The sequence below is a fragment of the Patagioenas fasciata genome, chromosome 2 (assembly GCF_037038585.1).
Source record: "Patagioenas fasciata isolate bPatFas1 chromosome 2, bPatFas1.hap1, whole genome shotgun sequence".
Taxonomy (NCBI): domain Eukaryota; kingdom Metazoa; phylum Chordata; class Aves; order Columbiformes; family Columbidae; genus Patagioenas; species Patagioenas fasciata.
Window position 1 is genome coordinate 31,216,470 of NC_092521.1, and position 288,358 is coordinate 31,504,827.

Here is a 288,358-nt window from a genome sequence, read left to right on the forward strand (position 1 = left end):
CCTTGTGGCAGGGACCACGTCACTTATGTATCAGTGCGATGCCTCAGATAATGGAGCTCTAGCAGCTATGGGGGCCTTTGGGAGCGCCTGTCACAGAAATGACAGGAGGGAATAGTTTCACTCTCATGGAGTGCAGAATTAATCATGGCTAAGAGTGCTTGTTTTTTTGCTAGCTTTTGAAAGACTTCATCTTTGCCTCTTGCCTACCCAGTTCCTCTCCCTCCATCTCCACTGGCTGTCCATTGCCTTTCCATCCCCCACCTACCCCTCCGTTTTGACTCCATGTCTGATCTTTCCCTTTTGTCAAGAGATCGCAGGCTGCCTCCATTCCTTCATTCTCTACATCTCTCCTTTCCTTCCTGATCTTTGCCTGTGTGCTGAATAGGGCTGCAAGTAAAGGTTAGTTAATGAGCAAACCCCACTTGTCTAGATTTAAAAAAGAAACATATAATAATTGTTTTCTTCCTAAATACAGGGGATAAAGGAAGACACAGGAAGATAAATTAAACTAAATGGTATTTGGAGCTGGAGGGCAAAGGAGAGAGAGGAGGTGGGGAGAGAAGAAAGAAAGGAGAGCCCTCCCTCTCTTTTGGAGCTGTCTTTGGCTTTGTTTACATTTGAACAGACAGGAGTATAGGTTAAGATGAGAATGTAAATTGTTATGGTAATACCCTTTTTACACTACTACATGTAGTGGCTCTTGTTCAAAAGCAAGTATATGGGTTTGATTTAGCTTATTTAGATTTTTCAACTAATTAAATCCAAATAAACTAAGTATCTGGAGGACTAGGAAGGTCTACTGTAGGTTTAAAGAGATGGAAAGTTCCTAAGGGTTTCAGTGCACTGGCATGCTGTGTGCATCCCTTGTGAAGACTAAAGGAAAACTGCATGTTGCTGATGACATCAAACTGTGCCAAAAGATATAGCTGAAGGGGGGTAGCTGTTAGAAAATTGGTTCCCAGTCTTTTTGGACCTACACACTATCGTTACTCTCCAAAATTTCCTACTAATCAAAATATGATTTCTTACTGCAAACATTACAGACAGACAAAATGGCTGTGATACCTTACTAGGACTTTATAGGACATCCGTGATCCTTGAGCAGAGCTGGAGAACCACTGGTCTAGAATGAGGGAGGACAGAGGTAGAACAGAAGTACTCCATGTGTGTAAATCTTTGTTGACTACAATGACAAGAAACCAACACAATTGGAGGGGAAACAGTTAAAGTCATTCAGAGAGTTGGGTTCATTGCAGAGTCACCATGAGGGATGTGGATGCAGATGTGAGGGGTTTCACAAAGCCTGGTTGTTACTGATGGGGGGATTTGATGGGAACTCTCTGCAAGGACAGGCAAAGGAAACCAGAGAGTGAAGTCTGAGAAAAACATCATTAGGTCCGCTACAATGTGCCAATACAGCGGCACGTTTGCAACAAAGAAAAGCAGCACCAGATCGGCAAACCAGCAATCATCAGCTGGATATTACAAGAGCTGGCAGGCTACATCCTAGAATAATATCCATTTTGTTGCAGGGGCCATGTGCACAAACTGAGATGGGCCGGACTCTGCTAGACATGGACAATGCTGCCCAGCAAGGACCGAAGTTGTTGGACAAAGAGCTTAAAGAAGGATCAGAAGAAAAACAAAGCAAATACATCAACAGAGGAACCCAACAGCTGGCAATATTGAAAGACAATGTAAAGAAAGGATCAGCTCTGAGGATTCATTGGATGGATGTGCCTGGAGATAATAAACTGAGCTGTAATCTTGCCAAAGGTTAGGTGATGATGAAATGCTGTATTTGCATTATTTAAAAGCAAGCAAACAAACAAAACTCCAACATTTTTTTCCTGCATAGTCTAATTATTATTTGGTAAGCATCTAATGCAGTTTCTGGCTCAAACCTTGAGCCAGCCACGTCTGCAACATCTGTGGTGCTGCAGAATGGAACATGGGGTTTGAACTTGTTCTCGGGAAGAAACTCACTGAGTGTTAGGTCAGTCCTTACATCTGGGTGGAAACTTATAGCAATTATGCAATTTCCCTAAAAAATACCCAGAGATCCAAGTTAGGTATTTTGCCTTTGCAGCCTTTCCTGCCTTTGCTCTTACAGTGCTTTTCTCTCAAAGTCCTTGCACTTCCCTACATGATGTAAAACATGGTTATTTCTTTCACTTAAAAGACCTCCACCCCTTTTGTCACAATACCTGTCTTCATTAGTCATGTTCACTTAACAGAGGGAAAAAAATAATAGGACTCCGGGATTCATCCTTTTTCCCTCATTTTCCAGACTGGTCACCGGAGCACCCTCCAGCCGAGCAGCCTGGAGATCCATGGGCAGCAACCAGCGGTGGCGCCTCCACCACTGGCAGCCCTGGCCGCCGACCCCAGCCCTCCGCCCGCTGCCGGAGGGCCGCCTGCGTGCCCCGCTGCTCGGGGGCGGCCGAGCTCTCCGCGCCGGGGCCGCCGGCAGCGCCGCAAGGTGGGCAGCCCCGCTGCGGCTGCCATGTCTGTGCCCTCCCCGTCCGCTCCGCCTCCGCGGAGTAAGGTGATGCGGCGGCAGCCGTACCCCGCGCAGCCTCCGCAAAGGCGCGCTGCGGTGCGCGGGGGGGGCGGTGGGGTCGCACTGCCGCGCCGCTCGCCCGCGGCGCCGCCGCCGCAGCAGTCGCCTCCCGGCGGCGGGAGCGGGGACATGCGCACTGCTGCGCGCCCGCTCCGCGGCCGCGCTCCGACCCTCCCCGCCTCCTCCCCTCGGCCCTCCTGCCGAGCGGAGGAGGAGGAGGGAGAAAGGGAGGAGGAAGAGAAGGAGGAGGGGAAAGAGAGAGAGACGCGCCGCAACTTGCTGCCTCTCTTCCCTCCCCTCGCCGCACTGCTGCCCGGCCCCTGCGGGCAGCGCTCCGCGGGAGGCGGCATCCTCGGGCGCGTCTCTCCGCGGAACCGGCGCCTTTCGGTGAGTTGGGGGCGGTGCGCGAAGTTGCTGTGTCTGTGGGTTGCAGGGGGCTTACTGTCGCTGAGGGCGCGGGGTGCTGCGCGGCTGCGGAAGGCTGGTGGCGGGGCCGCCGCAGGGCTGGGGGGCGCGGCGGGCACCGTAGGGCTGTCCCTGTCCGGCCACGGTCCGTGCTGCGGGCGCGGCGGCCATTGGATTATTTGGCAGGGTAATTTGGGCAGGAGCCGTCACAGGTGCAGGGCACGGCCCGAGCGGGCAGGATCTGGCCCCGCCGGGGTTATTGTGCCGCTCCTCGGGCGCAGAGCGCCGGCATCCCACGGCGGCGGGGTCCTCTGCGTCTCCGGCTGCTGCCCCTTAACTCTGTTTTCATTGGAATCCCATTACGTGGTGACAGACTCCAGTTTGTTTCACTGTGGTATCTGCTCTTGGTCTTGGAAACTCTTTTAAGAGGGAGCACCCGGGGAGGGTAGGGGCTGCTTTTCAAAGCGTTGCGAAGAGAGCTGCAAGCACAAGTTAGTCCTAGCGCATCGTTTGCCGTGTGTGCTGCTTGGAGCGTTTATTTCCCTTAGTGCTTCTGAGAGGGAGAAGGAAAAAAAACTGGCAAACGGTCATACCAGAAAGTTGTGCAGCTTGAATGTTGCACACGCTAATGGACCCAATTATCTAAATAAACAAACATAGTGATTTATAGGTGTCTGAACTGTAATGCTTCGGATGATAGAGCTCTTTAACCTTTCTTTCTAATCTGTCCCTCAGAGATTTGGTTTTAAGGAGAGTAATATATCATCTGTGGTGCTGAATACTTGAGTTGATTACATTTTTAAAAGGAATGGCCTTTGAAGTAATACTGAGCCATTAAGCAACAAATGCAGAAAAAGAGAGACAGAGAAAGAGCAAAGGTAAAATTTTGGCAGAAAATATTTTCCCCTTCCTATGAGCTGATTAACTTTTTATCCTGAGTTCTAATTTTATTAAATTAAGCTTTAAAAAAATAAGTGCACTGTGTGAAACCAGAAGCAAATCCTCTGTAGTCCAGTTGAAGTCTGTCTGTGTTGCAGTTAAATGATGATCAGAGCAGTGTCTGTTAAAGAGAATTTGCAGAAGCAAACACTACTAAAGATAACCAGCAGGTAAATGGAAGTACCCTGTTACGGTATTTGTTTCTCTTAGAGAACATCGAAGCAGAAATTTCAAATTCCAGTGTTTCTTATTTTACATCTTTAAAAATTTTGCCTTGGTAAATCTACATATATGTGAGGTGTGCAGATTCGTTATAGCAAAAGTGCTGTCCTGTACTGGAAAAGTTAGTAATTCAGGTGTTAGCTTGTTTAACTGTGGCCAAATTCTGCAGCCTTTGGAGCATCTCCTGTAAGGGGTGAGTGTCTTTTGCTCTCGTTGAAAGAAACTGTGAGTACAGTATGCACAACATCTCGCAGACCTGAAGTGCAAGAGCATTTTTATCCTTAACCAGTATTTCAACACAGGCTTTCATTAACATAAAATCAATATTCAGGTCAGCAATGAGGATCTGCAACTTTCAACTGAGAAGCTGATCTGAAGGCAACACATGGCTTCTACGAGTAAAGGTTGTGGGATATGACAGCAAGCTCACCTATCTTTTGTTCAGTTTCTTTTATGAAATGTCATTTAATGAGGAAAAGAAACAGGTAATCCATTGCATTTTAGGGCACCACGTGTGTAATAAGCCTCACCGCCAGGCACTTGAACATGAATATGGCTTTTGATCATGTATTGTATACAGATGACTGCTACTAGATAACTTGAGCTCTAAATTTATTGTACTGTTGAAGTTATATTGATCAGAAAGTGGCAGCTGGATTTCAAGTTCTAAATAAGAAATGCTCAGTAATCTAGAGCTAATTTATACTGTAATAAGCACTGTTCTGAGGAATTCACAAGAAATGCAATTGAGTTTTCTTTAGTGGCTATGCAGTGGCATTTAGTTAAGGAACACTCTTTCCTGGGGCAGTGCAGACTTCATTGACACACAAAGGGGTTAAATCTGTTCATCAGCTCATTGGTGCTGATGGTAAAGTACTGTAGAGTTCAATGGCTGGAACAGGACAGTCTTTTTCCTTCCAGTAAGGATGGGGATGGAGAATGGAGGGGCTTTTTCAAAGTACTTCCAACACCATATAATTTGTAACTGCAAAATATAATGAAAGAGTAAGATTAATAGACCAAGAAGTCTTGAAAACATTGTTTAACACTTAATTGAAACAATAAATCATTCAAATAACATTGCCCAGGCTCTTATAGTGATGCCTCTGCTTCCAGGTGTTGAGAACATGGCAAATTTTGGGTGGGGGGTGTGAGGGTAGCTTGGCCCCAGAGCAACGGTGGGAGGGCAGGCGTGTTGCAACCTGCTGGGGTGAGGGGACACCACATGCTGATACTTGCCCCCACCTGTGGTTTGTCAAGCTGAGGCCAAGAGAGCCCCTCACAAGTTTGAGTGTCTGCTGAAGGAGTGGCAAGTGCTGGCCCAGGCCCTGCATGGAGCCAGCAGGGAAGATGCGCTGGGTGAGGTCCCTGGTTGTACAGTTTGCAGGAAGGCTGCCCTGGCTGCTCGCTGCCCATCCCTGCATCCCAAGGATGCTATCAGTTGCAGGGCTCATGCTGTGTATAATGATGCCAAAACACTTGTTCTGGTAGGGGAAAAAGTTCACGATGGCTTCTTCCTTGGGAATACAGTGTGTTTCTAAACATCTGTGTCATCAAATACTGCTTATGTCGATTAAAACATGGAAAGGGCAAGCAGTGCACACTCATTTGTGTAACAGTGCCGGTAATAAACTGTAGACTTTGAAATCACTGCGTTCATGTGGGCTCTTGGAGTCCCTGTAAGATGTTGCTGTGCAGATGGGGACGCCGAAGTCTGAGGACTCATCTGCAAATATGCTGAAGGGAGTTGACATGTCTTTGGTTTCTGCTCCCCCATCTCCATCCTGGTATTCCTCATGCTCTGAATTGCCGTGCCATGGCTTCTCCGTAGGTCACTCATGGGCGCATGTGCTGTGTCCAGCTCACCTTCCCTCCTGGCCCCTCACCTCCTGAAAACTGCATGTGCCAGGCAGGGCAGGCAGTGCTGGCGGGTGGAGATGATGAGCGATAGGAGGTGATCCTTCAATTCATGGATGTGATATAGCGAAGTTTTAATTAGAGCAGTGGTGGTAGATGATTAGGGCAGATAAATACTGCCTTGTTAGAGCTCTCTTGGGTCATATGGAAGCAGTATTCATTTTAGAAAGGATGAATGAATAGTCAGTGTGAAGGATAAAGATCAGCATTGTTAATCACTCTGGAAGTCTTCCGTGGGAAAGTGTAAACTCATGAGGAAAGATACTGTCCATAAATGTCATTTAAATATTTACATGACTTGGGGATAAAATTTTGATATTGAAGGCATGTGAGTACCAAGTCATGTTGGGATTCCCGTCAGAGATAACTAGGACTTGTACTGCTAGAGTTGGTGGGTGATGGGCTGTATTTCTACGTAATGCTTTGCTAGCAGTAGTGAAGTGCTCTTCAACACCACCTGTGAAAGAAATGCAGTTGTTCTTGTTGAAGTGTGGATAAGAAAAAATCAAAAACTTGTGAAACTATGTTTGCTTAAACTGTCGTGTTTCAGGTGAGGTTAACTCTTCACTTCTGGTGTCTCTGGGTAAGCAATATGCCAGCCACCAGTATCTAGACCAGGGACAGGGTGGTTGATCATCTACTTACTATTTGTGGCTGTGATAAATCTACAGGTTAAGAAAGAATGACTCTAGGTGGGAAGGGCTGGGTTTTTTTCCCCCCTCATAAATAACTGGAAATTGTAGGAAGTTTTCCTGTGCTGCTCCTTGATTTTGTAATTCTCACAAAAGTTTATTTTGTCCTTTTCCAGCTCTCAGAATTTGATTCAGCCCTTGGAAAAAAAATCTGCATGCTTTCATGTAAATGCAATGAGGATGAGCCTTTGAAAACATATCTTAGCTGATGTTGATGAATAAACAAACTTGGCCAGAGCAAATCTTTTCATCTAACTTCAAGAGCCACACTGTAATGAAGTAAATATAGATGTACTTAATGGGCTCCTTTCATCCAAATACATAACAAACTCTCTAAAGTAGTGCAAACAAATCTAAAATGGATTTCTAAGTGGCTCTTTTTCTTTGGTCCAGGAGCAGTTTAGTCTAGCCAAGCGAGGGTAGGAGCAGAGCTGGCTCCCAGAGTTGTGGAGGTGCTGGGAGAGTGCTGATCTAAACAGCTCTTCTCCTGTGGTTTTTCTGGAGAAAAAAATAAAGACAGAAAGTGTTTATTCCACGTGTGGTTTAAAAGACTTTATTTTATGAACTTCACTCTGAACTCATTCCTTTGGAAGGCAGCCTGCAGATGAGGCTTTGAGAGGCAGGGGGAACCTACATTGGCTACTGTCTGCTCACTCTTGGCCACAGCCCGGCCCGATGCCCGTGTCTGAGCCCAGGCTGCACGGAGAGCTCCTCCACACGTGGGAGGGCTGGCCACCCACCATGGGGAAGTGTGTGTGGCCTGCCACTGCACTGCCAGGCGCTGGCCTGCCTTGGGGGCTTGCTCTGCAGGACGTGGGTCTCGGCTGGGCTCCTGGGTTCACAGGGTGCTTGAGTTTGGTGCTAAAGGTTGCCTCAGAGCCACCGTGACAGCTGCTGTGGACACAGTCATCGAAGTCTGACTGTAGAGGTGGCATTGACTTTGGCAACATCTTGTTGGTTGGAAGAGCTCAAAGAAGAGTTCCGCAGATCTGGATGTTCACTGTGTGGCAGTGGATTTGGTTTCATTTTCAGACTTGCAGGATGGCTGTTTTCAATGACAGCATTTGTAAATAGATTAACGACTTGGGGAAAGCATGCCTAACAAATAGAACTACTTGGTTTCACTGTCCTTGCTTTGTGGGGAAAACCAATGTGTAATATTTGTATATCACAGACGGTATCGCAGAGTCTTTGGATCTTCTTTTTAAAAAGCACAGTTATAAACCAGTTTTACTTTGAAGTCAAATGCTTTGTTTTGAAAAAATATAAACCCTGTTGTGGAGATAAAGATCATAACTTGGTCTTTTCTTAATGGAAAAAGTTCAGGTCCATTTCATTCCATTGTGGAATAAAATTCCATTCAAAGCTGGGTGATACGCTTCTAAGAGTTTGAATATTAGACTATTTAGACAACTATGTCAGCATAATTACAGAAATTCTTCAGTATGAGCTTTTTCTTTGCTGGGATCTTGATGAGCAGGAGATACTATAGAGAATGCTTTCTCTGAGTATTGGAGGACTTCTGTGGAAGAGCTTTAAATCTAGCAGACTGCTGTACTTAAAAAACAAACAGTGATTTACTGAAGTCCAGTTTCAACTCAGTATTTGACACCTCAGATAGTCAGACATCCAATTTAGCTAGTGTCTGGTTGTGTTGTGCCATGGGTACAGAAGTGAAACGTGTTAAAAACTGTTCAGCTTTGGATGTGTTCATCTGGGGATTTACTCATAAATAATTGATAACCCTCTGAAACAAAATCTCTTCATTACTCCGTGGATTGCTCACCTCTTCCCTCCCACGCTCATTGTTCTCGCGGGGGGAAGGAGGAGATGCTGCTTTAATGAAGGTGTGTGTCAGCCTCCACTGGACCTTTTAAAAAGGTCACCCAACTAAACAGCACAATGAAATGCATGACAAAAGATAAACATTTTATTGTCCTATGGAGATATGTGGCATTCCAGTCTTTCAAAGGAACCACTTAGCTGCTGTATTTAAGGCTTCTTTTCATCCTAGCACAGGAGCAGTGCTTATGATGAATTACTAAATCAATGACAATAATTTGCATCTAGTGCACTGCAGGATAGGACATAAAATTAAGGGCTGTTTGATGTGCAATACCAATTAAAACTGTGATATTTGGGCTTGATCTTTCAAGATTTTACTGTGGTTAACTATCCTTGCTCAGACTGTTGACTTCAATGGGCCAAGTCTTTGTGAGCAGGGATTTCTCATTTGAGCAAGGGTTTGTGTGATTGAGCTCCTGTTTACTAGACATTGAAGCATAGCGATGAATTTCCTTTCCTGCAAAAAAGAGAAGCTGTTTTACCACCCACTGACTTAGTAAAGTGTATTTGAGTTGATCTAACAAAATCTAATTTTAATGGAAAGTGTCTTGATATAAGATCAGTTCATCTTTCTGATGACTTGATTGCCTTAGAGTTATTAGCCAAGTTCTGTCACAGTCTTTAAAGGCGCTAATACTTGCTTGCAGTTTAATAGCCCTAACTATTGCTAATGTAGAGGAAATGTTCAAATCACATCATTGAGAGAGAACCCTAACAAATCTTATAGCTATTTTAATGTGAGGTTTCAGATGTTACTCTTTTTTAATTGAAAGGTGAATGCTGTAAAGGCTTTGTCAGTCTGCTGTTTCCAGACGACAGCACTTGCTATGCAGTAACTGTAAGTCCCAGAGCACTGTTCCCAGCTTTCAGCTTCAGGGTTCATAGCTTAAACTCTTCCTTCTTTACCTGGCAGAAGCGTGCATCTGTGTGTTTTTTGAATTTGTAAATTAAAAAAAAAAAGAAGACGGTTTTGATCAAATAAAATGAGGAAAAGATTCTGAAATAATGGTCACTTTCTGCCTGATATTCAAGAAAAGGAGGCCTTCTCTCCTCCTTCTATAAACCAAAAGATTAAGCTTGCTTATAAAGGATTAACAGAGCTCTCTTCTGTTAATTCGTAGTGCTGTAGTCGAAGTGCCTGTTTCTACATCGGTGGAAAATCCATTATCAGTCAATGGGAATTTTGCAGCTGAAGCCAAAGGGATTAGAGACTCGTCGTTTGGAAGTGACTGAAGGAGAGAAAGACCTGGATATGCTTGTTGCCACATGGCTCTGAGCTACCACCAAGGTGTGGCACAGAAATGACAAAGGAATATGTTCAGTTGCCTTAGGCAATCTATTTTCAGAGATGTGTGAAAGGGCTATTGTCACTGTATGGGGCTGCAGGGACACCTTACCTGGGGTGCTCCTGATAGCCCTTGCTACTCATGTCCAAGCGAGATGATTTCAAAGAGGAAGAGGTACATGGAGACAGGTGACCTGAAGTTCTCTTCTAGGGATTCTGCCATGGTGGGGGAGGGTTAGTGAGGAGGTCAGATGTGCAACGGGTGGAGGAGTTAGGAAAAGCAGCGGAGGATGGGTGTGGGTTTGGGAGTGAGGGGCGCAGAGAAGCACTGGTGCCAACACCATGCTCTCCTACTAGCTGTCAATCAGGGACATTGGTTTAAGAGACTTGAGTGTAAGGGAGATGCAGGAAGAAATTGCTGAAGACATTGCTAAAGAATTTGCTACTGACAATGTTGAGGGTGATATCCTAACAAATTCCATTGCTTGCAGAAGTTTCTTCTTTTAATAAGTAATAGCTACTTGTCCTTCTAGTAGAGCATATAGACCAACACTGAGACTTTTAAAGCCTGCAAACGGTAAGACAACTTGCTGTTCCAGACTTACTTTAGTGAGGAATATTCACCAAGCACATTCTAAAATATAATTTCATTTTCTTTTGAAATGCTGTCATAGAGCTTAGCTTAAAAGTAGCTCTGATCCAGAGCCTTGTCATGGAGAAAAGCAAGATCTTCAAGACCTCTGCTGCAATATTTGGTAGATACTTTCCAGGGGTGGAAGCTAATACATCACAAAAGGCTATTCAGAGTAAAAAATACACCTTTTACAATGATTTGGTGAATATAAATGTTTTGATCTTTTATAATAGACAAGATTGTGTCATTTAGTTTGGCAATTACAGAGATCAAATTAATTTCATTTTCCTTTACTCTTGTTAAATGCAAAATAATTGAGCACACATTATGGAAGGTTGGGGCGCTCTTGTTTGTAGCTTCATCATTTATTAATCTAACACACTAGATGAGAGGCTTTATAGATTTGCTTGCCTAAGGAAAAAGAAGAAGAAAATATAGAAAGTCCAAATTAGATATGTGTATTCTGCCTTGCAGTTTGAGGTACTGTTAAATATTGTGTCATTTCTAGTATACTTTGTAAGAAAGGACGCTGATTTTTCCCGCAAAAGGGTAAACTGTGACCTAATGCTTAAATGGTCTGAATAAGCTCATATTTAGATAGGCAAAGTCTCTTGTGCAACTCCTCCCCCTCACACTCTTCATGTAGGCATATAACATTGTAATGGGGCATGCAGAATAAACTACAAATGAATGCGCCGTAAAAAGGTGTGTTTTGGCACTATCTTGGCCATCTTAATTGGCTGTCCTAGTTACAGGGGAAAGCCGTTTGTGACGTGTGCCTTCCTCTAATTTAGCCTTTTCAGAAAATGGTGTTGGCCTAATACAGACGGCGATGCAATAGCAGCTCAGTGAGGGCAGAAGTGCTCCTTTCTTACCTTTATGTAGCTGGAGGGGATTTGAAAATTGGATATTTCTCTCCATCGCTGCAACTGGAAGTAGACCTGATGCTGCCAGCCATGGATTAGTGAAATAAATCCCTCACATTCATAGTGAAGTGGAAAGTATAAAGAGCATTTTCTGCCTTTTTCCCCCCCCTTTTTAATGTGTCGTTTGCTAACTGGCACAGTGACCTCCATTTCGTGACTCTTGTGATGTGACTTTGTCACAGAGCTTTTCTGTGTGGATTAATTTATCACTCAAGGGAATAGTAGCATGTGACATAATACATGTGGACCTGAGGTAAACAGTTACATATAGACCAGCTATAATGAATCTGTGCTTCATATGTTATCTGTTAATGCAGTTTGATTTTTTTTTTCGTTATTTTTCTTTCCTTTTAGTTTTTTCTCTTTTCCCAGCAATGTCCTTGGTAGTCAAATGGAGTGCATGCATTTGGTCACCTAGTGTTGTCAGTGTAGCCGAATTTGGGAAAAAATATTCCTGGTGATTTAGCGCATGAAATTTGTTACTGCACTTGGAAATGTTTTTATGCTGATTATGTAGATGTATGGTACAACAGTTCAGTTTTCCAGGATATCTTGGTGGACAATCTGCCAAATCTTTTCAGTTGTTGTTCCAGTCAATTATATTTACTGAAGTGAAAGCAAGAATTAATCTTTTTTTCTTTTCCATTCTTAACACGAGTTTTGATTTCATACTCTTGATTTACATTTTAGTATGAATTGTGGTTTTTAGTTTGTGTGAGTGAGCTCTGAGCCCCTATGGCTTCATCTTTAATTTTGCCTAACAAGTCCATCTCATTTCTGGAAAGCACATATGCCAGGAGTTGATTAGTGTTAACAGTCAGGTAGATGATAGGGAAAGAAGTTATGTTTGGGTCTGGTGCATTACAATGTGGAGTCTGACCCGTTATGATGAATTGGTGAATGCTGGTGATTTTCCAGGTGACTTCTTTTATCATCCTCCTCATCAGGTTTGGTTAAAACAGCCCTAGAGAAGTATTGGAGAAAGCAAACTAGCCCAGAAGCAAGAGACTGATATCTCACCAAAATGGGAGGTCATTATTATGAGGAAAGTAGCTAAATTATTTACTTGCCAAAGCAGGCAGATAGCAAATAACTCAGGGTTTGTGTGTTTCCCATTTATTCAGCGCTCAGGCATGGTGTGCACAAACAGCATGGTGTGGTGGGTTCCCAACAGGCACATCCACACCTGTAGCTGGGTCGGGAAGAGAAGCCTGGTCTGTGAAACAAGTGATGGGGCTGCCAAATTCCCCTGGGGGTGGTCTTGAAGGACCTGCCTGGCCGTGTCCTGCTTTCCAGCACCTGCAGAGATATTGGCAAAATAGGGCAGGTACTAGATCATGGAGCAGCGGGGAGTCTTCTCTTGGGGGTTTTCTAGAGGCCCACAACCTGGAGGTTTGTCCACATCTGTGGACCATAGAGCCTGGAAGCACTGGAGCCATCCAGCACCATGGGACAGGGCTCAGTGCAGAAGCGAGGTGGCCTGAGGAGCTGGTTGTAGCTGCCCCAGGGCACCCAAGCCCTGGAGGTTTGGACCTGATGATCAGCAGTCTGGGAACCTGGAAACCCTTGCTTGATTTTTGTCACTGCTTTGCCTCTCCCAGCTGAGGGAGTTACTGAAATATTAATTCTTGGACAGTGATAAAATTAGCACCAGTTGTCAGTTTAATCAGCAATAACTAATATTTTGTTCAGGAAATGCAACAACCAAGCAAACTTACTTTCCCTGGGTTTTCTGAACTTCCCTTCCCTGGGAAGGAGAATTTCCAAGACTTCGCAGTTTCTGTGTTCTACCTGCCATGATGTGTGCCCTGCTCCACAGAGTGGTAGTACTTTATTAAGTATTAGCTTGTATAATTAGTTACACAGATGCTTAAAAAACAACTTTGAAGGGAAGAGGCTTCATTTCACTTGAGTCTAGCTGAAAAACCCTCAGGATTTTCTGTGCTTAAGCTATCTGTCGGTAGATAGCAATCGGTTTTCTGAGGTGTAACTCTGAAATGTTAGTGTTCATCATTTAATAAAAGTCATACTCCCTGCAGTTCATCAGCAGCTGGCACTTTAGAAAGATTGAATTAAAAAAAAAAAATAAGCTTAAAGATTGCTGTAGGTAAATGACCAGAGATGAGAGATTTATACTCTCTCAACAACGAGCTACTTGGTTTTATTAACACTCCAGTACCTGTGGTGTGTGTCTGTATCAGCCTGATTTTATGCAAGCTCTTGCAAAACAATTAGTGCTATTAAGCCAGGTGTATGCTGAAGAGCAAGGTTTTGGTGGCTGGGAGAAGTGCAGTGGTGCTTTCTCTTCCTGCAACCGGTGTTTCGGTTTCACAGTAGAGGAGTTTTCTGGCTGAAGGCACACACTGCAAACTTAAACTTGCCTTTTTCTCACTCTTGTGCATGGTCCTCTCCAGTGGATTCTAATCTCTCAGCCCTGGCAGTGATGGGTGTTTGAAGCCGGAAAGGGTTAACTTCCAAAAGCACAGTCTGGCAATTTGGTGCCTATGTAGGTTTAAATTAGGGGATGCTGATACAGGGCAGATTTGTAAAGTGGAGCTTGCGGGAGGATGTGGCCAGAGTAGGACTGAGGACCATAGGACATTTGCATGCTGACAGGAGCCTGGCTTCTGGTGGGGCAGCTGTGCCTGTGTCTGGCCCAGCTGATCAGCGCTGTGTCCAGGGGCTGTCACTGTTGGCTCTGATACGGAGGGTAGCTAGGAGTTATCCCTCATCCAGAATTTGAATTTGTGAGCAGCAGGTGCCAGGAGCAAGGAGAAATGCGGAGTCCTGCCCCTGGGGAGGAACAGCCCCAGGCACCACTGTGTGCTGGGGGCTGACTGGCTGGAAAACAGCTTGGCAGAAATGGACCTGGGAATCCTGTTGGACACCAAGATGAAGTTGAGCCAGCAATGTGCTGTCGAGGCAGAGGTGGTGAATGGTGTCCTGGGTTGGATTAGCATTGCTAGCAGGTGGAGGGCAGTGATCCTTTATTCAGTAGTGGTGAGGCCATACCTGGCATGCAGGGTCCAGTTCTGGCTTCCCCAGTACAGGAGAGACATGGGCATACTGGAGAGAGTCCCATAGAGGGCTATGAAGAGGATCAAGGGACTGGAGCATCTCTCATAAGAGGAGAGGCTGAGAAAGGTGGAACTGTTCAGCCTGGAGAAGCCTCAGGGGTGATCTCATAAAAAATATCTGAAGGGAAGGCACAAAGAAGACAGAGCCAAGCTCTTTCCAGTGGTGCCCAGTGATGGAACAAGAGGCAATGACTGAAAACTGAAACGTGAGAGGTTCTCTGTGAACATGGGGAAACACTTTTTCACTGTGAGGGTGACTGAGCACTGGCACAGGTTGCCCAGGGAGGTTGTGTCCTTGGACATACTCAAAAGCCATCCGGACATGGTCCTGGGTAGCCTGCTCTCGGTGTCCCTGCTTGAGCAGGGGCTGGACAAGTTGACCTCCAGAGGTCCCTTCCAACCTCAACCGTTCTGTGATTCTGTGTTAGCACCAACTATGCTGTTAAGCAGCTGTGCTGGATGGGTGGTAGAACCACCTCTGTGCAACCCTCTTTGCAGACAGTCTGTTTTTTTAGAGAGCTTGTTCTGAAAGAACAGTTCTCTAGCTTGTTCTTTAAAAATTTGAAAAAGATTCTCCATTCTCACTGAAGAAAAAAGGATAGCAATATATTCTTGGTACTTTATGTTTGCTTCTCAGTTCACTCCCACTTTTTGACCTTCAGTTTTTAGAACTGAAAATCTCTTATATTCTTCCTGGATTGTAAAGCAGGGATGCACTATCTGTCTTTGTCTCCTGTTCCTGCAGAATGTGTGCAAAAGAGGAGTTAGTTCATCTCTGTTCTGACCACAGATGTGAACTATAACGAACAGGCTCATTCTTTGCAGTGACTTGAACCTGCAAATGTTGGAAAAATAGTGCTTATTGTGCAAGCCTCTTGTCTTGCTATTTCTAAATATTTCCTTTCCTTTAAAGCCTGGTTCTTACTAGCTGTGTTTCTGAGCCATTTGTTGCTATCGTTGTGTCCCATGTGCCTCCATGGAATGGCAGACGAGGTGCTGAGCTTTGCTGGCGTACTAATAGGCCTTAAGCGGTATCATAGCCAAGACTCAAGGCAGGAAACTTCAATCAACATAAGCCTACAGAGAGGGCTTTTGTTGTAAACCACAGCAGCACGGTGTGCCACGGCGTTTTTCCTCCTCCTGGCGAGTTAACAGCTGCCTGGAAACAAACCCCACCAAACGTGCTGCATGTTGTGCCCACGGGAGCAGTGGAACTGTTATTGGTGACCTTAGCCTTCTCATTTTGGCTTGCAAGCTAATTTTGTATTAATTAAAGGTGTAGCTTTAATCTTTGTCAATGGGGAAGCAACAGTGGAGTTATCGTATGACTATTGATGTCCAATTTGTATTTATCCCCTGACTCTCTGTTTGCAAAATAAAGATGAAAGAGTGTTCATATAAATGTATTTTGTATTCAGGATTTTTGAAATTCACAAAGAGCCTGATCTTAGAAATACTGGTGCTGCCTTCTCAGTGTAAATACTATTGCTCTAGTGCAGTCCTTGGAGACCACAGGGGGCTTTCCATGTCAGGGATAAAGTTTTTTGAGGCGCAAGAAGAAAAGTCTTAATGTAAGTTGTTTGATTTTTCCCAAGAGAGAAGGAGCATTCCCGTTTTATGAGAAGGTGAAATCCAAGCATTTACACAGGTCTTCCCCAAATAAAGGCATACATGAGGGTTTAGGTACCATTTAATTTTGAATATGTTTGCAATACCAGAGCCTTCAAAAGGGAAACAGCTGCATGTGTGATACAGTGGCTAAGACCTCAGTGAGCTGTAAAATGGGTGAAAATTTCTTCCTCTAAAACCTGACCTGGGAAGCAGATGTAAAGCAAGGTAGGAAAAGGTTTAACCAAGAGAAATATTCCTTCCTATAGAAAAGAGATTTTGTTCTGTAGTTTTGGTACTTAAAGTGTGTGTTGGATGAAGAAAAATGCTTAGGAGAATATGAGTTCATACATCATTTTAATTAATTTTAAAATGTTTAGGAAGGTTCAGAAACAAACCTCTCTGGTAATAAAAAGGTAGCAAAAGTTGACAGGCAAAACTGTACATGAATGATAGCTATTGAGAAGATTTCCATGATAACTGAAAATGTAGGTTTCTTATCGCTTTGAAATAGGCATGTTCACACCCTGTTGTGGCTTCAGAGGAATTATACAGGCAAACTCCTACTGCAGAGAGGTGAATGCATGGATGAAGTGACACTTGGTGCTACATTTGCTCTTTATTATACAAGAAGTATGTTTTGGTTTAGTTTTGCTCATGTAAAAAATGTGACACTAAAACTGAGAAGAAATACTCTGGTATTTTTTTCCTGTTGCATATTTTATTTGCCTTATACTGTGCTTGTGGCATGAGCAGTGAACTCAAGAATTATACTTCTCTTGAGCTTAGGCAAATTTACCATTTGTAATACAAAGAAAGCACACACCAAGACTTCAAAGAATTTCAGAAAAGGTCTGAATTATGTGTGTACATATCTCATCTTTTAACTTTTAGGGCTTTTTAGTTACTGAAATACCTTTCCCACACTTGAATAACAGCAGACTAGCTGAAAACAGGAGAAAGTCAGGAGGGATAATAATATCCTCAGACTCTTCATGGGAGGCTGCTTAAACACATTGTAAAAGTCACATAAGGCATCTGCATCTGTATATGAGCAAGCAGAAACAGTGGTTGCTGAAAGCACAAATGTTAGTAGTTACTCAGGCTACAAAGATATCCTCAAGCATCTGCCTCTAATGACTCCAACAAAAAACAAACAAACAAACAACCAAAGACCCCAAAACAAATAAACAAAAACCCCAAAAAAACAAAGCCCAGCCACACTGTGTTGAATTGAATGCAAACTGAGCATGAAGGTCTGAAAAGGACTTTGAAGAGCAAAGAGTCTGTAACATAAGAGTAAATTATGAACTATGTCTATATCTATAAAAAGGTGGATACCTGTAAGAGCCCTGGTGGGAATGCAGGATCACCAGGCAGGACATCAGAAAAATGAGAAGCTAGTTGAACTGGTAGTTGCAGGGGAATTTGGGCAGGTTCTGCATATGGTAATGAAGATGAGAAGGTGTCAGACTGCCAACGTATCGCAACAGAAGTGCTGAAAGAAGTTGGAACTGAATACAGAGATGTCGCCATTTGTTGTACAGAGCACAGCCAGGACTCTGAAGAGGCAGCACCACTGATAGAAAACATGCCATATGCGTGGATGCCGCAGCTGTGATTTGTGAACCTGTGCACTGGATTTCACTTAAAAAAACCCGCAACAGTTTTGGCTGAAAGTGAGTGGTGATTTTGAACAGGCTGACGGGGACAGTCCTGGGAGGGTGTGAGCTCCCAGGGGGACATTTTCTCTCCTCAGCCCACTCCAGCTCCTTCTCTTTGACTTCTGCTGCTTTGCTCTCAGGTGATTGGGCACAGTGGTCTTCCTGCCTTTAGTTCCTGCTCTCCTGCCCACGCACTTGTAACTAACTCCACCATCTAAGCCCATCCTCGCCCAAAACTAGCTAATTCTCGATAAGATACGAATCTTCAGCTTCTCTCTGATTTGTGAAAGCAGAGAAAAATAATGGGAAAAATGGGTGCTTGGCCTTTTTGATATTTCATGAGAAGGCTGTATTATTTATAAATAATTTATGACTTCAAAGCTACAGACTTTCTCCCCAGGTTATATGTCTTGTATAACTGAACTGTATGATTTACTTTAAATTGCCCATCTGCCATGCATCGTGAATCTCCTTACAGCCCTGTTTCTCCTCTCCTGTATGGCCTTCACTCGTGGATAAGAGATTTGCATAAAATGATTTCTTCATGTAAATGCGATCAGGCTGTGGCTCCAGCATCTTGTTATAACACATGTACCAATCCCCTTGAATTGGGCTAGCGTCTACCTCGGTAATTGAATCTGTTTGTTGCTGTAGTTTCGGGAATTAGCGGGGAGCAGATGCATGTGCTGATGTGCTTTTGCTGCAGCCTTCGTAGCCTCACCTTATCCTTGGGGTTCTTTGAAAAAAAAACAACAACAGCGGGTGGGGGTCAGGATGGGGGTCAGCAGTGCTGCAGCTCAGGCAGGGGCTGAAGGGGCTCCCCAGGGACACCCCAGTTATCTTCACTGGCCCTGGGCTGGGCAGCCAGCCCCGTGGGGACAACCCACCCAGGGCCAGCACAACCAGTGTAATTAAAATGATGCATAAGCCAGAGAGATAAGGAGCTCTGCCATTTCAGTTGGTGTTGTTTGGGCCATGACATGGGGCCTGCCAGGGGTGTGTGAGGTGCCGGAGCGTGTGGAGCTCCTGCCTGAGAATGGAGCAATCAAAGCACCTCACAGACCGCTCCTGCACCCCTCTACTCCCAGTGGTCTCAGCCTTGCATTTGTATTTTTTCAGCCAAAAACACTGAGGGTAAAGAACTCATTCATTCATGATCTCTTCTCCCTGGCCTCACTTTCCTTGCTCTGCTTGATTTCTCTTTCCAGCTCCTTTTGTAGCCATCTTGTCCCAGCTTCTGCCATCTGCATGGCACCTCCTTGTCTCCCCTTTACCTGAAGCATGAATAAATGAGATAATGAGACACAGAGCAGTCATCTCAATTACTTTGTATATGTATGCATATGTATGCTCTAACCTACTCCCTTGTCTCTCATTTTTCTGTCCTTTCCTACAGCAGTCTCTGGAGGATGGGATTATCTTTTGGTGTGTATTTGGCACATTGATGCTGCTGCAGTATGAATGGCATTGACTAATATTATACATATTTTGAAAAACTAGAGCTGTATTATAGTGTTCATTTGGGCTGGTGATGCCCAACAAATTACTGCATAGCTTAGCTTGTAATCGCTGTCAATAAAATGTTTTCCTGCATTCAGATTGTCGTTGTATAGTTTTATATTTTTGAAGTTGGAAAGGCAAAGAAAATGTAGTCAGTACGGCCACTAATAATTATTTAATGTTTTTATACTAATGTTAGTGTGTTCTGAATAATGGTTTATGGGAAAGATGTTCTAATTCAGGTAATGGTGATAGTATTTTGATCAGGTGTGTAGTAAGTGCAGAAGTTGGAGGGTATTTTTTTTTTGAAGGCTTCTCCATCTTTCTGTAATTATCAGATAGATAATATGAACTTGCCAGATCCAACATGCTAATGATTGCCTTACAGCTTTTAGAGAGACAGAAATTATACACTAGCTGTGTCTGAACGAGATTCTGCTTTGGTAGTGTAATAAAACTTACAATACTGTGCTCTCTTGCCATTGCATAAACATCTATGAATTTGTCCCTGGCCTTTCAATACAGAAAATAAAGAAGATGAAGCTAAATTTACTTTAGGAATACTCAAACAGCTATTGATGGCTTGAGAATGCTGGGTTATCAATAGTAGATGAACTGCTTTGCTGTTGTCTGACACTTTGTAGAGGTGTCTCATGAATCATTTTCAGATAAAAGGTAAATGCTCTTACTGTCCAATTTTACTCCTTTTAAATTGTTACATTTTTCAGCTTTGTCTGCAGATTTCCTGAAGCAAGCTCTCTGTGGCTGAGATGCAAGGTGTTTTCTTAGCAAGATGCCTTTTTTTGAACTGGCTCTGAACTGTGCTGCCTGATTAAAGTCAAGTCTGCTAAGATTGTAGCGTGCAACGATCATCTGCTGTGCTCTGTGTTCTGCGGGCAAATTAGCGCTGGTCTGTGCTGGGCCGTTAGAAGGAAGGTAAAGAGAACTGTGTTTGCATAGTATTTTTAAATATGTCAGATACCCTTGGTGCCTTGCAGTTGGATCTAGACTAATGGGGAGACAGAGCATTTTGGCCGTTGGGCCAGTAGCAATTTTATTAGTTGTATCTTACTGTAATTCACTTGTAAAGGAATAATTTTCAGCCCACATATCCCTCTGTGACGAAGAGAGTTTTTTCCAGTATCAATTTTCTTCTAAAATGTGGTTGGTATGGGAGGTTTCGACAGAGGTACATGGAAACCTTCAGTCTTTCATACTTACTACCATCTTCTTGGGACTCTGTAGGCAAAGGACTAGTCTGAGGTACCATGTCAGCCTTTGGATGAAGAATAAAAAAAGCAAAAAGTGGTAGAAGCGGTAGCAACGATGTTCCTCAATCTGCAGGCTATCATCTAATCCCTAGTTAATATAAAACACTCCTAAAATTACCTAACCCTTTGAAATTGGTTTCTTTGCTTCAGAAATAAGTGATGTATCCCCAGGGCAAAGGGTGATGTGAATTTACTGGGATATTACTGCTGAAAGGTCCCTGGAGATACAAGACAGGAACCTCACTTCTTTGTTTGCCTCAAGAGCTTTGAACCAGATCACATGTTGTTGGTCTTCTCTGCAGGGCATGGGGAAGTTCTGGGAGAAAACATTTATAAACTTATTCTGTTTGGTTTATTCTGAAAATCCATAAATTAGGGACTGCTATTAATAGTGTATGTTTTATACTGATCGGTGTTAGGAGATGAGGCTCAGATTCCCCCGTGTTTCTTTCTAGCTGTATATAGTAAACTCTTGCTGGATACTTTTTTGTATTGTAAGTTTCTGTGATAGCTGAACTTTTCTAGCTAAGGTGAGGACTGAAATATATGTTGCCCGATGGTTTAAGGGTGGTTTGGGCTCAGAACCCCCAGTTCATGGGAATGTGTAATACCAGGAAATTGGCTTTTATGTTTTTGGGTGACAGTTGCATATTCTCTTGCCTTTCCTATCTCCTCTCCCCCACCTTGGATTTTCCCTTAAACTTGCTCTAACTGATTATGTGAAATTGAACTTCATTAGAATGACTGCATCAAGCAGCAATGAAGTGTCCTGTATGCACTTTTGTTCCAGTAGCTAAGAGGCTGCTGTTGACATCTAAGTGTATTGCTGAGTTGCTTTAAAAACTACTTCCGTACTGGGTCATGGGAAAGGTTTTCAGTGCAGTATTTTACCCTGATGCATCTATAACTCTAGGAGCAGCCATCAGCAGCACCACTTCTGCAGCTTTTTCAATAAAGACATAAATCTCACAGTCATTTTTTCCTGGGCTCTGCACTCCAGTTCCCTGAATTAAAATGCACAAAGAGAATGCAGCACGAAGGGAGGGTGGTTGTGTACCTACCAGTTACCATGGAAATAATTAAGAGCATACTTAAATTAGTGGACCCAGGAGCCCTCAGATCTGGGGATACTATAAGTGTGACCCATCAGGGTGAGCCTGGGGCAGGTGTCCCCCCTCTTCTTGTCTCTCTTCCTCCCTGCAGCGTGGTTTCTGCACCTGAGTATTTCTGGCAGGTTTTGAAACCTGTGTTTACTTCAGTGAGTGGTTTTTGTCCATCAGTCACAAGCACCAAAAAGATCTGGCTACCCGTCTTGCTCGCCTCTTGTGCAGTCTGCCAGCGTTGTCCCTGTCTTGTCCAGCACAAACTGAGGGTCATTTATTCCACCCTCATGGTTGTATGTGGGGAACAGTATCTGTGCGGGAGGCAGTGCAAGGATGGGGGATATCAATGCCCTGCAGAGCTGTAGCTGGCTCTTCACGGTGTCCAGCAGATGCTGGGTGGGAGAGACTACAGGTCTGGACTCCCTGTGGCAGACCCTTGAGCTGTTGGTATGTCTAAGACAGACAGTTTTAACAAAATCCATAGCTTGTGTAGATTGGTATTGCATCCTTAACACAGGCACAGAACATTATAGTTTCATATTTTGAACAAGCTATACTGTAATATCAGTCTATTTTATTACTGTTCTGTGCTATTGGTGCCAGCAGAGCTGAGAAATTAGGTGAAGCAAAAGGTACGTTCTAACCCACTTGTCCCCAGAGTGTATATTTTACTGTGGCTACATACCTGTGCTCCTTCATGGACTTGGCTCTGGTCTTTTCTGACTTTCTCCTTTTGACTAGACCTGTTTCTTTTTCTCATAGGTTGTTTGTCTTTTCCTAAGCCTTATTCTTTCTTCTTTGCCTCACTTTTACCACTCTCCTAGGTGTATTTCCCTCTGCAGCCACTCTTCCTATCTTAGCAATCTGTCCATTTTCTCTTTTTGCCCAAATGGACTTGCATTACTGTCCTGTCTTTCACTTAACTCCCCATTGTTGCCAGCCACCCAGGCAACTCTCAGATCTGTCTGGCTCCCCAACCAAATTTTTTTTGCCTATTCTGCCTATGCTTATCCATAATTTTCCCCACATATCTCTCAGTCCCAGTTTTCCCCTCTTTTCCTTCCTCTTCTCTTATTTCCTTACTCTTGTTCCTCTCTTCACAGGATTATGCCTTTGCCGTTTCAGAAGGCAGTAAAAAGCATCTCTGACATAAAGCTTTTTCCTAGGTCCTGTCAACTCCCTGCTTCAAAGAGTAGAGATACTTGAGCTTCTCAAAGAAAAAGGATGCCAAGACCTTCTAACTTGGGCAATGAAAAGTACTTTGGCTTTATTTTCAGATACATGTGCATCGTTTTAATGGAGATACCCAAAATCATATTTAGTGTGAGACTGCATTTTTTAACCATTGAAACTGGCTCTGAGCAAGGGGAATTGCCCAACAGCTGTGAGAAGCAACTCTGCTGCCAGCTTCATCTCTGATATTCATCATCAGGAAATGCCATTACAGTCTTCCAATTCCTTTTTCTCAACATGGTGACAAATATGTAGTCTTGGGAAGATTCAGTAACGATGCTGCAAATTTTACAAGGCTCCTGGTAGAGTCAGTTGTCCAAGGAGAACGAGATGCATGAGCAGTGAATTGCTGCCTGCGTTGCTGGCTTGTGAGAGTTAGTTGAGGAGTGAGAGCCCCACTTTGGAGCTGGACGTTGTTTGGGAGTCCCTTGATGGTAGGACTGTGTGTGTGTGTGCATATATATATAAAATATATATCTCCTAATCATCTGTGCTCCAAGGCTAGTTCTATATATGTAAATCAAAAAAACAGGCTCCTGCAATTGGTGAGGTGTCTTATATCACCATAGCCTTTATGTTTTATAGAAGGGTCAGACTGGGAAGCTGACACCCAGAAGACAGTTGGCGATACTGCAGAAAATGTACAACTGTAGAAATAGATTTTTGGATTTTAATGGGTAAACTCAGAGAGCAGTTCTGCCAGACTTCTATTGTACAAGATCTGTCTGTTGTGTTGTACTTTTCCCCAGATAGTAAAAGGAAGACATGATCCCCAGTGACTTAATAAGAATAATTCTTTCATGCTGGGGGAAAAAGTGAAAGGAAAAATGAGCTACATAAGATTTGTCTGTGACATTTAGAGACTAAATCTGAGTTTGTCTGAGTAATTTATCTTTGGATATTTGCAGGAGGGTGAGCAGGAGAATATGAATGAGTGTATCTCAGTTATGTCTGAGCTTCCTGATAGATGAAGAGAATTTTTTGGTGACTCCATCTGGCTGGAAGGTCTATCTGTGTGATCTCTTATCTGGCAGATGGTAGATAACGCTAGGAGGAGTCCTTTGATTATCAAAGCATGGGAATTACTTCAGTGCAGTATCACCCTGAGACACGATCTTCTTTCAGAGTGACAGGTGATGTTTCTAGGATGTTAGAGCTGATTTACCCCTGCTGCACTGAATGTGTGTACGCCAGATTTTCTTCAGTGATATTAAAGCTATCTACTTTCTGTACCTGTTGCTGGTGAGGAAAGAAATGAAAATATAGACTATCCATGTAGAGAACATAGCAAGTACAAAGGGACTGAAGGAAAAGGATGTGTTTATCAACGTTATTAATATTTGTTTTACAGTCTGCTTGGATTCTTGGAGTTTTTCTGAACTACTTTTTGAAACATGTAAAATATGATTAAGCTGACATTAGTTGAAGTCTTTTCTGAATGTAGAGGTTCTTTCTCAAAGGGTGTAGCGTTTTTTATTTCCCACTGCTGTTGGCTTTGTGCTTGCATGTGTTTGCAGTATCCCATTGAGCAACCTTACACTTCTGTCAAGACTTCTCTTTGCAAAACGCAATGCTGCAGGTGAACCTACCAGCACTCCTGCATGCAGATCTTCCTTTAATTTCTAAGAGTAAGATTCAGCTTGTTCTTACAAGTATGAGAAGTAATGGAGCCAACATCAGCCTTCTGTGAATTGCCTACCGCTTTGGCATGTGACTTGCACGTAATTGTCAGAAAGCAGCTACACGTGTCAGTCCGTGCTCAGAGGGAGAACAGGAAAGGACTGCAGCCGTGGGAGTCGTGGTTCAGCTGGATTTCCTCTGGGTCCTGGGGAAATGTGGACTGGGGAAGACAGTCTGTATCTTTTTCTGCACCGGAGTATGTTCTGGTCCATAGGAGGAGAGTCCACATGGCACTTTTGGGGCATGGCTGTGTTTCCAGCAAGCAAGGTTGGAGCACTGTTTATTTTTCAGCCTGTGCTTGTTTCTTATCTGGTTTTCCTCACAGTTGCACATCACATAGAAATAAGTTTGTTTTCATCAGCTGTTTGCTGGTGAAAGGGCTGGAAGGAATGTGCAATGAGGAGCAATGGAGGACTCTGGGTTAATCTAGTCTGGAAAAAAGGAGGCTGAGGGGTGACCTCATTGTTCTCTACAGTTTCCTGAGGAGGGGATGTGGGGAGAGAGGTGCTGGTCTCTGCTCCCTGGGGTCCAGTTCCAGGACATGTGGGAATGGTTAACAGCTGCAACTGTCAGGGAAGGTTCAGACTTGACATTAGCAGTGGCGTTTCTTTACTGAGAGGATGATCAAACACTGCAACAGGCTTCCTAGAGAGGTGATTGATGCCTCAAGCCTGTCAGTGTTGAAGAGGTGTTTGGACATTACCCTTAGTAATATACTTTAACTTTTGGGCAGCCCTGAAGTTGACAGGCAATTGGACTAGGTGATCATTGTAGTTTCCTTCCAACTGAAATAGTCTGTTCTATTCTAATGTTTTAGGTCTGGACACTGACTATGCAGTGGAAGTCACCCGTGATAATGGTACATAGCAGACTATGAGGTTAAAAGCCATGGCTGTGAGAGCATATGTGCCTCAGTCACCACTCCCCTGATGCTGGAGGAGAAAGTCTTGTGAGGGGACCTTTTCCTACATGCAGATGGTATTTCCTGACTTACCCATGCTAGTCATTGTAGATCAGGATAGAAAGTTAGTGGTCTGAGTCACACCTCCATCCAAAGTGATAAAGATGTGTAGAGGTCATCTTTGTTGGTAGGAAATACTCATGTAGGGTATCTCACTGTTTATCCATATCGGTCATATTATGTATGAACTTTGTCTCTTTTACCACATAGCTATTATAGCCTCATCCGTGACAATAACTTATGTTTGTACAAGCAGTCAGTTCTTTGTTCCTCAGAAACCCAAGGCAGATGAAGAACAGTCAGGTTTTGGGGGTGAGATGAAGAATTACCTTCTGTGGAGCTTCCTTGCATAATTCACAGATACATCTTGTTATCTGCCCGATCACTGCCTGTTTCATGTCACCTCTTGCTCAATTTTGGTTTTCAACATTAAATTCTTAGTCATAGCTCATATCATATCTTCAGGAAGTGCCATTATAGTAATCTTACTGTTGGTCTTTTGTTGTCTTTTGGTGCTTAATACAGAGAGGACACTGTAAACATTTGAGATTCCAAATATCAAACCTCAAGATCCTGTTAGGGCAGCAGCTGAGTTACTCTACAAGCTTTGATTAAAATGAATGTGTTTACTGCTTCTTAAATATTTTCTTTGTTTTACAGTAATATTTATAAAACTTTTCCTGCCTTAACTAACTTTTGTAAATCTACTTATCTGTTAATACCCTAGCATGGCTGTGTGTAATAGATATTTAATGGAGTTTTGATCTTCAATGTGATTGCTTTGGCACTCTTTCTGATTTTTTTTTTCTCTTTGCTATTCACATTGGCCACCTGAGACACTTTCTTTTTTCTTTTTTTTTTTTTTTGGCATAACATTAATTTTGATTTTGTAGTTGATAGTATTTATTATTTTATCAAATAACGTGATAAATTGTTACAGCAAAACTAATGCAGCAGCAGCCAAAGCACTGATGCTTTCTAATGGCACACTTTACCTCTGCTCTATTATCACTGCCCATTTCATTATTTGCAAGTTGATTACAGCTGTGTTTCTTAGGGGCTATGAAATATTCAACAGCAACGACCAGCCTGGGGAGAATTGCAGTTTTTGCAGCCAAACCAAAGGCAAAGACGAACCAAAAACTTCTCGTGTTTAAAACTGACGGGGAAATTTCTTCTGTGCTTCCCCACAGTGCTGACTTAGAGGTGCATGGTAATTAAAAAGTGACGCTTATGCTTTTCATTGGAGGGGGAGAAGAATAGGAGTAAATATACAACTGCTGCGTTTCTGCCATACTTGCCTGGCTACAGTGAAGAAGGAAAGAAATGTTGGTACAGTTGGCAGCCTCTGTGCCAGTGTGAGGCAGTTGGCGTTCTGGGTGGAGTTGGGAAAAAAGCTCTCCGTTAAGGGCAAAAATTAACGCTACCAGTTATGTTCTCACACTTTGTCTCTCTGGAGGACTAGCCAGCAATGATTGACTGAAATGTGCAATATTTTACCAAGTAGGAAACAGATAAGATTTTTATAAATAGGATACTTCATCATTAAAGTAAAGAAACAATTGCTTTGACCTTGACACTGAATAAGTAAGGCCAGCATTGTGATAATTGAGAATGTAACTAAGCAACAGTTCTCCGGGAGCTTGCACTGCTTTATTTTTAGTAGACTGCACCAGTAAGGGCAGCGGGGGGGACTGAACGAGCAAAGCAACTGGTTAATACTTACCAAAAAGAAATTATTTCTTTGTGCAAAAAGTTTGAATTGTAATATACCCTTATACCAACTTTAATTTGAGTTTATGTCAAAAGAAGGTAATTGAATCAGTATATCCTTCTGTGGTCTGACCAAGCAGAGAGTCTGACAGTATCTCTAACTTCTTAGAGAATTGAGGATCTTCTGAAAATTAATGATGTAGAAGAAATGGCATATTCCTTCAGAAATGTTCTGGTTTATATCTGTTTCTGCTTATTTCGGTGGTAATTAGGTTTTCTAATCTTGCTGGTTAGTACTGTACAACCTAATTTATTTGAAAAGTTGGACAGCAGTTTAAATTAATTTGGAAAGTCCTTTAAATAAGTTCTTGCAAACACTTGCTGTAGACATACTCTAACTTTTGTTTAAACTAGTCTTACAATACTATAGCAAGCCAGTTCACTACAAATGGTGTAAGACCTTTTCAATCTGAAATAAACATCCATTGAAAGGAAGGTGCTCTCTTCTAGCTAAATCAATTTACAAACCAAGTTAGTTTAATTTTTCACTTAGGCAATGGAAAGAAAATCAGTCTGAGATGTTCAACATTTTTATTACGTAGGCATTGAAGGATTGATTGCAACCATATGGCAACTCCGTTATCCCATAACTACAAGTATGTGTTGCAAGGCTGGTGCTAAGGGAAAATTGGCAACTTTTCTACCTCTCTCTGTTCCTAGTAAATTTCTCATCTCTGACTTGGGTGTTCTTTAGATGCCGAATCCATGCGATTTCTAAGAAACAATGAGTTTCTGCTTATAAAACGCAAGCAGTTGCAGAAATCTCTCTGAAGATACTGTGACTGCATCTGTATAAACCATCCTAACTTTAGATATAAGAGCCTTTAATTCTGATTTGGTCTATGAAATCCATATTATTGGCAACATTACATAGGTGAGAGCAAAAAAATGTCATAATTCTAAGCCTAACTTCTGACTTTCAAAAATCTGGTAAAGAAGATAGTAAACAGACAAAAATAATAAAAAGGAGTTTAAAAACTGTATTCTCTGGTATTTTAAATACACAAAGAAAACCTTTTTCTGAAGTACTTTTCTCTGGGTATGATTTTAAATTTGAAGAAACAAGAGATGATGTATATTGTCTGTCATATTCTGATAGTGTGGCATAACTGAATTCAGAATTGTGAAGTTGTTATTTTTCTTGCCTAGGAGAAAACGCTTGTCAATACTGTATATCACTTGAACATCAAGCTTTACAGAGGCTCCAAGGTAATTATTTATGCAACTGCTTTTTGTTTCCTGTGGTGGTTGGCTTGGCTTGAGCTCAGTTTTGTGAAGACCCTGTAATTTATGAAGATGCCAGCGCTAAGAAATTCAACTGGGTAGCAGCAATGTTACAAGAAGCTTTTTCAGAAGCTGTTGCTTACAGCTTCATGATCCATGAGGTGCCATGTGAGATCCCAGTGTGCGTGTATAAAATAAAGATGTGATACATTTTGAAAACAGAGCTGTTGTTTTCATGTCTTAAAAAGCAGCAGTATCAGTCCAGCTGAAAGGTAAAATCAATCAGCTGGGTATGGGTTTGTATATGGCCATTCAGAAAGCCTTTCCTTACCCCTTAACACCTCAGTGTTCTAGCTGGTTGTCTTCCTGGAGCTGTGCGGGAGGCACTGGGTGCTCTGCGGTGCTGGCACAGCCTTTCCTGCCCCAGGTTTTGGGCGGTGGATCTGCTTTGGTCAAGCAGAGCGATGACTGTCTCTTCAGAAATTACTATCTTTGATCACTCTGCCAAGTTCTTAAAAGCTGGTTCTGTTGTATTTGCTGTAGATGCCACAGATCTATACATTGCATTGGCTTGTTTCAAAGCCTGTTTTGAAAGCATAGCTAATAGCGTAGCATAGCTAGATAACAAAATAGACAACTGGGGGTTCATATTTCATGTTCTAATTACAAAGCTATCCCACCAAAGAGTGTACAGAACAGAATACTGTGGCTAGGAAGTTAGTCTGGGTGTGCAGCCTCGAAAACATACCTGGTGCCTTTGCATGGAGACCAGTGAGATCCAGTCTTCAATGTCCAGACTGGTGTTGCTTGCATTCGTTACTGGAGGTCTGATGAGATTTGAGCAACATCATATTTATATTGGGTTGCCACTTTAATAATTAACATCTCCCAACATCTGGCAGATGGTGAATTTTCAAAAAATGCAGTTATTTTGTATTCCACATATCCTGGCCCTTGCTGGGTAGCTGTTTCTCATAAATGATGATATGGTACCGGACTGGATTTGGTTGTATGTAACGCACACAATTTGTGGCTGAATTGACAAATACTGGGAAGATTTCAAGTTGTTTTCTTAGTGCAGTGATAGCCTTTAAACTCTCCAGGCTACCAGTGTTTGTTACTGCATACCAAGCATGTGGTCTCTGCTTAGGGCATATTGTTAAGACCACAAGCAGAAAACTTTCAAGGTAACCACATCGCGTTAACTGACCTGGTGCATGTTCCTGGCTTTTCCTGAAGCTGAGACAAGCTTACCGGTTTAACTTTGAAGAAGCGGAGTGCACACCTCTGGTAGCATACTTGGTTACCACAACTTGTCTGACCAGGTGCCTCCTGAACCACAGTGACTGGTTGTATGAGTTTGTGTGGATGTGCTCCGAGTCTCTCTCTGTCTCTTTTTGTTATCTGTACACAGTACAGAGATGCTTTGATCCCAAATCCAGAGCTCATGAGAAATGCATAAATATGTTTCTATTAATCATATGTCAGTCATTGCTTCTTGGTAGCATTTGGATTTAAAATGAACATACAAATCCATGAACTCACCCCATGGAGATGGTTTACCTTAGAGATAAAATGAATGTAAAATTAATTTAATACCACTCATGCTTCTGGAGTCTTACCTTGTAGAAGCCAGAGGATTGTGATAGTTGTCTTCAAATGTGTCAAAGATGATGCATTTTAGTTTTGAACTCTCATTCTCTGTAAAAGATACTCAGATCTAGAAATGAAACATCTCTGAAAGGTAAGGGTTTTTTCCTGTCTCTTTCCTGTTGAATAGCTTATCATTTTGGAAATTCTGTTTGCAATAAAAATGTGTTGATTATTCTAAAGGACCTGGATAACCTGAAATCTTGCACAGGAAATCAGAAATTGTGAACAGACTATCACACCGTGTAATTCTCTGTCAATGTTAGACAGTGGCACAGTACTATATGAGCACAGCTGTGGGTCCAATGAATTATCTTTCTAGTTCAAAAAAGCTGGCAGTCTCAGAGCTGAAAAAATAAGATTATTTTATTTGGGTTCTAGGGTCTTTTAAAAATCTGGATGCACTTCTCTGGTCCCCTTTATAGTACAGCCCAGAAACAGCTGTTTGGCCTTGAATGAGGCTGAAAGGTGAAGACAGGACCCTTTCAACCAGCTGTGTTGGTGGAGAAATAGTATTAAACTTTAGCCTGGCAGCATGGGGTTTTTGACTGTGTAAAAAAAACAAACAACTCCTCCATGGGTCACTTGGCAGGTATGGTTTAGAGAGTGACCAAAGGAAGAACCTTCAGATGGAGGTAGGGAAGGCAAGTGTGACCAGTGATAAAGGAGATGGGTGGACTGAGGACTTCTTTGAGCCAGTGAGGCTGCGAAGGGTCTCTCAGGACAGAACCACATCTCCAGGTGCTACATGCGCAGATGGATCTGGATATTTCACTGAGGGCTTCCTCCCCCAAGGTTGGTATGGCTCTGCCATGTTGAGCTTGAGAGGTTACAGCCAGTGTCAGCTTTGGGAAGCATAATTATTCATTTAAATAGCGTAAGAAGCATAAAAGAGTGCAAGCCAAGTGGTTGTTGGTCAAGTGGTCCTATCATCCGAGGGACTGGCAGAAATATATGTTTTGTGGTCATTTTGTTAGAAGTGGAGGAACAGTGGTTTCCTGTGAATAGGTATTGTGGGGTGGGGGATGTCTGAGAGGTGAAGAGCAGGGCAGGGCTCTTTTGAGTAGGTCTCTGTAGCTGGACAGCTGAGGTGTCTGCAGGCCACCCCTGCAAACCTACATCTTGCATAAGTTGCACAGGCCTGCTTTGATGTACATGATGGCCATTGCTGGGCTTTGCAGTGGTCTGCCATGTTCCTGTGTCTCTGCTTTGGGTTGTCTGGCCTGGCACTGTCATGGCAGAGGCACGAGGCATGGACTTGAAGGAAAGGGTGCGAGCTGGTGGTCAGGTGCTGGAAGGAGAGGGCTTACTGACATCTGAGCTCTGGTGCTGGAGGAGCACCATCAGGGGCCCAGCCATGCTGGGCCATGCCAGCTGCTGGAAAGGCAGTGAGAAGGGATGAAGATGTGCTTCTTCCAGAGTGGCTTCTATGCATGGGATGTGTGGTTTGGTGCTTGAAATTTATGGTTTGCCTGTGTTGAAAGTAATTCAGGAATAACTGCTTTTGCTTGTGGTTTCCATCCTGTTTCCCTAATAACATTCACATGCAAACAGTCCACTGCCGCGCCCAGGGGTTGGGGTTTGCATATATTCAGCATAAATAAAAAGCCGTACAAGCTTCAGCCTGAGCCTTTTCCTCTTTGCTTGTGTTGGGTTTATTTTTTTTTTTTGAGGGGAGTGATGTATTTGTTTGTGGGGGATTTTTTTGTTGGATGATTTGGGGTTTTTTTGTGTTTGGTTCGTTGATTTCCCTGTAAAACCTCCTCTCCTTGTCTTTAGCATTTTGCTTTCTTTGAGTTGGTAAAAGTGTTTTCTATCTGTGGTAATGGTGGCCATGTTGGCTAGGGTGGACCTCAAGATATCTCTTATCTCCACTGCCGTCAGTGGCAGCTTCTGCATGTCTGCAGGTTTCCTTCCCCAGGACGTCAGGTTTTCCCTCTGCTTTCTGTATACTGCCCTTCCAGATGGCCAGCTCTCCTGCAGGAGGAAGCACCCCCAGGCAAAGGCACTCATTGCAGCTCTTCACTCTGAAAGAGTCATAAATACATGAAGTTTGTGCTTTTCATTACAGTGGATGTAACAGGAGGAGTTGCCATGTCCACATGCTCCCAAGGGGAGGATCTGCACTAAAATGTCTGCATAACAGCACGGGGTAGAGGATGAAAAAACCCTTTTGAGAGTAATGTCCCTGGGCAGGGTGTAGGTGGCTTGGAGTCAGTGATCTCAGAGGTCATTCATGGGTCTGACTACAGCTTGCTGTCTACAGCTTGTCTTTACCTCTTTGTTTTCTTCCTTCTTTGGTGTTTGCGTGACCATACTGCTGAGCCTGGGTGCTTGCGGCTGTTGTGAAGGCTGCTGACCGTGACCACTGGCAGCTTGCTGCCATCCCAGAATAATCCATCCACCTCCTTATGGGTCTCCAGTGTCAGGTTGAGGAGCAAGGAACATGGTGGGAGGAGGTGAGGATCCGTGAGACTATGGCCTCACTGGCAGTGAGCTGGGAAGGGAGGCGAAGCACCATCGTCAGGGGCTGAGCGCTGACGCCTGGCACAGCCCCAGGTTTCCTGGTGCTGGAGGACACGTAGGTGGAAGGAAGGAGGTGCAGGAGTCAAACTTGTGCAGGTCCATCTTCGGTTAGATGTGGGAAAGCAAGTGAGCAGCGATTCCTACGATGCTGCTTGCTATATGGTGTGTTTAACATAACCCACAGAATGGTTGGGGTTGGAAGAGACCTTGAAAGATCATCTAGTCCAACCCACCTCCTAAAGCAGGTTCACCTAGAGCAGGTTGCACAGGAATGTGTCCAGGCGGGTTTTGAATGTCTCCAGAGAAGGAGACTCCACAACCTCTCTGGGCAACCTGTTTCAGTGCTCTGCCACCCCTAAAGTTTTTCCTCATATTCAGATGAAACCTCCTGTGCTTCGGTCTGTGCCTGTTGCCCCCCATCCTATTGTTGGGCACCACTGAGAAGAGCCTGGTCCCATCCTCTTGACACCCATCCTTGAGATATTTATAAACCATCCTTCTCGGACATAACGTAAAGGAATTAAAGAGCTGCCTTGCAACAGGAGTTGTTTTATTTAGACCTGTCCTATAGAAGTGGCGGGATTCAAATATTCCTGTGGTGGATTTGCATCTGTGGGGCTACAGTGGTGGGTCCACGAACTGCGCTGACTGCAAAAATAGGCTTAGATTGCAGGAACAACTAAGGTTGTTACTGAGATGCACGAATGATTAATTTATGCTGCTTTTGTTTCACTTTCAATTCCAGGCCCTCTGGGAAAAAGAAAAAAAATGGCAATTTTGGAAGAAGACATTTTTGAAATAAAAAATAAATCAGTTTTAGTAACAGCTTAACTACACAGTTATGCACCAAAACTACTGCAAGAGGAGCAGAGTAAAAAGTCGGTTGCTACTGTATCTCTATAACAAGAGTATTTGAAATTCGTAGATAAGTAATCACCAAATACTTTGCAATCAGAGTATCTATTCACATTTTAGGAGGATAATATTATTATTCTTCAAATAAGATACAGAGTGACATAGTGCTAGTGCTTTCTTAATAACCCTCCATTAAGCTCAATTTAGAAAGCATTTGTTTTGTTATTAAAATTACTCCACATATTTGAGACAGACTTCAGCTAACAACTGCCTAACACGTGCTAGACACATATTGATTTTTTTTGTCTTAGCCCAACGTTTCCCGTGGGCATCATATTATTTATTCATAAAGCAGAAATGATGTCTGACAGGCAGTTAGAGGGGTGTAGAGCTGTAGCCCTGAAACAATGTGAAAAGCTCTGCAAGGACCCCAAGAAATCAATGTGCTGATGCTAAAGAGCAGCCTTTTAATTCTGAGCACACATTCTTGCAATCATTCAGTGTGGAAAAGGGAATTTAAATAACAAATAGTTACTATTAAAACTGTAGGCCTAAATTTTCATTCATCTTTATTCCAATTATCCGAGCCAAGGTGGAAGGAGGAGCTGAAGGCAGCTGGCCAAGCCCAGGCACCTCTCTGCCTTAAAGCAGCCTTGCTGCTCTAGTCCTGATTTGCACATTTGTATGTAGATTTCTATTGGATATTTTTATCAATAAAGATTTGAAACTTGAACTTTGTTCAGAGAGCCAGATATTCCTAAAATGTGCATGATTCATAACCACTTACTCTAATTGAGTGTTAGACTGATGTCTATATAGCAGATTAAAATAATAAACAGCTGATATTTTTAGAATGTGAGTTGAAATATTTTGATAAGCTAGTCATTGTGATAGACTTGTTTGAAAAAAATAAGGCAAAAGGAGATTCGTTCTGGTTTTGTTCATTCAAAATTAGATCACAGCATACTATCAAGCAGTATTTGCTGGTTGCAGATATATTGTATTTCCAAAAATGTCTGTTGAAAAAAAAATCAAACTTGTGGGTAATCTTAGGAAAATTTTTATCTGAACTTACGTTTCTCTCAGCCAAATAAATAACTTGAGTTATTGAGTATTATATTTGAAATGAGATAGACATCTGAATATCTTGTCAAATCAGACCACTGTGGAATTAGTTTCTTGTTATTTAAAACACAAATAATGCAGTACAAAAAAAAAAAAAGTAATTAAATATTCCATCTTAATGTATAAACACAAGAGAGCTGAACTGAATTTGCTCTGGCATTTCTTGACTTTCTAGTACTTGACTTTGAACCTGAATGTTCTTTGATATATAGAGTTGGAAATTTAAAAATTTGCTTTGCATATTTTGAGAGGGGATGGGAAATATAGGAAAATAATTAATGTCTACTCTATAGACATGAAAGTTCCTGTCTTTCTCTTGGTTAATGAAAAGGTCATGTTATTTACAGTGAAACCAAGACACAAAGTAACCTCACGAAGCTACAAAGTTAATGCATATTCCTTAAATTGTTCTGCCGAACACCTTATAGCTGTTTTCCGCAGGGAAGGCTTTGACCTCTGCAGTCATTAGACATCACAATAAATGCAATTTTAAATCACTCAACTGGGACAGCATAATCTGCGTCCATCCAGAAAAAGGAAGAGTGCCTGAAGCATGCACACATTTATATTTTTTCCGCAGGAAGTGGTATGGTTTTAAAAATAAGGGAAAAATGTGATACCTTGTTGGTATCTTGTAGAAAATCAAATGTATGAACTTTCACATTTAGTGTGCTGACATATGAAGACGATGGCATTGGCAGAGCACTACAGTGTTTCCATCTGCCTTTCATGGATTTGAAAATCCAATTTCACTTGACTTGATCTGAAGAAAGGGTAGCAAAAATGACATTTTTGTGGGCTACTGTACATGTTGCAATGGGCACATTTTTTACAGTTGCTATCTGATAAGAATATGAAGTCAAGAAAATACTTCTTTTCTAAAAAATGGATGCATTTTGATTTGCTCTTGCCAATACTTTTGAATGCTGCTGTTAACTCTCAAGAGTTCCGATGTATTTACAAGTAGATTTTAAATAACAAATTTACTGCATAGAGTTAAGCATGTCTGAATGTTTAGTGGCTTTAAATGTCACTTTCCAAACGGTTAAACAACAACTGTAATAATAATTATTTTAATCTATTTAGGTAGCTGGTAGCCAGTCAGTTAATGGAGTTTGTTCATCCAAAGCTCAACTGCATCACTCTGCCTCTCTGAACTCTATTTTCTTAATTTAGTTCTGTCATTACTGTTGTCAGGAACATAACTCTCTTGCTTTTGACAGCAGAAGAATACCTACCCCTAGATAAAGCACTAAAACATGAATACAGGCATTTTCTCCTTCACCAACCTGGAGTGCTCTTCAGGACACTCAGACAGAGGATGTCACCCAAGGTCTCCCACTAGTTAGGGGAGAGAAGCAGCTACTTTTAGGACATGGTCCATTTAACATATTTTGGAGGCTTATTTTATTATATGGTAAGTTGCATCTTATAGGAGCCTTACAGGATGCTGTAGTCCGAAGGGATTGTAGGTACCCGGTTGTGGGGTGGAATTCAGCTTCAGGATGAGACAAGCATGTTGAGTTACTTTTGAGCATCTGGGTCCACGTGTGAGCACAGCATCTCCCTTCGTGTCAGTGGAGATGTCCTTTGGGTATCAATTCTTAATAGCTTTTAAAAGATGTAGTGAAGAGCACTAAGCAAAAAAATGAAAGGTAAGCATATTTTTAAAAGGCATTTCATTGTTAAGGTTTATCTCAAGACAGTACTGCAAAAAGAGTTTCCTTAATTTCATGATGTTGTGTTCCTAAAATTGCTTTCTTCTCATGCTTTGCTGGAGCTTTTGATGAGAAGTGGTTGATGTGGAAATCACCGTTAAAAAGGTAGTGTATGGGAAGAAAACATCTGCCTTTTTCTATTTGTACCTTTTTTCCCCCTAAACAATAGTTTACCTAAGGTCAACATGTCTTGGATGAACACCTTGCCCCATCAAACAAGCAGATATTTTCAGAGGCTTAGTAAGAGGTTGGCAGATGTTAGTCCATGTCATGGGTCAGTTGAATAAAAGGCAGCACTGCTGTCAAGACTGTCATCTACTGAAAGGCAAATGTGTTTTAAGACCAAGGTTCATTACTGAGCTCAAATGGAACCCAAATGCCTTTGCTCTCTTAACTTTGTAAAATGGCTGAGCAAAGGAGATGACAGAAAAAAACATTATCTGAAATATTTCTAACAAAATTAAACAGCAAGTACATATGTGAATCAATTTATAAAAGACCAAATTAGTCGTTGAACACAGGAGTTTCCAGCTGTTGTGTACAGCTATTTTAGGAGTCATTAGAAGATAATAATTCATGAAAACAACCAACTTAGCTAACAGTGTCCTGGGATAAAAAAAATCAACTGTGAAGGATATTGAATAAGACATTCTTCTTCCTCCAGAGATGTCTGTGGGCCAAGAGGTATTTAGGAGCCAGACCTAGGGATGCCTGTGATCATGAAGCAATGCCACCCCTCAGTGCTCTGTCAAGCACGGTCCACGTATAGCTTGTCTAGCTTTTACCTCGTTCAAACCTGCTGTAAAAAGAAACCTGTTTTCTTGTGAGCATTTCTATAATACTCATCTATCTCTCATAATAATGGTAGTGAGAAGCAGCCTGATTTCACATCCAAAGCCCTTCTGGCCCATCCGTTCACACATCCCTCCAGTTCGTCTGCGTATTTGCTTCATCACTGACCCGCCGTGTATCCAAACCAGCATCTGTGGGCTTTACTCGCTGCTACTGCCGAGGTTAAGGATAAGCTGTGGGCAGACATCAACATACTTAACCTCATTTTCTCCTTTTAAATCCCTTCTTAAAATCACCTCTGCCATAATCCCTGAAAAAAAAAAAAAAAAAAAGTAGGTTAGTGATGTGTTACAGCCACTGCCTCCTGTGTTGACTGACGCTGTTTCTTTGTTTCCTCCTCCTTCCTTGTCAACCATCCCTATCCGCTTACTGGCCTTTATTTTATGTTTAATTGTGACTCTCAGAGGCAAGACCCATCATTTTTGTTCTCTTTGAGCATAACCTCCAATGTGCCTGTATCCTGACCTGGGGCTCCTAGGTGCTACCGTGATGCAAGGAAGAGAAAATAGCTGTGATGGATCAGTGCTCCGCAACTTTCATAGGCTTCTTCACAGCACCATGTGAGGAAAATGAATGTTGTTATTATGGCAATGGTGAAAAATGAAGGCGTATGTCTTTAATAAGGAATGTTCTTAAAATATTACTATGAATTTTTAATAACTGAGCTGAAATACAGAGTGTCTTTTTTCTTAAGAGCCTGGGCAGGTGTGGGTGGCTTTGCACTCGGATCACAAAAGGTTCCTCCACACCTGCCACGCGTGTGGAGTATTTTTACACCAGTACTATTGGAATATAAGTATTATAATAAATATAAATATTAAAGATTTTTTGTTGTTGTTTGATTGCTGTTACTACTCAGTAGTTTTCTTACCATTTAAGTTAAACTTCAGTGTCTTTCATCATTTCAAAAAGAGTTATGCAAATTGGAGTAGGACATTTAGTGAACAAATATTTACTGAGGGACAGTAGTCTTCCTGTAGATTGCATATCTCATGAAAACATTCCAGTGTGCTGTTAAAAGCATTTGCTCCTTTTTATTGAAAAGTAGGACCTACACACAATATATGCCAGTATAAGGTGGGATAAAGTTTAGCTACCATTTGGGATAGGAATATTGTAACTGCCATGGAATCTATTTTTTTTATGTCTCTGTTAGCAAATCTCGATGCTGGACTCCTATTATACACATTTTGATGGTGTTCCCTTCCTGAAATCACGCTAAATCTCAATGTATGGCTTTTTTTAGTGTATAGGAACATTGTGATTTTAAATGTCACTGTCTGTGACACATTTGAGAACAAGTAGTATGTACCAAGGAGAAACTAAACTGCCTTTTCAGTGGTGTAAATCCTCTTTGTGTTATCTTTAGATGGGCTGTTGCTCTGTTTCAGTAAAGTAGGTTGAAGGTCCAGGTACCCTGTGTCTTTGGCGTGGAGAATGTCTCCATTTCACATGACAGACAAGAGGAATGTATCCATCACAAGTTGACTCAGTTGATGATGGTGAGTTGGGGTTGCTGACATATGCTGCGAGAAAAGTTAGTGAATAGGTGAAGTACATAAACATCATGTGCATGTCTTCTGTATTTGTGGGATGTTTGTCAGTATGTGCATGTGTAATGCATTTCTAATTGTTGCTTGAACAAACATAGTTGAGGCTACGCTACAACACTTTTTACTGGTGGGAAAGGCGTTAGAGTGACAAGTTAAAATACCCAAAGCTCAGTCTCTAAAAATATGTGATATAATACATTTCTTGCTTATTGAGGAAGTTATGCAATGGCTCTGAAAACAGAGATAAAACAAAACCACAGAATCAGAAGTATTTAGGTCAAACTTTTCCAAACTGAGGTAAAATGTATTTGAAAGGGAGATCTCTAAGCTGCAGCAAAGTTAGTTTCTTTTTGTTTCTCCAGAGAGTCTGACCTGGAAATCCATGGTCAGGGCAGAAGAGGAGTTCAGTACATGTGGGACTCCAGCTGCAGGGTTCTCCTCCCTGCAGACACTGTCAGCAAAGCTGCCCATGACAATGGCACTTGCTGTAGTGTGGGTGCTGAGCTTCTCCCAGCCATGCTCAGATCATCCGTTCAGGTCAAGCAACCATCACATCGTAGCAACTTGGCCCAATAGGGGCTTGACCAGCAATTATGTTCAGTACTGCGACTAAAACCTACGAAGTTCTCTTCCAAGTATTTTATACATGCCATAACTTAACAGCTACTTGGAAATTTAGATTGACTATTGTTAATTAGTGAAATATCCACATATTAATTCTCTAGCTTTTCTCAAGAAAGTATTTAGAACTCTGCCTTGACACCACCAGGAATGGATGTGGGCTTCAGCTTTCAGCCTTACCTCTGGATGTTCTTATGGTCGCATATTAAGAGACTATACCTTGTCTGAAGCTGGCAGGATGTTTTAATATATTTCGTGGCCATCCACTGAACAAAGAGAATTGCAAACTTCTCATTGTATATAAACTTTATTCAGAACCACCGATGGACTTCTTTTTTCAGAGCTAGTGAAGCTGTAGTCTGAAACTCACTTCGAGGTAACTGAAAAATAAAATGGGAAGAATCAGTCCTATCAATATATTATACGCTGTTTCTATTTAGAGGCCTTTTCAGCATGCCTTTGCAAATGATTGCTGTAAAGCTTTTAATGTTATTGCATTGGAAGTAGCTGAGCAATATTTTCAGTGCTTATTCATAGCATATACTCTTGGCATATATTCCTGCAGTCCACATCAGGCAGAAATCCCCCTTGAATTAAATGGGCTTTTTGCCTGACACAGTCTCTCATTCTAACTAAATTATCAGTAACAGATTTAGCTTTAAATAATTTTTTTGCTCTGGGCACATTCCCTCATAATTGCCCTCCACTAGTAAATATTTCACTGTATCAGTGAAATACAAGAGCTTTTAATTCTTTAAACTCAGCAACCATCTTTTATTTCAGGACTGGTTCTGTTGGAAGAGGAGAGTTTGTTTTGGTTTTCTGGTAATAGAGATCACTCTTAAAAACAAAACCTGAGTGTAGAAGTAGGAAATTGCCTTATGAAATTACTGCCTTATAATATGTGAAATACGAAGTTTTTCCTCACTGAACACCTCCCGCATTAGAGATTGGGCAGCCAGGTCTAGGAGGGTTGGTTCTTTTTTTAATGCTTTTGTTTTCCAGGTATGCATTAATATTGAGAAGAGGCTGATTCGTGCTAGACTACATTTTTGGTATGGATTTAATTCCACCAGGAATCAGGGGAGTGAAACGTGCTGCATGGCAGCTGGCACAACAGCATTTTTAATCAAATAATAGGTTCCATCTGGTGGGGAGTCAACTGAGTTCTAAAGCAAACGTGACTTAATGTAGGTCTTCCTTATTTCTTCAATAAAATGTGTTACCTTTGCATATTAAGCAAACGTAAATGGAGGAAGGGAAGTGAAGGAAACCAAATTCGTACATTTTCTAGAAATAAAACGAATCATAATAACCTCATAAGGTGAATTAAACAAGGGAGAATAGGGAGTTTTGTGTTCTGCATGATAAATTATCTTGAACTCTTTTCACATATCATGAAAGGATTTCTGTTTTGCAGGTGTGCTTGTGTTTACAAGATTTCATTTTCTATACTCTGTCCTTGAATATTGCATTGATTGCTCTTTAGCTACCTACTACTGTCACTGTCACCAGAAGTCACTGACACTTCTTTCAGGCAGTTGTTTTTCAGTTATGTCTTTTTCTCTGCTCTTGCTAGAAGTTTAAAGATTTTGATAGGATTCAGATAACGAGGATCCTATTGATATGTATAGCTGAAACGATTTGATTGTGCTGCAAAGCCAAATGTAAGGGTACTGGAAAGGTCAGTGCGTATTGAAAAATGTCAACAGGTGTTGCATTTTCAATTATTTTTCTTGTTAGTTTCTGTCCCATGATCTAAGCTCAGCATTTAGCCAGGACAAGCAACTCATTCATCACTTGATGCTTACTGAGGCTTAGTTCATGCTGTTGAAAGAAATGGTAAATGCTACAAAACAGAACATTGGCTAAGGCTTTTTCTTCTCCTAGCTTTCTTCCCCTCTGGAAGCTGGAAGTTGTACACTGGGTAGTTGCTTTTCTGTAATTTTGCTGTTGGATGTTCCTGACAGAACCAAGGTGAAGTCAGACATCCCCTACGAGAATCAGCAGGGTCTTGGTGGGAGTAGGTATCCTGCTGTCCTGTCTGCAGCCAAGAGGAATGAAGCTTTGAGGAGCTCATAACTCCCATTCCATTAGCTGGAGCCGCAGAGATTTGATATTTCATACAGTCCAGCCTGAAAATAAATGAAGTTGGAAAAAAGCATGTCTGATGTGAGGAGACCCTTTCTGAGCTGAGCGATCCCCATTCCCGCCCAGTCCCCCTGAGGTCACGTGTTTCAGTCAGGAATGGCTGCATGGTAGCAAGATCAAAGCCATTGGGAGCAGTCAGACCTCTTCATGACATCTGCTGAAAGTGTGCCCACAAGGTAAGTTTTCTCATAAAAAAATCATTTATTTTTACTTTATACGTGTGTTCAGAACTTCATCCTCAGTAAAAGTCCTATGGAAGAATACTATGGAGTATTTTTCTGTAGGTGGCTGCAATTAACATCAGTCTGTTAATCCAGACTAGCAAGAGAGTATTGATTGCAGTGATTTTGCACTACCTTCTGACAAGATGGAAAAGTGATGAGAGGAAAACAAAGCCAAATTGATCTCATAATTTCAGGAGCTGTCTTGAAAATAAAAATAAGTATTCACATAGCTTCAATTTATTGCCTGTATTATTTCCGTGATGTTTCTTTAGTTATTGTCCATTTCTGACAACATTACAGTATGTATTAGAGACCTTTTGTGTTAGATTTGGTTTTGCTATGTCAGTTGCCTTTTTCCTCATGTAACTTATTGATGCCATAAGTAAGTTTAGAATGGTTTTGAATGTGGAAAATGCACAGAAAAAGAAAAAGGTAATCTGAGATATGGAAAATACTAATAGGACTTTGAAAGAGATGCTTAGGTAAGCTTTTATATTGAATGTTATTAAGAGTTTATATTAAGCTTCTGTTATGCATTGGTAGTTCAGGATTGGCACTGGAAGCCTGATTGCTTGTGTCAAATTTATTTTGGTGCAAAATGCTAGATTTGAAACTTGCTCTTTTTTTTTTTTATTTTTAATACAGAAGCAAAACTGGGTCTTTTGGAAACATTAATCAAGCAATATGGAGAACAATTCATCCCAAAGCAACCAAGTGTATTTTGGCCAGGCACTTTGCTGTAGCACCAAGAACCCAGCCTCAGATCTCTCATGTGACACGTCCTGAACTAATGCTGCTGAATACAGTCAGCAGCTTTTGGACAGAGACACGTAGCTCCTGCTTTCTCCTGCTCCCTCTATTCATCTCGAAATTTTAACCCATGTCTGAGAAATATTTCAAACATCAGCTTTCTTAGGAAGTGACTTATTGCTGTGAAACATTTTAGTCACCTTCTAAACTTGATACATTTAGAGCCAGCTTTGGTAATTTAAACTAACCTGGGTGAACAGTGGATGTATTCTCATTTTCAGAAGGACCCTATCAGTTAACAGGCTTTATGTTCTCTAAGGTGTCTATGCTGATGCACATCAAAGAGTTGAGGTTGTGATACCCAAGTTAAAGATTTGGGTTTGTCTACAGCCTTATTGGCTGGAATAGCAGTACATTGGTTTTTATTTGGATGCATTGAGTTTCAGGTACCATCTATAGAGATTTGACCAAAAATCTGTTGGTTTTAATGAGGTTGTGTCAGATTTGCAGGATTCATTTCAATGAAAACTGATAAATGAAGGGTAACATATGATGTATTGGTCATTTAGTTTAAGAAAACAGCTATTTCAGAACTAATTAGTCTATTTATGAAATAATCTAGTAAATATTTAATGATTTGTTTGATTCTTATAAGCAAATACTTGTGCTTGTAGATGCTAATTACATGAACAGAGCCCTTCACTTTGCATGGGCAGAGTTATATTTGTGTTGAAGTGTTTGTTGTATTCGTGCCAAAAAACAACCAGAAAACCTCATTAAGATCTGATCCTTCAGATGTGCATGTGCTTAACTTGACTGCTCAAGTAATGTTGCTTTGGCAGTGCTGATTTCAATACTTTGATCATGAAATAACTCATGTAAGGCGGGGGAAGGATTAATACAGTAGTAGCGTTGATCTGTATAAACAGTCATTGATGAGTACATATTGCACCCTTCCCTGGAGACAGAAAACTATGTTTCTGCTGAGTTGATGAGTAAAATGAAGTAGCTCACCGAAGATACTTATAGCCTTGTGATCCATTTTGCTCCTGCTATCTTAGCACCAACTCAGATTTCAGAGTGATTGTTTCTGTATTTTCCTGCCCACAATCTCTCTGGGTGCTGCTCTCCAGTGTTCAGACTCTTTCTCCTGTTCCCCAAATGTTGTTATTAGCTGCAACATCTTCAGCACAGTTCCCTGAGCTAAGCTAGGGATAGCACAAAGACACTTATGAAGGTAAACAAGAATATTACTTGAGTGTCTCTACAAATAACAGAAGATAATTTGTTTGCCCCATGGAAGAGGATTGTTTACTATCTAGCAAGGAAGGAAAAGTATTTTTCCTCCAGGCTTTACTAACTAGAGAAAAATGACTGCATCCTAAAGCTGAGTGGAGCCCCTGAACCTCTCGTGTTAGGTAACAGCAAATCCTCAACTGAGGTTTTAGGAATAGAGAACAAGAGCCCTGGGATCTAGCAGGGGGTGGACTACGGCAAGATTAAGAGAGAAGTATAGGAATAAAAATGAAAAGCCATATAAAATTCATGAAGGGTAGGGAAAGGATATCACCAAAAAGATGACAAGGGTGGATTTCTGTGATTGTTGCTCCTGAAGGATGCCTGGCAAACACTCCCACCTGACAGCATCTCATTTGCATTTCTGCCAGTCCAAGATCTCATTCATAATTATAACAAGGCATTTGAATTTCTTCTGCGCTACTCCTGTGTGGAGTTCTTCCTGTGTTGGTGTGCATGTTTATTTTCTCAAAGGAGAAAAAAAATTGCAGACTGCCCAAATATTCTAAAAAGAAAAGCCAGACGTTTATTTAAGCTGGTTCTCAATATGCAGAAAGTTGCCTCCAAAAGAAAATGGTAATGTTTGGCTTTAGGCTTTCCTGGGAACACAAATAAACTGTTGTTTATCTTTTGTCTTTGAAGATTTTGTAGGTGTTTTTATTCCTTCCTTGTTCTTTTAAGCCTTTTTGTCCTACTTACCTAGCATCTCACATAACTTTGATATTTATCTTTGCAATAGGATAATTTACATGAAGATATGCAGGGTTTTGAGAATGTTTCTTTACCAGCAGACAGAATAGGAAGTTAAAAATCATCCGTTTTCTATTTGGTATCTGTTTTGCAGTGCACGTTGAAAGAGGCATATGCTGCCACGTGTGTGATGAGGCTAATTCCGTCTTTGCCTTAATAGAGTTCTTCACACTGAGCTTCCATTCTGATGAATTAAATGAGAAATTATGAATTTTGGTTCACAGTGGGCTCTTAGGAGATGGCTTTATTATAGGACTGACTTCTTGCTCAGAGCTCTGTTGAAACTCCCCTAGCCCCATGTACCCCCAAGCCTGCTGCTGCCACGGGGCTCTGTTTCTGGAGGGTCATCTGATGGAAGCTGCGGTTGATTGGAGGCTTCAGGAGACTCCAGCACTGCTTTGCCTACAGCCTTGCTGTGAAATTAAAATCGAGTCTTGGTAAAGCAACAAAAACTCATGCAGGTCAGACTCTACTAATCTACCCAAAGTTTTGGTTTCTGAGGCTCCTGGTGGTCCTCCCAGAACCTTCGTGCATCAGAGACTCATGGAAACAGAGTAGCTATAAAGGTGGATTTTTGAGTGGGTAAGTTCATCCTCGACTCCACAGCATTTACAAATTGCCTAAGTCAGGGATATTGCTGAGGGTGGGCTGTGGCCAGCCACATGGTCATTTTGGCTACCCGCATCTGTGCCTCGGTGAATAGCATTGAAGGATTTCTTTTTAATGGGCATGTTAAACATGGGACAAATTTAATTTTAGTATTGTCATTTAAAGTCATTTCTGATACAAATGATTTGCTGGCAAATGAGATGTTAGGTCTGCCATAATTTGGGGCTTATCCAAGTTTCTGTTCCTCTAAATGCACAGTGCTCTTCAGTATTTTAATGTAGACAGGTCATTCTGACCACGATGATGAGTGCGATAGCTAAACCCTTACACATTAATAACAAAATGTGTCTGCCATCACCTCCTTTAAAAACACTGAAACCCCAGTGTGGTTGGCTGTTACTTTCATCCACTGCAAGGAGAAACTGTTTTAAACAAACCCATATTGCAAAGTTCCCCATGGGCATTTTTAGTGCAGAATATAGTCTTACTATTGAATATCTGAAAATATCACCAAAAATTTATTTAAAGGAATAATGAAAAATTAATAAAAACTCTAACTTGGTATCATAGAATAGAAACTAAAACTTAGAATAAAACCCTTATAATGAGGCATATCATATTTTATACATCAATCACAGTGTAAAATATTCTGACAAAATTTCCCAATTCAGGTAGTTTGCTGTACGCTGGTAGGTTCACAAAGGTACTCATCCTAGCTTTACTAAAGTGAGGACAGTAAAATTCTTTTAGAACCTAAATGTGTTGTGCATGTGTAGTAGAAACATCTATCGTGAGATTACAGTGCATTTAGATTCATGATGACCTGTCTTTCTTTTTTCTTTGACTTGTAGTTATTGAAGTCCCCAAAGATAACACAGGCAGAATGCCTAGAAGTGCTCTTAAATGCTTGACAGCAAGGCTCTGACAGTGTTCTACACACATTTTAAGGATACTACCAATTGAAGGATAATGCTATATGCAGTGTATAGGGCTTACAGAAGTAGATTGGGATTTTGCAGCTTATGATAGATAGTCTTTGATATAACTGTTTCAAAAATCAGGTTAGAGTGTATATAATTTGAAACTAACTTTCAGTTGTGCTGTAAATTTTATGGCAAGGTTTTGTTGAAATGAGCTCTTGTGGTCTGCAAGGAAGAAAATCAGTCAGCATGCACCTTTTATCATTTTTCTGTATCCTTGGTGGGGATGCAATTAAATTCAGTCTAGAAAGGTCACAGTGTGGGGTATACATCAACCTCACACTAACCCGGTATATGATACTGCCACTGAGAATGAGTTAATAAAGATATCAGTTGGAGCCGTATGTTTGTTCTCTCTTTTCAAATGTATCTGCATACACACACACACTTCTAATTAACTGTTTGTGCATAATATCAGTAGTTATCTAGAATATTTGCAGTGCTGCTAATTAGGTTGCGGGCTAGTGTACAATGGAATATACAGCAGAGTTCCACAGTTGGTGGCCAAAACCACTTCAGCTCATTTGTTGAAGTTAATATTAATACAGGAATATGTCAATGAGACAAGGCTTTGTTTCATTTCTAAACTCTGCAGCTGCAAAAACTGGGTTTAATTCCAAAGTGCAGTAGAGTTTCTGATTTCCATTTGCATTATACACATTTGTTCCAGATGAGAGAAATTAAATTTCTTATTGAGAATTGGACAAGTACTTTGGTGATGAAGAGAATCTTGACCTCTTTAACCTTTTAAATTAAGTTATGGGGAGGTATTTGATTTTGAGTTTGATTCGGGAGGCCTCTTGAAAGAGGAACCACATGTTCCCTCTATTAGCTATTAAAAAAAACAACACACCACATGCAACACAATAACAGTACAGTGTGACATTAAGAACACCGATACAGTTTCAGGGACAAGTTAGAGAAACATAATATCCAGCACTTCTTTTCCAGAGACTAGCAGTGAGAGGGCATCAAATTTTACTTCTAAAACAATTTCTGCTGCTCTCTGGAAAGACATTTATTGTTATATGAGATTGCAGAGTTTCTAATGAATATATTGAACAATGGGGCATAAGAATGATAAATACAAAATTTATACTTCAAATTATGACATAGAGTCAGGGAAAGTAGATTTGGGCAAATAACAGCATGTTAGGCCAATCTCTAGAGTATGTAATATTTTAGAGCAAATTTTGAACAAGATAATGAAGTCAGGGAACCAAACTGAAAATGGGATAAAAATAAAAAAATATTAATAAATATTTGTGCCAAAGGTCACTCTTTCACCTTCTTAATTTCTGCTGCTGAAGAAAGGCAATAGATGTAAACTATCGCAATTTTGATAAAGAATTTGAATATGGTACCCACATGAAGACTTATCTGTATGGTAAGAAAAGAAGGAGATTTGTGGAAGAAATGTTAAATAGGTAGAGAATTGAATAAAGAGGAGGTTGCAACATTAGTCTTGAAAAAGGAGTGTTGAGCAAAAGGGAAGCTGTGAATTAAGGTCCTCAAAGGAGATGAAATGTTTAATATCTTCTTATCATTGTCACAAATAAGCAGTAGTACATATATGAATTTACAGATGACTCGAAGGTTAGAGTCACTGACATTTCAGGAGAGGATCATAACATCATACAAGAAGGATTAGGTTTTCTTCCAAGTTGGAGTAATAGATATGGCATGAAATGCAATTGTGCAAAGTGCAAGGTCATGTTTTAAGGGAATAATCATCTTAATTTAGTCTGTGAGCTGGCAACTCATCAGCTAAAAAACAGGAAAAAATACTTACAGCTGTGTTAGGTCATCTAGGACCAGGATCCTAGATCTATGGCCTGTTGTAAAGCAACAGGACTATCCAATCTAGCATTAAGCTACCAGTATGATGCTGCTGTAAATAAGAGAAATGCATGCCAAGAGGATAGTGGGTGAGGTATTTCTAACAGGGAAAATATTAACAACGTATTTTGAATTGTTGAAGAAGCACGGTGTGTACCATTCGCATTACACGAAGATGAGTTTAACCTGGAGCAGGCTGACAGAACAGTCGGGGGGATGATAAATTGTGTTGTACCAGAAGGCCCTGTAAAAACCTTGGCTTGGTCAGAGAATAAACCAGAGGCTGAGATACTCCTTTCTTCAGGAGGATAAATATACAGGAGGAGAGTAAACAGCAGGGAGTGAAAAGAGCTAAATTTTAGGTTAAATGACAGAGTGGGCCATTGGGAGAGTAAACAGGCTATGGGTGGAGTGAGGCCAGGCAATAGAAGACAGTCCCCAGTTATCTCAGTTACCTCTGATGTTCATGAACAGATTATTCCTGGTGCAGCAGAGGTAAAAATAAGAAGCAGATTTGGGATGGAGTTTCTTCAGTTGGTGGAAGGGACTCAGTGGTTTTCTTGCAGTCATGCGCTCATATATTTATTTAAGGTGTTTCTCTTGAGGAATGGGATGTGCACGTGCCTCGCTGTGTGATTGTTTTAATTAAATTGCTACCTGCTTCCGTGTGTTTGAAGCATTCCCTGGTGGTGTGTATATGTGTCTGTGTGCTGCAGGCAGCGTAACAGGAGGTGTGTTCTTGTGCACGCAGCTGCAACGCAGCAGAAAAAGGGAACACTTAAGAGACAGCAAAAACTGTGTCCTCAAGGGACAGTCATCAGCTGCATCCACTTATCCCAGGTCCTTCACTATTGTGGGAATGTGCTTAGTTTCAGCTCCTTTTTTAATAATCAGTGATCACTGCTCATGAGTACAACTGAAGTATTGACCTGCCTGCAGAGAAATAGAAAATCTCCCTTCCTACAGCACATAGGTTTCCCTACTTGTGCTGTGAAGGAAACTTGAGCTGTTTCTCAGAATCACAGGAGGGCTGAGGTGGGAAAGGATCTCTGAAGCTCATCTGGTCCGATCTGTTACTCAGGCAGAGCCACCTAGAGCTGGTTGCCCAGGACCATGTCCAGGCAACTTTAGAATATCTCCAAGGACAGAGACTACTACCTGTGGAAGTTTCTCTGTGGAGGTGGGTTGAAATCATGTAGACAGGCATTAGATGTGAAGATTCCAGGCAGTTACAGGAAGGTTTGGGCTTGCAGTGAGGTTTAGGTAGCCAAGACACAGGAGATGAGAGGGAGACAAGTCCTGAGTTGGTGCGGGAAATGCTACATCCTGTGTTTACCTGATTGCCTTCCCAAAGACAGGCTGGAGCTCTTAAACTGACTCTTTGGTCACGCTGACTTTCCATGCCAGGCACACTAGGAGTAAGTACCAGCTCTGCTGTGCTGCCTTCCAGCAGCAGGCAGGTAAGTGCCCTGAGATACTGTGTTTCTGTCATCCGTGCTCTGAGCAAAGCATGGCTTCTCTGCTGCGTAGCTACTGCCATTGGGAGAGGACCTTGGATGTGTGAAAGAGGCAGCTGAGGCATGAGAGGAGGGTGTAGTGGGTGGTTTGCTGGGCATTGGGGTCAGCCCCAACTGTACGGGCAGGTCTGCACCAGGACCAGGCTTTTGATGCTCATGTTGGAGCAGGTGCCACCTCTTCTCTCTGCTCCTGTTTCCTCGTTGCCTGCAGTCCCCCGAGGTTAATAGGGCTCTGCGGATTTTAGGAGAAAGTTTGTGTCACCGTTTCTGTTCTCTCTAGTCTTGAAAAAGCAGAATTGAAGATTTCACAGGAAAAACAGCCATTTGTTTCGTGGATTCATATGCTAATGCTCGTGTTTCCTTAACTGCCACAAAAGGAAGGAGCAGAGATGACAGTTTATTCGGCTTTGAGTGCACGAAGCTTGCTTTTTGCCTTAGTCATAACAATGGTTATTGGTAGTGAGGTTGTATCCTGAAGCATCTGCTTCATTTTTTTTCTTCAAATTATTCTCACCCAGTTTCCATGTTTACATTGTTTACCCTTAACATAAATGACTACTTCCTCCAAATATGTTAAACACATTAATCAAGTTTCCATGGCTGAAGTAGGTTTAATATGCATTTTTAGGAAAGTCTTGGACACATTTCACTGCTGTCATTCCAAGAATTTTACTTGCTGATTTATTCTGCTTTGAGAGTAAGATGATGTCTTTTGTGTCAGACGCGCAGCATGGCAAGCCAGCAGACGTGAGAATCAAGAGTGACTCGATGCTACAAGCAAGAATGTGCGATTTTCTTTCCTCCGTCTAGTTCTGTTTAATACCAAGAGAAGTGGCACATCTCCCACCTTCATATGAGTACAACTTCTGCATTTCTGCAGTGAATCCCGAAAAGTTTGATCAGGGCTTTCCCCAAGGGGACAGAGGAAGCTGTGGCACTGTCCACCAAACCCACTACTTCTCTGAGAGAAAGCTGCTTCACAGTTCAAATAAGCAAAACGGCATAATTTTATTTTTCATGGTTTAAGGACCTGTGAACATGCTTAGGAAATACACACTTCAGTGTACAATTTTCTGATTGATTATGCCTTAAAATTGTGAAGCAGTTGTATTAATTTTATACGGCAGTGTGGTGAGGATTCAAGAATACTACTTAAGCGATATTGATCTTCAACTTGAACACTGAGGTTCATGGGTTTATTCACTTAATATCTCTTGAATTTAGTACTGGTGATAATCACTGCTTATCATTGCTGCTTCTTGAGGAAGGCAGAAAGAAGTACAAACTAGCTTGTGCAAGCATGAGAGATGAAGTGATGATGGTCCTCATAAACTCATTACATAAAATGAAGAAAACTGGCAGAGAAGTTCACATCCTAATTGTTGCTGCAGTTATAATGCAGCGTGGGAACTATTCTGTTACAGGGAATAAGGGAATACTTGCTCTTTCAGTCAGAGGCCTTATTATCTTTCTTCTATTACTAGCAGCATCACGATTCTGCCAAAGGAAAATATGTGTCCAGACATTATGTGGTCTTGTGCTTTTCACAGTACGTTTTTTCTGTCTGTCAGTGAGTGCAAGTTCCTTCACCATGAAGCTTCCTAGTGGTGTCAACAAAGAAATGTCCATTCCCACACTGTTAAAATATAAATTTGTGGTTCTTCTTACCCTTGGGGTGGGAGAGGATCTAAAAAGATTATATTACAGAAGATTGATTTGTCCTCTTCATGTAAAATGGAAATCTGTTTCTAATGTGGTTGGAGATAAGAATTCATAGTGACCATCTGTGTGAAAATTTTATCCATAGTAATTTATTAAAAAAAAAAAAATCTGGCTCAAAATCTCAGCTACCTTTTTTGTTTTTGTTTTTTGTTGTTCTCCCTGAATAAAATTTCCTAGTCTGGCATCTCAGGGAAGAGCATCTGTTTGAAGTTTTTCCATCATGCTGCCTTGTACAGCCAGCAAGAGGTCTCCAGTTGTTGTGGGCAAGCTCTGTAGTATAGACATTGTGGAGTTTCATCTGTCTTCGTTAGAGATATAACCACACTTTATTCCGTAATATGAATGTCTTTGTTCATCTTCCCCCCCCTAATTAAAAAAAAAAATTGACATTGTTATTTTTCTTTCATTATTCACAATTTTGACAGAATTTTTCTACTAGAAATGATCATGGTTCATATTCCAGACTATTAAAAGGAAAATTACAGCGGAGTCAGACAGAGGGCTAATAATATTTAGAGTGTCCAGTCTGCAGTTAAATTTTTCATTATTTTTGACAACTTGTTTAGAAGTTCTGTATTTGTAAGTTCCAGCCTGGATTTCCAGAGGGTCTCACTGAATATCTTTATTAGGTTTGCCAAAGAATTTGTACGTAGGGTTAGCTGTTTTCCCACAGGAACTTTTTTTCCACTGGACGTTCAAATAATTATTCACATAAATGCTTACACAAATATTTAACATTCACATTACATTAAATAATGTACTTAATATAATATATTGACATTAATCTCAATAGAAATGTAAAATGTTAATTGCATGTTAGGATGCTACCGAGTATCAGAAGGGAGCAATGTTCCCAAAACTCTTTGACCTGGTTCCCTCCAAGAAACCAGTTAAAAGCCAAATAAGGAGACGAAATTATCTTTCACAGCTGTGACAGCACAACATATGTTACTACTTTGTGTGAAAATGAGCAGAGACAATTTAAACTCTGCATTCGGCCGATTAGTCTTATGGTGTCTTGTCTTTGACAATAAAGATGCCGTTGGCAAAACCTATCCAGAGAGGATGGAGTGGGTATTCCTGCAGAGACTGCCTAGTAGATTGGGATGCTTCTGGCATACAGATATTTGTAGCAGATGTTTCCAATTAACTGTAATAATGTTGAAAAATAAATGAACTTTCTTCAGGATCTCCTCTACGAATATTGATGTGGCAGTGGTCTGCTTCAGCCTGGAAGGGCTCACAGTATCGGTGCTCAGGGAGGAAAGGAGCAAAAATTGAAAAGCAATAATTTTGCTCAAAAGCTGAAGGTCGACATCCTTGTGCGGGGAGAGATGGAAGAGGGAACCGTTGTCTCATTTTCACTGTGTTTCCTGGCTGTTCTCCCCTGGCCAGCCCTCCCTTGTGGCCAGGCCCAGGCCTGGCTCCCGAAATGGTGCCTGGGCACTGGGTCAACACCACCACCTGCCCACTGTGCACTGCACTGGGTGTTGCATCCGAGAGAAACATTAAGTTCTGTGGATCAGTGTGAATGGTTGCATTAAGCTGTTTCATAAGCTTAGCGGCAAAATGAAGGGATGTTTTCCTTTGGGTGCTGGTGCTTCTGAGGAGCACTTCGTCCATTGGACTTGTGAGTTCCACTGGGGTCCAGCAGCTCTCCGTGCAGAGCTCCACAGTTGGAGACATTTGTGGTGATGTATGGAGAGCTGAAGTTTAGTGTGGTTGTGTTATGGGAGACTAGAGTGAGCATGGAGGTTTCATCTGCTGTCCACAAGCAGATGGGAAGCTGTCCTATTTATAAAAAAAAAAAAAACCAGTCAAAATGTCTTTTTCAACCTGTACACAATTTTATATGGCTTTATCTTATCATAATTACATTCCTTGTCAGGTACACGTTGCTTTATTATCTTCCTTAGAGGTATACTTATTTTCATACCTGTAGCCAAGTCTAAGTAGTTTTAATTTAAACGTGATGACTTAAATAATTTTTATTGTTTGTGTTTTTTTGAAGTGCACTGGTATTTTTGCTAGTTCTATTTACTGCTCTTCTCATAGGTCAGTTTTAAGACACATCTTTGTTCTGATTTCACCTTGTTCTTCCTACATTCTTAAACTCTTCTTTTATGTTTTAGATTTTTCAGCTCATATGGAAGAGTCCACTTTTTGGCAGTGATCGCAAGCATCACTAGTGTAATTTCTTTGCTTTTATTTTTACTCTTTTCAAAAGTTAAAGCCGTGAATGAGATTATTTGAACTAGGAATGTTCTAAGATTCTCAACACACATTCCACAAGAGAATGTGAAAGCTTTGACCTTGTGGAGCTCCTGAGTATTTACCAGACAGAACCGGGATTTCACTGGAGAAAGGGAACTCATGCAAGGTTACCTTGGGGTTTCTGAACTTTTATTTCAATGGAAAGATACTAAAGCTTGTTTCAGAGCATTTTTTCCAAAACTCTGTCTGAAAGAAAGCTCCAGCCTGGCGAATCTCAGGTGGCCATCCAGCCTAGCCATCAAGTGCCTTGATCTCACTGCTTGTTGTTTTAGCACAGATACCCATCTAACCTGCTTATCCTGAGGTGCTTCTATCTTTCCAGAGGCTTGGAAATCCATCTTTCTCCTTTCCATCTGCCAGACCCTCCTGCAGTGCTACGGGGAGTGTGAACCTGCAGGAAATGTTCCCACACTGACGATGGAGAAATGATGGGCTGGTCCAATGGCCAAAATTGAGTATCCTAAAGCAACAAGTGCTGCATCCTTGTGTATTTTCCACATTCAGCTCTCCAAAGCCTCCTCATCTATAGTGTTTGTGAGGTGTCCCACTTGTGATGCCGCAGAGTTGAGGTCCCAATTCAGAGCAGGGACCAACCTGGCCATGGGGAGCAAAGCGCCCTGGCTGGTGTTGCTGCCCTGATGGTATGGCTGCTAGCTCAAAAAGCCACCAGGAACTAATCTCATTCATTACCATTTATCGCTCCCGTGATGAGAGTATTAGTGTAGTTGCGATGCAGACCCATTGTGTGAAATCCTGTCTGCTGCTGTCCTTTGACCCAAGCCTTAAATTATTCTATGTTTCTTCTTTCAGCTTCTAGAAACTCAGCTCTGCAAGCTGTAAAGGATCCGTGTAATGTTTCTTTAGAGAAAGCTCAACTGACTGTGTATAATCTTAAGCTGCTTCATTTTCCGGTACTTCATGTTGTTCACTTTCAGTAGAGAATTGCATGTGTAAGAGACAAAAACTTTAACACTACCAAATAGTTCCTTGCAAGGCTTTTTTAAAAGGAATTGCTTGCAAAGCAAACTTCTTCACTATTTTTTGCCATTTGAGAGTGTCCAATTTACCACAGAGTCAGGAAAACAAAAGATAAGGTCTCTGCAGCAATAGCAATCCTTCACATTACACATGTGTGGCTCTGTTAGGTGCTCATGCATTCATCCACCCTTTGGACACTATTAGTAAGAACATAAAATTATTTGGAGGGGTAAGGCTTTTGCCTTTTTTACTTTAAGGCAGAATTGAGGATAGCAAGGTGATGCTCAGTCAAAACAACTGTATATGTAACTCTTGTAGGGCTAGCACCAAAATAAGAATGAGATGTCACAAAAGGTCTTGAGCGTGTGAATTGTGAAGGATAAATGGTTCCTATAACTCCATCTGTATTGAAAAAAAAATGTCAATAGCATGGTTTAATTTTTTTTTGGCTGCATGCTTGCATGTGACAGAATGTAGTTAAAACAATTCCTTCAAAAGCTTTGTCCTGAGCAGGTGGATGTCTGGAAAGAGTGTAGAAATAAATAAAGGACTGACATGGCACCGCAAGCCCGTGGCAGGTGAAGCAGTGGTGCTCCTGCCTGCTGGATCAGCTTCTGGGCTTGTCCACCTGTACGAAGCCAAAGCCTTTCTAAGGATTTCAACAGGATAGCATTGCACTAAGATTTATATAGGCAAAAATAGGATTTAAATTGGCAAATGTGATGGAAATACAATCTTTCAGATTGTTTGCTGTGGTTTTTGCCATCTGTTTTAACTGTGTCCTGGCCAGAGTGCAGTGAGAACAAAGCCATGATCATCTGAAATGATTTTCCAGTCATTTTGAGAGATGCTCTTGCAGCATAGCTGAAGCATTAATGTACTGATGCTTAGGCATGCCTGGGGGATTTATGTTGTGTCGATCCAGTGATGAATCAAGTAGCAACATCCCGTGCTGGGAGCTGTGCTGCTCGGGGCTGCTGCAGGATGGGAAGGACGGGGACGCATCTACAGCAAAGGGGTGGCTGGAGCAGAAACATGGAGCAGAAGTCAGAGGCGGTAGCTCACAGGTAACAGTGGACCTTAACCAGGTCTGATCTTTCTGTTAGCAGTGGTTTTGTCTGTGCAGTTGTATTGGGTGGAAAATACATACTTTGTCTAGAGGCATGACTTCAGCTGCTTATCTATTTATGTCCTCCCCCATGTTAAATATTGTTATTTAAAAAAAAAACAATAACGACAAAAAAAACCCACTGTGTTTTACATTTAAAAAAAGGCACTATTGGCAATTATTGTATCAGCAAGAAACAATATAAGCTTCTGACACCTCCTGTGCTTACCGACAACATGAAATTAAAGCAAAGAATGGCCTCCTATTTAAATAAGCAAACAACTAAATGGCTGCCTAAGGTATTCACGTTTTTTGCGTGGAGCTCTTGGTCATAAGCCCATGAAACACAAGCAAAATAAGTTTGAGGTATTTTTGTGGTTTGGGTTTTTAGTGTGGGGGTTGTTTTGTTTTGTTTTGTTTTAGATCAGGATTTTGAATTAATGGAAATTCTGAACTACGAACAAAACCAAACCAAACTCAACCCAGCAACCCAAAACAACACCCAGAAAACCAGTTTAATAAAGAGAGGCAAGGAGATTTCTAAGAGCATGTACAAGACCTGTAATGTTTTGAAGTATATCTACCAGCCTGGTCGTATGGATCTCTTGGAGAAGATCTGTGTATGACATATTCTTAATTTCTGCGATTTAGTTTTTGAGGAGGCTAACCATGTGAGATAGCCTGCCCTTATTTGAGTTTATTTTCTCTGTGCTCTGTAAAATCAGTTAAGTAAAAAAAACCAAGAGACCCACACTAGTTTTCTTGCCATTTGGGATTATTTGCTGTGATGCTTCCAGTGGCAGGGAACAGGAATTGTTTTCCAGGGGAATGCTTTTGAAGCTGTTGTTCCTTGGAGATTTGTCTGAGCAAAGGTTTAGGCTTTGACTCACTGTGATTTCTGGGGTGTAATACAGAGAGGTTGTGAACAGCCACCCTGAAAATCTGATTTTAAAAGTAATGGGAGAAGAGAGCTAATATTTTATCTTTCCCTTCATCAGACAGTAAAAGCAAAGGGAGGGTCCAATCACCATTATTCCTGGAACACTTCAGAGGAGTTGAGGCTTTCCTAAACATGTTGTGTGGTTATTTCCTCTGCCCCACTGGCTACGGCTGAAATGTTTCTCCTACTCACACTGTGTAAGGCACACTCATCTCCCTGGCTGCAAATTGAGCAGCACTTTACTGCCCGGGCTCCCACGGCAGCAGCAAGTGATCTCGTCTGAAGTTAGGATGCTGCATGTCATCACAGGACTGTCACTGATGTCTCAGGGGCAGCAGTGGGCAGGTTCACATCTGGCTGCAGCTGCCCTGGTGCTTTCCTCGCAGAGGCGCAAGTCTGCATTAAAAAGGAGAAGAACTGTAGTGAAATCCATAACAACTGTTAGGAAGGAAACGAGCTAGGGAAGATGAAGTTTAGTAGAAGGAAAACTATTTACACAAAGCCACCTTCAGTGTTGTGGTAACTGACAGCTTAGAAACAGGATGACCTCTCTTCCTGGGGCCATGCTGGATGGGGGCTTGCTCCCTACTCCAGCATGGCATGGGGTACCCCAGGGACACTTCCCGGCTGTGGCAGAGGTGCTCGCAGAAGCTCAGCCCCACTGGCTGCCCAGCCGCTGCTGTATCCGTGCTGAAGGGAAGGCAGTTCTGTGAAAGCCAGGCTCTGAATACAAGGGGTGTGATGTACGTGGAGGCTTCTTTACTTGTTCATCTCCTCTCAGGCTTAATGGAAAATGTTTTTCTCACATCCCTGTCTGCCCATCTGGCTGCTTTGGTGTGGGAGAAAACACATGCTGGAGCCCATACAATTCTCATGGATTTAATGCAAATATTGAACAAGAATTTCAGGGTTTGGTTAAGTGTGGGGCTTTTTCCTAAGGAAGCCTAATGGGATCCTCTGTGGCATGCAATTATTATACATCTTCTGGCAAAGCTTGCTCGTTTAAGCAAATCCCCCTTCTGATCTATGTTTTAGGGTTTTATGCTAGCATTCCTCCCAGTTCAATAAGTTGGTATAGGCAATACTATGTATTATCTTGTCCAGTGTATTTTGTCCAGCACAGAGTCTGGAGGTGGTGAACAGGGTTCTGCTAACCTGCTACATGTCTCAGCAGCTTATGTAAAATGACAGAAGTCACACTGAAAGATTTTTAAAAATCTTGTCATCCACAAGTTATTGCAGAATTCCTTAAGCATCGTGTTCAGTTCCAACTGGCAGAGTGACTTAAAAGGTTATTTCCCAAAGATAGAGACATACAAATGTTCTGGTGGTGATGCACTCTCCCCGAAGCACTCTCTGTCCGTCAGTCCACTCCATCTGCTACCTCCAGCACATCGGGAGAAAGACAGTGGGTGATGGCACACAGGCAGCTGGTACCTGCAAAACTCATCCACTGAAGGCATCATGGTAGACCGAGGCTTGTCAGTGCTGGTCTGTCTCCGCAGCTTCGATTTGGCATCACCCGCTTTATTGAGCCATGGTTCTACTGAGGCTTACTTAATAATTACAGGGTGAAGTCTCCATTGCAGATACTGGCTTTCTTATGTCAGGGGCTGATGGAGTGGAGGGATGCTGAAGTCTGAGCCTCCGCTTGCTGGCAGTGATTGATTCTTGATGCTCAAAATTGTTTTTATTATGTTGTTATTAAATATTGAAACAAAAACCAATACCAACCTACCTTTTGTCACAGCTATGCTATGTGATCAGGGCAAAACCTTTATGAACAGATACAAGAAGGGAGGAATTGGCAGTTCTGGTTTATGTTAATTTTTGCACTTCCCCATGAATTACTGCTGCTGGAAGCAAGTGGAAGAGGGGTTGAGTATTCTGCTTCAGTGGCTTTTTGCAGTGGGGATGAGCATTTCTGGACCGAAACTCATGTGAATAGTTCAAGTGTATATCTAGCTGCTCAAATTAACAAAAAAAGAAAACTTTCAGAGAGCACCTGTGGTGGTCAGGCACCTTTGGCTTACTGGGCCACTTCACCCTGAGAAGTGTTTGCTTCAGATGTGCCATGGAGTTGAAAGCATACTTGAAAATCAGGGCAGGAACCGCTTTCTCAGCACCCTTGCATAAGTCTGCCTTTATCAGACACTTGTGAGATTTGCTCTTTTAAGTTTCCTTCTTAATTACTCTCTAAATTCTTTCAGTCCAGACTCACGAACCAAGTTTGGGTGAGGCTTCCAGATATATGCCAGTCCATCCATGGTGAACACGTCCACGGGAGACCACTGTATTTAAGAATAATATATTAGATATAAACCCAAGTCTGATCTCTTATAGGTAGTGTGCAGTCCAGGCAAAAAGCATAAAATCCCAAGACAACAGTAGCAGAAAGAACCTGGAAACACCTTCTCTTACTGATCTGTTGTTCATCTGCTCCATGAGCTTTATGAATTTGAGGTGCTAGCGGCTTCTTTGGACTGTTTTGTTGGTGTTGTTTTGTTTTTTTGTTTTTTTGTTTTTCTTATACTTGCAACATAGGTCAAACTTTGGGCAATATTGCTAGATTTCAGACTAGTGTCACACGAAGCAGGTGCATGGGCACCCAGCACTCTGTTCTGCTGTGCTCTGTGGTTGCTTAGAACAGCACAAAACAGTCTTGGTGGCATTAAAAAATGTTTGACATTATTAATCAGTTTCATATGTTGAAGAAGATTAAGGTTGTTAATCTTGTTTTTCTTGCTGTTTAATCTAATTTTCATTATGAAGGTTATAGTGATGATAATCAAAGGGACCAAGAGCTGTTAGCTGACAGTTTGCATCCCATCCTGTTTTTCCTGAAATGAATCTTGCAGTGTTAAACACTATTTCAATTCACTGTGGTTAAAAAATAGGTTTCTAAGAGTGTGAGAGTGTGGGGTTTTTTTCTTTTTTTTTTTTTCTTTATCTCTTGTTTTCTGGATAGATAAATGCTACAGATACCTTTAGCACTGATTCAGTACTTAAGTGTGCTTCCAGCAGTTTCTACAGAGCAGTAGCTCTGATAAGAGGACTTGTATTAGTTTGTGAAAATACTTACTTGGACAGAGAAAATTACATCTTAATAATTACCTTTCATATAATGCTGAATACGAGCAGTTTTATCTCTTATGCTTTTGCTGAGTATGATGCCACCACTTCTGGCAGTAAAATTGAGATAGTTCGGACAGGTCTGACAGGATCAGGACTCGGAAGCACGAATCAGCCATAGGAGGCAGGAGGCAGAGCAGTTGTGGCTGGTGATGCTGTAGTGACAGGGGTCTCATTCTTCGCAGCTGCTCTATCGCAACTTGCCTGCCAATGACAGGAGGACGTCAATTCTTTGTCTTTTGCATTTATAACTTCAAGATGAAATCCTCAAATTGTGAATAGGTTTCTGTCTGCTGCTGGCTATTTTGCCAATTAACATGGTGTCACTTCCATATCCAGAACCTCTGCCCACTAGTATCCTACAGTCTGGTCAATGATTTTGAGCACAATTTAATCAGATTTGACATTAAAAAAAAAAAAAAATCCCTTGTGCATTTGCATTTAGAGTTTAGCAATTTATTTTAGGTAATCAGATCTTGTCCATATATCCAAATAATTGAGGAGAGTTTCTCTTGGTTATCTATGACAAGACAGGATAACAGATTTGCACTGTTTTTAAACCAAATCTGAAAACATTTGAATGCCGTGAGTCAGAAAGAGCTTTGACCTGAAATTTGATTAGGGATTGGAAAATGGGAAAAGTGGGAGGATGCACGAGAGGATTAAACAGAAAAGAAAGTCCCTGGTCTTTCAAGACTGCTCTTGTTAAATGATCTAAAAAGCTCTTGCCATAGAACAGTTGGGCCTTGTAAATGGGTTATATTTGAAGATTAGGATGAGTGGAAGATGAAAACTTAATAATGTGATTTCTTTGTTCATTTTTAATAAAAATGAGCAAGCTGCAGGGAAGAATAAGAGGCAAGCTGAAGTTGAAGGAAGTACATTTGTAGCCATTCATGTCCCAATGAGTAGCATTAGGAAATCATATGTAAGTATTTAGTCCTGACTGCAGCAGATTGAATACATTTGGTCTTGTCTGGACTAAGCAAGCCCAAATCTATCAAGCATTTGGGTGAAAAAAAAAGTTGGAAATTCTGGTTACTGCAAACAAAACCTGAAGAGCCTTGCTCACATGGTTGATAAATACTGGAAGCAGATGAGGTGGAAGTTTCAGTTCCATTATCAGTGCCAATCAGACATGTGGAAAGAGGAGAAACAAACTTGCAGACAACATCAGGTGGTCTTAATAAAATGCTTCCCTGAATGTATAATAATTAATTATTGCTGTAATGCTGCAAAACAACTTCCATTTAAAAAAAAAAAATTAAGAAAATTATTTGCATTCTTTAATCATAGAGTCATTTTGGTTGGAAGAGACCCTCAGGATCATCAAGTCCAAGCATAACCTAACTCTAGCACTTAACTGGGTCCCTAAGAACCTCATCTCTATGCCTTTTAAACACCTCCAGGGATGGTGACTCCACCACTTCCCTGGGCAGCCTGTTCCCATGCCTGACAACCCTTTCCATGAAGAATTTTTTCCTGATATCCAGTCTAAACCTCCCCTGGTGCAACTTGAGGCCATTTCACCATGTCCTTGTAATATAAAAACTTAGATTCTGTTGGTTACACTTTAAATCTTTGTAAGGCTTTGACTTGACTGCTCTTAAAATTCTCGCGGCGATAAGTCTTCTGTAACTTGTGTGGCTAATGTCTTCATCTAGTCATGACCCTTCAGTGGGGAACAGAGTGTAGACTCAAGTGGTCTATGTCCAAGTGAAATACTTCAGTAACATAGATAGCTCTGTAGGAAATACTTCAGCAGTGGAGATAGTCCAGCCTGTGCATGTCTTCAGCGTGCATAGGAGATATGCAGGTACTTCCCAGGACTGACAAGCTCCCAGACAGAGCAAAAGGTTAACTGTAATTGATGAAGTGTAATTATGTATTTAGACCCTGGATCTCCCATAAATGGAGAGAATCTGGTACAACCCAGCACTGGGCGCAGACAGGTTGGAAGCACCTGATGAGGTGTGTGTAGCAACGCCATGCTGTGCTACAAACAGAACTCTCACTGTAAGTAACTCTCTTAAAAGGTTAATGCAGGAGGGAAAGGAGTGACAAGTTTGACTGGAAAAACTATAATTAAGTCTAAAATAAACAGTATTATCAAATTAGTTTTCATCAACAGCTAATCCAAATTTAACTAAGATCTCTAGCATTAAGTCTTCATTATCACCTGATGCAGCCTGAACACGTCTTTGTCTTGTGGAAGATTTGATGTAACACCTATTTAGAGAAGTAATTTACAAGTGTAATTTTTATCTGTATGGACAGAGACATTCATAATTTGCTTAAAGATACTAGGTTATATTTGTAGAGATTGAATTTGATATCAGGGTATAAGAGCGGCAGTAAGTCTTGGCATTCTTCATTGGAGAAAGAAACTCTTGGTCTTGTGTTTTCTGAAAACTAAATGTTACATCCCTCTGTGTCTTGGTTGTAGATGTAAAGTAGGAATGCGAACGTGTGTGTGGTGTAACAGCCTGTGAGCAAAACAGATTTTTCAGAGTAGCAGCACACTAACAAATCTAATAATCCTTCTGCAACTCCAGAGACACGTGCTGCTCCTTACTATCCCTGTCAGAGCACGCACTGTGCTCCTTCCTCTTCCACTTTTTAAGGAAAAGATCTTCTCCAAAACTTTCATTCTGTGGTTCCATAATCCATCCCTCCATTTAATGAAAAACTCTTGTGTGACCTAAAGTTCCTTGAGCATTATCTTTGTGTTTTTATACTCTTTGAGAGCTAAAGATGTGTGAGATACGTGTGAGGGACATCTCGGATGGGTGGTATACATCCAAAGATACTGGAAGTTAATGGTATTATTGTGGGGTTACACCAATGAAAATGAAGTAATTTTATGTACTTTTAAAATAATGGTAAGAATTATCTGAAAGAATTCATTTTTTTTTTTCACGTGACACTAAAAAATAATGGCTGGATCTTTACATGCCATAGACATGGAAAAAATAAAAGACAATAAGGCCTTTAAAAAAACAAAATCAAGTACGATCACAAAGACAGAGAGAGAGAAGGATCTCTAAGGAAAAAATCAGTAAGCTATGCCCTGTAAACCACATGTATGTAAATGAGAAATCTTTACACATCTGGTGACCAATGCAAATACTATAAATTTTGATTGTCACATGTGAGTTTGTGTACACTAAGTACAGCATGAGCCCTCAAGTAAAATGTAGAGGTGCACATTGTTAGAGATGAAGTGAGATGGCACAGGCAGGGTGTAGCACTCTCCTCTGCTCCAGACCTAAGATTTGCAAGAGAATTAACCGTCATTAGTGTTCTCAACTACCTCCAAGCCAAAGCATGCCACATATTAGACATTTTGCATTAAGCAATCTATTTATGTGATGTTGTGGTTCCCAAATTTTGCACAGTAAAGGACAGAAATGGTAGGAGAAGAGTAGTGCCAAGGACCACTGGTTCGTGTGAACTAGGAACTTAGGAGAAGCAGAAACTGGAGGAGGAATAAAGCTGACCTGTAGGACATTGCTCTTGATTATACTTGACCTGTTTTAGTTGAAGTAAATCTTCTTGCCTCTAGCAACAAGCATTTCCTAATGTATTTTACCATTAGATGTTGCATCCTTTACGAGTTATTGAATGGTGCATGTCGGCAGATCTCTATGCAGTTCTCATTTAGGGCATCTTTTTGACTCTAAATAACTGCCTCAGCACTTTTTTTAAAGGATAGAAGTATATGTTTTTTTGAGATTACTTATGTAATTCTACAGGGCAAAAATAGATCATGTTTGAGATCCATTGGCTGTGATTCTGACCCTGGAAGCTACTTAAAAGATGTTTTAGATATTTATGATGCTATATCAAAGAACATTTGATTTTGTGTATTACCACGGAGTCATGGGGCTCTGCTGATATAAAGCAATACTGATCCTGCTTAAATCCATTTGGCAAGATGCTTAAGACAAATATCTTGATCTTATTAATGGATAAAAGGCAAAAGTTTCCTTAAGAACTATTATTAAAGAATAAAATTAGAAGATGTGGTTGCTCATTTACAGCTTTCCTTTTTCAGCTTAATTTTGAGTCTGACATGCAGAGTCTTACTGGGCAGTTAATATCCACTGACTTTGCTACTCAGTTCTCCTGAAAACAATGTTGGAGTTTGGCCTCAGTGAAATGCTTTCAAACAAGTTTTTTTCTGAAAATATGTATAAATTATCTTTAGAAATCTCCCTCTTAATTTGATTTCTCATGTTATAAGCTCATATGCTTTAATGTGGAAGTGGCGTAATTGTCTTTTACTCAAGGTAACCCTTGCCAGTTCCCCAAAGATTTAGCAGCAAAAACAAGCCCCAAGAGCTGGGGCACCAGCCATGACTGCCTGGCCTCGCTGATAATCCTCAAGCCTGACCTGGCAGGACCTGCTAAATGGGTGAGATAGGGCCCCTGGGGGATTGCCAACAAGTCACCAATTAATACTAATTGCACGGGAAATTATTGTAACGCTGCAATGGTTCATCAGGGACCTGGAATGAGTTCATGGCTGTGCTGCACCCTAGGGCTGCGTGTCCCTTGGTGCTTGCTTCTAGAAGAATACTTATTGTTGCCTGCTGCTCTGTTCGTTTTTGCAGTGTTTTGAGATCTCAATTATAATTAATGTGGAGGAATCTGAAACAACTGCCATCTATTGCAGAGTTGGCTTGGGAATGTTTGAGTTAAATTGTAAAATTCCAGTTGGTTTCAGCAGGAATCATCACCAACTTCTCTGGAGCTGGGCCAGATCACTCCTCGTTTTCTGATAGGAAAGAAAACAAACCTGAAGTTATGTGAAATGTTTGCAACATGCACACCATAGTCCTTTCAAAACAATAAAAATACAGGCATCTGATTTTAAAGGGCTTTCTGCTTTGCCTCTCTGATTTCCAAAGGGAACTTTGGAGAAAACTGAGATTTAAGATGTTGCCATCTTCCTCCCATCCTAGTGACAGCTGTAAACATCTGCTGAGGGTGTCATTCATTATCTTATCCTACAGTTGCTCGTTAAGATTGTGAAGCCCCGTGCCTGCTTGGAAATTAAACTGGTAATGCCATGGGGAGGGAGTGAACAGCCAGCATGCTCAGAGGTTCTCTGAGTGTGGTTTTGGAGCAGGGCAAGAGCAGCTGCCGCATTGGAACTGTGTGCCGGGGATAACGCTGTGGCAGGGAGGGGACTTTCCTGGCCCCTTTCAGAGGACAGGTGGCGGCAGGTGGGCTGTGTAGGGCATGCTGTTGTGTCATCACTGTGGTTTCACCTCTCCATCCTGCTCTCAAAGGCAGACAAGGCTTCAAGTCATAAATTGTATTTCATGTAACTCCTCCCCTGTTTCGGCTGCTTGCTCACGCAACCACCCACTGATCTGAAACAAAAATGTGCGAAGCGAAGCAAGGAGCAGTCTCACCAGTGCAGATCTCATCTCCTCTCTGGGTGCTGGGGTGCCCATCCTGTACTGACACCGTCATCTTCCCTAACATCCCAGAGCTTTGCCTAATCACAAATACATACGCATTTTTCTCCCAGCCATTCTCATCAGTCCGTACTCCAAGAAGAAGCAAAAAGAAAAGTCTGGGGCAGTACGTGAGCGTGCCTTTGTGCCAGCGCTGGCTCGGGCTAACAGAGGCGGCTTTGTTCCCCGGCTGTGGCCAGCTTGGCAGCCAGGGAAGGTGGGGGTCTGCACCGCGCATACGGAATGGGCCCGCGGCCGAGTACGGGGGTCCCGAAACTCCAAGAGCTGCCTGAATGACAGGAGGGAGTTTCACAGCACCCCGCTGGCAGCTTGTCCTGATGTCTTCTGCGCAATGCAAGTGGGGTTCGGGATGAGGAGTCCTTGTTAACTGAAGGTAATATTTTTATTTTTATAGTAGCATGGTAGCGATTGCTGCTATTCAGTTATTAATTAAAATGTGGGTGATAGTACTGGGAGATGAGGTTGTAAAGTCTGCCATACTCCTTAGGAGAATAAAGCTTCACGGTGGCATTGTGCTGGAGCTGAGGGTTATTGAAGTTTGTCTGTTCCCCTGTATGTGGGCTTCGTTCGTGTTACCCATAATCAGAAAATCTGTATCTGTTCCCATCAGAGGAAAAAAAGACCATTTAGTCTCTTCTCCAGCTTTCTTACTTTTTAAGCCAAAAGCTACTGTGTATATGCAATATTAAATGGATTTTGCTAATAGAAATACATTAGCATATAGCCATTAGGCACGGTAAATACTTCTTCCTATTACCAGAGACAGTTCCTTTCCCCTGCAGGTACTCCCTGGGGTAGAAAACATCCTGTACAGTGGTAAAAAAATTAACATTTGTTCCACACACCTCAGCAGAAAGAATAATCATTGTTGCTTTTTTTTTTTCAGCCACTTTGTAATAACTAAGATTATGCAGACTATGCTAAACAGAATTTATGTTTTTGTGCAGATATTTCTCCTGTATTCTTACTACTTCAATGATATTTTTGGTAGTTTTAAAATTACTGTTATTTTTCTAGTTTAAAGATATACTTTATCTGAGCACTTCTCCAGGTCTTTTGTTGTTTGTATTGCAGTCTGTCCCCTGTAATTGTTAACTATATTTTTGAGGGTGCATACTGCTATTTGAGGATGATAATGAACAGGATCTTGTAAGTGCATGCCTTGGAGCTGTGGTGATTGTTCATTTTGTGTGCCCATGTTGACGTGCTTTTGGGGTGAATGGACTCAGCTGTGCTGGGGACCCCCCAACACAACTCCAGATCTGGAGCTCTTAATGTCACAAGTGGCATTTGAAAGCTATGGGGTGGGGGGGCTGTTTTTTCTGAGAAGGGTAAAGAAGAGAACAGTGGAATTTGTGTGCTGAAGGACTTCATTCTGCCAGTGCAGCACAGTTCGTGGCGTGTAATTTGGGAGAACATAGCTTGTACCTCCCGTTCGCTCGATGGCACGTAGCAGCCCCGGAGGAGCACATGCTGCTTTTGTGCTCCTGTTCGGCTCTAATCTTTAGGGAGCAACTGTTTCAAAGCATAAACACATTGCCTTGTAGGAGAAGCTCTGGAAAACATCCTGCTAGTGACAGTGGCAGCCGCTGCCCGTCACACTGGGCGTCCCTCTGCCAAACCCGGCGGGGCTTTGCTCGCTGGCAGGGAGCTGCAGGCTGTGTGACCGCGAGGGGACTGGCACGGCGGGACAGCAGGCAAGGGTGGCCAGAGAAATAAGGCTTATCCATGGGAAACCACGAGACTGCCAACTGCTCACTCAAAACGCAGTGCCTGGGTTCATCCTGAACTGGGTTTTGCGGCATCTCCTTCCTGTGAGCCTCCCAGCCCCACTGATCCGTACACAACCCCCAGGCTGCTCAGTGATGGGGCCACATCAGCACCAGGCAGGCAGGTCAGGAGCCTGTTCGGTCCCTGCATGGTCCCTGTGCCCCTCCTCGCTGGGAGAGGGAGAGGGAGAGGGAGAGAGAGAGGGAGAGGGAGAGGGAGAGGGAGAGGGAGAGGGAGAGGGAGAGCTCCCTGGCTGGGCAGCAGGGCTGGAGGGAAGATGCTGGACCACAGGTCTGGCCATTTGGACATAAGCATCTTAACGATGCCTTTCTCATCAAGGAAACACATTGTAGACGTCACCTGCTACAGTAAAGAGGGACATTTTAGAGTAATAATAAGTATATTTAGACCTGTTCTTTTTTTTTTTTTTTAATTGAACAAATGAGAGATATTTACACTCATTACCTCCAGAAGAGAGAGAAGTGAGACCCTAGATTAGATTCTGTATGTCAGAGTGATTTTCTTGCACTTGTCAAGGACCAGCAAGTGTGGAAATCCCAAATCAGAGCTTGTCCACACAACCAAAAAAATGGAGCCAGAATACAGGGTGTTTCAAAAAGATAGACCCAGTTTGAAATCACTATATCTCTCCAACCATGAGCCACCCATGAATGAAACTCATACCAATTGAAAGAGCAGGGCAGAGTTTCAAATGATTACTTGATAACTCATTAAACCATTTGTAATTTTTTGTGTAATTGTACTGTTGCCATTGTGAAATATACTGCTTTGAAATTGGGTCCATCTTTTTGAAACACCCTGTAATTAAAGGGGTTGCAATTCACACCCATTTTTTCAGTGGATGCTTTACTATAGGCACTCTTATCAGGAAATAAAAATATATGTGGATAAATGTGGTTTTATGTTAAATCAAAATTGGACGTTTATCATTGTGAATACACGAACTTACACTGCTGTAGAGCCTGATACTTTATTTTACTGCTGTGTTTTAACTGACAAAGTTTCATTTGCTGTTAGTTTAAAAAAGTGGAGCAAATACATCTCCCACACATTAAATTATCTTGCTTAAAGTTTGTTTGCTAAATGCTGCATGCCTCATTTATACAGTGACTTTTATAACCTATTTCCTCCAGATTATATGACACTAAGCGGGCAGGGTCAATTTAAAATAGATTAGCTTTTGCTTACACAGTCAACTTTCATCTATTGTATATGTTTCTGTAAACAAAAAGATGCAGCAGAGTTTGTGATGGACGTAAGTACAGGCAGAGCCTTTTGCAGTAAATTCTTAACAAGCACTTCATCTTTTTTTTCAGCACAGAAGCTTTTACTTCCTCCCTGGACGAGGCTGTATGAAGACTCGCGTGGCCGGTGCTGTAAGGTAAGGAATACCCCCAATGAGAGCCAGGGTTTTAGGTTCTTCTTCCTAATTTTACGTTGCCACGGACTTCCCATGTGAGAAGTTGCTTCACTCTGCATCTGATTTCTTCTCAGAAGGACTTGCATATGTTCAGTAGTAACAAATAAGTGAGCAAAATGAACTGTTTACTGTGTAGATGATAATATGTCTTACATGATGTTGACTTTCCCTGTTTTGTGAGGTTTTACATGCTCTTTCTCTCCCATGAGCCTTTGGGGAAAGGATCATGCTATGTGTCTGGTGTACCTCTTGGTGCAGCAGGTCCCTGTGCAGCATCACTTGCAGTATTTTATTAATCTCTGAAGTGTTAAATTACAATAGCAGAGTCTGGTGTGTTTTCTGATTCCCAGAAACACCATCACTTCATGGCCTTCCCCTGCCAGCTTTAGTGTCACCTTTCCTTCTCAGCTTCACTTCTCTGTTCTCCTGGTGGGTTGCAGCCCCCGTTGTCTCTGCAGCCCTTCAAACATGCACCTCATGGCTCGAGGCTTTTACCCACAGGCAGACTGATCGTCGGCAAACAGCATCATTCTTACCTCTTCTCCCAGGAACTGTCTCTCTCGTGTTTAACTTTACCTGGTGCACCAAGTGAACAAACAAACAGTCAATAAATGAAGAATGTATTTGAAATATGACTGGAAATTGTGTAGCTCTTCTGATTTGGGGGCCTAAAAGACAGGCTTTCAAGCAGCATTAGGCAGATTACACAGCTCACATGGATGTTACAAAGTCCAGCAGTGTTATTATAGTATATCTGGGCTGCTCATTTCCTTAATCTACTTGTTTAGAGACACCAGGAATATTCATCTTAATCATCTGTTTCCGCTCTGTAGTAGGTACAGGAGGAAATACCACAGAGAGCCCTGTCACTGGGAAAACGCATCATTTGAATGTGCAATGTAAATATTTTAACTAACCAAACGTAAACACTGTTTTGCCTGTAGGATGGGAAAAGAATGTCACAGTCAAAAATGAGCTGACATAAGAGTGACCCTGGATAGATGAGACACAAAATTATGTTCACACATTTTGGTAATCAAAACAGAGCCCTTAATGAATTGCCTAGTGTGAAAGGAATCACAAACACAGATGTGCCTGACACAAGATGGTCAAAAGTTGCTGCTTTATTAATGTTAGCGGGAACGACTTCCAGGATTCATTGGAATCTGAGGTCCATGGGAAGGATGATGTGAGATGACAGATAAGATGATGTGAGATGTTAAGAACTAGAGGGAGGCTGGAGACCCTGGATGAGAACCTAAACTCTAAGTGTGCTCTGAATATCCATTCTCCTCCATGCCTCTGGCTATGACTTGTGGTCACCATGCCAGGACAGTTAATTCAGAAGTTTCCAAGGGTTAGAAGACGGTAGAAGCAACAAGACACTAGATAAAACAAAGAATCACTTTGTTTTGGGGGTGTCAAACTCACTTCCACCGGGGGCCACATCAGCCTCGCGGTTGCCTTCCAAGGGCCGCATTCGGCCCTTGGAAGGCAACCGCGAGGCTGATGTGGCCCCCGGTGGAAGTGAGTTTGACACTCCTGCTTTATTTCATTCACGGACATGCTGTGGGTTTTTCAGTTGGTGGATTCAAAGGAAAGCAGAGCTCCTGGAGAGCTCAGAGCAGCTGCTCATTAGTGCTGCCTACGATGGCTTCATAAGTGCTTGAAGACTTACGGTCAAGTGGTACTTGATGGAAACCAGACATGAGGTTTAACTTTTGGTGCTGAATATGGTCCCAAGAAACAGTGCTATAGCATAGGATATGGAGTCCTCCAGATACCACTTGACTTTATCGTGCAGTAGATGCTGAGAAGTAGAGACCCTAAACAGTCTTTGGGTATTCATCAGATTACTAAGCAGTAGAAACATATGGAGATTATTTCACTGGCTGTATGTTGCCTGTAGATTGTTAATATTAGAAGAGTTAAAAATGACACAGAGGATTTGTCTAAACTCCATGGACTGGGAGAAACTACTTAGATCTTATTTCTGTACATACAGGTTTATGTAAATGCCCAAGCAAGTAGGCTTTCATTAGTGGAATAGCTAAGACTTTTTAAAATTGATTTTTGCTTGTACTGCTAACAATGGGTAATATATTAACATCTGCCTCACATTTGCTATTTCTTTGTTCTTACAGCTGGAAATTTACATTAACACATAGGCTTTAGAGCTAAAAATGTCATTCCCAGGGTTAGAAACCCATACTGATTTTTGTCATTGTCCTTGTTAGGAAGGGAGAGCTGGAAACATGGGGGAAAGACAAATGGGAAGGGTATCCCCCAGATGACAAATGCTTTCAGTTGGAGAACAGATTAGTCAGCATAGAGTAGCCTAAGAGTGTCATCATCTGCCATTACTACAGCAATTTAGATGTAGCCAAATGAGCAAATCTATTAAGAGTAAAAATTATCCAAAGAAAACAGAAGAAACTAAATACCTAAGTTATCACTGAAAAGAAAACTACAATATCATTTTCTGTGTGGAGGAAATTAAGAGCCTTTTTCTTTGTATGAGTGAGAAGTGTTTTGCATAGATGAGAGTACCTTTGACATTATCCTTGAATAAAACTTCTGTTGCTAGAAAATCAGTCATTTTATGCAATAAATTCATGCAACTATTCTCACAAATACAGATAATCCACATCTTCTTTACCTCCCAGACAGATGTATCAATTTTCATGGAAAGCATGAATACATTGAAAAGTAAGAACTTCATTTTTTCTATTTAGGAGCAGGAAGCTTATATACTTTTGCTAAAATGTTGTATTGTGCTTGCTTTATTTATTTAAATAAATTTAAAAAAAAATCTAAAATGGCTTGGTTTAGCACCAGGAAAAAAGGTAGGAACAGATTACTTTGTAGTGCTGAATTCATAGCATCGTTTTTCTAAAAGAAAACAGCATTATTTGAAGAAGGGTTTTAGATGGCTGATGAGAAAGAGGGAATTTAAGAGGAGGGAAGAGAAGTGTCGTTGAAAAATGTTTGGAATGACTGTAAACCTCAGGGAGAAAGGGAATTAGATGAAAGAAACTGTGAGAGTAGGAATAATAATGTGAAGGGGAACAGGCTGTGCTGGTGAGATCTTTTGACCTAGGTTTTGAAAAGAATTCAGAATATGATCTGCAATCTCAGTTTTTGTTTGGGAGGGGGAATGGAGTGTTTCCATTTACGGTAAAGTGAAGTAATAATGTCATTGCCCTAGCTGTTAAAATATTTTAAAATCTACTTCAAACTGATTATTTATTGCAGTGTTAAAGTATGGACTGTTGTCAGAAGAAGGAGAAATTCGAATAGATCCTAAAAAGTGGAGTGAAAGCATAATTTGTGCTTCCTGAGAGGGGATGGGACCACTAGTCCAGTCCGGCTCATTCTCACTCAGTTTGCTAAGAGACTGTTTTTTAGGAAGCCACTTTGGACATAGCTGTAAGTGAATAAATCTCAAGGTTCAACTCTGCAAGGAGAACTTGGAAGTCTCTATCAAAGCCAGGGATAAATAGGATGCGTATCTTGAGTACAAAAATGCCTTGAGGGTGCCTTTGCAAAGCACATGAAGACCAGGGCATCCCAAGCATCTCTGGCATATATTTGAGAACTGTCTTGGGTGAGACAGTTTTTCTGTGGAAGGTGGATGGACTACATGGGACTCTCATGGCTATAGTTGCTTCAGAAGCCACTTTTTTGTCATGGTACAGAGTAATCTGTGGACTGTGCCTGTTTAGTCATTTCTGTGTAAGAGTGTCTTCAGATTCATATCCACATACCACCTTTTCCAGATGAACAGCAGTAACTCCCAGCATTAGGTAAATCTGTCTGCGAGGTGAATTTGTATTTGCGCTGTCGTAGTCTGTCAGTAGCCTCAGACAATCTGCTGTCATCAGGTTAAATTGGTTTCTTAGTTCTGCTCTTGTGGCCCAACCAATTCCATTTCAGTATATGTCAATTAAGGAGAGTATGCTGTAATAATATTTTATATTTGCACAGCACCTCTCATCCCAGAGTACCGTATAAATCATGTATATTCAACACCACTGACCTTTAGCAGTCCCTTGAGAGCGGGAGAGCAACCGGTTTACAAAAGCAATACAAACCATAGGAATTTTTTCTCTGTAATACTGGGAAGAACCCATTAACTACAGAATGAATTATATGTTCCCTAAGCTACAGCTTTAGTTTTTAAAAACCTTTATTGAAAATTTCCTCAAGATAAGGTGCACGAACCTACATTTTGTGTACACTATGAACAAAGAGCTAATCCATCTTTCCAAGATTGGACCATTGGAAACACTTCGTTATTGCCTCTAAATGAACATAAGAGTATCACTGCCTCTATACTTTGGCTGTCATTTTGTCTGTAAATTGTCACCTCTTCCTGCAGTATCTGCCTAAAATCATAGAGTCATCAAATAGTTTGGGTTGGAAGGGACCTTCAGAGCTCATCTAGTCCAACTCCCCTGCAGTGGGCAGGAACATCTTCAACTAGATCAGGTTGCTCAGAGCACCGTCCAGCCTGGCCTTGAATGTCTCCAGGGATGGGGCATCTACCACCTCTCTGGGCAACCTGGGCCAGTGTTTCACCACCCTCATTATAAAAATTTTCTTCCTCATGTCCAGCCTCAATCTCCCCTCTTTTAGTTAGAAGCTATTACCCCTTGTCCTGCTAAAAAGTCTGTCCCCATCTTTCTTAATGCCTTCTTTTAGGCACTGAAAGGCTACAATAAAGTCTCCCTGGAGCCTCCTTTTCTCCAGGTTGAACAACCCCAACTCTCTCAGCCTGTCCTCATAGCAGAGGTGTTCCAGCCCTCTGATCACCTCGGTGGCCCTCCTCTGGCCCCTCTCCAGCAGGTCCATGTCTTTCCTGTGCTGAGAACCCCAGAGCTGGATGCAGGGCTCTAGGTGGGGTCTCACCAGCACAGAGCAGAGGGGCAAAATCACCTCCCTCGATCTGCTGGCCACGCTGTTTTTGATGCAACCCAAAATACAATTTGCCTTCTGGGCTGCAAGCGCACGTTGCCGGCTCATGGCCAATCTCTCATCCACCCTGTAGTCTGCATTCCCCGCCTCAGCTGTTGAGGATCCTCCCATCTCTGTGTGAGAGATACAGCAAAACAAATACCTCAGAAAGCCCATTTAACTGCTTTTGAGGGATCCAAATGTAACTGATATTTTAAGGTATTTAGCTGAAGATATTCAGCATGGCTCTGCTGTGGGCCAGCACATGCAGAGGAGAGATGAGCAAGGCCAAAGGAACAAGGAGGGAGGATGATGGCGATGAATTAATCTTCCTGGCATTCAGTGCCCTATCCCCTAAACATTAAGAAGACAATCTGTAGCCTACTGAGATCAGTTAACGTCTGTCCCTGCAGCCCTGGAGCCACGAGGAATGGCAGTGGTCTGTGAGGGAGCTTGCCAGGCCCTCGGTCTGCCCGGGGCATCCTTCTTGTGATGTGCAGCAAATGGATTACACAGCCCCAGTTAATTGCAAATGCCATGGATGGTAACTCAGTTAACAGTAGATTAAAAGAATCTTTAGGTTTTCAGTGTATTGTTTTGCCATTTGTCTCTCTTTGTAGCTTGTCTGGGTTTAATGTAGTTTATTTCATTTAGGAGCCTTACTGAGACAAACCCCATTAAAGCAGGCATTATAGTCCGCGTTTAGATTAGCAGTCAAAGCCACTAGATAATGATGCTTAAAAAAAAAAATCTTGTATTTCTCTCATGGTCATTAGCACTGTGATCACCACCAACCTTCCTACAACAGTGTCTTTTTTTTTTTCTCTTTAAATCCCAGAGCCAATTGTGAATGCCTCTAATACAGTTCGTGACACTTGAACTGTAGCATTTATCTCAAAAATAGCAGTTCTTGCTCTTTGAGTGCTCATACTTGCAAGAAATGGAATTGCTGTGTGTAAGACTTGTGGTCAAAAACTCTCATTACTAGCTGATATTTTGCAAAGTTATTTTATTGGGGCAATTTTCTTTCACTTTATTTTGTAGGGAGGCTTTCTAGACATTCAGGTATGGACATGTTCTTATCAAACAACACCCTGGCCAGAGAAAGACATTTGCACCCCTCCTACCAAGATAGCAACCAGTATAGGACCATTTCAGTCCTAAACTGATGTGGGCAATTAGAATAATTTCCTCACATCACGTTTAAAACAGTGACATGTAATTCTAGGACAAAGCCTCTCAGCACCTTTTTCCAACACTCGTCTGCACTCAGAAAATGAGCAGCTGCTATTAGATGCTGATGTCTTTTGAGGGTGAATGGCCATTTTCGGACATGTTATTAACTCTGTGCAAATGGGTGCATTTTCCAACGTAGTGCACAGAGTTGACCTCACATGCTGTTCCCTTTACAGGTTGTAGTTTTGTTAACCAAGAAGAAAAACAAGAAAAATTATGAGCTTGATGTCTCAGACTTGATATCTTGAAGGATGGAGAATGTCCATCTGTAATTGCACACTCTGACTGTAGGGACCAGACTCTCACCTTAGAGGTGTGTGAAATTGGAGGACTCTAAGGGCAGAAGGCTAGCCAGGACAATTAACATTTCTGATAATGCAGCTGATTCATTATACCAGTACTGCTGTGTTTTACCTACTATAGATGGACACTTACGTGCCTGAAAAGAGGCACTCACCCTAGTCTTCATCCTTTATACGTACAGACCAAAGTTGCTCTGTGTGTTCACTAATTTGCCAGCCCCAGGTATGAAAGCCCAGCAGTCACCTGAGGCCCTTGGAGCTGCTCATCAAAGCCTCAGAACAGACCAAATGCATATTTTAATCAACGTATTTCTACATATAAAGTGACACTTTATTTTTTCTCTCTTCCTCCTGGAGAGGATGAAGATGTGTGCACAAAAAAAATGCGGCATATGGAGCCTTATCATAGACTTGCTTTGGCTTAAGACTCTTCTGTGTTACCACTGGCAGTGTGATCCCCCAGCCCCTGCTCCAGCATGTCGGGGACAAGTGGCCCGGAGTGCCAAATGTAGAAAATGTTACTATTTTTTGTTGGACTGTTTCTCCATTCTTTTCACCAATATAAACCCCCTGAATGCAGAGCCCTTTTTGTTCTTCTGTTGTATTGTAACCTGAGTCACCTAATCCTTGGGTTTGGGTGTTTCTTGCTGGATTTTGCTCACTAGAGCATCTAGTTCTGCTCTATTCCTACTATTTGTTTTGTCTAACCTTGCTCAGATTAGATAACTAATGCAGTGGTTAAAATACTGTCATGTTAATGTTCTATGCTTGTCTCAGAAGCAGTTGTACATGAACCAGGATGAAGAATGAGCTTCACAGTAGAATAACACTAAATTTAGTATTCAACCAGTCACCACACTGGCTTGATTTGGCCTGTTATTATTTTTACCTAGATAGTTGCGGCAGTTAAATTAAAAGCCATTTCCCAATTTCCAAACAACAGAAGTGAACCAGATGTCTGGAAGATATTATCTTAATAAAATCAATTTAAAAATATGTAAATCCTCACTTGTGAGTTCCTGATAAAGAGAGAATAAATTCCCGCAGTTCCTTATTTATTTAATTTGTATGCCATCATAACTGTGAATGAGGCTTTACAAAACCACGGGGACATAATCTTTGCCCTAAAGAGATTGTAGCTGAAATTAGACACAACATATAACCAATGGCTTCAATAGACAAAGCAGGATTACACCAAATAAAAATGATTCATGTTGTGTATATTGCATATGTTGTAAACTTGTGATAATACAGTTACTTAGCAAAGACCTGTTTGTTACCCTAAATGTGGTGATTAATAACAAAGCTCTGGAATAAAATCATCATTAGTCTTTGCTGGTTTAAACCAGAAAACTTGAGACACTAATGACTAATCATTGCTTTCCTAAGGGCAGTTTAATTGGAAAGCTGGATTTAATGTAGGCAATATTCAGTGTTGCATTTGACTTTCTAGATGCTGTGGCCTTCATTCTGTTTTTAGACCCTTCTTCTAAGCTAATGACATTAAATTTGCCTTCCGTGTTTTATTACATGATGAAGGTAGAGCCTCTTAGGGCCTCTATCAGGACTTCCATGGTTTCTTCACCCTTCATTGTGCTCTGTGCACAGCGGTTAATAAGATTTCTCTGAATTTTGAGTAAAGGAGTGTCTTACTCCATACATGTAGAGCTCTTTTTCTATTATTTAGTTAGAAGTACCTGTGTAATGTTTTGTTTCTGGGATTAAGCCACGATTGTGCAGTACATCCCTGTTTGAGTGTTCCTCAGCAGAAGAGGCTACCATCCTCATGTAAATACTGCATGTACTTGTATCAAATCCTCAGACTTTATTTTGACATTTGAATATCTAGACTTTTTGTTTAACAGGACTTTGAGTAACAAACTGACTTTTAGCCACTGTTTCCAGACCTCTGCTAGAACAGAGCTCATCTCATCTGTTCTCGGGAAGAGAGGAGCAGGTCACACAGCAGGGGTGGGAGCAGGGGCATGGGGCTGGACACCTCCCCACCTTCCCAGCCCCCTCGGTGGGCAAATCTTGGGGTTTTTCTCCCCAGCAATTTGCTCAGATACAAAAGGGGGTTAATGTACCTGCTCATCTACCCCACAGGATTCTGCTGTGACTAATTAGTCAATATTTGCACAGCTCTGTGAAAATGCTTTAGAAGTGCCAATTATGAATTATAATTATCTTGTGAAGATGATTGGGAGTCCACATTTGCATGTTGATTCAGGCCATAGGAGTAAGCCTTTCAAATAACGTCTCTTATTTAAATTCTTTACCTTTTCCTTATCTCTTGTTGTGTGGTTTGGTTTTTTGTTTTTTTTCGGGATGATGAGAAACATTAGTTTACCCTCAGGAAAGACCAGGTCTGACTGTTTTTAATAACGAGTTATGTACTCAGTCACAGTAGGTAATTCTACAAACCGAGCAGGACACACTCGGAGATCGATTCTGTCTGCTTGGCAGATGGTTTTACACAATCGGCATCAGGACAAGCCTGCTGAGACTTTAAAACAAATACGTCTAAGTAACATTGCCATAAGCCCATTAATACAGTGGCAATTCCTGTTTTAAACTCTGCAGAGCTCCTACTTTATTTATATCCCATCTATTTACTGAAGTATGATAGATTTACTCTGGGAAGAGGCTAAATCTCAGCAGGTTTACACTGAAGGCTGACAATTAAGTTTCAGCTTACTTTCACAAAATGGTAACTAATGCTTAGCACTAACTGCAGGACACTTAGCTATTTTTCATAGCGGCACACCAGTATTAAAGACAAAGTGAGAATAGCTTACAAAATAAGCCCATGATTTGACTTACAGTTTTTTATATTCCTGGAAACCTTCTCTTGCAGGAAGAATACTTTTGTATTTTTCTTAAAGTCTCTGCATTTTCTTGTAGCTTTATAAGTATTCCTAGTCTCTCTAACTGGATAATAAAAGGCTTTATTATTTATTCTACTTTTATGTAAAGAAGTTGGCAAATAGTTGCCTCTAATGCAGATTTAATATTTTAGTGTGTCGATTTGTATGTTAATGCATTAAAAAAAAAAGAAACCTAGAGCTGCATGTAATTCCACAGAGGGGACAACATTCTGCCTGCAGTTATTTTATGAGAACCATTGGAAACAGAATTGGGCCAAAAGTTTCCTGCATACCTGTCTTTTTGCAGTAACCTAAAATTTTAATGGGGAAAAATTAGAGGGAAATGAACACTTTGTTTAAAAATGTTCATGAAGGGAAATGTTAATTTCTTTTTTTCCCCTGATTATGGGTCTTTTGACAGTTGTTTGCTAATCTTCTACTTACATTTGCATTCTGTAGCTGCATAGGGATGTTTAATGCAACATTGATATGAACCCATGCATTGATGCTCCAGTTGAGGGGTCTTAAATATTCATATGATGGCCGGACTCATGTGGTTTTATTTGCGTCTTTTCTTCTCTACCCGGAGTCCTAAGCACCATCAGATAATTAAACATTATAGAGTCTGTGGTAGTGAATGTTTGAAAATCTGGATGTTTATTTTTTGTCCTGCCAGCTGGAAGAAGTGTGATACTCAGGCATTGTTCTGCTTGGAGAAAAGTGTTAGACTAAAGTGTTTCATCCCTGCATAAATCCTTATGTCTTTCTGAGAACGATTTAGTGGTAAGAGCATTCAGCCTTGTGTAGGAAATGATTGCAGATGGAAGGTGCTTGTATCTGTGTAAAAAGTAAGCATGAAATTACTGGTAAAAGATTCAAGTGCAAATGAAAACACCTAAATTTAGGCAAGTGCCTGCAAGGCTCCTTCAGGCCATGTTAGAGTCAGTGGCCACCTTCAGCTGCCCACCCAGAAGCAGCTGGTGCCATCTGAGATGCCTTGTGACATTATTCATAGTCTCTAATCTCTATTTAAGAAGCATCAGAGTTTTCTGTAGGTCCTGAGCCTTTTCTGCTAACCATATCCAGATGCAGGTTTCATCTGCCTAAAGAGAGGGTATTGAATACTGTTTTAAATGCCACAGTGTGTGCCCCTTGGCCTCCAACTGCCACTCCAGAAGGGCACAAATCTTCTACAGTTCCTGCATTAAGTTGTTCATCTCTATAGACATATTTGCATAGACATCCAGATAGCTTGGATGTCCTCAGCCAGCCCAGGCAGTCCTGGCTGCCTGTGTTTAGGCAACTAAATGGCATCCCCGTGGGCTGGTCAGCCGCATGCCTTGTGAGCCTTCACTGCTTGGTAACCCCTGGGAGCACTCAGACACATCATTCACACATAGCCACACATGCGCATCTCACGCATCTCATGATGGCTGGCTGACTTCCACCCATCACGTCACGCATGTGACGTTTCACTGAGCGCCTGCAGTGCCACCTAGGACTTCGTTGACAGAAAATTAGAAAACTACGGAAGGGCTGACAGGAAGAAAGGAGAGAAAGCTGTAGTTGCTGCCCATATTACTGCTCTGTTGTGCTCTGTAACCCAGCTGGTGAGACACACTGTGGATGTTATCCATGGTCTCCTGATCCTCCCGTCTCATCTACAGAGCCACAGAACAGCAATGTGGGCAATGAGGCCAGGTCAGAAATCTGCACTGAGGGAAATCAGTATCCCTGAGGCTTGACCACTGGGCAGCACCAGCACAGTGCAATAAACTGGGACTCCTGAAATGGGTCAAATGACTGTCTTTCTGAGACACCAGTAGGTGCTCCATGGTAACTGGCTTTTTTTTTTCTCCATCCATTTTGGTTCATCTTTGAATTTTCCATTATCATTTTGCCTTTCCCTTGCCTTTACCTGTGTTTGCCAGCAGGGCTGTCTTTGCCTATTAGCAGTTGTGTACCAGCTGCTGTGCTTTTTCTTTTTTTGGCAGTTTCCATGCTTGCTTTTTTGCCCCAAGCCTTTTTGGTGCATGTCAGCATTTTATCTGCATGCACTAGGGAATGATAGAAGCCATGATCTATTTGGGTCAGTGCATGCCTGTGTATAATCATTCCAAAATGAGGGATTTTCTAAGAATAAATTTTCCCTTACCAATCTGAGTTCTTGTTCTTGCCCACATAATATCTGTTAGCTCATTTCTGCTGTTTTGAGACTTGTGACACTGGGGTAAAGAGAGTGATGAGTCTTTCTGTTGTTTTTGCTTTCTTGCAGTCAAACTCAGTCTTGCTTTTCTCCTGTTAGTTGAATAACTCATGCAAATACATAGCAGAGCAAGTAGTTTCGCAGCTGACTCAAACTGAGGTCTGTAGTCATGTGCTACAAGTCAGCTGAAAATTTTGGAACGATTCTTTAAAAGTATGGTGAGGTTGTTTTTCTGATAGTAGCATGTCAATTTGATATTGCATCTAAGTAAATGCAGAGCGGGGTGACCGCTGCTTTTCAGGCAGTTGGCCAGCTGTTCATCACAGTCAAGAAAATCTTTCAACAAAAAGAAAAATTAATTTGGTATTGCTGCCATCAAATTAACCTGTAAGTGTTTCAGTGTTCAATAACTAATGGTCACCCTCTTGATCTATGAATGGTTTCTTTGAAAATTGTTTTCCTTCTGCAGAATCTGATTGCTTTACAATAAAACTGTCTCCCTAAGCGATGGAAAAGGATAAAAAGAGGCTTGTTCACCTTACAGTGTTAGGTTATCCTTTAAAATGAGCCATGTTCAGGAGGGTATTACAGCAGGCTGAGCACGGCAAATTTCTCAAAGAATAAAGATAAGGCAGATTAAACCCAGACTGCTTGGTGAAGGAAAATCAGACCTGAACAGGGTATTGTAACAGCAATGTAATGGTAAATTGTAAAAGTTAACTAGCTGTTGAAATTACTGGGGGGACGAGTGGGTGTATTGTACCTGGATATGTTCTTGAGCTGACATCTGATTATCATGTATATATTTGAGTCTTGTGTGTTACTTAATGTTATTTATCACATTTTAGGTAAGCACTCCTATTACTTCATTCCTATCATTTCATTCTCTGAGAGAGTGTTTTCATGTATATCTTATCATCTGCCCTTTGTATTTCTTACATACCCTGCCTTTTCTTATCACTTGGGCATCCTAATATTAATAGGTCATAACCAAAGTAATCAATAGATGTTGATATCAGTACTGGTAATTTTCTGAGGAGTTTGTGTGAGTATGTTTCATTGGTATATTATTATAGAAAAATAATTGGGGGGCAGGGGGGAGAAGTGCTAAAATAAAAATGTTGCCCAGAGTGGGAAATACTCGGCTAATGGCAAGGGTGGCAGTGCCCTGCTAGAAGGACCAAGCCTGGAGGTGGTTGGAGAACTGATGGCAGCTCATGGAGCCATCATGCAGAAGTGAGCTGTGGAAACACCGGCACAGCCTCTGGAAAGGAAGAGGCGGCAGCTATGGAAGGAGGAATGAGGCTCTATGCGTGGCACAGGGTTGGTGAAGGTACCAGAAGAAGGCAAGACAACAGAGGCGGAGGCTTCCCAGCCGTGCAGGAGTGGAGGCAGTGGCTGTCATCATGGTGTGCATGCATGTGGACATAGGCTCAGACCCATGTGCATGATGTGGTCAAATCTGTGTGGCTGAAAGACTCTGCTCAGCTGTTGTGTGAGAGAGACATGCTCAGTACTGACCAGCCATACATGACCATGCTGTCTGCTCTTCCGCTTGTACATCACCAGTGTGAGGCTGTTGTTCTTCTTACCTGCTCTGCCTTGACTGTCTCTCCTGTCCCTGGGGAGCAGTTATCCTGTATCCAGTATTGGTCTTCATCAAATTCCCGTCTTATTCTTCTCCATCAAAACCTTAACAAGAACCACGTTCTGTGGAGAAAAAGTAATGATTTCGGTCAGCACAAAACCTGGAAGAAGAAAAGCCAGGCTGGTTATCGATTGTGCGGAGTGATGAGATGCTTGTCTTGCCTACCAGCAATTGCTTCTCTGTCATCATGCTTTGGCAGCTCTTAACTCAGAGTAGTGGCAAAACTTTTTGCACCAGGCATGATGTATTTATCCTTCTCTCTGCAGTGCTACCCATATTGTAGCGCTTCCTGCTAAAATAGTGCTCGTGATAGTAACGTGGGAAAGCACAGAGGCAGGGGAAGTCTCACAGAATTAGTGATGCTTAAGTTGCAGAAAAACTGTTGCCAACAGGCAGCAAAAAGAACAGACTGGAGGAAGGGGAAATTTTTATTCTTTTTTTTAGTTATATGTTATTTGTCAAATTCAAATTTACAAGCTACAGACCAAATTCTATCTTCTGATTCTTGCTTAGGTGCAGGAGGGGTATATTTTTAATTAGAGATCATGATAAAAATGTTCTGTTTATACAAAGTTCAGGCTGCAAAGTAGTCGTTAGTAGACATTCAGACTGGAGATTTCCCTTGAAACAACATGAGAAGGTATTTATTTTCTGAAGTCCATTTCCCTTCACAGATAGTTTCCTACCATTGAATGTCCTGGAGTCAGGAGAAAGAGCCCAGAACTGTGACAGGCAACTGCTTTTGCTGGGTATGTAAATGCAGTATTCATACATAGCTTTATGGAGGGTTTCTTTTCCACGGAGTATGAACCAAATGTCTCAATTAAATTGAGAAGGGAAAGACCTGGTTTTCATTAGCTGTGAAGACTTTCGGAATTACATTAGTTGCAGTTCATTAGATCTTATAATCGTATTTGCTGTGTGTCATGATGAGGAAGTGAAGGGTTTGGGTGTGCGTAGGGGGAACCCAGCTCATAGATCATTCCTACACGACCCATGATTAGCTTCTACTGCTGCAGTCCATTGGGATCAAGCCCAGACTTTTATATGTCACACTCTGCAGCAGGCAAGCAGGCAGGTAAGATGCACTATGTGCCAGTACATTGGTGCGAGGAAGCAGTTTGGTTTATTTTGCCTCACTACCCCACGCTCCTCCAGCTGGCAAGCAGGGCAGTGCCTGTGCTTCACTGGGAAGGTGAAGCCACCAGGATGTCCTGGTGTTTTCATTTACTCCAGCCCTGCTTCCAGCTGAAAGGACAGAATGACATCATTATGTTGGTCTTGGAGAGAAATTGCAGTGAAACAGTGAAACAACATGAGGCCAGGAGAAGACATGGTCTGTCGGTGCTGCTCCCGCCGCACAATGGCTTAGCCACGTTTTCTGTTCTGATGTGTCAACCAAGGAAGTCAACTCAAACAAGTGTGTCTGAAGACCTTTTCCATCAGGTCACCACACATTAACCTCCCCCACTTTTGTCCATGATTTGTAGGTATCTCTTCTTCTAATTCTAGGTGTCTGAAAGTTCACTGGTCTATAAGAGGAGACTGGGTATGATCAGGTTTGAAGGTCATACCTGGTCTCCACCTCTGATGGTAGTCCTCTCTCCACAGGCAGAAGTTAGTCTTTATGACCATGCAGAGTACACAGGCAGCCAGTTCACATTATTTTCAGATGACTGAAGTTAAGGCAGCACCTCCCCTCAAGTACCACACCACTGTTTCCATGTCAAGGGAAAAAAGGAAGATCACATAGATGCAGCACTAGCTGGGGACGCCAGGTACCGGGGATCAGTTCTCATCTCTGCCAAAGAGCCATTCATAAACCACCGAATCCTTCTCTGCCTTGGACTTTTTTTTCATGAAAAGGAAGGTTTTAGCACAGGGATTCTGTCATGTGTTGCCTTGGTCTTATCTAGGCAAAATATAAACTCTTCAGGACAGGGACCATCTCCAGAAATGAAGGCGGCCCTGCATATATGCACCAAATATTTAAGAAAAGCTGACATTCCTAGAGAAATACAAATGCTAAAAAGTTTAAAATCACTTTGCTGAATGAATTAGAGTGAATAACAAACATTTGAGTTTGAAACAGGTCTTCACCTTTACAAAGCACATCATCGAGTGAACACTGTTTTCGTAAAATTGATCTGTTGCTAAGCTAAATGACTGATGGATACTTCTCTTCTTGTGAGAGAGTTACTGTTTTACTCAGTTCAGTTGTCACTAATTCCTTTTGCTTCAAGTTTATTTAATCTGAAATATGAAGAAGCCCATCTGATGTAATTTGTGCTGTACCTCCAAGGACCATCACTTAGGTTCCCTGGAACACTCCTGTCTTTCAGTCATGGTATCTGCCGATATCATATTTATGTGCTAGTGTTGGTACTCAGTAATCTAGGCTTTCCAGATTTAAAATTCTTTTGCTTAGGTTTTTCGAAGTTAGGGTGATTTTGGTCGGCTTCATTTTAGGGGGATCTCACTCAAGACACCTTGAAAGGCTGTAATATCCAGACAGTTGGATAAAAGGCATTTTTAAAATTTCTCAGTTCAGATGGAGTTAATCTCACTGTAATTAATAAAATTTGAGCAATCTAGAAGTTATCTGTTTGGTGGAAGTCATTTAGCTTTCTCCTGTGGTGAGAACAGAGGTGAGATCCCATAGATAGTGTCTGGGTGAATAGAAGCTTATGTTTAGAGACATAGCCATACGTAAGTTGAATCCTGCTCCAAATAGAAGTCTTGCTTATTATTAAAAAAAAATTAAACAAAACAAAACACTTCTTCAGCATCATTTCATTGGGGACAATCAGAGTACTGTGTTTTGCTGCTGCATATTTTGCGATCTTCTGTATTTTTGTAATTTCAGAGTCCTTTGAATTGGAAGTAGCCTCTGGAAAAGTACTGTCCGTTGCGTTTCATAGGCCTGATTCAAACAGCAATTTGAGAACAAGTACAATTGCCATGAATTTTAGAGGTCTTTTAGGTCAGACTACAGAGGCAATCTCTGCGTGTGCGTGTTTTTGCATTATTACCTGAGTTTGCAAAAGGGCTGCTCCAATTGTTGTTGCACTGTAAAGACTAACAGTGGGCTTGGCGTAGTAGATTTACATAAACAGCAAAGTACAGTTATAAACAGGCTGTGTTTAATAAGAAGTCACATCTAGTTCCAGGAAAAGCAAGGCTATCAGGAGTAGTTGTGTCAGAGCTGGAAAACACTTCACAAAGACAGCTTTCATTTCTATGCACTCTGAAGTATGCAGTAATCGTGCTCTAATTACCTCACTGCAGCCAGAAAGCAATATGGGATATTGTGGGGTGTGGGAAAGAGAATAATATGCTACAATTAAGCTGTAATCTTTGGCATGGTCATTCGTCAGATAAAGCTTTTCTGCTGTCACATTCGAGACAGTCATTATTTGGCTTTGCAAGCCTGGGGAGAATATGTGGTGGTGTTCCTGGGAGCTGTTTCACAGACACTTCATTATTGGTTTCTTCCTCAGCAGCTGGCCCAGCCCAGCCGATGCTCTGTGCTTACAGGCTGTGTCCGCAGCGTTCTGCTTCTCCCTGCTTGTGCTGGGGGGTTTGTACCACTGGGAGTGAAGCGGCAGTAACGTTATTAACCATCGTGGAATGAATTTGTGAGCTTCAAGTTATTGGTTTAAAAACCTGTTTGCTCAGGACCTGATTTATACTGGAAGATACCTTTGGCAGAGATCTGTGAATGTATGGATTATATGCAGAAAGACCTTGAGAATATGGGAAATAAATGTCCTAGTTATGTGATAAGTTAGGCGCATAATTATGCACATGTATTAACCCCGGGATGCAGACTGCATTTTGCTGGGACATAATCATGTTCACATGCAATTATGCTCGCTTTCCTTTGAAAATCTAGTTTTACAGTGTACTAGAAAACCTTGCTAGTAACATCTCTTGTTTTCTAAGATTCTCTAGCATTTTAATAGAAACTTTGCCACTGCCTTGAAGCAAGCTCTTGAATCCATATGTTTAATTGTTCGTACAACTGTCCTGAGCCTTCTGACTTTCCCAAATGTCTTTCTGAGGAGGAGAGGGAGCATGCAATGCAGGGGGGTTGGACTAGATGACTATGATTCTATGGATGCAGGCTCATGTAGAATCGCTAAAATTCTAGTAGGAATAGAGGGGAAAGTGTGGAGGCAGAAGTCAGGTCAACTTTGAATATGTTGACCTTGAGGTGACATGGTCTGACAAGGCATGAATGAGTTGATTGGAGTATGAATGCAGACTGTGGCATGGATCAGCATTTACTGCTGCAAAAGCCTTTTTAAATATTTCTGCTATGTCACAGATAGATCGTTTCAGAGAGGCTTGTTTTTTCTTTAGGAGATGTTACGACTTAGAAGGGGTTAAAAATGACCGGTGGTTTGGGACTGCTCAGTTTTGTCTTAGATCTGGTTTTGCATTATAGAGCACACACATCCTTTGATAAGCCGACTATGATTTCTGTAAAAGTAGGTACAGTGGGGAATTAGATCAGAACCTCATTATTCTGCTGCTTCACAAAGCAGAAACATGAGCTATTTCGAAGGCTACGGCACGCACAGTCTCTGCAAGGCTCGGCTGACAGTCTGCAACAGCAGCGCAGTCCATGTCAGTAATTCCTTCCAGCATCAGGCTTTCAGAACCAGGCCTTAATTATGTGCACATCTGGTCTTCTGCAGCAGTTCTTCACTGCTTGGAATCAGACGTGTCTGTCTTTAACTGTTCTTGTTAAAGTGGTGCTGCCAAGCCAAGCAGCTCGAAACACAGCTGCACCAGAAGAGCGTTTACTTGTTGTAGGAAAGGATTTATCCTGATCTAGTGCACAGAAACCCCAAAAGTGAAATGCAGTAGGTACCGCATGAGGAAGGTGATCTTGGTTTTCAGGTTGCATAGTTCAGTACAGAATCTACATATAAACAGCTAGCAGCTGAAACAAGACAATGCAGATGCAGAAACAATAACATAAATCAGTCTTGAAACTGTTTTACGGTGCATTTGGAGAAACTTCACAATCTTGATTCTGATGACACTGTGGTGTTAGGAGAGATCCTGCCAAGCAGGGCCTCAGTCCAGACAGCAGTCCTCTTGCGTGTCATCTCCAGAAGCATGTAATAGCAATTGCTTTTATGCACCTAGCACCAATTCAAAGCAAAGATAAAGTTTGTGTATTGAGGCAATTCCATAGCATCATCTATTTCAGTGTAGCAATGCCTGACAATTATCTGAATTTTCTCATTTTGATACAATGTCAACATCTTTGTATTTACTTTATTAGTTACTCATACATGCTTATTGCTATTTTGATATCTTAATGTAGTTTTTGTCTTCTATAACAGAGGTGGTTGCCCCAGACAACAAACAAAACTGGGAACTGTGAGACAGACAGGAGCTGGTGAGAGGAGGTGGAGTGGGTAGAAAGCTGGGTGTGTTCTGTGGTGGAGGAGGACTGACAGAAGGGAGATCGAAGTCAAAAGGACCCGCTGTTACCGCATTCTCAGTCTGAGATACAAGGGATTTGGTTTTACCAACTTAGAACAGCCTGAGGCATAGTTTTAGCTGCAGTCAAAAGGCTCTTTCCCAAACTAATCCCAAGCACCACTCAGGAGTTAGCTCTGGTCAGGGACCACTCCTTGAAGACTGTTTGGATACAGCCACCATTCTCTGGAGAATGGGAAAGTTTAAAAGTGTAGGCTCAGGGTGCACCGTACCAACTGGCTGTAGTACAAGACAATTATCCCTGACATGTTTACTTTACTGCTATGGATATAACCTTAATGTTCAGAGCACCAACTCCCACCAACTTCTGCACACAGGCTCCAAACCAGGACTTGCAGCAAGAGATACCTGTGAAAAGTTTGGCCCAGATATTTAGCCCACACAGGAACAAATGCAGCCCTGATGGGGTCACAAAATTTGAGCGTAATGCCATATCAGGTTATGCTTCAGGAATCCACCAGCTGTGGAAAGCTACAGAAAGGAGAAACTCAGCAGCTGCCTCCAGCTGCTCTGCTGCTGAAGCATGGTGAGGCCACATGGTGAAAGAGGTCAAAAACCAGTTAAATTTAAAATCAAAAGGTTTAGAGAAAGGATTTTTGGGTGAAGGAAGTATGCTTTGAGTTTCAACCCAGTTCACCATAGCCTCGCACCTAAGCTCCTGCAAGGAGCATAAATAGTATTTCCCTGCCAGCAGCATAGTGTCTCCATGTGTGCAGAGAACAGTTCTGACATGGAAATGGTTCTGGGTTGAGCAAAATGCATCTGCCATGTCCTCCCTCTTCTCTACATCAAGTACTTGGTTTGGTGTGAAGTCTTGTTCATACAGGAGTTGTGGTAGTGACCTACCTTCCTTCAGGTGTTTTCTTTAGGGTGGCCTGAGAATGTTACATACAAGGGACGTGCTCAGTCCTTGGGCACTTGGAAATACACTGTACCCACTGATGCCTGACCTGGGTCTCAAGTTGCAGAGGGACTTTTCTGGAGAGATGGAGTAAAGTAACAGGACCTCATTAGGTCTCCTGTAGGACTCTAGCTTCATAGAAAAAGTCTGTTTCACTGTTTGGTGGAACAGAAGATAAAAAGGATCAGCATCCACAGATGTTACTCACACCTGCAGGACTCTTTCTGCCACTGCCTGTTTGTTGTAGCCCAGGTCTCTGTTCCGGTTTTCTGTTTGAATTACAGTATTTGCAGCTGGATGTAGACAAGAGGACATTAGTTTCATACTTCTCAGCTCCTGTCTCAGTTCATGATTCCACATATCTTGTGCTTCACCGTTTTCTGGCTTAACACAGCTCTCTGGGGGCTTGCTACTAGACCTGTAAATTCTCCTTTAAAAATTACAGCCTTCTTCCCTGCTCTTCCCTCTCCTTCCCAAGGAGTTGAGGTAGAGGGGATCATCTGGATGATCCCCTCTACCTGATCTGTTCATCTACCTCTGGGTGATCTGTTGTGCAGTTCAGCAGCAGATAACTGAAGGAACAGGAGGGGTGGGAAGGAGAAGAGAGCAGCAGGAGACCGAGGGAGCCCTGTAACCGAAGCTCAGCATGTGAAGCTCCTGGGCAGTGCCCCCATTAGCCGAAATTCAGCCTGACAGTCCTGGACAGGGAGTTGAGATCCCACAGCCCTCTCTGAATCCCTCCTGTCCTGTCATGTTCGGCTTCTCGCATTCAAAGTCACTCAGTTGTCAGAACAATTTCTTCCCTTGCCTACGCCCCATCTATAATTCATTAATAAAAGCACAGAGGTGCTCTTTTCTCCTCTGGAAAACATGGGCGAAGCGGGGTTTGCAGCAGGACAGGAATGAAGGGCTGTAAAATCCAGAAACCAAGGAGAAGAGGTGAGAGAGGGACATGATGCCATCTCCTTCCAGGCCACTGGGGCATGGTGGCCACCTCTCACAAAGCACATCCCCTTATGCGGTCTTTGCTCAGAAAACCCAGATCAGATCCTGGACCCAAAGCACATGTCCATTCCCAGGCTTCAAAGGAGTTCAGGTCTCAGTCCAAGCTTGTCCTCGCTACTTGAAATTGTCACTCCATGTGCTCCCTAAAATTGCAACCTGTATCTTATTCTAAAAACTGCTTCACCCCAGATGCATTTCTTATTCTTCAGTTTGGCAACAGATTTGCACTTGCACATCCTACAGTCCCCTCACCACTGACTCAGGCTGAACAGCCTCAGCTCTGCTTTATCCCTGCAACAGCTGGAAGGAAAAATGACACATTATTCACCATGAAAATGCAGGTCATGCAATGAAATATCCGTCTTTCTGAAACCACGAATGTAATTGTGCATTTAAGCGCAATTTTGAGGAAATGGCTATGGGCGTTATGTGTCATATAGGTTCCACTGATGGCAAACATTGATGTCTAAAAAGCAAGAGAAAGTTGCCACATGGAGAAATTTTATGCAATATAATGTAAGGATTATTTTTCTGAACTGATAATGGCTTTGAAATGTGAGTGTGAACTGTGGTTTTTATTTCTCCTTAGATGAAATAACTGGTTTTCATACCAGGCCTGTCTCTATAACTCTTTTTTAGAATTTAGCATCACTGGCAACTTGTGTGGAGATGTCTGTGGAAAGGATGCAACAAAAATCTTCATTGTAAAGGATTGCCACATACAAAAAAAACACAAACAAAAAACCCACACAACAATCTCAGACGGTTCAATTGACCATTATCCTGTTTCAGCGATGTCTCTCTGCAAGGCTAAACTATTTAAGTCTGGCATTCTTTCAGGGGTGGAGGTAGGACTTCTTTCAAACCCAGCACATGAAAGACCCTGTGTAAGCTCCATCTTGAGAAGCAAGCAGGGTTTGCACCCAGCTCTGAAGCACCCTCACAAGAGCCACAGATCCCTGTCCCCAAATGGAGACATTCACAAGAGGGCAGCACAATATCACTTTTTATTGTAAAAGCAGGTGTTAACCATTTCAGAGTCAAAAAGCCCTTCAAAAGAGCTTTTTGAAATTAGCTGTTTGTTATTTCATAGTTATTATTGCAAATGAGGTTCTCTTTAAAGCCAGCTTGTGAAGCAGCTCCAACAACCATTATACTAGGCATACATTAATGTTTTAGTGTCCAGGCATTCACCAAGCAGAAGCAGAGGGAGTCCAGACAGTTGTGTTTTCAACCTATCTCCCTGCCAGCTTTCTGCCCAGGGCTGGTCAGGGCAGCTGATGGATGCTTGTCCAGCTTCAAGTATTTCAGAGGCTCTTCTGTGTTAAACGCACCACCCCGAGTGAATACTACTTCAGCCTCACTGCTTGGGAGGCATTAAACAGTCATAGTAAGCTCTCTGCTGGCATTTCATGAGAGAGGTTCACAGAGGGTGAATGTAGGCATGCTCTTTTTGTATTACAATTACATTTACTTCTGGCTGTCCTGTATGCTGAGCAGCTTCTAGGTCCTCTAGCACTTACGCCAAACTCTTGTCATTCAAGGAGCTGAGAGGAGTCACTGGTTGCCTATCGCCTGATCAGCTTCCCTCACACGGGGCTTCATCTGTCATCAATCTGTTCTGAATTATTTTTCTATTTTTCTTGCACAGGTAAGCAGTGTCTCCAGCAGCTGCCTTCCCTGGATCAAGTGCCACTGTACTTTTCCAACCTTTTCTGACCTCTTTCTCTCAACTTGCAGTCAAAGCTTTGGTATCTGAATTCTTGCTCGTTTGCTGTAGATTAACTACAGTGTCTGTCCTTGGCCATTCTCTTTGCTCCGTTTGGCTTCTGCCCAGTGGGATGTCTCACGTCCAGCTTCAGTCCTGCACTTCCCTCCTGACATTCACATGTGGATCTCCCTGAACTCTCTCTCTCTAATATCAGTCCTTTTTAAGCTCAGTCTCAACTTCATCTGCTCCCGCTCATCCCAACACTTCCTATCTCTCTACTGAAGTCTTCAAAGACGCAGCTTTTCTATGGGTATGCTCCCCATGCATCCTTAGCTTTCCTTAGCTCAAAAATTTTCTTTATTTGAAGGCTAGCAGCCTTAAGAATGTATGTGGAGAATAAGAGAATAACTTTTCCTGCTGTACTAGCTTTTGGTATATTACTTAGTTTTTTGAGAGGAGTGTGGTATTGTTCTTCACAGTAGGTAAAATAATTAACTTATTGGTAGAAATAATTTCAATCATAGCACTCAAGACAACTTTGTGTCTGCTTTAAAAACTGAATAATCATGTGTTTCTGTTTTTAGAAAAAGCAAATATTATGAAATCCCTATTCTTTTTCTTATGCTTTTCTTTGCCCAATATTTGGGAGGCGGGAACACAAAATATATTTCTTTTTCATTTGCCTTCTCTCTTTTTATTTCCTGGGAAGACTAAGCAAGATAAGACAACAAAAATGCTGAAAAAATGCTTTATTCAGGTTTTTTTCACGTTTCATTTTAATTTATTTTTTTTCCTAAAGAAGGAAAAAAATATTTTTTTAAGACAAAAGGGTGAGGGGAAAAGAAGAAAGTAAAGGATCTTTTAAGAACCTTTTTTAAAATTTTAACAGGTCAGAAAATGTCTTTGAAGATTCGTAAAAAATAAAAATTGAAAAGAAAAATACTTCCTATTCAAAACACTTAACAAAGGTTTGTAGCTAGCTGGGACAGCCAGTGCAGTGTGCTTTGTAGGATTTTCTAAATGAGGATTGCCTATTCCTCTCCAGGAATCCATCCCAGTGTACAATGCCCTTGCACTTCATCAGAGAGGTCTCTGAGGGCATTACACCAAGTTTTCTCCTGACTAAATCTGATTCTGCTTCTCTTAAGATCTCCCCATGTCACAGTCAGCGATGGGACTGTGACTCAGCGTAGACATAACCCAAGATTTGCTTTAAAGTAGGGATGAGGCAGGGCTGTATCAGATTGATGTCTGCAGCAGATGTCACTTTTAGATTTGTCTGCCATTGCTTTTACATGTTTAATTTTTCAAGATCTACCAGGATACCCACAGAGGCGGATTGCACAGCAGCTGTCGTCCCCAAAGAGTGGTGGCTCTTTGGTGTTGGTGCTCAAGGACACCAGTGAGACATCTCTGTGCTTTGGCAAGGTGTGCAACACCTACTCTTCCCATCCTGGAGATTTATGGGGTTTTGGAGGAGTTACAGATTATCTGACTTTCTTATAACTTGGCCAAACTAGAAATATTTAACTGCATTTTGAAATTTGTCTTTCCAGGATCGGCAACTTTTACTGTCTTTTGTTCATTTCTTTCCATTTCAAGTTATTGAAATGCCATTAATGTCTAAATGTCACCATGGATAAATTAATAAGAATTGGTTCTTCTTGGGAGGTGTCCAGAAATCTGATCCTGCATGGTAGAAAACAATGAGCCCATTTCATGTAGGAACAGAATTGTTACTTGGTTACTTGTAAGAACTACCCAGTCACATAGCTTAGTTGTTATAAATTTCTGCTGCTCACTCACCAGATTTCCCTCGGTGTGAATGGCCTTCTTCTGGAAATTAATTTATTTCTCATGAGATTTTAATAACAAAATGGTGACTGGATGTTTTTTGATACAGATATGATAATAGAATCTAATTGAATTACTACTACAAAGTGTGCTTCTGCTGCAAAGAAAAAAAAGTTTACATATTCCATGTATAAAATATATATATGAAGATATATGCATAAAATTAAAGTAAATCCTAGTGATTTTAGACTTCAGTCTTTTGTTTGTGCTACTTTTTAATTCCCCAAAAATTAGTGCTCATTTCTTCATTGTGGTCTATTTTAATGTTTATCAATCTTGAAGTGTGGTTGAAAGCCTGTAAATAGACTTTGCATAGGCCGTTCCTAAATTATGGAGAAATTTATATCTTCTGCAGTGCACAATGAAAGACAACTTTTTAATTTTGCTATGTCAACAATGTATGACATTAAAAATATGTATAAAATTTTAGAATGTATTGTATACCGAAACTTCTATAGCGTAAATACTGTTTGACCAGGATGTTTCTCCAGGGGCTGCTGTGCTGTAGCAAAAGTTGTGTTTATCCAAGTTCTTAAAACCACTATTTTTCTCATTAGTTGTTTTCTTAGACTTGGGGGGGAGAAGCAAAAAAAGAAAGTTACGGATTATTACTCCCCAGATATACTATTAAGAAAAGAAGCATTTCACATAGAAATAAGGAGGTGAACGCCTGCTGCACCTCTCTTTCTGGCTTGTCAGTTTTGCAGAAGTTGTCATTGGTTTTGAAAGCTTGCTTTTCAATGAAGTTAACAAATACCACTGCAAAGTAGACTACTCTGTCCCTCAAAGTGGATTTATAAACTTTTGCCTCAAAATACGATTACAGAGATACTGGACTACCTTTTAATTCTGTTGAGATTGTAGATAGGTAACAGCATTCATTAATATTTGACAAGGTTTATTCTATGTCACTGTCAGGAATGTAGCTAAAAATCTCTTCGGCTGACTGGCTTATACTCAAAACTGTTTTTTTGTAAGGTCTTTATTTGAAAACCTCTCCTGTCAGAATTCTAGCTGTCAGATTCATTATTTTCAAAATTTACATTAACCTACAATGGTGTTTTTCTTTCTGCAGAAACAGAAGGTGCACGCAGCGCAGATGCCAGCCTTCTCCAAGGAATAACCTCTTCATCCCCAAGAGACAGCAGCTCCTGCTGGGACCATGGGGCCAGAGGGTGGTTTCTTAGGCAGTGGACAGGTCCACGTCATCCTATGGGGAAGTTTGGCAGCTGTGACAACACTCTTGTTCCTCACTTTCCTCATCTTCCTCTGCTCCAGCTGCAACAGGTACGGCTCAGGAGCTTAGAGGCAGTAGCAGTTCTTGAGTCAAAAAGTGCAGGGACTGAAATAGCTTCATGAATAACTAGTTAGGAAGTAATACTGAGGACTTCGGTACAGAAAAAAAAAAAAAGTACAAAATCTGTTTTCAGAGCAAACCTGAATTTGAACAGTTCTATTCATTAAAAAATCTAAATTCTCTTTTTTCTTTTGCTGTGAAGGAAAAACACTTATGTGTTTGCTTGGTGCTTTCTCCCTTTCTCCTAAGCTGAAGCCTGGAGCTCAGGCAGACACTTGGCAGATCACACCACTGATGGGAAACTGAGAAAATTAGGTTGGCCAGACAGGATCAAAAAAGTATAGATAAAAAGGAAAGGAAAATAATTTCTATGTATCTCAACTTTGCTTTGGCCATTCCTGAAGACTAGGAAATTGATCCTGAAATTGAAACCAACATGAGCTGGTTTCACATCAGTGATACCAATTAATGTCTTGTACTTGTACCTTATCCTTATTTTCTTCTCCGTAAGAGGGTTCAGTTTTACCAATACAGGCACTTTTACTGACTTTGTTTATTCATATTTCAAGGCCCCTTCATGACATGTAAGCTGAGCCCCACTGATTGCACAGGGGAGCTGGGCAGCCTGCGCTCAATCCAGGACACCTTTCCAACATCTCAGACCCTTCGCCATGAGGAGAGGGGCTGTTTTGGTCCATATCACTACGTTTTGCCAGCATAGCTTTATAAACCAAGTGTATGAGGGAAAAAAGCCTCTATCCATAACTCAGTGTGGCAGCGAAATCTTTGTTTTGGACCCTCATGCCTATAGGACCACATTCTTTCAGCACTGAGAGTGCTAAGGAAGCTGTGCAGCCATAAAATACCCTAAATTGACATAATACGTGTGTATTGGAAGGCCCTGTTTTCCAACAGGATTTCTTTAATGCCCATGCTGCAAAAAACACTCATGGGCAAGACCAGACTCCAGAAGTTGGTTGAAACCCTAAAAAGCATAATTTCAGGTGATTCAGGAGAAATGCTTTTGTTGCACTGTAAGCTGTTAGATGACATTTCAGTGTCTTATTCATCACAGTTTCCTCTGATACCTGAATGAAAATAGTAGAAATACATTTAGGGGTTTTTAAAAATGTATTTCAAAGCATAAAACCTATTTGAAAAACCCTCAAGCTCACAACAAACATTGCAGTTAGGTACCATGTTTTGTCTTCTAAACTCCAGCCCTTGAAACATCTCTATAAATACGTTTTTAAGACAGAATCAAACCACTGACTATGTCTTTGCAGTTACAGACATATATTGTCAGAAATTGGTGATGCTCTTTAATAAATTCTTGTGTTGCTAGTCTGGACACAGTATCTTTTATTTCAGGTCGTTCTGTAGGGCAGGTTGTTCATGCATAAATGCAATTATGTAAAATTTCTTCCTAGCTCAGTCTTAAAAAATTATTAAGGACATGGAAAATGAAATAAAATCTGCTCTCTCTAAAATGTCAGTCAGAAAAATTCCAGAGAGGATGTAAATATTTGTAAACTTTAACCGTGCTCGCTACTGATGCAGACTTAACTTGCTCCATTTTCTTATTTCACTTCAATGTGGGAAGTACAGTGCATTGCAGACTTCAGAAGAAGCACAGATTTTCTATTAACAGTATTTTCTCACCTTTTTACTTGCACTTTCATTTGGGAAGACCTTTTAGTGGCCTTCTAGTACTAAAAGGGGGCCTACAGGAAAGATGGGGAGGTACTCTTATCCAGGAGTGGAGGGATACGACATGGGGTAGCAGTTTTCAGCTGAGAGTAGATTTAGATTAGATATTAGAAAGTAATTCTTTATTGTGAGGGTGGTGTGAGACACTGGAACAGGTTATCCGGAGAAGCTGTGGATGCCCCATCCTTGGGACTGTTCAAGGTCAGACTGGATGGGGCTTTGAACAACCTGGTCTAGTGGAAGGTGTCCCTGCCCATGGCAGGGGGGTTGGAACTAGATGATCTTTAAGGTCCCTTCCAAGCCAAACCATTCCATGATTCTATTATGTCGTGGGTTATTATGATATTTCACAATAAGAGTTGTATTTCCAACCTGGAAACATGATCCTTATTTTGGGTCCTGTGAATTAGGATTAATTTTAAAATTAAGCCTCTGCTTAATTTCATAGGCCTCTGCTGCTATGAAATTTGTAGGCTTTTGATCTGCTTATGCTTATTATTAATTATAATTAGCATCCTGAGTGGAAGAAGGCTGGATTTTGTGGCCGTTTTCTACCTCTTTATAGGATAAACTCATTTTACTAACACAGATTAAGGTAGTCTGTCACCAAAACATGTATCTCATTTACCTGCGAACGTTTTGGATATGTTTAAATTGAGGGTAATAATATTTTGATTATCATCAGTTACTCCTTACTGCAATCTCACACTGAACAAGAAGGGTTGTATATTTTTTTTTATGTCTTCAGATATGTTCATCACTGCCCTGCCTTGTTGGTGACCTTACACAGAGGCCATATTAGTCCCTGTAATAAATTTTCAGCTATTCCATTTTCAATATTTTTGTGAATCACAGCTCTGCTGCATGCAAATGTGTAAGATCTATTAATGACTGACATTTGTATATTAGCATAACCTGTAGTAACAGTTCATACATCTTTTTCATTAAGGGAAAAGAAGGCCAAACATCAGAATGGAGATCATGAAAATCTGATGAATGTGGTGAGTATTTATTTCTGGCAGCTTGTGGCTGGCTTGCACCAAGCTCCTTGCAAAATACTACAGGTTGGAAAATAGCTCAGGAGTTTGGAGGTGGTTGAGCAAGGGAAATGTTAAATGTTGCAGAAGAGGAAAGGGAGGAGAACTTGTGTAGACACCAATAATCTGCATTTTCTCGATGCTCTGTCACCATTTTCACTCCAGATCTCCTGCTTTTCCTTCACTCTGTTTGCAGTGTAAGTGCGGTGTACCTGTTTGTCAACTGCTCTCTTCTCACAAGTTAAAGCCATGGTAATTTCTATTACCAAAAAAAGTTGGAAGGGAGATCACTCTGGACATATATGTATTTGTTCGTTTAAACAGCTATAAACACAGGCACCTAAATCTTTGAGCATAGTCAGCATAGTCCCAGCTGTGAGTCAGGGTTCCGAGATCAGAATGAAATTTGTCGCGTGATCTACTTATGCAAACATTTGTTCTGATCCAGCAGTGATTAGATCTTACTAATTTGTGTTGCAGCCTTCCGATAAGGAGGTGTTCAGCCACTCCATCACAAGTTCGGCCACAGAGCCACCTCCAAGCAGCGACCAGAACGGGGTGCTCAGCAATGGTGAGGGTGAGTACCGCAGCCCCTGCGGGTGGGTGGGTGAGCAGCGCTGTCCCCTTACCCAGAGCTCCCACCACAGCTGCACGTTGATGGTGCAGAGCATAGTTCACACAAAACTTACATTAAATTAGGAAGTGTGATGAGTTCATTTGCCTTGCTGGGAAGGCAGAAGCCTGTCCCATGGAGATGTTGGCATTTTAGGCTGCATGTGTGCTTCCTTACTGGGCACGCTCTGGTACAGCCCTGCACCCTGACTCCCAGTCCTCCACACCAGCCAACACTGGGAAGGTGCTGGGGTCCTCCTCTGTGCCAAGCCACACCTGCAGGTAGACCAGGCCAGCAAGCAAATGCTGCTGCATTCTCAGACTTCATCCAGCTACCTTGGAGCTTCACTACTGGAGGCTGTGGAAATATTTCAGATCCTCCTCCAGAGACTACAGCTTTGGAACATAGTCCTGTGCTGTGTGAGGCTGTGTATTTTTGTATTTTAGAAAACAGGCAACATAAACAGGCTTCCTTTTTTTCCTTAGTCTTTGTTTTGCTGAACACTCAAAATGATTCACAGTGAAGTATCACTGGAAAATATTTTACTCAGCTGCACCTAAAAATAAACACAGTCTCAGCTCAGAACCGCCAGGAGCCAACTGTTGTCTCCACACTAGGCACCAACACCGGGGGCTGCGCTCCTCATCTCCTACCTCCTCAGCTCACTGTGTAGCTGGAGATAAGCTATTCAGTCTTTACCCCTCAGAAACAAGTATCCAAGGGAATTTTTAAACTTTGTTTTTGCAGCTGATCGCTGTTCCCATCCATTGGCTTGTTGCATATGTAGGTGTGTGTGGCTCACCAAGGGAGTCGATGCGCAGAGCAGTGCCCTGCAGAAGGGCAGCATTTCTCTTTGCCATGGGTCACCACACATGCAGCTGCCAAAGCTGCTACTAAAAGCTGTGCTGTCAAGCAGCAGTTTTCAGACTGTCTGATGTTACACAGTTTACACTCTGCATAACAACCCTTCTCAATAGCAGGAACCAACATGCTTTAATTTTTTTATTTATACTTCATGTGTTCTTTTTCTTAATAGTTTTTTGTTTTGGTTTGTTTTTTTTCTGCCAGCCTCTTGAGCAGGGGCAGGGCTATGGAAGCAGCACCATCAAATGTTGTGGTTTTTTTCCTTTACCCAATGTGGCACCATTGTGTTCATCTACGCCAACCCCTTATTTACACCAGCCCATTCTGTGTCACTACCCATAACCACAGGAACATGGAAATGTGAGCTCTCATTACTTCTGCTTATCCCCCCCTCAGGCTGAACACAGTGGGTGCTCTCTGGGGCCTGTGACAGCACTCTGCATAGCACAGAAACCCCTGAGAGAAAGCACCAGAAGGGGAAAACGTGCCAGCTTCTCCAGGCCAGTTCCTGATGTTCCTCAGGAAGTCTGCAGCCATCCTGGGTAGTGACTAGGACATCTTGAGTCCTAGTCAGGGCACAGTGGACACTTCTTCCTATTCCACTTATTCCTCCCCAGTTGTATGCAGGAGCCAAGTGAATGAAGAAGGATATTTTCCTTTTCCTCTCCTCCCATTTCCCACCCAGACAGCAATTACTGGCTCACACCTCCAGTTTCACAAAGAATTTTGCTGTCAGGGTGCAGCTCACTGTGGGTGCTGCCTGAGTCCCAGTGCCCTGAGCACAGGACAGAGCAACATCCATGACACTCACCAAATCAAGGGTACTGATTGCTTCAGCTGCACTTCATGTCATCCTATCAAACACACTGGTGGAAATGGAAGAATGGGTTGATTTTGCTGAGTACCATAGGAACTGTACTAAGAAAAGTAAAGCTCTTCAGAAGTGATTTTTCAAAGACATGCTGTCATGTAAAGTTACATGCCATATACCACCTGAAACATGCTTGTGTGTGCCCATGTATACGTCCCTGAACACAGGCAAATGTCATATGTGTGCACTCTAAGATGAGAAGTCCCACAGATCTCAGTCCCTAACACCATCTAGTGACAGTGACATGTGACCCACTTTTGGGGCTTAAAAAACATGTTCTGCCTAACACTACTTTCTGAAGTCTAGTCTTCTATTTTGTGCATATGGCTGGCTCGTTAGTAGGTTGTCAACCTACATTATGTGCTGCGAGACTAAGAGAAGTACAGCAGAGCCTTCCAGCCAGGAGCTTCTGGCGTGGTGTGCAGGGAGGCAGCAGGGCTGGGCAAGGGGTGATCCAAACGACAATTTGCCCAGTGTGTTAAACAAGGTGAGGAGCAAGCAGGAACGCTTTCCCTTTTGATTCCAAAGGACAGGGAAGTGGAAAGGGGAAGATCTCACAAGGCTTTTATTACAGGCATTTGGTTCAAGGCCTCCCATCAGTGTTGCCCATCTGAGACTACTGAGCAGTCTGTCAGAATTCAATATAACTAAGCACAAGCCAGCAGAACATCCATGCACACCCACACCTACCCAGCCATCCCCAGCTCATACCGTCAGTGCCATTGCTGTGTAATGTGATGTGGGGGTGCACAGAGTATTTAAGATGCTGAAAGAAAGATATTTTAACAGTAGAGTGCAGAACTCTTTGTAGCTGAAACCTTTTGATAAACAAAAAGCATTATGACCACTAGATGTTTCCGTGCATTAAGTATCATTTATCCTTTCTGATGAAACACAAAACCAAAATCATGTAGGGAGTACCAAATCACACTCACCTTTCTTAGTTAGGCAATTGTTTAAAATACTTCTTTATAATTTTCTCCAGTACTCTCAGAGGACAGTACAACTGCCTGTATCCAGCCTTACGAAGAAGTACAAACATCTGTCTCTGATCTGCTAGATCAACAGGATAGTCTTGGAAAGTCTATAAAATGTCACCAGAGCCGGGAACTACCCAGTATTCCCCCTAACAATACCATGGAAACCATCATCTCAGCTAGAAACGCAGAAAATGATCAAGGTCTTGGAATGGAAGGGCCTTACGAAGTGTTGAAAGACAGCTCCTCTCAAGAGAACATAGTCGAAGACTGCTTGTATGAAACTGTGAAAGAAATCAAAGATGTTGGAGCAGTAGCCAGCATGGAAGGGAGTTGTAACAGCAAATCAAAGACGTCACTGACAATTTCTGAAGGTCAGGGTCAGATTCCTGAGTGCAGAATTGAATCAGCAGAATATGCATCTGTTGACCGAAATAAAAAAAGTCGGCAAAGCGCTAATTCAGAAAGCCCTCTTGACAACACACCAGATGTAGAGGATGAGCTTCCCCCTCCAGTACCCATGAAGCTTCTTGATGAAAATGAGAATGTGCAAGAGAAAGAAGTGGAAGAAGAAGTGACAGAAGGAGCAAGTAAACCAGAGAAGGTAAATACTGCAAATACTTGTCCTTGTCAAACAGGCAGATAATGATAAAGAAGGTATGGACAGGAGAGGATTTTTTTTTTTAAGAACAAAAAAAAATGCCAAGGAAACAAACAAAAATACTCAAGGTGATACAAGACTGTAAAATATGGAAATATTAAAATGTACAGTGTAGCCTTCACATTTTAGGCATGTATTCATTCTCTTGCAACCTATATTTTGGATCATTACAGTATGTGCTTTATAAGGCTTTTCCCAAATATTATCCAGCAATTGAACAGGAAGCCTCTGGTTCTTTATTTGATAGTATTCTACCCGTGGCAGTTATTACAATAGGTATCCAATACCACTGTTAACATTTATATCTTGTTCAGAATGGCTCTTCCTTGTATTTTTTTCTAATGAAACCTCAATTTACAAAAAGGAGAGGGGAGCATTCTTGGAGGATGCCCTAACTTCAGGTGTGCCTCCTTTGTTGGGCCACTTAGGCTTAGCTGCATGTGAGGCATCTGCTCAAAGCCATTTGTCTCATCCATCTCTGTTGGGAGAGAGGGACAGAAAGAGAGAGAGATTGCAACTGTCAGCTTTTATTTTTGTCAAATTCCATATGTCCCATGTAAACAGCGTAATGAATTTCTACCTGCTGAAATCATGGCCAAAAGTTATGTTTCCTCAGCAGCTTATTCTTTCTGCCAGCCTTGGGATAAGTCAGTGGTGTTCTTGAAAAATACAGAATGATGACATTTTCAACAAGTTATTTTCCTGTTTTTAGTGTTTCACCAGAATTAATTATAAGGATGCTTTCAGACCATTGCCCAGAGTTTTCATGAAGTGTTGAGTCTGCATTTTTCAGAACTAGTTTACGTAGCTTGTTATTAATTGTGAATGAACTGTGATTTTAGCAGGCTAGTATAATTTTGGTGTCTGAGACATCAAATTAGGTATTGATGAAAATTTCAAAAAAATTCTTAAGATGTGATGTGGCATTTTAAACATTTACCTGAAAAATCATAGCAGAACTGAGGTATTGCTGCCTGTTTGTGGTTGTTCTTTTACTTGAAGCGTTTCAGTAATCCAGGCAAAGGGCAGAAAAATGACTTGTTAAATAACTGATTAACCATGTAAGCTATAAAGCGCAATAGAGTCAAAATGAATAACTACTCATAATATAAAAACAGTTTATCTAGACTTTTCAGTGCGCATTCGTACAAATAACAAGCTCATTAAGTAAAAAATTAAGATGTGACTGTCAACAATAATCCACCAACGCTCCCCTCTTCCAAATTCCAGCCACATGTAATTTCTAATTAAATTTCTAGAGAAACAGCTTTCTGTAACAGTGACATATCTCCTACCAGGTGTGAAAAGCCTTGCAGAATATCATTGTATTTCCCAGGCGCCAATACAAAGGAAAAGCATTTGCTGCTCTGTAGCTCCCCAGCACACCGTGTATACAGTGTCAGTAACTCCAAGGAGTGGGAATTGTTTCGGATGGTTCAGGTTTTGAAGGATTAATCAAGAGATGACACATGCAGTCCCCCAAGTGCCAGAAAAAAAGGTGTTTGTCTAATTAAAATTTATTCAGAGCTAAAGCCATCCCAAGTTAGAGCTTGGGCAGCATGAGAGCGTTCCCGCGTTCGCTGCTCGGTACATGCATTATGCATCGAAGCGAGCGCCTGTGCTGTCCTTCAGAGCTACAGCTGCTGCAGAGTTGGAAATGGTAATTGATGGAATATATAAATGTCATTATTGTTGGCATTGTGTGGGAACGTGGTTACGGGATTGTTTTTCTGTTGTGATGATGGTAATTTTCCCCTCTGTTTTGCTGCTTCAAACAATGCACAGCAATGCCTGTTTTTCCGATGTGGCAACCAAAACCAAGATGTTTATGGGAAAATATGTTACATTGATAACTCTTTTAGTTCAACAGACTCCATAGGTGTCTGGTTTTGCTTCCTCTCTTGTGAGGCTATTTGGTTGCCTTGCTTAACTCGACATCCATCTCCCAGGCTTATCAACCTTCTGCCCTGACCTTGATGAAGAGAGAGGTTAGGCTGCAGTTGTGTGAGCCTCTCTCACTGCGGTTAGGCTTTGCTTTACTAGGGCAGCCAGGATGATCCCCAGCCCATGCCAGTTCCTGAAGGACACTCATCTGGGAGAGCACTAAGTGGACCAAGCCAGAGATCATTCCAGTATATAACAGCACAGAAAGGATAAAGCCAGGCATCAAATAACCGGGTTAAAATTAGTTATCTAAATTGGTTCTTGGCTGTGACCCAGTCAAATCCTTTGGAAAGTTTTGCTGAAGCAAGGCACCTTTAACAGCATGATGCCTCTTACAGGCCTCCAGCACCTGGAAGAACTTGAGCGTAGCTCTTCTCGTAAAACTGGAGAGGCAGAATAGTTTTTCTTTTTAATTCTTCCTTTTTAATTAAAAAGGGGAATTACAGATCTCCTTTTTCACCCAGGTCTCTCCAGAGTCAGCACTGGTGGAAATGCTCTCTGTGCGTACATTTGGCTGCTGCCATCCAATTTCAGACTTGCGCAGCCTGAGTATGGGCAAAGCATCTCTTATAAATGCACCAGAAGAGAATGATCTTCTTGTTCTCATAACTGAGGCAGGTGCAGCAGCTGAGCCAAAGAACAAAAAATCAAGTGCTGTCAAGGAACAAAAGGAAAGTGGAAGGCAAATAAGGGCATATGCTGTTTGCGTTGCTGTTGTTGAGATTTCAGGTATTATTTATAATATTGCTAAGTACAAAATGTTTAGGAGGAAGTTTTTTTCCAGTATCCAAGATGATGATAGCCTTCAAAATTGATGTGTCAAAAGTTCCACATTTAGAAGAAAGAATGCTAGGTCCTAGGGAAACGAGAACAGGATTGCCAACACCCTGGGGTATTTGTCAGTACTTGGGTGGGAAACTGTAGAAGGGGTCCTGACACTTGATGTTTATAGACACACTGACGAGAGAAAGTCACTACAGAATTTTGCAAATGCGTATTTTCTTTTATGTGCGAGCAAGAAATTAGTAACTTACTTCTGAACATAAAAAATATCCTGCAAATAAGAAAAACAAAACTGAGCTGCCGCAGCGAAGCAGAATAAAGGGCAAAAATACATTTGAACTTCTCCTTTTTCTTTTTTTTTTTTTTCTTCTGTTTTTTGGTTAGTAAACAAACCACAGGTTAAGGAGCACATTCTCCAGATGGTGAGAAAGAAGCCAGGGAGTTGTTAGGCATGAGGGAAGCCCCCCTGGGAGCAGTGGGCAGACCTCTGTGTGCTCTGGGTCAGGGTCTTTATCGGAAGTGCCCCAGGGGCTTGAAGTTTGATATTTACCAGAAGTAAAAACACCAAGAAAAATGGGAGTAGGAAAGAATCTGTTGTAATGAGCCTCTGTGGGGGAAAAAAAAAAAAAAAAGGTTTGTGTGTCTTGTATGTGCCTGGAAGCGGTATTCAATCAACAGTGCTAAAAATAGCTCTGCTCCACTTTGGTCTGCATTGGAGGAGGTCTGAAGTACTTTAGGTGGAGAGTGTGTGTGAAACTCCAAAATACGGCCCCTTACAAACAGTTCACTGTGGAGCAGGAGTCCTGCAAAGCGTTCTCACCCCAAGAGCGAGGAATCAGACACCAGGGTCTTCCTTGCCATAAAAGTTCTAAGGCGTTTTTCGTAAGAGCAAAATGCTTTTCCCCCAATGTTTCATTACCTAATTTCTATATGACGCTTTGCATGCTGGAAGTTAGACATGACACCAAACCAAGGCCTATGTCCTTTAGTGGCTTTGATATGTGAACTGGACCCAGCCAGAGGCTTTGAGGGTTGAGCTGCCCGTCTCGAGGTGGGATGCAGCAGGTCTTCTCTGTGGTCAGGGTCCGAGCGGTTGTGAGGCAGCGTTGGGCACCTCTGCACAGCTGCTGCACTCCTGGGGGAGCCAGACACGGCACCTCCCTCACAGCACCTCCGGGATCCGCTGAATGAAGGATCATAATTGTCAGGAAGGTGCCAGCTGAGTACTGTTGTTTTGTCATTAAAACCATATCTGAAAATCACGTGGAAGGCCAACTAGTGTGTCACAACAGCCAAGTTTTAATTGTTCAAAAGCCTTTTCAGACTATCTCTTCCTTCATTAGAAGTATAAAGGCAGGGATACAGCAGAACAGAGTTTGTTTTAACCGTTACATTATTTTTACCCTTTTCAGGTCAGGACAAGAGGAGATACATTAAAAAGCTCTGCTAACCTCAGGGCTGTTATCTCCAGAGAGGTACTCTGGTTATTAGGGATATTAGCTATGTAAAATGGAACTAGCGAGCAAATGACCATAAAATATAATGTATTGATTGTAATGGGAGGGTTTTATTACAGGTTTCACACTGTTGACTGGTAATGAGCTTTTTTTTTTCTTTCTTTCTTCCTTTTTTACAGAGGCTTAGTTCAATGTCTTACAAGTCTCGAGAGGAAGATCCATCTCTTACAGAAGATGAGGTAGGTTTCTTGCACAACATTCAATAACTGACTAGAGACCTTTTTTCAGGCAGAAATTAGCATAAGCTCTGCATGATTAAGCAAGATCTAAAAAAGGTGAAATTTGTCTGAAGGGAAAATGAAAGCCAAGGTTTCTCTGCACAGAGTTTGTGCTGCCACATGCCAAAAATCAGTAGTATTCTAGCATATGGCTGTATCAGGCCAATAGGTTAAAAAATGGTGTCAGAAAATACCGGGAGGCCACAACTAGCTCATCGTTAAGGCAGCTTCCTAGGTTTGGATGACGAGGTCTACTTAAACATAATAATGAGCAGCTCTTTGAAACATGCTCCACCTGCCCTATGCAGAGTGTTTGTGGCTTTGGGAAATAAAAGGAAGCGCAGTAAAACCACTGGAACATAAACCGCTCTTTAAAATGTTTGTTAGTAAAAAAAATTGAGGACATTGAAACAAAGACAGAAAAATTAAACAGAAATAAGGTTGCTTGTGATCATCTGCAATACACCCATGCGATTTATAAATATTTTCTTTGGACATAAAAGTAAACATAAACTTGGCAATGAGCTGAGTGAACTAATGCTTTCTGCCAGGAGGAGCGCTCCCAGACATTAATGAATAAATTGATCCTTGAACTGACTTCATGCAATTTAGTGCTGGAAAGGGGTTTAAGTATGGATGAGCAGAAAAGCCATTTTTTGTTTGGTTGGCTGAAGTAAGTAAAAAGTAAGCAGTATTGCCATCCGCAATTGGATATCTATTTTTACTAAACCCAAACAAACTAAAAAACCACACAACAACAAACAGAATTAACAGTTAACAGAAGCGATCTGGTTCGTCTGCACCACTCAGTGTTGCTTAATGGTAATGGGTATTTTCATGCCAATCTACTATTTTAATTGGGTTGATACAAATCCAGAGTGGCCTTGTGTGCCTGGGAAAGACTTGCAATGTAACAGAAGAGCTGTGATGCAAATGTGATATTGGGTCCCAGAGAAGCAGTGCAGGGAATCTCAGCCAACTGCCCAGTTTGAGGGATATTACCTGGGAGAGGGAGTCAGAACAGCTCCCCGTGCTCGGCGCCAGCCCTGGCAAGCCTTGAGCAGATGAACACGTGGACACAGGCTTCTCCTTTGACTCTTCACACACTTGTTTAAGCACACCGCCTTCTCAGAGGGGAGTTTTAGGGCGAGGAGTGAGACTCCAGCTCCCTCTCTTGTGTTTGTAGTAGGTGAGAGGTTTCAGTCTCTGGACTGAAGTTCTGCAACACAGTGACTGAGATGCAGTTCCTCCTTGTAGGCAGAGTTTAGTCGAAAGAACAGATCTTAAGTATCCAGATCGGCACTGACTGACTGCCATTTTGTGTTGTGCATAATTTGTCTCCTGGTTTTTCATGTTCTCTTCACATGACTTGGTGCCTCCTTGGTCCCGCCTATGAACACAACAAATAGCTACTCTCCTATTGGGGTGTCTCTAAAAACAGAAAAGTAGCCGCTACCATTAAAAATAATAATAATTTTTAAAACCTCAAGGATCAGGCAACATCATTCTCCTACATTACAGCAGCTAAACTTGATCATCCCTTTGACACCTGTCTCCTCCTTGAGCCCAAGCTGGCTCCAGGACCATAGCAAAACTTGCAAGAGCTCCAGCTCACAAAGCCATTCTCTTTTGTCCTGGGTCTAATTTGTCTGCACAGGATTTATGTTCAAAGAAATTTTACATTTATGAACTTATTTTCTAAAGCATTCTTTTTTGAACAAAAATACATTTAGAAATGCATGCTAGAAAAGAAAGGATTTGTAAGAAATTTGTTAAGAAAGGATATGTTTTTTTAGGAGATCCTTTCTTTTCTTAAATAACTAGCATCCTTGTGGTGGAAGGGGTACAAACTGGCACACAAGCTTTATGCCATGCTTAAACACTCAGCAAATGTCTCCTTTTTCTAGATCTCAGCTATGTACTCATCAGTGAGTAAGCCAGGACAGGGCATCAAAGCACTGGATTCTCCTTACACCTGTATCCAAGAAATTGTGTCTCAGAGGTCTCCGTCGGTTTGCAGTGGCCTCTATGCAAGTGTGAAGGACTTTGAAAACACCCTAAATGCTACCACTGTGCCTCAGTCAGCGGACAGACCAAACGGGGAGCTGGAGCCTGACTATGAAGCTATCCAGTCTGTGAGCCGAGAAGAAGACAGGACCTTGTCTGTGCCTCACACAAACCACTCTGCTCTTTCGGGAGAGAATGACTATGAGAGCATAGGGGACTTGCAGCACCACAGGGATATCACCAGACTTTAACTACTCCGGCAGGCAGATTTCAGCATGTATCTTTCTCGCTGGTTGGTATTTTCAGAGGAACATGTGAAACATGGAGAGAGAAGTGCTTCTCCTTTTGAAGAACAAAGCTAAGTAGAGAGCAAAAGTTTTGAAGAAGCAGCGTACATTTCAGCCAGGGTGTGATACCCATAGATTATTCTGGGTGGTGGATGGAGGCTCACGGGAAAGGGTAGGTCAGGTCAGAATGACGACCAGGACAATGTAAAGGCTTCTTTATTGTTAGCTCCACGACAACCAGAATTTGTGATGGAGCACAGGGCTTGTCATCCCGATAGGATTCCATACCAAAAAGACTGCCTTTACACAAAGCTAACTTTTCATTTGAAAATATTGTTTTATGTCGTTTGCTTCCAAGCAGTTTTTCATGCATCATTTTTCATTCAAGTGTGGGCATCCACAACACTGAGCAAATCACAGATCATTGTACCTCAGCTCAGACTTACCTAGCAGGGCTGAGGACAGTGTGCTCACTTCTGTGTGTTTTGGGGAGCTCTGTCCATGTTCATTGCAACTAAAGTGCAAACAGCAGTACTTCACTTCACAAGGGACCTAATCCAAATGTACTTGAATTCATTCTGTTGGCTTTTTCTTTTCTTTAATGTCAAGGGCTGTAGCATATGACTTGCAATATTTGAGATGTGTACTGGTATTTGTAGATTTTTAAAAATTATTTGTGGAGTACTGCAAGTGACACCCTTAGTATTCTTGTGCCACTCCCCTCACGTGAACACGTATACCTACACATACACACCAGACAGTTATCATGTTGAAAAAAGTTGTGCAAACGAATGCATTGGCTTAATGTTTAGTCTAACCTTAACAGTGTTGAGTCCTTTTTTTTTAAGAATTTTGTCCTTTTGTAAGACTGAAAATATTTTAATGTTTGTCTGGTTTATTATATAGGAAAATTTATGTACTCTGAGTGGGTGATATTTTTTATTTTTACAACTTATTTTTCATCTTCAAAGTCTTTGTAGATAACTTACCGTTTTATGTAACAGGAGGAATCCCATTCTTTGGGCTTTATTCAGTTTTCCTTTAATTTTTTTTTTTTTTCTATTTCAGAAGTATGTAAATGAACAATTGCTTTTTTTTTTTTTGGTCTTCATGAACAGGGATGTGGAACATGCCTTGCTGTTTTTAAGCTCAAAATAATGGAGCCTATGTAAAAGAACACTGCCTAAGGGCAAAAAAAGAAGCAGAAGAGACAGTGGGATTTAGTCTGGGATGGCCACTGGTCCTCCTTGTTCCTCTGCTAAAAAGAGCAGAAGGGCGACCAAGAACTTCTTGGGGCTCTGAAAGCCACTGGCTTTTCAACGTTATCAAGTTATTCTGTTACTATTAAAAAGTACGGTGCTTGTATGAAATAAGTAGGTACTGGGTTGATATGTTTATTTTCTTCAAGAATAGTGCAATGAATAGTACAATAGTACAAGAGTAGTCCAACAGTAGAGAACTGGCATTGTGCGATATGCATTTGTACACATTTATGTGTGCATATGTGCATATATCCCCATGTATATAAGTATACACGTGTAGTTTGGACACAAGCATAAATTATGGTCTGAACCTGGTAGTATTCAAATAACAATGACATATGTAATATTTGGCATGTGCTTGAAGAGTACTTTCTTTTCAATTCAAAGTAAATAGTACATTAACTGAGGTTGGCTTATTCCATAGTAACCTACAACAGGTTTAGTTTCAGTTCGGTTGGTACTGGATTTTGATATATCAGATTGAGTGCTTCTCAGGTCAGTGGCCAGTGCTCAACATTAGTTGGTACTATAAAGTACCAGCAAACATCTGGTTGTACACATTTATTAGAAATAACTTCATAACTGAAGGAAGTGTACTAATTTATGGGCTTTGCTTGTAAGGAGTATGGCCCTGAGGAGAGCAGCCAAACTCTGCCCGCAGAGTGATTCAGACTTTGTGGGTCCTGACCTCACACGACAGCGCAGTGTGTGTGAGCTATGACTCTTCTTCCAAGGAGAAGCAGTTTGGATCAGTCTACATCCATCGGGTTCTTGACCATGCCGCCATGCTTCCAGAGCTGCAGCAAACCCTTTGCTTCCACTTCACTGCAGTGCTTTTTAAAGCTGACTTTGGTCTTCCTTTCTGGAAATTCTTCTCTCAAAAAAAGGTTTCTGTTCCCTTTACTGTGAATTCATTAAGTTCGCTTTTGACTGTTCTCTCCTTCTGCTTCACACTGTTTAAGGCCAAAGATAAGATGCGCCACGTTTCATAAGATCTTTTGTGCTACATCTGGAGAATTTCTGAAGTCTTTAACTATGTGTTTGCGGTTTGTTCCTTGCTCAGGGGTAGGGGCTTATACATGTCCTCAGACTGACTCCTGCATCTTAGTGGCAGGCACACACCAGCTCCTGAAATTCCCGAATACATCTCAAGACGCAGTTATCCCTTAAAGATTGTCGTACTCATGATGTGGACAACTGCTTTTGGAGAAACAGTAGCAACATGAGACTTGTCAGGTTCACTAGGTGCCATTTCAAGACCAGTTTAAAGATAAAAAATAATGCCAGCTAACAATAATGAGGAATAACACTGAACTCTTGATTATAGAATTTGAAGGTGCAAGAAGAGAAAATTAAACGTCACTGTAGAAGTGCCCCCATGGAGATCAGCAAGCCAAAGGGAGGAGGAGGGCTGCCCCACTGCTCTCTGCGGTCTTTCAGAGCAGAATAAAGAGTGTTGGTTTGGGGCAAGGGCTATGAAACTCAGCTTCTTCCTTTCTTTCCCCTGTTCCGACAGCTGTTCTTTGAGACCACCAGACATCCCTTTTCCACAGTGAAATCCCTTCCACTCCCTTTTTTCTTGTGTTTTTATTTTGAACCTGCTTCATCCAGCCTCGCACTGCGAGCTGGTACTGAGTTTGCAGTCCTGTGGTGCTGGCACGTTCCTTCCCATTTAAATGACCCATGGGCTGGTCACCACCTTTTCAGCATCCACCAGACCCTCAGCCAGGTGGGGAAGGATCTCAGGTTGTGGATTGCTGCTGGCAACATGTGTATCTGCCCTCAGCTGTTGAGAACCCCCTGCACTGGGAGCTGCAAAAAGGAATTACTCTCCTGAACAAGGACGCACACAGGAGTCCCTAACTCCCCTACAGCCTCCGTTATAGTCTAATGCTGAAGAAAAATGTTTTAGAATTCGGTCCAAGGTTCTTAAGTGGATAATGACGTCTTGACAAATAATCAAGCTTCTGTTTTAATTCCCTCTTTCCAGAAGTAAGATCTGTTCCTTTATAGCTGTTGCCAATGCTTCCTTTTTGCAAATATACTGGATGGAAAGATTTTTCCAACAGTAATCCCCAAATAGATTAATCTGACAGGAAGGAGAAGGGAATCTCTCCTATTTGTCTCTTAATTGCTGTTTTTTCTCTTTCACCGTATGCCTAAATAAAATGCCATCATCCAAATTTAAGTATTTGTTACCTGGTGATCTTTTCTGGGGAGGCTTCACAGTCTATTTCAGGGATGTCAAACTCATTTTCACTGGGGGCCACATCAGTAGTTACATTTATACAGTCCTAAAATTACATTCGGCCCTCTGAAGGCAACTGCGAGGCTGATGTGGCCCCCAGTGAAAATGGGTTTGACAACCCTGGTCTATCTCTTTGCCCCCATTTTTTGTCATAACAATATAAGGTCTCACATCAAGTTGCCACAGTGAGGCCAAGACAAGCTGTAATGTGTGTATAACTACGCTAGTGTAAAGGTCTTTTCTGATTTCCTTCTGGGAACTGGTAGAAATAGGAAATGCAGTTTAGATGTCTCTTCCATAAATCATGTGGGAGTTATTCTGATCACATACCTAAACCAGTTCTCGCCAGATACCTAAACCAGTGCTAATCCCACACCTAAACCAGTTGCCCCTTTCTATGATGGCACAGAATTGCTTTCTCAGTCATGGAAACAGGTTCTTTACAGATATTTGTAGCACAGGCAGGTGTCTCATTACCACCGTTAGATCAGTTATAGTGCCTTTTTTATGAAGTAGCTAGTACTTGCATACTCTTTTCCATACTGTGTTTGTTTAATACAAAACTACAAAAAGACAACCCCCACTTTGTCTAAGTTGGAAGCAGCTTTACAGAGACACTTTAAATGTAGTGGACCTCATTTAGCCCTACAATAGCAATAGTCTCTAACAAAAGTCCTTTAAAAGGCGCAGTACTGTAGCTTTGATGACTAAGCTTTGCAATAAGAATTATCAGTCGTCTTCTGAAGTTTTTCAACAGTGAGCATTCAAGGAGGTGGTGGCCTTTGTCCATGTCAACTGTGAACAATTATTAATAGTTGCTTTAGTCTTTGTATTAATATCAGTTGCAGGCTTGCTTACATGTAGCAGGATTTGTGGGGGGTGAGTAGGTAAAGGGATTCATATTTGTGAGTCACCCAGAGCTGGACCATCCCCATAGCAGCAACTGGCTGAGGACCAGCTGTCTTTGTTCTTTAAGCCCTCGTTTGTCCTGCCTTCAGGGAATCCATCCTGCGGGGATTCTTCTGGGCTGTGTCCATCTCCATAGCTCCCTGAACAGCTCCTATCTGCTCTCTTGGTCACAACGCTGTACACGTGGTGCTCTCTGTTCAACCTTTCAATGGTGCTTTTCTTTTATCAGATGCTGGATAAATGGTTTCAATGTGCTCTCTGAAAGCTGACGTGCGAATTTGTGACACAGACCACTCTCTCTGGCATTGTCTGCTTCCCAGAGCTCAGCGGTAACTGTTCCTCTGACTACAGAAGGCTGACAGCGCTGCCCTGTCTCGCATTCATCCCACGCACGGTCAGGACCGAGTCATCACGTGTAACAAGCCCAGCTTTCGCCACGGGTGTTTAAACGCAGCCATTTGGGCCAAGTGCCTTGGCCCAAGGCACTTGGAGACGTGACTCTGTGCAGTGTGGGACTGGAAACATCATCGAGGCCAGCGCAAGGACTTTTTTCTGTCTCTGGTTGTGCATTTACCTTTGTTTGCAATATGACTGTAATAAATCTGTTCCTGCGACAAGTGTTTTAATTTGGGCCACACTCCAATGAGGGATTTTTGCTCTTAGGTGAATTACCAGTTATTTCAGATGAGTGTTATTTAGGTAGGCTGGAACATGCCTGAATAAGGCTGTTATGTGCCTCACAAATAACTTGCTGTGTGTAGTCTACTGCAAAATGGGAGACTGCAGAAAGACACTCAGTCTGACAGGTGCTCCTGTGGTGGTGTGCTGAAGACTTTCAACAGCAGGTCTTCTCCTGGGGGAAGGGAGCATAATTGCTATTAATATAATTTCATACCCTGGTGCTGAAGTTGATTTCTATATCTCTTTTGGTGTAGTCATGGCTGAAGACATTGCCAGAGCAGATCTCAGCCTCCAAAAACCAAAAATTTTTTGAAAAGTGTTTTTATATTGCTTGCTAGCTTGCAACATATGCTGAGGATTATGCTAAAGGTAAATGCTATGGATGGAACATCACAGAGATAAAAACACGGGGTTCCCTTTCTTCAAGGAGAGAGAACCCCTTTTGGTTGAGTCAGTATGAAAGATTCCAGGCTTACAAAAAGTATTAAGCAACAATAATATTAAACAAATTATTTGCCTATGTGGTAATTTTCCAGGAGTGTGTTAAGAGTATCACATACACTAGACACTTATTTTCCTGTGGACAACAGAAAGATGAAAGCTTGTTTGTAATACCAGGTTCCCATTGATTATTAGTAATTGATAAAACTTATTTTACATGTAAGCCAAAGGTCAGGCAGGATGTCTACACAATGTAGATATATTTAAGCTAGCTCTAAATAATCCAGCTCAGGTGTTGTAGGCAGAATCACTAGAACAATTTAATGCTCTATTTGATCTGACCTGCTCACGTAGCACCCCAATTTCCATAGCAAATGTGTGGATTATCTTTGTATAACATACCCATTGGCCTGTGCCCACACTATAGGTAACATAAAACTTATAGTTCTGATTTTTCAAGTTGTGAGGCTTTGTTCCTGGAGGTCTTGAGTTTCAAACTGTCGAGAAAGACAGTCACTGCAAACAGGATAGCAAAGTGCCTAAAAATAAAGATATTTCTGTGAAGGTAAAGATACTCACTGTTACTGCACAGCAACTTGTCTACTGTATGTGATCCTCTCTTGCCATACACGTTCATGACTATTGGGTTTCATTTGTGATGTTCATTTATTGTTATAATAGCACAGTCTGGGAAGTCGTCTGTCTCTGCAAATTCATTGTCTAAATTTAACTAGCATATGTTTGTTACAGAAAATATAAAATGACATTCTTTGTTCAGGTTAGAGGGCAGCTATGTTATTCCTTATAGTTTGTGACAGTGCAACAATCTGTTTAGATGATTTATAAAGTATGTAAGTATCACCTGACTTCAAAATGCTTCATTTGAGATTTCAGATGGCCTCTTGTTCACTAGAACACAATGTTACTAACTCCTGTCATTTTAGTCCTGTAATGTTAGGGAAGGGGTTTTAAACCTTATAGATATTACTACTTAAAAAACAAAAAAAGAAAAACCACACACAACAGTGCTGATGTTTTGACTTCCTAACGTCTGCAAATTGACTCTCATATTTTAACCTTCAGCATAAGTTGGATTTGGACTACCTTCTCTTTTATGGGACTGCTCCTCCCCATCACATTCAGCTGTCACCATCCAAGCATCTCTTTTGTCCTTGATGAAATATGGCAACTGTCCAGAGGGTACAAAAACTGCATCATGTAAGATTTCTGAATGGGACCTTTTTAATATGCCTGTGAGATAAAAGAGCCTGGACTTAAGTCAGATGTTTTGGGGAAATCACATCCTGTCTTGCAGATTTCTGTGGAGGTCTTCAATTTCTTTCAAGGCAAGAAGTTCTGTACCTTGCAAGCACTCAACTGACATGGAAAGATGTACCTAAGGGCTGAACTGGTACCATGTTTAAATCTATTTGTAAAAAAAACAACTATGAGCACAAGAACCTTCTTTCTCACATGCTTGAGGATACTGGAATTCGGTCTTTATTGCTGAGGCTATTTGAGAATAGTCATGTAACGCGTCTTCTCAGAACATCCCACAAGTGTGTGCATCTGGATCTCTCTGGTGGCTCCTGAGTTTCCACATGTGCCACCTTCATGTTTTCCAGCAGGGCCTGTCTCTGCCCTGTGGTGATGATGATTTAGCAATGGCCCTTTGCTTCACAGTCCTGACCCTTTTAACTTAAGAAAGTGGGAGGTGAGCTGCTTCTCCTCAGCCTGACTAGTCTTTGTAGATGAAAGTGTGCTAAGAGCCCACCTACAAACCCAGAAATGAGCATTTGCTGTCAGGGCAAGACAGGTACAGCCTACTGCAGCAATTAGGGAGAGAGGGGTAAAAGGAACAATAGCGAAGTTTCATTTGCACTTAACCTGTACCACAGACTACCTGTGCAGAAAGATTGTTGACAGCAGGAGAGGTTACAGTGAAGGGACAAGTTGCCAAGAATCTCACAGGAGATGGATGGCGTCATTTATTCTTCTCAAGGAGAAGGGGCAGGGGCAAGTCCTCTTTGCCCCACCATGATGCAGTTTGCTGATTTTTCATCATCCTCCATATCAACAGAAATGAAAATAAATTCTAAACACATGGTTTTGTTGTATCATAAATCCAAAATGAACAAGTGTAGGTGCACTAATGTAAGTACCATGTGCAGATCTGGACTTGCACAGATGTTTTTTAGCAAAAAAAAACCCCAACAGAATTGCTTTATTTAGATATAATTATTTGCATGTGACAAGGGTGCAGGATTAGACCCTAAGAGTTTAGAAGAAGCTTGGTTTTGTGCTAGGTATTTTTGTTTGTATTTTCAGTGAAATATCTTTTCTTTCTTTTATGTTAGTGAATTAATATGACATCCATAGGAACAAGAAAAGGTGATAGTCTTCTGTATGGATAAGTATCTCTAATAGCTATGATTAAAATCATGCCTCAGTAGGAGTCACTTTAAATTGGGTGCTATCAGAACTTCATCATAAAATTGGTTTATATATGGAACATTGCATACTTAGAATATAGTGGATATATATTTCTAATTACAGACACTGTCATGTATTTTATCCATTGTTTTATAATGGAAAAAATATTTATTACTGGAATGGTTTTCCAGCAATGTTCTCTTACTAAACATTCTTGCAACAAACTGTGTTTTCTGACAGCTGTCTTATTCCCTGGTCACTGATGCTGCAAAACATCCTCAAACCAGTAGAAGCTTCCGAAAAGAGAGGATTGGAAGTGTCTCTGGCTGTCTTTGTGTGGAGGCAGTTCAATACTGTATAGTTCAGACCCGGAAGCAGTGAGAGCAGCTCGAAGAACGGACTGTACTATATAACCCTGGAATCAGTGCATGCAGACTCTGGAGGTCGCAGTAGCTGAGGCTTGTTTGCTACATGATGGGTTATTTGGCTTGCTACCTGTTGGAAATCAATATCATTTCATTAACACCACTGCAGACACTGAAATACTGTAGTTTTGCAGAATGTATGTTCCATAAATTGTAGCTTGACTGTAATTGCAGGGCTTATCCTACTGTTAGAGCAGTTCAGATCCAACACGAAGTTGTATTTTGTAAATTGATAAATGCCATTAAATTCTTCTCAACATTATGTAGTAGTATACACAAGTTGATGTAATTTAGTCATGCCATTATTTCAAGAATCTTCATCTGTTTCTAGCCAATTCAGCTTTTTGGCTGCTGAAAGCACAGTGGGTAATTATGGTTATTTACTGTAAATGTAGACAAGTTTTATGTAAATATTCTGGGGGGGGGGGGAAATGCTACATATGACTCAGTTATCTAAAAGTAAGAACATAGGTCAAGAATATAAAATACATGTTTTATTTATGTACAGTAGTATCCTGATATTTACTTGTTTATATGCAGAAAAAATCTGAAGATTCTGTACTGTATTCTCTGAAAGCTTTTAAAAGAGGCTCTGCCATTTTATCTGGTTAATATATTTGCAAATAACTTTGGAAGTTATTGGAAATCTGTGTAAATTATGTCAAATGGGAAATGTTACATTGCAATGAAATTAGTTTAATTCAAAAAGCCTGGCAAAATTCAGTGGATTGAAATCTATATATGAATTCAATAGCCAGACAGAATAAAACACAATAAGAAAGCATTGTCTTTTTTTTTAACCTTCACCTTTTTTGTTGTTTTTCTTTACAAATGTTTTATTAAGTCCTTGTGGTCACTTCCTCCTGCAGGTGTTAAATCTGCATTATTTGGTAGAATTTTGTTTCTTCCAGGCATTTTGTAGTGATGTCATTATCTGACAAGAACTATTAAACCTTCTTTGTGTTATATAGCACGTTATTCCTCCCAAAGCCACAATCCTGTCAAGATTCAAGCAGGCACACAACAGCACCAATTTTAAGTTGCCTCTAGACTAAAGCAGAAACTCCCATGAGCATAGTGGCGCTATGCTGTTTAATGCAGGTAAGAACACTGGGTTTAGCCTTTAAAAGTTTCGCAGCTTTCAGCATATTTAAAGGGCTACAATTACCTGCTTTGTGGATTATCTTCTGAAATTGCCATGACATTTGATTCCATTATCTTTGCTAAAGACGCTCTCCGGGTAACGTTCCCCAGCCGCTTGCTACACCACTCTGTCAATAGCAAGACTCTCATTTGTGTAGAAATGCTTTGAGAACATCCTGAAACATTTCAGAGGCAGCTGAGTTTCGGCCATAGCTGAATACATAATACAGATTGTGCATGTCAGTCTAACACAAGGAAATATCATCTTTTCGGCGTGCCACTGGAGCAAGGCTCCTTTGTAGACTCCAGCACAGGGCTGAAATGGAACCTGCCTGCTGGGACCTGCATCCTCCATAAGTTGCACCTTCTCCCTCATTTTCTTAATTACATATTAGAGCAGCTTTACCCACTTAATACCAAATAGTTACTGATGAACAGGTCCCTGGAAAGTACACAATGCAGACACGGATCAGTTATGCTGAGCTGGGAGGCTGAAAAATCAAACTGGTACAGAAAAACTGAATCTGTTCACTGTCAAAGTGATGGCTCTTTAATGTTTAACCTCGGTAAATATATTTTAGTACTCCAAGACATAAGGTTATAGGCCAAATAGAGGACTTGTAAAAAATAAGGAAAATTGACATGAAAAATCATTCAGGATCTGATAGTTTAAAACAAGATTGCTTTTTATTGAACATTTGATCATAGAGCAAGAAGCTGAAAAATTTGAAATTTGGTATAACTTTTTAATGATGTAACTTGCCAAATATTACCCAATACAGGCTGTTCTTCTCAAAAATGCATTATTATTATTATTATTATTATTATTATTATTATTATTATTATTATTATTATTATAGTATCACAGATACTAATTTATTTTCATTTTTCATTCCAAACAGTTACTATTAGCCATAAAATAGTTCTGTTACAATGGCGAGCTTCAGGTTTGAAGCCAATCACACAGAACTGTAAATGTAGCTGGTTGAAATACTGAACAATTTGCCCAGATTCTGGCTAATCATGTAGCTGCATGCACACACTTGGGAATAGAAAGTACAAGTGTCTTTGTTCTCCACTGATCTTTGACATCACTTAAAAGTAAAGCTTTAACCTAATGGGAGCTTGGTATGCGATCAGGAGTATACTGCAGTGACACCTGGTGTTTAAAATAGAATTTTTCCCTGTGAAGTGTGACTGTCAATTTATTTTTAATTGGGTACATATTCACTCAAAGACTCACAGTTCACCCTGTGTTCATGGAACATAGCTTTATATTGAACTAGAAAGCATTGGAGCTAAAAAGTGGCTTGACATTACTTGGTAGAAAATCTATCTGACAGATTTGTTTCAAAAGCTCAAAATTGCGGAGCAATGATCTTTCATGAGTGGCTGTTCTTCCCAGCACTCTTGCTGATGCGACACTTTGTCGCTGCTTCTTCTCAGTTGGTTATTACACAAATGAGATTGACCCTTAATATAACTCAAATAACTGGAATTTCCGTGCAGCCTTTGTGGAAGGACTGATAGGCAAGAACAGAGAACTGCCAGTTCAGGCAGAAACCAGGGAACCCGTGTGTGTCGTGGTGCTGGAAAGCAAATGAGAGCTACGATAGGTACTTCTGAAGTAGTCCCTGCTAAAGAGATTATTGACCAAAGTAGTCAAGATCTCTATGTTTACAGATGTAACTGAAACAGAATGTGAATCACATCATCACTTAATAGAATTAAGGATTATTAGGGTAATATAATAATCACAAGGGTCATTATTATTAGGGATTACACTTTGCTACAAGATGAAGAAAAAGTAAGGAAGGTCTGGTAACAATCTGTTGGGCCATTTCTATTATGTAAAAGTTTTTTGTGAGTGGTTTGGAAAAGCACATACATGCTCTACATTTATGTAGCTCGTATTTGAAATTTGGCAAGGACAAAACTCTTACAGTTACCATTGTGTTTCTCCTGCGTCCCATAAAATTCTCTAAGTGTTTGGCTGAGATAAAAAGCTAGATTATCCTAAAAGTCTTTGTTTTCCATCTTTATTTTTTTGAAGGAAATGATGGGAGCCTGCAAAACAAACAAACGAATAAATAAATAAATAAGATAAAATAAAATATAAAATAAATAACCACACCTGAACCTGAACTTTAAGGCTCCACTTGCACCTCAAGCCAAACAGCAGAAAACAAAGCCTTCTCCAGCTGATACTCAAAGGCCAGCACTCAAACCAGCACTCATAGGTCTTTTACCTCTCTTTCCCACAGCTTATTTTCAGCAGCAAAGTACAAAGAAAAGAAGACCTGGGAAAAATGAAATCTGTATGGGCTATGAAGGGAACAAACAGCTGCTGCTCCTAGTAGTATAAACAGTCTTGGGCTTTTACACTTTGAACTGCCTGAGCAATGGCCTATAGTGAAAACTGTCAGAAAAGATAGCTTGAAAATGAGAGAAGAGCATTTGGAAGTAAAGCACTCAAAGAACTCTACCACTGAAAATGTGTGAGCTGGAGGCAACACCATCATGACGTGCTAAAGCAACAGAAACCCCATTAATGAAAGGAAGGTGTCCTGGGGGTTATCCTGCACCCTTCAGCCACACATACGGCAAAATTAAAACAAACATGACTGTCCTGTTGCCTGGGGTGGCTGGGCAGGCATGTTTGCAAGTAATTTTAGGTTAACCTAAAAAATCTTAAAAATATTAATTATTCCTTTTTGGACCTGAGCCAAACAACTTTCCATTTGCTTTAAAAAACAAACAAACAAACAAAAACAACAACAACAAAAAAACACACAAAAAAACCCAAAACATGTATGAAGGACACTTGTGAGGATATTATAGCCGTAGGTGCTCAACACAAAATAAGAATTGAATCTCTGAGTCTCTGGATCCCCTGTACCACTAATAGATGCCTTCAGAGGAGTCTCAAAGAGGCAATGTACTGAGAACAAAATGCTTGAGGTAGTCAGGGAGGAACTCAGAGGACAATATTAAGGGTTTGCTGGACCATTTCAGGGACCAACCTAAACCAGGCAGGTATTTCTGGCAGTCATCTTTCACAGATACAAACCATTCCAGTTAGTTCTGACAGCTTGTGTCTTGAAACCTGCGTGTTGGGTGAGATGATGACAGCTATTATTTGTAGCATGAAAAAATTAGCCTGAAGGAATACTTAGCACATATTCACTTCTGGAGAAGTGGAAGTATGAATTCATTCAGAGAAGAAGCAACCATGACTGCATCCATATGGGGAGAACATGTCCTTTCTGTTAAAAATGTCTCTCTTTGTGCACACTTGCCCTCTTGGCAAATCTGCATAAATCCAACACTTTAAAGCACGTGTCACCTCCATTATAGTATATTGAAAAACAAAGTGCTTGTCAGCATCCAGAATTGATGTAGAAGAGTGCTTGAACTGGTCAGGCCACGACATCCCTCACTGGTTTCAGTGAAGTTCAGATTTCCCTCTAGCATTTCAGAATTAACAACAGAAACTGCATATCCAGGGTCTTGTCTCCAGTGCTGTGTGTGCAATTTCCATACTGTAGGAATAAGAAAGTTGCAGCACTGAAAGACAGGCATGTGATGAAGTTAAGTCACCTGTTCCTCTGTAAAGTACATTTTCAACTGAGGAAAAAGAATCACAGAATCACAGAATTGGCCAGGTTGGAAAAGACCTCAGAGATCATCAAGTCCAACCCTTGGTCCAACTTCAGCCCATTTACTAGATCATGGCACTAAGAGCCATGTCCAATCTCAGTTTAAAAACCTCCAGGGACGATGAGTCCACCACCTCCCTGGGCAGGCCATTCCAATGCCTGATCACTCTCTCCGTAAAGAACTTCTTCCTAATATCCAGCCTAAACTTCCCCTGGCAGAGTTTAAGCCCACGTCCCCTTGTCCTATTGCTAACTGCCTGGGAGAAGAGACCAGTTCCCACCTGGCTATAACTTCCCTTCAGGTAGTTATAGAGAGCGATGAGGTCACCTCTAAGCCTCCTCTTCTCCAGACTGAACAACCCCAGCTCCCTCAGCCTCTCCCCATAGGTCATGTGCTCAAGTCCCTTCACCAGTCTTGTTGCTCTTCTCTGGACCCGCTCCAGCACCTCAATATCTTTCCTGGACTGAGGGGCCCAGAACTGAACACAATACTCCAGGTGTGGCCTCACCAATGCAGAGTACAGGGGAAGGATCACTTCCCTCGTCCTGCTGACCACACTATTTTTGATACAGGACAGGGTACCATTGGCCTTCTTGGCCACCTGGGCACACTGTTGGCTCCTGTTGAGCTTCCTGTCAATCAGTACCCCCAGGTCCCTTTCTGCCTGGCTGCTCTCCAGCCACTCTGTGCCCAGCCTGTAGCGCTGCAGGGGGTTGTTGTGGCCAAAGTGCAGGACCCGGCACTTGGCCTTGTTGAACTTCATCCCATTGGAATCAGCCCATTTTTCCAGTCTATCCAGATCTCTTTGCAGAGCCCTCCTGCCTTCCAGCAGGTCGATGCTGCCCCACAACTTGGTGTCATCAGCAAATTTGCTGATGATGGTCTCAATCCCCTCATCTAAATCATCAATAAAGATGTTAAACAGGATTGGATCCAACACTGACCCCTGGGGGACACCACTAGTGACTGGCCGCCAGCTAGATGCAGCCCCATTCACCAGTACTCTCTGGGCCCGGCCCTCCAGCCAGTTCTTAACCCAGCATGAGAATGAGAATGCTATCACATCACAAGGGCTTCTTGCTGCTCTTACACTTATTCTTCACAAGCAGAGAGAAGAGTTTGAGGTAGGTGAACAAACTACAGGAATTTTCTTCAGACAGATTTTGCTTCATTTTTTTTTTAAGTACTCATTCACTGAGCGGGCTGCTAACCCAGCAGCTCCTGTTCTTGACTTAAGAGATCCAGTTTGGTAGACTTCAGTCATGCTAGGCTTGGGCCCAAGGGATGACCTAGATATCAAAAATCACCTAAAATCTTTTAAGTACAATCCAGACCTACTGCTGTTTAGTAGCTGCTTGGTTAGCCCCACAAACACATGAATTCACTACATTCCCCACTGTATGACCTACAAGTCCTCTGAGGACTTGTTTGCACACCAGTTGGACCATCCCAGCAGTAATCAAATTCAAGTAATTAGGTGCCTGATTTAATTATGTTGGTGCCATTAGGATCCTAGACAGATCCTATTCTGAGGGCACCGATCCAGCAGGCATGCTCTGAACACACCTAATGCAACTCAGTGTCATAGAGTTCAGCACAAAAACAGCCACAGACACATTCAGAGAAGGCAGGCCATTTTCTGGTGAAATGTTGGGCAAGGTGATGAGCTCTATTCCCAGGCAAAGAGACTTGAAACCCACCTCCCTGCTGCCAGAAGAGATCGCCAACCACTCTGTTACTTGACATGAGGAATGTTTTACCTCTCCTGTTGAAAAAGGGCCATGTTATTACATTCACAGTTTGTGGATTTGACATTGCAGGCCTAACCAGTAACTGCTGTTATATGTTTGCCTTTACCTACCACACTGAAAAATTGTTCTGTCTTTCCTAGACAGGTGAAAGCCCTTGGCATGACTGGCTCTGAATCCATCAATGGTCTCCACAGGGTCCAAGACTTCAACTGCTCTTCTCAATGCACTCCTGAAGGTAGTATCATCCTTGTTCTGTAGGTTTTGGGGCCATGAGGTAGCTTTCCTCATGCACTAGAAAAGTACCTTGGGTGCTTAATTCATGAATTGCTCTCTGCATTGGGGCAGAAATAAAAAGCTTGCCATTAAGTTGCCAATAATTCCCTAACCGATTTCTGTACCTGATGGACAGATTCTGTAGCAAAAGGATGAGAAGAGAGGCAATCCCCAGAGTCCATGGTCTTGGACAGCTTTAGTGTACTTACTGTTTATACAACATACACCCACTTGTAATAACAGCAGCTACTGAACAACTTCTGGTCCTCGCCATTTTATTGTGAGCAATATTTCTGCTGCAAGGGATGTAACCCTTGCTCCACTGAGCACAAAATAAATCACATATCCCAGAGACAATTTTGGACCAGCATGGCCATCCAGGGAGACTGCCAAGTCTTTTGCTCCTAATGGGAAGAAGGTGGGTACTGCATGGCACAAGAAACTATTGTTTGTGTCTGATGGGGTGGAAGAGCTGGGAGGGGAGGGAAAAGAACAGGAGAAAGAACATGGTTAGGATTTTCATTTTTAAGATTCCAAAGCTGAATCTACAATTAAAATGTTGGTCTTGGGTTCCGGCAGATATACAGGGCAGCAAGTATCCTCCATACAGATGTCTCAGAGTTCTGGGAGGTTTTAAGGTCAAAACACTGACTTCGGTTTTCAATAGCCCTGGCAAGTGTTAAGAGGAAAGCTCTGGCAAGTGTTAAGGATCTCAAAAAGAGGGGGAGGCGGACTACTGCCAAAAGCTCTCTGTTTTGAACTCATTTTCTCTCAGAAACTCAGTTTCTATTGCTGTTCATTAAAGCTGCTATTCCTACACCTGGAAAACCAGACAGACAAAGAACAGGGAGAGGTTGAGACTCTTCATGTAGAACGATGGTCACTTCTTGCAATCCCACCCCTAGGTTTTCGGCTGTCCAGTTGTAAGTAAAATAGTTATTGCCTATGCTTCCCAACTTGAGTTTGTTTTAGGCAGTAACAAAGGCTTTTATTGGCAATTTGGCTTAATCTAGAAACTGAAAACAATGTTCAGTGTTTCTTAAAAACAAACAATGTTCTTACTGTTTGTTAAGGGTTGGGGTTTTTTTTGTCCTCTGGTGCTATTTTGAGTTCTAGCATGTCTATTGTACACAGGCTGGAATGCTCACTCTGGTTGTTTACAATTTCCCTTGTGTTGCCAGGCTTTTCTTCTATGAAGCATAATTTTGTAGGCAATGTACAAAACAAGCCACAGTGTAAATAAACTGAATATGTGTGAAAAACGTTGGCTCAACACCCTTCAAAATTGTCTCTAGCCCTAAAACTGTCTCGGGAGCATGAAACACTCATGGCAAGTCAAAAGCACAGTAGGTACATACTTGGATTCAATGTTAAATGGTTGGTTTACTTGTGCAAATCGGGAATTTAAAATATGTCGCTAATGTCAGTGTCTTTAGGATAGACTCTGCTGTTTACCCAGATTTCACTGTGGCGCTGCTGCACTCACTGCGGTCACAGATGTTGTTGCCACCAATAAGACTGAGACCACTCATTTCAGAGCCAGAGACTTTTTTGATTGCAGTAGCTAGAAACTGTTTTTGTGGGGCAGCCATGCCCAGCTGGCCACATTTGGGAGTGAAAAGGGGATAGAAGCGCTCTGTACCATTGTGCTCTCACATTCTCCACAAAAGGCTTATCTAATTTCCTCGACGCACACCTGGGCGTGCTTTATGGTCATAGGATAAATCAAGTAGTTTGCTGAAAGGTGTTGACAAAAAAGCATCTCCCCAGCCAGGTAATCCAGCACACACACACCAAGTACTTCTACCAGCCCAGTCCTGCACAGTGGTCCCCTCATCAGATACCTCTTCTGCAAGGAGGTTAGAAGAGCGTGGTCAAGAAGACAACCACAACCAGTCTACGTGAAGAGGGCTGCTACTTAATGGATGCATTATCCTGACCAGTGAAACCTCTAATTCTTCCTATTTAGGGGGCATTTCAACATAAATTTGCTATGTGCATGCAAGTGTATATGTATAACACAAGTGAGATTTAAGAGAAAAATATTGAACAACATAATGTTTAAAAAATCCTTAAAGCACCGAAGCATATAGTTATACTGTAAACTCCCCCTACCAGCTTCATGACCAAAATCAGGGTCCAGCAAACAGGAGCATGTGTCATTCTGCTGTGTGCCCCTTTTCACAGTTAGAGTTGTCAGGTGCTCATCCCTGCAAGCCTGGGGACAGCTGCTGAAATCCTCACTGACAGCTACTGCACAGATACACTTTAATTTATTCTCATAACCACACAGGTGTAAAAGTTCGCCAAGACACACAGCTCTTGTAAATGAGTGTCTCATCTCTTCCGCATGCTCAACACCTTCTTCTCAAAGAAAAATTTGATTCAGATGTGCCACCACAAATGGACAAGAACATTGTCATGTATTTAAGACCTAGGAAGGTTGTTACAAGTCATTATTAAAACACAATGACAAAGGAAGCTATTAACAAGGCTTATAAATTTCTCATTGGGATGGATGTCACTGTCCCCAAGGTAAAACTGCCTGAACTTGAACAGACACTCAGACTCCTTTGAGAGCAGTTTCTAAATGCCCAGAAGTAGTCATTGCTGAAATTACCTCCCCCTGAATCTGAAATGATCAAGACAGCCACAAAAATGCTTAAGTAACTCGCACATGGTTCTTTGGTAGTTTGTATGATCAAGCAAGCCATCACAGAAAGGATGGCTTTTTATCTATTTATCAGTTGATTAAGAGATGGTTAATAAAACTGCCCAGATTTCTGATGAGCTGGTGAAAATCAGTGTCCAGAACCTCTGAGAACTGGCAGTTGTAGAGTAACTTATATCTTCTCAAGAAAGAGGTCAGCTGCACTGTGACACCGAACACTAGAAAGAACTAGGGCTGCTGCCATTGGGATTTCCCAAACAGAATTTGTACATATGTGATGTGGAACACAGGCAAGATAAATTCAAAACTCAACATCTCCAGTTTTCAGGAAGGCTGCAACAGATCCTGTTTTTCCTAAAGGTGTCAGAGGCATTCATTATCTGCACTGCATGGCTGATCTGCCTGTGTGCTGGATAGAACTGACTTTGACCACACGAACAGATGTTTTGTTTAGCTCAAATAGGTGCATATTTGCTCATGTTAGTCCAGCTTCCTAACCATAATTCTACTCATCTCCCCAAATGCAACCTGTAATTTCTGTTCAATATACACTTTTCCACTTCAGCGGAAAGCTAAGGGGGATGCTTTTCTTTTAGAGAGGAGAAAGCTTTCCAGGAAGAAATTGCAGTGATTTGCTCGAGGAAGCCATTGGTTTGCCAACTGGCTTGCCAACCTGATGATTTCAAAAGGGAAAGAGAAATGGATTCCTCCTCCTTCTTCTTTATTCCGATGTCTAAAACAAGAAACTTCTAACTACAGTGAGACAACATCAATTTTAAGTCTATCACTGAATCATTCTCCAATCTTTTCACTTGTTAAAAGCTCCCTAACTAGCAGTGACATAGTAAAATAACATTATTTCTCCAGGTACCACTTGGTGTGGTTAAAGAATATGGCAAAACTGAGACTAATTTGCTATGAATGCTGGTGCCCTAGACCATAAGGTTGTGTGTCAGTAGAAAGCTGCATGTGACACACAGATTACAAGCTATTTTTTATTGTCAAACTCAATCCTTCATTCAACTGAATACATTGTCAGAGCCCTAATTATTTCTGTTAGAAATGCTGCAGCTTATTAAAAAAGGGGCATAAAGTCTTTCTCTGTAAATTCTTCATCATCGCATTACAATTCCAAGCCATTTGTGACATATTCCCTCATTTAATTTACAGCCTGTTTCTCCCTATGTGGCTCTGATTACAGAATCATCAATCATTATACAGTATTAGCCCTGTGATGAACCACGCACTGGATTTTTTTAGCTCTGGCTTCAAAATAATGCCACTAGTTTCTTCCTGATTATCTCCTGTTCCTCCTAACTGCTGACAGGCAAACTGGAAAATTTTGCCTTTTTACTCAGTCATCTTTCTCCTTTTCAGCAGTGGGAATTTGGGGCAGATTCAGTAACAATCCTTCTGCCTTCAACTAGTGCTACCAAGTTTCAGGGAAAGGTTTTAATATTCTTCATTATCAAGCAAATGTTCTCTGCATACATTGAAAGGTGTTTCCCTGATTATAACTCTGAATGGAATTCAAGTTTGATCAACACAAACATTTCAACAGGCCCAGTCCCTGTTGGTACACGTCTACATGCAAAACTTGGAGCTTAATTATACTCTGAGGGAACAAACGCACCATAATAATAATATCTCTTGCCATTGCTGGTATCTTCAGGCCAGGTCAGTGTACTAGAATCAGGGTGGCTGGAGCATAATTAAAACTCAAGGATTAGAGACCTGTATTTTTTACCTTGGATAGAAATGCTGACAGCTGAGAGATCGTTTAGGTGCCATATGACTTGTGCTGGAAGCTACGTAAATCTGTGAAGGCGATGTGATCCCAGTGGAACACAGCCCAAAACGGTTATGTGGAAACACTGTGTCTGGCAGGAAGAGCTGGAGATGGCTACCTGAGTAGCAAAGACCAGGGTCACGCTGTAGGGAAACGTTTATTTGAGTACAAAAAGGCACTGTTTTTAACACTTTGTAATGATAGGATTATAAAGCCCACCGAACAAGATTTAGTACGTCCCTCAGCAAGTAATGATGTGGGGGCAACCTCACATTGCTGGGTGGCAATTCAGACACTGCCTTTACTGATACCCTGCCCTAGATTAAACAGCCCAAGGCTACGGTATCTTTCCCACCCAACACCCAGGGCAGGTGGAAGCAACCAGTGGCTCACAGCTCAGCTGATCTGGCACTTGGAGCCAGAGGGACGTGGCAGCAGCTCTCCCAGGCGGGCTGCTACCAGCGAACGCGGTCTTTGTAGCTGATTGCTGTGAGCTTAGCACAGCACTGACAGAGCTTTCTTTCAAGGCTTTTACACCACTACCCCTGGTTTTGTGCTGCTGATGTCAGAGTGTGTGTTATGTACAGAAGCGAATGCCATGAGTGATCCACTGGATTAATCAGTGGGAACTTGTACCTCAGAGGACAGTAAAGGCCTTTGGAATCCACATAAAGATACTGACTAGGACAGGTCTTCAAAGATTTGCCTAGAAGAAGCCTCTGAGATACTACAAATAAATTATATCATTTGCTGCGCATAGACTGGGAGTATAACAGCCAAATCCTGAGCTAAGAACAACTTCCCTCAAGGTCTAGTTTTGGTTTGGGATTTTTGGTGTTTGTTTTTGGTTTTCTCCCAGCATTACTTAATACTTTCTACTTCTCTTACCTATTTTATGTCTACCTGGATTTTCTGTGAACTAAGAGCTCAGACCTCTTTTGCTTTTATTCTTTTGAGAAACTCACTTTAGTAAATTTCTTTAATTTAATAAGGAGTTCACTGTGCTCATCCATTTCTGAAACCAAGCTCTGGAAACCAATTACTGTTCTCCTAGAACAATGAAAAGAGAAGTCTAGAGCTCAACCTGAGGTCTGTTTGCTTCCATAAGTTTAACACAGTATTTTTGAAGGGTTTATAATTTTCTGTCTGATACATAAAGATAAAATAATACTGCTTGTCTTCAAGAATTTTCAGGAAGAAGAAAGAGGCTGATGAGTTTTCTTTGAGAAAATTTAAAACGTGGCATTCCAAGATCCTGCTTTATTATACAAGTTGTTGCGTTCAATGCATTGACGGAAGTAATGTGATGAAAATCAATATAAGATATTGTTTAGCCACGTGGTATTTCTTACTAACATGAATGAAAATAAACCCTAAATTGCAAATACTCCTTCAAAAAAGTTTAACTCCTGGTTTTCCTTCTCTATTACTGCCTAGTTTTATTCATTGAAATTAATGAGCAATATAAGGCCCTGTTTCCATAAGGGATTTCTCCAAATGAACACATTTTCATTATTTAGGTGATGGTAATGGTGATGTCCCACTCTAACTGGAGTAAGAGAAATACACGAATGGAAGATTTTTCATACCTAGACCACCATCCCACCCCATCATTACCCATTAGAAGATCTTATCTGTGTGACCATTTTGCAGTGAATAGTATAAGACAGGGATGAGTTTGCTAATAATTGTTCTATTTTTAAATGTAAGCTGTTCATAATCACCGAGCTCTGACTACACAAGAGCACTTTATCTTCATTTCAGAAAAGAAATACATCTTAAACCTGGGGGCAAGAAGGACTTTATAACCCAAATGTTCTCGTGGTCATGAGTCCCTAGAGAAGAATAGGGACTACAAATATACAAGAAAGCCTCTGGAGATGGCAACATACAAGGTGGCTCATGCCCATGACCTTAACTGGTAAATTAGAAATTAAGATGATGGAAGTCTCCAACGTTTCCAGATTTCACTGCATGTGCTTTGTGATTACATCATGAAAAATAAATACACACCTAATATCTCTCTTTCTGAGTAACCCAAAGTTGAGGCATGTGTCTGGGGAAGGAAGAAGATTATTTTGTTATGTTGCAGTGGAACTGAGAGAAACCTTTACAAGAAAACAATATTGAACAGATGATTTGAAGAAAAATGATCCCAGTTTTAAAAACATGCTTGGCACAAACACTTCAGTCAGACTTAACAGATAAATGAGGTTTGTACATGTTACCTGCTAACAGTTGAAAAGGTTAATGAAATGCCAATGATCTGATCTGGTGACACCTAAGGTTGTACTTTTGCCCATTCTCTGATTCTTGTGGCCAAATGTAACTGGGACTCTCCTCCTTTAAAACTGTTCACCTCTTCCTGCTCAATTAAAGAACTATTTCTGTTAATCTTGACTTGGGAGAGAAAGATTTATTTGTTTCTACCACGAAGAGGGACATAATACGTAGATATTTGCAATGTTTTCACCCAAAATAAAATCAAAGAGGTGAAGGAGGGCTGCATTCAAGGACTAAAACCACAAATAGATGTGTTTATGTATCACAAAGAAGCAACATAGAGGAAAGAGAAGTTTTGAATTTAAACCTTTTGAATGGGATGGAGAATCAAAGAGCAATAGAAAGCAGAACTACTAAGGTATTATCCATTCGAAGGCAAGAACACGCATGAAAATGACTACTAAATCCATTGTCACAAATGTCTTTGAGATCAGTGAAGCGGAGATATTTAGTGAGTTGGCATTGCTCAAAACCCACTAATCTCCATGAGCAGACTGAGATTCAAAGCAGACCAGAGAGCAACCTTTTGTTAATCATAATAAAGAATTTGCTGTATTCAAATGAAGTCACAGTGAAGTGGATGCGTGCCAGTGCAGCACCACTGTTCCAAGAGAAAGGCAAGCCAGGAAATTATAGACCCTTCATCTCAATGTCTGCAATTTGCAAAATAAAGAGTACAACCGCAGAGTAAGTTTGTGAAATGCATGTGCAAACGGAGTATCATTCTCTCTAATCTAGTTGCAGATAACTAATAGGGATAGATGGTTAACTAACCTCCTTTTTGAAAGAACTGTGCTACACTTTAGTTATTAAATTTAAAATAATCAAAATAATAATTTGTGTGGCAGGCTGCTCACCTAGCGTTCAGTGGCAGAAAGGGTTAATTCTTCTCTAAAATCAGTGTCTGTTATTCTGTAAGAACAACTTCGTGCTACTGTAGGAAAATGGTAACACAGGTTCCAAGTCTCCCAAGTTTGGGCTTTGCAGACAGCTGAACTTGTGAACAGCATGAGGGGCAATGTGACCAGAGAAACAGTGACACAGAAAGAAAATTACCCAAATTTTTAACAAGAGCTCTATCAGGTATCTTCAGGACACTTACCTGTGTCACGTGTAATTATCCCAAGCCTATTTCACAAGGGTGTCATATCAGTTTGATTACCTGTTTCTCCCCTGTCCCAGTAAACCAGCGATGAAGAAGAGTTGTGTTCAAGGGAAAATTGCAAGGAAGTAAATATTAGAAGCAAAACTCTTGGTTTCATCAACATCTCTGCTATGATTCACTACCGCGGGGCTATTACCCCATTGATCCACCTGCTCCTCCACTCCTCTTTTGCTGTCCTTCCTCTGTGACTATTGCCATCCTCTGCCATTACTGTTGCTCCTTCTCTATGTTGTTTCCCTGAGATGCTTCATTCTGCTTTTGGTTTCTGCTTTGAGCCTGTGTTTATCTAAGTAACATGTTCCAAATTACTAACTCAGACAAGGCAGTAGATGCTTCATTAAACTGTAGCTCAAGTGAAACTCATTAACTTGCCATCTACACCAAACTTTTGCATTGTGCTAGAACCTTTTCAGCAAATATCTTCTAAAACCAAGAGGTAGGAAACCCTCCAGGAGGACTCAGGTTCGCTTCTCCCCTGTGCTCCCCTCTTCCTTCCACCACTCTGCTGTTCCATTCCTCTCACAACAAAGCCTGGAGCAGCAGTTGTGATGGGTGCACTTGACCACTTGACCTGACTGGCAATGGTTCGGTTCAGGCTCCAGAGGAGGCAAAGGCCTGAGCCGTGGCAGAGACGTGATCTCCTCCAGCTCACCCACAAAGCAGCAGAGCGGCACACTGAGCACCAATGAGCTTGGAACACTGATCATGTGAGAGACGTATGAATAGTGGGTGGCTTTTCCAAGACTCATTTGTCAAGGAACAAAGTCATGGGCACAAGGAGTCTCACGCGTGCCTTTCCCACCACATATATGATTTGACTGCGAGCCAACCACTTTACACATGAATATAATGGCCTAGGTGAGTTATTCTTTGAGCTCTCCCTGCTGGGCAGAGTGGCTGTACAGTGGTGATATCCCCTTGAGCTGGGACACCTCTCAAGGTTCCTCCTTGCAACCTTGCACTTAACCTTGTAGTATGGTAACTTTGAGTTTGCCTTGGTAACTACACTTGCATGTTGAATTGATACTAAGGAAACATTACCAATCCATGGAGCTATTCAATATTAATTATAACCTCTGTATATATTTATCCTGAGACACAAACCATTGACCAAATCTGACACTTAAGTCTGGATCCAGCTGCACCAGTGCTCCTCTCTGAGAAGTTCAGAAAGCAAGGCAGCCCAGTCTGAACCTCGTGACTCAACAGGAGGGTCTTCCTTACTCTGTTTCTCTTTCTTACCCTTAGACATAAATAACTGACTAAGTCTGGGACTAAGATTGGACCTAGCTGCACCTGGGCTCCATATAGAGTTTAGAAAGCAAGGGGGTCCTTTCTGAACCTTGTGACTCAATGGGAGGGTTTTCCATACCTTTTGTATCTCTGGTCCCTGTGTGAAACATTCTAATTCAATTTTCCTCTGTGTATTTCTTCCATGCAGTAATTAATAAGGGGAACTTTGCCATCAAAGTTATTGAACCCTGGTAAACACCTGTTAAATTCCATCAAATTCATTGAACCCCGACAATTTATGTCAATAAAACATGTTGCTGCTTCACTCTTTTGAGTGATGTGCATTCCATTCATCCACTACAGCAGTTCATTCATATTTAAAAAAAAAAAAAAAAAAATGTTTATACACAAACCAGTTTGTTCTATAAACACTGGAAAAGAACACTTTGTATTTAGTAACACTTCCAGTACCCAAGGTTTTCTTTTTGCTTACACTAATCACAGATTAAAATACAACACACCTCTACCAAAGGAAGCCAGCAAAACAGAACAGTTCTAGTGTTTCTAAACAAAACTCAACCATTTAGAAACCAAAAGTTAATTAAAAGAACTTAAAAACTCAAGCCAAAACATTACACTTGGAAAAATAATCACAAGAAAATGCTTAAAACACTGCCACTGTAAAATTCAGTTTTACTAGATCTTCCCTCCCAAACCAAAGTCAAAGCCCCGCCCACCCACCAGAGAATTAAATGAGATTTAGCATTTGCAATTTAAGAAGTTTTGCTGTTTCCTGAGGGGGTTGTTGCAGTTGAAGAATTATACTTGCCACAGCAATTAGTTGCTGCTTTCACTGCATTTTATACCAAGTGTATTCTACCCAGAACCCACAATGTGTTTAATATTACATGCTTTGTGTTGTCTGTAGAACAGGTAACTGCTGGAGTACAAATTGTCCCAACCTAATTCAAGTAATGGGTTCCATTTAATCAACTTTAGCTCAACAATCATGAGGTGTGCCAAGTTTAGGTCATTTTATGTATTTGCTTATTTCTGAGCTGTTTATTTGTATCAGGTTTCCAAACTTTTTTTTTCCATCACAGAGGAGGATTACAAATGTTTTGTGTATTTTTTAAGGAAGCTGAAAGGTCTTACACAATCCTCCGATTTCAGAAATGAGGGCTTTAAGATGTTTATTTATAAACCGCTATAAAACTGATTATTGCGGAGGCCACGGCTCATAGGAGACACCGCGGCCTGCAGCTACCCAGGGCCCGGCCATTCCCCGCCCACCATCGCCTCGGAACTGCGCACACAGGGAGGACGGCGCGACAGCCCAGGCCTTAACGCCTCCTCTTCCGAACGCCCGGGCGGTTCTGTGGCCGTCCCGCCGCCCTCAGCCGGGCACTGCCCGCCCGCCCCACCGCCCCGGCCCGGGGGCGCCACCGCCCGCTCCTCGGCGCGGCGAGCACCGCCCTCCCCTCACCGCCTCCCGCGCTGCTGCGCAACGAGCGCCGGGCGGCGGCCGCTGGGTCCCGGTGCGGAGGGCGGACGGGCGGGCATGGCCACACATGTTTACGGGCCGTGCTCCGCCGGCTCGGAGGAGAAATCTGAGGCAAAAGCTGAACAGGATCCCGGGCGGGAGCATGGAGCGAGGCGGCGAGAGCTCGCCCGGCCCTCGCACATCCGCGGTCGGGTGACTGACTGAGCCGGGGGGAGAGCGGCCGGCGGGTGTCTGCCCAGCCTGGTCTTCGGAGGGACGGCGGAAGGCACGTTGCTGGAGGGGAAAATCTGCTTTCCAAGAGAGTTCGCCTTATTTCTGCCCTTCCAGCTCCGGGGGGGGCAGAGGGTTAGAGGTTTTTATTTGTTCGGGGTTTTTCATGCAGGAGAGCGGGGTGGGAGAGGCAGGAAGAGGCCAGCCGGATTTCCCCGCGGAGAACGGGGCAGCTCGTTCTTGCAAGGAACACGGGAGAAAAGCAGAACAAACAATCCAGAGATGTCTTTTGCAGCTTTTTTTTTCTTTTTTTTTTAATTAGGGGAAAAACGGGCCATCAAAATTCTCATTTTTTTCTGAAGACGCCTACGGAGCTGACTGGAAGCTGCAGAGAAACTTCTATGAGGGAGCTTCCCTGGAAAAAAAGCGAAACAACAAACGAAAAAAAAAAACCACAACAAACACACCCCCCCTAAAAAAGCAAACCCACCCCAAAATTAGCTTTAATTAACTCACTGGAAAATAGGAACATGTACAACATGGAAAATGTCTCCTACTTTACAGCTAGTGACCTTTCAGATGATTAATTAAAAAAATCTTTGAGGTGTGGGTGGTCCTCAAGTTACCTGGCTGGCTGGCGTTTCTCTTACATTTTGGTTACAGTGGTATTTACTTAAAGAGCCTTCTATGGTTAGTGTCAGTGGGGTATGCAAGCCAAAAGATGTGCAGTACCATTTCCAGAGCAGAGCATTCATCTCCAGTATTAAGAATTTATGTAGATAAAACTACCTGGTCTTAGGTAGCAACATGGTCAAAATCAAATTGTAACCATTGCTTAATTTACTGGAGTAAATATTCCTGCCACTGACTGACAGATACTTTTTTTTTTCCTTGGTTCCACAAGATTTACAGTGGAGTTCTATGTAAAAAGTGAGTCTGTATGTAGTGTTTTATGTGGTCTTGTAATATTTATGTTTTCCTGAGCGCCTGGTCTAATTTGTTCTTTCTGAAGGGAAAAGCTAGTTATTTTCTTCATAATTGCTGCCTCTGCAAATTCAGCCTTGACTCCTAAGAAATGAGCTGAGTTCTTTGACACTTCATTGACGAAGAGGCAGTTGATGCACCAATCTTACATTTTTGTTAATACATGTTTAACTTATAGATGAAGTTCTACCTAAATTAAGACAATTAATAAATACACTAACTTAAATTAATACTTCAGTTATCATCTTTATTTTTCTGTATCCTTCCTTTAATTCCAGTGTCATTTTAGGGGCCATTATTTACCACTTTGCTGTTACTGCATATGAGTGAGCACGGACAACTTTGAAACTCCCCCAGGTAGTTTTGTTTTCTTTTGTAAAAGATAATTCTAGTGTGTGCTCAAACATTTGTATGCCAGAGGCCTATGTTTTCTGTGCTTATGCCCTCAGTGCAGACTGATTATGGGATTTTTTGTCCTGTGCAGCTTTTGTTAAAAGTATTTTCTCTCTCTCTTGCCACCCCCCACCCCCGGCCCTGTAGTGGTCATTCTGGGCTAATTAAGTAGGAAATTGTTAGTCTTATTATTTCAAATTTGTCCCTTTGTCCTTCTCAGACTACTTCATTTAAAAAAAGGTGAACTGTAATCATTGTATTTGTACCAGCATGAAACTCTGATGAGCTGACCTGTTTTTCTTGGAAACAAAGCCTTTTAGGAGCCATAAACACATAAATTGTGTGACATTACTTATTGACAAGAGCAAAAGCTTTGGGGAGGGGTTTTAAAAAAAGCCGTGGTTGACATTCATTCTCTCAGTCCAAGGATGGACTATCCAAAATTCCTTTATTCAGATTATTCAGAACTAGTAAACGTCCCAGAGCACAGTAACTGGCAAGGGTAACGCGATGGCTGATGAATGTTGCCACTTCATTCCAATGCATGGCTGGCACTGAAACCTCCTTGGAGCAGAAGGCGTAGCCTTGTCTGCAGGGTGGCATTTCGCTGCACAACAGCCAGACGCCCAGCTGACCTTGTGCTCCCCGCTCGGCTGATGAGCGGGGCAGCGGTATGTCGCAGAAGCGATGATTTCGCTTGCTGAGAAGGGGGTCAGAAGGTTGCCACCTCTCCTTTTGAGCGGCATCTGGTAGACAATTTTCTGCCTAATATTGTCAATCATTCCCTTATTCTTGAAGGTGCCTGACTGTCCTCCCAGCTGGAGTGAGAACTTCAATGATCACTATAAAGCAAAACAAATGCAAAGTTTACAAAGGGGGTGTGGAGAAGGCAGGTCCCCAAATAAAGAAGTTGGCAGGGGCTCAAATGCCTGGGATTGTGAGAAGTGGAACACACACATGGTTAGTGCACATGCTGGTTTGAATACTAAAGCTCGCACAAATACATTTGTTGCACATTAAAAAGTGAAAAGTGAACGACTACTGGAGTGGGTTATGTTTAAAATATTATGGTGATTAAATGCACAGAACATCAAGGGTTTCTTCGTATTTCTGCTAGACTTTTTTTAAAAGGCATCACTCCGGGAGGAGGTAGGAGCAGAGGGAATCTTGCCTCTAGTGATAAAAAGCTGGCATTCATGGACAAGGGGAAAAAATATTCAGATACTAAAGAAAATAAATCAAGAAACATATTATTTCCTTGCAGGCACATCAGAGGAAGAAAAAAAAAAAAAAGGCAAACCAGAGCTAGCCAAGGCAGGATTCTGGGTGGTCCAGCAAAATGCACACTGCAGCGTACCTGCCTGCTCCTGTGAGGCGAACTGAAGCACACCCGTACTAGTGAGCGCTTGTTAGCCATGACTAGTGCTTGTGGCTGCTGCCAGCTGCATTGCTGACTGGTTGTCCCTGATGGAACCAGTTCTGGGACCAGCAAGCGAGGCAGTTACGGAGTAGTGCCTCCCGAAGCATCATGGAAGAATCTCCACTTTTTGAAGCAAAAGGGACTCTCTCCCCAATTTGGTGTCAGGCAAGCTTTACCCGCAGTCATGATTACAGGATAAAATAGCAGCAGCTTAATGCAACAAAATGTCAAATAGATCAGTAAATAATTACAGTAATAACTGAAATATGGACTGTATAAAATGTTTGGAAAAAGTATGTATCATAAAAAAACTCCACCAATTAGTATAGACTAGTTAAGGCAATACCAGGGAAGGCGATATTTTTTTTCTGTGGCTGGTGTACAGAACTGCCCAGTGGATTTACTGAAAGAAGGTAGACAATGATTACTCAATGTGAACTGCAAAGCTGACACCATAATTCACCTTCACAGATTGTTCTAGAAGAACTTCTGGAGGGAGATATATATGATTATATATACTTATCTTTCAAATTATCTCATATGTCCTTAGAGAGAGAGACATTTCTTTTTTGGAAATACGAACTGACTGCTGAGGTCAGAGGCGAAGAAGCATCTGAACCACTTCTGCTGTGTTGGAAAGCTGTATACACAAAGGGAGTGCGAATGTGCACATTAACTTTTAATAAGCTTGGAAATCATTGACATGTAAACAGTTATTATTACAGCCAGAGCCTGTACTTCCGTTAGAGGCACATTATGCTGTAGTACAATTATGAGATATCTCTGTTTAGCTAAGTGTTACCATATTACTGTGTATATCACAAGACTTTACTCAATGTCAGGATGTGGCTATGGGCCAGAACCGATCAGCAGTTCACCCCGAGAGTGCTAAGACTAAATATCGGGGAAAAAATGTTGATGGATGATATAGGACCATGGCTGGTGTTTGACTCTTAACTGTTTGTATTGTAAAGATACTTGAACTGTATCTAGGACTGTCCTTAGGAAACTTTCTCCACAACTTAACTCCTCTGGGAAGCATTGAAAGGGTAATACAGGTTCAGCTTCAGCCTCATTCAGACTGCAAGTCAGACAGACTGGAAGAAATGGAACAAACAGTCATTTCTATCTCTTGTTTGTATCAAATATTGTGAGAGAAGTTATTCTTACTACAGCTCCAATCTGGCTCGCCTGGGAAGTGCTAGAAATCTTTAACCAATCTGTTGCAGAGTTGTCAACACTGGCTTCTCATTGCATTTGATAACCCAGCAGGAGTAAAAAGCATTAGCAGCTCAGATTACTAATCAAAAGTCAGCATTCTTCCCTAAACCCATTACCGCAGTTGCCCTCCCTGTCAGCCCAGTGAACTCTGGACTGCCATTCCCTTATCCCTCCTGACACTAAAACTATTTTGCCTCCTCTCTTTCCACCAGAATTTGCTTACACCCTTCCACCGCCACCCTGCCCAGGTTTTCCAGGGCTCACCTGCTCTCCTGCTCTGCTTTGGAAGCTGAGGGGCCATGACACGCTGGAGTCCTGGGGCAGAAGAGGCAGCATCCTGGAGACCCTGGAGGATGGAGCAACCTCCTGCAGGCAGGCAGGCAGGCCTGGGATGTGTTATGTGTCCTTAAGAACGTGTCCAAGCTTCTCTTCTCTTCCTCCTGCCACCATGCTTCCAAAACAGAACACCTTGTTAGTAATTTTTAAAACAATTCTTGTTGAACTGGCAACTAAAGGCCTCATTATTGGTCCACAACCTCTGTTTTTTGTTCACCCACCAAATCTCAGGGCAAGAAGCGTCACGTCGGCTGTACCTGTCAGTGGGTCCCTGATGTACACAGGCAAAAGGGCTGAATAAAGAGTTCAACTAGAGGCTGCAGTGTGACGTGTCATGGAGGTGAACAGACGTGTCTGTGTAAGCCCAATTATCCTTTATCACCACTATTTTCTAAAAGACATCCTTTGGTCTCCATTCAGTGTTTTGCAGTGTTCATGATAGCACATACAATCCAATTCAGTGACAACACATTCGGTGCATTTAATTTCTAATTCTGATTCTGTTCTTGCTACAGTTAAAACATACAGACCTTTGAAAAACTCAAGGATGTCTCTCAACATCTGTCCCAGTGTGCGGCAAATAGGAATGGAACTGTCAATAAAGTGATTATAATTCATGTAACTGTGAACACAGGCCACTACAGAAGATCACCATTAGATGTAATTCAAATGATACAAAATATTTCGAATAGTTATAATACTAGGAGGTATTTGGGTGATTTCATTTCTATGCCCTTGAGGTATGAGTATGAAGGAACTGAGAATACCATTTAAACTCATGGTGGAATGCACATTTAAGGCAAAACTGAAGCGTAACTTTTTGTCATACCTAAACCTTAATTCTGAACATTGTTTAGAAATAAAACTAAAAAGCATTTACTCGTTTGTTTTCTGGTTGGTTGGTTATTTGGGTTAGTGGTTTTTTGTTTATTTATTATTTCTTCCACAAATCTATCTTTTATGCAACATCAACTTCAAAAAATATGATTGATCCACTAATCAGGTATCAAGAAGTTACATACTTGTACGGTGGCAGGAAAAAAGACTGAACATCTCATGGCAACATGTGTCAGTAGCTTTGAGTGCTGTTCTGCTGTGAGAGGGGCTGACCCGCCAGTGCAGTGCAGATGATCAAAGCCACAATAAAGCCTCTGGAAACGTCACTTTTAGATGCATGGGGAAATGCTGCTGGAAGATCTGATACATTGGAATTTGCCAGTGATGCTCTTGTGGATTTTCCCCAGAGATGCACAGTCTCTGGGAACCTTGAAAGAGTGAATGATAACAATGGGTTTGTGGAGTTGGGTTGGGAAAATTTAAACAAATTCCATAGTTACACATGGAAAGTAACTTCATCATTTCATTAAGAACGGGTACTGTATTATCTAGAATTTCTTGCACAGAAAGTGCTGCACGCTATATTCTAAAACGAACTATTACTTTTTGTTAGGGACAAATAAACCTAGCTTTAGAGGTGAAGCTTGGCCCAGTGCTAACATATGATGTGTACATTTGGCCTGTTGGCATGTCTCTAAACCGGAAGGAATGGAGAGAAAGGTATCAAACACTGAAAAGGGCACTACTGTAATTCACTTGTAAATGTAAAAGAATCACAGAATGTTAGGGATTGGAAGGGACCTCGAAAGATCATCTAGTCCAAAACCCCTGCTGGAGCAGGAACACCTATATGCATATGGTTCAAAAATAACATTAAAATGCAGACTTATTTATAGAGGAAAAGGTTAGGAAAAGCATGTTACAATCCTAAGAATAACTAAATTAATTTCAGGAGGCTTTAATAAATGGTACAGAAGCCTGTAAGAAATTTAAATGGTGACTGCAACAACTTCAAACTTGGTTTTGAAACAAAGTGATTTAATTAAAAAAACTTTTTAGAAAGGCATCCTAAACGTTAAAGTGCAGTAGTACTACAATTTAAACTGGAAATTATTTCCCTACCACTCCCGGGTAGATTTCTCTACAACAGGCTGTAGATAGCTCTGCCTCTTGAAAAAGCCCAGTCTTTTCTCAGCTTCCCCCCGCCCCACCCCCCGCCAAAAAAAAAAAAAAAAAGTTCATTTTGTTTACATTTCAGATAGTTTTGGGGAAAGGTGACATGATTTCATGTCACCCAGGCCCGAGACGTCTGGCAGCCTGTCCCGCATGCGGAGGCTGCCGTGCAGCCCCGGCCCTCCCGCCGTCTGAACAGCCGAAGCGCCGGCGGGGGCGAGCCGGCAGAGACGGACCGGCAGCCCGCTCCCCGCCGCCGGGCCGAGCCGAAGCAGGTGGGCGGCGGGGGCCGGCGCCGCTCCGCAGGGAAACCCGCCCGCGGGTGCGGGCGGAGGCAGCGCGGCCCCGCGCAGCGCCTGGCGGAGCCGCGGTCGGCGGGAATCCAGTCCGGGTTTTGGTGCCGGGGACCAGCGGCAGCGAGGAAAGGCGAGCGGGAGCGGACCCCACGCCGCGCCCGACAGCCGGGCCGGGCGGGCAGGCCGGCGGAGGAGGAGGAGGGCGGCCGGAGCAGGTGGGCGAGCGGCGGGGCGGCCGCGCCGGTACCGGGCCCGCCTCGCCGCGGGCCCCCATGGCCGCGGCGCGCCCGCCGCACACACCCACCGCCTTCCCCCGGTGAGCGCCGCCGCCGCCCCCTTGGGCTCGGCGCTGCCGCTGCGCGCCCGCGGCGGGGCCGCTGCCCGCAGCCGGGGCTGAGCGCGGCGGGAGCCGGGCCGGGCGGGCGGAGGCACCATGCAGGCGCGGCGCTTGGCCAAGCGCTCCAGCATGGGCAGCCGGCGGTTGAGCGCGGGGCCGGCGGCTGCGCAGGCGGACGGGGTCCGGCCCCCCAAGCCCGAGAGCGCCTGGAGGCCGCCCCGGCGGGAGGGCTCTGCCGCGGCGTTGGAGGAGGAGGACGAAGACGAGGACGTGGTGGTGGAGGTGGAGGAAGAAGAGGAGGAGGACGAGGGCGGCCTGGGGAGTCTCCCCCCGGCGCTGACCGGCCACGGCAAGGGCCACCTCCGGGGGAGCCTGAAGGTGCGTCCCGGGAGGGAGCGGGCGGGAGCGGGGCGGTGGCGGCAGCCGCCCGGCCCGGCTCGCTGCCGGTGAAGGGGCCCGGGTGGGGGTGCCGGGGCAGTGGGGCGGGGCAGGCCGAGCCGGCCGGTGCCCCGGGGCGGTAGCGGGGGGCGGCCGCTGTACCCCGCCTCGGCCGGGCGGCCTGCGGCTGGCGGCGGGGCTGGGAGCGGGCTGGCGGCGGGGCGGCCCCGGGCGCGGCCGGGGTGTTGCGGAGGGAGGCCGGGTGCGCACGGGTCGCGCTCGACAAGCCCCACGGGAAGCGCTGCCCGCGGCGGCGGGCCGGCTCCGGAGCCCCGGGGGCTGGCGGGGCGGGCAGCTGCGCAGCTCGAAGGGGGCGTGCGTGGGGAGTCGCTGGTGTCTGAAGTAGTTTGAGTGCTGAGAATAAAGACTTGGCAGTGTACGATGTGCGGCAGGGGATGTCCAGGCCAGCTGTTTGCGCGGAGGTTTTTTTCAAAACTAGAGTCGCACCTGACGGGGTGTGCGGGTTCCCTGGTGTTGGGCAGGGCACTGGGGTGTGCGGGTTCCCTGGTGTTGGGCAGGGCACTGGAGCCTCCTGCAAGGAGGACACCTGGATGGGTGAGTTGGGAAAAGTTTCTGGAGGCAGCAGTGCTGTGCGGGGCCAGATTCAGATCCATGGATGTGTGCTCGGGCAGTCCTCTGAATTTGGTGCTTTGTGGAGAAACCTACTGAATACTCTTAGGCTGAGATCCTACGGACTTAGGGTTAGGTATTTTATCATAAGGGAACCCCCTGTAATTATTTTTCTTTTGGGATAACCCAGATAGTAGGATTGAGTCTATCTGTAGGTCTACGGAGGCTCATGTTATAGGTGTGCACTGGCTATGGAAGATAAGTGTGTGTGAAAGTTTAAATGGTATCCATTTGCAGTGATGTTTTCTTTTATAAATCTAGATAGCAATTCTTACTTAACAAGATCAGGCTTGACATAGCACTAGAGCCATGTTACTACTAGGATCTTCCCTGCATCCACGAAAGAAAAACAGAAAAGGAAACCAAACCAAACAACAGAGAAATCCCTAAAAGAAAGCAGCAGCAGAAGTAGAAGTTATCCCCATATTGCTTCAGAGCAAGTTTGATATAGCATTAAGAGGATAAATCTGACCCAGGTGGGTCATGGGGCCATGTCTGTGTAGCTCTTCAGTGAGTCTGTCAAAGGCCACAAGATGTGGTTGTGGTCTGGATGGGTCACACCGTTCATGCTGCTGTGTGTGGCCTGACAGACTGGGTAACTTTGTTGCTGCAAAGTCTTTTGGCACTTGACCCATAGCCTAGGGATGAAGGGCACCGTAATGGGCTCCTGGTCCCATCAGTCTCCCCATCGCACTGAAATTTCAAGTGGTAAAGAAGTTTTAGCAAAACTTGCCTTGTGTACATAATAAGTAAAAAGTGCAAAATTCTCAAATCGAGCACAATAATGGGAAATACCAGCTGGATTACATAGGTATAATCTGCATTTAACATGGGTTTTGGAGTGTATTCTGTCAGCCCTCAGCACATTTTGACGTAGTAGGTCTGTTAATGAAATTACGGTCACTGGTATTTCTGTCTTGCATTTAAGACTATATGTACATATAAGAACATCATGCTTGCATGTATGTACTTCCCTGGATGGTAAGTCTGCCTCATAAATAAGATGAGTGGAGTAATGTCTGTCGAGCTACTTCTAGTACATAATAAACCATCAAGTCACCTGCAGCACTGTAGTTCAGTAACCAGGTGCAGGTATTTACACTCTTTGGAAGAACATTTCTAACCATCATGACATGTTTATTTTTTGCTTCTGCTATACTTTTGAGTACTAGAAACTAAGAAAAGTGCTATAATTTAACATAAAAAAATTACTTGCTTTAGTGATTGTTAGTGTAGGAGTACATAAAGCTTAATATAAGGATTCTTCCAAGGCAACAGATTAAACATGAGAAAAGTGGCCATGAGACAAATGCGGAGGACTAACCGCAGTGCTGCAGGAGGGTAATAGGGCTGGCACGGGCTGGCTGTGGTTTGCCAAATGGGATTGCTGCCAAACAAAGAACTGGCATGGAGTCAGCAGAGTTTGACTCCCAGACCTGCCCTTCTGAGCTGGCATTTGGGAGCAAAGGGAGTCATAAATTGTTGCCAGTGTCTAGTACCCTTCAGAATAAGAGACGTCCTGAAGAGCTCCAGCATTTAATCAGACTTGAAAGCAAAGTGGTCCAGGTGCTGGTTTGGCAGTATACGCTATTCAGATAATGCAATTAAAAAGCAGGATGCGATGTTTTGGTGTGTAATATAGATACGGATAATGCACAGGTACGCTTGATGTCTGGCCCTTGGGTGGAATGGCATTTTAAAACTGGAGGTTTTGTGTGCTCTTCATAAAATTATTCCCATGGAGTGGCTGTGACACACAGATGAATGCATCATAGGGTCTGCAACGGAATTAGTGTTTTCAAAAAGTGCCTGAGAGTTCGGTCCATTAGTGAGATGAAAAAGCTACCTGCACCATCAGGTCTCATGGCCATGTTGTCTCCACCAGAAAGAAGTCCACTGTGTGGTTGGACCACTGGTGGTCTGGTTTTGATCCTCACTTTTCAGCATGGGGGTAGCGAGACAGAAGTATTTTCTAAAATCTTATTTCTCCAGTTTCTTAAGTCTTGGAAGGAGGGAACAGATGCGACAAAAAAAGAGAGTGAGAGGGACTGTTGGTCGTGGGGAAGATACAAAAATTGCTTCTTTGTATTGCTGCAGCCACATAGATGTCCAAGTGGAGGACACACTTGTTGCTCTCTCTTACCCCCTGCTGTTCTAACACGAGGCTGGGAGAGGCATGAGTGTGCTGTGTAGCTGGTGAGTAATGGCAGGATAATGAGAGAGACTTTGAGAGCCTGTAAAGCCTTGTTGAGAAGTGCTGGGATTTCTTTTTTTGTCAGAACTAGTTAATTCATCTATATAGGAAAACAAATAACACCCAGGTGCTGATTATACAGACTAATTTTGCATGTGAAACTCTTTCTGTATAACCTGTAGTTGCTGTTTTGGCTGCATCTAGATGTCCAGCCATTTGAAATTAGATGAAGAATAGCCTAATTACCAGTACTTTGTCTTGAAGTGTGGATTAATTTACAGTTCTGTTTATTTCATCTTTTGTATGGAGCTTGGTTCAGATACCATAAGCAGCCATGTGAGTACTGTGCTGAGGTTAATTCTGTCTATGAAAACTGCTCTTTTTGGTGATATGGAGAGAAGGTTATGAAGTAGGGTCCATCTGTATTGCAGAGTTTATCTGGTACTTACAAGCAAGCCCCAGGGTGAGCCCCACAGCTACGCTAATTTGCCTGTAAACCATGACAGCGATGTGACCAAGGATTTGGGCTGGTAATGAACATGGGCTTGTGATAACTTCCCAACATGGTGCAATGTTTTCTCTACTTTTATAAATAGTAAATGGATAAGTGTTTTCTTCTGTTTAGCCCGGTTTAGCTACCACATAATCTCCAGCCCAGTTTCTCCTCCCCAGACTCAGAGTATGGACACAGGACGTTTCTAACCCATCTGACTGTGGGGACAGCTCTTGGTCCTCAAGCATTATGTTACTGTGGTCTCTGCCCTTTACCATAAACACTCGTGAAATTAGCTATTCCAGGTAATGGCTTGTGTGCTAGCGCTTCTTGGTAGTTCAGAAGGATGCATTTCCTGCAAATGAATTTGTTTCTGCAAATACGCAGCTCCCACAATCATGGGAAATGAGCAGAAGAAAAGTCTGAAAACTATTACCCTGAGAGCTGTGCTGCAACTCTGGAGGAGCATGAAAGCCCAAGCTACATAAGCAAGGTTTCAGCTTCATGCCCATTCAGTTCAGTTTTGCCCACCTTGTGAAGTGGAATTTGCACCAAGTACAAAGTACAGAGCACTTGCAAGTTTGTGCTAAAGATTTTGAAGCAGGGATGGCAGATGTTGGTAGAGTTAATCCAGTAATAGGTACGCTCTTGGACATGATGGGGTTTTTTAGGTTGATTTTGAGTTGTGTTTGGTTGTGTTTGTGGTGTTTTGTTGTTGTGGTGGTTGGTTTGTTTAAGTTTCAGAGTTTGTCTGAAAGAACTCAGTTGCCTGTTATTTGTGTGCATTGTTTGGCTGGGTTGAATTATCTTTTTGCTCCTTGGAGCCTTTTCTCTGTGTTCTTTCTGAAGCCAGGTATGAATTCAATGTCATAATTTGAATCAAAGTTACATCTTTACTGTATGAGTGGATTATAGGTTCATCTTGGGCAAAACAAGCTTATTTTTTGCTTGTTTAGCAGTGTGCTATTTAATTTAGCTTTCATATGTGCATGCAATTATATTTTAACAGGCAATTTGCAAAATGCACATTTCAAATACCAGATTCACTTAGTGGTGGAGAGATCTCAAAGGCATGTTAGAAACTTGCGTACTAACTGAAGAGTAAACTGAAATGTTCCCTCTCAGGTTAATAATGATAAAGGAATTTTTATAAATACTACTAGTCATTATAACACTAGGACTCATGTTCTGGTCTTGGAGCCGGATCCTTTTAGTCTAGGCTGTGTAGTGTAACCCTGTGCTACCCTCTTCTGTGAAGTTGAAGAGTAACACAAGAGGTAACAAATGGATGCTGATGGACTTTGGAGAGCAACTAAAGGACGGGATCAGGGAGGCAGTTTAGCCGTATTTTTGTAAATTGATGAAATTTAGTAATTTTTATATTTCAAATTTCATTCAGTTTGTTCTAGTCCTTGAGTGAAAACCTGGCTGTGAAGTTGGTGTGGAAACTGGACAAGACTTGGGATCTTGTTCTTCCTTATTAAAAAAAAAAAGGGATTTTATACAGTATAGATTAGTGGAGGCAGAGCTGAGGGTGGTCAGATTGTAATATGTTTTTCTTCTCCACTCTCCCATAATAAAGAATGAATGGGAGTAATTTCTGAGGATATCTGATATAACTTTTTTGTTGTTTGTTGGACACAGACCAAGCATAACCACTTTGCCCTTAAAAGGAATTGTATTAGAAAACTGTAACTAAGTGAGAATGAAGAGGTAGAGCAGAGCCATTAGCAGTTTTGATCCTTATTTGCTAGACTGTTTTCAGTGTAGCCTGAGTTCAACTGAGGAGGATTGGTTGGCTGCCTCGAGGTATGCAGTGTGTACCAGTAGAGATGTACTGCTCAGTCTTTATCACAGAATCACAGAGTGGTTGAGGTGGGAAGGGACCTCTGGAGGTCATCTTGTCCAACCCTTCTATTCAAGCAGGGACACCTGGAGCTGGTTGCCCAGGACCATGACCACATGACTTTTTACAATCTCCAAGGATGGAGAATCCACAACCTGTCTGGGCAGCCTGTGCCAGTCAGTGCTCAGTCACCCTCACAGTGAAAAAGTGTTTCCTGACATTCAGAGGGAATCTCCTGTGCTTCAGGTTGTGCCCATTGCCTCTGGTCCTGTCACTGGGCACCATTGGAAAGAGCCTGGTTGTTTCTTCTTTGGACCTTCCCTTCAGGTATTTATAGACACTGATAAGATCCCCCTGAGCCTTCTCTTTTACAGGGTAAACAGTCTCAGCTCTCTCAGCCTTTCCTCACCATTGCCATAGTCCTTTGCTGGGCTTCCTGCAGTATGTCCATGTCTCTCTGGTACTGGGGATCCCAGAACTGGACCCAGCGCTCCAGGTGTGTCCTCACCAATGCTGAGCAGAGCAGCAGGATCACCTCCCTCCACCTGCTGGTAATACTTTGTCTAATGCAGCCCAGGACACTTGTTGCCTTTGCTGCAAGGGCACATTGCTGGCTCATGTTCAACTTAGTGTCCACCAGCACCCCCAGGGCTTTTCTACAAAGCTGTTTTCCAACTAGGTGGCCCACAGCATGTACTGGTGCCTGGGCTTGTCCCTCCACAGGTGGAGGGTTTTGTACTTGGTGAACTTAATGAGGTTCTTGTTACCTCATTTCTGCCTGTTGAGGTTCCTCTGGATGGCAGCACAACTCTCTAGCATATCAGCCACTCCTCCCAGTTTTGTGTCGTCTGAAAACTTGCCGAGGCTGCACTCTGTCATGTAATCCATATCATTAATAAAGATGTTGAACAGGACTGGATCCAGTAGTGACCTCAGGGGTACACCACCATTTACTGGCCTCCAGACAGGCTTTGTGCCACTGATCAACAGCCCTTGGGCCCAGCCACTCAGCCAGGTTTCAGTCCACCTCACTCACTGTTCATCCAGCCTGTGTATCAGCAGTTTGTCTGTGAGGATGTTAGGGGAGATGGTGTTGCAAGTCTTCCTGAGGTCTAGATAGAGGATATCCACTGCTCTCCCCTCATCTACCAGGCCACTCATTTTGTCCTGAAAGTTCATCAGGCTCGTCAAGCATGACTTGCCCTTGGTGAAGCAATGCTGACAACTTCTGGTAATTTTCTTGTCCTTCATATGCCTGGAAATGGTTTCCAGGATTAGCTGATATGTCACCTTCCTGGGGATCAAGGTGAATCTGACCAGCCTGTAGTTCTGTGGGTCTTCCTTCTTTAAGATAGAAGTGGTGGGTTTTTTTGTATCTGAAAAGTAAGTATTAAGAAAGTGCTTTTCGTGGTCTGGTAATTAACATTTGTAATGTGCCCTATGACAGCTGTGGATGCATGGACCATCTGTGCCTTTCCTGTCCCTGTACTGTTCCAACCTTGCTTCTGACCCAAGGCTACGGAGATGCCTAATGGTCCTGTAGGTCACCTTTGAACCCTCTAGTCCTACTCTGTGTTTTCTCAGCTGCTAGGTTAGAAATTTCAGTGATATGAGATCACAAAAAAAGACCTTAGCATATTGTGGGGTAAATTTGTGCTTCAGACCGTGCCACTTGGCTGTCTCAGAGATGCGAGTTTTGCTGCTTGGGCACGAGGGAATGTGCTGGTCCTGGCTGGTGTCTGATCTGTAAGTACTGCTGTGGGTGGAGCAATGATACTTCTATTTCCCCCTCAGAATGAGAGTGCCCATTAGTTTTAAGTGATTTATTGAATTGCTTATTTCTAAAAACAGTGAGCAGCTTGACCATTCCTGTTGCTTGAGGCCAACCTAAAGATTGCAGGATGGTAGGCGAAGAGAGAAATGCTTTTTAGTGTTTTTGTTTATTTGCAAAAATTGAACAGAAAATGTAAAGTGAATAAAAAGAGCATGCACTAGCTCCTATGGTGATCAGCTTCGATTTCATGGACTTGTGTTGACATTTTTCACGGTAGCATGTTGCTGAGCAGTGTGTAGGAATTGAATGTTACCATCGCTGCTGAACAGTTTGTGGTGGGATCACTTTCACTGCTCTGACACTGTGCCAAAGTTCCCAATCGCGAATGATGATTGCAGTGACATTTGTCTCATTGTATTAAAAAGTACATGTGTGGGTGGTATTTGTTGTTTGACAACAAAACTAATGAAGGCAGGAAACTGAACAACTTCTGTTGCTTGAACTTTGGATAAAAATACAGATCTTTTAAATCTTGTTATTGCAAAAGATATAGAATCAAACTTCCAGAAAATCCTGAGCCAACTGGAGTTGATGGGGGAAAAAAAAAAAAGGAATGCTAATTTAGGCAGATTTGGGATTTCAACCTAATTACGTAACCACAAGTATGAGTCCATTAGTGTCGCAAAACTTTTTCACAATGATTGTAGTAATGTGTAAGTATTGCTTCATACTGTAGGACACTATACACTGGACACAGAATCAGAGAGAATGTAAAATGCCTCAATGATTAGATACTGAAGGGTACAATTATATAGCTCATCATTTTCCTATCTTTAATGTCTTCTTTTTGACATAGTGGGTAAAAGGTTACTTGAACTTGAGATAGGCAATGCAATTATGACAAGCAGTCATAAGACTGGATGGTTACTTAAGTTTTCTTTTTCTACTTCAGCAGATAAAGTGGCTAATGCCTGCATCATACTGACATACAGAACAAATTTTATGATCATCTTCTATAAACCGGACCTTTTAAAGCTGGTGAGCGAAACATTTGAGCCAACCCGATCTTTTAGGTATATATGCATATCCCTTTGAAGTGGCTCAAAAGAGCTATCTTTGAATGAAAAAATGCTTTTGACTTCATATTTCTCGACAAGTCTCTCCTTTTTAATGTAATTGTGACAAATGTAAGTACTGCCAAAGGAAAAAAAAATCTGTTTTTTCACTGTAAGATACTTCTAAAGAGAATACTGCAATGCAGCTCTTGCTGCTTTTACAGTCTAGGTTAGTGGTGGTTCCTCTGTAGGTCGTGGTTCATAAGGCTATGGGAAGCGGTCCTCACCTGGCTTACAAAGCTATATGGAAACAGCAGAAAAATGAACACGGGTGAAATGGTGGTTGCCAGGGATTTACAATGATATTTTGCTTCAACATGAGTGGCCACCACCATTCTCAACAGTTGTCCTTACTTTCTCAGGGCCAGAGGCAAGTGGTTTTTCTTGCAGGTATTTCTATTTCCACGTGAGTTGGTCCCGCTGCTGGAGCAGCACAGCACAGCGTGCTTTGTGCCCGGGCACTGGGCAAAATGAGACCGCCTTTGTGGAGCCATGGTGGGATGACTTAATGTTTCAAAAAGGGTTAAGCGTTTCCCTGTCCGTCTTTCTTTCTTTCTCCAGCTGCCAGCCATGCACTGGCTACCTTGGGCTTTTGCCAGAATACATTGTGTGTTTCTGTGGGCTACTGTGGGAAACATGTGCAACAGAGAGGCTGTAGGCTGTGTAACTTCAAGAAGTTGAGCTGCTTGTCAAACATCTCAGTAGTGCAGGGGAAATGATGGGATATCACAGCTAAGACATGCATAGGGAAGAAAAGGAAGGTGAGAAAGGGAGCAAGCCTTTCTCCTTTTGAGGACAGCATCCATTTGACTGGTTGGGCTGCGCTTGACCTTGGGCTTGGTTGTTTTTCAGGTTCTTTGTGAAGGCTCTTCTCCCTTGAGACACCGTTGTATCCCTCTAGTTTGCAAGTGGGCTGGTTTCTAGAGTGGCTGAGGAAAAGAAGGTCACGTTTGGCCTTCACAGGTTTCTACTACTGTTATTTCATTGCTTCCAGGGATAATGAGATGAAACTCTGTGATACTACTTCTCTGTGTAATCAGACCCAAAAATAAACTCATTTTTTGGCACCCTTCCCACTCTGAACAGGAAAACTGGTAAATGTTTGGAGCCTAACATAGCTTTGGGAGAATCTCTTTACTGGGGGAAACACTCCTTGCTTTTTCATCTCCTCTGAAGGACCAGGCTTTCTGCTTCCAGACTTGAGATCAGTTAGAGAAGATAAGAATGTGTGCTTAATTATGACCTAGTAATAAATATCTCCTCCAGGCTTTCAGCTTCAGGGATCAGCACTGGCCCTTGAAACTTTCATTTGCAGTGCCTGTTTCATTCAGAAGTTAAAGCAGTTGGAAACATCTGCGAACTGCCTTGGTTTAATTTCAATTAAGTCCCGTAATTTAAACAAAACAAAGTGAAGTCTCTTTATTCCCAGGATGCTAAAGTAAACGGATTATATTTCCATACCCTTTAAACTGATCTAAGATCTGCATTGTCTCATCTTGGCTGTCTACATCCAAAGTCAGACAATTGATTCTGACCTTAGAAATCTGACAGCTCTCTGTACCTTATTTGCAAGAGATCTTGAAAATAAAGCAAATCTGTTTTTTATTTTCAGTAGGCATACTCTGCTCTGTATTTCTATCCAGACAGAGCAGGAGGGCTTTCAAATGCAGATGAACTGAACAAGCTTTTCTTACTGAGGAGCAGTAAGGCAGCATTTCCAAAATCTACTAAGTGTGGGGAGTCCCCCACTGCCTCTTGTGTATTCTGGTTTTTGGGAGCTCTGCTTGCTTGATCCTGAAAGAGATGATAGAAATGATGATATTTCTCACTTCTGCTTTGAACCACTTCCATCCTTACTGATCCCAAACCCATCAGCAAATGAAAAGACAAACGAGCTGAGCTTCATACATCTTCAGCAATGGTCTTGAAATAGTTGAAATTGAGTATATTTTATTTGCACATGAAATTTGGGAAATACAGGCCAGACTGATATTTCTGTCCATAAGACAGTCCATACACAAGGCTGTATGAAACTCCTTAAATCCTGAACTGTTGTGTACAACTTCCTAATGTAGACAGAATCAAAATTAGGGGCAGCAAAATCAAGATATACTATTCCAGTATCTTGTAAGACTTTCTTTGCATCACTTACAGTTGGGAAAATTGCCATTTCAGAGGAAATAGATGTTCATAGGCATACTGTAGAAAATACTCTGATGTGAGGTTTCTGAGCTTCAGCCAGTGCAGTAATAACACCTGATATGATGATGCTCACTTATTACAGCTTGTAATTACAACCAATAACCTTATATAAATAAGAACAAAAATGTTAGTTTGAACTTCCCTGCTACCCTGCATTAGCACATTTGTTTTTATCTCCAGTTCCAGGGTTTTTTTTAAACTTTCCCAGAGGTGACCAGGAAGACCCAGGTGTGTCCTCCTCTTGTGTCCCTCAGTGCTCCTTGCCCAGCCCAAGGCACACGTTTCTAGTCCCTCTCCTGTCCTGTGCCTGCCCTCAGCTCGCCGTGCCAGCACTGGGCACCGCTTTTGCCACAGCAGAGGCGAGAGGACCCTCCTGCCTGGCGGGCTCCCTTCCCACCTGCACCATGCTGCCAGAAAAGGTGATAATTGGTTTAGTTCATTTTAACCTCACCGTTAGTGAAACCAGTAATTGGGAGAGCAGTTAGGGCTGCCCATTCCTGGCCAGCCAAGCCCTTTTTAGCCTGGTGCAGTACCAAGGTACTGGGTGTTCACAAAGCTTGAAATGCAGCAACGGGAATGCTAATGAAAACTGAACCCGTTCTTTGCAAATATTCTGCTTGCCTTCCGTTTAAGGCTTTCCAAGTTAGCTTCTTAATTTTCAGATGTTTAGAGGCAATGTGTTTCTGGGCTAGTGGGATTTGCAGAGCGGTGATGGTAAGTCATCCACTTCTGTGCACAGCATCCAAAATACAGGGCATGGGTTATTTATTTGAGACTTAAATGTTGCAACCAAACTTTGACAGTGTATGTGTTCAATAATTAGTGTTAATATTTGGTAACTGTTAGTGATTGACGTCTGATTACCTTAGAAGACGTGTCATGTCCTTTTCTGTACGGAACTTACTGGGGTTGTGTATGAGATGGGAAAGGGAGCTTCCATGCTTTTACATCTTCATTCCTTTGTTCATGTGATAGAGAAAAAAAGGCTCAAATATCTCTGAATCATTTTTGTTTAGACCTGAAAAAGGTGTATGGCAAAGGCCATGGAGTCCCAGTGTTCCTTGTTGTCTCCCTCTGTAATCTTAGAAACCAGTTTTAATAACATCTGTGGTCCTTGTACCAGTTAGTGCAGAATTTCAGATGTCACAAATTGGTCATTTTTCTGTTTAGGTTACAACAGGTACCTGGATGGGTACTGAGTTTCAAATATGGGAGTGAAAGTTTCTGTCATTCATCTGCATGGATGCTGTATAGTTCAGAACCACCTTAGGCCTGTGCTAGGGTGTACGCTTTTTTTACAGATGGGTTATATTTAGCCAGATAAACAATGTCATACATGTGATAATGAAAGGGTAGAAACTTCTTGCTGACTCCAGTTCTTGCTGCCTAACACCATACTGTGAATGCAGGCAACATAAATGTTTAGGTTTGTATTTTAATATCTGGAAAATAAATATTCTGAACAGTTTTGTATATTCAGTCAATTGGTGAAGATAGGGACTTTGTCCTAACCTGGCTGAATATGAATACTACATTGCTATATATTGTAAAGAACACTTAGAGCAACCTTAAAATGCATTATCTTCTGTATTATTAGAGAGCAGCAGTTTACAAATGGTTAGAGTGATTAGATTGACATGGCTTATGTGTAATGAGCAACCGCTGGTGAAGCAAGTAATTAAATGCAAAGTATACTTGAAAATGCAATAATACATTGAAATTCAGGGCAGGTTATTTCCAAGCATCATTGCAAGAATTTGTCTTATCTCTTTGTATTCCAGTATGAATAGAGATTTCTGGTGAACTGGAAATTCAATGGATTCTTTCGTTCTGGTGAGGATGCTGTTTTGGAATGGCAAAGCTTAGAGCCTTTTTACATAGAAGCTCTGTTACAGGAACTGGAAATACTGTACGAAGCAGTGAGAATAAACCAAAACATCTGTCCTTTGGGGAATTAAATTTAAATATCTTTTACTTTTATGCTGTTATTTTGGTAATAAGTTCAGTGTTTCTCCTTGCTGTTTGTTGTATTTTTGCTGTGAACTTTACTCCTAATTTCTTTCTTGTTCAGGAAAGTGGGTTATCCTTGTCCCTAGAACACAGCCTAGCTGTTCAGGCTGATCTGAAAAGAGTCTTGCCATTATGGAGCTCTTGTTTCAGCTGAACTTTTAAAATGTGGATCATGTTAAATATATACATTTCATTATTGTTTTCTATTAATAGGTTAGGCTAAAATATATTGATTCCTACTTTTATTTTCCCCATTGAGCTGCATGGATCAAAAATGTTGCTAAAGCCTTGTTTAAAAAACAATCCTGTGACTTTTGTTTTCTTACCAGATGGGAGCTTTATTGGCAGTGCCTAACACTTAGCATGCTTACATCTATTTCAGAAAATAGAAAAAGATGGTCACAAAGTTAGAATGGAGACATTGTTTATTAAAAAACCAACAGTTATAGACTAGATCGGCTGTTGCTAAACCATTTTGTAGCTATTGGTGTTTAATCAAAGTTAAACTGATTACACAGTAAATCCGATGGAAATAAAAAATCCTCATCCAGAACTGTGTCTTACTGAACAACCATATCGGGTTAATATTGTACTTAGGCCTAGGACTCACAGTTAAAATTATTTACGTATTGACAATTCAAATTTATCCAGAATTGGAGCAGTGTGTTGGGTGACTGCTGTTGGGGTGGGGTTTTTTGTATGTGTTTTTTAATTAGCATGTTCCGGCCTCCCCCTCACCCCTTCTTCCCCCAGCCTGGAAAGCAACCACTGTGGCCTGTGGGGATCCTGTTGTTTTTGGAATGAACTGACACTGGGGTTGAGTCCAATTATGGTGGCCTGTAGCTCAAGTAAAGGAAGTATAACTTTACAATTTGAGGGGGAAAAGGAAGTTTGTACAAAAATGGAAACAAGGCAATGGCATCAGGATTAAGATAAGGTGGGTTTTTTTAACAGCTAGTTTCCAAAAGCATATTCCCGGGAGCTTTTTTTTTTTTATAGGGAGTTTTGGATACAGTCAATTTCTGTACAGATACTTCCCTCCACTGTCATAAAATATTTTTAATGTTTTTTAAAGGTACTTTTTTATTGTTGTTGAAAACAAGCTCTTTTATCTGTATGAACAAAACACAATGGCACCGAATAGGCCGTAGTTGCAAGATTATTTAGCTTACGCAGGCCTCTGGCAATCAGACTGCACATAGAGGAGATTTTCTCAGACATCTCAGTCCTTCCAGACTCCCAGCAGACACATGGGGAGAATCTGGAGTTAGGTGGCATCCCCTGGGCAGATGAGGGGAGCTGGCTGGGCTCTGGCTGCCATCCTGCCGCCTGGCAGCCTGATACAACCAACCCCTGTTTGCTGGGCTTCTCCTTGGCAGGCAGACGTGATCACACACATGGCCAGATCTTCTTCAGCTGGCGTAAATTGCCATAGCTTCGTTGAGGACACTGCATCGAGTCCCAGGGTTGGAGATGGTCCTGCTGGGGTGAGCAATCACAGAATCACAGAATGTTAGGGATTGGAAGGGGCCTCGAGAGATCATCTAGTCCTATCTACCCACTGGAGCAGGAACACCTAGATGAGGTTACACAGGAATGTGTCCAGGCAGGTTTTGAATGTCTCCAGAGTAGGAGACTCCACAACCCCCCTGGGCAGCCTGTTCCAGTGCTCTGTCACGCTCACCGTGAAGAAGTTTCTTCTCAAATTTAAATGGAACCTCCTGTGTTCCAGTCTATACCCATTGCCCCTTGTCTTATCATTAGTTGTTACTGAGAAGAGCCAATCATCTTTTTTATTGTTGTTGTAAACCGAGCGATGTTCAATGCTGGGCAGCTGCCCTCTGCTGGTGTGCTTCCATCACACCCAGTGCCCCTGCCCAGCTCCTCATCGGTGCCTCAGCCCCCGAGTTGTTCATAAAACTGGCAGTGAATTAGGCATGGTGTGTGGCGTGGCAGTTCTTTCAACAGTTGTTGCCATCTGTCTGTGGAGACCATTCCAAAGCCTGTTAAAAATGAGGTCTGTGCTTCTGGTGTGCCCACCTGGATCCACAGGTGCTGCACAAAAAATAAAATAAATTTGAGAGAATGCAGGTGGGAGTCAGTTTTAACATTTGAAGGCATAATTCTATACATTTGGGTCACATACAAGTAAATTATGCTAATATTCTTGGGCATTTAATACTTTCCATTGTATAGGAAGCAGAGACATCTTAATGCCTGCTAAGTGCTAGTGAACTAGTTGAAAATAAATAACTTCAGTTTTTAAGCAGCAGTGCCCAAGAAGCAAGGGATGGTGCTAAAGCCCAGTCAGGTTGTACTCAAGAGGTGACATATATAGTCTGTCAAATGTAAGGCTCTGTATTTGCATATAAATGTGATAGGTCTACTTGTTCTAATGTTTGCTGATCGTTTGACTGGGCAGTTCAATACTGAGCTGTCTGTTTGATCAATATTTTTTTTGCTGTTTACGGCTAAACACAAGCTGAAATTTAACTGAAATTAGAGAATACTGAAGTTTGCAATGTGAGCTTCTTATCAGGATGTACTTCTGGGCGTAACAGAAATCAACTGCAGATAAGTTAAGGTTTAAACTATTGAAAAATTGCAGTCTTCACATAGTCTGTAAAGAATGAAGAAAAAATTTTCTAAATCCTCAAAATTTTTGGCAATGTTGAGTGTGCTTTAATTTGGATAGGACTTCATTGCAATGCATGGACTTGATTGAGGTGTGTGGAGTTCAGAACTGGCAACTTGATTATGACAAGATACCATCAATACCAGTTTCTTTAGGCAGGTTAAGATGGCTTTTGCAATTAAAAATTATTAATTTAGTGCTGAAAATAGTAACTGTGGTAATCATTTAGCTGTCACGTGGAATATTAAACTTCTTGATTTAAATAATGAATCAACCCAAAACTTTAAGTTAAAAGTAAAACCTTCAGCCTAAATATATACCATTGTCTTGACAACTTCAAAACATAAACTACATTGCTCCTGGTTTTGTTTAATTAAGTTTCTGCTTTATTAAAAGCAAGCAATGACTTTCAGTTTTTGCAGGAAGATTGTCAGAGTCCTGGCTGAAGCAGCACCTGTCTGCGTCTGCTGGAGCAGGGCTGGCACAGGACAGTGCTGCTGTGCTCGGTCAGTGACTATTTCAGAATGAGCAAGGGAAGACCACTCTGTGACCCAGCTCTTGCCTTTGAAGAAGTTTGTGGAAATGGTCCTGCTACTAGGTGTTGAAAACTCAGAGGGGAGTGAGTGGGAAGGCCAATGCTTGCTGAGAAGCAGTGGAAGGAGTAAAGCCAGATTCGACCCCAAATGTGAGCTCCAGAGAGGACAGTGCAGGTAATACTGAGCTGTTGGTTCCAAGCAGCAGCATGTGAGAACTTTCCTTTGCACAATGGTGATGGGAGGAAAGTTGCCAAAGGCAGGTGAAGGTAATTGCAGACAGAAACAAAGCTGGTTTTTAAAATCTGTAGATCCTTTATAACTCCTGTGTCTGTGACTGAACCTCCAAGCGATGTTGGTTGCCTGAGGCCAGGTTGCAAAGGACTTGGTTGAAAGTAAGATGAAGGTTGCTAATGGCTTAAGGGTGAAAATATGCAATGAATTGCAGAGAAAAACAATTAGCTTATTATAAAATGGCTTGTACGAGCAATAATTAATCAGGCGTATGGAAAAAACTCTGTAAGTTTTTATCAGCAGTTGATACCGGGAGCAATAAGGTGGCAAATAAGGAGGTGTGATGACAAGAAAAGCAATGCCATTAGGGAACAACATAATCGTGGAGTTTGAGAACAACTAAGGAGAGAAAAATGTGAAGTGTTGGAAGTAAGCTGAAATAAATCGATGTTACGGTGTTAACAGCTGACTGTCTGCGAGACAGGCTGTGTCTGCTTGAACTAGACCTTCCAAGAAATTTATTCTGAAACATGATGGACTCTAGAGGACACTCACAAGCCCTAAAGTGGTTAAAAGAATATAAAGGATCGGGATGAGGGGGTGGAGGGGGGAAGTTAGTGATAAGGTGTGACAGAACAGTTAACTTATCTGGAAAGATATATTGGCATTCGTCCATGGTATCTCTGAACTGTGAGTGATGGAGAAGCAGAGCTTGAAAGCAGAAGGGTGGTGGTGGTGGTTATTGCCACAAAGGGAGAAACCTGATCAGTCCAGTGGCTGTGGCCCTTGTCACTCCCCTCATCAAAGGCTGCTTGTGCAGCTGGTTGGATTTCCAGCAAAAGACCTCGTTACCCTTCCAGGTAGGGCAGGTGTCTCAAGTGGAAATGGCTCCTGTAAGCATGGATGCATTAAAATAGAAAAGCTGCCCGTGGAGCAGGAGAAAGCTATAGGAGAGTGGCCACCGAGGGAAACTTGTCTTTCTCACATGATATCCTCCTTTTAAAGTAGAAAAGATTTAGAAAGAGGTTAATGTTCCCAAGCATATGTTGAAAGTGAGGGAGAAAAAGAAAGTTAGTACAAGCATTGAGTATGGCTGTTTCTTGTGATATAGCCAAAGGACCTGAACTGCTTGGCAGCAGCTCTGCAACCTGAGCGCTTGCTTCTGTGGTATTTGTCATTCCTCACTTCCATACGCTTGCTTGGGGCCAGCTATTAATTATGGCACAGTGACATATGAAAACCAAGCTGTTATTTGAATATATTTGAACTGGATGTGAGTTAATTTTGATACATATGAATAGGTTATCTGGTATCACATTACAAGTATTATGCTCTTTATGTTTGTGGGCTTTATTTGCACAGCTGTAGTCTGAGTCTGCAACCTTCGTCATCGCTATTTAGGTTTGTAAAGAACATTTAATAATGTATGGCACAATATGTTTGCTGAAACTGAGTAAAGTATTACAGTTCCATAACTTGAGAATTTTTTTTCCCCCCTTTGGTAAAGTAATGGATTTAGTGAGTTAAAAAAAAAAGTCAAAATCATCCCTATGATTACCATGTTCAGTCTGGCATTGGAGAGTACAGAAGGAGGGAGTTCTGCTCCTCTCCCATGCTCTCGGTGCTTTCTCTGCTAAGAGTTGTACAGAAGGAGGAAGAAACAGCTGGGTCCTGCCTTGTACGTGTGCGTACCAGCACCCTAATAACTGTGCGCCAGCACCCTACTGCGCACAGCGGGTATAGCTGCTCTCGCCCCATGCAGCTCTGTCCTCTGCACCAGATAAAAGTGTAAATCCTGGGGATGGAGGAGAAGATATGTGGTCATGGAAGACCATATGGCAATGGAGGGGATGGAATTCAAGTCTTATACGTACCTTCTTTTGGCATTATACGATTTTTAGGATCTGGATATTGGAGCTTGGCTGGTTTGGGGCTTTTTTTTTTCTTTTTTTGCTTTAGTGCATCACTTCTAAGTCAATTTTGATGAGAACTGAAGGCAGCTCAGCATCTGTTAAGATCCTCAGACCCTCAGAAAAGGGCTTATTCTGAATCTAAGTTTTTTGAAAAAATAATCATTAAATCAGAATTAAATTTATATTGTTCATATGTTTTTCTCCTAATTCTGTGTGATCACATGCTGACTGTTTTGTCTTCCATGCAGATTTTCTTGGTAATGTGTCATCTGTTTGTGTGTGAAGAAGTGTAAAATGACTAATTCTTCCTACCATTTACATTCATAAAGTAACAATTATAGTTTTGTTCTTGAAGCAACTTCTAAAAGCCCTTCTGTGGAAACACTAGAATGAGACAATTAAATCATTGGTCCTAAGTATTTGTGCCTTAGCGATGACATATACTTTACAGAAAAAAAAAACAACAAACAAATTACCTTGGCAAGATTCTCTTTCCTGTTGAACTCTTAAAATAGTTTGCAGCATTTTTATACCTGTCAAGGTTTGAAAGCTATAAATAGGGAGATTTGTAGGGAGAGGAATATGTTTTTATTTATTTTTATGCATAAACACACCCATTAACTTTTTTGGACAATGAAAAGGAGGAGGCATAAGCTGGAAGAGTTCACATCGGAGTTTCAGCTTCTTGCTGCTGTTACTATCTGAGGGTGACACAGCCTGGAATTTCTCCATTGTAAAGATCAGCAATAAGTTACAAGTATCTAAAAATCCAGTTTGCAAGTCCTAGAAGCTGTCTGGATTTCTCCAAGGATGTGCATGTGGCATGGAATTGTGTTTATAAATATCTGAAGAGTGGGTGTCAAGAGGATGGGACCAGACTCCTTTCAGTGGTGCCCAGTGATAGGATGAGGGGCAATGGGTGCAGACTGAAACGCAGGAGGTTCCATCTGAAGATGAGGAGAAACTTCTTTACTTTGAGAATGCCAGAGCACTGGAACAGGCTGCCCAGAGAGGTTGTGGAGTCTCCTTCTTCAGAAACATTCGAGACCTGCCTGGACACATTCCTGTGCAATCTACTCCAGGTGAACCTGCTTTCAGAGGTGGTTTGGACTAGATGATCTCCAGAGGTCCCTTCCAACCCCAACCATTCTGTGATTCTGTGGGACAAGCAGTCATTTGGTTGGGATGCATTTGGATTGGCTGTGTGGGCTGGGTGGAGAGGTTGCTGCCCTGGGGCATCTCCTGGACTTCTGGCAAGTTAGCAGTTCAGACTCCTGGTATTAAAAGCACAGATATCGAGAAACAACTCTGTTAACAGATGCTTCTGATAGGCTTTGTCTCTTGCACATGTGTTTCCATGCATGTGAGAAAGCTGGGGGCTGGAAGAGCTCAGCTGATGTATGGCAAGGGTAGAGGCTGGTGAGGGCCTATGACATAGGTCAGCCCTGTGAAGCTGAGGAAGCCTGGCTGACCAGGGAATGGTACTTCAGAGGAAAATTGGGATCCTGGGCTTTGTTTTACTTGCTGGGAAGACACAGTGGCTTGGTTCTGTTGGCTTTCAGTGTTCATCACTGCAACCCTGCAAGTTTACTTTATAAACACCAACACATTGCATTCTAGAGAGGTAGCGTGTTTGTTAAGACACCTATTTGCTCGAGAAGTCTTTGTTCATGGGAGGCAGCGGACCTGAAGATCTGTGAAGTGCTGGGGCTGGCCAGGCTCCTCATGGGGACCCTGCTGGTGTCCCCTGCTCCCCTTTGCCTTCTGGCAGCTGAGCTGGATTGTAGCAAATTGTTTTTCTGCTCTTGGGGAAACCATCATTTACAAATAAAGTGCTTCTGACAGCCACTTTAACAGCTGTAACTTCTTGGTTGCTTTTTATCTGGATAAATTCTGCCTTTTTTCCTGGAATTTTAGGAGGAGGGCTGCTAGGATGTCGTTTGCATAGTTATGCAACATAGATATGTATACATTAAATATATGTTGTATATACAGTGATTTCTAATATTTCAGTTCAAATACTTTTTTGATTTAGCATTAAGAGGTAACTGATTGCTTTATCAAATGGACAAGAATTGCTTATTTTCCTGGATAGTCTTCAACTCTATTGAGAAATTAATGGTGGTTTCAGAATTTATGAAGGGCAAAGAAATGGTATTCTCTAATTCAAAGAGCTAATTAGAAGTAAATGCCTATGGGTGTTGGGTTTTTCTCCCCCTACGTTTTAGGAGCATTAGACGAAAATTTAATGATTGCTTTTAATTTTACAGGCAACCAGCATCAAGCGCGAAATGACCTTCACTGCATTCCAACAGGAGGATGTAAAAAGTGACATCAGTCAAAAACTGCCAGAGCAACAGTTTCTCCTGTTCACCGCAAAGGAGGAAGACTCAAAACCAGCAGAGACCAAAAAACCTAACAGAGCTCATGAGTATGAAAAGGAAAACACTCGTTCTGTTTGCCTTCTGGAACAGAAGCGCAAGGTTGTTTCTTCAAATATTGATGTGCCTCCAGCAAGGTAAGGAGAGTTGTGTGTTGTTTTGTTGTGTGTGTTTCGTTTTAAGCCTTTTTTTCTTTTTTTTTAAATGGCATGTTAGAGGCCAGTTTGGTAAGCAGTACAATGAACTGATGAGACTAGTATTTGTGTCTAAGCAGTCCAAAGTCGATCACAACTCCACTACTTGAGAGATCTGCTAGAAAACTGAAAACACTAGTAGCAGAAACTGGGACCATGTGCAGTGTAGGACTTTGTATTTTGCTTTTGCAATGTTTTTGCTTTTATAATGTGTTGCAACTGAGTTACTTCCAGAAGAGGATGTGTCTTAACAGGAATAAATTGTTGACCCAGCTTCACCCTGAGAAGTAATTTTCTAAATTAGACATAGAATCATCTTACCTGCAAGCAATTTTTTTGTTATTAATTTTTTTTACTGTCATACCTGCAGCCTTTTTATACTCTTGGGAGTGTGCAATGGCTTAAGCTGCGTAGTGAGGATGTAATATCTTATGTTCCATTATATCTCTGTATAGGTATACAGCTGGGCCATAATGTATTCTATGAAATGAATTAATAGAAAAAAAACTAGTGAGGAAAGGCCAATGCAGGAAAATAAAATTTGTACAAAATGAAGATTTGGGGATTTTGATATTACTTTTTATTTTTTTATTCCTTTAGGATCTGTTATGAATGCACATAAATATTTGTGTCTTCAGCATTGACATCTGGGCAGTCACACTTTTAATTATAAACTATGGCATGTTATTCTGAGAAAAGTAGTTGTTCTTTAATCTGAGACGTGACACAGAAAGACATTCAAGGTTTATTTGTCTATTTTCCTTCGTGATATTTAAGTGGAATAATAGTAAGAGAAGGAGGAACTGGGAATTTCATACTGGCTAGTGATTTAAAGAGACGGGAGTAAAAAATACAGTGTCTAGAACCTTGAACTTTGTGGAAGGACTTCACTGCTTTGGGAGAGAAAGGGAGTGATTCCTGTAGGAATGCTGAAGTACGGAAGAAACATATCCAGTAATGCTAAACAGACTCACTTATATCAATGGTAAAAAACTGACATTGCAGGATGATAAGAGCTGTTTTTTTTCTTTTTGTTGCTTGCTATTTCGTGTTACATGTTGGCATCAGTCTGTCTGCAAAGATTTTTTTTCCTAACTTGCCTGATAAGTTCAATTGCACATAATATTCACTGAAATGCCTTCAGAGTTTACAGTGCCACTCTCAAATATGTAGTCAAATGGGATATTTTCTTGGGTTTTTTTTGTTTGTTTGCCTTCTGAAAAACAACATAAACTAGCAGGTTCTGCTACATCGTTCAGAACAGGATGACCATTGTTTTCCTCTGGTTCTCACAGATGACACTTGTAAAAACTGCAGAGTTCACAAGCATTTTAACAGGATTTTTTTCCCCCACATATATCTGGTAAAAAGCGATGCATTTAAAGCTTGAAAATGTTAGGATACTTGTTTGCAATTTTCACCAGTAATCAGCCCTGGAGAGTGCCCTGCTCATTCATGCTTATGTGTCTCAAAGCAAATAGGATCATCAGGTAAGTCAGGGCAGCAGGGACCTTAGGAAGTAATCTAGACCAACTTCCCCCTGCTCAAACCATACATTAGCATTTCAATTTTACGATTCAGTCTCCTAAGGTGTAGGATTTAAGTGCACTTTTGTGTGGCTTCATGCAATAAGTCACCTCAAGAAGGCATTGAGCTCCACTTTTCTGTAACTGCAAGATCATCCTTCCTTGGAGGGAGGGGTATTTTTTCACCCAGATTGAAAGGAGAATGAATAAACATCTTTAATGCTTTATAAAGACTAATTCTAACACCAGTTGTGAGCACAAGATACTTAAAATGATAAGCAATGGATTTATTTGCAAAGTGTCTTCTAAAATTGCTTATTGTTCCTGTGCTTTGTAGTGAACAGAAAAATTATTGTATTAGGTTGTTGCATGTTTTCAGACATGCAGGTTGAGCTGCTGCGTTAGCAGAATTAGAGAATGAAGTACAAAACAAACCTAGAGTCCAAATTTGATAGTATGATAAACATCTTGGTCACTATTGCTAAGTTCTAAGGACAAGTTTAAGTTTCCCTTTTGATCTGAGGTGATTTATTGGGCCATTTATCTGTAGGGGACAGGAAGAGCATTAAAATGTTTGCTTGGAGATGTTACTAAATATTTGTTGTTGTAATGAGATTAATGCCCAGTCTCTCTTCCTCTTCAGCACAGTTTGATCTCTTAAGTCATATTCTCTGAGAAGTGAGAGTCCAGGCTTTTGACGTTCTCCTGCCTCTTCCTAAGACACTTCCAGTCTTCTGTTAAGGATGTGCTGATGGAATTGTGTGTTCCCCAGAGGTGAATTCCTCCTCTGTTCTGCTCCTGGCAGGACTTGCTGGGTCAGCTGTCCTCTCCTCTGATGAGAACATCCATCCGCCTTGGCAGCTTGCTGATTGCCTTCACAGATTATTTTTACATGTAGTTGTGTAAGGTCATCTTGAATTAATCAGATGATGTTTACAAAAGTGTGGGAGAAATAAGGAGTTTAATATGGTCTTCAGTTACTTATTGCTAAGTACAGTCTCTATACAAAAAACTTCCAGCTATTGTTTTGAAGTAGAAAAATTGTATGGAAATGAAGTTTGCTATTTATTTTGTTTTAAAACCTTAGTGGAGCTGAGAAGGTTACCCGCTTTACTTCAAAAGCCAAAGGGTAATATTAAATTTTGCAGTATCCCACTAAACCCAGGAGAATATGTAAGTGATTTTGAGACAGAAGTTTATAATTCTACAGAATCCTGATTAACAAGGGCATATGAGAGCTCTGGAAAAGAGCTGGTAACATGGACAAGTATGCTTCACTTTGACCACAAAATAAAACAAAGCCCATCCCATCTTATCTGGTTTTAAGGTTCTCAAGAATAAGAACGAAAATGTTTGTAAGGCACTGTATCTAAAATAACTAACAGTTCAGAAAACACCTGCATAATAGTTGTTGCTTCTGAGGCATTCAGACACAGGGTTGTCATTATTGCTATGGACTCTGAAATTTTAGACATGTGAAAACATCTTAACTGAGTCTCTGGTGTTTCAGGTGGTTGATGCTCTGGTGCACTGAAATTACAGAGGATGGAGCTGGGGAGCAGGGCAGGTTGGCGGGTGTCTGACCTGCGTGGTAGGAAACTGGGGAAAAAATGAAAATTGTGGGCACTTTGTTTGTTAAAGAAATCTGGAAAGAATGAGTATATCTAAAGAATTAACAACAAAAGAACCTGATCCAACACCTTCCACATTCCAGGCAAGTGCATAACTGTTTAGCTAATTGGATCTAATTAACAGTCCAACAGTTACACACTTGGCTGGAGTGTGGCATCAGGTTCTTTTGTTGTGGTATTTGGAGTCAGGACCTGAACTGAGGTCTCAGGTGTACAAGGGAGGTGTCTTAACCGTCAAAGTCCTGGCATGTTCAAGGTGTTTCATAGGGCAGCTACTAAAAGTAATAGTATCAGGCTAAGTGTAACAGACCTGAAATAAGTACATTATTGCATACAGGAGAATTCTAATATTGAAATCAAACTAAATTTTACAGTTCATTGTTTACATTTGCTGCTTCATTTTGGAAAAATACTACAGACTTTTTCTGTTGTGTGATGTACTGAAAGTGTCTTTTGGAGTAAAATAGGAGACTATGACTTTTTCTTACTGATTTCTGTGTTTTGGAATGCAAAAATGAAATGAGAGGTTAACAACATCTTTCCCCTTCTCAGATTTCTTCATTTGGTCATTTTGAACAAAATTTATATGAGTTAAATAGCTTTCCTACTTCTGAAACTCAGATGAGCATAAATGAAACTGTTCGGTTTGAGTAGACGAATTATTTAATATAACAAGGAAATTTAACTTCCTTTCCCTTCAAAGTTTAAAATTATTGGTAGTTTTGGTGCATAAAGGACTGCTGTCTTGGAGAAAGGCGTCTGACCTCTCAACTATAAACTGCAATTATCTCTGAGAATTGAGATGTTATCTGTACAGCAGAGCAGAATACGCTTTAGATTGACTTCCAGTTAAACGTGAGTGATCAAGCACAACCCAGATCCCTAAGATCTGAGTAGTGAAAGGTCATTTTCTAAAAAGAGAGTGGTGTCCCTGAGGGACTAAATGTGTTGTCTTGTGGGCAGAAGCAAGCACAGGTCTACCAGTCTTCTGGGCAGCTACACCTTGGAGGATGAGGATGGACAGATGGGTGATGGAGATGAAGGGATGAAGTTTCTTTTTTTTTTTTTTTTCAGTAGAATGTGAGAATAAATATCTGGAAGTGTTGGTGGGGTTAAAGGTCTCTCTAAGCAGAAGTGTATTGACCAGCTATAACTGGAAACTCTTCAAAATGTATATGGATTATTGTTAGAAGTGGTGTCCTTTCTGCTGTCCCAGAAAGAAGTAACTGGAAACATCCAAAAGCTTAAGAGAATTAAAGAAGGAACTAGGCAGACATCACTCTTACCCCTCTGATGGGTGGGAGTGCTTGAATAGTTTTGCTTTTGTTAACCTTTTGCTAGATGACCTCAAAATACTTTGAAAATTTGTATTATCCCCTTGCCACATTGTTCTCTTTTCCCCAGTCCTCCTGTACCCTGTCTTCTCTGAAAAAAAGGAAAGAAATATAAACTTTCTAACTGCCTAATTTTTTCTACATCAAGTTTGTGCCCTTAAAGGACAAGCCAAAGCTAAGCCTCAGCTGCTTAAGCACTTCTATAGTGTGAAAATAGCTGTTGTGCAATAAAACCATCCAGTTCCTGTGCTCTTCTGGTTCACTGCTATTAAGCAGTGACATTTGCCATGACAACAAGTTACTGGATTTTGCTATCTTCTGTTTCTTTTATGTTTAAAAAAAAAAAAGTTTTATTCATATGCCTATACTTTATCTACTAATAAGTTTATAATTTAGTGGAAGAATATGTTAAATAATTGAAATAAAGTAAATTAAATGTCTCTAGGAATTCTTTCCCCCATTGCCTCCTTAGGTCCTTCTAGAATAGCTATAGAAAACTGGGGCAAAATGAATCGCAGCTATGTTTTCTGACCGTCATTATAAATAAACAGTATAGGCAGTGCTGCATTTTCATCATTAGATGATTTTCTTGCCTAATCTCTCCAGGAACGTAGCCCTGGGCAGCCTTCTGATTATGAGTTATGGTGTTGATCCGTAAGGCCTGTTAGGCATGATTGATTGTGCACTGTGCATTTCAGTGGAAACTGAAACAGCCAAAACTCTTCAGGAGCCTCCAAGATCAAAAGCAGTATCTGCTTAACCATGATATCCTCACTAGGAGGGCTTCCCAATCTGCTTGCAGAGGGAAGAACCTGACAATCAAATTGTGCTTTCCTGTTTATCCAGAGGTTGTCTTTTGTTATTCTCCTCCATCTGTTTTAGAATGTTTCTCAGTTCTTTTTGAGGGAGCTTCTTTCCTGTATCTCTCACAGTTTTGTCAGCAAAGATTGATGGGACAACTTCAGAAGACATAAACTGTTGGCTACTGAGGCTTTTCAGTCAAACTGGATGAAACCAAAAGGCCAAGAAGCCAGGCTGTGCTTCACACTGACTGTAGCTCTGTGAGCTGCTTTGCTCTCTAGCTTCCCTTCCAATCCAAAGGCTTTTCATTGAGGTGTGAGGTTTTCTCCAAATTTTTCCACTATCTTAGAGGTTGAGTGCTCCCATTCCTTAAGTTTCATTTTCGATGTATCCGTGATAGTTTGAAACTTTGAAAACGATTGTTTTTCATGTAATGAGAATGTTCCCACAGTCATTCCTGTATTTCAGGGCTTCTGTAAAAATGTTGGTAGTTGCCAATACTGTGCATTTAAAAGCAGCTTCTCCAAATATCCACATCGGCTAATTACTGAAGTAGTAAATTGTTGCTTTGTTTTGCTAGACTTCTTTAGTTCAATTTGTGTGCAGCTTGATTGGATTTCACCCAAGCAGTCATTAGAGCTTGATTATGCTTAATATTGATGGTAAACTGCTCATCATGGTGTGGGGCCTTCTAGGGTCTGACTGTTAATAGGAAGAAGATGCTTATCCAAAGAGCAATTGTTAGCATATTTTGAAGTAAAAAACTATGTATTTCCTGATGCTGCTCTAAATGCCTTTGATCTGCTTGTGGCATGTGAAATCGATGTAGCAGAAGCTGCTTTGAAAAATGTAGATTAAATTGCAAATAAAAACTCTGCGGGTAGCTACTGCAGAGCCAGACCAGAACTCCAAAAGTCACCTTGCTCGTGTAACTGGAATGTCATCTTCCAGATTACTTACCTGAGTGTCCATGGTGTTTGTTACCTTGATAGCTGAACCAGCTTCTCGCGGTGTTGAGGCAGATGACAGCATTAGTGACAGCTTGCAGACTGTTGGAAAGTCACCTTTCAAGTGGTGAGATGGATCAAGTCTCAGGAGTGCTGGGGAACAGAGGACGCATTCGGTAGGACTGTCCCATTCAAAGAGTGGCTGAACATCGGGATGGTTGAGCTTGCTATAAATAAGATCAGATTACAGCTGGGTGGTACAGACTCGGGCATTAGCATTCAGGAGGCCCTACTGCCAGAGAACTACAGTGATACGTTGGAGGGGATCATGTGTTGGAAAGTGTGTAACATCCCCTACTGTAGAAAAATTTACTTTCAAAGTGTGCATAATGTATCTTTATTTTTCAGTGGACTTTTGTCAGTTCTCCCATTTCTCTCCTTTGTGTTGTTCTGTGTGCATCACAGTATGTTTGGGATTGGAAGAGACCTCAAAAGATCATCTAGTCCAACCCCCCTGCCAGAGCAGGAACGCATATCTGAGAGTTTCAAGATTTCTTGTATTAATACTCAACTGTATTACTGACATCCCCACAGCCATCGTGTTCAATCAGTTGCAGCCTGTAGAGGAACCAGTTATGTGACTGGCACAGTGTATTTTTTTATCACCAATCTTAGATACACTGGCTGGCCTATCCAGCAGGATTTTGCCAACATAATATTCTTGTTGAAGTGTGAATTTTGAATGAGTTAGCATTACTCTTGAGGTAGTTTTTTTCCTGGTAATGTTCAAAGCAGAGGGAATATTAATCTCACGAATAAAGCAAAGTGCTTTTTCTGTTCTTTACTGATGGTGTTTTCATTTGATAGTGATTTTCACACAATTTGGTATAATGGCAACTACATGTGGCTGATCTTTGAGCCTGGTTTACTGCACTTGATCCTGTGAGAGCAGGATGTGATTTGAGAGTGATGGACTAGCAAGAACACACATGAAGCTTACTTCTCACTTTCTGTTTGGTGGGGCTTTTTGTAGCAACTGGTCGTCACACAGACCTCTTAGTTCATTGTTCCTGGGTTTCCATAATTTTCGGCTTTCACTCTGTCTTCTGATGTGTGCAGTAGTGTTAATATTAGGAGGGGGAACTTCTGAACAGTGGCTGGTGTTTTTAGCCAATGTTATTATCCAGTATTTTAACATGGACTTGCAACGGTGTTCCCAGGGAATGAAATTCCTATGAAAAATAAAAGCAGGAAAATTAGATTGTACAATTAAATGTGGTAATGCTAAGTCATCCTACTGCCTGATATTGCAGTCTGTGTTATTTTAGGTAATTATTATTTTCAAAAGAAGTTTTTTCTTGTGCATGTATACATATATATACACATACGTATGTATATATACACATGTAAGTAAGTTTCCCATTTATCTAGAAAATCTCATATTCAAAGCACTGATGGGAAAGATTTGTTGTCACATATAGAAGTATAACTGCTTCTCTTCAAAATCTTCTTCAACTGGTAGCCAAGACAAAAGGCTAAATAATTTTATGTGTGTGATGGGAGTTGCCAACAGACAATGATCTCATTACAAGGCAAATTTCAATGAATTCCTCTAATGTGGCAGGGAGAAAAAAATGTGTCCTTAATCTGCATTGACCATTAGGGGCTGGTTCTTGAAGAGCTGCATTCAGCCGGCGCCACTGCTGTATCTGTTGGCCATTGCTGTGAATGTACCGCTTGTTCTCAGCTCTTCAGTTCCCTTAAAAAATGGAGTGTCATTTCAAAACACTCTTCAACAGCAGGCAATATTCAATAAGAGTAATTTCTTTGTGGTTTGTGTTAGCTGTGGCACAAAAAAAATTCCTCTTCAAATGCCATCTGTGCTGAGAAAAAGAAAAAAGTCAATGGGTACAGGGTTTATAACTTGTGTGTCTGTGAAATGTGCAAGAATGGGTTAACATGTATATGGCTAGAGAGATTGCATACATAAGAGTTATGTTCATAGATATAATTTTATTTAAATGTTTTAAAATTAAAATATTCTAGTTTGTGCAGTGGTATTCAACATTGTGTCACTGAGGTCAGTAGAGAGATGAAGCTGGCCTTTCTGAGCAAAGTTGTATCACTGATGGTTATTTGTAATATATTTTTGGAACTTTCTGTCTTAACTCCTTTAGCACCATCTCCATGAAAACATTCATTTTACACATTTTTTTTTAAAGAGGTAGAAAGTGTGACTTTTTGCCATTTATAGTAATATGCTTGCGTTATGTGTACAATAAAAACCAGGTTTCATTCTTCAAGTATTCTGGTCAAGCTCGCTATGTAAGGGGTTTTGCAATTTTGCATGGGTCCGTGTTTTAAATTTCACCTCAGGAATTCCTGTAGGTGATCTGATACTGTGTCTGACGAGTGGCCTCGGACTGTCTGGGCTTGGTACCCAGTGAACAGAACAGAGGTAGGAGCATCTTCAGTGGACCAGAAGGAAGCTGTGCATGAAATATAAACTTCTACTGTTAGTGGTCCCAGCAGAAAAAGTGCAGCCCAACGTACCTTGCTGTTCCCTCCATAGAGTAAAAGATGAAATGAGACGTTTTGGTAAAAATATTTAACGTTCCCAAGCAGATGTATGTTTATGCTTTGTATGGAACCAATGTTTAGAAACATAACTTCATTCTCGTTTTGGGATAAAACATTCACTGTTAGTGGTAGTGTTTGTGAAATGGTTTGTTTGATAACCACATCTTCAAAATAGCCTCCTTGGGGAACTGAGAGAAAAAGTATAGAATCACGTGGCTAGAATACAGCAGCAGAATGTTTCTTTTCTTTAATTATATATCATATTAAATTCTGGGTATCTGAGAGTTGTCCTTGAGCCTCTCCAGGAGCATACCAGAAGCCCACATGTGGCCGGACACCAACAGCAGATGTACTGTCAATAATATGGTCAGCTTTATAATGAAGTAAAGCCCATGGTTGGGTAATGCTTTCCCCAGGAAAACCCCTATTAAAATACTTGGTAGTCTTTTAATTAATTTTATATAAGAAGAACATTCTTCATCCCATACTGTGCTCCCAAACTTAAGTTCCCTGCTGTGTCTGTCTGCTTGTCACCTTTATCTCAATTTGGATTGTCTCTTTTGTTTTCATCTTGAATGTCCGATTCATTCCTCCCTTGAAGCTGAGGCAGGCAGTGAAATAAGGTTTAAAAAAAGGCATTTAGGACTGGCAATAGTGGGGCTATCAGTATGGGGCATGCTCATGCTATCTCTTGCTTCTCAGTGTTGCTTTTCTAATTTTATGTGATGGTGGTTGCTTGTGTAGGGTTCACTGAGCCCTTGGCTCAAAGATTACAGATGTGTAATTCTTGTAGTGAGTGCAGAGTAGCCATTAAATATAACTTTTATTTATATATACCTATATATATAGAATCAGAGAGTAAGCATGTGTATATGTGACATACTTGTGCACTTGCCTCTAATATCCTGAGAAATATCTTGCTGATATTTAACCTTTGTAGCCTTTCTGCTTCCAGTACCTAGCTAGAGTACTTTTAGATCACAGGAATAATAAAACCAGCGGCAGTAAAAATCTAATCGAAGTTGAAAGCCCTTTAAAACATGTCTCATAAAAAGTCTTGTGGTTATGCTTATTTGTATTTTGTGGTATATATTTGATGATGATGTTGACAGAAATTCTAAGTATTACAAAGGAAGATACCTTGCTGTCTCTTGCTAATCACTGAAGCAAATATGTGCAGGGGAATGCAGCAATTTTGTCATTTTATTGTGTTTTGATCTGAGTAAGAAGCTTGGAGAGAAAATGTACATTGAATGTATAATACAGGTCTTACCAAAATAAACGAGATACGTACTACACTTGTAATAAATCATTAACATTAAAGCAGTGGAAAACTAAGCTTTCATATCTTAATTTAGGACATGGCTTTGATTGGTCTTACAGATAGAAGCTTTGAATTACATTATGCAGCAAATGTTCTTAGTTATCTTTGGTTGTGGTTTTGGTTTTTTTTTTTTTAGCTTTTTTTCTTGGGGATTGTTTTTTTTCTTTTTGGCAACCTGTTGTGCAGACATCCAAACTGTTCATGGTATTAATTGAGTTGCCCATCATTATTATGGCCAAGGAACTGGGAGAGGCAGCGTGTCTGTGGTGTGGAGCTGGGTTTACAAGCCAGGGAAAAATGTAGTTGCTGTGAAAGAAGCCCTGAAGGGTCAGTAGATGTCCCATGTACCAGTGCTGCCCAACACAGCTGAGGTTCCTTCTGGGACACAAGGGTTGAGGTCTCAGCAGCTGCTGCCCCTCAGTGCCGTGGTTGCCGCTGGGCCTCCACAGCAGCAGATGCCTCCTTGTGTCACCTGTGAAGTCCCTTGAGATGGAGGGGACTGCTTAAATACAGCTGAGGGGACGCTGGCTCCCAGGTAGTTTTTATTGTACATCTGGTAAAACACAGTCCTCCTGAAGGAGCCCAAATCCATCACAGTCCTTAGTGCCATCTGTGCCTTTTAAATTACTGTTGGCTCCACCACTGTTGGCCTCTCTGCAGCCCTACAAGTATGGCTTATTTACCTGCTATCAAATATATCAGAAACAGGAAATACAGAAGATAAAATATTTAGTCAGACTTCAAAACTGAAAACAACCCGTCCTGTCCATCCCTACATCAAGGTGCAAATATTAAGCAGTACTATGTGTTTCTGCTTTTCTTACCTTCTTTTAAAATTAAAGCTTGTCCAAACTAAACGTATCCCTTGATGTCATGGGAACTTAAAAAGCATCTGGCCTCGATTGCCCTCTTGCCTTCTTGTAAAATCTCTTGACTCACTGTGCTATACAGCCTCTCACCCACCCATCTACTGCTGTCTATTCTCTTCCTCCCACTTGCTCCCCCCATGCTGTTCTTCTGTGGGTATGTCTCTGCTCCAGACCTCCCTCAGAAACACCAGCCACTCTCCAAACCTCACCTTCTTTCAAATGCTGTACATTTTTCACAGCGGGACTTCTAAAACCTTCCCTTCGGTTCCAATTCATTTTTCTTCCTCTCCAATAGGTACACTTCCAAATATGCTGAAATGACTCTCTCTTCAAGCTTCTGTGATGTATTCTATAAGCAATGTTTGGGATAAATTGTGTTGTGCTGAATGAAGGAATTGCATGGTCAAAAGCTCCTGTTCTCATAGTAGTCACTGAGTGTATTTGTGTACCTGGAAGATACTGAGGTCACCTTTACCTGCTCTGCTGCATTGGGAAGGAAGGATTCTGAGAGCAGTGCAGGCTCCTGGAGGGAAAGAGGTAGCTGGGGGAAAGCAAATCTGGCTAACTAGATACGTGAGACCAATCGTCACTTTTTCACCCCTATTTTAGTGAAGCTATCAACATCTGTCATATAATCTGATTATATCCAATTTCTGTTTGAGGGATGGGGAACAGTGAACAACAGACTGAAGTTCAAAATCTGCTTTGCTTGATGGTATTGTCATTTCTGTGATCTAGCCAAAAGTAATGAACTTTCATAAGGAAGGGCAGATGTGGATACATGCTAGGATATGTTTCTATGCAGCACTAAATCACCAACAGGGTAATTAACATTTGCTGAGTAATACCTGTGGTGAGCCACAAACAACATGCACATTATTTTCTTTATGTAAGCAGTGACGACAAATTGTTACAGATTTCTGTAGGCACCTAAAGAAAACATTAGACTTTGAAGAAGCTTGAAGAAGCTTTCTAGTTAAAAACAAACAAAAACCTCTAAAAAACCCCAAACAAAACCAACCAAATAAAAAACCCCAAACCAAAAACCCACAAGCCATGTGAAAGACAACAAAAAGCCCAGAGAATAACTGTTATGAATAGTTGGCTAATTTTCTCTGTTCCTAAACAAGTTTTGTCAGTATATATTGTTAAGTCTAATGAACTGTTTTGAGTTTACAGTATAGTTGAGCCCAGCGTGCATAGTTATTTCTAGACCATTACAGGAGCCCATTCACAGGAGTATGGGGACCCTGATCTGCCAGTTCTACACAAACTTGAGTGGGTACCTGTTATGGAAATGATGTTTTATGGGGCTGAGGGCACCCTGGTTCTTCCCTGCATAAAAACCCAGGCCCTTTTTAGGCTGTCAGAAGGCTTTGTTCATTACCCAGTAGGGCAGCTACCTCTGGAGGACAAGCTCTGGGGATGGAGCAGGTGATGCCAAGCTGCACACGCAATGGGCTGCTCTTGCAACTAGTGTAGCTCCACTGAAGCAAACTGGCTGTGCTGCCATATGGCTTCACTAATCGATTACAGTGAAAACAAGGTCTCGCCATCATCTGCAGTACCCAATATGCATAGAAAAAGTTGTGGCATTTATAAAAGTCGTTACAGAAAGCTGCGCTGTGATTGGTAAAGATTTATTTATTTTTATTTATTAAAACATCTGCGTGTGTATGTCCATACGCATACATATGTTAAACTTAATGGGAAAGCTGGATATGCTGTCATTACCTCAGAGCCTTGTCTTGTTGATAGAGAGAATTGCTATTTTTTTAATGGAAAATATTTGAACAGATTTTAACAACCTTAAACTCATACAATGTTCAGTTTAAAAAATATGCTGAATACTTTCCCATACTATATCATTCAGGAGATAGATGACTGCATGTTTTATTACTGGTGTGTTGCCAGATTTCCCGTATCATCATTTATGCCAAATAATTGCTCATTTATTATACTGGTAGCTTAAATATTGTTGCCTCAGAGAGTTGTTTAGAAGATATGATAGATATTGGCATATTTTGATTTACAGCATTGGAATGACAAAAATACAGGTGGAAGGTCCTCTGTGGTCATGGAGGTCTTCACTTACCTCTCAGTAAGATCAATCAAAGGGATACATATAGTATCCCTTTTGATAATTATTTGTCTGATCTGTTCTTAGAAGTTGGTGATTATTGACAGTTCACCATTCAGAAGGGCAGTCATTTCCAGGCTTTAAATATTTTTACTGCTAGAATTTTTTCCAATTACAGCTAAAACCTCCTTCGCTGCTTTTTATATCCATTGTTTCCTTCCTGTACTCCAGTAGACATGGAGAACCATACACCCACTTTTTTTTTTTTTCCTTAAATTTTCTCCTCCATTATTTTACATAGTGGAAAACACTTTCTTTTTGGTGAGTGGAAGGGACACCTTTTATCCAATTCTTATTTCATACAGCTTGTATGAATAAAGTTGAAAATGAGCATCCTGTGGGTGAAGATCCCATTCCGTGGTGGCACAGATGTTCAGGCTCTGATGTTTTGCTGATGGCAAGGGACTGGGGCACCCAATCAGAGGGTCAGATTGGGGATGGGAAGGGGACTGATGCCAGTCAGCAGAAATGCACAGTGACAGAAACCCTTGAGCTCCTCACAAGCCGGAACTGAAGATTCCTGTGGCTTCTGTGTTGCTCACGAGGAATTCGTGGATCGTGCCCTTCAAGCATCAGCATGTTCTGTGGCTTTACTATTATTTTTTCCCTCTCTGCCTCTACTCTCCAAATTTAGCATAGAAGGTAAAATAGTGAAGAAGAAAATTAGAGGAGCTCCACAGCTGGTCATGTTGGGTACCTCTGTGAGGTTAAGGAGCAGAATGATTGGGTGAGGCTGCTGGTGATTTCACATGGTAATAGAAGTAACAGCTTCTGAAACTGAATCCAGCATTTGATTTCTGGGAAAAGGAGCATAATATTTTCCACATTAATGCATCAGATGGGCTCAGCGTTGGACCCGACCCAATCTGCTGTGCTTCATGCATGGCTGGAAGCCCAGAAATGCCCCTTTTGTCCACTGAAGGATGGCACTAAAACTAGTCGAGAGAAGGCATATTTGTTGTTCACTTGTAAAGCAATAGTGTTGTCACTGCTGCTAGCTTTGCAATTTAAAGTAAATCGTCTCTTTTCCATAATGCTTAATATACTTCATCAGTTCCTTCTGCCCCTGTCTCCTTCCCTCTGCACTCCCCAAATTGTCCACAGGCTCCTGGCAGCAGGGTGCAGCTTGGTTTGAGGATTCAGTGCTCTGAACGTAGCTTGTTGACAGCATGTATAAAGCAGACACGTTGTTTTATGCTTTAAAGGAAAGGGGAGGTTGGTAACTGTCCATCTGTGTGGCTTTGGAACTTGATTACTGTTTGTTGAATAGTGATGCACTAGATAGGTTTTGACAAACTCCAGATTGCAAAACAGTGGTGATGAAGCACACATTTTGGATGAACATGTGTGTGTGTATATGTATTTATATGTATATATATTAATAGTATATATAAATGTACATACCTGTAGAGCCTTGTGAACATTAATTAAAAAACTGTGGTTTAGATGAGTCTCAGGTCATTTTTATTTTCCCTTCCCCTCCCAAGGATACTTTAATTGTTTTCTGTGGGAATTGGGTTGAAGTCAGACCTGGGAGTGGTTGAACAGATGACTGTCTGTTAGAAGTGAAGGACCATTTCCTACTGAGTATTTTCAGGTGCATCATCCAGTTGAAGAGCTTGACATCAAAAAGTTAATCACTCTGAGAACTGCTGCTTTGCTAACTACATTTGATACGAATGGTTTCCCATGTACTTTCCCTTGGTTGTGTGTGTGCACTGTTAGGTACTTATGTCCTGTAGTGCATCTTATTAGTGTGCTGTATAATTTGGAAGACTAGATGCTTTCTGCTTTATAACTGAACTTCATGTGTGCACAAGGAGATGACAATTTATTTTTGGGAAAAAACAATTACTCAGATGGTGATACCTTCAAAATTTATCAAGTCTGCTTAAATGTGTGCAGGATAACAACTGTGCTGACAACAAAAATAATAATAATGCTTAGTACAGCGTTTTTAGGATTCGGTGCCATATAGACACTAACATGTTCTAAAATAACAGAGATCAGTAAGCAGAACTGCTTGAAAGATGTTGAAGAAGTGATACAGCAGGAGGAAGCGGCTGCCCAACAAGGCAGGGGCTGTACCAGGGTTAGAAATGGGTTTTTCCTCTCTGCCAGGCCTGCCCTTCTTCTGACTCCAACAGCCAGCTGCTGTTTCTAATTTCTATGCCCTGTTTATACTCCCTATCTGAGGTCCGTCATTCAAAAACCCACCTCAAAGTTAAGTTGAAAATAGGGGAAAATCTCTGATCCAAACCCAAAGCAAAATAACTTCTACTCCATATAAAAGCTTACAGCCCATCTTACAAAATGTGTCATTCCTGCCTTGTATGCCTAATGGCCTTAAAAAAAAAGCCCATGTTTTCTGTTAGATGTTAAAATGCTTTTTCTATTCTCATATTTGTCTTCAAATGATGGTCAAAGGCATACGTTATTAAAAGGTTATTTATTTATTTTAAACCTTTTATCTTTGGGTGATTAACTTAAGACATGTAAAGCACCACTTTTAAAGGTGTTGAACACCCAAGCTTCCAGTTGTCCAGGAGATTTTGAGGTGAGACCTGTGCATGTATTTGTCCACTTTATGAAAATGTTGAGGTAAGTGAATTTAGTAGGTGGATGCAGTGGAGTCATTAGCCTTGGTAGTGGATTCCAGCTGTCTGTCCTGCTACACGTAGCAGTTTTAGGTGATTGCTAATCTCTGATCAGTCCTTCTGCAAATAAAACTTGAGGTGTTCAACAGCAAATTGTAGTAGTGATCTGGGGATGAAGAACTGAGATTTTTATTTTTTTCATCTTGTTTAAAGCAGATTTTGCAGTCAGGTTGGTCTTCAAAGAGGAAACTGTTTCACAGCAGTGGAGATTTAAAAGAAGAATAAAAGCATCGGTCATTCTTCTTTTTGTAACTTAGCTTATGAAGAGCTTAGTATCTGTGATACCAACGCTTATACCTCACTTAGCCCAAATATAAACGTGAATAGCAGAAGAAGGGTACGTTTTTCACGTAGGAAAACACGTCTTCACAACTCTGATGTTTTCTACAGCTCAGGCCACAGAAATGCAGTGATTCCTCTGCCACTAGGAGGTGGGGTTTCAGGGCACCTGTACTGTGTTTTCAGCAGTTAGGTGTTTATCAAGCTAAGCCTCGTGAAGAATTACTAAAAATGGGGCTTAAGCTCCCAAGTCACTCCAGCTCCTGAGAAACACCTCAAGGGAAGTGCACTCTACATAATCTCTTAGCTCTAATGATTAGTTACATCTAGTTTGTTTGCTTTCAATTAAATAAAAAATAAAGGAAATGCCTGTTCACATTGAGGGACTGGCCGCTTTCTACAGCTCATGCTCCGCAGCCTTTGAAAATCCTTCTTGCATGCTCCTAGGAGGAAGGTGGGAGCTCAGACTTCACTAGTTTCTTTCAAGCACATTTATTCTCAATGAAATCTTTAAGACAGAGTAAGTCACATTTAGTCACAGTGCACATAAAACTTTTTAGTAGAACATACAGCAAAGAATGGTTTGTTTTTATAGATGTAGAGCTCCAACTGCTGAATAGATTAAGCTAAAATGCTCCAGATAACCAACCTGCCAGTCCCTTGGGGTTTAACCCAAACTTGCAAGTGTTTGGGCTGAAGTGAATTAGTTTGAGAGGGTTTTTAGAGGAGATTAAAATGATGGGGTGCCTTTTAAACTTTGAGACGAGTTTGTAATTCACAAATATCTGCTACCAATCACCTATTAAGTAAATTGTGGTTCTAGGAGTGTTGTCACTGAGAGATGGCTGATACCTGGGGAGGACGAGGAGGCAGGGCATGCAGTGAGTGTTCTGGCTTGGCTGTTAGTCCTGCAGCCATTGCACCCAGTTGAACAAATCCTGAAAGGTGCAGGGATACTAACCCCACCTCTCATAGATATTCTTTAAAAATCAGCATAACTGATTCGTAAGCAGGAGTTGATTTGGAAGCGTTTTCGGAAGGTGGTTGCGGGACTTGCTGTGCAGCTTTGCGCAGGTCGCTCTGCCCTGCCAGCCACAGCTTGAGGTGCACAAGTGTGCTGGGGGTCCAAGGTCCTTGGGTAGTCAAAGCTAAATGAAGGGCTAGATAATTGAGATCCACTGCACTGAATCATGTATTTGTTTTTCTTAGTGTGGGCCATTATCTTAAGGCTAGAGATTTGAGAGAGAAGGTGAAGAAGAGTTTCTTCCCAAAGCTGTATGGGCCTTATAAGTATTTGTGCGTGAAGGCATTTCTCATGTGTATAATCATTTCAAAACTCTTGTTCTGATTTTACCACCTTACTTTCAGCTTCTTCAGATCTTTGCTGCATCTCCAGTTGTGATACAGCTGCAAATTTGGTCACACTTTAGATGTCCACCAAAGAAGTATCTAAGAGAATGCTTTGTAGAGCGTGATTTTTAGGTTAATTCGCAGAAAAAATACCTTCTGGGACACTTAAAATGGGCTATACAGTGTGTGTGCACGTATTTTATAAATATATCAAAATAATTGAAACAGTACTATAGAAAATATATATAAATGACAGTCACAGAAGTAAAAGTGTCTCTGTACGGCATCAGTGGTGCCTACAGATTGCGTTGCCAGTCTTTCACGGTGCTTTGCTTTTGTTCAGTGACATTCTCAAAAGTCCGCATCCCATTGCAAGGATCAAATAGCATAGAAATGTTTAAAAGGCTCTAATCTCAACCTCTGCGTTCAAAGAAGACAAAATTGGATCTGAAATGTGATGATCTTCTGTTAGTTGAAGGAAGCGGTGCTAAATAAATGATTCTTCAGCAGAATAAAACCTTGTATTTAAGGACCGATGTGCTGATCTGAAGTAATGCCTTAGTGTCTTGCAGTTCTTGTTTGTTGATTATCTAGCAGCAAGTATTAGATGAAGTTTGAAGTAATTGAGCACCACAAAGTGCAACATTATTGTATCTTAATGAAACGGGAAAAGCTGTGTTTAACCAAAGTAAACCTCCCTTTTTACAGCAGATATTAGGGACAGGAGGAGCTTAGACGAGCAGAGTTAGCATTCTCCTGATTATACTGGTGCTGTTTATCTTTAACTGGAGAATAAATAGTTTTAGAACAGACAATAACTTGGCTCTATTTTAAAGTCTTTTTTCTTTTTGTTTTTTAAATAATGACTATAGCTGTGCTTTAATGAATTGGTACCCTCCCCTGTTTAACCAGGCCACCACAAGACCTGGACTGATTATCTAGCTTCTTTTTTATTAGTAGTATTGTATGATGCTTCACTGGCACATAGAGAAACTGTGCAAGAAGAGAAATGAAGTAGCTGATGAGGAAGCGTCACTTTATTTTCTTCGCACGTAGTCCTCTCTTTGCCAGTTATCCATTTGTGTTGTTGAACTCCAGTTACTTCTGGCCATCTTAGCTCTTGAAATCTTTCTGGTTATTTCAGCCAAAAGCCCTTTATTGCTTATTCTCCATGTTCTTTCCTTGTGCTGAGCTCCGTGTTTTCTGTGGCTTGAACAACCTGATTAGTTCCGCAGATCTTTAGATATTCCTTAAACTGCCACTTTTGCCCAGTGTTACACAACAGATTGACCACCTCTGTCTGGTTTTGGGCATGCATCTTCTTCTGCAACTAGTGATGGGGCACCTGCCCATCTTGCATCTTATGGTTTAGATCCCTGCAGTGGTTCTTGGCACTGATCTTGTGTTATGCAGGTCAAATAAAAGTGAATTAATACATATCATTATGAAAAAGCCACATAAGCAAGTCTTGCATGCAGTTGTAGTACTTCTAAGAGGTTTTCTAAACCATCCTTTAAAAAGTTGTAAATAAGTTATGGTTTCTGTCTACATATATGTATGTGTATATATGTATAAGCATCACTGAAACAATCCCCAGAAAGAATATGTTTTATATTTCATAGATTTTCAGAACAACTTTTACAAAATTAAATTATGTTTAAAAAACAGTAATAACGAATCAAAGTGTGCCTATCGCTTTGACTGTCCAAGTGGGAATCATTCTGTGCATCTTTCAAAAGCAGCAGAAAAACAAGTCTTCTATGTCAGTAGAGTTCTTCCATATTGTAACTCTTCATTTACATATTTTCTCCACGGAGAGGCTTATCGAGCAGTGAAGACTAAAATTGTGTGCCATTAGTCATTAAATTGTATTAAATCTTTCTGCTGCTGTGTGCAGGTGGAAAGGAGATGGGCAAGAGCTTAGGTAAAAAGTTTTTTCTCCGAAATTACAAAGCTAAAATTACTTTTTTTTTTTTTTTTTTAAAGCAGAAGCATTACTGACACATTTTGTTAGCATCTTTTGGGGCAAAGTAGTAGCGTAGAGATTTGAAACCATCTGTTTTTTCATCTAAACTTTCTGCTTAGCCTTTGTCCAGATTAATTCCAAGCATCCCATTTTGGCAAGGAGAAGAGAAAGGTTCAAGCTTTTTGGCATTATAGGAAGAGTAAATATTGAAGGGGAAATATGTATCTTCAAACTGCGGTAGAATGATGCTGCAGAAGTCACATCTGGGTGCCAATAACCAAAGACTTTGATGCTAAGATGGGAGGTTTCCAAACAGTTCTTCATACTACAAAGTCTGTTTACAAGATTCAAAATCTGCACTTGGATCAGAAGGGATGTATTGGCTTATTTTCCTCTGCCGAAATCTTATTTTCTGAAATCTTGAGCGTATCAACATGCAGCTCTTTACATATCAAAGCTAGGCAGGATTCCTTGAAGTGGAAGGAGATTCAAGGAAGAGCCAAAGTGTTGGTGCAGACTTTTCTTTCCTGCGTCCTGTGTTTGTGTAAGTCCCGAAGTCCCACAGAAATCCTCCCCTTTTAGGGGGTCAGGCCTTGCCTTACTATGCCCTCCTGCTCTTGCACTTGCCGCTCACTAAAAGGACTTGGAACTACTCCATCTGACAGCCACAGTGGGAGATCAGAGGATCACAGAATGCCTGCAGTCCTTTCCTTTGGACTTGGTGTTTTATAGTAGTGTTTACCTCTGCAATGCTATGGCTGAAGTATGGTTTTCTTAATGCATTTATTCTTTTCTGGGCATATGTGTTTTAGTTTTCTTAATGTCATATCTTAAAAGGTATTTGGGACTTGTATTAGTTTGAAATGATGAGGCTTCCTGCTCATTCGTGGAAAAATTACTCTGCAATTCAGTGAGCAGTGAACCTCTTCTGTTTTGTTCCTGTGTTAATAGCTGAAAAAGGTCCTAGTCCAGGAATGACACCACTATACTAGACACTAAAAATGCCAAGGAAAGACATAGCCCTGGAGTCCTCTAACCTAAAATGTCCTCTGACCTAAGAGTCTGACTTTTTCCTCTTCTACTTCTGCACTAGGCAGGTCGTATCAGGCTGGAACGGTCCTTTGCCCCTCTACAACCCCTTTCCTTATGTCCTCTGACTGATTTCTTCTGCTGGTTCTCTCAAGTGCTCCTCAGACATTTTTAGCACTTTCAAAACGCGCTGGTTGTGCTTCCCCAGAGGTGCGTGGCCTGGGTGGCTGGAGGACCCCTCTTGTGAGCACTTCTATGTTGGCCTGGGCCATGGGGCACTGACTTCTGGATGTGTCCTGCTGCCCACCGCCTTCACTGCTGTCAGGTGTACTGCTCCTGGAGCTTGTCTGTGCTTGGTCTCTTCTCATTTTCTAGTTTTCACATGCATCTGAAGACCTTTAGTCTTTTTCTTCTGAGGCCTGTTTTAATTCTGTATGATGCTGTCTGCAAAGCTCTTCAGATGTTACCAAGAATTCACTGTGTGTCCTTTTTTTCTCCAAACTGTGGGATTTAGACAGCGTAGTTCAACAGGCAGTGTGAAGCCTAGGAAGTCCAGCAATTTGGAATTACGACTGGCAAGCCTGTAAACCTCCTGCAGCCATATTCTGTCACTGTAATATAGAGCAGAAACCTGGTCCCTTGGTTTTGAGCTGAACTACAAGGCAAGAGGTGATACTGCACATTAAAACTACATTACTTAGCTTTGGATACGCCAACTTAAGTTGTTTTACAAGTGGACAGAAAAAAGTATGTAAAATTTCAAAATTGCAGAAAGCATGTATTTTCATGTTTTGCGGTGAATACATAGCGATAAGGTTTAAAAGTGTTCTTAGAACCCAATTTCAAAGATATAGTGATTTCAAATTGGGTTCATCTTTTTGAAACACCCTGTATTTCTTCCCCATTTCATTCTCATACGTGGGTTTATGTCCTATGCCCTTGCGAAGGAGGAAACCTGATCATGGCGTGGGCTGTTTACCAGACCAGTAGATGGTTTGGGACTGAGAGGTGTTTCCAATTTTGTTTCATTGGGTGTTACGCTGACTGCGTTGGACAACCGAGCTGTGCTTTCTACTGCAATCAGCAATTTTATAAACCTTGCCAGTAAAATAATAACTTTAATTATTGAATAGTATGAAATAGACCTAAATGAGCTTGTTAATGTTCACTGTACTTACTGAAGTTACTAAGCTGGTTATGGACCTGGGCTAGCATAGTTAAGAGAGTAAACAAATGTGGCTGCCCTTTCTGTTCACGGACGATTAGGAAAACACCTTGGATTTCTGCAGGTTAGTAGCAAAATTGTTCTCTGAGCATTTCATTCCCATACATTATTTCTGTCTATAGGCTTTTTTTTAGCTGTTTAGTTTGTCTGTTAAGTAATACAGTATTAACAGGTTCTGACTCATATATTTTTTGTATTTGTGCCTTAAGTGTTTGATGGCTAACTGAACTGGGTTACAGAAATGAGAGATTTTTAGCAGCACAGCTATATGAACATGTACTTTTCCAAACACATCTGTTGGAGACCTGGTTTTGAGAGTGGTTTTGTGAGCTAAAGGTCATGAAGTTGCATGTTCAGTGAAAATCAAGTCAAAGCATTGAGCAGTCCTTTGAAAAGTACTTGTGGATCTTATTCAAAGGCAAGTCTCTAATACTTTTTTTAAAAAAAGTATTTTTTGAGCTGGATGGATAAATATGCAGTTTCATTCTTTTCCAAATAGCAAGATGTATCTTTTGTGTCTGTGCTGGAGCTGTGACTGACCTAACAGGACAAAATCCATGGCTTTAGCGGCACGTCCTCCAGCTTCTGTTCCTTCTGCCTAGATTGATGTGTATATAATGATCTCGTTTTTTGGAAGAAAGCTATGTCAAAAAGCAGCAGAAATCCTGTGGAGGAGATGGGGAGTGTGTGTCCGCGGCTTTGCAAGCATGATGTCATTCTCATTTGCACTGCTGGGGGATGAGCTCATTGGGGAGGGGTTTTGCAGATTTACAGCTGTGCCAATTCATCTCTGGTTTGATTAACGTTCTCCACGCTCCCTCCTTGAACTAAACAACAGGTGCTGCGTTATGAATTATTTAAAGACCTATGAGAGCTTCTACTAGATAAAATGAAGCATCAGTGCAAAACAAAAAAGGGTGAACTCTCGATTATGCTTCCACAATGTTGCTAGAAAATGACATGTCTATCATTCCCAAAAGTATAAGCAGGCATTTTTTTTCTCCCCCCTTTCCTGCTCCTTTACATTTTTGTGCTACTGGTTTTCAACAACAATCTGAGCTGCCTTTTTGTGGAAGGTGGGTATGTAGACCTAATGTGTATATGTATGTATATTTCTTGTTTAGATACAGTGTAGCATTGACAAGGTTGTATTATGCCACTCTGTAGCTGGCTTTTCATTTCTAGTAGGAATTCAGATCTGAAACTTGGACTGTTAGAAAATGCCAAGCGTAATCTTATATTTCCAGAGGACACATTTACACTAATTATTTATTAATTTTTTAAAAAGAATCTGTGAGAAAATATCTGAGAGCTAAATAGGTTTGCCATTCACTGTTTTCAGGAATTTGGCAGCCTTTAATATGAGATAGTCAGGATTTTTCTTACACAACTTTTTAAAAATAATTTTAAAATCCTGTTTCCACTGTGAAGGAAATTGGCCTCTGAAAACAGCTGAAGATCCAGTCTGGGTTTTTTCAGGGAAACCATGCCATTTTGCAGTTGAGTCAGAGCAGCTGTTTGAATATCAGATAAAGTATCTGGGAACTGCTGCTACTGTACTCAGCCTCCTGCATTGCCTTGGGCTAGAGGTGTTAGCAGATTTGTATACTTACATTCCGTTAAATTCTCCTCAGAAATGCATTTAACAGATTTTTCCAGAGGTTAAGATACTAGGTTGAGATGTCGGGTGCAAGCGGTGAGAGCAGAATTGTGCCTAGCATCCGGAAAAACACTTTGGGACCTCTCTAAGAAGCATAACATGGGATAGTTGTTCAATATTATTTGAGTCTCTCGTAGTTGACTTGTACCTTCTTCTTCAGTGCAACACTTACCTTCTGAGACAAGGATAGGGCAAAATTCTCTGTTTCTAAAGCCCTAATTATTGCTACTACCTGTAAGAGCTTTATAGCATTATTCACTCCTGATGTAAGGTACTTTAGCCACTACCCTTAGATACATCTGTTTTAGTAACTGTGGTAAAGTAAGTGATACGAATACAGGGAAATCTGAAACTAAGTAGAGGTTCTGTTTGAGTTATGACATCTGGTTACTCTTGTATCGCTGTGTCCCCCCCCAGATTTGGGTTTGAGAAGAGTCTGGCTGAATACCCCGAAAGTGAACAAACAGCTGGATATTTTGCTGGGGAATAATAATAAAGGAGCTTGTTGCTGGGGAGGTAACTCAATCCAAAGGCCAAGCTGGCTTTATCACCAAGAAATGGACAGTAAGAAAAACATCATTTTCTGAAAATCACTGCAGCCGGTTATAGTATAGAAATTCTGCACTAGCCGTCTTCTGCTCTGGAGAGAAAAGAAAAATATTGTCTGTATATAGTATCACAGGTAGGTTTTTAATAAAAAAACCCTGCTTCTGCTACTGAAGATGTAGAAGGGCTTAGTGTAATTCTTGTAGTCCCTATAACTTGAACAGATTAAAATATTCTAGAAGCAAGGGCAGCAGCTAACAGCTCTTCAGTGCCTAGAAAATGATTCAGCTGGGAGCCTGCTAGTGCTCCTTGTCCTTTTCCCACTCCAGGGGCATTAGGAAAGTCTGGAGTAAAGCAAATAGACTTGCAGTTTAAGTGCCCTCTTCCTTATAATCAGCTTTCTCTGCAACAGACAAATTGCATACCTTGCTAGCTTGTATACTTTCAAAATAGTAATCTTTTAATTTCACACCACAAATGGGAGTAGTGCCAAAATATGCTTATTCAGAGGTGAATTCAAAATACGTTCAGTGTTAACAACCCAGCATGTCCTTCTGAACAAAACCAGTAATGTTGAATAAACACCATTTAGTTTCCAGTATTTTACAGCACTTTATGTACAGCTGTGCTCAAGGATGAACTTAATCTTTGGGACGGCAAACAGTTTACATTCACAGACAAAACCAAAAATAAGCCTGCTACCCAAATTTAGAAGTGTTGAGGCAAGCCCACACTTTGATTTTGTTGAAGTAAAGCTTAATAAATTGTTTTGGAAAGTTGCCTTGAAATGCTGTTGGGGCTGCTGCTGGTTCCAGGAGTAGCAGTGGAGGGGATCTGCTCTGGGTTTCACTGGTGAGTTGGTAGCAGCAGCTGATAGTGATGATGTAGCTGATCCTGGGCAAACTCCTTCACTTTTTTGTCTTTCCATATGTAAAATTTGGACTATTTTACTGTACTTTTGGGGGTCTCCTGGGAAGAGCTAAATATTACAGGATAGTATGGTATATCTTAATTATAGGAAGGGAGTTACAGTTAAGCTTGTCAGTCAACAGCAAGTACCTTGGTAAAAGTTGTTGATTAAATGCAGGAGATTTCTTATTCTGAAAAACTTAGTAAGAATGGGATTTTCCTTTCAGATGGCAGAACGTAAGTATCTTGTCGAAGCTGTGATTGCAGTCAGGATACCTCCTCAATAGAGAGGCCAGTTGGCTTAGAGTTCACTTCATCTTGCCCTGAAGGGAGCACCGAGTGAGAGGTGGGATTGGCCAGAGAGAAGCATCCAGCGCTGCATTAGATGCAGTCGGGTATTTGAGATGCTGTGGGGAACTCTGGATGTGACCCAGGAACTGCCCCAGACCTGGCTCAGGGAGCAGCAGCTGATGGCTGGGGGGGATGTGCTAGGACATCTCGAAGGTGCTGGATGCCTGAGTTTAATCAAGCCCAATCTAAACTCCACTGCTAATGGCTGGTGCCTGTTCTCTACTTGTTATTGTGACCAGGTTTCTGTTGACAGCGGCGGGAGTGTGGGCACATAGTCCACTTGTATGCATAGTTATAGGTGTCCTGAACTGGAGCTGAATCCCGTCCCATGTCAGCCAACTTTGCGTCTATTTCTAACCCGTCCTTTGACTGAAGCTCAGTGTCGTGTATCCCAAGGTTTTGGTTTAAAAATCCTCAAAAGGAACATTTTAAAACCACATTTATCACTTATGGTAGTGGTTTGTAAAACTTCCTGATGCTTTAAGACAATTTGTTTTAAAATGCAAAAAGGAGTCTATGAGAGAATTGCTTCTGGACAGAAGCCCGTACTTCTCTTTGCAGATCCCACAGCTGGAGCAGCACTGGGTGTTGCACTGACAAACACACAGTTCAAGCCACTGAGGTTAAAATGTGGGGTTTGAGCAGGGACACTTGGAGAGAGATGCAGTCCTGCTTTCCTGCTAGCCCTGATAAAGATACAAAATTGATTTCAGAACTGAGACCAAAAAGCATCCCTCAGTTATGGTAGTTAGGGAAGCACATGGAAACTACAAATCAAGTATGATTGCGCGAGACTAAGAACAATCAGTGCTCTCAACTATACCCTTTTTTGTTCCCAGGAAACTGAATTAATGTGGCTGGAAGCAATATCTTACTACATTTAAAAACTTAAATAGAGGCATGGGTGTCCTGAATTTGCTACCAAAGCATTCTGAATAATTTTTTTTGCCTGCTGTTTACTATATTTTTGAAGATATTGCTGACTATATGTGTGGTGGGAGAAGATGGGTCTGAGGGTGGAAAGAGGGAAACCACCACTTGGTTTCATATATTAACAAACTCAACAGAATGTGGTTTTTAAATCTGGGACAGGGTCTTGATTTCCTGAGGTACTGCCAAGATTTCCAGGTTCCTGTGGATGTCAGAGCTTTGCCTGGGAGATGGGGGATACAGGTTTGAACTTCCTCTGCTGGCATCATGGCCAGTGGTCCATTGTCTGTGATGAACAGCAGTGACACAGGCACACACAGAGTATTTCAGGAGCTCTTGTTTTGAAAATGATTATTCAGAAGGGACCTGACATGTATGTTTTCCTGTGGCCATTTCTAATATACAGTTTCCAGAACTGAGTTTCAAATTAAGGGGAACATTTTTTTTCCTGGTTTGGAAGTGTAAGGCAATTTATCCACTTAGCTGTTGCTTAATCCTGCATTTAATTTCCCTAAATAAATATATAAAATTGAAGCAGTTAATCACATTTGCTTCTATAGGGCTGAAGTCTTGATAGAGATGCATTTTAATCCTATAGTAAATGCCAAAATGGCAGTTTCTGGGTGGAAGGAGGTTCTGTGTTCTAGAGAAAAAAAAAAAATTGCGAAGAATCTTGACATGAACTGGATTTCACAGGATCAGACCCTTGATATTTATGGCAAGTACAATAAAAGTAAAATATTTGAAAAAAATACTTAGTTCTTATTAGCTGGCTATTTGATTTTTCTGATCTGAGGACTTCTCAAAGCATTTTATGCAGCACACTGGTGGTACCCTGCTTTTTGGTTGTTTCCACAGGCTTGGAATAGCCAGTCATGCACAAAACCATTGATTTTAGCACATTTGGCTTAAAAATAGCACAGGGGAAAGGATCACTCTGCTAAGGAGCCAAGTATTGCAGAAACTTCTTGTGGAGTCTTTTGTGTTCCCTGCTGGCTTTTTCTCCAGTGGAAAATTAATGGAAATTAAATCAAGTAGCAACTCACCAGGGCTGTCAGCTGATTTCTGAGTAGAGCAGGTATTTATTTTCTCTTTCCACCAATAACTATATTCTTGTCACTGCTATAAATGAATTTTAAAAAGGGTTACATAATCAATTGCTATTGCACGTTAACAAGCTGTGGTGCAACTTGTTAAGCTTCCCTTGTCAAATTACATCTTAACTAGGATAAGAAAAAGGCAACATATAACTTCATGAAATATTTCTGCGGTGGAATACAGGGGATGAAATGGGGTACCCTTTTCATCATGCCTGGGTTTTGTTTAGTACAGAGGACTGTGGGCTACTGGAACAAAATTTTGGCTAATTAATTCCCCCATCAGTCTAACGTGGGTAAATGTAGTCTAGAAGTGTGCTGAGATCTGCCAGCTTTGCTATGTCATGCTTTAATGCACAGCTGGCAGATGCATGGTTTTCCTCTGATAAAGTAGTAAAAATCACAGCTTTCATGGGAAAAAAAAGTGGAAAATGGTTACTCACCTAAAACTTCATTTAAGAGTACAGTTAAAATTCGGACTGAAAAAAAATCTTCTCTAAATGTTTGTTGTTTACAGACTTCTGTTCATAGAACTTGAAGCTGAAGTGAGGCTCAAGTTTACAAAGATAAATATTGACGCCACAGATTTTGTCCCTGTGATGTAGTTTTAGGAACAGGCCTTATTCAGATCATTGCCAGAAATTATTAGAGAAAGCCTCTCCCTTTCATAGCTGTCTCTCCCAGGTTTTGAAGCAAATACCCCTTTTCAGAACTGACATTGTCATAACCCCCAGCCCACTCATAATGACTCAGAAACACTGGGTATTAGTACTGCAAACATTTTGCAATGTTAGAGAACATATTAAATATACTATAGAAATACTGTTCCATGTTGTGTTTGGTGAGAACAGGCCTTGATTGCTAGATTAAGCTTAAATTACTTGTGAACATTTTTGTGAAGGCAACTTGTAAAGCATCGCATATTTCTCTGGCTTTAGTGAGTCTTCTGTGATTTTTTTCTATAATGGTAGTTTTAAAAAGAATCAACTGAGAAGAAGAAGCCTTTTTGGGAAATAAAAAATAGGAAGATGAATCCAAAAACAAAGCCTGCAGTTACTTGTTTATTACTACATTTGGATTATCAAGAGTCTTGACCGTTCACCATGGCAATAATACTGCAGCAAAGTTGCAGTAGACATTTGGGCTTCCCTGTATAAATCACATACCCTCTAGGCTAAAATGTGAAATCAGGTTTACTTCTGTGCATCTGTGGTTCAAGAGTGATGAGTGAGATTGTGTTGATCATGTTACTTGATTACAACAACTGATTGTGACACCTTTTTCTTAAAAACAAACAAACAAACAAAACACCCAAAAAACTTTTTTTTTTGGAAAGTTGTTACCTTAACATTTTCTGAAATACGGATCCTTCTGGTTTGCTATGTTGTGTGCCCTGAATTACTGGTTATTCCAGAAAAATCATGACTGTAAACACACATGCAACAGCATAGTTTTATTTGCTTCAGATTTTCATTAAATATTTTGAAAATAGTATATTTTTGAACCCACCATCAAGTGATTAAGGTGGGTTCAGATACACTCCTCTGAGTCTGGATACCAAAATAACATCTGTCCGCTGGAGCTGACAACACATGAATATGTTTAAAGAGCCCTGACACATGACATTTATGCTACAATTGTTTGTTCTCACATCAATAAATGTTTAAATTTGTCTCAGATCTGTTGCTCGAGAGTGAGGTATGCTGAAAGAAGGTGTGAATTACAGAAGTTGGCCACAGCTTTTTGCTTTCCTGTTTCTTTTTAATGTATTGGACTGTGTGTTTGCACTCAGCACTATTCAATTTAAAATCTGTGTTTTCTAATTATTCATCTTTGGCTAAGACGTAGGTGTTACTTAGATGTGTGTTTATCTAAATGACACTAAATTGGGGACAGACTTTTGTGTTTACTAACAGTTCCATTATCCAGGCAGAAGCACGGAAACCAGACCAGTTCAAGCCAGTGGGAGTCTTGTACATCCCAGTGCCGGGGCTCTCAGGCTGCTGTTGGACCCGGGAGCAGGAGGGAGCAGCTTTGTCTTTCTCCTCCTGGGCTGGAGTCTCTGCTGTGCAGCTCAACCAAACATCGTAGAATCACAGAACAGTTTGGGTTGGAAGGGACCTTCAGAGGTCATCTAGTCCAGCCTCCTGCAATGAGCATGGACAACCTGTGCCAATGTTTCACCACGCTCAAAAAATTTCTTTCTCATGTCCATCCTGAATCTCGCCTCCTTGATTTACTCCTTGTCGTGTTGTAACAGGCCCTGCTAAAAAGTCTGTCTTCATCTTTCTTAATGGCTCCTTTTAAGTACCGAAAGACCTCAATAACATCTCTCTGGAGCTTTCTCCAGGCTGAACAACCCCAACTCTCTCAGCCTGTCCTCATAGGAGAGATGTTCCAGCCCTCTGATCACCTTCGTGGCCTCCTCTGCCCCTCTCCAACAGGTCCATGTCTTTCCTGTGCTGAGGGCTCCAGAGCTGAACACAGGACTCCAGCTGGGGTCTCACCAGAACAGAGAGGAGGGACAGAATCACCTCCCTTGACCTGCTGGCCACGCTCCTTTTGATGCAGCCCAAGATACGATTGGCCTTCTGGGCTGCAAGCATGCAGTGCTGGCTCGTGTCCAATCTTCCATCCACCAGTACCCCCAAGTCCTTCTCTGCAGGGATCATCAGATGTCAGCCTGAATGGAGAGGGAGGCAAAATAAAATGGTTGAGGATGAAGCCTTTGCTTTGTCACCTCCCCTTCCAGTGTTGGTTTGGTTTGGTTTTTTTTACGGGTTTCTGCTTTGGAAAGGTAGGCTTTTGCTACTTCCCGGTACTGCAGTCCCAAAGGCAACGCAGTTGGTGTTGTACTGCCAGGACTCCATGTGCTGCTTTTCATGAGCCAGAAACAGCAGTGAGGAGTCACGCAAATGTCATCCTTAGAGTTATTTAAAGAACAAGGAGAGCTTTTTAAATACAAGGCAAGGATGCCAATACACTTGGCTTTCCTAAGACGAGCAGTCAAAGCCAGGAGAGGATCCACAGATGGACACACTGCTAGCAGCCCTGCTGGTTGATGGATCCCTCGTGACAGAGCACCCTGGAGCTGGGAGGGCGGGGAAGAGAGCAAGCGTACGGAAACCCTCACAGTCTGAATCTGCCCTTTGGTTTATTGTCAGTTCTTCAAAACATGGCCCTGGTTGCAAACTGAGACCAAAAGAAAACAGTCCTAAAGCATATGATATTGCTCTAATGATATTTTTGCTAATGAAATGTTTTTTAGAGGCTGTGGCATTATAGATGCTTGCTTCAAGATGATTTATCATGCTCTGCATATTCTGTTTATGGCTGAATACCTGTTGTTAGCAGATGCTGTTTGTGGGACATAAACGTGTGACTATGATTTTTTTTATGGTGTTATCAATTAACAATTCTGTTTTTAATATAGTCCTTTAAAGTGAAGGACAAATATGCATCTGGTGCATAGTTCTGTATCTTCTTTTATATGAAATTAATGAATCGAAAATTCAACTATAACATCCTTCTCAAAAGGATGGAAGATGAGATATTGACCAAAAAAATGAATGGTAAAGTGATGCTTTTCTAATTTTCTGTGCACATGCACACATGCTCTTTCTTTCTCTTCCCAATTTACCCCAGTTTAGTTGTGTACATTATTAAAACATGAGTAAACTTCCAGCCATTGCAGTTAATGCAGGCTCTGCAGCTGCTCTGCGCTGTATTTCTTCACTATTAGCCATCATTGTCATGAGTGTTGTTGTAGTCGGCCAAGTTATGAGCCATGGTTCTCAAAGTCCCAAGTCAAGCAGTTCTTCCCTATGGACTCATGCCTGAAGCATACTGATATTTTGGAGGGATGTCTCTGTGTGCTGTCAATGATCAATACCTTTCTGATAATGTAAACCAAGGGGTGAATTGAACCTACCGAAGCTGCAGCCACAGTGATCAGGGCTCTAAGAGTAATGTCTTCTTTCCCTGAAAAAAAGGGAGAGTTTTTGAAAATTTACAAAACTTTAGACATCATCTGCAGCAGGGCGGTAGGCTGCAGTGGTCTGGGGTCATGCATTTCATCAGCAAGCCATCTTAACACTAGTGCTGTCATGGGCTTCAGCTTATGTGTTTTGCTACCAGAGCTTGCTGCTGCCAGGAGAACCTGACTTGAGTGTTGGAGCCAAGTGTTTTGGGATGAGTGGAAGGAATAACTTCACAAATTGAAGATGGTACACCCCGCTATGATAAACTTGTGCTTCCTTACAGCATGCTGTAAAGAAAGATGTTGGCCCAAATTTGCTCATCTGCTAAGATCTGCTTTGCAAAGAGAAAAAAAGCCTGTCACATAGAGGACAGAAAGCAGTTCCCACTGTCCAGGGGGCCTCTTTGCTGGACAAGTTATCACATGGGCCTCCATAGTTACTGGTGTCAGCTAGACCATACCGGTGGGATTGGGGACTGGGAGGGAGAAGGGGTTTTTAAAGCTAGGAGGAGATGAGATGGGCAGTGTGTCCAGGAAAACTTTCCTACCTACAGATTTTCCTCAATGTCAGGTTAAATAAGGACTGTGCACTGGAGGTAAAGTAAGGCAAAAATCACCCTAAGTGAGGTGAGGGAATTGGTGACCTAATCACTTGTGCTTAGGAAGGCAAGAGAGTCAAGGTTGTGTGTGTGTGTGTGTGTGTGTGTTAAGAAGGGATTGTTGGAGGGAAGTAACAGAGAAATAATACAATTAAGCTATTTTGAAAACCCAAAAGGTGTTGGTAGACAAGAGACTGCAGGTGGGCTGTACTGGCAGTTCCACTGGGGCCTGGCAGCTGCATTGCAGTTTTTACGTCTGTATTGCGATGCACATAGGAGAAAGAATAAGTTCAGTTGCCTTAATTTTTCTGGGAGGTGAAAAAACATCAGAAAATATAGATATTCTAAAGGCAGCTTACTCCTTAAATAAAAATAGTAAATTTTCAAAACACAGTAATGTTTTGCAAAGGTAGTCTCTGGCTGCAGTGCTACAGGTTGTACGGAATGTAGTGTATCTACAGGATGGTAATGTAATCTACCTCTCTGGAAGTGGTCATGTTTGTGTCATACTAAAAACTGCTGTCAGGTGAATGCTGCTTTCAGACAGTGACTGAAGAAGTGACTCTGTGCAGGCTGCATCTCTGTTGCCCGGAGGAGCTGACATCCGAACTGGGGCTCCAGGAGAGCAGTGAGGAGGGGGCTGTGGTTGTCCCGGACTGCAGAGAGGGCTCCATCAAAGTGGGTGTTAAACAGGCACCAAACCCTGACTGCCAGGCCGAAGCTGCTCCTTTTCATCTATTTTGTGAAAAGATTGATTTATTTATTTGTTAGTGGTTTTATTTAACCTAGCCTTTGAGTTTTCATTAAATCGTAGCAATTTTGTTGAGTGTTTTGGTTTTGGGTGTGTTGGTGGTTTTGGGTTTTGTGGGTTTTGTGTGTGTGTGGTTTGTTTTTTTTTTTATCCCAGAAATTTTCTGATGGCTGTAGCAAAAGGCAAGCATGCTAGGGGGAGTCCAGCACTGTCTGACATCTAGAATGGATAGTCTAGACCAGGGGTGTCAAACTCATTTTCACCGGGGGCCACATACATTTATCTATAAATTACATTTATGCAGTCCTAAAATTACATTGGGCCCTTTGAAGGCAACTGCTGGGCTGATGTGGCCCCCGGTGAAAATTAGTTTGACACCCCTGGTCTAGGTGGTCTAAACCTTCTCGTTTTCTTGTCAAAGTCATTCTGCTTTACCTCAATATTCTTGTAGAGAGTGCGGTTATTCCTGCCCAGGACCTTGGGAGCAGCCACGTGCACACGCTGCAGAGCACCCGGACAGGGCTGGATGCTCTTGGGAAGCCCAGACCTGCCCATACATGGGCTGCCAGTGGCTTCTGTGGCCACAGGAACCCGGCAGCCCTGGGACACCTTGGCGTGGCTGTGCCCCGTAGATCTGACTCTGCCCAGAGGCTTCAGAGGCATTTCCTTCCTGCACGTGCATCTCCTTCAAATGGTCTGGCAAATTTTATTTGTTTTGTAGTGTCTGGTAGTTTTACATCCACCATTTGAAAAATATCTTCATTTCATATCCATGCAGCAAATATTTAAATCATGAAAGGAGAAGGTGGCCATCCATGAGGTTGTGTTTGGTTCCTGTGGAAGAAATTAAGTTGTTAAGGATCTTTGAAAGTGGTGAACAATTGTTTTAAAGACAAGAAAAAGGATTGGTGTTTAGCTTAAATATATTTCATCTTTGTAGGAGATAGTTCAGAGAGAGGGATGGCTTTGTGCCCTGTTTGTTTCAAGACACATGCTCTTGTTGAGACACTTCATGTTGCTTAAATCTGAGGATCTTCTGGTGGTGGTACTTCGCAGTTTGTAACATCAAGTTCGAATTTCAGGTGCTAAACAAACAGCAGAAACCTCTCACCTGTAATTGTAAGATTTAAAAAACCAACCAACCAAAAACCCCCAAACAAACAAAAACAAAAAAAACCCCAAACAAAACAACCTTCCTGAAAAATCTGAAATCCCTAATGGTAAAAGCCCTAATGGTAAATTACATCACCTGAAATTAGATTATACAGTGTAGACTGTGTGTAATATGATTTTACTTACTGCAGAATAAATTTTTAATGTGATGGTATCTATTTCCGTCTGTAATCTAGCATGCTTTTTCCTAAAACAGAGGGACACGATCCTTCTTTAAGTCCTCAAAACCTCACCAGTGAGTCAGAACATCAACTTGTCTTGTGAATCCTCATGGCATAGAATCAGTGAAGGCAGTTTATTGCTAATGAAATAGCCTCAGGGGCTTTGCTTTATATTACTTATGTTTAACTTGGAGCAACTGTGGGTTGCTATATATTATATCGTATAGCGGCCAGGTCTCTGGCTGACTGAGACATTATCATGCAGAAACTCCTGTTACATTTTCTTCCTCGTCAATGCGGTGTATCCTGAACTGTGGCTTGATAAACATAGGAAGAGCTTGATGTGAAGGAATACGGAAGTTACTGTGTGTGTTTATGTCAAAAAGGAAATGTATAGGAGTCGTCATAGCAAATAGCCATGATGAGCAGAAGTTGCACTTCAAGCTTCTGCTCTCTGTGTCTGGTAGCGTGTAAACAACAGGACAGTCAGAAAAGCAACTAAATCAAGCCTGCTAAAAAGTAATATTTGTCTCCTGAATAGCATAACTAGATTGCAGTGCTTCTTGCTGTCAAACATGACTGAAGTGCAGATGTGAGGACAGCGTACAGAGGAGGGAGATTCTGTGGAAGACTATCCTAGAGCCATAGCTGATAGAAAACGTATTGGAAGATCTAGAGCATTTTGTCTGTGGTTTTGTTTTTTTTTGTTTTTTAATCTGGTCACAGAGTGTAAGGAAGTCCACAATTCCTGGAAATTGATGGTATGTTGATCATGGTAACGTCCCTACCACATCTCCCTTTGAAATAGTCAGTGCTGGTCACAGAGCACCAGACCAAATGGCCCACAAAGCCCCACATATGGAGTGTGAGAGTTAATGCAGCCCTGGTATTTGCACTACCTTCTGCCCTCCCTGGAAAGCATCTGGAAGTGTTGTTATCTCTGTAATGATCTTTCTTGAGAAAATGAAAACTGAGAAAGGAGAATCATGTAGTCAGCCTGTAGTCAGGTTGAGTGTAAATATAAATGTCAGTCATATTTGTTCCTTTTATTTTAAATAAAACATTTTTGTCACCCTTTCAAGAACAATTAATTAATACCAGCTGATTCCAACTTCATTAGTGGTAAACAGATGATGAAGAGAACAGCAGTGGGGCTGTATTGTTCATTACAGGTGACCGAGCTATCCTTATAAGTCAAATCATAGAGGTTTCAGCAGAGACAGGGGAATACTGCTGTCCTTGTAGAAGATATGACCAAGACCATAAAAAGAACATTTGGAACGGCTCTTTTGACAATGGATGTACTCATATCCACAAATGAAGAAGACAGATTTGTAGGATGATCAGGGAAATGGAAAGAGAACCCATCAGAAGAGCCATACCTGGATGGTCTCCATGGTGTGTGTGTGTGTATAGACAAAATAGGTTTGAACTGAATCTCAGAGGTACCATTGTCAGCATAGCCCTGCAAAACTGATTCAAGGACATGGTGATGAAGGGAATGCAAGAGAGGACAAGACAAGCTAGCTCTATGCCTTCCCTGTTCTGAGACAGGTTTCTAATGGATTGAGAAGGACAAAAACCCAGTCAGTTATGAGATGAACCATGGTGTTTGTCTCTTGGATCACTGCAGTAGCAAGGAAGACACTGGAAGATGCTTTACAGTGCTGTGACCTATTGGCTCATGTATACCATAGAATATATGGCTTAAGGTTTGGAAATTCCACTCTTTGGGCTATAATATCTCACCTTGGAAAGAAGCAGAGGGTCATCTCAGTGGTGTTTCTGCCTCTAGTCTCCAGGTCTTTTTCAGCAGTATTGGTGGCTGTGGGCAGCCTTGTCCATAATTCATGGGTTTTTTCTCTCTAATTCTCTTTACTTCTAGCTTGAAAAAAATGAGGACTCGGAAGGCTCGAAAGGACTGATTAACAATAAACAGAAACTGGCCCCGTGGGTCTTTTTTAGACTAATTTGATCTCAGTGCTCACCATCTTGTTCACATTAGTAGTTATATGTGGCAGCAGGGCAGTAAGCTCTTGTGGTTCTTTGATTTGATGAGAGGACAAGGGGATAAATGTAGTGTAGACTTATAGATTTTTTCAAATGTTTCATGTACATATATGTTTTATTAGAAAAAATATATATTTTAATGTGTGGAGGGGAAAAAGTGGTTAAATATTGCTTTAAAATTGACTTGCAGCAGGTTTTTATCAATAAATTGTGCTACCCAAATTATCCATATAGATATGTTACGACTATGCATAGGGATTGATATTACAAAACGTATTTGGGGAATGTTAGAATTAAATCCATAGAAATGAATGTCAGCAAGATGGTTTGTATTGCATTGAGCAGCACCTCTTGGGTGTCATTGCGAGCAGCCCAGCCCCTTTCCCTGAAGAAAGCATCAGTGCTCAGAAATGTGAAATTTTCTTTCTGTAAACAGTACCCTTGCTTGTGAACAAGCTAGAACAGTAACTAAGGCAAAGGCTGAACGTGAATATATTCGGTAATATTTTGAATAATTGGTGTGTTGCTTCAGGGTGCTATTGAGCCTTGGTTTGTTATTTATTGCATCAGCAAGTGGGCCTTGAAAGTAGAGGAGATGGAACAGAAAATCGTCAAGGTTTGTGGGTGACTGTAAGGGATAACTGTTCTCTGCAGGGTTCTGTTATTACTTTCTGAATTTAATTTTTGCTTTGCACTCATAATCTATCAAGTGATTACCATTTATATGATTGCTCTGTTTTGAAGCAGATGAATTCTATGCTGTATTCCTATTTCAGCTTCTGTTGTTGCCCTGAGGGCTCTTTGCCAGATAAGTTCTCCTGATACGTCACAGCTGTTTGAGAAGTAAAAATTATTCATTGGATCAGCTTTTTCAATATATAGAATAAATTGTTCCTGTAAACTGCAGCTTATCTCCCTGTCTTGAATTTGGCTTGCTTAACTGTTCCCATTTATGCAGAGCATTTAAAAATTGTAGATCCTATCACCAGCCAAAAATGAGGGCAGTGTTTTACTGCCCATCCTCTCCCTCCGCACCCCCAGCATGCTGTATCCTGGAGTTGTAAATCCAAAAGCAAGACCTAGTTCCTATTCCCACTTGGATAGATTTGAAGTTTCAATTGCTTTTAAGAAAGGCAGATGAGTTGCTTAAGTAGCAGTGATAAAAAGGCTTTTATGAAAAAGGCGTTTTCCATCTGTTTTGCAGGCTTTGCCTTAAGCAAACTTTTCTGGGGAGTTGTCAGGGGCAAAGCAGCTCTTCCTGCCTCTGGGCTGCAGAGGGGACAGCGGCAGCAGCAGCGTGAGTCCGTAGGATGTGTTTGCATCAAACAACAGAAATCACAGTAATTTTGCATCTTTTTTGTTGCTGGTGCAGCTCTGCCAGCGCTCCCCAAAGAAGTCTGATGCGGTGATAGCTACAGGGCAGCCAGGGTCGCATCATTTCTATGATGCAAGATAGAGTCATAGAATAGTCTGGGTTGGAAGGGACCTTTAAAGGTCATCTAGTCCAACCCCCTGCCATGAGCAGGAACATCTTCAACTAGATAAGATTGCTCAGAGCCCCATCCAGCCTGGCCTTGAATGTCTGCAGGGATGGGGCATCTACCACCTCTCTGGACAACCTGGGCCAGTGTTTCACCACCCTCATTGTAAAACATTTCTTTCTCCTGTCCAGCCTGAATCTTCTATCCTTTAGTTTAAGACCATTACCCGTTGTCCTGTCATAACATGCTCTTCTAAAAAGTCTGTCCCCATCCTTCTTAATGGCTACTTTTAGGTACTGAAACACATCAACAAGGTCTTCCCGGAGTCTTCTCTAGGCTGAATAACCCCAACTGTCTCAGCCTGTCCTCACAGCAGAAGTGTTCCAGCCCTCTGATCATTTTTGTGGCCTCCTCTGGCTCCTCTCCAACAGGTCCATGTCTTTCCTATGCCGAGGGCTCCACAGCTGGACACAGGGCTCCAGGTGGGGTCTCAGCAGAGCAGAATAGAGGGGCAGAATCACTTCCCTTGACCTCCTGGCCACACTGCTTTTGATGCAGCCTGGGATATGATTTGCCTTCTGGGCTGCAAGCATGCATTGCTGGCTCATGTCCAATCTTTTCTCCACCAGTACCCCCAAGTCCTTCTCTGCAGGGCCGCTCCCAATCCTTCATCCCACAGCTGGTATTGATACCAGAGGTTGCCCTGACCCAGGTGCAGGACTTTGCACTTGCCCTTATTGAGCCCCATATACCTCTGTGAGGAGGAGAGGGGCACGGGAAAGCGTGCTCTGGGTGACCCCGGGTACATGCCTGGCTCGGGAAGCAGTCTGCTGCCTTAGAGGGGACAGGTGAGACCCCCATGTGTGGGAGAGTATGTCAGTCAGCCTTTGGAACCAAATGGCACGTTTCCTTGGTTATCTAAATCTATGAAATGGTTGGAAAAAACTAGATTGTTTTCTGTCAAGTTTTAGTGCTTTTAACGATAATGGCCAGAAAAAATACTTGTGTTTTTGGAGAAGAGGAAAAGTGATGCGTTGTTTGATGCGAGGAAAAGCAAAAGACTTTGAGAAAACTGACTGCATTACACACTGCTTTCTCTTTAGTTCTTCTGTTAAATGTATTTTCTATTCCAGGATGCTGAGAACACCCTGTGAATATCTCCTGTCTGATATGAGTAATTTGCACAGACTTTTTATTGTCTTTATACCATTACAGTCCAGATAGAAAATCGTTATCTGTGTTAGTGATGACTCTATCAGCTCATCTTGGGCTCTAACAGACCATTCAGGCTTCCAAAGGTCTTTCAAATAATCGAATTGCAAAATGTATCAGCTTGACCAGGGGGAGGTGGAGAGCTTTAAGGTGGCATTTGATGCGTTTTTCTTTCTTCCTTGAGAAGTTCAGGTAAATGTGATTTTTAGCAAAAAAAGTTCCTAATTTTGTATAATATAGATTTATATAATAATTAACTTCTGGTAGCTGTCAGTATCCAAAAAATTGCTTGTGTATAACAAGGACAGCAGACACAGATAAAAAAAGGCCAGTTATTCTGTATATGATGAACTACTCTGCAAATGTGATGGTTAGTGTGGAAAAGGTTAATTTTATGTTTGGTCTCGATGAGCAAAGGCAGAAGTCCCTATCTTCTAATTAGTGTATCATATTATTGCATCTCTGCTTCTGATATCAAACACAAGTCATCTTTTTATATGTGTAAATAGTAATGCTCCCTTATGTTTTCAGATGTAGCATTATAGTACTGTATTGAATTAATATAATATTTGAAAATATTTCCCATTGCTTTTTGTTTTATTGTGAAAAGTTACAGCTTTTACCAAAGAGTGCTGAGGACCTCGGACTGTTTATTTGGATCATTTTCCTTCTAATTTTTGCTTTTGTCTTTGGCAAGTAAGTTAATTATTAGTCTGCATAATCAACAACCAAACATAATAGCAACCAGCAAGATTGTTTATTTATCTGTACTGTCAGAATTTGGAGTTGTTAGATGGTAACCAAGTATTATTGTAAATGTAAAGTATTTTATGGATTAAGAATATTTTGCAGCATGATATTGTAGATCTTTACTCAAGAGAGAAGAGTGGTTGTAGTTGCTTTGGGTATCTGGAGTCACAGCCACATGCATGGCTTTTGTGGCTGGTCCCGTATTAGGGTGTTGCCCTTGCCATTCGTGATGAATTGAAGAAACCTAAAATTATACCTGTAGAATGTACTTTAGGATTTTTATTTCTTTCAGAAGTACTTCTGTTATTACTAGTGCACTGATTACAGTAATGCATTATAGGATGAATCATATTTTTGGTGTACAAAAGCCTGTAACAACATGTTTATCTCTCAGTATTGATATAGTGCTCGGTGTGATGACATCTGTGTGATGTGGCTATAATCAGGTGGTCAAAGTAAGACTTCAGGGGTCTCTCTATGAGCATTTAGAAGTATGAGAGGGAGAGAACAATTTAAATATACTGGTTTTTTGTCCTAGTTATAGCATATTGAAGCATGCCTATTTTTATGGTACTTCCTTAACAAAAGATCAAGATGTTTTGTGAACCACTGTCTTAAGCTGTTTTTTGGATGGAGGGCAGTAGCCATCTAACATAGTGTATCAGCATGTTTGTGCTTGAGTGCTGCTGTTATTGATCAATCCTAGTTAACATTTTTTATTTTATTTATTTTTTATTGTGTTCCTCTAGTGAGGATAGCAGTAAGAAATAGGTAAGCACATCTCTTTGCCAAAACAAAGAAAAATATAAACTTTTTAATAAATAAGAATGTTTAGGGCATGTGGGCTTCAGGTGATTAACGCTTAGAAAGTAGGACAAGAAAAGACAAGCTCAGCGATGCTGAACAGCAGAGGGACATGGCTCTGGAGAAGATGGTTGGATCTGTGACCATCAGCTTCTGTAACCAAGCTCTGCTTGAAGTGGTTGGGAATACCCTTCACCTTCTCTTCTCCGTGGGCTCACCTACCGGGGCTGCAGCTTCCACCCGTTTGCAGCCTGGTCCTGTTGGCTGTAGGACGCTGCTGCCCCCGTTCCCCCCTCTCACCTTCTTGATGGGAGCAGAGCCTTGGTGAAGAAACGCTGTCTCGTCTGTGGTCACGCCGCATCGGGGCAGCTCTGGAGCACAGGACGGCACTTTCCGTATGCTGAGCCTGAGCATCGTTGCTTTGAGCATTGCTGTGCCTGAGTTAGGGCCAGGGAATTAACTGAAAGCTTTGGCATTGTGAGCGGGGAAAATCAGTTTCTGTCTTTTTCTTTTTCCTTTGCTTTAAATCAACTTGAGTTGTCCTTTCAAATAAGGTCAATTTTATCAAAAGCACCTGCTACCACTACCAGTTCCTCTGCTAAGAGAATATTCTCTAGAACCCTTAAAGTGTGGTTGGGTGAAGTACTGACCTAAGATGCAGTGTTCCAAGAGGAAGAATTGCAGGCTTTTTGATCTAAGCCAGAGAAATAATAAAGGATAGACCAAAGACTTCAAAAGTAGAATAAAATATGTATTTTTAAGGATTTTTCAAAGTTTCTTTTTAAAAACAAAAAGTTCCGGCCATAGATTATGATGTGGCTGATGGAGAGGAGAACTAACAGAGGTGTGGTGTATGTGTGTCCAGGTGGGAATGGTGCTTACTGGGGAGCACGAAGGTGGCAGTGGCCAGAATAGGGCCTGGGCACTCGTCATGGAGGGAGGTCAGGAAGATGTCTCCTTGCCAGAACATTGCTAGGAACCACACAATGGTGCAAACAAGTGGTTTGGGACACTTGTGTAGTCTTGAACTTGTTTTGGACCCTCTTTTGCTCATCTTTTGGAGCTTAAATCCAGCCTTTCCTTGTGGAGAGCTCTGAGAAAGATGTGATAGTTTCTTGACACCATTAAATGAATTTTTTAAAAATAGTAAATTCATCAATGAAACAAAGGAAAACATTGAATAAGAGTGAGGGTCATAACTAAGTTGAATTTGAGCTTGGCTATTAAAGAGGACTGTTTTACATACCAGGCTGGCCAGGTTAGAGTTTTGCAGGGATCAAGTGAAACCATTCTCCTGCTGAGGAAACAGGGAGACACGAAGCCAAGAGACATGAGGTGGTGGTAAAAGATCCATCCCCAAGCGCCTCTAACTTCGGCCGCTTATGTCTCAGCCAGTTCGTTAGAATTCAGCTATTGACATATGTTTGGATTTATGAAGACTTGGAAATAAAGGATCCAAAACTGTTTGGTCTCAAATACGGAGTGGGCTGACACAAATATATCGGTCCAGATGTTGGGAGGCTGCATTTGGAAATCAGGATGTGGGGTTAGAGGAAAGAAGAAATCTTCATAACTATGTAATAGGTGATTTTACATCATATTTAGATTTCTTTGCATCTAATAACAGTATAAGCAATGGCAGGGATTATAACTTCACTCTGCAGAAAATCACCTTAGCAATGGTGGAATTAATGGTTTGTGAAAACTGATGTGTAACAGACAAGTTATTCTCCCCTCTGAGTGCCTGTACTGTTGCACAGCTGCATGCAGGCTCACTTTCCAGCGGAGAAAGCTGGAAAAGGCTACGACAGCCTTAAGCCATTGACTTGCACATGATGCTGACTAAATGCAGATGCCTTAAGTGGTTCCTGTCTTCAGTTTCATGCTTTGCCTCTCTCTCAAAGGCTGCTGTTCCCGCAGTGGTGCCGGCCGAGTGATACATGAAATATGTGTGTTTACATTTATGAGCCAAACTGTAAAAATGTGTTTGGGAGCAGAGTCACGTAAACCAACACTTGTAGCTGCTAAAATTCTTGTGGCTGGGAAGTAGGAGCAGAGCATTCCTTGTTTGCTGGATGCAGCTGAGGAGTGGTAAGTGATTCAAAATGGTTAGAGAAAAAGTCCAAGGTTTTATTAATTTGGGCTTTCCCTATTGAAAACCTGTTAGATTGGATCAGGTGAGAAAAAAGCATTCCAGTAATTGCAAGATTGTGGCTTAGCATGGCCACAAATGGTGCGGGGGCTCATGGCCTTTCCTGTCCTTTGCCTGGCTGTGAAAAATTTCATCTTGGGCAGATTCAAATGCTGAAAATTTTGGGACATTATTGACACAAGAATAGAACAAAGGGTGGTTTCCCAGAGTGGCAGTCTGAGTCATTTTTGAGGAAAAATAAGTACATCAGTACGGAAGAGCTAGGAGAAGTTAAATTTACAGACTATTTGGAGAAACTTTGGGATTTGTTCTGGATCTAGACTGTGACATCCTGACACCAACTTGGCGAATGCTTGCAACAACAGCTGTAGCGTGATTTTGCAATTCTGCAGAGGCCTGGACAGGAGCACGTTAGTCCCATTGCCACACACACAGAAGAGCCTTGTTGGAAGGCTGATTGCAAACACTAGGGACCACCTTCTCTAGCGTATCGGGGACCTGTGGTCTTTTTGTCCTCATGTGCTACAGAAGTGCAAATATTAGTGGTTTATCCACAGCTGGTTAAAGGAGTAGGGACAGTCGGTGTAGTCTTGCAGGAGCGGACTACAGAGCAGCTGAATGCTTCTCAGGGAGTGGATTTTCATACTGGGGTATTAGGTAATTGGAAAATCATCTGGCAGGGTTGGTCTCCAGAAAATGTAGCATCTCCATGTCATCCCTCATGTCATCCCTGAGGAGAAGTCTTCTGAGCCCTGAGGAATTTGGCATTCTGAGCGAAATACTCCTCTGCAGGCGAGAGAACCTGATGAGTGACAGATTCAGGTATTAGCTGATTACAGCAGATACCCGAGACCTTTCCAGTACTCAATGATGGCCATATGGCTACTCTGCTCTTTGCAAAATCCTTGGCTGGAAGAAAGGAGGGTTTTTATGGATATAATCAGAACTCAGCAGGAACCATCATCAGCGTTTCAGTTCCAGGCAGTGATGTGTTACAAAAGACAGTCGTGAGAGCTAAGCTGTTGTGCGGTATGGGAGAGCGTTCATCGGCATCTGTGTGGGTCTTTTCATCAGCCAGAAGGCAGCTGTGAACAGTTTCATGGACAAGTTTGGGCTTTGCTCACTAAAATATCAAGAGGCTTTGACTGTAGCATAGTTTCCAGTTAATGAGCCTTCCACCTGATGAGTGAAATGGGATTCTAGAGAGGGGACTGCAGCCAGCATGTACTGTTCCTCTTGGTGACGTACCCATCAGCAGTTGATGGAAAACATCAGGTAGCTGAACACTTCTCGTATTGGGCTTTAAATAAAGGGTCAACCTGATCAGTTAAATAGAGCTCCTGGCAAGGCACAGAGGAAATTCTAAAAAAACCCCACCATGCAGAATAGAGGGGGAGGGAGGTGTTCTTTTGTAGGAGCAAATTTAGCTTGGGCTCTGGTAAATGAGAAGATGGTCTTGGATGATCAGTCACATGTTTGAAAGCAAATGTTTTCAAGAAGCTGCTTTCATTCCCCTATCCCACAAGAATGGATAGCAAAAGTCTGCTAAACCTATTGGGTTTGCTAGTTTTATTTTGGTACAGAAATTGTACATTGTCAGGAAATGGGTTACTTTTTTGGGGAAAAAAATGATAGTGTATACATTTTTACAGACAAATAAAATCTTGCATTGTCTTAAGAAAACGTGACTCTTTGAGTAGTGGGTCACTGAAGCCTGGTTTCTGGAGGCATCTGTTGTTCTCCAAATCCTCTCCTCCTTCTGCTGGAAAGCTGGCTGCCCTCCTCTCCATTCCTACCCCTTCCCCGTGCCCTCTCCTCTGAGTTAGGACTGGTTCCAGCAAGGCTGAGCTAAGGCAGTGACAGGTCCCTCTCTGCCCGCTGCGCCCTCCTGCTGGCACAGGTGCCCATCACACCTGCAAAAAAATCTTGCCTTCCCCCCTGCCTCACCCAACACACACTGGTTTTCTTCCCAGTTTCCTGTTATTTTAAATAATTGGTTTATAATCTGACCAGGAGAAATTTAGGATCAGTCTTTCAGAGAGACTACAGGAAGGTTAATAGCGTTAAGTAGAAGCAACAAAAAAATTAGCACATCCCTTAGCTCGAGTTCATAATTCTTCCTCACCCTACAGAGAGTAGTGGATGCTATTAGTGTCACTAGTAATTCTACACAGGTTTGCATCTCCATGTCTTCATCAAAGAAAAAAGTACGCACTTAGCTCTAAGGGTATGAATAGTTGAAATTCTGAAAAAACCAACCAACCAACCAAACCAACCAGAAAACAAAAGGAACAGAGCCAAACTTATGGAGGGTCACAGTAATCCTGACAATTTTATACAAAGATACATTCTCTTTTCCCACTGTTTTTCCTGTTTAAACTGGGATGGTTTACTTCAAGTAGCCACTTGATATGCTTAGGTTGCTAGAAGACAGAAGCTTTTAGAACTCTGCTCAGCAGCTTGCTTTCGTTACTGTGCTGTGCTCGCTTAGTATTTGGACTGATACTGAAAAAAAAAAAAAGGCAAACACTAAAAAAAAAGTTAAATATCTGCTGATGTGTTTCTTGCTTCCCATTCACTGTGTTGCAGAAAATCTTCGGAAGAACTGGACATGGATAAAGTAACAGCAGCCATGGTACTCACCAGTTTATCCACCAGCCCTTTGGTCCGCAGCCCTCCTGTCCGACCCAACGGTAAGCCTGCAGGGGAGGTGGGGCTTGTTTCCAGGAGCTGTGACCGTGGTGGAGGACAAAGTGCGAATGTCCATCTGGCGGTGACCTGTGCGTGCTGGGGATCGCATCGAGCTTTGCTCCGACCTAGTCGAGGTCTTTGGTGCGGCATTGGCAGAAATGAGAAGAAACCTTTTTCCATAACTGTTGAGTATCTCTAGTTTATGAAATGGGAGGTGTGTGCTGTGGAAGGTCTCCTGACCTCAGTGAAATGCTAATTTTCCAAGCATCTTATTTTCATTTGCACATATACGTTAAACACGACAGCAGTTGTTCTTATCCCCACCCCAAGGAAATGAGCTCAGATTTTACTCAATGCCACAAATGAGGCAAAGCACGTCGGGATCCCAGCCCTCGGCTGAGAGGCCGTGCAGCAGCAATCTGCACGGAGACAGTTCTGTTTCTGCCCGTGCAAGGTTAGACCCTCAATTCCTGTGCCCTTTGTAACTCTCAGATGGTCTTACCATCAAATCCATAATCCCTTATAAGACTACTCCATTCTTGGTATAGCAGAAGACACACACAAATAAAAATAAATCTAACAAGTTAGTGGTAATAATGAGATTGCTAATGAAACATAATTAATGTATGCAAGCTTGACTGGGGTTAGAAGAGGGTTTTTTTAAGTGCTGTATTTGAAGGAGTAATCTTAAATTAGGACACGCTTGCTAGGATGTCTCAGCATTGTTTGAATGACTCTGGCTTTTCTTACTCACTTGTAACTGTTGAACAGACACTAGATGCCCTCCAGTAAATAACTGGAGCATTTTGAGGAATAGTCACAGGTGCAAATAGTCTGCATTTCTTCATGGAAGCAGAGACAATCCACTGAGTGATGTTGTTCTTAAAAGGAATTTCTACCAAATGTCCCAGCTTTAAATATTTTTTAACAAATAGCATGGTTTTTTTATATTTTTTTCCAGAAAACGTAAGGTTTAGCCATATAGCTGGAATTCTAGCCATGAACGCCCATGGCTCCTGTTTGTGTGCTTTCCAGTGTTGAAAACCAGAAGTGTTTATGGAGTTCCACTGCTCTGAGGACCCCTGGGAAACCTCTGACCGTGACATCCCCAGTGGCTGTCCCATCTCAGGGCTGGGGCTTGGCAGCCCCCAGGGAAGGCCAGTGGAAGGGTAACAACATATTCTACCTGCTCTCCAGCTGCTCCAGCTCACAGCCAAAACATCAGGTGAAGCTGGATTTGTGCTGATGAGCCCTGCAGGGAGGCAGAGTGGCTGAGGCGTGTACATGTCCCCCGTCACAGGGACCCACTCTCCTGTGGGACAAGGCAGTGTCTGCCACCTCAGACAGCCTGAGCAGGTGACAGTTGTCAGGAGCAGCTCGCAGCTGTCAATGGGAAAGATCTTCCCAACAAGTCCTTTTGAATTGCTAATAGGTAAATGGTAGCTGTTAACCGCCTTTGATATTTCTCCATGCAGCCTGAGTGCTCTTTGATATTTCTTCGCATAGCTTGTCTGCTTATTTTCCCAAAACCTGGGAAGACAAGCCTGAAAAAGTAATTCACATGTTTTCAGTAGTCAGAGACAAGATTTTGAAGCTATTGTTGGGCACCTCCTCCTTGAATATCTTCATTTTGTCTGAGTGAAGACTTGCTAAACACTTCAATAAAAGTGTAAAGATTTGGTAATTTATAGCTCAACTGGTGTTGCAAGGCTAGGCTCTGATCTTAGTAATATGAGCTACAAATATACTAATGATTAATTCTTTCTAGAGCCTTTTCCAAAAAAAAGGCAGTAAGTAGCAGTGTAATTAAAGGAACATTTGTTTAAACAAATGGAATTTTGCCTGGAAGTGAAAAAAATAACATTGGCATTAATATTAAAGTCTGATCTGTGCTAGAATTACTGGGGATGAACATCTATGTAAACTGGATCAGAGTTTGGCCCTTGTTTCCTTGCAGCTGCGTAATATTTGGTTTGGTTCTCTTTCACGCAACTCCAGCAATGTGAAGAGAGCCTCAAAATAAGAGTAAGTTGCATATATTTATATATTGAACTCCATTACATTGACAGATTTGTTAGTATTAATGAGAACCAGTGTTTGGGTATTTTGTGTTGTCAACCTCGTTAAGTCTTTTCCATGCTACTTAGAAAATGTTCTTGATTTACATCTCTTTCTCAGCAAGGTGATAAGAAGCTGTAAACCTTGAGAGTACAAAGTACCACCATAAATGTGTCAGAAAGTAGTAGCTGAAAGAGTGCTGTTTGCTTTGTTTTTCTGAAGAAATGGAGATTTTAAGCTCTGCTAAGGTCACATGTTGTTACCAGATGTACTTCTTGGCTTTAGGGCGAGACTGAAGTACAAATACTTAAAAGAAATAAAAAATACCTCCTTTACGGTCACATGAAAACTTGAAAAGCTGTAATCATGAACCCAAACATGGCATTTTCATAGTTAACTTATTAGCTACGGGAAATGCATATATGCCCTTTTCTAAAGAGGAATTTCGGGAAGTGGGGTGGGAGGAGGGGAAGGGTTGATGCCATTTCTACTCTGTGGCCCTGACCAGTAAGTGCAGGCACTTGGCTACTGCCTGCACAAGGAGATACATTTATGTACCTGCTTACATGATGGAGCACTGCATTGTTTTGTGAGCAGCTGATAATCATGATTAAGAGTTTCATCCAAAACCAATAGAATTAGGAGGAAAAAAAATAATTTGTTTTGGGTAGCAGGTGGTAGACATTATGTTCTTGCTGATGTCATTAGTTAAATTTATCTGTAAGAAATTGAAAAGGAATGAAGGAGTGACTTCTGCAGAACTCTTACAGCCAGGCACTGGCTTGAAAAGACTCGTGCCTCATACTTGAATAAGGTTTCATGAAGAGATAAGGTGTTATTTCCTTTCCAGTTCCAAAGTCAGGTATTGCACAATACTGAAGCATCCACAGCATCATTGGGTAGAGCTTTCTGTGTCTGAGTTCGGGAGAAACTGCACCTAAACCCTCCCTGCCCATGTGCTGGAGCCCTGTGAGAATCTGGAGCTTCAGGCAGAGCTGCCCACGGTGGCACCGCTGGACACACTTGGGCCATCCTTTTGCTGAGCTGATGACCTACCTATCCCTCTTCTGCCGGAACTCTTCAGGGACTGGAAGGGGTGACGTGCCGATGTCCAACACCTGAGGTGTATTACAAGGGGGGTGGTCAGTAGATCGAGAGAGGTCCTCCTTCCCTTCTACTCCACCCTGGTGAGACCCCATCTAGAATATTGTGTCCAGTTCTGGGCACCTCAGTTCAAGAAGGACAGGGAACTGCTGGAGAGGGTCCGGCGTAGGGCAACAAAGATGATTAAGGGAGTGGAGCACCTCCCTTATGAAGAAAGGCTGCGGGAGCTGGGTCTCTTTAGTTTGGAGAAGAGGAAACTGAGGGGTGACCTTATTAATGTTTATAAATATATAAAGGGTGAGTGCCATGAGGATGGAGCCAGGCTCTTCTCAGTGGCAAACAATGATAGGACAAGGGGCAATGGTATCAAGCTGGAACACAAGAGATTCCACTTAAATTTGAGAAGGAACTTCTTCTCAGTGAGGGTGACAGAGCACTGGAACAGGCTGCCCAGGAAGGTTGTGGAGTCTCCTTCCCTGGAGACATTCAAAGCCCGCATGGACATGTTCCTATGCGACCTCACCTAGGCGTTCCTGCTCCAGCAGGAGGATTGGACTAGATGATCTTTTGAGGTCCCTTCCAATCCCAAACATACTGTGATACTGTGACCTCAGCACGTGAAGGCTGAGCCACGTCTCAGGCTGCGATGGCAGCGCTGTTACTCCCACTGCCGTGTTGTGGAGCGACCTGCTGTTCTGAGCGTCTGCTCACCACGCGCTGCCCAGGGAACTGCTGCGGTGAGGAAGAGGTTTCTCCAGCCAGTAGGTGTGGAGGTGATGCATCGCACTTCTGGAACCAGATGCCTAACGATACAGCTGTGTGAAGAAAAAAGGATTATCCTTCCAAGGATACATACCACCTCAATTAGAGATTCAGATTAGGCAGAAGTATGCACACTGGGAGATTATGAGAAGACAGAGTGTAATTATGGTTTTTTTCAGTATTTCAGTACTGGGATGATGCTCATGTGTTTGCAAATCTGCGTAGTTTCCTGAGGTGCAAAGTGTGTGTCCACTTCCCAGGGGATCTCCTGTTGGCCGTGCGGTGGCTTGGAGCTTGCTCTGGTGCTCCACCACAGTCCTGTGTTCCTCTTGACACTTGAGGATGTATTTGAATGTTTTCCCTTAATCATGCATGCAATATCTGACTGCTTATTGCTGTTTATGCTCCAGCACAGGTTATTTTTCCAAATCTAGCATTTCTTTTTTGAAAAATACATTGGATTTTGGGGTTTGGTATTATTTGGGGTTTTTTTATTTGGCCGGGGTTTGTTTTGGTTAGATTGTTTGGGGTTTTTTTGTTTGTTTGGGGGGGTGTGTTTGTTTGTGATTTTGTTTTTGTTTTTTAATATCTGAAAAATCAGGTGTTATAGGTATTAAAAATGTCATTTTTGTGCAGTGGGATAGATGTGATTGTTCTCTCTGTTGTCCAATTCCTTCTCTTTCCTTTATTGAATGTGCAGTTGATGACCAACATGCATCTAGTCTTGGATAAAAGAGGTCCTTAGCCCTAAGGCATGATACTGATGTAATGATGGCTGTTGTTGTTCTTGACAGAATCCCTAAATGGATCTTGGAAAGAAGGAGGATTTGTGCCTTCTAGTACCAGCAGCAGTGGATACTGGAGCTGGAATGCTCCCAGTGACCAGTCCAATCCATCCACCCCATCTCCACCTCTGTCAGCTGATAGCTTCAAAAGTTTTCGAACACCTTCCCAGCCAGATGACGGTATTGATGAAGCTGAAACAAGCAACCTTCTCTTTGATGAACCCATTCCTAGGAAGAGAAAGGTCAGCCTCATGGTAAATTCCATACCCATGGGCAGATAGGATGTCACTAAACTTATTTTGCTGTGGGAAAGGAACAGGTCACCCAAACAGCTCTGTGTGTGTATCCCTCCTTGGTGTCAAGTTAACGTAAGTGCTTAGCCTAGTCACTGGGTCTGGTTCAACCTAGTCACCTACTGCACATGATGCCATCAGCACCACATATTTGCTGGCAGATGGTGAGGTTCTGCAGAGCCTCCTGCTCAGAAAGCACTGCAGTGATTTCCAGAAGGTGTTGCCTCGTGCCTACTTTGGCAAATTCTGTCTGTGCGGGATGCAACAGGCAGCCTTTACATGTCATCACAGAAACTGGAGATGGCCTTAATACTTCTTGTTCCCTGGAAGTGCCGTTTGTCTGACAGCATGTCAGATACCTTAATACTGTGAAGCTTTCTATGTGCAAACATATGGAGTGAAAAAAGGAGGATCAAACCTGATGACTTTAGATACAGTATTTGCAGGGGCCAAATTTATCCTCAGTAGGAGTACAAAGGCAGACTAAATAAAACAAAGTGTAAAAAAAAAAAAGGTCCAAAACTAACCCCAAAAAAGCACCATTATGTTAGCAAGTACGCTCCTCTTGAACAAAAAGAAAACAAAGAGATGGCACTAGTCCAAGTTTCCTTCCCTCCCAACGCAACAGGACAGATTTTACATAGCAAAATGAAAAAGAGCTTTTTGTAAGGAGAAAAAACAGAGAATTTATTCTCCTTAGTGCCTTCTTTCTGGCTCAGTCTGAGACAGTTAATTGCTTCATCACCAGCGGGAAGAAGTTTTAATGATTGTTTAAACCTGTTCAGATTTATCCTTTTGCTCCAAAAGTTGCTTAATTTGCTGACCCACACTGTTCTGCCCTTGTTTGTGGAAGAGAGTTATAAAATGTTTGTGCTTCTTGCTGAAAAGGGGAAAAAATGTTTTGGAGGACACCATTGTTATAATAAATCAGAAGCAGAGCTGACTGTTAAACTAAAGAGAGGTGATTTTGGGTGGTGCAGGAATGCAGAACGTGCTGGTTTGCCTTTTACTTCTCAGTTAAAGTTGAGCTTATTAGCATCACTCTTATTGCTCAGCTGTGATGAGACAGATGGGTTTGCAGCTGCCATCTGTATTGTTGTCTAAGTTGTCTTTGAATATTTCTATTGATGTACCCACTACAGATCTGTTACGCTGTCTGTTCTGGTTCCCAGGGATTTTGCTCTGTATGGCAAATGTTCAATGTGGATAAATAATAACATTACCTGCCAAACTTTGTTTTATAAATTAACTGTGTTTCCTGCATTTTTTTTTTAAATTCTGGTCCCAACATGGTACTTTATCAGAGTACAGTTTCACATCTTTAGAAGCTGAAATAAAAATGTTCAGGTTATACCTTCTTCAGGGCTGCAAAGAACAGAAGGAATAAACCTGGAAATAGAGTTATCGGTAACCTTACTTTTACTTATTAAAGTTTCTTCAATTTCATATTTGGACAATGTCATGTTAGCAACCATTTCCAGTTAAGAAAGTTGCTTGCTTAAACGCTTCCACTAACGTAGTTATTCTCCACTAAACCATTTATGTTCCGTTATTTCCTTAACTAAAACATTAAGCCTAATTAGGCAATTTTATGACCAGTCAGAAATGGAAGCATGGTTTACATTCTGTATTTCTACAGAGTGAAATTTCATTTGATTACATTAAAAACGCATGGGTTTTTGCGGAGTCCTAGCATTGACAGTAAAGATAAAAACACAGTGGCGCTAGGAGTTTGGTTTTACCATCAATCTGGAGATTGATGTTAAACCATGCTGTGTTTATAAAGATGTATATGGCATTCATGCTGTCATATCCAAATTCCGAAGATGTAAATGGATAAACGTGGTCTTCATCTTGTTGCCATGATTGGTGGTTGGTTATGGGTTTTTGAACTGATGATAGTATTTAATATTTTATTATAGAAGTAAGTAAAGTATCTGTCAGAAGTGCTAGATAGATTACATTTAATTTTTGGAAAAAAAGAGTTCTGTATCTATTTGAATGGTATTTGTATTATCAGGTCAAAAAATTATAGGGGGAATTTATGTGCATTTTATTCTGAAGTAGGTTTTCATACACACAGTATGACCAGGTACCTCAAATCTGAAAGCCCTTATCATCCATACTTTCAAACGGGAGATGTTAGACAGCCAAGTAACTATGAGAACATGCAGCTACAATCAACTTGTATTTTTAAAAGCCCATCAGCTGAAATTAAAAAAAAAAAATAAATGATATTCTAATCATCGTCTTTCTAGCAAATGCTGAAACTTGCCATCTACTGGCACGCAGTTCCAAAGGGTCCAAATTGAAGAAAGCACCAAGTCAGCTTTTGTTCAAGACACAGCAAAACATGCACTTATTATAAAGATATGCTTGTTCCTTTTATTTTTTAATCAAGCTTTATATGAATATATTCATTTCATTTTACGTGTAACTAAAATTATAGGATAAAAATACAGTGTTTTTAAGCTCTTCCTCATGTTTTCTTTAATAATGTGTCCTGTAATAATAGAGAAAATCATTTTTGAGAAGTACAAATTATTTAGATTTTTTTTAATTTAAAATTTATAAAGTAGGTTTCATATTGCAGTAAAAGTAGCTTTTAAAAAAGTCTGTATGGTTCTGCAACATCTGTGTTGTTTGTTACCACATACTGTGTTTTAAATTAAGACTAGTTTTCTCCAGAGTCTTCAAAATATTGAAGACTGGGCTGGTTATCGCCTCGTTGGCTGTGCTCTAAGTCAATGATAACTCAGTTTAGGCCAATGAAGTTATATTAAAGAACATAACAATATTAAAATGAGATTATACACATATTATTTTTAAAACATTGAACACAGCCAGATGGCTTCTCATTCTCTTGTCCAAGTAAGGGTCACAGCAGCTTCTAAATGAAATAACAGCAGGTTTTTGCCAGCTCATGGGTCAATATTGTAATTGCAGAAGCTATGGTTTTCTGGCACAATATTTTGTCTGTTTTGCAAAATCCATGAGCAGAAACATTCATAAGAGCTTGCTTTAGGAAGATCTTAATTTAAGAAGGTACCCTTTGTTAAGCGAGAAATCCTCATCAGTTGTTCTTCGACAGACTTCAAAGAAGTGTAGGAAGTTTTTATACTGTTTACTTCCTTTTGTGGCAAGACAGAAACTGGAACTTGAAAGTGAAAAAGCTGTGCCAAAGAGCAGAGAGGTGAAGTTTTGGCACAAGCTGCTCCTGTGGCTTTCCGCTGGGATTCTGTTGAGTTCAGTAGGATGGCACTGTTGAGAGAGACTATTACATCATTACAAATTAGGAGTTAGAGGCTCACAGCCTTCACAGTGTTTTATAACATTGCATTTTGTGCGGTTTGGTTTTCTTTCTATCTTCCATGCAACTAATGTTGCTTTACTCTCCATTTCCAGAACTCAATGAAGGTGATGTTCAAATGCCTGTGGAAAAACTGTGGGAAGGTACTGAGCACAGCTGCAGGGATTCAGAAACACATACGGACCATCCACCTTGGGTAAGAGCGCAGTGTCTAAAGGATTTGCTATGGAAGGGGAGCAGTCGTCCTTGGCCAGGGAGTTGAAGTGCCTTCTTCTTGGCTTTTCTGTCTCCAGTCCCTGGGTTTCTGAGGAAATGGTGGAGTAGTGCATTAAGGTGAATGGAGACTTATTCCAACAGCGAGGCACTTTCTTTCCTGAACGTTTGTGGACTTTGTTAGAAGGTCAAATACGGGTCTAGGTCGCACTGCACTTCCCAACCTGCTGCACAACTCAGTGGCATTTACTTAATATGTGTTATCTATGCGTCACATCCAAGCTGACGTTGTGTGAAAGACAACAGGTTTCAGGGTTGTGCATGAATACTTTCCAGCCTCATTTCACATCAGATCAGGTGCTTGTGCTGGTTCTGAGTCAAATTAATGACAAAAAAAACCCAAACAAACAAAAAACCCCCAACAATAACCTAAGAAACCAAAGAAAAAGAAACAGAGCTGCAATTTCATGTGGGTGTTACTTGGGCCAGAAGCAAAAGCGGATGAGTCTGGTATGACACAAGCTTGATTCAGAGCTTTGGTTTGCAGCTGAAGTCCCTGAGTGACCTAGCTGTCTCATGTATAGTTACCGTGGGGACTCACGGTCTTTGCCTGTTAGGTGTGTGGAAATACATCTCTGTTGTATAAATCTGTGTTAGCCAGTATTTAAAAATCAAAGTGACCATGAGGAAGTAGTCTGGTGTGGACCTCAGAGGAGTCTTGAGAAGCTCATAGTAATTCTTGTTGGGCTTAGACTCTGAAGAGTGAGGCTACCAGAAACAGATGAAATCTCTCTCAAAGTGCAGTTTTCAGTGTTGCTCTTTGTCTTGCATATTGTGGGGGCATCCTTTTTGTGGCACAGGGGAGGGAGAAGCAAACAGCAGAACTTCCCTGGAATTTGGAGCTTGTATCTTTGCCAGAGAGAGGGGTTTTGGTGAGCAACTGTCAGAGGTCTGGCAAGTGGTACCTCTGGTAGAGCCCTGCACATCTGTTCAACCCATGCTCTTGATGGCTTTTGTTGAGTAAGGCGGCAAGAGTACCACACGTAGCGATATATGGGCAAGCGAGCTGACAGACTAACTGGTGAGGGGCTGTTCTTGGGGTGCATCCCTGGAAAAAGAGTGGCCCTGATGTGGACATGCTGGCAGGAGGACACTTAGGGCTCCCCAGTTTCCTATATGGAAGATCCAGGAGAACATACACATGTATAAGGTGTGAGTTACATCTGTGTAGCACAGGGATTATAAATGTGCTAAAACAACTGTTTGTTAGGAACTTCAAGATAACGTGTAATCAACTGGCAAGTACTGGTTTGACTGGGCTGCTTCGCTCCTAGCACTTGTGCTCAGACATGCAGCAGATAGTGCCAGGGGATGCAGGGGCAGCTCAGCGTTTACATCTCCTCCTTTTGCAGTAAGTCTGCATCTAGAGAGTAGGACCAGCAAGTCCAGCACTAGCAAGCGAGCCCTTACCTGTCCTTTTTCTGCCTGTGTCTGAGTGAGTTGCATGGTGAGACTGTTTTCTAGCAGCTTCTTCTGTTATGCCAAGTAGAGTTAACAGTGAAACACGACCATAACTATAATTTGTTTAATTAAGTAACTTATGATAAGATTACACATTGTTTGCCGTAACATTAGTGAAGTGTATCTTGCTCATGTTTGTTATCTTTACCCGTCCTTCTGTGGCTGATCTGTCGTTTCTCAAGTCAAAATACGTTGAGATTCTGGGTAACTTCAATAGTTAGGAATGAGAAGCTGATATTAAAGCTGAAGCATAGAAGTTAAACATCTACTCCAAGGTCAAGAATGAATCAAGAATAATATATATAGAGAAAAAAAATCTAATTCCTACTTTTTTTCCATTCAGACTAGATAATTTTCTTTTCCTCTCCCCCCTTGCCTGCAGCCAGAATGCTGATAAAGTAGGTTTGGTTGAAACTGGGAATATTAATTTATTGACAGTATGAATATATGTGCTCATGCATTTACCGTGGAGTTTTTGCTGGTATTTAATCAGTCCTTCATTCTTTGTCTTCATACAGACGTGTAGGAGAGTCTGACTATAGTGATGGAGAGGAGGATTTTTACTATACAGAAATCAGACTCAACACGGACTCAGTAGCTGATGGCTTAAGCAGTCTTTCCCCAGTCTCTCCATCTTTAGCATCTCCTCCTTCCTTTCCTACCCAAGACGCAATCCGTCCTGAAACTTCCTGTGCCAAAACTGAGACTAAATTGATGACACCTCTGAGCCGCTCAGCTCCTACCAACCTCTACCTCGTACACACGGACCACGCTTACCAGGTAATGCTAGTGAGGGTGAACTCTGTTGATTGCATTAATGCCATTGATGCATGAAGGAATGTCAGAACATAATGTTTTAGTTTTAAAAAGCCAAGTCTAGTTTTAATGGGCTGAAAAGTTTTCAGGGCAGCTCAAGTGATTCATCCAATTTAAATTTACATGTCTGCTTCTGAGCTAATTGTTTGTTTGCTTGTGCTCCCACCACAGCTGATGGTTTTTGGGGTGCTTTTTATCCAGCCACACAAAGGTGCGTACTTTAGGTTGAGAAGAGTTTCTTTGTGTATCCCATTGCCTACATCAGTGAATTCTCTGCTAATGATAAGGAGAGCTCAAGGTGATGTGCTCAGATGCAGTCTCCTGCAGTGTAAAAATTCTCATTCAATTAGCTGAATCCCTCCCAGATTGCAGCTCTGCTTGTAAGTACCTGTGGGTCTGTATATAGGTACCTGGGGGGTGACAGGAACAATTAATTTCCTTTGTTGGTACAGTGTGAGGTGTCACTTTGCATACGGGAAGCAGAGGAGGAAGAATGAAAAGGCATATATGGTGTCCTCCTACTCCTACAAGGTAATGCTTTGCAAATGGCAAAAATCCAATCAGATGCAAAAACTCCTGTTCCAAAAACTTACAATTAAGTTCAAACAGAAACCATTAATTGTAAAAGTGCACTAAAATTTGACATGTTTTGGTCTGGATACCATATGAGAAAAGAACAGAGACTTTGAAGTAGTGTGGTCCATGACCTTCATATGCACCGGAGAAATGAACTCTCTTAAATTTATGACATGCAATAACTTTTGTATACAGCATTGTGCAGATGAAACCTTTTTGTCATGTGTCTGGAACAGACCCATTAAAAGGGCAGGGGGAACCACACAGAGTTCACAAGCTTGTTTTAGACTCTTGTGCATGGTGGAAAGCATGGCTGGAAGCTTGGCATCTCAGGTGGGAGCTGCATCTGGTAGCACACCAACCTGGGGACTGGTCAAGCCAGATAGGAGGACTTTCTTCTCACTCTGCCTTAAGCGATGCCTCTCACAGAGTGAGGCACAAAGTCTGAGCTGCTCAGAAGAGTCTCACTTCATTTGGGATTTGCAGCTGTGACAGTCTTCCCTGCAATTTGGAGACCTACTCGATGCTTTTTTATAAGCAGCCTTTGAGTAAAGCACTTGTTTAAGGAAATCACAGTTCAAATGTTTAAGCCATTTGGATTGGATTTGAACTGATGTGTTCCATGACATGAGACTACAAGTGTCTGAGCCCTGTCACCTTCTCAAGTTGCCCTGGTTTCAGTACTTCATCAGCGAGGAGTGACATGACCCACAGCATTCAGGGCTGTTGAGCTGGAAGCAGGAGGCGAGGTCCCTTCTCAGCACTCAGGTTGTCCTTGCAGTGGAGGCAGCTGCTGTGGAGCAGGTTGGTGGCGTCCTGCGCTGGAGTCCTCCTAGCCCGGCAAAGCAGAGCAATCTCTGGGAGGCAAGGTGGAGATCCAGCTCTCACCAGCAAGAGGAGGAATTGAGCCTGGCTTTTCACTCGTAACATCTAAGCATTCTTGTGACTAATCTGTTGTGTGGAAGGGAATAGAAGAGAAGGTGACAGCATCTTTAATACCACCATATTTCCTGCAGTTTGCTTGCTAGAGTGAGCCATGTACAGAATTTCAAAACTTTTTTAACTTCTGATATTATCTGTATCAAAACTGAAACAAAGCATTGAAGGGGAATGTAGTGATTATGACAATCTCTCATCTGAATGAGAGCATGAAAATGGAAATGACTTCATTGGGAGGGAAGAAGCAAAATTCACAGCTCAAGAAACTCGGATGAAGGAGTCTGAATAATGCTTATCCCAGGATTCCTGTTAAAAAAGTGACAAAAATACAGAAGCCCAAGCTGAACTGCAAGATCCTAAACAGATCTGTTTATTGTCATTTCTTGTATGGCTGGAAAATGGAAAATATAATACTTGCAGCAGACAAGTCCTAACTCTCTTCTCTGACCCAGTCCTATGGATGAGGAAAGATTCAGAAGAATAATTGAAGAAACGGTGGAAAGTACAGCAAATAAGGTGAATTTCAATGGAGGAACCCCAAAGAAAGATTATCCTAGAACAGTCTAACATCCTCCATGGACAAAGTAGCTTTGTAAACAACAAAGAATCAGTAACATACAGGCATTATTGATTAGGCTAGAGATCAAATTTAGAGTAGGAGAGAGAGTGGGAGAGCCAGGGAGAACATCAGTGAATTATTTCAAAAGGGCTATTGAATGTTATTAGTGGAATTGAACGAAAAGCTGGGTTTGAGTCTGATTTCATTTTCATTAAATTGTTTTGGTACTACACAAATACTATAATAACCTTCGCTGATAACGAACTCAGGAGACATCAGCAGTACAGGGATTTATACATCGTGCTTACTTGACTGGGTGATCTTAAGAATAGTAGGTTTTGGATGTAATTTAATGGCAGAACATACAGAGTCCTACATCTTAGGAACTAATGAGATTTTTCTGCTATAAACTGGGGTAATCAGAAAATTACGTGAGGAGGAAACCTGTGTTCATTAATCAAGCAAAGAGTGAGTGTAAGACAACAGCAACAAGAGCTGTGAAGGGGAAAAAAAAAGTTGTCAACTTTTCTGAGTAAGAAATATCTAAGAGAGATGGGGATTTTTGTTGCTGTTGTACAAGACCCTTAGATAACTTCAGCTGAGATCCTGAGCAGAGTTCTGGTCAACCAAGTTCAAGGATCATGGGCTCCAATTAGAAGAGGTAGAAAGAAAAGGTGGTCAGAGTGAGGAGGGAGGGCAAGGAGGACACGGGGGCCTCTCCAGCCCAGGGACAGACAGCTAGGGAAAAAACAGGGTAAGGAGAGGGGCAGATTCCTGGCTGGGAAGAGAGGAGAAGAAGACGAGCAGGTGCTATTTCAGATACAAGGGCAATGTTGACACAAATAAATAAGTGAAGATTATGCACGGATATACTTATATTGCGGTACAGAAACTCTTCAGTTGGCTGTGATGGTAAGGTTGCTCACCTTATGGAAGAGATTGAAACATTACCCTGAAAAACATGGCTGTGCTTGCTGAGCAAAGATGTATGTCTGGGGAAGGAATGGACAAGATGATTGACTGTCTAAATTGATCATGTCTGAGGTAGATATTTAGGCACTGAGAAGAAAGAATTGAGCACCATGGTATTTAAGGCAACTGCAAATTACAGCAATTTTAAACTTCTCACACTTCACATTTCATTATGAAACTAGTGCCTGTACCTGTTAAACGTAGCTACAGGGGAACTACAGAGGAGCTTTTTCAGCACCCAGGGTTTCCCTTGCAGGCCCTATTCGAATACGTGAGGAAGCCGCCGTGCTGAGCCCGGCTTTGCGCTGATACCCCGGTGGGATGCTGGTGCCCGCCCTGTGCCTCCCGTCTTCCCTGGCAGGACTGCCGTGGTCAGTCACCCCTTCCCGTTTAAACGAGGTTGTGATGAAGCGCTACTGGTACTGTCCGGAGTTGCCGAATTTTTCTTGATGCCTTTCAATGAGGTGTTTATGTTTTATGGAGCTCAGCGGACATTTTCTCCACACATCTGTGTGGATTCTCCTGGAGCCGCCAGCAGACCCGGCAGCCCACAGAGCGTCGCTGCTGTAGACGGAGGCATCCAGGGCTCTCGGTTTCTTTTCCTTGGAGAGACTCCAGGGGATTGCTTCAGCACTTGTTTACTCTGAAGATTATCTTTAATGAGGACTATCAGGTTGTAGTTTGTCATTGCCCCTCTCTGCCTGGCAGCTCTGGGAAGCTCTCTTCCCTGAAGCCGTGAGGCAACTTCACAGCTTCAAACACAAACACTGCTTAAAGTGTATTTTATTACTGTAAGGTGCAGACAACTGAAAGGCAGAAGTAAAAGCTCATTTTTTATAGCAGGTTCTTGATAAGTTAAAACCAAGGAGCTTTTTTTCTTGTGGTGAAAGCTTGAAATGCAAGAGTCCAAGGGAGCCTGTGCTCATGGTGGCTGCTTGCACTCGTGTTAGGCAGGGTAACTGCAAAGGTATGAAATTCCTGACTCTAAATTAAACAGGATCGAAAAAGGGTTAGGGGAGAATTTCTGAGGGTGCTCAGTCCAATGGGGAAACCAGAGGGAAGGCACAAATTGAAAGATGCTCAACTGTCTGAGCTCAGACTGTTGGGTATTGCAGCCCAGGGCAGCACTGGGTATTGCAGCCCAGGTGGGAAGAACATAAAAGTTCAAGGGACCCAGTGGTCCTTCAAATATTTGCTTTACCTTAGTCTTTCTAAGAGCTGGTTTTTGAATCCCAAGGATCATTTTCAGCTCCTTGTTTTTAACAGGAAAGACACTTCTAATTGGAATAATTCTTAACAGCATTTATCTGATAAATGAGAAATTGCAAACCCTTACTGTTGATCGTTACCCCTGTTGTCCAAGAAGCCTGACCAGCTGGTTTTCAGTTGTTTAAACTAGATGCTGTCACTTTAAATGCTGCTTTGTTTATCACTGTGGAACAGGTGATAATGTGTAATATTTTTTGCTGCTAGCTGGCATTATTTTAAAAGTTCTTTGTATATGATGTTTGATTTTGTGTGTTTTTTATCAGATCTGACTTTTAAGAGTTTTGCATGGATTCTTGTGAAAGCTATTGTCTTTTTTTTAAACAAGGTTTTAAGAACAGTGATGTATAAATATGTCCCTTCCTTACTGGCTTATCCATGATTATCCCTCTAATAAGGGTGAAATGCTTGTCACCATGCAGTTCTTTTCCACATCAGAAAGTCTCTCATAGATTTACAGTTTGAAGGAGTGAAAGATACCTTGAAATGCTTTGGAAGAGGAAAAGTTCTTCTTACTGGAATAATATTTTCTTTTCACACAGGCCACTCCTCCGGTGAACATTCCAGGGTCAGCAAAATTCACTCCCAATGGCAGTAGCTTTAGCATCTCTTGGCAGTCGCCTCCAGTTACCTTCACTGGCATTCCAGTAAGTGAATGACACCAAAAAGAAAGTTTTTAGAACTTCTTCTTTTGCTTCACACTGTCTCACGATAGAAATAAATTTGACTTAACTGGTACTGGAGAGAAACAAATTAAATATGTGCTTCGGTTTTCCAGCATGGCTCATTTTAACAATTTTGCCGCTCTTCAGTGCAATTACTTTTTTTTGCATATATTTTTTAAACTATATGCTTACAAAAGAATATTCTGGTAGGTGCAGAGCCTTGCACAATCTGCTGCTTTTTGTGCCATTAAGAGATTTCAAAACTAGATGGAAAATCAGTGAGGTGATGGCTATGCTAACAGGCTATTTGGATTCAGGCAGAAGGGCTGTTACCTGAATGAGTTCTGAAGATGAAGCGTATTTGAAAGGCAACTGAAAGCAACAATAAGATGAAATGCAGAGGCTGATTCTAGTAGGCTGCATATATGTAGTCCCCAGTGACATCAGAAAATTCTCTGCTTTTATACAGAAAATATGTTCAATACATATTACATTTTGATATGAATACAATTGCAGCTTGACACATTTTAATGAAGATCTATTAGATGTAAAGTCAGCTCTGACCCTTTCTTCAAAAAAGCGAGTGTACAGGGCCTAATTTCATGAGCAGGACTGCAGAAATGGGATGTTTGCTTAAATATAGACTTACAGTACTCCTAAATGTAACGCAGTGCAGGTGACAGTGCTGTAGGGGGAGTTAAAAACCTTTGTGAAGAGTTCAGAAGGATTAGGCTTCTAGTGCCTAGCATGGTGAATACTAAAAGTAAATGTAAATCACCATTTGTGAGTAGTGGAAAGTCTTCTGTATAATAAATAGAGATAAATATTAATGTAATGTATCCTGATTTTTATTGGAAAGCATTTTTCAGCATAAATTGATATCCTCTAATCATAAACCTTTTTGATATCATACAATTTCATTTAATATTACATTTTATGAATTTATGAATTTTTAAAGTGTGTTATATAAGGCACATTGCTCATCCAAAGAACCATATAGCTTTTTTTTTTTTTTCCTCCTGACAGTGAATATTAGACATGGCAATAAGAGACGCTATTTCTCTCACTTCTTTTCATCAAGTGAATCTCCAAAGCTTCTTACTGTCAACCTTTGGCAAATCTTGGAGATTTTCTGCAGAGGCTGCGGCATCCTGCAGGGCTGATAAAAAATGAAAGTGGCTGAATCAATTACACTACACTCTGCCAATGAATATTTATTAAATTCCATCAAGGAACAACTAACAGTGAAAGACATCATGCTGGCAGCAATTTGAACAAGAGTGCCTTGACAGAACACGCTATCCATAAAGTTCCTCGAGAATTTGATTTCTCAACAATGGGATTGATACAGAGTAATTATGAAACTGGCTCCTTTTGTGGAGTAGCAGAAATTGGTGCCAGGAGTGTTGCGAATCTAAAAATGCAATTAGCCACATTGTAAATCAGACACTTAAGGGGACAGGATTAGACACGTATGTGTTGAGTTTACTAGTTCGAGCAACAATGCTGATCTGTGACTGTGGCCTTGAGAGTTCTCAAACAAATTTAGGAAATGCCAAATCACTTTCCGAGAATTGTGTGGAGATGCCAATGATTTAAGTACAATTCAGAAATAATCCCAATACAAAAACCTGGGGAAGCAGTGATGGTGGCAGCATTATAAACTGCTCAGGGAACCATATGAACTGCCTTTATAGCTCTAACAACAGTTATAAAGCTATTTAGCACAACAGAACAAAAAACCGAAACACAACAAAAACATGCAAACAAAAAAGACTTGTAGGTTTCCACTCATTTGTCTGTTCTGTCATCTGAATTACAAAGGTTTACCTGCAATAGAAAATGATATGCAGTAAGTGAGTGTGCAAATGAAAAGTGATGTTAAAAAATGACCTGAAGTGAAAGTTTCATTTCTCCTGTTTCAAAGTACATTAGATATTGCCATATAAAATAGGGCTCTGTCAATTCCCAGCCTTATATACTGAGTGTAACTACTTTAGGAAAAATATAGTATAGGGGTTTTTCTCCTTCTCTTACAAGGTTTATTAAATCCCTGACTATGTGACAGAGCCAGTATACCATAAACTCATGCAATTGTATACATACATGGTCCCTGAGATTAGATGCATGTCTGTAGCACCCAAAGGAACGTTAGAGAGTAAGTCCAAACCATTACTTTTTACCTGACCATTAATATTTAGCCATGAAATTTTCTAAAATGGCTTTGGGATACTTTTTTTTGGCCTGGACAAGCCACTGGGCAGTAAAGGATGAGGTACAGATTTGCAAAGCTGCATAGACCTATGCATTTCTTCATATCACTAGTGATGCTGGCATGGGGCCATTCTGTCCTTGGCCTGTTAGAGAGCTGCTGAATCCTGGTTCTGAACAGTCTTTCTAGGCCTGTGTGTCAGCAGTTAAGTCTAGGAGGAGATGAAATTTCAAAATATTCTTTTGTGGGTTTTGTTGTTTTGGTTTTTTTCCATACCTACCTCAGGTGTTTCCCCATTCATTCCTGTGGACATTGAATTTTGATGACACTGAGCACTCCCTGCTGGCTGTCCCGGGAACTGGGATGTTCAGACAGACATCATGACTTGCATTAAGTCCTCGCTTTTGGGCAGTCTTTAGCCGACCAGCACCGAAAGGCGCTGGTGAACATGAGCGTATTCACAGCATCTAACCATAGGCATTTATCTAGAACAGGGGTATCCAACTTATTTTCACCAGGGGCCACATCAGCCTCACAGCTGCCTACAAAGAGCCTAATGTAGTTACATTTATACAGTCCTAAAATGAGATTCGGCCCCTTGAAGGCAACTGGAAGGCTGATGTGGCCGCCAGTGAAAGTGTGTTTAACATCCGTGACCTGGAACTCTTATAGCCACTAAGGAAGAGAATTAAGGGAAACTTGGAAGTCCTTAGACATTGTGCTCTGAATCATGCGCAAGTTAGGTTCCCAAGGCAGATGATACTGATTTTTACCTGCCCGTTCATAAAAGCCAAAAAGTTTAAACAGGAGACATCTTTAAACTCAATAATCTGATGTTTACGGATCACGAATCTTCTCTGTAACCACAGTTTCCCCCAGGTGATGTAACTGGAAGCTCCAAGTCCTCCCTTCAAACAAACATTATCGTTTCACATTCATTCTGTGTGTTAGACAACACTTCAAATGTGAAAAGCCTCCAAGGGCGAGGATTGTCTTCTCACAGACTCCTGTTCAGCTGCTCTTAGCATTGCCTATGAAGAAATACAGCTAACTGCTGTTGTTTAGACCTCCTGCAAAGCCTATCAAAATACACAAAGTACACTGTAGCTGCCTTGGAAACCACCATGCAGAGACCCCTCTGGAGAATGTCGGGGAGGTGCGGTCTGCACGCTGCAATTACTGCTCAAACCTGCTCTGTGTTTGGAAGCAATCAGGATAATTGCTTCTAACATAGGAGGCCATCAGAGTACTTATTTTGGTTCAATGATAACCAAGGGCTACGTTGAGTATCAATTAGTAGTGGTAGATACAAAAATTTTCAGTTGGTTTTTCTTTTTAATGTTTAAGGACCCTAACAGAATTGACTGGAGCTCTGGTTGCTGGTAATGGTTGGAAAACCACAAAGTGTGTGGTAGATGCCAAAGACTGGTAATGCGTTATTGCTTTGCATTTTGTCTTCAGTATTTCAATCATTCTTAAATAAAAGAAGTGATTGATAAAATATAGGAAAAAAGGTAGCAGACAAGAAGCTGCCCTCAGTAGGACAAAAGGAGCTAGTGTCTGGTCTCTGGATGTATAAAACCTGACATAGTAAGCAGGTAGAGAGGGAGGAAATTTTAAGATTTGGAGATATATTTCATATATCAGTAATGGTCTAAACTTGTTCAGAGTATGAGCTGCACATACAGTTAAATCAGAAATTTCTGTAGTTATCAGCCAAGAGTAAAAGTTGAAAGAGTGTCCGCACTCCATTGCAAGTATTAATTAGGGGTTTTTTGCTACTTTGGAGTAGCTAGAAAATAGACTTTCTATCAAAAATCAAAGCACATTCAGTAACTCTCTTCAAGTTAGGTCAGTTCCTGTTCTACCAGGTATTAGAAGACTTCAAAAGGGCAGGAGTGAATAGTCAGAGCAACACAGGGAACTGTGACAATATCTGCAGTTCCTGGCTGCAGGGGACAGTGACTCCATGCACCAGATGCCCAAGTGAAGCTTGCTGTGTTCTGTACATAACAAAAAGTGAGCACTTGTAATTTTTTTCTGGTGTTTTAGATGTGAAGTGGTTGTGGCCTTTACCCAGGAGTGAAATAAGACCCTAATAATAAAATTTGGGAATTATTTAAGGCCAAGCTTTATGCCATGTGATTACTCAAATAGTGTTGCCAACCCCCAGGCTCATGTAGGAGGCTTATTTGGAAAGTCTCAGAAGACCAAACTACACCCTTCACTGGGGAACATTCACAAAGGAGGACACCTTCTGAGAAGGTTTAGAGTGCAGAATAAAGGAGATAATCCAGCACATCTTGTTAGCAGCCTTGATCACAAGGGCTGCCTTGCGTTCCCGTTAAAACCTCGAGGGCCGCATAGTAACTGCCCTGGAGCAAACCCCCTTCTCCAAGGCTGTCTCTCCACAGAGAGTGACAAATCACAGACAGGAGCAACACCTGAAATCCCTTTATTTCATAGGGGGTTATTGATATTGTTCTCAGCACAGGCCAGAGTTTATTTTTCCAGTTATTTCTGCTTAAATTGGAGAAAGTTTTCGTAAGAGCTATTCAGAGTTAAATAAGAATGAATGCATTTTCTGTACTTCCCAAAACCTGAAGTGATGCTGATCTGTATTCTGGTTTGCTCTGTTTGGGTGACTGGAGGTACAGGGAAGCAAAATAGAACAAATATAACGTACCTAATGCTAAATGGACATCTTTCTAAGTAGACCTACAACTTACTTATGTTTGTATGATATATAATAACCTTTCCTGGATATCCTTGCTACCATGCATCATGAATTGCATTTTTTGGGAGAAGCGTTTATACTGCATTCATGTGTGTGTGTTCTTCATAAGCAGCTTTTTTTTCCTATATTGACAGGTCTCACCAACTCATAATCGTCCTGCAGGGAGTGGAGAGCAGAAACAGTCCTACACAGTTCTTTCATCACCGCCTAGAGTAGCATTTGGCTTGAGGTACGGGACCATTAGCTTCCGCTGACAGACCAGCAGCCTCAGAACCTGGAGGGCATTTAGTAAATAAGATGTCAGTGGCCAAAGAAACAGAAAAACCACACCACCAACTGTGATTGCGGTTGTCAGGGAGTTTCTTACTACACCACTGCAGAGTAACTGTTCTGGACCTATTTTGCTTTTCATTGCCATCAAAGGTAAAGTTTTAGGGAAAAGTGAGTTGTTGCGAAATGATGAAGACAGGCTGTGAAGTAAAACCGTGGGCCTTATGCCAGGCACGTCTGGAGTTCAGATGCAGATCTAAATTGCCCTGTAAAGAGATGCTGCCCAGATTCACTGCTCCAGCCGAAGCATCCTGAACTTCATTACGTAGCTTTGCTTTTTTTCCCTGAAAGGTTGGGCTGTCTTCTGTGTTCATTACCATTCAGTCAGTATGGTATTTGGCTCCAAGTGAATTATAAGAATCCTTACTATACAATAAATTAGATTAAAGCAAAGCCTTTTGTACCTTGTCTTCCTAGACATGAGCAACGTTCACTTCCATTAAAACTGATATTTAAACAGAATCTGCATTAAAAGTGTTCAAAAAGTTATGTTAAAAAATCAAACTGTGAAACTAAATTTCTTACAGTAAAGAAACTTAATTTCTCACAGCCCTAAAGGTGACTGTACCCTAAAACAAAACAAAAGGAAGATTTCATACTTTTCATTTTCTTCATGACTCTCGGATCATTGCGTATGCTGCAAACCAAGCTTAGGATCTTCCTAATTCATGGATCATGCCTATTAATGAATGTTCAGTAGTCAAAAAAATATATAGGTATACAAGAGAGGAATCACCAGGCAATTCCCATGTGTGCCATGCAGTGTGTAATACGTGCAATTCTGTCTGTACAGTTACTTGATTCAAAGACTCAAAGACTCCAGGACAGTTGGCACTGCTGTAGCGAGCACTGGGTTGCTTCTTGTAGCATTGCTCCTCAGGTTTCCTGGCTTTTGATGTGTTGAACAAAAAAAAAGTCCCATTTTAACAGTTACTCTGATCATTTTCTAAACTTGTAAACTTCTGAATGTGGTTATAAGATGGAAAACATGACAGTCATTATAGCTTTAAGAGCAGATACTGCCTGCCTTGTTGACTTTGGGGATGACAGAGCAGGAGCACATGTGAACGTGCTGCAGCGGAGGGCAAGGGTTAAAACTTGTGTTTAATCACTGTTGTTTCTCAGTGGATGGGCTCAGAGCTGGCAAGCTGAGGAGCTGGGAGCCTTTCCCGTTTTGCACAGCTGCTACCTGCTGGCAGGCTGCTCTGCTGCCCAGAGCTACGCACAATATTTGTACTGCAGCTCTGAAGCAAAGAGGACTTAGGCCTGATGTGACCTAGGTTGTACTCTAGAACAGCTGTGATTACCCATTACATGGCTGGAGTACCATTTATCTAGGCTGGGTTTAATCTCTGGCTGAAGTCAGGGCTGCATGTTCCTGGGCTCAGGCTTGGAGCAGAGGAGCAAGCTCAGCAGCTGCTGCAGAAGCTGGAAAAGCCCGGTGAGAAGTTCTGGTCACTCAGATCTGTGAAGTTATAGCCCTGTGCTTCCCTGCTTCAGCAGCTCCTGGCTGACTCAGAAACAACCCAGATAAATCCCTTTGAAACACTGCAAGTTCTCTGCTTGCTACACTCTGTTGAAATAGTTGTCCTGATTGGAGGGTGATGGAGCAAAGTTATGAAAGCATCTGGTTAACGAGCTTCCCTTTCTTTTTGACAGGAAGCCTAGAGGGGAGGGGAAAAAGTGTCGGAAGGTCTATGGGATGGAGAACAGAGATATGTGGTGCACTGCCTGCCGGTGGAAGAAGGCCTGCCAAAGGTTCATCGACTAAAGAGTGAAATGATGCAAAGGATTTGGGGAGGGGGGAGAACAACGAGCAGAACCAGATTGCTGCAGCTGCACTGTATCACTTCTCATTTTCCCTCCAGTGATGTGGTGTTGGGGGTTTTTTGTTGTTTCTTTTTTTTTTTTTTTGGTGGGTTTTTATTTTTTGTTTTTTAAAAAGAGCTTTGTATTTCAAAGTGAAGCACTTGTAGCCAAGGAGAAGCACTAATCAAAACCTGTGTGGAGCAATAGAGAGGAAAAAAAAACAACGAAAAACAAAAAACAAAACCAAGAACATACAACAAAATTCTTTCTTACTAAGTATGGAAACCAGAGCAGCTATTAGTGTTTTCCTGTAAAAGAAAGGAAAAAGTTAATTTTTTTGCTAACTCTGTGAGCTGCTTGCTCCTTAGGATCATTTTTAACCATTTCAGTCTCTGTGCTGTGAATGTCTCTATTTGCTGAAATGAACGATTTTTCTTTTCCTGAAACAAAGATCTTTTTTTGAAAACTTTCTAATAAATACTTCAGAGTTGTATAAGCTACAGTTTACTCAACAAAAGCTGTACTAAGACTGGAGACTGCTAAATAACTCTCCTAATACAAATGATCATGATTATATTATATTTTTGGAAAGGGGATGCGGGGAGGAGTTGGGCTTTTTGTTTGTTTGTTTATAGGAGAAAAGCAAAGTCTGAATTTGCAAGAAGGACAAGCAATGCTCCTGGAAGATTTTTAAACCAGGCACAGTCCAGTGGAGCAGAACAAAGTAATTTAAGTACTAGATTGGATTTTGATCCTCTAGAGGAAGAAAAGCAGCAACGGCAAGTCACCAGCAGATATAGTCGCAAGAAGTCGGGGGAAGAGGTGTGATTGAAACACGTAAGAATTAAATGGGGTCCAGTAGCTTTTCTTACCGCTCTCCTGTTTCCGAGGGAGGACGAACAGCTGGACCAACACATCTGCTGCTGCAGGAGGCCTGTCAAGAACTGGTAAATGCAGCCACTAGGTTTATCTGTAATAACCTATTCAGGGACACAATTCAGCCCAGCAGTTCTGCTCTTGCTTCCTTTTCTCTTACTTGAGAGATTGTTGTTAAGATAATGGTTTGTTCAGCATTTTCTTCCCGCTATTAAAGTTGCTAAGTTTTATTTGATGCAAAAAATTGGTAGAGAAAAGAAAATACCCCTTTTTCCACAGCTTCATCTCAGAAAAAGAAGTACAACAGCAAAGGAGCAACATATTTATGGTAAAAGTCCATTTCTTAACTCATTTTGATAGACGAATTAACAAGTTTCTGTACTTGCAGTACTTGGATAGATTTGGGTACTTTAGTTTCTGTGCCCATTAGAAAGTATACACCAGAATCTGGCAAGCCGGTGTTCTGTCTCAACTTGTATCTGATTACCATTAATTAACAATTATTTCCATGCAAAAATGAAGACACCTTTAAAAAAGAATTAAAAAAGGAAGCAAAATGTTGCCTATTAATAGAGACACATAGAGGCCCACAAATTCCTGGACTGTATTTTTCGTAGCATTTGAAATCAGACCAGATTTATTTTTTTTTAATTGCCTAAGCTGGCTCATCCTCACTGAAATAGGGGGACTCTTAAGTATCTAAACTGCTTTCTAAAATCTGATCTGAAGTTCACTTGATAGCTTTATTAAGCATGCATTGCTGCTTATGCCAGTGTAAAAGCACAAAATAACAATGCAGTTGTTTAGAATGTACATTATTAATTCAGCAAAGTAGTACTGGGAAGCAAAATTTATAATAGGAGATACCCAAGGTTATAAATCTGATTTTCTTTGAACAAGGTAATTGGGCAATCAGATCCCCAATTTGAGCATGCTATTTCTGCAGTTGTTTACAAATTGTGTCATTTACATGCTCAAGTGGCAAGATACGCTTGCGTGCATGTAATTACTTGATTTTTTGCCCAATTGTGTTCTCTAAGTCATTTAAAAAAAAAGAAGACTCCAAAATCTAGTAAGACCCTGAAATATATGCACATATGTGTGCGTATGATAATTTAGATACATGTATAATATGATCTATTATACATATGTGTAAAATCTGAGATCAACAGGGATGAGAAATATTCTTTTCTTTATAAAACAAGACACTAAAGGTCAGTGGATATGTGGAGCCACTATATTCTTTTCTCTTAGTAAAATGCAGGTCATGGGGGTTTTTTGGATGTTGCATTTTTTCAGTTTCCTTAGTTAAATACCTCACAGTAATTTAATCCTAAAACACCGAGCTTGCTGATGGTGTATTTACTTTGGTAGAACTTAAAAAATCTGGGACTTTTCCAAGATACTCCTGCCAGTTTGCCCCCCATTTTTGCAAGCGCTCCAAGACTGATTATAAAGTGTTCCATAATTAATTTGACTATTGTTAGACTTGACAGTATTTGCCTATATATTTGTTGTTTCTCTCATTTTATATTATCCCTTTTTGCTTTGGAGGACTTTTGGAAATAACGTATCAGATTGTATATTGTTTCTATAATGTCATGGCATTGTGAGCACCTTCCTGAGGGCACTTTACGAGTTATTGTAATAAGACTATTCTTTATAAATTTCTGCACAGAAGAATGGTTTTGTTGCCAGACCAGATCACCCTCTGTTACAAATTTGATATGGATTACATATAGACACAAAAGCCACAAATCATCAAAACATGATACAAAATTGGTGTTAACAAAGCTGAGGACAGAAGATACTTGATAAATCCCACCAGGACGCAGCTAAATTACCAGTATTTTTACACAACCTTTAATCAGCAGTTTATATTAAATCAGTTTTGCATGTTGCGGCTGTGGCATTTTGATTCACATCAGGCGCTCCTCCAGTGATGGTGTCTGGAGCATGGCCAGCGCCAGCGAGACGGCACAGCCGCCGGGACCCGCAGGGAGCGCTCGCCAGTGGCTTCACGCTCGGAACTCTGATTTCTTCACCTCGCACGAGCACGTCAGTGCCACCGAGATCCCCCTTGCCCTCCTGACGCAGCCAGCAAGAACAGACGTGTCAGCAAAGCCTTCCCTGTGCTGGCAGCGCCGAGCGTAACCTGGAGTAGCCTCTTCCACTTCTCAGTCTCGTGCTCTGGTGTTGCTCTAAGCAGCGTTGCTGTCCTCCTGCTTTCTGCACAGACCTCTCTGAAAGAGTCAGATTTCTTTGTTTTTCCAAGGCAGGGCTAACCTGAATGCTTTGATCATTTATTGTCATGGGCACATGCTATTTCCCCTCTTTTTGGTGTCTTTGTGGGAGGTAGGTCATTGTCTCTGACCTCCTGGAGAAGTCAGAAAAAGCCTTGAGGGCATCACACAGTGTCTGCGTGCTGCAGGGGTTTGGAAGGGGGTTCGTTTATATCAAGAGCCAGAACTTCCCCGAGGTATAGAAACGGAAGGGTCTATTTTATTGGGTTTAACCACTTATTGATGCTGGCAACAGGAATTGCCAACATCAGAGTGGAGATCAACTGTATAGATCCCAAATATTTGTCTTCAGGAGTTTTCTTGCCATAACAAAGCTATTTCCCACTTGCCCGTTTACCCTATCCCTCTGGAAAAGAAAGATCTGGAAAAGGAGATAATTTTCGAAGTGGGAAATTTTAATGGCAATTTTTTAAATGTGGCTGTGCTCCAGCTGCTGCTCTATGAAGCTGTGGGATGTTACAGACTCAGATCATCTTAGTCATACAATGGTTTCCACCCAAAACAATGTGCCTGATTCTCTAGTGCCTTGCACAAATATAACAGGATCCTCAAGATGCAAAGTGAGCAAAAACTCTTCCATTCCAATTTGCAGGTTTACACTTAATTTTAACCAATATCAGTCATCACCTAGCAGGTAAGCGAGACCTGTAAGCCCTGCTTGTGTGAATAAGCTGAAAAGAATGCCTCTCTGTTGAATTACTTCTTCCAAATTGTTAGCCTGGTCTGAACATTAGCTGTCTAATGGGCTACAGATTATCTTGCATGCGTTTGCTGTCGGTGACTCCCTTTCTTCATTCCTTCTCTTCTTCATTTTTGAAGTTAACAAATAGATATGAAACACAACAGGAGGCAAAGCTTTACCCAAAAATTCTTGTAGAACCTGCGTGTAAGAACAGATTCCAGCTCCGTGTGATATCCCACATGTAGTCGTCACTGACCTCCTTCTTTCATTCATTCTGATCCAGCAAGCCGAGATGGTTTTCTTTTTCTTGCTGTGGTCTGGGACCAGCTAGAGGGGCCCTGCCAAGAATTCTGGACAGTCGCTGTCAGTGTGACAATACAAAGTGATTTCTTTCTTTCCCTCTCTGCAAATGTGTTGAAACACCATCCTAGAAACAGGACACAGAATGAGAAGCTTGCTGGCCATGTATAGAGACATAACAGGTTGCCAGTGAGGCTTGCTGGTTCAAACTTCAGTCATCAGTTGGAGAAAGCTGTGCTGCGCCTTTTCTTAGAAGTATTTTTATAAGCGAGCATTTGTAAAGTCTCATCTTGATCTTATATTTATACTTTCTTTAATCTTCCTGTAAGCTGGTAGCACTGGAACTGAGCCCAGTACAGGGTATAGGATTTAATCTGTTTGTCCAGGTTTTTTGGTAGATACCTGTGGGCTGTTACAAAGCATCATAGTGGGGATTTTGTTTTAGCCTAAGTACAGGAGAGTTTTATGGCACCTTTAGCAAAACAATTAGTACATTATCAGCAAAAACTATTCAAGCTGAGAGTTTAAATAGATTCTGTATCTGCTAGATGTAAGCTGCCCTTGTCTGCATCTATGTGGAGCTTGAAAAACTTCAAGATTGCAAAAAGCCAATGTACGGCTATAGATTATAGGGTTCATTTGAACTGTTTTTTCCATCTTAGACTACAGTGCTTTCACATAGACCACAATCTCACTTCTATCCATATGCAGGATTAAAGATATGTATCTTCCACTTACAACTTTCTGAGTTTATTCTTAATATGAAAAACACTCATCGTGTACTTTGTGCTTCACACAGACCATTTTAATAGCAATCCAGAAAAGACCCTGAAAACAGAAATTGGTCTGTGTCTGATGAGATTAAGCAAAATAAAATACAGGTTGCTTCTGTGCTTGCTCATACTGACAGCAAGAATTCTTTTGGCCAGTCAGCTGGTGAAATGTGAGGGAATAGATAAATATAGTAACAAGCCAGTGTTCCGCTTTTTCAAACACATCTGAACACCAAGTATCGTTTCCCTTACGTGTTTAAATCTGAATGTGAGTTCTCTAATACATCCTTGAGGGAAATTAATTTAGTAGCAGGAAGACTTTCCTCTTTTCTTTTTCTTGTGAATATGCACAGTATTATACAAATGAGGTGGGCTTTCAAGATTAAATTCATATTCTTGATGTAATTCAATGCTAAAAAGATGGACTCAAACACTTCCAAATATTTGAACGTTAGTGTTTACCGTCATTACCAATCTTCAAAAGTTCGTTTTGACTTCAGAGTCGTTATCATAGTATGTGATACCCTATAGCAGTTGGCACATCATGTGTCATGGTCAGATAAACACAAGTTACTAACGTGTTTTTTTAAAAATGCCTTGGGAAGACCAAAAAAAAAAAAAGATACAGTTAATACAAATTTCCTCAGGGAATATAAGAGGGCTGTAAAGGCAGGATGTACATTTAGTTGAATGGAAGATGGATAAGAAATAGATTTTTTTTCCTATTCTAGGCAAAATTTAAAGAGCAATATGTCACTACTTGAATTATTAAAATCAGAAGTAAGCACTAATTGTTGAGCATGGTCTTATTTAATGCTATAGCTTGTGAAGTTCCAAATAGAGCAAAGACATGCTAGGTAATATAAAAATTTAGAAAATGAGCCTGAACCATAACCTAATTATAATATAAATCTATACATTTGTATAAATCTTTTCAGCATCTACTGTAAATATGAAGGCTTTCTTATACAGTTGCTTGAACAAAGCATACTTTGTTTCTAATTGGATTACCTCTTAACAATTTATTTCAGCAAGCAAAAAAGTGATATGCTAGTGTGATATCCTGGAGGTATTGAGTACTCCACTTGGCAAAGTGCTGATTTCTACATGAAATGAAAAGAAAACGTGCCACCACTATTTTTTCTTCATACCTGCAAAGGCATCAGCTTCAGTAAACCCAGGGTTTCATTGAACCATGGTCACTGATATTTTGAAGGAACACATATGCAAATTCTCAATTTTTTCCTTATTTGTACACAAATAATTTATTTTTGGTCCATAATACCTTTTCCTGTCAACTCTTTCTCATGTGTCCAGGGACTCCATTCTGCAAATTCCCAATTAGTTCTACTGAAGTGAATAAAAATCAGAACCTTCAATATTAGGGCTTAGAAATGTAAATAACACCTGGCATGAGTATTTTTAGTATCAGTATTTAACTGTTGTAATTAGTTCGTACAGTGATGCCAACAAATCTTTCAGGGAAGGGCGGTATGTGATCTATACATTAGCAGGTATGGCTGTGCAGAGGTAGAACTGCTGGCAGTCCAACGATAAAATGTAGGCTTAGATTCAGCAGAGCACTCAAGTATTTGTTCGACTTCACTCGCAGAGTTGTTTGATGAGACTGCCTGTGTTTCTAAAGTTAGGCACATGTTTTCATGCTCTTCTGAAACCAGGCCTGAGCCAGAGCATATACTCTTGACAGCTTTGTTTGAAATATGCACTTTGTAAGACAATCTATCCTCTTCTGATTTTATGCAATTTATCTTGTATTTAGAAGACCAGACAAATTTAGATTTTTTTTTTCTTAATTATTTTTACATTGCAAAGGGAAAGTGAGAAAGACAAGTTTAACTGTACCTTTCAGCATGTGAAAGCATTGCTTAGGTTTGCAAAAGGTGTCTGTTTGCCATCAAGCTCAAAGGAACTTACTCAAGCACATCAGAAAAACATGCATGACAAGCAAGTCATGTTCTATAAATTTATATAGTTCCAGTTATTCCCTGTATGCTCAATGCTCCTCCGGGCAACCAGAGGCATAGGAGCTCTGAGTATGCGAGGAAATAAGTTTACCTAAAAACTTTAGGAGTACTGTGCTTTTAAGCCACAAATTATATTGTCTATATGTAATTTTTAGTGTTAAAAGAAAATAGACAGTAGCCTTAGTAACAAGGTGCAATACTTACAAAGGGCTAAATTATGGGAACAAGTGGGGTGTGTTTGTATGTTGCTGCAAAATGTGCACTCTTTTAAAATGGACTTTTATAGCACTGGGATCTCATTACCTCTCTGAAATGATAATGTTGGTATAATTTTATAACCATTTCTTCTACTTTATGAAACAGCATTTGGGATTTGCTAAGAACCAAAAAGAGCAGAGGGGAAACTGTAAATTATACAGAACAGTGGTGTGTTGTTTTATATGGCAGAAGTAACCTAAAACACCTGAACAAAATCTGGATTACTGAAAGAGAAAAAAATATTGTCATTGGTTACAGAGACAGGTTAGTCCATAATTTCCAGTGATGTCATGAAAATGCCTAGTTTGATGTTCAGAGAAAATTTTGACTCTTGTATCTTATGACTGGGTTTTATTTGTTTGTACTCAGTGAAGACGTTCATAAATTCCCAATACCTGGCTTGAAATTGTATTATTTTGAAAATAACTTTTTTAAATTGAGAGATTTCTTCATTATGCTGTAGTATGAGTGAGACTGTACCACATGATCTGCTCCAACTTAAATGGAGAGTTCATGCAAGCAGAAGGTCATACAGAAAAATAATGTTGAGGGTTCCGTGTTCGGTTATGAAAAGGGTTTGAACAATCAAACTAAAGTTCTGCTCACGTATTTCAAAGATCATTTCTTCTCTCCATCTGCACCGTGGGGTCAGCAGAATACAAGTTGCCAAGTATGGTGTATCTTGCTATTGTATACTCTTTTTTTTTTTTTTTTAACTGTTAAATAACGACGTACACGTCATTTTCCCATCTCACTTACTGGTTTTTTCTTATGCTCGGAGTCCAGAATTAGCTGAAAGACTGAAATAATCAGATCAGTTGAACAGAAGGCTCTTTGGTTGTTTGCCTGTCTGGCTGACTTCAGATAAAGGGCTAAAGGACAAACTCAAATTTAGAGCCATTACTTGAAACATGCTTCAGCCAATCAGGTAAAACCTGAAACAAAAAATTGCTCAGAATTGGATCCCAAGAGGAGGAAACTCTCTGTCTTGGCCCCTTTTTTACTGGTGATGAGGCCAATGGCTTGAGAATAGCAAGCTACACATCATAAACCTGACGGTACTTTGTGTGTAAATGCTGCCTTTTTGTGTATTGTTTGACTTGTAGCCTCACTACAGTAGTTTGTGATACAGATTCTCTTTCATCTGCCAAAACACTGCGCTATTTTAAATGCATAAGGAAAAGGTTCTTCCATCTGTAACCAACACTGGGTTTATTTATTGTTCTATAATAGAGTACTTTACTTTGCTCAGTAGTCTTTCTTGCCCAAATGTATCATCTTTCATCAGAAGTATCTTAAGCCAAATATGATCAGATACTGAAATTACAGCAGTTACTTAAAATTAGATTGTGTAAATAAATTGACCGTAAAAGACCAGAAACACCAATGACCTGAACAACATCAATGCAGTCTTTTGTGTTTTCCTCCCTACTCATGCCAACAGTTTAGTGGAAATTACTTCTAATTAATCTGAGGAGGAGAGAGAAAACTGAAAGTGTTGTTCTGAAACAAGCCACTCTTATGAAACTTGGGTGTATTTGTCCGTAGCCCAGAGATCCAGCGCTGGATGTTCCATCTCATGTGTGTGCACTGTCTAAAGCCATCAATTACACAAGTCTCTCTTTTTTCTTTTTTTTTAATTACCAGCCTGATAAAAAGTCTTGTTAAGGAGTTAAGAGCAGAATGCAGATAGCGTAGTAACTAGCTGATCCCCTGAAGCATTACAGGTTTTCTCAGGAGAGTTGCAATTATTCCCATGAATAAGTGCATTGACAAGGGCTGTTCACACAAAGGCACTTGGGTTTTCCTCTGTGTGACTATCTGCACCGTAACTGGGAGCGTGAAGTTGTGAATCTCCCTTTCCAAGTGCTTGAGAAGAGAATGTTGCCATTAGGCTTTGTGAGAGGGATGGATGTGAGCCCAGGCATCTTTGCAGGGCTGTTGGAAGACATTGGCTCTGTTTCTGGTAATACAAAGCGGCAGTACTTTGTGTCATCTAGTGACAGATTTAAGAGCTGCTAAGCACATGGTGGTCAGCCAGTGTGAGCTTGACCCCCAGGTAAAGGAGACTCTTTCCAACTCTTTCCCAACTCTTCCTAAGCAAGTGTTTTATGAGTAGATGTTTTATAAAGGCAGCATTGCCCCATCACTTTCTTGGGGCATTTCTAACACAGCAGCAACCACCATTGCACTTGCAAGGAACCAGACACTGTCAGTCATGAGGTATTGGGAATGTGATTTTAGATTTAGTTCTCTACATTTGACCTAACACTGCAGTTCCACAGCACATTAAGTTGGCATAAGCTTGTGCTACTGTTGAAAGAGCTGTTCCTGCCTCCTGGCAGAGACATTTCTAGAGAGAAATGTCCTGGGTTATGCTGACTTGAACCGCTCCTAGAAGTGTAGGTCTGTATAAAATGCCTAAAGGCTACAGCAGTGTATGGCTTCAGGGTCTGAATCTCTGCTCTTCCTGTGGCGGGCACAATAACCCTGATGTTATCCCACCCTGTCTCGGCTGGAGTCTCATGCAGAGCCTGGACTCGCACGTACTCCTGCAGCAGCCAGCTCAAGAGAACTGGTTGCTTAGCACTGCTAGGATGCCATTAAACCAGTATCGACTCTGATAGGAAATTGAGTCTGTAGGGGGAAAAAAAGAGGAGTTAGATCAATAATTCTACATACAATGAGTCTTAAGACTACCTTCTCTCAACTGTGCCGTGGTTTTGCTAAGCAGATACTGCAGGAGTTAAGGGACACGGAAAGGAATCTTACTGGTCCTTGGTCCTCCCCTGGCCCCAGGGTGTCCTGCAGCTGGACTGGTGTCATTCAGGGAATCTCAGGCCAGGTGAGGTTTATTGTGAGGTGGAGAGATGTGATTTCTGTGCGAGGCCTCTGGGCCACAGGAAACCAGCGTATACTTCTTACCCAGACATGGTAGCAAATAGGAAAGATCATCAGCTGCTTTGTTATTGCTGTTTTTCAGCCTCCTTTTTGTTTCAGCAGCAGTGTAACAGCGGCGGGATGCCAGGGAGTAGGGAAGGGCTCACAGGGTAACTGAAGGAAGGGAACTGTCAGCATCAATTGCACTACAGTTCTTAAACCGTGAAAAAAAGCAATTATGTTTTCTTGTCATCTGCTGCTCATACATTGTTTCATAAAAGAAAAGCATTTCCATCATAGAAGGGGGTGAATTTAGCACAAGTTAAGCAGCTGTAGGAAAACAAAAGCCCAATTGCCTACTTTTATGAATATGAGATTTTGAAAACACTCTGCTTGTATAAGACTGCACTATTTAGATGCACGCATCCTTTTGTCTTGCTTCAGTCACAGAAGGGAAATATCTGCCCATGTATATTGTTGTTCTTTGTTTCCTATGAAATATTGTTTAGACAACACAAAGTTATTTTTAAAATTTTTTTCTGAATTATTTTTAGAACCAGAGCATTTCCTCTTTCACTCAGTGTAACATTACTGAGCTTTAATTTGCTCTGCATTGCACTTTATATTTTTTTTCACTGGTTGGGCTATGTATTTTTGATATACAAAGCAACAAAGGTTTTGTTAATCTAGTTTTAACTAGAAATTAACCATGAAAGTAAGATGTTTTTATAAAAATCCAAATTCCATTAAATACAGCAAATAAGTGGTTTAGAGCGGAGATTTTTTTTTTTTTTTAATGATCTGCTGAGAAATAGCTTCTGAAATTATTTACCATTTGGAAAATTCAGTACAGAATGCCCAGTATGGTTTAAGATGAAATATGAATAAGCAGGAGACAAAGTTCTAGACATGGAGTTTGCTTATATGCAAAACCTGCATTTGATATGGGTCTTAAAAAATTAGCCTAATCTAGTTTAAAGCAGCATATAACTGTTGAATAAGCAGGTTAAATGAAAAGAGCTCACAGAAAAGCTGAATTCGGTTTCACTCAGTCACCAAAGAGATGGGTTTTCACTGCGCTGATGCCGTGCGGTGAAGCCCCTTGTCTCTGGAGGGGCCGGACTCGCACAGGTACCCGACACCACTGGCTGCTGTACATGTATTTGGATGCTCCTGCTTTCAGCAGTAGCTCTCTAAACCCTCACACTCAAAGGCCTGCTTCCAGTTTGCCAGCGCTATTTCCATTTGTTTTGTTTTGGGGTTTTTTTTCTGCCTTCATCCTCTCCAGTTTTGGGAACCAGTGTCCTAAAGACAATCATCTTGTTTCTAAATGAGCTAACGGAGAACTCATCTTCCCCGATTTTGGTGTTAAACGTATAGCCCTAATAGTCAGCATGTAGTTCAGCTCGAGAATTTCTAGATGCCAGTTTCAACACTTCAATTAAAGAACAGCTACTCTATCCCAGCACAGAATCCCTTCAGATCTTGTGGGGTATATTGAAAAATAAAGGCCTTTTTAATTCTGCTTTGTCCAAACTTTATTCCAAACCACACCTGGAGAAGTGGAAGTCTGCGGTGACTGGAGAGCAAAGCCCAGGGCAGCACAGAGGGGAGGCCTCTCAGGAGCGAGTCCTGCATGATGAGTGCCTGTGTGCACAGACCCGCGCAGCTTGGACATCCTTGACACTCTGTTGTGAAATCCCTGCAGAAGTGCTTTGTCAGCCACCTCTCAGAGTCCTTGGTTCCTTTTCAGAGAGGAAGAGCAGTGACAGGCCTGCTCTGAGGTGGCGGTCTGTCCAGCAGCACAAATAACAGTTCTGTTGTCCCACTGGTTTCTGTATTTTCATGTGTGCTTGAAGGAAATCTTACAAGACTTTTGCATGTAGATGGCACTCCTTAGCAACCTGATTTGATCCTGCCCTCTGGGGTCAGTCTGTGGGGTGGCATGGCAGATCTAGATGAGGTACTTCCACTGGCAGTGACTTGCACATAGCAAAAAATTTTCTTACTAGAAGCAGGTGGTTTTTCTTTGTTTTTTTCTTAAGATAAACACAGAACAACAAAATGCCACCATGCAGACCTTTGTTAAGCTCTCCCTGTCGCCATGTAGCACCAGCAGCTGGGGAGAACTCCAGAATTCAGAGGACCTTGGCCATAACTCATCAGTCTGTCACCACTGAAAATGTTTTAGTGCTGGATCAAAACCACACAGACTTGGGTTCTCCAAAATTCCTCTAAGAATTTTCCTGTTATTTTAGATGAAAAAGTGTTAAAATCCTTGTGTCTGCGTGTGAGCCAATTCTGCCTGTGGAACCAAGAGCACTTCTCATGGACTTCAGCGATGCAGGGAGTCGTTCTCAGTACAAGTCATGATGCTCCAAACATTTCAAATATTTTTCTTAAAAACATTTGTGAAATTAGCGATGTGTATCTTAATGCATAAATGTCTATGAAAAGAATTGAGTTAAAAGACTAAGGAATAGATACTTGCACTTGAAAGTAAGAAAGACTACTCATTTGCTGAGCATTAGCTCCTGAGTTTTATTAATGCACTAAACCAGGATTGGACAGAGTAACTTTTTCTAAAAGCTGAGAAGGAATATTTATTTCTTAAGTATTCAAGTCATTCAGGTAAAATAGTTTCTTTCTGGTCACTGAGTTTTAGAAGGAGCAAATCTTATCCTCTTGCACTTCTAATATTCATTGTATGGAAAAAAAATCTTTTCTGCTTTTTCATTTCCCAGTTCACCAGCTACAGACAGTGTTTCTTAACTTACATTGCAAAATATGCTTGCATAAATATACTCTCCTCCTTGTGAATCCTGATTATCTAATTATTACATTTTTTCTAGTTTCAAAAATGTTTTTGCGCAGTTTTCATAGATACGGTGGAATAAAAATTCCCAGGAAGAATCTCAGTCATCTAATAAGTGCATGAACCACTTTTGTTCCTAGTTAAAAATTAAGAAGCATGAAGTATTGTGAAAAAAGTAAATTAATTGATTAATGAGATATTTATAGAACATAGAACGTCTTGATTAGTAAAAAGCAGGAAAAATCTTTGTTGAAGTTATATTTAGTAGTAAACCACTGTGTTTTAGTAAGTATCACAAGTGAGAGAGCCATTTTTCTTCCAAAAAAGCACAAATGGAAAACAAGACTAAAATAGATCATTTAAACCAAGGTTTTCTCCTTGTCTTTAAGCCCATCCTGCCCAGTATGTCGCTGTTGTATGTTCAGGGATGCTCAGGATAATAGACATTCCTCATGGGAAGCAGCTAGATTCCAAAGCATTGACTGAAATAAAAGCAAAGTGAGCAAACTCATAGGATTTTCTAAATACTAGCTCAGCTATTGAATAAAAAAGGCAAAAAAGCACTACTCACTGCTGAACTAGAATTTCAGCATTTTAAAATAATCACGTTTTAATCTAGCTCATGCACCATAGCAAAAACCAGATTTCTGTTGGTTTGCTCGTTTGTCTTATAGGGCTTATACTTTGTTACTCAACCTTGGAGCGGGGGATGCCAGTACTTAAATGACCACAGCTGAACTGGAATCGTGAAATCCCTGAATCTGTTATACATTATTACATAAACAACAGTCTTTGAATGAAAAACTACTTAAAATTATCTGAAAAAAAGCAAAAGCAGCTAATTCTTTTTTGGGGATGACATTCAGTTACCGTTAACTCACGGGCTTACCTGGGCTCCTGCATCTTGGTCAGGTCGCGTTTTTTTGTTGAAAGCAGATGGTGGTGAAACTACATAGCAAAGAACCTTCATTTGATCTTCCTAAGTGAATGTATGCGTACGAACTATGCATTTTCATACTGTATCTCGAATCAATTGAACTCCAACCTTTTCCCCTAGGTTAGGAACCCCCAGACTTCAGGAATTTAGGCGGCACGGAGGCTCCTCAGGGGTTGTGGTCTCACGGCTGGGACCTGCTGCCCCGGGTGACACATTGCTCAAAACACTCAACCCTTCCTCCCGAGCATTGACTGGATCTCAGGGTTGGGGCGTGTAAGAAACGAAGGATCAGAGGTGGTTTTCAGTGTACCCTCTGTTGGAAGGGAGTAGGAAAGATGAAAAATTGATGTCTTGTTCTTGTAGCTGGTGTAATTAAACGAAAGGAAAAGGTATTGCATGCCACATTCTTACCTAATTTTTTGCTATGATATATGTCAGCCCAGTCTGGTCAATGAATGGTGTTTCTTACTGTTCATCCTACAGGAAGAAAGTAAAAAAAAAAAATAGATGTATTAAGAATATCCTTGCTTGAGAGTCAAGCAAGCGTGGACTCAACAACAAAGATTGATTTTGTTTATATGCAAACCATTCAAATATTTGATACCAGTATGAAGGCAGTAGTATTCTTATCTGTCCAGAGATGTGCACTCATCTAGGTTATGTGTAATTGAAAAATATTTTTGCAGTATGTATTTGGTGGGCTAAGGCCTTTAATTTTATATTCTTTAAAAGAACTGGCGTGGAAATTATGTTTTCCCATTTGAACTCCTTGCCCATGCTAGTTGTCCATTTGCATAAAGAATATTTCCACTACTTCTTTGGGTTGTTATTTTTTTTTAAACACTGTACTTTAAAAACAAAAATGCAGTGCTCTTCGTATGTTGTTCAATAGAAAAACATATTCCCTACCAGGGCCCCTACACCATGACCCACAGAACCCAATGACTTGACAAAACATACCTGAGGCCAGGTCTTCAGCGGTCACCAGCTGCTGCACCCCCCAGAGCTGAGACGGTTTCTGTCAGCAGAGGCCCTGTCCCCAGGAGGGTGACGCAGAGGCGGCAGCTGGAGGGATGCTCAGCATGGCCGGGGAGGCTCTCTGGAGGTGGCACGTGGCCCTCGCCGCGATGTGGCCCGTACCAGCGACAGAAAGACGCTGCTGCATTTCTCTGTGATCTGGAACTGTCCCCGGGGGTCGGTGGAGCTCCAGCCACAGTCCCTCAAATCACAGCTCCGACTGCACCCGTCGGTCCTTTGCTGTCACTTACTATCACCAAGTTAACTTTTTAAAATGAGAAAGAGCTTCCAACTCTGGCACTAATGGAAATACTGAATGCTTTTAATATATATATATATATATTTGGAAAGTATTTGAAAGAAGTGTTTTGTCTTTTTTTATACGACTTTTAGCCAAATAGAAGTATGCTGATTATTACTTCTGTGGATACCTGTCCTCCTGTAAATAAACTCATATATTCAGGTACATGAACCTGAAGAAAAAAAATAATAAAGACTGTTCACTGGCTATGCGCTTTGCTAGCTTTTGGTTCCTTTGTACATAAGAGGTAACTGTTTAAATGTTGGGTGGGGTTTTTTTTAATTTAATTCTTGTTCCTCTAAAGAAAGAAGAAGAAAAAAACTTTTGACTTTGTTTTCTCTTTTCTGAGTCAATACAAAGATTTTCTAACTTTTTACTGCAGAAATGGGTAAATACCTGGTGCTATGTGAATTTGAGTCACACTGGCCATAGCAGACACACCAGTTAGAATGCACTTTTCCTGTGGCACATAATGTATTTTCTCAGAAGGGACTTTCAAAGGACCATCAGATGTTTACATTTCTTCTTGTTGCCCCAGATAGTTTTGAATACTGAAATAACTCCCCAAAATGGAGAAAGTCATGATCCATTACTGATGCGACGAATCCTTAACATTTAGGTATCTATGACAGGTTTGTACAAATACCATTTTAGAGATAGTTGAAATATCGGGCTTTCATACTTTGTAATGCTTTGATGTGACAATAATTATGCTGTTGCTATCTAGTCTAACCTCATTGTAGACCTGTATCCTCCTGTTAATGGTTATGTCATGAATTGCACTGGCTTGAATTCAGCCAAATACTGACTGTTCAGCTGAAATATTCCGACTGTTACGATGTCCACAAAACATTAATTAAATGCACTTGTATCTGACTACCACAGAGTATGTCAAATTATTCATGTAATAAAACCCTTGTGTATAACTTTCAATACTTGTTTGTGTGAACTTCAGTTCTTTTACAGCCATGAATGTCAACACACACACCAAGGACCAGTACAAGTCACTGATGCCTTTGCATTGACTTCATCACAAACGGGAATGAATTCCTTCCCTTCCATCAGATGGCAGATATTTGGTCACTGTAACATGAGCTAAGACACATGGGACAGGAACATGGCCCTTGAATTTTAAGTTTTCGCCCTGTGAATTTTGAGTGCAGCCTTCAGTTAGTGATTATGCTTTCCCACCTCCAGGGGGACAGATGCAGTAAAGCTGGTCTTCCCGATGCATTAAGCTGGCACACTGCTCCTGTCCTGCTCCTGCCTGGCAGCAGCGGAACAGCCTCCCTGTGCACAACAAGGAACACTCCTGAGAGGCAAAGCTTCGTTTGAACAGGATTTGCCTTTCTCGTGGCAAAGCTAATGAAGCTACTGCTTTAAACTTGCAAGTTGGAGACATTCCTGAAACAAGGAGTACTTTGTTTAAAAAAAAAAAGTAAAAAAAAAAGGGATAAACTAGTACCATTTCTGTCCAAGTTCCCAACTCCCCTTCTGGCTTTGTTATGTTATATTTAGATTTTCCTTTGGCTAGTGCAGTCCTACCCACCACTGCAAAGCCAACTCCAATATAAATAGTAATGCTATTAAATTTAATGAGCGGTTTAATCACTCTTCTTCTGTTCGTATTTTCCTCCCTTCAAGCAACACCTCCTCACCACACACATACATGCACAGTCATCCATCCCCAGTAAAGATCTCTGAACTGATCAGTTCTCTAAGCCAGAAGCGCAGATATGCTGCCCTGCTGCCCAAAAAACACCTGTACCCTCACCAACAGTCAGGATTGCCCCCACGGTCCCTTCCCAACATGGATGTGACCGCGGATGTCACCCCATGGGCACCAGGCGCTGCTGGAGCGAGCAGCCTCCTGGTTTTACTGCCCTGCTCCTGCCAAGCAGGGTCCCAGATCTCTCTGGTCTGTATCATTAGAGCAGGTAACCTAGAGCTGATTCCTCTAGATTAAAAAAGGAAGGGATCTGAAGTCATATAATTATCAAGGAAGCATTTGAGTTGTATTTCGGATTAAATTCTACTAATTAAATGCCACTTTAAGAGATAATGATCTCTGCTGTAACTGAAGTTTCTGAAGACAGGCATACAGACCATTACAGTTCTCTTTATGCAAACAATGTGTTTTCTACTCTTGTACATTAAAGGGATTTCATTTTATCTCCATATTCCATGCCTACACACCCTCCTAAACACTCCCACACAGGCTTTGTCTCTTTTTGAGCCAGTTCTGAGCAGTTGGAGGAAGTGACTACCTAAGGTGCATTTACTTTAGAAATATTTCAAATCCTCATGTATTTCCTTTAGAAAATTTTGAGACAGAATGATTCTCTGCCTGCATCCATAACTCCTTCTAATCTAATTTTATTCAGCTAAAATAATTCACTAAATTAATATTTGGGCTTCAAATGCTCTTGGCTGCAAGAAAACAATTTTTGTTGAAATATCCTGTGCCATCATCTTTTTTTCACGCCAGTACCTTTGAGACCTGTTCTCCAAATGTGGCATTACATAATCATTATGTTATAATTGGGAGGTCCTAATGGAAACCTGCTGCACCAATAGCAACTTTTTAGCAATGAAAATACCACTTAGAGAACAATAACATTATTTTGGTGCCCCTTAGTTGAATGCATTATTTTCTAGTTTATTTGCTTTAACTGCCAACTTTTTCCTCTCTCTCCCATTCACTCTTTTTTATGATGTCAAGAAAAATATTTAGGTTATTAAAAATGCCATATTTGTTTGAAGACTAAGCTACATTTCTCTTTTGGCTAACAAGTAAAGAGCAAACATTATGCTAAGAGTTATGTTCCAAATTTAGCTTTGGAGAAGAGAAAGAGAGAGAAAGAATTTGCACCTTCCTGGACTATATTTTCCTGCTTTATCCCCAGATGATACCACCATGAACAGATGCAGCTTTTTTTATTCCTTTTACAATGTTTGGAGAAAGAGAAGAGTTTTTACACACAATTGTTTCAATGTAAGGCAAACAACAAGCAAATTCCTCATTACTCTTTGTCTCAGCTTTGCCTTGTAGTCTCTATAGTACAGTGTCTTGCTCTGAAACAAGACTTCATTGATTTCTTTTTTCGCCAGGTTGTGAAAAACAAAATTTACAGTAGGGACAGGGAGGAACCACTACCAAAAACTGGGTTAAACAACCAAGCTTGTTTTTAACCAGCCCTCTGGCAAAGCTCCAAGTGTCTCGATCTGACTCTGCAGACCACTGATCCACCAAACTTTAACTTCAGTATTTGTCTGTAATATGTGGCCGTTCCGTTTTGGCTAGAAGCAGACCTGCCCTGCCTTCTCAGACTTTTAAACTGTTGCCTTTGCAGGCTTTTTAGCTTTTCTTCATAATACTATGAGCAGCATTTTTAATATATATTATAATATATATATGTGTGTGTATATATACAAGGTTCAGAAATCCTTTTCACAAAAATTAGCTTTCAAACTGAGAACATGCAGAAAAATGGAAGATAACTAGAAAACAATCCTTTTTTAGGAGAGATTAGATTAAAAATATGTGCAAGCTAAAACCGTATTACATACAACTGTTCCTGAAAGCAACTCAGCGCTCACCCGTTTTATTGAAACAGGTGGGAACCGCGTACTCTCCGTAGCTGAAAAAATGTTAAGACCAGTCACTGGAGGTGCAAACTTATGCGGTGCTGACCTCTTGTGGTACGTAATGAATCTGCAGTCGCCAAAAATAGCCGGCAAAAGTCACCACCACGGCGAGGCTGGTGAGGCACCGGGAGGCTGGAGCTCCAGAGTCAGGTTGGGAACACAGAGAACAATAAAAAGGCGTCCCAGAGAGCACCACTGCCCCACTAAATTTTCATTTTTAACTCCTGAGCACATAAAATCCTACATCTAACACAACACCGCAACACAGTAAATCTATCAGATAACAACAGTTCTTAAATTGGAGAAGGATTTATCTAAACTTTGCGCAAGGCGTTAGGAACAGCTTTAGCTGGGAAGCGTTAGAGTAACAGAAATCTCATCACTGATCATTGCAGATCAGAGCTGTATTTGCGTCATATTTATCACCAATACTGAACTGTCTCGTGTTCAAGGCACGGAGCATCCCTCTCTCATTACTTGTGGCTGAGTGCATTTGACTAATTAGACTGTAGAAGTCCAAGTGTCTTATCTCAGTCCTGATCTCTTTCTTGTTGCCCTGTTCCCCACCAGTGTGTTATAAGACAACTGTCACAGAACAATATATATGGTCTACGTCTCCATTATTCACTCCTCTGAGCATTTGTCTGTATCATTCAAATCACCTCACCTATTCTACTGAGGCATCAGAGGATCAGAAAATTAGTCAAGAAGTGGAAACCCAAATATTTTTAACCATGTCCCTCAATGTTAAGCCTGTTTCAGGTCAGAGGGAGCAGACACTACTGGCTCTGCCAGGAGCGAGCTGTCAAAGCCTGAGGGCTGTGACAGAGGACAGGATTAATCACGTTCTCATCCCACTCTGAACTCCAGCTGCACCAGGCACCCTTTCGTTTCGTTACACCTTTACCTGTCCCTCAAGACCTGCTCCCCAGGGCACACATCACCCCTCTCCAGCTGCTGCAGGGCAGCCCCTGCCTTCCGAGCAGCACTGCTCACACCCTCAGACACAACGTGTGCAATGTGGGGTTGTCATCTGCATGGACAGGAATTGGACTCAATGATCCTTGTGGGTCCTTCCAACTCAGGACATTCTATGATTCTGTGACTCTATAACAGTGCCCCTACAAGCACTCCATTAAAAGGGTGCTCCAAGTCCTACATCAGACAAAAAGCACCATGTACAAAGCAGGGCTTCCCAGGGCACCCTCTGAGATGGGAGCACACCAAGGATGCCTTTGTCTTCCCACACAGCTGGAACTGCTACTCGACACAAACAAGAGAGTCCTTCCAGCTAAAGCTCCTGTGCTCTGGTCTCACCCCCTCACAGGGAGCAGAGAGGAAGCCACCCCAGAAATCACTGCCAGACACACTTCTTAGCCCTTTTCAGCCCATGAACACACCTTGTAGTCATCTTGGAGCAGAAACTGGCTCTTTATTTTTGCTCTTCTTTATTTTTCCTTTTCTTTGTTTTTCCTCTCTTTTCTCTTCCCTGCAGGTTCCTTACCCTGGTGTATATTAGTATCATCACTGTTATTTCCTCTCATGCCTGAGGTATGAAGTTAGTAAAGTGGTGACTCACGTAACCAAGTTTAGCCTGAGCTTTCAGCCAAGACTGACCAGGCATCCTGAAGCGCTGTAGTGCAGAGGTTTCTGTTCGGAGACTCAAATGATGTCCTCTTTAGAAAGGGCTGGTTCCTTCCTTCTGGTCACAGACCCCTTGACCTGTGAAAGCAAACAGGATACAGAATAAGGGGTGGAAGGAGGAAGGAAAACGTTTTGTTTTTTTTTTTTTTCACTTCCACAGCTTTGGTAGAAATCTGAAATTCAAAAAAAATATACAGAAAACCCCACTCCCAGGCTGCTTCTTTCTTGGGTTCTCTTTTCTTCAGAAGTTTACGTTTTCTCTAAGAATGATGGTCAGGAGTTTGGGCATTTCAGGCTAAGCTTACGCCATTTGGCTCACTACATGGGGTGATTTTCAGAGCTCCTCCCTCCACCAGCTCTGTTGCTTCCCAAAGTCAGCAGCAAAATGAGAAGCACACTCTCTCACTGAAGATGTTTCATATTTAGAATCAATGCCTCATAAAGAGGGGTCCTGTGCTGCACGGCTACGAGGCGTGTGGAGGGAGGCAGACCTGGTGTGGTGTCAGGGCAGGGGAACCAGAAAGCCATCACAGGAAAACAAGATGAAAGTAGAAGGGAAATGAAGCAAGTGGGTGACAGAATAATTCTGTTAAATAGGGAGAAAGCAAGAAGGATGAAAAGATCTCTTTTATTTGAATTTTATCCTCATTTCTGTTGCAGTTTCCTTCCTCTGCTGTATATTATTATCACCTCTATTATAAAACTTTCTGGTTGCTTGCAATTATCCCCCCTTTAATCTCCTGCTAGGCTCTTCTCCTTTGATCCAGCACAGTATGTGCCTTCTTACCATATGACTGATTGTGTGACTACTGCATTTATATGTAAAAAATTATATTTTTTTGGACCATTGTGTCTCCAGTTCAAGTCTATAAAGCCAAGGCAAAGTTGCATGCCCTTCACAAATCCTTTCTGCCTCAATTAGGGTGGATTCAGCTCCTAATAAAAATGTCCCAAATGCAAAACTCCTTCTAACATCTTCATTTTATTTTTGCACGTAAGTTACAGTTATAATTTCATATAATAAAAGAACACAAGCTCCAGAGAGGGCCACCTAATTATGCCCTTCATCGCAAGGCTAAGCTGAGTTCAAGGAGAAGAGACAAGGCTGTTACTGGCAGACCCTCAATTCTTTCTCCTAATTTCAACTTTAAAACAAACAAACAAAAAAAACCCCACCACCTCCTCCTGCTGCTCCCTCCTGCTGGCTTCTCCTGGGACCACAGCTTGCCCTGTTCCCCTGTCCCTGCAAACCAGACTTGATGTCAGGGCTGAGATGTAACTGAAGACAGCTGGGACCTGAGGGCTGGGAGAAGAGCCCTGAGATGACAGGGAAACGGGGCAAAGTCAGTCAGAAAATCAACAGGAAAGATGCTCCTTCTCCAAAGGACAAGCCGCTGCTTCCTCTCATGGGAAGCAGGAGGCAAAGCAGAGCTGCCCAGCCAGCCTGCCCCTATCCCTCTGCAGAGGGCAGCTCCCTGCTTGCTCACTGTGCTGGCACCAGGCAAGACTGGCTGAAGCCCTATTCTCTGTTTTCTCACTCATCTTAAATCATATCTTTCTGGCTGTGCTCCACCCTTTGGAGTGTATGAAACACAACGACCCTGGTTGGCAAGGAATTCTCACCTTCCTTCTTCTCCAGAGGGAACACTGAAGGAATGGTCTGGATGGTCTGAAGCAGTCAACTGTATTTCTGAATGTTGTGAGGAGTGTCAAAAAAATACCAAAGCCCACATAATACTTAGCAGTTTGTAACATGAATATGGTTAATTAAACCTTTTGATTTTAAAAGGAACATGATGGAAAAATTCTTCTTTACCTTTTTCACACAGCTCAAAGGAAAAAAAAGAGCCACAGGAAGGAGGCAGGAGAGCACCTCAGCTGTGACCCTCTTCCTGGCCTGCACACATCTTCTGCAAAGCAACAGGAAAGATTTTTCCAGAAAAATCAAGCCATTATTCTCCTTGGCTATAAAGAATATCTGCCTGTCATGTCCTCCAGAGTATCAGCTCCCCTTTCAGATTAATTTTCCATCATTCCTTCTACATCCACAACTGCAAACTCATACCCATCACCACCACCACTCTGTCTTTACCATCACCTTCCTTGTGTGACCACAGTTGTTCCTTATATTGTTCTGCATTCAAATAAATCCCCCATCAACAATGCAAGTTACAGCACCTATTGTTCTAGTATTCTTATATCACAACATGACCTTGAATATCTCTCCACTGTCCCCTTCACAGACTACACTGCAGAAACACACAGGTTTACTGAGTTAAAAGAGAGACCTCAAGATTTTGCTGCCTCACATCCTTTGCATACTCTACTCCCCACAACTCACTGGCATGTCTCAGGCAACAGAGCACAGCTTTCTTGTTGTCTTTTTAAAATCTCAAACAATGCTGAGTTTATTGATGCCCCCTGTGTTCCACCCTGGTGATTAATTACATCCCCCTCTCAGAAATACGCTTCTCTTGATATGTTGTTGCAGGTTCTAACATCAAGAGCAAAAAAATGGATCTTGCTATGCAGATAAAACACCTTTTGCAGCTGCAAGTATCAACACCCACTCCTAGCATTGCCTTTTTCAACCTTCTCTTCAGTAAGGTGCATTAGTCAGGCTCCCAAAATAAGCACCTTCAGGGCTTATTGTCAGTTCTTGTGGTCCTCCTTTGAACTCAAGCCAGCCTGTGCCTTCCCAAAACATTAACAACTGTGGCAATAAATACACCTGATAAGAGTTCACAGAACATTAACATCAGCAAGCCAACAAATGGCCACCAAGTGCCGGAGAGTGTTACATGCAGGGGATATATAACAGACTGTGGAGACCCTTTAAGACCTCCAAAGGGCAGCTGCCCCCACAGGGAGCGGGAATGGGCACAGCTGATGGGAATTTACTCAAAGGGCTGGATGCCCACCTCAGAGACTTCAAAGGCTTTCAGTCTGGGAGGGGATGAAGTTGTTTGCCTTGGTGATTCAGGTCTCTTATGATCAGCTTATGATCTTCCTCATGAGGGGAGGTGGAGTGGCAGGTGCTGATCTCTTCTGACAACTGATGATAAATTCCAAGGAAATGGCAGGAAGATGTGCCAGGGGAGGTTTAGGTTGGGTATGAGGAAGAGGTTCTTCACCCAGAGGGTGGTGGAGCACTGTCAAGCCAGACAGAAGTCTCAAGAAGCAATTGGACAATGCCCTCAGACACATAGTGCGAACTTTGGGGTTGTCATATGCTGAGACAGGAATTGGACTCGGTGAACCTTGTGGGTCCCTTCCAACTCAGGACATTCTATGATTCTATGAACTTGAGGAAAAAACGTAATGGACTCTGTTGGTTTATGTTTGCTGGGTATTGATGTTCAAATCTCCTAGGCTTTAGAAGATAAAAAATATTTTGTACACATCACTACTGAACTAATAGTGTAAAATGTCTCATTAGGCTGCTAAGAGGTATAAAATGTGGTCAGTCTGCTAGTTCACAACATGAAGTTGTGGATGAGTTGTGGGGCTGGAGCTAGAATATGTAGAGCACTGATTAAATAAGTGCACAAATGCACTCTTTGATGTGTTGATGGGTCTGACATTCACAGACGGAAGACAGATGCACTGGGGGTAACTCCTGATGTGGCTCCCATGAGGTGGGGGCTCCAGGGCTCTCTGTTCAGGTTTCCTGTGTTAGCAGTGCAAAGCAGAAGGGCTCTCACAGGCTGTTCTGGCAGCTCAGGTTTCCTGGGGTGTCAGAACTTCATGGGCAGCCTCCTGCTGCCAGGACCCCACCTCTCTGGGTGAGCTGTGCTCCATTTCCCCATGCATGGTGTTGCTCATCACACAGGGAGAGAAGTGAACCGCTGGATACTGAGGTTTGCCTTGGGTTTTGATGTTTTCTCTTCTGATCTTAAGGTGTGATCATGAGTCTGTGCGGTCCATGTTTCATCAAGAATCAGGTTTCAGTAGCATATGTAAAGGCTTTTATTCATAGCCTAAAGACTCAAGGCTGCACTCAGTCTGTTCTGATGCTGTTTTCTCTCAGACGCCAACGGGCTATATTTCATCTAGAACAACTTTGGAACGTTTCAGACATACAAAGGCTATCCACCATCTTCTTGGTAAACTGTATCTTAACCACCTGTCAAACTACATGGCAAGCTCTGGTGTGAAGTGAATTGCTCATTGTGCCTAGTTAAATCTGCAGTGGGGGTACAGACAAGCAGGCTGTAACTATCCGAAGTGGAAGCTGGCCAGAGCATAGGGCTCTGTCTCCTCCCTGTTACTCCAGGTTACACAGAATCATGAAAATATTTTGATTGGAAAAGACGTTCAAGACCATGGAGTCCAACCATTAACCTAACACTGTCACTAAACCATGTCCCTAAGAACCTCATCTACGTGTCTTTTAAACACCTCCAGGGATGGTGACTCCACCACTTCCCTGGGCAGCGTGTTCCAATGCCTGACTTCCAGGAGAAGGGGCGAGTGCGCTGGCAACTGCAATCCCAGCATTTAGCATGGACACTCTGCAGTGTGTATTGTTCACCTGCTGACTTCAAACAGTGTCAGAGCACAGATACAAAGGCCAATGGGGAGCAGGATGCACATGGACTTCAAAGGAAACACTTGGTTACCACAGCTCTTCATCCAGACAGATGGGAAGAACTCTTGAATTCTCATTGTAGGGGTCACAACCGCAGGTATTGCTGGGAAATTCAGTGCAGCTGTCTTAAGGCATTCAGAAAGACAGTGAAATCAGAAAAGCGGTACCTCTGACTGAGGTACAGTCAGCAGCGAGGGTGTCCGAATAGGAACTGATATTGTAAATGACTTGCGACAAAAGATGCAAATAGAGTTTTCACATTGTGAAAGCTGCACTATTGAGGACTTGTGCTTCAATTTCAGGGTAACTCTTCCCTGCCATTTGGTCTGTTTCAAACTAAACTGGCTTCTTGGAACTTTCAAACAGTGTCCTTCAACCTCAGCCCTTCTTCTGAGGCTGCAGTTTTACTGAGCTGATACAGAACTTGCAGCCATGCCAATTTCCTTCTTTCACAACAAAACTGTTCTGTCTGCTTGTCCTGCAGATAACAAGAACTTGGTTACTGAAAGGGAAGGTCAATGTCAGGGGAGAATCAAGTTGGAAGTGACATTTTTGCCTAGGAAAACTATGGTAGAGATTAATCCAGTTTATAATAGTCTTGTTCAGCAAACATTTGAACAATTTCTTCCCTGACCAACATTTTAAAGAGTTGAGTCTGGTGTCCTTAGTCTGTATCAAAGTCTATAAATAAGAGGGTGATTGTCAAATATAGCTTTACACTTGTTTTCAAACTTGCACCAAAATAGGATCCTGCAACTATGAGGAAGTTGGTAATTTTTTTCCTAGAAAAATGAAGTATTTGATCAGTGAATCAATCATCTTAATTCAAACATGGCTTGCTGGAACACACTGGAAACAAGCCGGATCAGTTTGGTAGTAACCTGTTTGTGCCTAAGCCCCATAAGACCTTCCTGGGATATGTAAACTGATATACTTAATCCTTTTTCCTCAGTGGCATGGTTCTTCTTGTCAAGATGATTTTTACCTTAATGCACTCTGTTCTCTTGCCAGAGTGGAACATTGCAGTAGGAGAACTGTGACTGTGTTGAATAGGATGCAGATCCTGAGGCCTACAGAGCAGAGGCACTAAAACTACCTGTCAGTAGACAGATCTGATCCACATGAAACCAAGCCAAAAAAGCCAAAATGAACTGATTTGAATTGGAAAATGTCAAAATGGAACATTACACATGAGAACATTTCTAAATATTTCGGGAAGGGGGGAAGGGGAGTGGTCACATTTTTCAGTCTTTACCCTGAACCTGAGACAAAAACAGTGTTCTGATTTTCTTACTTGCTCAGCAAAACACCTGCACCTTTCACTGAAATCAGCTGAAGCTGAAGTTTCTACAAGGAATTATGACTACTACAGCAACAAAGCTCTTCCCAGTGCTGGAGTGTGCAGTCAAGCAGTAGGGTGGAGGATGTTGTCTCTCCTGTACCATGCCCTGCTAGGAAGCGTCCTTCCTCTCACAGACCTAGGACTGCACATGTACTTTCTTTGAACTCTGGCAGAGGATGTAAAGGGGCAAGCTACTGTGTTCCTGCTGGCCTGGTCTGACAGAGCATCCACAGGGGAGCAAGACATGAGCACTTACGCTACCTGCTCTGCAGACTTGTTGCCTGGGAGGTGGAACACATGCAGGGTTGAAGGATGTTCTCTGCTGAGATCACAGTGTGCTGTGGCTCACCCAAAAGGTTGGCAGGTTGTGTTCACCACCACGGAGCCCCTTCAAACTGGCACTGCTCAGACTGCAACAAGCACAGAGCAAAACTCTTCCTTCACAAGAAACCTCCATGATGTGGAAAGGCTGTCTTGAAGCAGACAGGAAACCTGGCTTGCTCAAACCAGCTGGGTCCCAGCACAGTGAAAGCCAGTGTGCACATCAAACATTTCTGAAGATATTCTAATCTTTCCCCAGCAGGTTGAAGCAGGCAGAGAATTCGGCCTTGTAAACTGAGCAAATGACTATTTCTGAGGACAAGCCACCAGATGTTTTATGTCACCTAGTTTCTGATTTAAAACAGACTTTTAAAAATCTGTCAAAGATGTCTGGTGGCAACTTCTCTTATCTGTCCCTGTTAAAGCCCAATTAAATTTGAATTAAATCTACATGGAAGGCAAAGTATGCTCTTAGAGGGCAAATGACTGTTCAGATTAACAGGATGTAGGTTAGATGTCCAAGGTCTCTATCTTGTGTGTTGAGGTAATCACAATCACTCTGAGAACACTTCTATTCCACTATTTGTGCCATGCATAGAAGTATAATTCACATCTCTCTGCAATTCTCTGGCAACTAAGCACCTCACAGCCACTCACTCACTCACCTTCAATGGGATGCGGGAGAGAATCAAAAGGGTAGCAATAAGAAAACTCCTGGGTTGAGATAAAGAGCGTTTAATAGCTAAAGCAAAAGCTGCACACACAAGCAAAGCAAAACAAGGAATTCATTCACTAGTTCCCATGGGCAGGCAGGTGTTCAGCCATCTCCAGGAAAGCCGGGCTTCATCACGTGTAACAGTGACTTGGGAAGACAAATGTCATAACTCTGAATGTCACCCCCTTCCTTCTTTTTCCCCAGCTTCATACACTGAGCATGACATGATATAGTGTGGGATATCCCTGTGGTCAGCTGTCCTGGCTGTGTCCCTTACCAGCTTCTTGTGTCCGCCAGCCCACTTGCTGGTGGGGTGGAGTGAGAAGCAGAAAAGGCCTTGGCTCTGTGTGAGCACTGCTCAGCAATAACTAAAACATCCCTGTGTTATCAACACTGACGCCAGCACAAATCAAAACCATAGCCCCAGAGTAGCTACTATGAAGAAAATTAATTCTACCCCAGCCCAAACCAGCACAGTACTCCTTTACCATCCTCTATGCTCGTCAGTGACACTGCTGTGCACTGTAGTTTCTCTCTTACCATGTTCACATCTTCTCTTCTTGCCACTCCTCATAGATGTCATGAGAGTTCACAGAAATGGTTTGACAGTGTAGGCTTTTCTCTGGGCCTGGTGACTTGGGCTTGTAATGTAAAGGAGTGTTATTTCTGTAAAGGGTAGAAGGTACCAACTCAGGCCTGAAAGGCAAGAAGCAAGCAAATCAAAAAGATAAACAAAGGACAAGTTCTGTCACTTTGTTTCTTTCAATTCAGTGCCTAATACACTAATTTCACCACACGAAATACAAGCTGTGGCAGGATCTGAGAAAAAGGAAAAACGGGTATTTTCTCTTAGTAGTGGTTTTAATGTGAGATTCCAAAGATGAAGTGCATTTTTAGTTACTTAGCTTTAAAGATATGCTATAAAAATCCACTTTCATTTTCTGTAAGACTTAAATTCACATACAGATTTTTGGCTGTTCTCATATTTGATTATTGGAATTGTTTGGGGAAATGTCACCATTTATCCGTATGCCACAGTTCTGAGGAAAGATTGCAATAAAAAGGGAAATACACAGTTATGTGGCTGTAGGCTTGTGTAGGTTGGAGGCTTTTGACACTTACAATGCCAAGCACAGAGAGCCTTCCACTTAAGAGCAACATAAAAGCAGGAATAGCTCATTTCAGAAGCACTGCAGACTTCTCTGGGTCAAGCCGGGGTAGGATCAACAAGCATTTCAGAAGAGGTTTCTCCTCCTCCATACTGATAAGGAAAACCTGTAACCTTTGAAAGCCAATTTACAAACGCACAACTGCTGGGGTTGTTCAAAGATGCCATTCTCAGTGAAATGGTGCACAGCTGTGGCAGCTTCAAGGGAACTGTGAGCATGCTCTGGCATCACTTTTGGTGAAAAGATGATTTCTCACTCTGCTCTTCTCTTTGTGCCCTCACAGTAAGTCTGTACTTCTAATTACTGCATTTAAGCACCCGGCTACCACCAAAAATTGAATGCCTAAGTCCCAGAGGCACCTTTGGAAATTTCAGACTCATAAAACAAAGGAGTGTATGAGTTCAGTGAATTATCTGTGCAAGTCTCAATTAGCACATCCTGATTCCACACACATCCAACTTCATGCTGGAAGAGCTCTCCTTCTATATATATAGGCTTTTCCTTAACATCTGTGTCTTTCCTCAGTGAAAAAAGACTTACCTTAAGTATCTAGCAGCTTAGCTTGTTATTTGATTTTAAAGGCTTATCAACTGCATAACCCACCTCCTCTTCTACAGATGGCTGTTTTGGAGTACAACAGGACTACTGCTCTAATGAAGCTTCAAGTCAGCATGACACTTACTCCAGTGACAGTCTCTGTGACTTAAACTCCCCAGACATTCACACAGCCTAAGAGGAGGAGAGAGGAGCAAAACCTCAGGGATTTTAAAGCAGAGCTGCTTTAGGGGTGAGGACTTGGCATTTCCCATCTTGGTTTTAAGAAGGGCAGTTTTAAGGTGCACATAGGTCCCCTTGTTCTGTTTCCAAGCTTAACTGGACTTCACTGTTTTCAGATGTGGCAACCTGTGAATCAGACAAATTAAAAGTGTTAAAAGGAGTTAACTGCATAGATGGCCTGCTTGCCTGAACAATCATCATCCAACCCTAAACGTGATTTCAAAACTGGCAGTAATTGCTTTCAGTCTCAACTGACGTGATGGCTTGGAATGAAGTACTGCCTGGCTTTACCCGATTCTCTGCTCAGGCTGCCTGCTAAAACGGCAGCACCAGGCGAGGCCTTTACTCTCCTCTGGTCTTTTTTCCATTCCCTATTTCTGCTCTTATTATCATAAAGCCATATTCTCTAGCACTGAAGAAACATACTTGTTCCTACAAAATGACTGTGGTAAGTGGAAACTTTGCAAGTAACATAAACAGGTGACCACAGACATTATTTAGGGAGAACACAGGGTGTTTGGGGAGGGAGGGAAGGGAAGCTGGAATTTATTTTGTTGTTTTACAACTGCTGCATCCCTAAGTTCGGTGAATAAACAGCTGAAGCAGCACGCCAGAGAAGGCAGGTTCCTGACATCTCTGTTCTCCTTCAAATTGAGGTTGGTCTCTCACAGACAGATGCTGGCAGGCTTAGTGGCAACATCTGAAGCGTGAACACACCCATCTGACATGACACTCGCTGCCAGAGGTTACAGACTTCTGGTAGGAGAAGAAAACACAAATTTTATCCAGCTTTTTTCTCCCTTTACCTCGGAGCTCGTATTTCACACCATAGAGGAAAAGCACATTTTCTGATTGAGACTATGCCAATATATTTGGTGCAGCTGAAAGTGACACAAACCTGCATTTTGTTACTTAAAATCACTATCCATTCAATAAAGAAACCAGGCAAGCAGATCCATGCACCCTATATGTTCCGCCAGCTTGAGATCCTAACATAAAGTCATAGAATCAAAGAATCATTTCAGTTGGAAGAGATTCTCGGGATCATCAAGTCCAACCATAACCTAAGTCTAGCACTAAACCCTGTCCCTAAGAACCTCATCTAAATGCCTTTTAAACACCTCCATGGATGGTGACTCCACCACTTCCCTGGGCAGCCTGTTCCAATGCCTGACAACACTTTCTGTGTAGAACTTTTTCCTAATATCCAATCTGAACCTCCCCTGGTGCAATTTGAGGCCATTTCCTCTTGTCCTATCACTTGTTACTTGGGAGAAGAGACCAACACCCTCCATGCTACAACGTCCTTTCAGGTAGTTGTAGAGAGTGATAAGGTCTCCCCCCAGCCTCCTTATCTCGAGGCTAAACAGCCCCAGTTCCCTCAGCCGCTCCTCATAAGACTTGTGCTCCAGGCCCCTCACCAGCTTTGTCTGATTCTGTGTAGGGCCAGAATCACTACACAGGAAAGGCACAGAACAGCTAAGTACCGAATCACAAAGTCACAGAATGTCAGGGATTGGAAGGGACCTCAAAAGATCATCTAGTCCAATCCCCCTGCTGGAGCAGGAACACCTAGATGAGGTTACACAGGAATGTGTCCAGGCGGGTTTTGAATGTCTCCAGAGAAGGAGACTCCACAACACCCCTGGGCAGCCTGTTCCAGTGTTCTGTCACCCTCACTGAGAAGAAGTTTCTTCTCAAATTTAAGTGGAACCTCTTGTGTTCCAGTTTAAACCCATTACCCCTTGTCCTACAGTTGGTTGTCGCCAAGAAGAGCCTGGCTCCATCCTCATGACACTCACGCTTTAAATATTTGTGAACATTAATAAGGTCACCCCTCAGTTTCCTTTTCTCGAAGCTAAAGGGACCCAGCTCCCTCAGGCTTTCCTCATAAGGGAGATGCTCCACTCCCTTAATCATCTTTGTTGCCCTGCGCTGGACTCTCTCCAGCAGTTCCCTGTCCTTCTGGAACTGAGGGGCCCAGAACTGGACACAATATTCCAGGTGTGGTCTCACCAGGGCAGAGTAGAGGGGAAGGAGAACCTCTCTGGACCTACTAACCACCCCCCTTCTAATACACCCCAGGATGCCATTGGCCTTCCTGGCAACAAGGGCACAGTGCTGGCTCATGGTCATCCTGCTGTCCACCAGGACCCCCAGGTCCCTTTCCCCTACACTGCTGTCTAATAGGTCATTCCCCAACTTACACTGAGGCTTCTGGTAGCACTTCATATTATTTACCTGATCATTAAAAACCTGACATCAATATTGTGAATCTATAGCCCTGAAACTTAATAAAAAGAATATTTGTGTTGTATACCAAGATCTCCTATTGCTTGCCCTGGCTGCTTCACCTCACCATTTGCTCCTGAGCCTTCCAGTTGAAAACGGGGAATTGCCTCTTTCATAAATCATTCCAGTTACATCTGTATTAGCAACCTGAACAGGTTCAGTGCCTGTTCTCTGACTCAAAGGACCAGAAGCACTGCCCAACCTGTGTCCACGGGGCAGCATTCTCCTTCTCTTCTAAAACAAGCCCCCGCACAGTCTACTGGGAATGGTTTCTGGCTTGTGCCTGGGCATTGCCTGCAGAGTGCTGTCTGCATGGACCAAAACCATCCCAAGATGCATCCTATCAGCATGAACAGTGTCATAGCAGCGACCACTTCTGTTCTGTTTGGCTCATTATTTTTGTATCATCATAGATATTCCAATTAAAAAAAAAAAAGGGAAGTGCTTTTCATATTTTCTTATTAAGGAGAACAAAGTTAGAAAATACAAGTTCTTCGAAAACAGACTTACAGGCAAATACGGAACAGTAAAGCAGAATATGGAGTGCTGTGGGGTTGCAATGAACAAATCCTTTCAAATATATGCAGATCTCAATCTGCATTTTAGGAGTTTGTAGACCATGATTTTAGGAACAACTAAAAAAACCCCAAAGTAACCACGCCTGGCAGCCTAACTCTTATTTACTGGGAACTGTAAAATAAACTCCGGAGGCAACATTATGTTCTTAAAGAGCCACTGTCAAATTACAAGCAATTGAAAACACACTTGCATTTCAAAGCTATTTGTCTCCTGGTGTTGTATGTCACACAAACTGCAAAACAGATGCTATTAGCAATATTTTTTTCTTTTGCCTGGTGTGCTGGCAATCTTCAGGGCTATTTTGGTGGATCTTCTGCACAGCAACAGGAAGAAGAAAACATTTTTGAAAGTGTGATTGTAAAACCACAAAATACTGGTTTGGGAACTTGGCCATTTGTCCCTGAAGCTGCCCTTATTTCAAACCAAAAGTAAACCAACAAACATGCCTGAACTCTCTACATTCCCCACCCTTACCAGTCACTGTTTTCCCAGCTATACACAACCTTAAAAGAGTCTTAAAAAAAAACTGGCACAGATGGATGGGCTGCGCTACTCTGTAAATAAAGAGGTTATTTCTCTTTGTAATCCAGAATCATTAAACCCATTTCCTCATTTCTTTTTCTTCCATAAGACAAACAGAACAAAGGAAGCTTCTGCTCGGCTAACTTCTGGCTTCGTTGGCTCCTGCTCCCCAGTCTGCTGAAGCACATTGATCTCTGGTGGGACAAGCCATCCTCTCATAGGGCACAGCTGTCCTGTTCTCTCTCTGCCCTCCAGCAAGTCTCCCCAGCAAATCAATAATGTATTCCGGAGCCTGCCTTTCCCCGGGGAACACAGGTTCCCACCCTCCACCTGCACAGTGGCTGAGGCCGTCCGGCTCCCCACTCACATCCTGCTTTGGGTGCGAGGAAAAGAATTCAGCAGTCCCTGCCCGGCTCGGGGCAGGAGAAGGGCTGTGCTGGGGAATCAGGAGGCCCCTGACATCTCCTCACCGCTCCTCGGGCACTGGGACACTGCTTGCAGTCTGCAGCACCTTCCCCAGTGCCACGGGCAGGCTGGAGGATCAGCTGCCCTGAGCAGATCTAAGTGGGAAGAGAGGTATTTTTGGATAAATACAATATCTCAAAGGAAATGAGTATTTTAGTCAAACGCTGGCTTAAGAGCTGTTCCCTTGGCTTAGCCCCCTACACAATCATGCGAGCACACAGTCTTTAATTACATGTGATGTTCTAGGGTGGGTTCTCTTCCTGTGGGATTCTAGCTTCATTTGGTGAGCAGAACAGCCAGTGACCACTTGGTGAGCACCTGGTCAATAATTTGATTTCTTCTCTGTTCTGTGTTTGTGTGTTTTTATATGCTGAATGCTGCCCCAGCTCTGCTCAGCACAGAGAATTCATCATCGATGTTGCTCGGGGGCTCAGAAGGCACAGTAACTCACCAATATGAATGTATATGTTGTTACATGCATTTTGGAGGTGAGGAGCAAGTTTTACCACCACCATTACTACTCTAGCGATGAGGGACAGGGGCAGTAGTTACAGGAAAGTTTCCTCACCATGGCACAAGCAGCTGAAGATGTTGCCCCTCTCCTGGCCCCATCTCCAGCTACCCGGTCCCACTCTGGCAGCACAGCTCGCTGCCTCCGTGGTAGCACTGATGCAATCATTCATGAGCTTGGCCTGTGACCCTTCTCCACTGCAGGCCCACATCAGGTTGTATTAGTGCCTTTGGGGAGCTGGTAGCTGCTATGCAGGGGCAGGGAAGTGTGCGGGCAGACGTGATGTGGGGAAAAAAAATCTAGCTTTGGTATTGGAGGAAATACTCATTTAACTAAACCTTGAGGCTGATAAAGGGACACAGTACTTTAGATTCTCGGTCTGAGGCACCTCCAACTTTTGTTTCACTTGCTTTTTCAGAGTATTTAGCATTTTTTGCCAGTTTCTTTAGTGGGAGTGGAAGCTGGTGAACTTGGCTGCAGCGGGTTGGACATCCGAGCAATGGAGCACAAGCCTCCTGGCCAGTGGGCTGGACTTTAACTTGCTGCCCAGCATGGTGTCGCAGTTGTGTCACCAGTTAGAGACTGCAGTGCTGCCAAGTGGTGTTTAACTACCTTGGTCCTGGGACCATCTTGTCTCCCTCAGACCTCCACCACAATGCTCACTAAATATGTTCCAGTTTTTGCAAAACTCAAGCAAGAGCTGGCTGGACAACATTCCCCTTCAGTGCCCAGCTACAACTCATCCCCAGAGCACCATCCACCTCATTCACTGAGGAAGAGAGGCAACTGCGGAAAAAAGAACATGATCACACCACTGAAACCTGCAACACAATGAGTATGTGCAAGATAAATTGAGTCCTGCACCATAATTTTGCAGGTTCTATTAAAAGCAAAGAGAAGATGCTCATCCCATCATCTGAAATAACGTATTAATATGTTACTACATGATCATCATCAGGCTTGATGAACACTGTTACTCCACAGCATGCCCTTCTGCCATGGATTAATGTCCATAAGTAGCAAACTGCCATCTTTTTTACAGATGAGTGGTGCAGGGACTTGATGGTTTCTTGCTGTTATTTGTTGACAGGAGAGGAATAGCAAACCGTGGGTGCAGATCCATGTTTCCAGCCCAGCTGGTCTATCAGCAGGGGTCATCCCATTCCCCTCAGCTCTGCAGCAGCAGCCAGCCCCTCCACCATTCTGCTTCTGTGCCCTGGCTTTGGGCAGGATGAGCGGGGAGGCAGCACAGGGATGAGGAAAGAAGCAGCCCCACGCCTGTCAGTATTCAGGAAGAGGCTGGACAACGCCGTCAGACACATGGTGTGAACTGTGGGTTGTCATATGCAGGGACAGCAATTGAACTCGATGATCCTTGTGGGTCCTGGCAACTCAGGACATTCTACGGTTCTAAGTGGAGGGCTGCACAGCAGCTTCTGGGTGGCAGCCGGCCCTGCGACCAGCTCGGCTGCATGGTCAGTCAGCACCCTGATGGGCAACGGGTCCTCCACATTTGGAAGAGGAATGAGAACGGATGAACAGTAGCTTTGTTGCCTTTGCTCTTCCCAGCGAAACATTACGTTCGCCCCCTTGAACACAGTGTCTTTCTCTTTGCCTTGCTCGGGAACGCCGTTCTACCTTCTGCCTTCAGTGCCTCCTCAACCACGGCACCTCCGTCCCCGCGGGCTGCACACCCCCTGCCCCGGCCCTCGCAGCCCTTAAGGGAGCAGACTCCAAGCACCATCTGTGCACACCAGATCCGGCCCGAGCACCACCGCCGCCCCTTCCAGCCCCCGCCATTCCGCCGCCTCCCCCAGCCCTGTCAGCCCCCGCCCGCCCCCTCAGCGCCTCCTCTGCCCTCTCGAGTACATTTCCTCCCCTTCACCACCAGCTGGGCCCGCTGCCGCTTTCCTAGCTTGTTAAAGTAAATATAACAAACGGTGCGCTGACTAAATGTGGACGATTTTTTTTTTTTTAATGATTATTTATTTATTTATTCCCCCACAACAGCACCGCATGGCGCGAAGGAAACCCCGTGACGGGTTTCTCTCAGCTCCCCAAGGCGGGGCGGGCGGGCTGGGAGCGATCGCGTTTCCATGGCGGCCGCGGCCGTTAGTGCCGCTGCTGCGCGGGAGAGGGCGGGAGCGGCGGCGGCCGGCGCGGCCCTGTCAGCCCCGCGGGGGCCCCTCCTGGGAGCCGGGAGGGAAAACGTGAGAGAAATGGAGAGGCGATGGGCTATACTGCACTCTGAACCATTCAAGTTGTTACTAAAATATGTGTATTTCATGGGAAACTCAGTGATTAGTATCTCGTGGAAGGTCCTCCTGCTGAGCAGTGGGGGCGTGACACTGTAGTCACGTTGTTCCGAACCAAAAATCGTTACTCGAGGGTATCTCAGTTTTTTATACATCAGCAACATTTCACTCCCAAGTAAAACCAGCAACTCCAGCGGCACTGTTAACTCTGCACATTTTGCTTACACATTTGGTACTGAAATCTTCCACAAAAATGGAAAACAAAATGTTCCTACAAACACCAGGGTCGTTGGAATTCTATATGACATCATTTAAGTTAAAAAAATCAAGATCATTAAATATAAGCATCAACAGTGTATTGCTAGCATGTGCGTAACTGCATACATTATGTCATTTCTTATTTCAGGAAACTTAAAGAAATCCACTGCTTCCAAAATGATTCACTCCTCCAACCTGGCACCCAGATTCAAGTGAGTATTGCAGAAGAGTAACACATCCTACATGTTCTCTGCAAACTTTGTTTAAAAGTCAGCCTCAGGAATCGAGGTATAGGCAATGCTCTGCCACAGCAGAACTATATACACATATCACCTTGTGCTGGAGCCCACTTGGCTATGTAAGTGTACAAACTTGTTTGATACTTTACTTATTATATTGCTGCTAAGAACTCTCACCCAAATTAAATAGTTTCGGAAAGTTGCTTTCCAAGCACGTGTGAAGATTAGAAGCCCCTTAAGGTTCCATTTATGGGCTATTAACTATGTTATTATTCTTATTATTTTTATTATTACTATTATTAGTAGTAATGTAATACCCTTCTGTGCTAAGTACTTGTGACTCCATGTGCTTAAGGAGCTTACTGGATGGATTTCAAAGCAAGGATGTTACAAAGCAGGAGAGGAAGGAAAAAGCCTGCTGCTTCTCAGAGGAAGGCAGCCTGCTATGTAAGGCTCGTGGAAGAAGTCATATTTAAGCATATAGGAGGTGGAAAGAATAAGAAGGGACAGTAGGTGGGTTTAAAGGTGTGTGCAAAGTCAAGTCAGTGGGAATGAGAAGCTGAATTCTTGGTGGGGATCTAAAAGGTGCCAGCAGTTTCCTTCAAGCACCTTTGCTTTTAACTGCTCTGATACCTCATAGCATCCACGGTTTTGAGATGAGAGTACTGTTCCCTCCTGAAATGCCTAGTGTCAGCAAACTGAACAAGGATCTCCCTGGAATAGCTGTAGGAAATGGTAAGGAGAGAGCAACAGGTTAACCCCAAGGGACTTAGGCTCAGATTCTTAAAGGTAATTAGGTACCTTTAAATACAAGTTAGACATGTAAATCTTTGAGGCTCAGGGTCTTACTTAACTAACTCTGGACTGGAGGAAGGCTCCTTAACTGGTTCACAGTCATGAACCCTTTCTTGGATTTGGATCCTGGTCTGTCTTCCAGAAACTGAACAGGGCATAGTTTTATTATCATGACAACTAAGCTGGCATGCTGGGGACTCTAATAGTCTCCAGGAAACATGGAATAGAAATGTGGGTTGGATAGGAAATGTTCGAATCATTCACCTACTGTGGGGATAAAAAAACAACTTGCTTTTGGTCAGCACTGAGGTTTTCCTAATATAAAAAAGCCAGTAAAATTAAGGAGAGAAAGCCCTAATTTATCATGCAGTCAAGCAGAATCTCAAAGTTTTCACATGCCCTTTATTTTGATGAGCATCGCTCATTTTAGAGCTATATTTCTATATTCTGGGAATATAGGAAACTTGCTTTTATTCATCTCAGGTATAAAGGGGTTTGAAATTGCAGTCAGAATAATTTACACCATATGCAGGAAACCTACACTATTTTAAATTAATTCCTTGAAATATTCGTATGTGTTCTTTGTTTTGGGCCTCCAGCACATATTACATTCCACACATGAGTATTGAAGGGTTCTAAGGGATTCATAGCATACATTTTCTGAGAGTTCCATTATTAGAAATATATTTGCTTCTGTATAATATTCAGCTTTTAATAAAGGATCTTTTCTCTTTGTCTCTCTCTGTCTCTCTCTCTTCTGTCCCTGCTGCCTACTGTCATAAAACTACAGTTTTTCTCTTTAGGAATCTTGACATTAATTTTTTTGACATTATTTGGGGTATAATACTCAATATTTATGAACCCTTTCCTGCTATAATGGTATGAGGTATATAAAGAAGAGCTATATTTAAAAGCATCAGAGCTCATTTTTGTACAGTGTAAGGAATTCATAGTAATAGAAATGTTTCTGTGATTTAAGATCCAGTGGAAATAGTTTTAAGTTCCCTGAAGCATTTACAGCCCAAACTTTACAGTTTTGCAACATTAAATGACATACCAGCTAGAAATAAGTGTAAAAATGTTTGCTACTTTTCAGTCAGTGATGGAGTGAGATTCTGGAAAATTTATTTCATTTTTGGTATTTCCATTTTTAACAACTTAGAATGGAGCAAACAGAACAAGCCACCTCCTAAATAGTGATGCATTGAACTAGTTCACACATTTTTCCACCAAAAAAGAGATGTCAAGAGGGAGTCTGAAGCACACTCCTCTTTCTGGCAGAGCTTCCAGTGACACATCTCCTCCCAAAGGAGGGAGGAGGCCCTTTGCAGCCCTGTTCCTCATCTCCACAGAGCTGTACAGCTCTCACCTTCCTGCCTCTTCTCCCAGCCTCACCCTCTCTTAAAATCCTTTGCACCCTTCCATCCCTGGCTGTGCTGGAGCTGCGTGTTTCACTGCATCATGCTCAAGGGAATGGCATAAGGGCCCTCACAGCTGCTGAGGATCCATGAGGGCCAGGTTGTTGCAGCTGAAGAATCATGAAGGATCACAACTGTAGTAGGAGAACTGTCATATCCTGAGAGCTGTATCAGACACTCGTAAGTGCTCCCACACAGTTGCTGTACAGGGAGCATTCACTGTGGTGACCCTTGTGTGCTATAGGGGCTGCTGGGATGAATTGGAGGAATCCAAGAGCTGCTAAAACAGACTCAGTTCTTGATGAGTGTGGATCCCTAGGCATCCAAGCAGAAAAAGAGCTGCCAGGGTACATTAAGCCACTTCTGCATTCCTTGCCCCACCTGTGTCTTTGAGAGGTGACACAGCTCAGCAGTTGGTGTCTCGTTATCCAAGGCAGCAGATGTGGTATGAATCTGAAGGGTTTTTGTGGCAGGAAGAGGTAGGTGGAGACATCCTAAGGGCTGGAGCAAGGCTCAGACACAGCTGCCAGGGAAACTGGGGTGGGTGGGAGGAGGAGGCAAGAGCATGCCAGGCAAGAGAGAGCTTTCCCAGGGATGAACAAAACTGAGAGAGTGATGGTGAGAGTGTCACTGGGTGGGGGTTGTCCAGCACTCAAGTTAAGGCCAGATGTGGAACACAACGCCCTCCATTGTGTCAGAGAGAAGTGAAATGGGAGATGTGTGAACCTTCTCTCTCACTGCTCCCCACCTTTCCCCTCTCTCCAAGTAGAAGAGGAAACTTTACGGAATGAGGGCATTATTTCCTTCAAGCCAAAACAAAGTCCCAGTATTCCTTTCACAGTGTTTATTGATTGCCCTGTTGTTACCAGCAAAAAAAACATACGAGGAAGTTCAGTATCTGCTGGAGCAGAAAAACATTGTTCTGAACTCCTCAGCTTAGAGATGGAAACTGAGTGTCAGATGATATGCATGGAAATTCCAGCTGTGTTGCCCTCTTTATAGGATCTAACGCTGTATTTGTTCTTGAAGACAGATTTGGGGGAGCATCACTGCTGACATCTTCCAGGGACTGAAGTGGCTGGAGCAGGTCACAGCCACTGCTGCCCATCAGGGTATAGGGAAGAAATTTGAATTGTAGGCTGGTCAGAGGCCATGCCCCCAATGAATCTGATTGCTTACCAACTTCTCAGAGGGAAAAAAAAATCATTAATAATTAGATCCTGCTTTTATTGGGAGATCTCGCAGCACTAACTGCGTGGTCTGCCTGTGGGCTAAAACAACTCTCAGAAAGTTGCAAGTAAGAACTTGATACAAAGCACTAGTATAGGAGAAAGATCAGAATTCCAGGCAGGAACTGTTGATTTGTACATAAGTGATGTTGTCAGTTCTGTCCACGAGCTCACGAGCTGATGTTGCAAGTACCACAGAGGCAGAGGTGGCTTGGCTGGAAGTGGCAGGCAAGGGTTTTTAAATCCATGCCAGTGCAGGTATCTTTGACCTTGGTTGTAAGGGTTCCTAAAGCCTGTTACTCAGCAAAAGGCCAACAGAGCAAAAGCAGATTAAACAGTTGTTAAGGCTCCTTCCTTCCTTCCTTCCTTCCTTCCTTCCTTCCTTCCTTCCTTCCTTCCTTCCTTCCTTCCTTCCTTCCTTCCTTCCTTCCTTCCTTCCTTCCTTCCTTCCTTCCTTCCTTCCTTCCTTCCTTCCTTCCTTCCTTCCTTCCTTCCTTCCTTCCTTCCTTCCTTCCTTCCTTCCTTCCTTCCTTCCTTCCTTCCTTCCTTCCTTCCTTCCTTCCTTCCTTCCTTCCTTCCTTCCTTCCTTCCTTCCTTCCTTCCCTTTTGAATGAGTTAGACACATGTGGGTTTGGCCCCTTTGTTCTGGAAGCCGTAACAAATACTTGTCACATGAACATATTCTCTACAGACTTCAGAAATAGAGTTTGTATTTTTAAAAAATGCTTTTTATTTTGTCTCAGCAGGCAGACAGGCTCTCCCAAATCAGTTGGAGCAGAGAATATGAATAAACTAGAGGAACAACTTTGCTTACTGGAACCAGAGACATTGTTTCTATATCCTTTCTCAAAAACAAAACTGAAAGCATAGGAACTTAAAAATGCTGAAGTGAATGTGTTCATCTAGGAAAGTATATTTAAGTCTCTTCTAGGGGAAAAATTATTAATTTGACTTACATTAGGAAAAGAGGTTGATTTCCTTTAAGACTCCATGGAGAATTCCTTATTTGGAAACCGTGTGCAGTTCCCTGTATTTGGGAGAATCTGTTTGCTGTTTCCTAAGGGCGTGTTCCTAACTGTGAGAACAGCCGAGATTTTAAAGGCAGAGGACTTGCTTCCCACTAGGGATGCAGTCTGCCAGGCTGCTGCAGCTGCTTCACTGTCCTACCAAACATTTGCCTTTCATTTGGATTTTGAATTTAGTTATCTGTTGGGAGAATACAGATTGAACAACCATCATGTTATTATGTCCTCTCTGGATCCTAAACTCAAAACAGGCAGGTAGTTTTAGCCATTTATCTGAAATGACAGGTGGTTTAATTAGGAAAATAAAAGACATAGCAGTAGTTGAGAGATTATGCAGCTGGAATGAATTAAGTGTCTCCATGTAAAAGTCTGTATTTACCGTGGCTCCGGGAGTGTTTTGCATTCATTCACAAAAGTGACAGCATAGAATTTTGTAGAATGGGGTTTTTATGCATGGTAGCAAACTAGAAAATGTCAAAGTGACTGAGGAAATTCCTTAGGATTTATGTTTTGAGTTAATGCTTAATCAGACTTTGCAAAAGCCAACCAATCTGATAGAGTGGTGAGATAGGAGTCAGGTCACAAAATCCTTATTGTAACATGGGCAGTAACATCACAGCACCACAACTAGTAGCTTTGTTTTCAAAACGGGCTGTAAAATGTGTTCTGGGTTGAAATGTAGTGTATGTAATGAGATTTTCCTGCAAAACTTGTTTCTGGAGGGCTAATATTCCCAGCTGCTCCAGGTCAAAAAAAGAGTTCAGAGAGAAGCTATAGAAAATACAACAGAACTCCATGCAGAAGGAAAAAGGTTTTATTTTTCATGGTCTCATTAACCTGTGGGTACTTCTGACTTCTCCGCTTCTGCAGTATCAGAGTGCAGCTGCTTCTCACTGCTCACCAAAAAGTTGTTGGAGTCACGTATGAAAACCTGACTTTGCCTGAATTGCACTGGATATTCATGCATTATTGTTTGAAGCATTGGATTTCCTCCTTGTGTGGCTGTGGCATTCCTTTCAAGGGATCTACATGCCCTAGAGTCAGGTGGTAGAACCTGGGCAGATGCTATTGTTTGCAAAAGCAGAGGAAATAATGCAAGTAAGAAAGTGAACCAGTGCAGGATTTGTCTTGCTAGTACAGCAGTCATGGTCAGATGTTCTCTCCAGATCTGAAGAAGAGAAGTTACAGGTTTTCATCATATTCTGGTACCATTTAACATGCAAAAAGGAAGCCGTAGGCCTTATTTCCACATTCTGCATGTGGTCAGTTGCTGCATCTGAGAAACAGCGTGAAGGCTGTGTTCTGCAACCGGACAAGTTGCTTTTAGCAAAACGAAGAGCCGTTTCTGAAGCAGCTGGGGGCCGAGCTGTACAGTCAGTCCCCCCGAGGACTGAAGGGAAGTTAGTTATCTACAGTGAAGAAGTAGGAAGGAAAAGATGATGAACAAAAGAAAAAAAGTCACTTGCATTATTTTGGTCTTTACTTTTAAACCTGAACTTTCTCCTGATTCAAGTAGTGCAGCAGCCAAGGATTTTGAAGGGATGAGAGACATAAAATCTTGATTGTAGGTGACCTTAGCTCTTGCTTCCCTCCTTTACAGTAGTGTATTCTTTACAGTGGAGTATTGAAACTTCTTTTTTTTTCCTGTCTGCCTATCAGATCAAGTAAACCAAAGAGTGTCTGTTTTGTGGCAGAGAAACCTGAGAAATAAGCTACAGCCTCATGTTACTCGGAGCCCTGTGCAACAGGCCCACCCCATCATTTGGCAACCAGGCAGAGTGGGGCTGCACCCACCCATGCCAGGGGCACAGTTCTGTCATTAGAACTCTGTAGATAACATATAAATGTTTCCTAGATTCCTCCTTACGATAGCATGAAACTTTGCAGTATCGAAGTGATACTTACGTAGTCTGCTGTTTATACCAGGCAAGTCTCTTCATTACCGGTTCTTCCAATGTTTCACACTTTTTCCCAGATTTGGCCTTTTAAATAACTTCTGTGTTTTTGTTGGGTTTTAATGACAGCCATCATTTTCCTTCTGAAGAAATCGCATACATGACTTCAGTGTGAAAATCTCACAGTGTAAATCAGTCTCATGATTTTTATGAATTTGTAGTTTTGGCAGCATTGATGATCTTCAAAGAGATCAGAGACTCTCAAGTTTTTAATATACAACTGTTAATTAGATTCTGCGGCAATTAAATCTAAATAAAGATTTGCTGTCTAAGCTATTTAGCTCTGTTAAGACTGTTCAGCCATCAAATAAACCTGCTTTGCTATTATGCACAAACAGCCCATATCGCAAAGATTCAAGAAAACCTCTAGGACCATTGTTACAGCTTTACACCTAAAAAGGAAGTTGAGACTTGTGCTGTTCATCCAGTTCTGATCAAATCAATGTGAGCCTGAAAAGAAAGTACTGATCACAAAATCAGGGCTGAATATTTGTTTTCCAAATTCAACACCATTTCAGACAGAATTAATTTTTTAGGCAGTCATAACCTAAAGTAAGAAATGTGAGATGACAACTAAGGCTGGCTGAACTGGATGAGCAAACATACTGTCATAATGCCCCTCAAGCACTCCAGAAATATGCCCCACTCAGTTGTTTTCAGAGCACATGTTTGTGTGTGTGCTCTGTTAGGTCACCTCATTTGGTCAAAATTAGGAATGTTAATTATTTGTTGATTTGGGCCAGTAATTCTCACATCTGCTTTACAGTTTCCTCAGTGTTCATGTGATCATCGTCTTTAGCCTAACATGCTGTTTTGAGATTGAAATGTTACTGGCCAGTGCTAATCCAAGGAACAAATATAAAGAAATAATATGACATTTCCTGACAAGTTTTGGCAAAGTTGGCTTTAACAGTTGTTGTGAGTATGAAAGCATTTAGGAGATGAGCACGTTTACTTGTTACCGGCTGTCATTGTTTTATCCTCAGTCTTGCACCGTGAGTGCTTTTTTCCCCACAAAACCATAAACTCCTTTGTTGAAGTTATGATTGTGTAGGAATTCCAGCCTTTATTTTATTTTCCCATTGATAATTCTAATGATTGCAAAGAAAAAGAAGAAATTGTATTCCATGAAACACTGGAACTTGAAAAAGCAATGCTTGAATTTTTCATAGCTTCTGATTTAGAGGCCTGACTTACTGTGGCTGTCCAGTACTGCACATGGCTACACAGGCTCTGTGATGGCAGAGAAGCCATGGCAGGAAGTTTACTAGTAAACTGTACATCAGTTTGCAGTGTTTATATTTCTCTGTATGCATTTTTTTAATAGTAGCTGTCACTAATTCTTAGATTAAAGTGGTTGGACAAACACATTCTGAGGATTTTAGTAGAAAGTTTTGTTTGGCATTTCAAGTCACTGCTCTGAGAAGCACTCACCTGTGACAGATTACTATGGCTACTAATTTATGTCTCAACCTGTTTTACATTAGCTTGTCCTTTCCTGACTCCAATAACGATTTGTTTATTTAGTTTGTGGCAGATGTGCCAAGCTTGAGGATTAAAAATTGAAGGACTTCTCCCCCACATACTCCCCAGCCAGGTGCCCCCACACTGTGGTTATTTATTTTGGGCAACATTTCTAAGTTATTTTATTTGCTTTCTGGTTTCTGAGCTTGAAAGTGGACCTGACTCACATTTTCCAAACGCTGTGCAAGTTGTAGGGCTCCTTTTATTTTCTTCTTTAGACAAGTTCTGTTCCATTGCAAGCCCTCAATTTCTGTAACTCAGGTCTTGAGAAGGAAGATCTGTTATAAAATGAACTGCAACAAAACCCCCAGAATCTGACACCTCCCCATTGTGCATTACTTAAACAAGACGGGGAGTTCAGAAGCGGTATGTGGTGGTCTGTTTGTTGCAAGATGAGAACTTTTAAGTATCCATATTGTGTAACAAAATACTGTGTTCTAGCCAGAAGTAAGAAAATTGCAGTTAGTACGTGATTCCAGTTATCGTGTGGTCTTTGGAAAAAAACAAAAGCCCGTACTGCTCAATGACCAAGCCAACAATTCCTGAACAGTAACTTATAACGAGAGCAGGCCAGAAAGGCTACCAGCATCCAAGCAAAAGACACCGCTCATGCAGAACAGGTCTTGGAGCAGATGAAGGCGGTTTTCTGATTCTAAATACTTATAGCTCCTGCTTGTATTAACTCTCTGAGGTGTGACACCACAGCTCAATGATCGGTGGCCTTTTTCCCCTCGCGATGTGCGTTCTCTGGTGGCTGCCAGCCTTCTGCCACACGGCACCCTCCTCCCTCCCCGAAAACCCTCTGACAAGGTGCTACAACCACCTCCAGCCTGACTGGCCTCATTTGCTCAGGAACTGTTACAGTTACTGCTTTTACAGTTCTGGCTACAAAGCTTTTATTCTGTAAAGAATCTGAGAGTAAAAGCTTTCATCCAAGTGTACACAGGCAATTTCCACTCCCTCAGATGAAATAGCTTAGTAGAATTCATTCCCTTCTTTTTCTTGAGGTGCATATGGGAAAAAGATACTGCAATCTATCTCATTCAGGAAAATTGCTGGAGGAGGTAGAGATTTTCCCTCAGCCTGATCCCAGTTACATTTATTTTCTATTTTAAATATGATCTCATGTCCTCATAGTAGTTTCAATGCTTAGAGTGCTCTGCCATGATCCCGAACAGAGCTATGTGTCTCCCAATTCACTTTTGTGATACTGACAGTCTCATATATTGTCCCAATTTTATTTGGTGTCAGACACCAAGAGCCTAAAAAAGAAGGTGAAACTCAACACCAAAAGAAAGGAGTAAAGCCTACATTACATTTTCCACCTGCGCAACTGAGGCAGAAAAACATTTCAGAAAGCTCTGTGCCATGCAGCTCTTGGACACTAGACATGTTTTAAGGCACCCGATATAGATTAAACTTTTGCAGGCACAGAACCCAAAGCACTAAGCCAGTACAAACTTGTTCGAAAACAAAGTTTGGAGATGTAACTAATTGCTAAATCAGTTATTATTTTCTATTTGCTGCATCGATCTAATTCCATATAATTTCAGGTGGTGTTTCTTCTCCTCCAGTATAAAGCCATGTTAAAAGAAGCTTTACCAGAGACATTTTCCTCTGTTACTTTTTCAGGATAAAGCTTAAACTGGGACACATTAACACCAAGTGGTCAGGTAGAGCTGTTTTGTTAAAGAGGAGCTGCCAGTTTTAACATCGTGTGTCACATTTGTGAGCATTTTGAGACAGAATATTTAAAATCCATGAAGATGCAGATATCCTCCTGGAAAACATCAGTCAGTTAAATTGTTTAGCAGTTAAAAATAAATGTTTCAGCACATTGTGAGGCTGAGGGAGATTTTAAGTATTGAAAATATTTAACACATCTGAATAAATAGTGAAAGCAGAGGATTTTGCAGATGAGTGAAAAATGAGAAAAGAGAAATTATTAATATTCTAAAATACAGCATCACAGCTGATTAAGTAACTTAAATGTCTCTAAATGTAAACAGATTAAATACTAGATGCAAAAATAATAGGCATTATATTTCTTTAGAAACAGAAGCAATAAATGTACCTCTCTGTGTTAATACAAAGGGAAAACAGAGTAAGCTGATGCATGCGGATTCGCCTCCTGCTTTTTAGTCTCCTCTTTCTAGTGCTAGAAGGTTTCACCTGTGCAGACACTTAAAATGCAGACATGTACAGTGACATCTCCGCAATCACTGTGTAAGTTACCATCTTGTTAGCTGAGTCATGGTACCTGTGCCTGCAATAAAATTGAGTGAGACTAAAGCATCACTGAATGTAACTCGGTATCCCCTGAGTAACCTTCTGAAAGCTCCTATATTTGTGAATAAGTTGTTTTAACCTGTGGCTGGTGGTTGAACTGAGCAAGCCTCATTGCGACACATTTTGCCTACTGCATGGGAACAGCAGCAATGAATATTGGAAGCAATTACGTCTACACATGCACATTCACCAAAGAACCCAGAATATGAACCACAGTTACTGAGGTATAATATGTATGTGCTACACAGTTTGAGTTAGCAGAGGCGTGCCTACTGCTGCTGCTGAGCACTCCTTTATTAGAAATTCAAGCATACACTCCAGCGGAGACTTAAGGCACCAGCGAACTGGTTCTATAGTATCTGAAGAGGGTGCAGTAGAAGAGGTTGCTTTACCCTCATGTCTGCAAAATTTCCTGGCTGCCTCTCCCCAGAACGAGTAGAGCAGAATGAACTATACATTCCTGCCTGAGCTGCACCTAGTCCTGGTTCTTTACAGGAGCTTAACCTATTGAGAGGGTGAGTTGATGCTGCTCATGAGGAGTTGGCTGCAGCACAGCCAGGAGTCTGTTGTAGGCTGATACTCTTTCTGCTGACCTTAGCGATGTCCACCACCACCTCAGTGTGATGCAGGATGACTCACCTGCCACCTCCAAGGCCCTTAGCACAGGCCAGGCAGTTTGTGTCAGCTCCCAGTTGCCAGCCTGACCTCGCTGATGCCCAGGCTGGGTCTGCTGTAGCAAACTGTGTTGTGGCTGGAAACCAGGGAAGCTCAAGATATTGTCAAAGTCATTTCACTGCAAGACAGGTAGGGACTCAGATCTCCAAAAGCACTTTTTAATCTTTTGTTGTAAGAGTTTGGTATTTGTTCTGTAGAACATGCTACTATAATAGCACCGGTGTCAATGTACATTATAAACAAACCTCAAGTTTTTTTCCTTCCCAGCATCTACAGCACGTCTACTCTACAGCAGGAAAACAGAAGTTGATAAACCAACTATTCCAATTCTGGCCACCTAAAAGCTGAAGTGTCAAGCTGTAAGCATTCAGGCTAATTTCTGACTTCTCTTGCCTATGATGCCACTGCTTTCTAAATCTCTTCACGTCTTATCTTGACAAAAGACAATTATATTTTATAAAGTTTAAGCCCTTAAGCCTCTTCAAAAGCAATTTTTTAGCTTTTCAGCAGAATCTATATTATCCTTTGAGGTGGGGACAAGATCATATAGGAGACAATAGCAATGAACACAAGTGACAGACTATGTTAAACTCACTGTTGTATTGTTTAATTTAGAAAATAAATGATAGTATTGAAACTCCCTCCGATGGAGTTTGTAATGTAACTAATATGACTGGCCCTTATTATAAAATTATGTATAGGAAGCTTCAATAAATATGCAAATATTTAGTGGATGGTTAACACATGCACTAGGAAAACGGAGCACTTCATTCAGATTTGGTGACAGCCACAGCCCTTTGTCACTGTTGATACATCTTTATAACAACACAATTAGAAAGAGAAAACACTGGCGTTTCAAATAACAATATTTTAGTTTATATTATTTTTGTAGTTCGTTAGCTAAAACTTAGAAAAGTGCACCAATAAGTTTCAAGCTTTGCTCCAATAATTAAAGCATTGTGAGATGCCAAGAGCGAGTCCTTGCTTTTCTTCTACAAGCACTTGACAGGTCATAAATAAAGCATGAGAAAAACAAAGGAAGTAAAAATTGTGCCAGCCCCAAAGCACCTTAAGGTTCATTTAATTGTCAGAAGGATTTTCCCAGTGAAGGGAAATTGCTTGTATGAGGATGCAAAACAATGGATATTGGCAGCATTCAATTTGCCTGTGTAGCTTATCCATTTTGTTTTATCCTATTGTATCACAAAATTTTTTATTATGTTAGCAGCTGCATGCTGGAAAAATTCAGATTAGTAAAAGTTCAGATTAATGAATACATCCTTAGAAATTATGTAATTTTTACTGTTGTGGGGAGTCAAAGGCATTATGGTCAAAGACGTATTGTATAGCCAAGCACTTCGGAAAAAAACAAACAAACAAATAAAATGTTACTCAAGATACATCCAGTTTGAAGTTGGGGTAACCCACATTTTTGTGAAAGGGACTTTCTGTTGCAGTGTGAACTGTTCAGGAACAGAGCTCATCCTCCAAAAAAAGCCCAACTCAAAACTGAGGAACATTTCATATCAGCCAATTCAGCCATTTCTGCATCTGTGATATGGCTATTCTTTTAAATCCATTTTAGTTTTATGTAAATCTCTCCATTTAGTTTATTCAACATTTGGAGGAAATACTCAACACAGAAGACGTTTGTAGTAGCCTATTATCTGTCGTATATACCTGGCAAAGCCTGATTCTGCAAAAATATCAGTCAAATGAAACAAAAAATGTGCAAAGCACCGTCCATCATTAATCCCTGAAAAACTGCAGTGTTTTTAGCAAGTTAGTTTGCATAAAGACCCTGGATCCTCTGGACAGAAAATTGGAAATTCAGATATACAGAACCAAAATTCATACGCAAGCTACAGGTACAAAATTCAGTTGTCTTCCAAGTGCAATGGAGAGTTAAACTAAATATCCTAGAATTAAGTCTGTTCTGCAGGTTTGTATTCTGATTTCTTTTTCTTACTGTGGATCTGCTGATGTGCCTTCATTCCCCATCAGCTCCTCCATGCCTGTCATGAGATATCTGTATATTGTCTGCAACACCTGCTTGCATCTACTTTGGATCTACAAGATGCAAAAGAAAGACCGTGTGATGGTCCAGGACTCAATACTTACTAACAGCTGTTTTGCCTGTGAAATCCTAGGATTTGTTTTCTGGCAGTGGGACAGAAATGACACTGGGGAAGAAATCCAGATCCCAGCAACCAACAGTTTTTCTCAGTCTAGAGATCCTGCATAGAAAACATTTTTGCAGAGCCTTGGCCACATCAGTGGAACAACTTTCTGGTGGGCTTTAAATGCCCTCCTGCCTTTAAAAGACAGAAGCTGTAATAACAACAACTTGAAAATGAATGAAGAGCAAAACATTTTATAGATTCCCACAGTTGTAATTTGGTATTCCAGGACTGTGCTGCTACATATCGTGGTTTCTAGAAGAAATGTATGAGACTGTGCATGTGTGAGATTCTTTATTAAACATTTTATGAGCGGGTATGACGTACTTGACAAGAAATTAATGGCTAAATATAATTTTACCACTACATATATTTTTATAGTTTCCTGAAAGTTAAAGTTTGTACGGACTTGCTTTAATTACCTAATTATAAAACAATTCATAATGCCAACCAGCTATCGGTTGACATTATCTCTGTATGTCAGCGCCAGTTTGTTTTGCTGAGCTTTGGCTTAACTCTGAGCTCCCTTTAATTATTATACTCTGTGAATCTACCAGAGGTGAATAATACAGCGTCTCCCACAACAGATATTCTGATGTTTTCTGCACGTTAATGGTGTTAAGAATCTCATCATACGCAGCAGCCACTTCCAAAGAGGTTCCGATCTAAAGAACTGGTTGCCAATCTGAGGATTAGTGCCCGACTTTCTGTGGTGCAGTTTGCCGCAGCTGACTCACACGCATGTGGTAGTTGCCGAACCACGTTGGCTGGTGACATGAAGAGTGAAGGATGGATAAGTAAGGCCTACTCTTTGGCCCAAGTGGCTGACAAAAGCCTGGAATTCTCTGGATTGCTGAAGACTACTATCAACAGTATTTTCCATGTATTCCTGTACACTTAACAAATCCTCTTTCCCTCAACAGAGAACAGGAGGGAGCATCACTGCACATGCCCGTGTTCAGCTGGAAATGTGGCTTTTCTGGGCTTTTCTCAAGGTTGTGTACCTGCTGTTGCTCCAGATCCTCTTTAGGGCTCTCAGCTTTCAGCTCCTTGTCTTTTTTTTGCCTCACAAACTTTCAGAGAGCAATAGATGCATCAAGTGAAATTGGTATCTGACCAAATACAAAGCAAGATTTTGCTCCAGATCAAGACATCTGAATTCCGGTGTCTGCCTGTCTAAACAGGCTCAATGGAGTATAAGGAGTGATTCTGTTTGCCCTAAGAGACAGTCTCAGTAGCTTGTCCGATAAATGGTTTTTCAACCTACGTTGGAGCTGAGCTCCTGAGGCAGTCAGTCTAGTGACGAGCTTTCCACTGACCCTAATGAACACATGGCTCAGACGTAAATGCCTCCATTGGTTTCTTGGCACCAAACCAAACTCCACCCTGTGGAATCAACTCAGTACTTCAGTTCTTCATAACATCCATATGGGACTGGCTGGTACCATCCAGGATCTATAAGTCACCCACACACTTCCTGACCAGCAGCTGAAAGCCAAGTGAGATATCCTAGAACATCTGAAATGGTGTGAAATAGCCATGTTTGGGCAGCTGAACAGAGCCATAGTTCCCTTCACATGAAAGGGGTTTATTTTATAATTACTAAAAAAGCTTAAGCACCTCCTGAGTTACGTTCATCTTGTTGTAAAGCAGATGTATGAAATGGATGATGTGAACACAGACAATGCAGGTGAGATGCAGCCCAGTGCTGACATAAGTCTTGCATATGCCTTTGCTTGGGTGGAAAAGCCTGCCTGTGTTTAGGGTAGAGATTACAAGTGTTTAATTTACATCACCGCTAATGAAGACTAGCAGCTACCTTCCCCAATTCTAATGAAATTTGACTGTTTCAGTCTTCCTGTTGCATGCAATTACATTCCTTTGCCTTTAATTAAAAATGTTGCCTGTGTACTTTCTCTTTGTTCATTCCACTTATGTTTATTATTTGTTAAGATGCTTGGCCACTTTCCAGAAGGAAGCTTTGATGCTCCTCCTGATGGTACAACTAGAACAAACACACAGAATTATCCTTCATTTCCATCTTAGCAGCAGCAGTCAGAAATAAATAATGTCCAGCTAAAACTTGGAAAGAGTGACAGCTGTGCTACGGTTTTAGGGACAGAAAATCAAACCATGTGAAAACGTCTGCCAGATCTGTCAAGGACTTAAACATCGTTCTGCACACAGCACTTACCTGGGGCCATCACAAAGGCACTTTGTTTATCAGAGGATTGTTTTTTATTAATATGAATGTGTATATTAGGGAAAACAGTGAAGTACAGAGAGGAGAAACTATTTGAAGACAGTCTATCACAAGACAAAAGCATAGCCGGCACTCAGAGTCGTGCCGGGCACTGGAAGCCCTGCCGCACTGCTCAGACTGAAGGGACGTGTTTTCTCTGGTCCGCTCTCCAGCTGCGACCAGAGGCAGCTGCAGAGACACGAGCACAGGAACAACACAGCACACACCATGGAACCATGGAATCTTTTTGGTTGGAAGAGACCCTCAGGATCATCGAGTCCAACCGTAACCTAACTCTGGCACTAAACCCTGTCCCTAAGAACCTCGTCTAAACATCTCCAGGGATGGTGACTCCACCACTTCCCTGGGCAGCCTGTTCCAGTGTTTCACAACCCTCTCTGTGAATAATTTTTTCCTAATATCCAATCTGACCCTTTCCTGGCACAACTTGATGCCGTTTCCTCTTGTCCTATCACTTGCTACTTGGGAGAAGAGACCAACACCCTCCATGCTACAACCTCCTTTCACGTGGTTGCAGACAGCGATAAGGTCTCCCCTCAGCCTCCTTTTCTCCAGGCTGAACAGCCCCAGTTCCCTCAGCCGCTTCTCATCAGACTTGTGCTCCAGGCCCCTCAGCAATTCTGAATAGACTGCACTGAATAGAGAGCCATGACAGTGTCATTGAACAATGTGGGTAGCTTTAAAAATCAATATTGGCTTTTTGTAGAAAACTAAAGAGATTTTTTTTTTCAATAGTTTCATCAAGGTGTTTTATAAAAAGGTGAAGGACAAGTAACTGGGTCTTGCTGCTACTTCATTTCAACAAATTTAACTGGGTCCACGCAGATTCCTGCAAATCAAATCTAGCACGCTTACTTCACTTCTTGTCAAGGATCTAAAACAAATTCCACTAGAGTGCAATTTCAGGAAGATATTTACCTCTGAAAAACAAGTAATATTTTAATTAAAATTCACTCTTAAAAGTGACTTAAAAAGAAGGCTCTTGAACATTTTCTGACACATTCTAATTTAACTGCAGACACTGTGTGTTTTTCTTCCCCTCCCTCTCATTTTCAATATAGCAATTTAATAAAAATGCAATATGAGAATTCTTCGTGCCAATCTAAAGAATGCAGATTAAAATCTGTGCAACAGCTATCTGGATGACTGGTTATTTTACACAAATGCACGTGGCAGGGAAGCTGTTATTGATGGAATACGTTACACAGCTGAAGGTGGTTCATATTTCCATTCAAGACATTTTGCAAAGAAAAAGAACACCAGCAAAACTTACACAAAAACACTGACTACCAAAAAACCCCAACGAACCAGCCAAAACAACCACGTAGCACAGCATCCATCCTTTGGGAAATTAATATAATCTCTTTACCATAATTTTATTCCTAAACTAATTTTCATAGATTTTTATGAGTTGGAAATGGGATGCTCAATCTGAGGTCTAGCAGCCCATCTACTTAGAAAGCATTTGGAGACCAAAGGTTTTCACTGAATCCTTTGCCTGATTCCTACAACTATCTTTTCAACTAGATTTTTTGTTGTTGTACTGTATTAAGGCCTTTGGAAACTCCTAAAATTGTTGAGCAATCCTCCAAACTCTGGATGACTTGCAGCAGTAAATATTTCAATAAGAGTTCAGCATTCAAGTCTATGCACTAGATTTCTTTTGAACTGCTCAATATCTTCTCATACCCAATGATTTTTATCACTGAATCAGCCCCAAAGGTATTTAGCTAAATTAAGACTGGATGTTTGAAGGCACTTATAATCAAACCTATACTCAAGTGTTTTGAAGCATCAGGGCCTATAAACTGATGTAGAACTTCAGGAAAGATTTGATTAAGCTTCTTCCAATCAAAGAACAAGCATTTTAAGAAGTTGAAACAAATTATCCAGGATTAAATACTTGCTTTGGATTTGCCAATTGTCAAGTGTAACTGATGTGAGCAGTAAATCTGTATAAGACTGTACCTGACCAAACTATAAGTGGCAGATAACGAACGGATCGGTGGCCAAGGCATATCTAATTAATATAATTTGGACTGAGTTGTTGCAAAAATCTCATGGGAATATTAAAGACACTTAAGTGTTAGAATTCCATTATGAAGTGAAGGAGCTCAAGATCAAGGTGGTTGTTTTCCAAACATCTCTGGACAGGCCACTCCTGGCTATACCACAAACGGCTACTAAAAAAAGGCATCTGTAGGGGAGGTTCTCTTTAAATTACACCCATTGATACTGTGCAGGTAGGAACAAGCTCAGACTTCATGTATTTCAAATACTGCACCCCAAAACTTCCCACTTTGCACGGCCAAAGTTTGATTATTGATTTTCACGAATGCTAGAACAATTAGAATGCTGGTTTCCAGGCTAGCCCTGGTTATGGGCACACACAATTGCATTTATAAGCAATTGAGCAAGAAAAATCAAGTATAGCTTAGTTTCTCGCATTACTAGTCATCTTTATTTTTCCCTCTTAATATGCTTCATGAACATTAATGAATGCCTGTCAAAACAAAATTCTTACAAATGCAATGAAGATTTAATCAGATCAAAGAAAGACTACAATCAATGTTATTGTGAGCACTTAATGTGACAGCAAGGTGGACAGTAGGTTTCTGAACAAGTTTTGCAGTATATAAAGGCACTCCCTTGTGTTAGATGATAATTTATCAAAATATCTTAAGTAGTTTGCTATCCTTTCTAGGACCCAACCTTGCACCTCCCAGAATAGGGACAGGGTCATGTTAGAAAAAGGTCACAGTAATCACATCCACGACTACCAGCACCATCCCTCTTCCCTTGCCTTGGTTAGTCAGTACTTCCAGTAAAGATACTGTGCTACAGCAGAAAAACAGTTCTAAAGGGGAATTTAGAGATTTTTAAATTTTAAAATAATTTCTGTTGGTTTCAGCTCCATCAAATAAAGTTAAGCAACAGCAGGATCCTGAAGCAAGACAAAGAAAATAAATGGGAGTGTGCACAACTAGATGTAATGCTTCATCAGCAGGAATATAAATACTCCTCTAGTTCCCAGGCTGTGCAACATCACACTGCCAAAGACTTTGAGTAGGAAAAAACTGCCAGTAATTATCATAGTTGGCAAATCACTTTTATCAGTAATTACTTTGGAAGTTAAGACATGCTGTGTGTTCTCATTTTGGTCTTGGGTAGAGTTGGTGCAAGCAAAAGCAGTACAGCTTGAGGGTAATATTGATTTCGGGCCATTTTGCCATATCTTTTAAGTCCTGTGACCCCATAAAAGCAGATCTGCAAACAGTTGTCCAGACTATACATATTTCAAGAAGGTTTCCCTCTGAATTAGCTCCAATTTGGTCCCACAGTGAGGCACTGATGGTTGAAGCATATCAGGAGCACTCCTGAAGTGTGCCTTCAAGTTTAGTCCCAACCAAAAGGAATTCAATGAAGCGTCTGGAGAGCTAAAGGACAGTAAGTGTGGATGATGGAGAGCTCTGCTTCAAAAGTGACCTTTGGATCCAAACTAACATCCTGACTTGGATGCATTTACTGCGTTTTTAACTGATTGTACTGGAAAGTGATGCCTTTTGTTTGGATAAAGAAACTTAAGAAGTTGAAATGTCTGCACCTTGACTCCAGAGGAGACACAGGATCATTCAAGCCTTCTGGTCTCGTCAGCCCAGAAACAGCACATGGTCATGCAAAGACAAACATTGTGTGTGTTGTGAACTTCTAACAGGAGCTGGATGGAAGATCTTCATTCTTTCTCCCAGCACCAGCCTCAGAGGGATCACATTTTTGTCAGTGACAGAAGACAACTTGGGTATCTAAATGACCTTTGTTTTGTCACCCGTTTGGGTGTCATTAATATGCAGATATTCGAGAACACTAGCAAAAATGCCCAACCCCATGTGGCATTTTTTTTCTTAAAACTGTGCAGAGTAATGAATTGCAATTCCCTTTCACAACAAGGTGAAAAAAATAGATCCAAACATGAAAGTTGTATAGTTTAATGAGAGTGATTCATGCAATATTTCAGAACAATACATCATTCAGGTTTCAAATTAAGTTTATATATTTAGCAAGAAAGCCAAAAACCCTCAGCTCAAATAAAGGACTTTGCACTGATGTAAAAGGTCTATGCAGCAAAATGGCCAAAGATTGTGGACACGTAACAAAATCAGTCTTTTAGAGCCTCCAGTACCACAAACCAGAAGACAACTCAAGAGTCCTTTCTTAAAGCAAGTTCATTGACCCTGATGGGGGCATGGTGGCAGGGGAACACTAAAGAAAAATGGTTTGAATTGTTTCATAGTTTGCTGGAAACAAGAAAAATTGATCACAAGTATGTGAGAAATGGGGCATGGATAAATTTTCATAAAGTAATTTGTATTATTCTGAAAATAGATGTCCAAGTACAGTAACTGCTAAACAAACTTGGCCTGAGTAAAAGCAGACTTGTCCTTTGCATAGCATCTGTGCCAGTTCCCTCATTATTTCTTTTAAATCATGATGATCTGACAAGGCTGATTTGTACTTTACTTAGATTTAACAACAGTAGTAGTAAACTGATAAAGCTTAAGAGTAAAGTAGCTTATTAGCATTGGCAGCTTAGCCAGCAATCATCATAAAAAGGACTGAAATCAGAAACTGAATCCCAGCCCCTTGCTTTTTAGCTGACAACAGCAGAAGATGCAGGATACCAATGCATCAACTATATCAGTCACTTACTCTGCTAAAACTGAGTAGTAATAGTGGTACAGACTTGTCATAAAATCTGTCAATATTGAATCTGGCATCCACATCACCTACATAACATGTGATCTCCATTATTTTATTAATAATAAGAGCCGAGAGAGAGCTCAGTATCTAACTGGAAACTCTGAACGTACAATCAGCTCTCGTGCAATTAGTAAATATCAGAAGCCTCAACAATTGTCATACTTTTCCCCACATGATATAGAGAAGGCTGTGAACTAAATAACAGCAAGCTCAGGAGAACAACCCTCTCCCTGGAGAGAAAGTGGGGCACCTGATGGACTTGTGACCAAACGATGATGTGAAGGAGACGACCCCACACCACAGGGGATGAGAACTGCTTCTCAGCAGAGAGGAAATGAGGATGCAACCGAGCTTCCAGAGCAGCTTTCATGTCACAAGGCTGCTGGCAACATTTGTGCCTTTGTAGCTTGAGGTTTAGTGATAACCTTGATTTCTTCCACTCCACCTGCCCAAAAGATCTGCTGCACTTCTTTAATACATCTGCATTCTGTACTGCACTTCAGCACGGAACAAGAGATTGCTTTGAGGTAAAGACAACGTTACATTAATATTAAATGCATTAATAAGATGTTGCTTTGGCTATCCTGAACACGGAGAGGTCGAACGTTCAGGAACAACCTGTATTATAGCACCTGAAAAACACTGAGTAGCTCCCCTCCTCTCCCCCCCCGCAATTATGTAGAGTGTAAAAAAATACCAACCTTCAAGCTATGTGCTTACCAAATAAGCTCAACGCAGTGTGAGGAGTTTGATGTCTGATACAGTGCAGGAAAAGCAGCTGAGAGGTGGAGAGCAGCTGCATTTCAAAGTGTAATTCGGAGGTGGTCTCCGGAAGGCAACCTGAGCTCCAGCTTAGCTAAGTAACAACTGCGAGATGGCACACAATGCCCTTGTTGCATGTGAAAAGGTACTGCATGTTTTATCTTTTATGTATTAATTGCATTAAATACTGACTACACACAGGGTGTCAAACAGTGGATTTTCAAATGCTCATGTGGCAACAGCTTAAAAAAAAAGAATTGAATGTTAAGTTGGGAATTTAAGTCAGTTTAAACCCAAAATTTATCCTTGACATGGCAACAACAGGTTGCAGACTTAGTGCTCGGACGTACTAACAAACCTCATATGCTGTTAAAAGGGATGCGGTGTAAGCTCAGACTTGAAATATCCAAGCGCCCTAGCACAAAAGTTCAAATTCCAACAGGGCTGACTCAGTCCTTCCGCCTTCCAAAGTACATAAATCTAATTCCAAGCAGTTTTACTGTGAAAGGAATTCTTAGAAGCAGGGGTCCTCCTCCCCGCTGAGCCGAAGCGGAGGGCTCCCTCTCCTGCGGTGTTCTCGGTTGCTGCCGCTCTTCCCCAGAGGAACAGACCAGCAGCTCTGCCTCGGGCCCAGCCATCGCGTGGTTACTCGTTGATATTGAACGTGTTGCTTTGAGAGACGGATATCAAGTTATAGAAATACAAATGACTTGCAGTTGTATCACAGTTAGGGTGATTTAGTTCCAAATACTGGTTATATACAAAGCCCCAAACTACATTTCAAGACATTTCACCTAAAATGTTTTTAAAGAGTGGCATGAAATCTGAAATTAAAAGCTAGTTAGTCTGCTTACAAATAATTTAGGAATTCTTGCATGTTAGCTATCTCCAGAATTCACCAAATTTGCAGGTAATTTACGTTCAGAGTTGTTTGGCCAGTGCCCATGATGTATGGATGCACTTTAAATAACTGCTCTGCCTCCAGTAGGTGTGGGGAAAGCTGATCATCAACATGAGTAACAGCAAGACAGCATCACAAAAAATCCACCTAGGCCAGCTGAAGATACTTATATTAAATAATTTCATAGTGTTTTCCTTTGTTTAAATTTTATAATCTCACTGGTAAAAAGCTAGTGTGTTTTGCAACTACCAGCTCACATTGAGCAGACGCAGTTCTCCCTGACTCCACTGGGGTCCTTCCTACAGAACTCCATTCCAGAGCCTTGGTGTCTCCAGCGAGGAAGGAAGTCTGTGGATCTCGAGGGACAATCACCTCAGAGCCAGCTAACAGAAAAGAATTAGAAGCTCAATTGAAGCATTCCAGCCTGTGAACAGGAAGGAAAAAGAGAGTATCTGCTGCAAGATAAACAGATGCAAGTGTTTCTTAGTGAACAGTTGTTTGAGATTTTAGCCTGTGATGATAAAGAAATGAGTCATCATCCATCACAATGAATATACTCTAAAGTTACATCATTTGATGTGGTAACTTAAAACCACATTCAGTTTTAGGTTCTTTTCTCAACCTACATCAAAGAGGAGGAACTTCCAATAATTCTCATTAAGCACTAGAGATATACACAGGTACTCCAGTACTTAGGCTCTTGCGCAGCATTTTCCTCAGCACCTCAAGAGAGCTTTATAAAGTATCTCAGCAAAAAGGAACGATTGACAGTGCTATACCTAGGGAAAGACACTTATGGGGCAAAATAACCTCCCTGAGGTCACCCAGCAGGCCATGCCAAAAATGGACAACACAAGGGCTTTTAAAAAGCCGTGTCCAATGCTGTACTCAGAGCACCCCACTTCCACAGCCACCCTCACTATAGCAGTGCAGGTACTACAATGAGAACATGTTTTTATTAACTGCAATGGTATATAACCACCACCATTACCATATCAGTTCAGACTGGTCTCTTCGTATTACTATTTGGTCTTCAAAACAGAGGATTCCAAGGGAAAAGTCTGCTTCTAGTATGAATACATATGCTTTTCTTGCAGATGAACAGGTTTTTTTCCCCATGCGTACAGTGGAGAGCATGCCCCTTCCACATCTTCCAGGCAGTAAAAACTGTAATTCCAGGAGGAAACCAGGGCAGAATAATACCTTTGAACAGAAAGTTATTGACAACCTCTTT

The 288,358-nt window shown here is 41.7% G+C and overlaps 2 protein-coding genes and 2 long non-coding RNA genes across 12 annotated transcripts; 3 read left to right on the forward strand and 1 right to left on the reverse strand.

Moving 5' to 3' along the window:
• Positions 1-2,748: 2,748 nt before the first annotated feature.
• Positions 2,749-116,564, forward strand: PAG1 (phosphoprotein membrane anchor with glycosphingolipid microdomains 1). Of its 8 annotated transcripts, none has more exons than XM_065830146.2 (9): positions 2,749-2,950; positions 28,448-28,507; positions 68,289-68,353; positions 93,674-93,885; positions 96,555-96,606; positions 97,123-97,219; positions 99,976-100,571; positions 104,992-105,051; positions 106,998-116,564. In XM_065830146.2, the coding sequence occupies exons 4-9, from the start codon at positions 93,761-93,763 to the stop codon at positions 107,346-107,348; spliced, it is 1,281 nt and encodes a 426-aa protein (XP_065686218.1). In that variant the 5' UTR covers positions 2,749-2,950; positions 28,448-28,507; positions 68,289-68,353; positions 93,674-93,760; the 3' UTR covers positions 107,349-116,564. The 8 variants fall into 8 exon arrangements, with proteins under 8 accessions (XP_065686218.1, XP_071660084.1, XP_065686222.1 ...); XM_071803983.1 differs by lacking the exon at positions 28,448-28,507 and adding an exon at positions 65,235-65,554; XM_071803984.1 differs by lacking the exon at positions 2,749-2,950 and adding an exon at positions 20,039-20,213.
• A 16,673-nt stretch (positions 116,565-133,237) lies between these two features.
• LOC139827142 (uncharacterized) lies at positions 133,238-134,072 on the forward strand. Its single transcript, XR_011737386.1, has 2 exons — positions 133,238-133,600; positions 133,788-134,072. It is a non-coding gene; the product is annotated as an uncharacterized lncRNA (long non-coding RNA).
• Positions 134,073-134,958: 886 nt separating this feature from the next.
• On the reverse strand, positions 134,959-139,844 carry LOC139827141 (uncharacterized). The gene is made up of 3 exons (XR_011737385.1): positions 138,842-139,844; positions 137,748-137,934; positions 134,959-135,684 (listed from the first exon to the last, which is right to left on the reverse strand). It is a non-coding gene; the product is annotated as an uncharacterized lncRNA (long non-coding RNA).
• A 697-nt stretch (positions 139,845-140,541) lies between these two features.
• On the forward strand, positions 140,542-231,671 carry ZNF704 (zinc finger protein 704). Of its 2 annotated transcripts, none has more exons than XM_071803988.1 (9): positions 140,542-140,840; positions 160,750-160,997; positions 205,867-205,970; positions 210,687-210,931; positions 214,376-214,476; positions 216,533-216,794; positions 221,685-221,789; positions 226,891-226,985; positions 228,746-231,671. In XM_071803988.1, exons 1-9 carry the CDS (start codon positions 140,559-140,561, stop codon positions 228,855-228,857), a joined length of 1,554 nt encoding a protein of 517 aa, XP_071660089.1. In that variant the 5' UTR covers positions 140,542-140,558; the 3' UTR covers positions 228,858-231,671. The 2 variants fall into 2 exon arrangements, with proteins under 2 accessions (XP_071660089.1, XP_065686000.1); XM_065829928.2 differs by having other exon boundaries at positions 140,548-140,840; positions 210,687-210,919.
• The last annotated feature ends 56,687 nt before the right edge of the window (positions 231,672-288,358 follow it).

Coding starts and splice junctions, on each gene's coding strand:
- ZNF704 (XM_071803988.1), top strand. CDS start 140,559: ATGCAGGCGCGGCGCTTGGCCAAGCGCTCCAGCATGGGCAGCCGGCGG. Junction 205,971..210,686: donor CCCTCCTGTCCGACCCAACG/GTAAGCCTGCAG, acceptor TGTTCTTGACAG/AATCCCTAAATGGATCTTGG. Junction 210,932..214,375: donor AGAGAAAGGTCAGCCTCATG/GTAAATTCCATA, acceptor CTCCATTTCCAG/AACTCAATGAAGGTGATGTT.
- PAG1 (XM_065830146.2), top strand. CDS start 93,761: ATGGGGCCAGAGGGTGGTTTCTTAGGCAGTGGACAGGTCCACGTCATC. Junction 96,607..97,122: donor ATGAAAATCTGATGAATGTG/GTGAGTATTTAT, acceptor TTTGTGTTGCAG/CCTTCCGATAAGGAGGTGTT. Junction 105,052..106,997: donor CATCTCTTACAGAAGATGAG/GTAGGTTTCTTG, acceptor TCCTTTTTCTAG/ATCTCAGCTATGTACTCATC.